This window comes from Argopecten irradians, chromosome 5, assembly GCF_041381155.1.
Source record: "Argopecten irradians isolate NY chromosome 5, Ai_NY, whole genome shotgun sequence".
Lineage (NCBI taxonomy): Eukaryota > Metazoa > Mollusca > Bivalvia > Pectinida > Pectinidae > Argopecten > Argopecten irradians.
The window spans coordinates 44,781,183-45,069,540 of NC_091138.1; the positions used below are offsets into that span (position 1 = coordinate 44,781,183).

Here is a 288,358-nt window from a genome sequence, read left to right on the forward strand (position 1 = left end):
GATTTATTTTTTTTAAAACGATGAGAAATTTGAAACCCCCAAAAACCAAAATTTCGACTCAATCGACGCTTTCATCACGCCATTTTGTATATTCAGAGAGCAATTTCCTGTTTGCGGGCCATGATGATATGGATTGTGTACAAGGATTATATGTAATGATTTATATAAGAAATTAGTATAAAAAGTATTATGATTGTGTGTTGGACGTAATCTCCTCAAAGTGACCTATTGCAATTGTCTTTTGGTCGCATCATCCAGTGTCTGTTGTTAAACAATTTACAATCTTCTTAATCACAATGAACCTCATACATGGACATGTTATTGAACCATAGCATGCTGGGATGAAGGGACAGGCAAAGTAATGTTCAAAAATATCTTGAGGCTATGTGCCGAACACTTGAGTTAACATTATCTTTTGAATTTAAAAGAGAAAAGGCCAGGATGCAGTTTATAACAAAATATCGGAATTAATTTAGGTGACTGTTTGACATTATATATCCTATAACCCTATTTGTTCATATCTAATACTTTCAAGATCCATTTGTAAAACAATTTCAAAAATTTTTTAAAACTTAATTTCTTTTGTGGAAAACACGGTTTTTAATTTTACAGCAAGTACAAAAAACAACAACAAAATAACGAAACAGGGAATATTTGTATTGTATAAATTTTTTTTGCAAATTTTCAGCAAAACCAAACATGTTTAAAATAATTAATACACATTGCGGTTGATTAATACAGTTTATTTGATTTTTCATTTCGGAATATTTTGAAAAAAATCGAAAAATGTCAATTTAATATCAAAGCATGAGAAAGATTTCATCAATTCATTTTAACAAGGAGAAAATCCGTTTTGAAAAAATTTTTAACCAAGTAAGATACAAAGTTAAGACATTAATTGAAATGCATTATTCCAATTGATTTTGTGTGTAACATTTCCTGGTCAAGCATGTAGAATTAATAATTTAGAAATATTTTACAATGATTGAAGAGTTCAAGTCCCAACTGCTATGAATATTATCAACATATTTGAATTACAGGTAACAACATTGCCGCATGTGTAACTATCTATACTTGTTTGTACCCCAAATATTTTTCAATCAAATTAATCGAACAGAAATATGAAAGCATTTTTTTAAAAATGGAAATGAAATCTCATCAACATATGAGATTTTTGATTATAAGAAATGAGTCCTGGGCTAATTTGCGAGTCAAGGAGTTCTGCATAAGAAATTGTATTGAGAGCGTTTTGTAATGTGATTGAAACTACCAGTTAATAAGTCACAATTGTACCATAAAAAAAGACGTTGTAAACTTTTCATGGTTTGAATTCCAAATGATGATTTACGCAACACCTTACAGAGGTAATTCACTAAGTAGTTTTGTAAGTTGACGTTAAATTACTTGTGACTAAGAACTCCCTGTAATAATTTTTATATGTTTTGTACTGAACACCATTGTAAATAGTATCTAGAAATATAATACATAGTAAAAATAACGCATGAATATCAGATCGAATTTGCAAACACTGGATTGACTAAATCTATGGAGTATGAACTTAGATTGAAGCACATTTGAATTGGTTAAATCACGAAGTACAATGAATAGTTACATCTGGCAATTGTACTAAAAGCCAAATCTTGCCCTAAAAGACCGAGGACTTTTTACATTGCACACATATTTTTAGAAATGCATTCCAGTCGTGTGTGTTTTGAAAGTGGGAAAAATGAGCATTTCGAATGAAAATTAATGTTCTGGATGAATTGTATATTTTCGTTGCTATTTGCTCAGTTTGTCAACTGTCAGAAGAAAGAATAGCTGTTCCATGTTTGAATTAGGACAATTTGGTGAAAATACACACAACAGTTTCTTAAAACAATGTTGAAAAGCCCTATAGATTACAATGTGGAGCTTAAGGGAGTAGGTACTTGGTCTAAGCCGGTCATTCGTAATACCAAATCGTCAACCAAGCTTGTTGTTGTGAAAAACATGTTTGTTTTAGTACTGCAATATTGTAGTGAAAAAATTCAAAAACTGTCCTTTGGGATAAAAAACACAGGTATTTCATGGGTGCAATTGATTGAATTAAATAATGGCAATTCAAAATCCGACAAAAAATCAGTTGACCTTAAACTTTATTTTCCCTATGGAAGTGACTTTTCATTGGGATGTTTCCATCTAATCTATATGTATACATTGGGCAGTTAATGGGAAAGGTGCTTTTAAAATCCCTTTTGTTTGGATTTGGATGGGTACATTTATTAGTGTAATTAGTCATGAATGGAATGATTCTAAGGAAATTGAATGTACCTCTACTGGTTAATGTCATGCTGCAAGGGAAAATCCTACATGATAAAAATATCAATGTGATTAGAACATATACAGTCGAATCCAATGACACAACACAGCTCAGAGAAGAATGTACAAAAGGCTATTGTAGGGCTTTTCAAACCTGACTTGTCTCAACCATGTATTGAAGCTACCATAAGGATTCAACCAGACATAGTGACAGCACTATTTGTATTTGAAAGACATTTTTGAACTTGTTGATATATCCCTAAAGGATGTCTTAACTTAGATCTTGTTCGAGTTGACTATGCTCATTTCTAATATCAAATTTAAATGCGCTTTTTATTCGGAATATTACAGATATAGAGTTACTTCCACGAAGGGTTGCGATTGGTTTGAACCAGTGATTTTATAACCCCAAAAAAGGACATTTTCAGGTACTGAATAGAAAAGAGTTTTTACAATTTTGTGGATGAATCATTTATACATGAAGACATTGTCCACCCTAAAATACCAGTGTACTTCAGACACTTGAAACACTATATCAATCATTTTTGTAACTCATTTACCTGTATGACCCAAAATCAAGAAGCGAGTCAGTCAGCAAATAGAAAACCAGAATTCATGAAAATACATCGATTTCACAAGTTTGGTTGCTAATAGATAATGTGGGTCGCCCCCAAAACAAAATGTTTAGTGATAGTCATCTTAAGTCTCGAAATTAGAGAAATCTCAAGAAGAGTCAAAACATTGCAATTGATTTGATAAATGCAATTTGGCAATGCTACTTCATATGATCCAATTAGAAATTTGCTTTAGCACATTACATTATTATAGTGCAATATACGGCATGTCACAGCTTATATTATTTACGTCAACAAGGAAAACATTAATGCATTATTTAAAAACCGTTAAAAAATGTTGATTATATTCAATTAAGGTTTTTACAATTTGAACTCCTCATGGGAACAGAAAATTTATGTCTTAAGTATTAGGCGGTCAGGATCATAACGACATTTGGTAAGGGGTCCAATTAATCTCTGGAAGAAACCTAAAACATGGCAAATGTTACTTGATTTCAGAACAATCATATTGAAGACGATCGAATCATTGAAAAGTCCTGAGCCTAATACCACATTGGCATTTTCAATTTGGTATGACAATGGCTAACATTTTTGGTTAGTAAATGGTTCACCAATAACCTTGACATATACAAACAAAGCTTACAACAGGGATTCATGTATGAGAGAAAAGTAATCTTAATTATCTGCATTCACTTTTATAATGCAATTGTCATGTCGTAAATGGGGGGATGTTCGTATTGTTCGCGTCTAATCGCAGCAACCTTTTACGAAATGTGTACGAAGGTTCATGGGACAAAATTTACTGGGGTATTGTTTAAAATTTTGACGAGTCCCTATGTTGAATAGTATGAAAAAATTACAGGCATTAGGGGTCAAAATCTCACACAGTTTTTCGACGATAGCACTAATTTCGAGGTTAATTGTCCTGTTCGGTGTCAGATTCAGGAAACGACATACTCCAGCAAATTTTGACAACGGACATTGCTGCTGTAATCAAATTGAAGTGTTACAAATCGTTCCATTACGGTTAACTTAATTTAATATCTCAGGGTTGCCTTGACAAGTGTGGCTGAGATTACCTATTCGTCACAAATGCGCATGCTATATGTTAATTCAAGATGAAATACCCTGTCAATAATTGTGGACATTTTTTGTGGTTTTTAGTGCCCTTATGGGTTTAATATAAAAGAAAATATCAACATGAAAATAATGGCAAATATTTGATGTTATATGATTTCCGAATAAACCAGTTTGAAAATTTCCTACAGAATTTCCAAAAATCCAAACTAAAAGCTTGTGAAATTTGGACAGAAGACTATAGCTTAATTGAATGTGAAATTTAAAGTGCAATTCTAGTATCAACAAATCAGGATACAAACTTTTCAGAATTTGAAGTACCTTAGTATCAGACATAGTGAATTGGTCATACACCAATTTCCATTAAAAATCATTTTATTATCACACTATTTCAGGTGAACGTAGTGCGTACTATGAATTATACGCATTAGTGAGTGACAGCATTCTATTGAATTTAACTCTAACTCAGCGCCTTCCAATATTTCAGTCCTTGATTTCATGCAAAATTGATTCACCCATATAATACGCCTCGTTGGATATAAAATGATTTCAGACAATGATAGAATTACAAGATGTTGAAAATATGCAAAGCTTATTATGGCGTTTGCGTTACATATTGATATTAGTGTTATGCAATGTATATTTGTTTTGTCTCAACTTTCGTTTTACTGTTGACATGCTGATGACAACTCCATGATCAAGCACAAGAAAACCGCAGAGATCTCACGTGAATTATACAAAAGTCCAAAGTAGTACCTGAGAAGATCATCAATCATTATCATTATCTCCTGGGTATGGAAAAAACAGTCTCCGATAATACAAAGTAATTCAGCAATATCAGGAACTGGAAAACAAACATATTGTGTTTAACACTTTCATAAACAGCTAAAACATCACAGTACAAGCATGAAACGCCAAACATGCCTTCAGGTTATTATGTTATAGATCTAGATTATTTAGAGGGCAAAATATTTCAAATTGTGTTGATCCTGTGATGATAAATGATAATTGTATTAATTAGTTTAACGTTGTTTCTCCGTCAAATATAAAGCACATTTCAAAATGTATTTAAAAACAGAATTACAATGAATGTAATCAGATTTTAATCATTAATTTGAATGGTATTCACATTATTACACTGTATTCACAGGTTAAGTTTAACATACCCTTTGGAAGCCCATCTTTCTTTCACCTTTGTCATTCTTCGGCTATTGATGATTGCTTGTATAATCAGGTGATATTCAGGATATCGACTTCATGTTTTTCCAAGGCAAGTCGATTTGTTCATGTCGACATGATGTTATAACTTGTGAAATGGACGACTTTGGTAAGTCGCCTTCATATCTTTATCGGTACATGTCGACGTAATAGTAAGTCACCCGTCGTGTATCTATTAAATGTCGTGTTTGTTACCATCGCCAAAATGTGGGTTTTAGTGATTAAGTCGTATAAAACATGTCGCTAAATCCTCAAGGAACACGTCATGTCGCGTTTTTAAAGTCGTTTAGACTATGATTTATCACGACAAAAGAAGGCCCAAATACGTTTCCATAAATAAAAGACCTGTTACTATGGTGGCTGATTACGGCCATCTCGTGTTGTTGTGTTGTCGCCTTGTCGAGTTGTCGCGGTCTCAAACTGCGACAACCCGAGATTTAACAGTTAAAATGTCGTGTTGTCGAGTTGTCGACTTGTCGCCTTCCTGTTTACACATGCGCAAACAATGGATAACACTCGCCATATTGGATTGCTAATGAAAATAATTGTGTGCATGTGTTTGTAGCTATATGAAGATATTTGATAGCAATTTCTTTACCGAGAGTTGTCAAAGTATTTTTCTCTGAACTATGAATTTCAATAATTTGTTTATTATATGATAATCGTGTAATAATGGTCTGGTCACGCGGTCTGATTAGTACGCAGTAATCGTCATCTGTTAATTTTAAGGTCACTTGAACCGCTAAGGCCTAATAGTTCGAAGGCCCGTTAATCCGAAAATTAGAAAATATTGCAATTTTATGGTGGCATATGTCTGACATCGATTTGCCGACTTACGACTTAATAATGTCGACATCGTTAAGGCATTAAGTCGACATCATATCGATAGATGTCGGCATAAACAGAAGAATATGTCGACTTACCACATGTACATGCCCACATAATGATTCCAAGATATTTATGTAGACAGTCGGTAACTCGGCGATTAATGTGTTTATGCTCGGGTGTGTATGGAAACGTATTTGGCCCTGCATTTGTTGTGATAAAACATAGTCTAAACGACTTTAAAAACACGACATGGCGAGCCACTTGGCACTTTCGCGATATAGATTGTGCGACATATCCCTTGTGATTGACGTCATGTCGACATTTACTTTGTCGACTTGTACAGATACAAATCGATAGGCGACTTAGGAAAGTCGTTTGTATCAAAGATTTTAGACCATGTTGACTTAATTATTTCGACTTGTCATTAAAATAAAATGACACCGACTTGTCAGTTATTGATGTCGACATCTAAACTAAAAGATGTCGACATCTGGTCTTGAAAGTGGAAATCAAAGGCCACCCTTTCATAAAGCACTGTGTATATGCAGCAAAAGCCATACAGCAGAGATCGACATTGATTGTTAATAAAGTTTTTATTTATTTGATTTAAAAAAAAAAAAAAAAATGTGATCCTGCACATCCCGGTCATGAAACTGTAGCCTGCGTGTACGTAGCTGTTAGCCCGAGCCAAGGAAGTGTACAACGAATTATTAATATATATAACCGTGTGTTGAAAATTAGTTTCAAAGCTGTGTGTGTGTTTTGTTGATTGCCATTCGTACCAAGTCCATGTAGTACATACTGTACTATACTATATTAAAAGAATGAATGAAAAAAAAAATTAAAAAAAAAAATTTATGTTGTATTTTCTTGTGAATCCCGAAAAATACCAGTTACGTAATTTAAAAGCCATAAAGGTCACAGTACAGGTACACAATACACATTGGGAAACCAGCTTTACTTGTTAGCTTGGCCTGTCCATATATATATAATATACATAAATATTTACATCCCTCGATACACTTATATAAAGGCACAACGAATTTTTGTTACGGTCTCAATTGTCAGATACAACCTTTGGGCTAAAAATCCTCCAGGGACGCGGTTTTAAACTCCCAACTCGCGATACATCTGCATCTATTTTTCGTAGTAAAAACATGCATTCTTTGTAGTCAAACGTAGTAAAAAAAAAAAAGTCACGTGCTTGTACCACATTCATGCCATTGGCCGGAATATACAATTGTATTATGGGTAACTAGTGATCACGTGATTTTGTGTTTACTTCCAAATATGGTGATAGTTTGCTTGCCATTTCTTCGGGGAAATTGATTTATTTGAAAATATTTAGACTCCAAAATGCTATCAATATTGCATGCATATCATTTTGACTTGCACATATGCACTGTTTTACTATAAATAATGAACTGAAATGAGTTGTAAAACTGCCATTTTCCCGTTTTGTAAATAAATGATACAATACGAATTGACCAATTCAATAGGTCTAACCGTTTAATCTAAAATCAGCGAAGATCGGCTACTCCCGGCTAAATTCGTAGAATTCTAAATTTATATTTATATGTATTATTACCTGCTTTAGGGTTCAGAACATATACATATAACACAGAAAAAATAAGATCTTCTTCAAAAGGCCTAATTATGTATAAATACCAGGTCAGAGAAATCACTCTATTTGGAAGTAAACAAACACTCATGTGATCACTAGTTACCCACTAATACAATTCCATATTTATTTCAGCCAATGGCATGAATGAAGTATAATCACGTGACTTGTTTTACTACGTTTTACTACAAAGAACGCGTGTTTTGTACCATTATGGGGGAAATCCTCCGCGGATCGTGGTTTCATTTCCACCATTTGAAATTGTTAGCAATACTATCATATCATAGTTTATTTTCCATATTATTTCCAAACAAATAGTATAAGCTTCCGCATAGTCCACTTAGCTTTTTGGGAATCTAATACATACATGTATGTACACATATGGCAGCTTCCCGCCTGGTAAATTGGGACCTAGGACCTAACTCATTATGCTTCGGTAGGTTCCGTACGAAAATGTATCATTTTGTTTGTCAGAATAACTCTTCATAGATTGAAAGGTCTCAAGGCCCTCTACCAATATTGTGAATTTCATGGTCCTGGGGTCTCGGAATTTTCCCCAGGGGATAGGGTCTGTACCATAGTTTATATAGGAAAACACATTTATGAGCATTATTTGCTCAATTTTCATAGGAAACAGATGCAATTGAATCAAATACTCTTCATATATTAAAAGGTTAAATGGGTATCATCACTGGCTGATTTCATGGGCCTGATAGGCCAAATATATGGTGCTTATATACAGTGTATGTATTTGTTTCATTCTTTATCCGAACTCGGGTGACCAATCAGAAAAAAAAACATGCATGGCTGACAGGTGGCTATGTGTTTTGTTATTCCTGCTATATAGACTTCATTTTTAGTTTTCCCATGTTATAAAACATTTCCAAGAGGAAAGAAAAAGGTAAAGAATAACAGAAATAGAGAAAAGATCCATCTTTTATTGGCATGATTTACATCAGTCAGTAGTGGGTACCAAGTTCATTAAACTTTTTAAATGTGCAACTGCAGGGGCGTAGGAAGAAAAGGGTCCTCCTGCACATTTTTCGTACTTCATTTTAGAAAATTTTGCCGCTTTGCGGCGCATTTCCTAAAAGTTCAAGCACGTAATGTTCAAACCTTTAATAATAAAAATTAAATACACATGAACTAGACTAAAAATGTCCATCAAGGGATTCTACTATTTCAAAAATGTTTCTTAAAATATTATATTGTTTATATGTCTAAGCAAGACAATTAAATCAATTCATTATTTTTTTTAGTTAAACAACAATGTGCTGATGGTGTGAAGTCGTATGTTCAGATCGAGCAGGGTTGCATAATGATATGACGACATTCACAATTATAATTTCTAAATGCAGGTAAATGTAAATCGAAAAATTACCACGTTAAGAACGCATTAAAATCCTCAAAATACACCGTAAAACTCATATTGGCCATTCCAAATCGTAATATTTTTCGCGGGGGAGACCCCCGGACCCCCAGAACACCAAAGTCTCGCGCATTCGGCGCTCGCAAAATCATCAAAATCGTAATTTTTTCCGGGGGAGATCCCCAGACCCCCAAAACACCAAAATCTCGCGCATTCGGCGTTCGCAAAATCATCAAAATCATCAAAATACATCGTAAAAATTATCTCAGCCATTCTAAATCGTAATATTTTTTTTCCAGGAGAGACCCCCGGACCTCCAAACACCAAAATATCGACCCTTCGACGCTCGCACGCCATTTTGCATATTCATTAATTTCCTGTTAGCGTCGCCATTGATATGGATGTGTACAAGGATTATATGTAATGCTTTATGAGAAAAAGTATATAAAGTATATATGGTTGTGTGTTGAATTGATCTCCCCCTGTGTGACCTATTGCAATTGTCTTTTGGCCGGCAACATCCAGTGTCTGTTGTAAACAATTTACAATCTTCTTAATAACCAAGAACCTCATACATGGACATGTTATTGGGCCATAGCATGCTGGGATGAAGGAATACAAAGTTTGTTCAAATCAATGATCTTGACCTATGTGCCAAGTCACAGGGCTGAGACATATTTATTTGTTTGTTTAAAAGCAAAACATTATTTATAACTGTGCATATCGGAATTCAGGTGACTGTTAGACATATATATCCTTATTGCCTTCTGCTCATTCTCAACTCTCATCCATTTGTAAACAATTCAAATTTTAACAAACTTCTTCTCCACAACACGGTTTTTCTCATTTTACAGCAAGTACAAAAACAACAACAATCAAATGACAATCATGAATATTTTGTATTGATATTATTTTTTTTTGCAAATTTTCAGCAAAACAAACATGTTTCAAATTAAATTAATACACATATTTGATTAATATATTTGATCTGCATTCATTATTGAATTTTAAAAAAATGAAAAAAATTCAAGTTTTAATCAAGGGAGATAAATCCGTTTTGAAGGATTTTCCACAAAGTGGAAAAGTTAAGATTAATCAGAGATTTACTATTTAAATCTCTGGATAAGTTCACTTCCCATGCATTATTCAACCAAAATTTAGCCTGGTACATTAACACAAATTTATTAGATGAAGTAATTGTCGAGTATATATACATGAACTTTGACATCTGCCATGGCACAACATGTAATCTTCAATTTATCAATGTTTCACAATAAAAGTCTACTCTAAGCCTTCTGTTTCAAATGGTGGAAATGAAACCACGATCAGCGGAGGATTTTCCCCATAATTGTACAAAACACGCGTTCTTTGTAGTAAAACGTAGTAAAACAAGTCACGTGATTATACCTCATTCATGCCATTGGCCGAAATAAATATGGAATTGTATTAGTGGGTAACTAGTGATCACATGAGTGTGTGTTTACTTCCAAATAGAGTGATTTCTCTGATCTGGTATTTATACATAATTAGGCATTTTGAAGAAGATATTATTTTCTCTGTGTTATATGTATATGTTCTGAACCCTAAAGCAGGTAATAATACATATAAATATAAATTTAGAATTCTACGAATTTAGCCGGGAGTAGCCGATCTTCGCTGATCCTAGATTAGACGGTTAGACCTATTGAATTGGTCAATTCGCATTATATCATTTATTTACAAAACGTGGAAATGACAGTTTTATAACTCATTTCAGTTCATTATTTTTAGTAAAATAATACATATGTGCAAGTCAAAATGATATGCATGCATTATTAATAACATTTTGGAGTCTAAATATTTTCAAATAAATCAATTTCTCCGAAGAAATGGCAAGCAAACTATCACCATATTTGGAAGTAAACACAAAATCACGTGATCACTAGTTACCCATAATACAATTGTATATTCCGGCCAATGGCATGAATGAGGTATAAGCACGTGACTTTTTTTACTACGTTTTTACTACAAAAAATAGATGCAGATACAATGTTTATCCCGAGTTTGGAGCTAAAACCGCGTCCCGCGGGAGGATTTTTAGCCCAAAGGTTGAAACTGGCCATTAAGACCGTAACAAAAATTCGTTGTGCCTTTATTTAAGTGTATCGAGGGATGTAAATATTTATGTATACATGTATATATGGACAGGGCAAGCTAACAAGTAAAGCTGGTTTCCAAATGGGTATTGTGTATCTGTACTGTGACCTTTTTGGCTTTTAAATTACGTAACTGGTATTTTTCGTGATTCGCAAAAAAATGAAATCTTGAAAAAATCATTGTAATATAGTATAGTACGGTATGTACCACATGGACTTGGTACGAATGCTAATCCACAAAGCACAAACACAGCTTTTAAACGAATTTTCAACCCACGGTTATATATAATAATAAATGATTATGGCCAAGAGGATGGGGATTCGTTGTACAAAGCAGAGTCCTTTTGCACTCTAACTTCCTCAGCTCGGACTAACAGTTCCAATGTGTACATACACGCAGGCTACAGCTGCATGGCCGGGATGTGCAGGATCACAATTTTTAATTTTGAAATCAAATAAATAAAAACTTTTCTGATTTAACAAAATCAACGTCGAACTCTGCTGTATGGCTTTTGCTGCATATACACAGTGCCCTATGAAAGGGTGGCCTTTGAATTCCACTTTCAAGACCAGATGTCGACATCTTTTAGTTTAGATGTCGACATCAATAACTGACAAGTCGGTGTCAGTCGACATATTCTTCTGTTTATGTCGACATCTTCCGATATGATGTCGACTTAATGCCTTAATTATGTCGACATCATTAAGTCGTAAGTCGGCAACTCGATGGCAGAAATATGCCATCATACTATGGTACAAGCACTGACTTCAGTTTTCTATATTCAAAGATAGTGGCTATTTCATATGATTTGCGCATGTGTAACAGGAAGGCGACAAGTCGACAACTCGACAACACGACAAGTCGACAACACGGCAACTCGACAACACGACAAGTCGACATTTTACCGCGACAACACGAGATTCTGTACGCGCTAATTAGCGTGTTTGAAATGTCGACTTGTCGTGTTGTCGACTTGTCGTCTTGTCGTGTTGTCGACTTGTCGCGGTTCGAAAACGCGACAAGTCGACATTTTAACTGTTAAATCTCGGGTTGTCGCAGTTTGAGACCGCGACAACTCGACAAGGCGACAACACGACAAGGCGACAACACAACAACACGAGATGGCCGTAATCAGCCACCATATGTTACAGCTACCATTAAATTTTACCTACGAACAAATTTAAATAAACCCAGGTGCATTTTGTAATGCTTTGGTCAATTTTAGATTTAAAGACTCTGTGAATATATATGTAACATGATGGATAGGGGGTCGACGCTATCTCGAAACTCCGTATAGCTCCTGCCCCAAGGTCAACCCAGGTCCAATGGGTGTACTGCTTTGCAACATTATACAGCCAGCTGACAAGGATACAACACCTACCTAACAAACCTGGCAACATAATTCCCTATAGTATTTACCTGAATACTATTATTCTTTTGAGAATATGATATTGTTTTACGAAATTGAATATTTATTTGATATAGTTTTGGATCAAAAAGGGAACCCTGGTGTACACCTTATGAAGGCAACATTAAATCGCCCATAACACTGGCCCCTGGGACCTTTTGAATTTTTCAAAGGTTTCTTACAAGTTCTCTGTCATAGTGTTATAAAAGGCACATGGGTTTTGTTAAAATTGGTTTTTGAGTAAAATCTAATAGTAACTGTAACATATCCTTTGGGATTGAATTAGGATTTATGACTGCTATTCAGAGAGTCATACCAGGTACTTTCAGGTACAAATCCACTTTGGACAGTTGTGCCATGTTCTAACCAGAGTTTGTTGGGGGGTTTTCCTCATGGTGCTCCGGTATTTCTACATGTCCTACATGACATAATGTGTCCTTAAACGGCGATAATTGGCTGTATTGATTGAAAAAAATAGCCAATCGAGTAATGTCGGCCACTTTATCTTTCGATCGATTCCCAAATAGATTGTACATGCCAACTCTAGATATATATATTTCCAATTAAAAGTTAAGTACGTAATGGTGTTTGTAAGAATCAGTTTTAAGGATCTTCCCCGGCGAGATTAGTCTCTTTTTATCATATACCGAATAGTTGATGTGAATCGCCTCTTTGCTACTGTTGTGAAATTAATAAGCATTTTTAAAAGTGTTAAAATGTACCCACATGGCCAAACTTCTATTACAGTTGTACATGTAGTTAAAGCATTTTGGTGATATTGATTTACCTGTAGATGTAAATGAATTTATTTTATCTAAAGTCAATCAATATATTACGTCATCTAAACGTTTATAATGATATCTTTAATCTCTCTATATTAATTTTGTATAAATCTATTTTCTCAAAATCCTTGTACATCTTAATTCATTTGTTATCTAATGTTATCTACAATTACTGATTATGTAGATTTATATAAATTTACATATTATACAATCTATGCCTTTAAAATTCTGTTTATATGTACATATTCTGTCTTCTGTCTTAGTCACTAGCTTACTGGAATGAAAGGTGAATGAATGAGTGTATGTGAGCAGTTAATTATATAAAATGAAATAATATCTTAATTAATTGATTAAATTATATACACCATCATGGAGAAGATTTATATAGGCATAGCCTGTTATCTTATCCATTTATATGTATTTGCATATAATAAAATTTGTTGAAATCAAATTATTTTGAATTTTTGACGAGAAATGCTAAAAATAAATATAGAGGCCTACATGTATTGTAAAAGGGACCTGAGGAAAAAATCAAGCATACCGATCCACAATTTTATGTAACCGGTTTTAAAAGGAAAACTATATTATTTTTGTTTTAATCCACAAGATATTAAAAAAAGTTCACCTTCATAACTTTTTGTCTGAAGTTTAAATCTGCCAAAAATGTTATTTTTTTTCTTCTTTTTTTTTTTTTTTTTTTTAATTTTTTTTTTTTTTGCTTTTTCTCTCTCAAATAGCTATAATTTTGGGTCACATTAGTCCAAAATCAAGCACACTACCATATGATCTTTATTTCATTTTCATTTTTGGTATTAGTGAACATCTACTAAAATGTATACATAGAAAAATGTTATTCATAAAAATACTCATATGAACAATATACATGTACATACATGCATGTCCTAACTATAGGATGTCTAATGTAAGATTTGTTAATTAAATATAGAAAGAGGAGAGTAGAGCACTGTCGATGGGACAATGTTTAGTAATGCGGAGTCGTGTAGATATTAAACCAGAAACTAACTTAAAAGTTATATGTGCTGTAAATGGGCAAAAAAAATGACATGTTATTTTTTTTCGTCAATCTATTGAAAACAATTAAAGTTCGATGTATTAAGTCGTGAAAATAATTTAAATTATTGACTCTATTGAATTACTTCAGGTGCCAAATAAACGTTATAGCATGACGTAGTTTAAACACAAAAATATGAACTAAAATTTTTTTTTAAGGCCTTATTCATGTTTAGATAGAAACATTTCTGCAGTGATCGCATTAAAATTACTAATAACACTGTAAAAAATGTGAAATAAAATTGCAGACCACAGTGTGGCTTCATGGTCTGATCGCATGTACTATTTTGGCAGTACAGAGGACTGCACATAATCGAATAACGGTTATTTGAATATTTCGGTTATTTGTATAAAATTAAGTCTGCGGTCGTGCCAAAAATCATTTTCAGTTTTATTTGTGCTTTTAAAATAGAAACCAATGCATTGAAAGAAAGTACTGTAATTCTGTAACTGCTGGTAAATTTTTCAAATTAATCACATAATAAAAGCTTTTCTTGATTCGTGAGCATCAAATAAAGCGACAGTCACTGGTGTGGTATGTGGGCCTATATCCGGCTGTATTACAAGAAAGATAACTCTTACAATCAGAGACCGGGTATTTTTGTAAGGGTCATTGACTTAGGATTAAACCGTTTACATTGCGAAACACGCACCTGTGTATGTATATATAAATATTGTTGTCAAACGAGCTGACTTAGCACACTTTTGGTTTCCGATAACACGGAATTGTATTAAAGCCAAGAAGAATACTGATATTACGAATAACACAGGTTTTTGACGCCACTTCTGCCAAGTGTTAGGCTTGTTACAGTACAGATGACAGATGCTGAGTCTGATGTCATGAAATCGAAGGTAAGAAACGGGAATTGAATGTCTGGTCCATGGTTTCATTAGCTGAAAAATTAATGACGATGCCTGTCTAATTCAAGTTAAAACCAGTTTGTTTATAGTTAAGTTTAATGCGTCATTATGTGACGATGAATTAATAAATTGCTAACTTGTTTACATCTTTCCAAAATTTTGACACAGCTCGCTAGATGGCGCTTAAGTCAATTTCTGGATTATTGACCAATCATATTCGAGGATCGGTGTTGGCGGCATATTTGATGGTACCTTTTGGTGGGAAGTCACTTTGCGCCAAGACCACTTCAGCAAGCGGACCAAATTTTTTTCTGGACGACACACTTCTGGAGAAAATGTTGGGATCAAATCAGCTCAAAACCATCAAAGGGAAAGGTATGAACAACATAAACACAAGAAATCGCATGGGAAAGTAAGATTATTTTAAAAAATATATTATTTTAGTTTACTTGGATGCGTGGCTGTTACGTAGGATTACAACCAGGGACCCTGAAAAATAGTAATCTGTAAATTAGTTTGCGTCGATTTCAATCGCAATTTTTCTTGTTTTAATATTTTCAGATCAGTCATTCCACGATGATATTCTTTCAGGCACTTCTGGGTATTTCCAATCATTCTTTCTTGCAAATATTAATTTGAAGCAAAGTAAAAAAATTGCGCCAACTTCGACCAAGCAGATGCAAAATTTGAACCAACTTCATGCATTGAAATCAAGAACAAAAACACCTTATTGTAGACATTTCATGCATAGATGAAGATGCAAATGTTTATTTTCTTGTCAAGAACTTATTTTACTGCACGAAAACATCTTTTCCAGGCATAAATTGATTGTTTACATGCAAGCCTTTTGTTCTAAAAACAGAAATGGCGATCTGCCTCGATTTTTGCAAACTTTGGGAATCACTGGTGTGCATAGATGGATGTAGGTTAAATTCTAAATGTGATAACAAGTATATAGAGAATTGACAATATAGATTTTCATTTGCAGTAATTACTAATTAGCATGAATTCAATTTCAACAATTGTGACAAAGAAGAGCCAAGCACAAATTAATAAATAAATGTTTGCAAACCTGTTCAAAATTCCTGTTGCAAGATCATATCAGAATTTTAGATTAACTTGCATACATTTTTCATTTAATTATATTGCTTTGCAGTTTTTGAGGAAACAGATTTAACAACTCTGCTTCCAAAAGGAAAGAAGACCTGCACTGTAAGTATAACTTTGTTTTCAGTAGAGTTGTGAAACACTGTATATAGTCCGACAATTTCATGGATAAAAGATTTGCGAGTTGGAGTAAAATATGGAGAGAGAAAAAAAAGCTAAAAATCAAAAGCATTATCATAATGGATAATTAAGTATGATTAACCCTAAGTTGTTTGTTGACGGTCAATCAAATTTTTGTGACAACAGGCCAGGAAACAACATAGTCATTGCAAAAATTACCTGCTATACTATGCAACTAATTTGGTACATAAACACATTTTATTCACTTCAAGACTTTATGGAAAGCCCATGATAGTATTGTAACATCAGCAATTTCTGCTTCAGATATCAGTGGAGGGCAATATTGGATGTGGGAAAACAACTTTACTAGAATACTTCAAAGAGTCTCCAAATGTCCAGGTTGGTATTATAATAAGAGTTGAATGAGTTCAAGAAATGATAGAATACTGCTGTTTTGATATCAATGTTAAGTTTCCCAAGAAATGATGAAGATGATATATAAATTTTTGTCATGGTTGATTTCTAAGGTAACCAGTGTTTTTCCTGCCTACATATTTGGGGCCGAAATAAGGCCCCATTCCCAATTGTATTTCTTGTTATTTTTTCCCAAATCTATATCTAAATTTCCCAAATCAGTGAGTTGACGCCTATTTTGTGTGACGAAACAAAAAAATTCCAGAAATCCCAAGTCTGAATGTCGTATTTTAGTATACATTCTTACACTTGATACTTAGAGAAGGATAATTGTTTATTTCTACCTTTTCCAAAATTTCCATAAACACTGTTAAAGTTTTTCATTTCATACTTTTATCACACACAAAAATCCCAATTTTCACCAGGTGGCAATTTCCCAAAATGTCCAGGAAAAACACTGGTAACCATGACAGTCTTTATACAATATTTCATTATCTATTTGATAAAATAAGTGACAATTATAAATAGCTGTTCGATCATATGTGACATGCTTCAATAAGTCAATTCTGGACCAATTGAATATAAAAAAAATGCTAGCTCAAATTCTTTTCTTTGTAAAATTTCAGGCCATACGTGAACCTGTGGAACAGTGGACCAATGTACAAGGGCACAATGCATTGGTTTGTATTATTCTAAATATATACACTCTTTAATGAAAACTTTTCTATTGATTCTGAAGTTATAAAGTTGAAAAGTTTGTTTTAAAAAAAAAAGTGCTAAGGCAGCAACAATTTGCCATCCATTCTGTACGATTCATTGTCAGAGATCCACAGTTGATTGCACTGCTATGCGTAGCATAGTGCAATCAATCATGGGTCTCCACTGATGCTAGTTTTCAGTGTAGTTATCGATAATTGCTTTTTTTTTAGTTCCATTATTCCGAACTTAAATGAAGATTTGAACTATTATCTTTATGTGAACTTTGAAGAAACCAATTTTAAAATCATGAAATCAGGGCTCGTTTAATGGCAAGTTCTACCCATATTAATAAATAAGTCTCATTGAGTTTCTACAAAGATGTTTTAAGATAATATTTTCTATCATACTGAACTGCAATAAATGAATTGTTGCACAATCTCTTAGAGCTCATTCTGACATTTATCTAAAGCTAAATGAAAAACTGATGTGTTGTCATCATTATTTGATTTCTACCTGTTTTATATTTTCAGGCACTTCTGTACCAAGATCCAAAACGATGGAGTTTCTCCTTCAACCTGTATGCCCAGTTGACCAGGATACAGATGCATGTGTGTCCACATGTAAGATCCTCCAATCTCACTACTAATGTATTTACATTCACAGTAAAAATTAGATTATGTTAAAGCTAGATATTAATTTAAGTGTTTCATCAATTTAATTATTTTAATAGTGTTTAATTTTTTCAAAAACACAGATTGACATTAAAACAAAAAACAAAAACATGCTTGGCAGGTCTTTTTTTCAGCAGGGTTTTGGGGCCGAAATTCAGCCCAATTCCCCATGGCAAAGCCTTATATTTTTTCCCAATTCAAGCCTTAAATTTCCCAAAATCAAAGTTTCTTGATAACTATCCAAAAATGTTGCATGATTGAAATTATTTGGAGAAGGATTCAATATTTGTGAATTGGCTTCGGAAAAGTAAATTAACTAAACTGGAAGTAAAAAATCTTATTCATTTTGATTTATTTCCTAAATCTTGGTTTTGTCGCACATTTTCCCAAATTCAAAGCCACGGGCCCCATTCCCAAAGCAGTAAGAAAAAGCTCATATTTTATAAGTATATCTAAAGGTTTGTTAAGTTTTTGTTTATTGTTTTAGGAAAAACCTGTGAAGATGCTCGAGAGGTCTTTGTTTAGCACAAGATACTGCTTTTGGTGGAAAATGACTACATCAAGTAAGTTTAACTATGTTGGCAAATGTTTGCCATCCCTGTAGCCTTAAAGCCTATTCTCTAGTTCGAAAAATATCGATCAAGATTTTAATTGGCGAGTCTCTTAAACATGCTGTTATTCCATTATTTTTTAAAGGAAATGATTTGTATAACGTTTAGAACTATATCTACACTTAACTGTCACTTCAGGGGAACTATTGTCATTTTTTAATTGGGAATGGGTAAAATATCTGCCCTAAGGTACTCTACAGGGGAATAGGCAATAGTACAATTTCAATTTGTTAATAGTCCTAAGAAGTAAATTTATACAGTCAAACCTGTCTATAACGACCACTGAAGGGGAGCCAGAAAAACCGGTCACTATAGACAGGTTATGGTTATGCCTTTATAGACATGGTTGGGTCTTTCGTGCCAACCAACGAGCCAGTAAATAAAACAGAATTGTATTAAATACAAACACGTTTACTGCTACTGGACTGGTTTATATATTTATTGCCTGGGTGCATTATTTTAAAGAAAATAATTGTGTCAATATATTTCCGTGATTTGTAAATCGTTTTATTTTAATGCAATCGGAAATTTTCGAGATCATAACAAAATCAACTCAAATTTTGATAACATATTAGAATTTTTTCAGCTATGAAACATATAATCATTACCTAATTACTGACTTCACATGGCCTGGAATTATCTGTGTGAACGATTATTTTCAGACAATGCATTCGTGTAATATTTTTTTACAACACATTCTCGCTGGCAAGTCGTTTGTAATGTTGCCGTGTAACCAGTTTTGACGGATTAATCTCGGGACGTGAAAGATCGATTTGGAGGCATTTTCTCACAATATACAGTCTCAAAACTATTAAAATCACAATGCAGGTACACATATTAACTTTCAGTAAACATTTCTACCAAGAAATGGGACCGTATTTTATTTATAAACGGGTCGAGAATATACCCGGGTCACAACGGGCGATAATCCGACTGACTCTAATCGTAAAGAAGAACATAAATTTACTGGCCTAATTTGAAATAGCTTAAGTACAGGCCATTTCTTAGTAATAAAAACAATGCTAAATATCCTAAAGTTAAAATGGGGTTCAAAACTGATGGTTAACATTGTTTTGAAATAAATCGGAACTGTTATAAATGGTGCAGGCACCGTTGTAATCAAGACTCCGGAGAAACGATGGCGGTGTTCAAATTCACGCTGTATGCCCAGTTGGACTTTTTCGTGTCCACCATGGCGTTCGCGACGCTTTACATTAATTTCATTAGTCTTTGTTGATGCTCGGATATAAGCTAGGTATTTTGAAAGCTACTTGTCATCCTTCCCAGTAAAAACCTCTATTCAGTTACAAAAAAAAACAAAAAATGTTAAACTATGCCTAGGTGATACATTGTTCTATGAAAGTACACATTTAAGAAGCTTTTTATAGACTAGAATATCTCTAGGTTTGTTAACGTTTTTGTTTGTTGCTTCAGGATGAAAACCTGTAAAGATGTCGCGAGGTCTTCGTGTATTTTTTTTTTCCCCACCCCCCCCCCCCCCCCCCCCCCCCCCCTTTTTTCACAGTCTTTTTTCTTTAGTACAAGATGACTGCTTTGTGGAAAATGAACTACATCAAGTATGTTACTCTACACACATCACTGTACTCGGTACACGTAGCCTTAAGTCGATTCTCTAGTTCGACCGGTCCATTGATCACAACTTTGATTGTGGAGTCTCATAAGTATGCGGTGATTCCTGTATTTCGTTAGCCACATGATTTTGTCTAATCATTAGGAACTATATATGCACTGTAATTGCCATTATAGTCTAGAGAAATAATGTTGAAATTTGTTGGAAATTGTTTTTGGCATGCAGTCTTGACTAGTTTTGAATCAATATTTGATGAAGCTATAGAAATTCTGCTCAATATTTCATTTTCTTGTTTCAAGCAAAACCATCAATGGACTAGAATATGCCATCTTAAACCAGTGGTTCGATTTCTTGACGCAAAGGAAAAACACAGAACTTGACTTGATTGGTAAGTTGAATCTATCATGAAACATAGAATAAATATCTTTCACTACCATCAGAAAATATTTGTATTTTGTTTAAGTCTTGACATCCGACGTAATCAACTACGATTTTAAATCTTGCATGCATCTACAGTATAGAATTTAATACTATTATTGTGAGGATATAGGGCAATTTGAGGGACTTTGAATTGAGTCTCACTCTCGTGAATAGCCAACTCGTCAAACAGGTGTTGTGGAGTAAGTGTACAGTGATTTTTCTTCTTATATTACTAGATAAACGACCCCATTGCCAATGCCAAACGCCCCTATTTTCTTCCCAATTACAATGAAAAATTTCCAAATCATATCGCTGAAAAACGAATAAAACCCTGAAATCTCTCCCCTCGTTATTTAATCTAAAAACAAACTACTCTGAAACTGGTGTGATGGTTATCACCTTTTGATAAAATGAAACAGTTGACTATTTTATGACCTATAATACCATTTTCAGTAATGAATAGATTTTTCCCAAAACTGCTCTTTTTGCATTTAAAAATTCCCAATTTGTTACAAAACTTTTCCCAAAAAATACCCTGAAAAATCACTGGTGTATATGCCACTGGTCCATGTAGCCTATATATAGCTACTGTTGGATTATAAATGCTCACATATTTTACAAACCTCCTTCTGTGTGATCATAAACTACGGCTGCTGGACGTTATCTGCACTTTTTATATTTAGTACTTTCACAACAATACATTAAGCTGTGTGATTGTTCAGTCATTCTATACAAAAGCCACAAGCTATATATGAAAACTTGTGTAAATTTGTGTTTTTAGTGTATTTAAGAGCTGATCCCAGAACATGCTATGAAAGAATCAAGAAGAGATCAAGAAAAGAAGAAGCTGGGGTACCATATGTACGTTGATTTCATTAATTTACTATCTGTTTGAAAACTTATTACATTTTGTATGTCTCGTGCATCTAAAAGTTACTTTTATCCAGTAAATTTCAAAATTTTGTCCATGGAGTACATGATTAAAATCACAACAGTTCTCGTCGTCTGAGAGTCAGATTTTTGAAATTAAAAAAAAGAAAAGTGATGTCAACCATGAAGAGTTCGATGTGACAATAATTCTGTAAAATTGCTGCTTTTCCAACACATTTTGTCTGAAACATTGTCATTATTTTTATAAAATAAGTTTTGATTTTCTAAACAGTTTATGGAGTTTTGTTTGATATTTAAATCATATTTATAGGAACTGATCCAGAACTTGCATGATCTACACGAAGAATGGCTGGTGCAGGAAAAGGTCTACAAATCTCCTTGTCCAGTGCTGGTAAGTGTTTAGGTCTTTGATGATAGTAAAATTAACTTGAGGCGTGTAATTTTGTAAATTGAACGTTTAAACATGCACATAAAATACTAAATTTTTAATATTATTTTATTCATTTTTATGTGCAAAATTAATCTTATACATACATGTACTTTTATGTCTTTATAAGAAAAACCTATAAGTTTTGGTGGTATGGACCTGTGTTTGTTCTTTTAAAATGACTTTATCAAAATTCTTAAATTTTGACCTGTCAACACAAGTTAATTGACTTTAAATACTTTTTTATTATTATTTCATTAAGTGTTTATATATTTAAACACAAGTCCTCTTTCTTTTTATCTATTTAGGTTCTTGATGCTAACGTGGAGTACACACACATGACAAAGTTATACGAGGAAAAACGACAGGAGATATTGTGTGGGTATATATGAAAACTTAAACAGTGCAAGAGGACAATAAACTTTATAGATTCGATGTGAATGTGTGAGGATTCAGGACCTTAATTACTTAGAATGTGGACCAGAAAAACTGATAAACTCTGTATAAGGAATGGAAAATCACATCTGAGAATGTTAGTGCTGGAACCGGTCGCCAGTTAATCTGCTAACGATTTGTTTTGAGTGCCTCAGCTGGTTAACATTTAGCCTATCCGATAACCGCCATACATCTTTGATACGACAGACATATCTCTCAAAGTATTGAAATTCTTGTACTAACATCCGTCTCTATTTCTAGTATAAGGTATACATGCTTTCAATAGCACAACATTGTACAAAGAATTTATTTTATTTTACATATACGTACACAGTAGTTAAATTTTAAATGTTACTACAATGTTGTTATCGAAAACTGGGGTATCTCAAAAATGCTGAAGTTTCATTGGGCTTCTATGCAACTGTTCCACTGAGCAAGTGCAACATGCAAATTGCATGAAGTACATGTGCATGAAGTACTTGACATTGATGTACAGCTGTACTAAAGCAGAGTGGTTACGTCGGTTATCTGGTTACGGTTTGATAATCTGATCCAGTTGGCATTCTTTCTAATCGTTCCAGCACTAGAGATTGAATTCTTTAATTCTGTCAATACCACATACAAGTCATCTTTTATATGATCTCAATTCTCATGTTCTATGTATGATATTAATGTTTTGAATTATGTTCACATCAAATACATGCAGCATTCCTGTATTAAGTTGATGTGTATTTTTCTATCATAATAGTCAGTTACATATATATAGTACAATTTACCTAGTTATGTTGTTAGAGACTTGCATCTGAAATGTGTTCATTATTGTTAAATTATAAATCTGAAATATTAATATTTACCTCAAATTTAAAGATAAGTGCCAGCTCACATTTAGAAGGTCTACCTTCAAAGAAAAAAGTGTTAATTTTTGCATAAATGACTCTTTACTCTGATACTTCAATGATGCTCCACCGCTGAGGAATGGTATTTTTTCTCTATCAAAAAACAGGAGCAGACGATTACGAACTTTTCCCCAGCTACAAAAGTTACTTTAGTTTACACCATTACCGCCATTGAAAAGTTTAAGCTTCTTTTACTTCAAGATAAGAATATTGAAAATAATTAATTGCATCCTGAAAAAAATCTGTGGTACTATGTTCTATATATGTATTGAAGTTCTGACTGCACATGCACCAAAAGGAAAACAATTTTATATTATTATTTTTTTGTGTTAATTAGACAAACATATATACGATTAACACCAATTATTTTGTTCAAATGATGAGTATCATTTTTGCTCTATCAGCGGTGGAGCATCTTGAATGTGAAGTGAAAGAATTCAGCTAGAATTTGTCTAAAAGTCCAAAAGTTAAACATCTCTACATTTTAGTTTATAAATTCATATTATATTGATATATTTAAAAGAGGCTATTTGAATCTAGTCAATTTGTGCTGTAGATTCAATCATTTCATTGTCATTGCTGGTATGTATATACTCCTTGTGCATGTCTGTTGATTCAGATTGTTCAATATTTATTAAAAACAAATTTGAATTCATACCATATTTGTACAAAAATATTTTGCACCTGGCCTTAAAATCTCGATATTATTTTAAGAATTTGACCGAATTCTAGTGTCACTATATTAGTAATAAACAGTATCTGTGGTTAATGACAGGTTTAGAAAAGTGATCTAGAACATATAAATTCTTGCGTTTTTATATTGAATCATCATCAATTATTCATTACAGAAACTTCAGACCATTTCATCATCTACACATCTCATTATCCCATCAAAAGCTGGTCAAAAAAAAGATTACCCATGCAGCTCGCATTTCTTATCATGGTGTTTGAATTAAGAAATTTAAGAATAACGTTATGTCAGAGCTGAAAAACATTTTCAGTTTGACAGTTCTTGTTACTATTGTTGGTACTTTACATTTTTTGGTATGGAAAACTGTTAAAGATAAATGTTCAGTACTAAAATTGAATAGTACAAATTATTGTTAGTAAATGATACTAAAGTAGATCTATATCTGTACTTGCTCAATATGTGTCAAATTTTAACAACTGCAAGTAGTATATATGTATGTATACATAAAACTCGATATTGTGAATTTTCATTTATTTAAAGTTCAAATTTTAATAGTCAAAGGTTTTTAAGCTATGCTCTAATTTCATACATTTTTTTTTACTGAAGAAAAAGATTTTATAGTTTTATTTTTCTGCATATTTTAAGTATCCAATATTTAAAAGAAATGAAAGCCATTTTATGATTCAGGAAACGCTGTTCATTTTACATTTCTCTCTCTACTATCTCTCCTTCTTTCCATACAATGCATGATACTCAGGTAAACATATGTGAAAGAGCTGAAGAAAGCGAGTGTTTCTAAAATATCTATAGTAACATGTAATTTTGTGTATGAATGGTACAAAAAAAAGTGCTGGACTTCCATTTTATGAATCTGATATCACATAGTGCTGCATTTTGAAATCCAACATTTTTTTTTTAAGCAAGCTGGTTTTATATGTAGTAAATTCAATTTATTATCTTGTACATATTCTAAACTTTGTGTGTAGATGGAGAATGCTAATATAGCTGTGTGACTGTGTAGTATGTAATATTTAGCTGTGTGAATGTGTATGTAATGTTAAAAATCGGAGCCTAGTGGCGTGGCGATTTGATTAGGATCGCCATAAAGTCTCATTGCCACTGGGATTCATATATATTTATAAATTGAATAAAAATATAATAAAACAATTATAAAATTTGTGGATTTTAAATTCTCAAGGAAAATACTAAGGCTATTCTATAAGAATATCTACCTCAACCAAGGGCTCCGAAATAGAATTCTTTATTCCTTTCTATGAAATGGCGGTAAAAATCTTAACCACCTTCGAAAATTCTGGAGTACTGGCCATTAGTGAGCAAGATATTTTTATAGCAATAACCTTTACTTAATTAGCTGTCATGACATTTGGACCAAGCTTTAAAGGCAAGATGGCGCCTGCAGCATTTAAGAGTTTGGATACTGTGTAGCATTATGGATTACCATGGCGACATCTTCAAAACCTGGAATTAATTTGAGGTTCTGTACTTGAATTTACTTTTTTTAATTTTGAGGATGCAATAATTAGAGTCAATGACCTGCAATAGTTATTCAGCGTTAATTGTACAAGATATATATATTTGTGATTGCAGTTTAAGCAAAATACATTTAAGTGAAAATGGAAGTTTTGAACAGCATGGTTGATCCTATTATCGAACTTTAATTTTTTATGCACTTTAAACTTTATTTTTCTTTGAATAATCAAGAATATTAGGATTTATTGGTGAACAGTCTCCATGTAGATGGTGCTACAGGTTAGTGTTGCTTTCAAGCACACCAGCAGTACAGACCAGTCCATTTCTCGTGTGAAGAAGTCCAGAGACCATTATGAACAGTACCACCTAAGATATGTAACCATTCTCTTTGCATGTTATTCAGTGTTAAAGGTTTAGTGTCACTTACAAGGGAAGATGTCCTTAAATAACCATACCAACTTTACATAGTATTCTCAATAGATCTGTATTCTCACTTTTTCTGTCGCCTGCAACGCAAAGGCAACACTTACGTATCACTATGTCGGAGTCCGGGAAACGATTTCCGTGTGATAACTGAAGTATTTATTTTCCGATTTCAACGAAATTTGGTATGTTGCTTTATATCAATGAGATCTTAAAAGGGTTTGATACTGGTCAACATATGTCAATATTTGCAAGAGGTACAGGACCTTAAAATAGTTGAACGCAAGGGTGACACTTACGTATACACTTGTCGGAGTCCGGGAAACGGTTTCCTTGCGATAACTGAAGTATTTATTTTCCGATTTCAACCAAATTTGGTATATTGCTTTATATCAATGACATCTTAGATGGGTTCGATACTTCTCAAAATCCATCAATATTTGCAAGAGTTATGGGACTTGATTACTTCACCTAAATTATTAACAATATTTTCAATTGTAAATAACTATTTTTTTTGTGATGCTGTGCAGGTGACACATCCACTTCCGTGGAATTCTTGTTAAAAATATAGAGGATCTGACAACATTTCATAATGATAGGTCACGTTCTGGTGATGTTTGATCTTTCACATTCACTAAAAAAATCAGTACCTCTCCAAAATTGTTTATCGCAAATTTCAGCGTTGAAACAGTTTGTAGAATGCAGCACAACGGTTATATAAATTGTCTTTTTCAGTTGATGTAGCCAGATTGAGAAAGAAATCATTTAAACTGTTAGGAGTAACATTTATTTTATATCACAGCTAGATACGTTTACAAAACAGTATACAGGACAGCTTATGCCCTTGATATTAGACATGATTTTACTGTTTATATGAATAATATCACAGATAAAATGAAATAACATTGTATTAAACAAAAAATTGTTCAAAGAATGTGTAATAGAATAGATTCTAAAAAAAACAATAACTGTGCACATGATTACCATACAAAAATATCTAGATATATGTATAGATGATAATGAGACATAAAACTTGCACACATTCTCCCTTGCAAAACTTTGCATCAAATGAAACTTCACAAACATATCAAAGTTCAAATATTAAGACCATATCAGGTATTTTAGTTCTGTTTGGCACACATACATTATGCCCAATTGCAGACAGGCGAATGTTTGTTTATCCTGGTTTTGCACCAAAGGTAAGGACGGACAGATAATAGCCCAGCCTTCTATTGGAGACGACCCCTGCTTCAGTCTTGACACGTCCCAAAAGTTGATAACCCAGCTAACTAGACGATCGCGCTCTTCTTCTGTCGTGACAAGTCAGGACTGATCTGTCCCAAAATGATCACCTAGCCATCCACCAGGGATGATCTCTACTTCAGTCGTGACAAGCCAGTAATGCTGATTCCAAGGCAGCATCAGCACCAGCTGACACCGAGTCCTGGTCTTTCTGTAAATAAAGAAACATTTGTAAGTACTGCTACACGGTTTTGTGTCAATATTAACTCATTCACCCCTGATATTTCATAATGGACCAGTCTAGCCTTTGATTTGGAAGAGTCTAAATGTATCTTCAGGGATGAATGAGTTAAAAGAAGCTCGAGAAGATAAAGTAACAATATAGAATACAGATGTAAGCAATCTAAATTTTAATTTCATTGATAACAAGCAGGCCTCAGATGATCGTATTCTGGTTCAAGGATCAGGGAATAATTTTGCTTGGCCAATCAGAAATTATGTAAATGTTTCATAATGTCATCTATGTGGTTGCCTAAAGTGGACATGTAAAATTATTTTAGACATATAAGACTGCATGCTTTCCCTTTAATATTGTTTCAGAGCATAAGAAATTTTAACTTTGACAAAGGAAGGAGTTCCAGGAGAAAATTCACAGCAAGGGAAGACTATTTATATGTACATGTCAACCAACTATCACATCATATGATCTTGGTGACAAAGCATGAAGTATTTCTCTTAGGTTTGGTTTTACATCTATCAAATCAAATATCAAAGATCATACTAATGGAGAATACATGATTTAGTAAACATACTTTTGAAATGTTAGTATGTAATTACTTTGTGCTATTACAATTATATGTAGAGAAATTTTTTTTTTTTTTCAATTTTAATCTTAATATTTCCCCAAATTACAAGAAATTAAAAAAAATGCATATTTCAAGAAAGATGCAATGTCATGTTTTCCCATTTGAAAAGGTACAGGCACCTGAAATTATTGAAACGGAAACCACTGGACGATCCATAGCTGAATAAAATGACTCTTTGTTTATAAACAGTATGTCATAGTGGAAGTAAAATTTGAATCTGTCCAGTGATTTCAATCATTTGAACCATGCACTTACGTTCTGTTCGAGAATGAGAAGTTCACACAACCGTTTGACCTCCTTGGGCCTGGATAGTAGTGTAGACTGTAGCTTCTGGTACTCCTGGTTCATCTCCCGATGTTTCTTCGTAGACACCAAGCTTTCCCTCATATTCTTATCATAAAAACTGTAAGTAAGATATAGTTATTAAACTAGAAATCAAATTTCAGATAATCATTGAAGGTCTAGTACAAAGGAACCTTTGAATTTGTTACATTTATATGACATAATTATTCGTTCTGTTCAGTGTCCATAAATTATTTTCAACATATCTCACAGTCTGGGCAACTTACCAGATATTCACAGCGAAAACATTGCAATGTTACAGTACAAGATTTCAGATCAGTAAATTGCAAAATGAAATCGTGAAAAAGCAACACATGAAAATGCAAAATTAGTACAATGTGCCCTCAAAATTAGCCTGTAAAATTAATTTTGTGATCAAGGGCTTAATTTTGCAGGTTTCCATGTGCTATTTTTTTCACAAAATTAAGTTGTTTACAGCTATTACCAAAAGCGATCATTTTTAACAGGATGGTAGATTAATCTAATAGAAAGCATTATCTGTAGATCTCATACTTGAATAAGAAAATAAACAACTACATGAATGAACCTGATTGATATAAAATTGTACATGTTACGATGTATGTAAAACCAGATACAGTACTTACCGGTCGTATTCTTTTTCAATTTCTCTGACTCTTTTAAAGGAATCTTTGATGAGTTCTTTGTAAGTTGGGGCATCAAGAGTACAAATAGTTAAGGAAAGTGATAAGCCACAATATTATTTTTCAGACAGCTTGATCTTATATTATTCATTAGAATTTGGTTTGTTTGTTTAGCGTCATATTAGGGTCATTGAAAGACGTGCCACGTTTATAGGTGGAGGAAAGTCAGAGTACCCTGAGAAAAACCACAAATTTATACAGAAGAGAAAACACCTGAAAAGGGTTTCAAGCTCTCAACCCAAAGGTGAAAACCTTGTGGTAATGTGTTGGGACATGTAAACCACTCGGCCACTACAACCAATCTTACATATAATGAACAATATTCCAATACAATGCATTATTTTAATGCTGCAAAGTAATTTGAATATCATTTTAAGTAATTATTGTTGCGGCTGTGGTGGCCGACTGGCAAAGTTGTCCTGACATAGTACCACAAACCCTCCAACGCTGGGATGCAAGTTTGAATCCCATGGGTGGCAGTACTACCAGGTACTGACCGCTGGTCGGTAGTTTTTAACCGGGTACTCTGGCTTTCCTCCATCAACAATACCTGGCACGTCCTTAAATTGGATGACCCTGGCTGTTGATAGGATGATAAACTAATAAAATATGAAATTAATCTTAAATTGATTAATTAGTATCTATCAATTATGTAATGCTAGGTATCTACAAGCATCTTATTGGATATAAGAACTTACAAGACACAACTTAAAGGCCCACTAGTTTTCCAAAACAAAAAATAAAAGTTGAATAAAAACATTAATAACATAAAGTATTTTATATCGATGGCCTAAGATAGGATTACAACACAAAATAAAAGCAAATTTTCCTGCGTAATCTATGTTTACATATAAGATTCATTTCGCTGTTTTGTCGTCTGGTGCAGTGATAATCCACTAACGAGTGGTATTTAGGACGACAGCGGGAAACATAATACGACCCGCGTTATGACAAGTAACATTTAATTTATCTTAATCTAATTGTTTTGGAATTGATAATAAGTGCTGTATTAAAATTAAGTTAATAACTTTTGCGACTCAACAAAATTATCAATCTCGTTTAACATTCCTATTTTAAAAATCAAAATCCGTTTCGGAAAGGTAGTGGGCCTTTAATGATAATAGGCACTGTTTATTGTTCTATTAAATTTTCATCAAACTTAGTGAATGACAAGACAACATCTATGTCTGTCCTGTTAAGAACAATTAAAGGATATGCAGGTAGATTCTCCAGCTCGGTACGACAGACCCGGACCACCATGCCACCCTCCTGTGATATCTTCTTCATCCGCAGGAAGTGGGCCATCAGAGGACTCTGTCCGTGAATGTTAAACACGGATTTACGAAAATCTGGTCCTCGACAGGCAGGGTGAGACTAGAAAATTAATTAATAATCAATGAATCAAATAATCATCTTCATAATTAAAGTTAATAAACAACAACTTCCTTTGTCAACAACAAATATTAGTTATCAACTTTAATTTTACTTACCTGGTACCATTATGATAAATATGAATAGTTTTAGGATTTGATCTAGTATAATGATACATTTATATATTTTAGTCAAACCAGTCTATAAAGGACACCAATGGCAAAGGGATAAATAGACAGGTTTCCTTAATACAGAGGTCAATCATATGGTATATTGCACCAAATGGGGTAGATGATCGAGTCTGTCCTTTATAGACAGGTATTCTTTATATAGTGTCTTTTACAGTAGGATTGACTTTATATGGCTCGTGTAAACATATCATTTTAGCAGATAAAATCCTGAAATATTATTAAGATGATATGTGCCATTATTTTATGTATAGTGTGGCCTTTATAGTAGGTTTGACTGGACATGTATTGTGAATATCATTCAAATCTTAAACCATTTTTAATAATATATGCTTTCATTTAAAATCTTAATTTTGAAATGAAACACTGTACCTCTTTGTAGAATTTGTCATGCGACGATTTCATTGCCGCTGCTTTTGCCATGACTACAGAGGCATTTGAGGTTTTTGTCTCTAATCTATCATTCTCGTCCTCCAGGGTTGTCTCCCTTATGGGTGTTAGAGCATCCATGAGTTTACGCGGGTCTGCCTGCTTTTTCCCTTTCCCACCCGTCCTTTGACTTTCGACATTTTGATGTTCGGCCACCGTATCGATGATAGTTCCATCGTGTGATGAACCTGGCGATTGACTCCTGAACCTCGGCGTCAGTCCTGTTACAGATCCCCTCTTCTTCACTCCACCATGTTTTCTGTTACGACCACCATAGCTTTGCATGGAGGATTTTGACACGGACTGGTTTAGTGAGGTCATGGAGGTATATTGACTACCATTACTAGAGAACAGCGAATCCAAGAAATCAAAGTTGATTGTGGCTGAGGCGGCTAGGATAAAAGAAAAAGCAACATTATGTATTATATATGCAGTTTAGATTAAATTCTTTTAGTTACCAAACCTAAATTGACATTAATATTTCATTGCTTCCAATCAACAAATATCAAACAGGCCAGATATTTGATAAGTGAATTCCTTTAAATTGACATTTGTATTATAAACAGTTATGCATGTCATTAAATACTATGACAACTACTGGTAGGTCTTGGTGCCAGAGAAGAACTTCATCAGACAAAAAACATCAATCTATGAATGCACAAAAAGTGATACACTGACAGTTCGATGTACAGACAATATGGTACCTATGTGCCATATAGGTTATACAAAATTAATGAAAGTGCAAAGCAGGAAAGGCATGACAAATAATTACGTAATTCTTATTTTTGTTAGTAGTTAGATTGCTTTTCTTCGTCCAAAACTTTGTCTATACTTACTTTTCTTCTTTTTCTGACTGTTTGCAAGTTCCTCCCTCATCTTTATATTTGGTGGTTCAAGTTGATCAAAGTTCCATGTCATCCAAATCCGAGGAGCTGGTTTAATGCCTTTTTAAAGTTAAATGGAAAAATTATCTTGATGGCAAGGAAGAAATATAATACATGTACAAAGTATTCTTGACGCTGTATAACAGACTTGTGTATTTTACGAATAAAATTTATCAAAGTTATAAATATTTTACAATTAACATTAATCTAGTTTATAATAAATTTCTTACAAATAACATTTATCAAATTGATTAACATTTTGCAAATAACATTTATCAAATTGATTACCGGGTAATAACTTGCAAATAACCAAATTGATTAATCTCTTGCAAATAACATTGATCAAAATAAATATCTTTCTTTACATATCAGTAAAATCTTTTGCTTTTAACATAATGACCAAAAGTGATAAATTATGTTACCTAAAGATTTGACAAGATTAAAAAACATCATCTACAAGATGTATTATAAAGACAAATATTCTAGCACGGAAGAGTGAAATCTCTTACCAGCTATCCACTGATAGACTAAGGCCACCAAATCTTCCTTGAACTGCTCCCCAAACTGTTTGTAGGAGTCTGGGAAGGAGTGACAGTACGCCGCGTATATAGCTTGTGATAACAGACTGGGATAGTCCTGTAAAAAAACATCACTTAAAACTTTATCAACCTAACACAGCAAAATTCATGTCAGCATTAATGGTCAGCTTATAACTTTAGAGACTTTTCAAAGTAATAATACCGTTTTCGACCCAATGAGCGCCCAGGTCAATTATTGAAACAAACAATGGAGTGTTTAATAGAACCCATTTTTGGACTAGCCTTCCATAACATTATTGTACAAAGTCAGCCATCAATCAATTTGTTATAGGAATCAATGACGAAAAATACTTAGTTTCCATATTCTCAGTCTACCGTTCATTCAAGGTAAGTGAAAATTGGACCAAAAAAAGGGGAAGGGCTTTTATACAGATTTGGGCACTTATTGGGTTGAATGCAGCATTTGTTTTACATTCACATTTTTAAAACTTAGAATCTGATGTTGTTTGTGTATTTATCTTTAACTATCAACTTATTTATAAATTATGTAAATGTGGGAGTATTTGGTAGACTGCTTACCTTGAAAAATACATCTCTGTGAACAGGGTTTCTAACAAACAGTAAAAACTTGACGAAGTTATGAGCTGTCCTATTGAAGAGCTTAACCTGGGAATTCTTACTCGACTGGTACTTCTCAAGGAACAAATACCAGAACATGTCCTGTTTATAAAAAAAAGAAAAAAGTAAGTTAATAAAATCAACCTAGATCAAAATATAGATCCATCGCCTCATTTCTAAGATCATAATATTATTCTACCAGCATCTCTGGCAAAAATTAAGTCAATCATCAAATTATACATTTATACCTTTCAGAATCTTGAAAATGATTGATATAAATTGTGTGCAAAACAGACTCCAATTTAAATCTGAAGTTTTTTTATCACAAGATTTTTGTCATCATGTGCATATAATGAACGTTCTGCAGATAAAATCTTCAGCTTGACAAATTCGGAATATTACTGTAAACCAACTTTCTTTCGTCCCTATTAAAATTTGTGATTTCCACTTCAAAACAAGTTCGCGAAGATAAATATTCGCAGATTTAACAATTGACTGGTAATTCCTATCAATATAGATGATGTAGATATTCAATTGCAGAAATAAACTATCAAGAATTAACTTGGATCACAAAATTTGCGAAAGTAAATTGCACACGGATGTAAGATGATTTACATTACTTTGAAGGAAGGATGAAGTCATTCACAAGATGAAAGTTTAAGTCATCAGAATGTAATTAATGACAAATTGTTGAATTTTATCAGTTCCTCCATGCATTGAAGCAAAATGAAGAAAAATAATATACTGCATATTTATTTTAAGCAGGTTGTTTTCTTACCAGAAAAACTGCTTTTGATAATTCTGAGTAATACCATGACTCGAAGTCTGGTGCATATGAAGGCTGAAACAAGTAAATTGATATTCATGAGTATTATTTTTATTATATAATTTATAAGTTCATGCAAATAATGATTTAATTCCAATGAGCCTTTATATTAGAATTTATAATCTATACTTCAGTTTGTGTACACCAGAATATGTAACTATTTATATATTTTACGTTAGACTAATTAATTTTATGACTTTGGTATGTGATATTGTACATACCGTATTCGCCGTAATTAGTGCCCCTCCCCTTTTCTATAGAAAAGTTGAAGTTGTATAAATGCCCCCATACCATGGATCTAACAATGTTTTACAATATGTGATGCCTCTAACCTCACCATTGCATCCCATATAACATGATCTTACAAGTCTTTACATGTGAATCACAACATAATAATGTGTCTCAAAGGATAAAAGGCATATTTATATATAGAGAGAGTATACAGAAAGATTTAAAACATGGCTAATTTTTTTCGTCCACAACTACATTTTGATTCAATAAAGGGCCACTACCTTTCCGAAACGGCTTTTTAATTTTTAAAATAGGAATGTAAAACGAGATCAATAATTTTGTAGAGTCTCAGAAGTTATTAACTATTCGTTTATTAGCACACTTATCATCACCTTCAGAACTGTTTAATTAGAATAAATAAAATGTTAATTTTCATAACGCGGGTCGTTTAATGTTTCCCGCCATCGTCCTAAATGCTGCGCGGTAGTTGACTATCACTGCGCCGACGGCAAAACAGAGAAATGAATCTTCACTGTTATCGTACATTAGACAGGAAATCTTGCATATGTTTGGTGTTGTAACCTCATCTTAAGCCATCGATATATATTTTCTTTTGTTATTAATGTTTTTTAAGAAACCTTTAAATTTTGCTCCGGAAAGGTAGTGGGCCTTTCTTCAAGCAGCTAGTCGCTAATTACGGTGAATACTATACTTTTATGTTTAACTTATAAAATGGGAAACAAGTTGCATGTGAATTGTGGTATACATGTGTATATTACATCATACCTTTACATTTAGTTGTACATGTGCATCAGCTGCTTTCTTCAACATGTCCTCCACAAGGATCTCATCAGGAAGAGCCGTCAGTTCTGTATGGTCGAACCCAGGGTACTGGTGCAACTGTAACCATGACAATTAAATGTAAATATAATAATGGCTTATTTTCTCATATCTCTGATTTTAGTTTGCTTGGTTTATTGTCTTCATAATGACCAGGGTTAATTAAGGATGAGCCAGATTTAGGTGAAGGCAAGCTGAAGTAACAGGAGAAAAACCACCAACCTGCTGTCAGTGCCTGGCAACTGCCCCACATCATGCATGGGACTCAAACTCACAACCCAGAGGTGAAAGGCTTGTGGTAAATATGTCGGGATACCTTAACCATACTGTTATGAAATGTAATTATTTATATTAACCATGGAATTGTGGCATCTAAATTTGAAATATAATGAATAACCAAATCAGTGCTTCTAGAAAAAGGAAGTAAAAGTTTTAATATGATCGAATTGTGTGAATGGGAAAAGGTATGCCATGCATGATGATATTAACACTATTGAGACTTGCCTAATACACAGATGTTGACCGTATTACATACCTCTACAAATTTTGGTTTTCCAGAGTCCTTCTTCACCTAAGTATAGAAAGAAAATTTCATTGGATAACATGAATCATTTTACCATAATATCAGCATTATGAGGATTAATTATGTTCATGCACTGATAATATCTATTGATCATTCCCAGGTTTCACCTCTAATTTGTGACAACATTCTCTAACACCTTCATGCACACACATTTGAAATATACATGTAATTTGTTTTATAAGACTTAGGTCTTAAGATTTTCAAGTAGATTTAGATGATCTTAATATTTTGAATTGCTTGCATTAAATCTATTTTTTGTTGTAGGAAACTTACCACCGTAGCTTTACTTGGCTGCATACTGACTTTAGATATGTGTTTCACCCTTTCACTTCTCCCGGGTAAGAAAGCTTGATAGGAAAATACAAAACATATTAAATTTTTACCATAATACTGGTTATTTGTTTATAAATTATCGATTGTGTCATGCATGGAAGATTTATTTATTTATGTAAATATAACTAATTTCTGACAATTGAAACTTTTATGATTATGATTATCTGACAAATCATTTCAATCTTAGATTAAATGTCTGTTATGTACCAATTTATTTTTCAACTTACTTTGCTTCATGGTAAAGTACCCAGCAAATTTGTTCACTTCTCTGGTTTCCTTTTCTGCAAACAAGAAAACATAATGATTCATTATTTCAGAAAGAAAAATATATTGCATATGTTAGTGATGGGCCGATGATCAAAAAAAAAAAAGAAAAAAAAATAGTTGAAAAATTTTTTTAATTCATCGTCAATTAAGAAATTGTAAAACCAATTACTAATTCTTTAAAGTGGTCCAAATTCATTAGATTTGTGTAATGAAACATTTGTTTATCACAATTCAACTGAATAATTAGCCCATTTTTATTACCCTACAGAAAATGTTCCCATACAGTGTAGTATCCATCACGACCCATTAGTCCGTTGCATTGGACATGCTTTCTTACCACACTATTACCTTGTGATTAAAGTGATATTCGTAGTTATTTCTCACCAGTTTATTAACATATTTATACAATGTATCACAATAATCTCTGAATAGTGTTTATAATTCTAATCTGAATTTGAAAACCGATTATAATTGATAATCTATCGATTTTGACATCGGATCCCGAATCCGATTAGTGATTATGATGAAACCGATTCCAATCACTAGCATATGTATAGATATGCAGTCAAACCTTGATGATTTAAAAGCACACATTTCAATAATTCTCTAATAAGAAATAATTTGCTTATCTTTTTCTAATAGCTTGGTATATATAGTGGTTAATTTGTCATTTATTTTTTTTTTTTTGTTATGGAAATAAAAGATCAATGAAACCACAAAGAGATTATGATCCTAAAACATTTTAAGGGGGTGAAATTTCAAAATTTGTGTATCCTATGGTGATAACCTTTGTAAAAACTTAAATATGCCACTTACCTCGCCTCTGGTACGTGTCTCGTCCCCGTGCGCTGTTGATATGCTCAACATCCACATCATCAACATCCGAGGCACGACTTTCAACAACAAGCTGTGTATATTTCTGTAATTTTCTATCGAGTTTACTTATCTTTTTGTTAACCTTTTCTATAGAACCTATGAAGAATGCTTTCACTAGTTAAAGAAATTGTTAATTGTAATATATAAATGTTGGTCACTATTAAGTGTCACTAACATATACCGTATAATCATCATTTACTGAGTAAACATTTTTTGATACAACAACATTAAACTCTATTTATGATTTTATGAAAACTAACATAACTATAATGATATTTCACAAAATTAATGTTAGTAGATGGATATGGAATATTGAATGATTGGCAATCACACCAAAGGTTTTGTTAGTTTTGGGTAGAGGAATAATTTTAGGGTAAGGTGGCCTATAAAGACTTCTCAATATTAAAAAATACAGTCTAAAAAATGTAAACAATTGGCAATGGCCTAAATTATCGACAAAACTTAGCAACCAGTTTTTGCGTTATACACGTTTCGAAAACGTTCCTTTGCATTGCTGTATAAGGATACGCGAACGTGCACGCTGTCTAGCTTCCAAGAATCGTTTCTGTTTTTCAACTTCATCCCTCTTCAAGTCGGAATTTTCGTCGAATATCTCCATAGGAGAATCTACTCGACTCCGCCTCGCCATTTTGTTTTCACATTTTTCGTTGTCAATATGCCGCTTGAAATTTTATTCATAGCTGTGCTGATAAATTCAATCACTGTAATGACGCAGATTCAAATGGTAACTATACGTGTCTAATAATGGAAATAAATTACGGATTCTAATAGTGAATTTTATCGTCAATTTCAAATAAAAGATTAGAGAAAAAAACATACAGTATGTGTAGTTTAAAAAAAATAAATATCAATATTTCAGTAAAGCTTACGAAATCTTGCATTCAACAAGTCGTAATCTTCACTCCAAGATTTTGTTCTTGCCTGTGAGGATGCGGAAGAAGGAAGAAGGGCCCGTAACCCATGTCAGTCTCGTTGTATAATACACCATCTTACATCATGTCGTTCTGTGGTTGGTTTAGCGGAGAACATTACAGAGACCACTTCGAGAAAGGTTGGTTATGTATACATGTACTTTGTTGTAGTTGTGAGATCTTTATGTTCCGACAGTATAAAAAGGACTGTCCGACTTAGTACTGTGAGTATGAACAGATGAACTGATGAAAACTGAATGTAACAAATTTTATAACGAGGTCACTATCTAGAACTTTAACACTGCTATAATATGTCCCGTAAGTTAGTTTTCAATATACATCTATAAAGTTAGCGTTTGAGTGTCTAATTATTACATGTAGTTATATTTGTCTAGTATAGGTGATTGTCAATGACTTTACACAGCAGGCTCCAAATTAGAAAATAATAACCCAAAAAGCAGGTGATCCATTACTCCAACAATGTTAATCCAATAATATTAGACTGATATTGAGAAACTACTGATAGACAAGACGTAATAATAAAAAGTGTCGCGTCGTGCCATACCTCTAACATTGTTGGATTTCAGCAATGGTAGAGGTATAGCAATTAGCACGACGAGACACTTTTGAAACATTACGTCGTGTCTACCAACAGTCAGCAAATTAAAGTAACGTCAGATAAAAAAACGACTGACCAGTCGACTCTCATGTTACGGGAGTAGTGACACGTCTCATAGGTATCAAACTTGTCTGACAATATTTATTGTCAGACGAGTTTAATACCTATGACAAGTCTCGCATGTGATTAGCTACTGTTGTAGCGGAAAAGATATTACTCAAATTGAAAACAGCCAGAAGGTGATATCTTTACCGCTACAACAGTAGCTAGCATGTGATTTACTCCCATAACATATAAAAACCTAATAATATAGGCAAGTTTAGCAAATTTAGTCGACTGCATGGTCAGCTGTTTTTATTATCGGACGTTACTTTGCTGACTGCCGATAGACACAATGTAATTTATGTTTCAAAAGTGTCTCGTCGTGCTATAACTCTAACATTGTTGGAGTAACATGTGATTCAGTGAACTAGGAAATATTAATAATACTGTCTGTTTATTTTGAACAAAAATGACTGTTGCTGTCTATGACTAATTAGATAGGTCTGTCACAGTACCAAATTGTCCACATGATTTCTGTCTCCTGCATATCCTATTTCTGAATTTTGAGGTGTATCTAATTTAATCAAAGTAGGTCACAGTGAGCTATATTTTTCTTATTCTGTAATGATGACCTACATTTTGACCTACTCTGTATTTGCATATTACAGCACTGTCTACCCTTTTAGTTATTACATCAAACCAGATACTTTTATGAATATGATATCATATTTTCTGAGAAAACAATTGAAGTTTTGCCTAAAAATAAGCATGTCACGATATTGATAACTTTTCTCAAGGAACATTATTCAGTATTATGCAAAGACACAATATTGACAGCTATAAGCTTTACATAATCTTTTTTAATTCTATTGAGTCTTTTATCTTAAACACACTGTTACCAAAAGTTTCTTAATATACACTGTAATTGAAAAAAATAAACAATGATGAAAAATGTTATGATCAAATTTGATATGCTAATCATCAATATCAGATGATCTTGAAATGAAGTTTTTGAAAACGACAATTCATGTTACAGGAGTGTATGCATGTAAAAAATGTGGAAATGAACTATTTCATAGTTCCCAGAAGTATGAACACTCATCACCATGGCCAGCATTCTCTCGCCTCATCAATCCAGACTCAGTAACGAGAACACCAGAATCAAGATCAGCAATTAAGGTGACTGTTAATGTAGATAGTTCCTTGACAAAATATTAATAAATAATGAGCTCTTCATGACCTGACTGTTTTGTATTGAGAATAACTGCATGTGACTCATCATCTCATCATCTTTGATACTACAGGGGTTACTTTCATTGGCATTATATCACCCCAGGACTATTTTATGATAGTAAAACTGAAGGAAGATCAGGAGAAAAATCAGACCAATCACAGGCCTGATTTTTTTTTTTATGAAGATTACAGGGAGAGTGACGCCCATTTTCAAAGCATCACAGTAAACCACAATGTACCGTTTGTTCCATTCTTTTACTTGATCATCTGTTGTTAAAACACAGAGACTTCAATTTTGCAATGACATAGTCCAGGGGTGGATACAATGATAGTGATAGTAACCCCTGCAATATTGTGGATGGTGATTGAATGGTATAAAAGTTGTGAATGTGACATCAATGCATCTAGCCCCAGGTAGGTGTACCTGTGTGCTTTCTGACATGCAATAATGGTGTAAGAAAGATCCCAATTTGTTTTGCGTACATCTTAAGTGTTATTATATGTACCCTATAAGCACAAACATCGCGAAAGTTTAAAAAAAAAAAATACCCTATAAGCACAAACATCGCGAAAGTTTAAAAAAAAAAAATGGCTGGACGTTCGGACCAGCAAGGACTGTCAGTAAGCTGGACTGAACAAGATTTTGTCAGACCGAACATTAATGTGAATTTTAAAAGTAAACATAACTTCCTGCAATTAGTATATATCCAGGCAGCTACTTTCGTGATTATTTTATGCAGTTAAATTCTACATTGCTGTGGGGTTGAAAAATAATGATTTTGTGAAATTATATGAGCAGGCTTGCCATTTCTACTGACTTCCAGTACTCAATTTGTCTGTCAGTCCAACCAATTTCGCAATGTCTGTTAGCACCTTGTCAATTTCACTTATATATCTCATATAAATATGAAAACCATATTTTCTAGAGTATTATACTGAGTGCCTGATTTTTCAGGTAATAAAAGAATGTTTTTTTTTGTTTCTATAATTCATGTCTAAGATTTGTCACCTTTGTGAAAGGCAAAACGCACTCCCCCATCCCCACGCACAAATTTTTACATCTGTTTTAGCAGCCTAGGTACTTATTGGGTAAAAATTGAAATACAATATGCCGGGTACATTTGTTAAGTAACATTTACTAAGTGTTTTATTTTTCCTTAGATCCACTGCGGACAGTGTGGCAATGGATTGGGCCATGAGTTCCTCGGTGACGGACCCAAGAAAGGCATGAATCGTTACTGAATATTCAGTGACTCATTGGAGTTTGTAGCCAATGAGAGTAAGTCATTAATTACTAACATAATTATGTAATTTTATTTTGGTTGTAACAAGTATTTTCATTGGCTTAAAAATTAATATTTACTTTATCAGTCCATAAAGGCAAAAAATGGCATCTTTGTATGTAGCTTAGCTTCTGATTGTCTTAGGTAATGGAAAAAAGATTCCCAAAAAGAATTTGAAATTTTCATGAGATCTCTTTTAGTAAACTGAATAATGTTTTAAGGATTAATATGAAAACAATTTTTATGTTATGGAGATATAACTGAAAAAATCTCACCATATACCGCTTCACAACTTTGATTTAGAATACACTCAGATTTTTAGTTAATCATTATGGATTGTCTCCCCTAGTTATATATGAGAATCAAGTAGTTCACCTTTATGAATTGTCTCCCCCTAGTTATGTATGGCATTCAAATAGTTCCCAATTATGAATTGTCTCCCCCTAGTTATATATGGCATTCAAATAGTTCCCAATTATGAATTGTCTCCCCCTAGTTATATGGCAATCAAATAGTTCCCAATTATGAATTGTCTCCCCCCTATGTTATAAATGCATCCCCAAATATTTAATGGCATCAAATAGTTCCCAATTATGAATTGTCTCCCTCTAGTTATATATGACAATCAAGTAGTTCACCTTTATGAATTGTCTCCCCCTAGTTATATATGGCATTCAAATAAGTCCCAATTATGAATTGTCTCCCCCTAGTTATAAATGGCATTCAAATAGTTCCCAATTATGAATTGTCTCCCCCTAGTTATATATGGCATTCAAATAGTTTCCCATTATGAATTGTCTCATTCTAATTTATATGAGATTCAAATAATTAAGCATTGTGAATAGTCTCCCCTTGGTTATATTTGACAGAAGGGCCATTTTCAAATATGCGGTTTGACTGGTTGGACCTAGTTGTTTGTTTATGCATTAAACATGGACCTGGTGATTTTATTTTGTTTTCAGACGAACTTTGAGAAAGCCCTCACAGGCCTGTATCATAAACTGCAGGTCCGTCAGGATTTATACTTGAAATAATGACTTTTATAATAAATGGTTGAACCGATTGTTATGATTAAACGAAAATGGCCTAGTTAACCATTGTGAATTGTCTCCCTTTAGTTATAGATGACATTCAAATAGGTAATCATTGTTAATTGTCTTCCCTTGGTTATTTATGTCATTCAAGTGTTCATCAAAATTTTGTAACATACTTTAGGATATTAAAAGACTTTTGAAACTGTAGATACATGTAACACTGTAAAATAATTGTTGTTTTTATTTACAGATCGTAAAAAGCCTTCTATAGAGAGCTGATCCAAACTCAAGTCCAGGTACTAAATGTTCAATCCAGCCAGAAACAAGCTCCAACGCAGCAAATTTTTAGGTTAATACATATATATATCTTCAACAAGATGAAAATCAAACCTGTTAAAGAACACTACAGCAACTGTTTTAAATAAAAAAAAATTCACACACAGAATAAAATAAAAATTAATTTGAGACAGAAAGTATCATTTACAAGGACTTAAAACATATTTCTGATCCATAGCCTTTAATATAAATTTATGATTATGTATAATTTCAGTGTACATATAACTTAAAGCAGATGGTTAGATATCCATGCTAATCCAATTTGAGATACCTAGTGTGGATAAGATTTTAACAAACCTGTATCCTCTGCTTTAATCATTAACTCATTCTCCCCTGAAATTGCATAATGGACTGGTCTAGTCTTTGATTCAGAAGAGCCTAAATAAGACTTCAAGGGTAAATGAGTTAAGGTAGCTTAATAATATTTCTAAAAGTATTAGTGTTTCCACTTGAGCTTTTTCTGGCTGTTTTGACATTGTGACCTGAAGAGGTCAGCTGTAACGACGCAGACGCCTGTGGGACTGACGCTGATCGGATGAAGCTGTCTGGAACAAGCCTACAAAGGAAAACCTGACAGTGGAGAGGTGTCTAGTCAGTGTCCACTAGTGGTCAGTGGCGATACGGCGGATCTAACGCATCATTCCTACATTTATATTCTGTAACTCCATATAACAGAGTTATCTGCCCTTGTGGGTAGGTATTGATTGTGAATACATGTGTTATAAGTGTAACGCCATACTTTACAGGGAAAATAAACGTGAATTTTGTTTACAAAATAATGATGTCACAATTGATACCTTACTACAAGGGAGATAACTCTGTAAAATGCAAATATACATCAACCAAGTCATAACCGGAGTTCAAGAAAAAGTCAACTTATTCATCATTTGTCACATTGGGGTCTTGACCCTACGCTTGAAAACATACCCAGTGTTTGAAACACATTGTATTTTGATATTATATTGTGTGCATTATTTTGGAGGAAAAAAAAACCCATCATTTTTAATACATGTTCCTAGAAATTATTGAAATACGTGTATATTCCTTGTTACAGTATAAATATACACAAAGCAAGCAAACCTGATAGGGTTTTGGGATTTAACAGTAAAAGTCTCATACTGCATGTGATACGTAAAAATTACATAAATTTTTTTCAGCATCTGTTAAATTATGTAAAAATATATACTGGTATGCTCTGATCATCAAGTATTCACATTATTGGTTAATACTGGTATATGATCACTTGCAGGTTAATATTTGGGAAATTGACCGGTTGGTTCCACTTTTAGAAACAAAAAATCAATATTCCTATTGTAACATTACACCTGGGTCAAAACATGTATGTGTAGGTATAGCATTTGTGAACTTAAATTACAGAAATGTGGAGTTCCTCAGGGTGGTGTTCTAAGGTCATAGTTCTTCTTGCATTAAATTAACTTTGGTATGAAATGAATTATTTGAAGTCTGAAATAATACATGTATTCCCTTTAAGCAGATAAAGAATGACTAATCTCGAAGGAAAATTAGTTATTTGAGGTCCAAAATAATACATGTAGTCACTTATCGTAGATAATAATAAATGAAATTAAAACGATGGAGTAGGATCAAGTGGGATGTCTTTTATTTATGTAGACACTTCCACCTTCTTTTGTATAGAAATATATTGAACCAGCACTTCATGTAGAAGTAAGTTAGTAACTGTGATAAAATGTTGTCTCACCCCAGACAAGGGCCATAACTCTTTTGACAGATAAAGTGTAGTATTTGTCAATGTCTTTAGTCTTCATGTACAGGGCTTTGACTTAAAGCTCTTTTTTGAACAGGTGCTTTACTGATTAAACATTTTAATTATGCAATTTTTCTTGTGTAATTTAGAGTATCATTTGAGATGATATTAATAGCATAGTATTGAAAATATAATTTTAAATGTTGATAAGTATAAATTAACATATATTTTTTCTTCCTGAAACACAAAATACATGTATACTGTATTAATCAAACAATTGTCCATAATTTTTGTTAAGGTCAAAGAAAACAAAAAATATAAATCAAACTTATATTCAAATGTTTAAAAGCGTTTTGTAAACAGATATTAAATTCTTGCCGTATTGTATTTCCATGATTGCATTGTGTAGCATTTTAGTTTTTGGTGTATGTAACTAGTGTATTGTGGTTGGTATATCTTTAGAACTTTACACTAACTATTTAAAGCTAAAAGTTAATAACAACATAACTGCGAAGCCGGTAATTTTTGTGGGGATTATATATTTTTGTGATTTTGCAGGGCATTAGTGTACATACTTGCGAAAATTTTTGATCTGCAAAATAATGTGTAAAAGATCAATCTTATGTATTCTTATAGCCATATAGCAAATATTTAATTGTCAATGACTAAAATAAGTTTTTTCAGTTAAATCGAAGTCAAAATCGCAAAACATTTGACCGGCAAAATAATTTTTCTGCTTAATTTGAATCAAAATCGTAAACATTTTACCCACAAATATAACCGTCTATATTCCAACCCAGAAATCTTCAGTCTCAGGTTTTAATTATTTATACAGACGACACATCCAGTGTGATCTTGTTGATTTCATTTTATCTTTGTTGAATGTGATTACGTTTTTATCAATTTATATGTCAGTCACACCTTATCTAGAAATATACCGGTATCTATATTTAGCTGTTACATATCGTGATGCAGGTAGCTTTTTGATGTTTTACTCAAGCGCTGAGAGCAAATTTGCAGGGATATGTATTTAGTCAAACCTTATTTGTTATCTGTAAATAGTTAAAACATTTTTTTTTTTTTTTTTTGGGGAGGGGGGGGGACATTTTTATTGAACTTAAATCTTGGTTTCATATGTTATTATTAGCCAGAGCTACAATAATAATTTTGAAAATATTTATCTTTGAGATAATTCGTAGAAGAGAGTTACAATTCCTCTGTACTCATTCTTCACAAACAAAATTATGTTTTTTCTAGCCTATACCAAATCAGCAAGATTAACTCATTGACCCCTGAAAAATCATAATGAACTTTTCTAGCCTTTGTATTAAAAGAGTTCAAATGCGTCTTTGGGGATGAATGAGTAAACTTGGCTTGCACTTGTATTTTGCGCTTTTTACAGTATTATAATTAATTTACATGTTAAGGTTCAAAGGTTTAACTTCTATCTACCAGGTTATCATTCACTTTGTTTGATAATAATGCAAATCTAAATGATGATGATCGTTCTTTTGTTTTAGTTATAATAATTATAATCATTTTGAAAAGGAGTTCATAAAATGTATAATTTCTTTTAGAAATTAATTTACATAATAGAAATCAAAAAGATTATTACTATGCAGGTATGATGTATTGTTACATTTTGATTAAGGATTCAGGAATAGTAGCTTTGTTATAAATGTATTAATATACACTGGCCTTTAGTATTACTTGTCAGTTACATATCATTTAACATCAGTATAAGTTTATATCACAGGGACTGGGAACAAATTCACTAACCCAGCAATGTCAGTACAGATATGACTTACAAGGGTAATTGATGGTTTTAAACTTATTGCCAAGACCCTGTGCTCTTTATTTGGCTGAGATTAATAGGTGAAATTAAAGTATTGAGTTCACAGTGAATAATGCCTTCAGTCTACTGCTGGCAAAATTGTTAAAACAGACATTTCAATTCTGTAATGAAAACTGAAGAAAACAAAATAGATAAGCATGTACGATATATGATTTTCATTGTCTTATTCTAAAGTCTTCAATTGAAATACGCAATAATTTCATACAACATTGTAGAATTATAATTACAGTATAAATTCTAGTTTGAAGTTATGGATAGCATTATAATTATGTATTGTTTCTGGTAAATATATACATATTATAATTATATAATAATTAGTTTAATGTTTGACTTTGATTTCCTCATTGTTGTACCATGTGTTTAGTGTTTTTCCTATTTATTTCACTTCATTTTAATATACATGTAGCTTCATTTATTTGTGTCTGATGGACGCCTAATATCATAAATGTTATGACATGGAAAGTTAAATCAAAATAAAGTTAGCATTATTGTCAAGTGTTGAGATTTTGTTGTATCATGTGAGATATTGTTCATTATCACACCGTCCTAGAGACTGCAGTTGCAGAGTGGTTAAGATATGTCCAAACATACGACCTTGAGTCCTCGACCTTTGGGTCTCAAGTTTGATAGTTGGCCTGCAGCGTGCTGGAATAAAGGTACAATCATGTTTGTGAAAATGAATGACAAAAACCTTCATTCAAGGTTACAGGTCAAATAGGCTTAAATCTTTTAAACAACTACTTGTGAATAAACAAGAGGCCATGCTACCTGATATTGGGTCTGTAGCATAATGGTATGAAGGGCTATAAAGTTTGTTCAAAATAATGATCTTGACCTTCATTCATGGTCACAGGGGGTCAAAATGGCTAAATTTTAAATGACCTCTTGTGAATAACTAAGATGCCTAGAGACCTGATATTGGGCCAGTAACAAGTTCAAATTCATCAAATAGATCAGAAATTTCTAAAGATTTTCTTGTATTGCCTTAAATGTTTTCCTCTACTGAATTCTTCCGACGGTATTGCATTGTGACAATAGTCAGATGGACCTCTTGTCTGGATTTCATGTCAAAAGGCTTTCAAGTTGGTTATCAGTGCATTTACATTGGTAAATATTACTATTTAACTGCAGTAAGTGCAGATGTCCGGTATATTCTGTAGGAGTGTTTAACCCCTGAAATTTCATTATGGATTGCTCTAGTCTTTGATTTAGAAGAGCTTAAATGTGTTTTCAGGGGTGAAAGACTTAGATATATATAGTAGTAGTACATAGAAAACCAATGCAAACATAACAAATAAATATATATTAACAAACGTATATTTAATTTGATTACCGTATAACAAAAACATTTTCATATTTATGCAAAATTTCAACTATAGAGATTTCATTGATGTTGTAATATTTGGTAACATTTTGCAAGCAATCATTTCATAATGCATTATGCGTTAGTATGCAAATCATAAAAGCAAATATAACAAGTCTTTGTTGTTAAAATGTAAGAATTCTAAATCAAACAAAGCATGATCTAAATATCTCATTGCTATATAAATAATTTTCCAAAATTTTACCGGCCAATTTCATTTTATGTTCAAACAAGTGTAATTTCCATTGCAAAGGAATGCCTTCAAGGTACTAAGATGTAAATTATTCCTTCAAAAACCTAAAATTATATGCTGATACACATACATATATTTTAGTGCAATTAAATTTTAGCATAAGATTGATTTTAATAGGTTGGCCCAGTGATCAATTCATGCACTAGTAATGATTGCTATATTGATAACATATAGAAAACACTAATAGGGCAATATTTTAGCACAAAATTTATGTTGAAATAAGCGCCAAAATGTCATATTTATATTTATAAAATATAATGCATGCTACCTTTGAAGATGATAAAGAATAGCCTTCAAGTTCCAATACCAAATACATCAGGTATTTGTAACATGTGACAAGAACCAACAAACGACCATGTATAAAGTCTCTGAAATCTAGTGGTAAGAGCACTTTCTTTGACCTTCCAGGCTATCTAGTAAGACAATGTACTACTCCATTGTCTTCTGCTTTCCATTGTTCTTTGTGCTATGTAAAGAACTCTTGACATCATTTTGGTTCGTCCCTCTTCAGCCATAATTCTGGATGGTCGGCCCACAGCTTATGATTTTCACACCATAGATATCTCTTGATACTTTTACATTCTAGGCACGTTACAATTGTATGCTTTTCACGTTTTCCTGCAACAGAAAACAAATCATATACCTACACATAATATAAAAAGTAAAATTATACAACTAGACAATCTTATCAAGTTCAAAGTTATTTTGGAATGAAACTAAGATGTTTATCAATATCTACCCTGTACATATACTTTTGTTGTGATTTTACACTATACTCCCAATTATCACTGGGTCAATACATGTATTTGCAGGTATAGCATTTGTGAACTTAAATTACAGAAATGTGGAGTTCCTCAGGGTGGTGTTCTAAGGTCATAGTTCTTCTTGCATTAAATTAACTTTGGTATGAAATGAATTATTTGAAGTCTGAAATAATACATGTATTCCCTTTTAGTTTTGTGACAAGTGATTTTATCTCCTTTAAAAGATTATTCATGTCTGTCACATGGCCTCATCGATACTTTTTGTTTGTGACAGTAACTCCGGGAGTATTGAAGATGGTAAAAAAATAGAGGAACTACTGTCACCTTTTTGTATTAATTACTTCTATATGTTAAATATTTCACCCCTGAAATTTCACAATGGACTGTTCTTGTCCTTGATTTAGAAGAATCTAAATGTGTCTTAAGGGGTGGATGAGTTAATGTAGCATCAGATATTTACCTGCTGTTCGGACTGTAGCAGACAAACCAGGAACCAGTAGAACACAACATCTCCTGCAGAAGTTTCTCTTCATATTGGGATGTCTAATAATCAAAGAGAGGTAATTCAAATGCATGCTAATGAAGAGATAAATAAAAATTTTAAGATACAAATATGCTATCCAATACATAGCTTCAGAGATAAAGTAATTTATATGAAAATAGTAGCCTAATTGACCTTTTTTTGCCCCTGGTAAAAAAGCCCCAGGGCGTCAGCCCTATCATTTATACAATTTTCAGTAAGTAGCCCATAAGGATGCTACCAGTCAAATTTTGTTGAAATCCAACAGTGTTTATGGAGAAGAAGTCTATTTTTGACGGATGGACGGACGACGGATGCCACGGTATGGCATAAGCTCACCTTAGTCCTTCGGACCAGGTGAGCTAAAAATAAAATTCTCTACACTATGAATTTGAAATGCGTGGGCACTTAAGCCAGTTTTAAAGGTTGAATAAAATCTAAATTGGTTGCACTAGAAATCAGTCATGATCCAATATAGCATAGATAATCATCATATTTGACCCAATAAGGGCCCCTATCCCTATAAGCACTCCTCCCTATTCTTGAGGCCTCAATATCATTAAGGTTGACTTTTGATACAGACTGAACCTATTTATGAAAACCATAAACAGTAACAGTGATTTTTTTTGGGTGCATTTGGGGCCGATGGGGCCGATATTTCGGCCCCTTCCCCTACAAAAATTGAGCTGTATTTTCCCAATTTCATGTAAATATTTTCCCACATAAAGAAACACCTATAAGATGCTAAATATATGCATTTTAAAAGAAGGGAAAATGTAGTATTTTTCCAAATTAAAAGGCACAGGCCCCTGAAATGATCATATATACAAAAATCACTGAGTAGGTAGGCTAGCTTTATTTGATTTCATTTTGTAAATTGATTTATGGTTTAATACTTATCAGTATAATAATTTTTTATAAGAATGACTTAAAGGTCATATCATGCACCCCATCATTTTTCATTTTAAATGGCCGGCCTGGGCATTATTGGGTCATATATGGTAGCTCTGATGTTTATACTTACAGCCTCAGCACCAATCTTTTAGTTATGGTCTTCATGATGTTTATATAGAATTTACAGAGGCTGAGGTCTGCTGGACTTCTAACCAGACATTGGTGAGCTGCCTGTGGGGAAAAACAGGAAATTAATTAAAACAGGAAATTAATTTAGTGTACATGTATAGATAAAAAAAATATCTCAATGTAACTCAGAGTGAAGTCCCTTGAATGAAAATTGAAGAGTTCAAATACATGTATGTATGCTATTTGAAGTAATTATTATAAAAAGAGTAAAAAAAATAATGATCCAAATACTGTACATATATGTAGGTAAATGTATATCTGACACATCAATCAAATTATAAATTAAAATGATAATTATAAATTTTGAAAGGGGAGATAACTTCAAAGTGCACCTCAGTCATGTTCTATTTACAATTACCGACTCTATGAAGACTGCATGATAACAAATCTAAATATATTTTATAGGTGAATGGAACTAGACAATTTTTTTCCAGAGGCATATCCTACATGTATATATTGTATTATAGATGATATATAGATCTACTTAAATTTGTTTTTTAATTTCTAATTGTATGCTGGGCTCACGCTTCCCATTCGCATTTTTGTTATTAACAAATCAATCTGGCTAATTGCTAAAACAAACTAATCCTATTTTGCAAAAAAATGTGAAAGTTTTTCTTCACTCGCCCGATATCCAATCACACTGACATGAGCTTCAAACACCAGCAAAATGTGTATAATGCACGACTTAATCTCAATCCACTACCCCCGTTTATGCTTTTGCTATATAGTAAGTTTACCGGGGTGTTACTTTCATAGCAAGTCTAAAACAGTTGATAAGTTAATGAGTTACTGTACCCGGTGTATATTTTAATGTTGAAGGAATGTAAAGAAACAGTTAAATATGCATGACAGAGGATGGTGAATGATCAGGAGCTTTTGTATGTGTGTACTTTTCAATTTATGCACAAAATACATAATTTGGTGCTTCCAAGTGATTTAATTTTTCATTATGAAATGCTGTGAATGCACAATTTGCTAAATGAAATTATCATTTGCTAAAGAGAAAAGAATATCTTTTGCAACTTTTGCTAAGCAAACTTGAAAGTTAGTGTGAACCCAGGTATGCTATAATTACGATGTTTTAATGGCTCAATTATTAATCACTTGAAATTGATCTTTTGTATCATTTGTCATACCTAATTAATATAATTATAATCATAAACAAACAAAACCATTTGCATTAAACAGTACCTAAACAACTCTACATGGTAGAAGGGAGACAACTCCTTGATAGGGATGCTTTAAAGTTACGTCATTTTTAGTTATTAATAAACGAGGTTGGTATTACACTTCAGATAATAAGTTAATCAGTGAAGATTGATCGTCAATAAATATGGCAGGAAAAACAGAGAACTTTGACTAAGACGTGCATGCATGTTGTTAACGGGATTCAATATTAACCTAGTACCAATCTCCGAACCTGGCGATCATGTGTACACGTAGACATATTCCAGAAATTTATCGAGTTAAGTTCTATGTAATACCTGGTACAGGAAATTAATCCGTTGATATGCTTCTTTGTTAACGACATAATTATTATCTTTTGACTTTCCCATTTGGAAGGAAGGGAAGTAACTCTAAACCTTGAAGCCTGTGTTAATCCGAGTCTCGCTAACGCTTTGCATAATTGGACGAAACTCTCAAGCGTGATCCAAACGTTGACTTTTTCAAAACATGTCCTTCGTGTGTACTTTGCTTGTATAATCTCCACTGCTCAAGAAGAGACGCTTCACTGCGATATGGACATCAAATGGACGTTGTCTACTTAAACAACTGCTGTATTAGAAGATAATGAAATTATTGGAAAACACATTGACAGATCAATAATGGAGAACGCCCCCAATGGGAGTTGACCAGTGGGACGATGGCCCACACTTGGTTACCAGTGACGGGGAGAACTTGTCGGATTTGTTTTAATCGTATGAATGTATTTTCATCAAGTATATCAGCTAGAGTAAGTAAATAGACTATAGCACATAGAGTAGCTTAATCACACTAGTCCTAGATGAATTATCATCAAATAGGCCATCATTGATACTCCAGGGGTTACTATAACTGACCAGCTCACGTTATATCCTAATGAGGAAAACGGTTATTAAAAGCTAGTATATTAATAATTCCCGAAATAAAAGGCCAAAATAAATTTCAAAGTAAAATCAAAAATCATTTTCTATGGTAGAATCCACTGACCACTATCTCATAGTAAAACAGGGGGGCAGGTAATTTAGTCCTTTGATATACATAAAAAGAACCATATTACGGTTCAATGTGGTTGACTATGTGGCTTTTAAGCTTGGTGTCACTCTCTCTGTAGTCTTCAAAGGAAATCTTTGGAGGCCTGTAATTTGATTGGTTCAGATTTTTTCTCATGAGTTTCCCCCACTTTTACTATGAGATGGTCCAGCCTCCAGGGGTGGTGATGATGTCAGTAACTCCTGTAACATTAGAAACCCCTGGAGTATCGAGGATGCAAATATGCCTAAATGTAAATCAGGTAGAAAAAGTAAATATAAATTAAACAATTAACTATAGCACTTAATTAGAATAAGTAAATATACCAAAACACTACATGTCGTTTATCAAGTAAATGTATAAAAACAATCCCATCAAGTATGTACATTGTATAGTTTAAAGTTAATAAAATCAAGACATACAGTACATGTAAATGCAATCCCTTGAAATATATATAGTACTGTACTACATAAAGTTTAATTTGAAAAGATAGAAAGTGAAGTAAGTATCAGTAAACATGGTTTGCACTGAGTGTTCCATAAATGAGGTCCTAAAATTATATGAATGTGGATATTTTTTTATTCCAGCAATATTCATCGAAACCAGCAACTGCAGAGGCAGAGAGTGATGAAAGTGATTGTGAATTTACAAATGGAAAGCCAATCAAATGGCCTCCACCAGAAAATTCGAAACCTACGCAACTGAATAGTAAGGAACATGATTTTCTAATAAAACAAGGCAAGGAAGGCTTCATCATTTTTAATAAACCTGCATCTTCCTTGATCCACGTACACAAGAAAAATGCAGAAAGACATCGAGAGTTCTTTTTTCCGAAGTCAAGTACTGGCATTAAATACACGTCACGAGCCATTGTCGCACAGCTTATCCAACAGGATCGCGTGTCTGTTGACACACTTCAGGAAGAGCGACAGCTGACCAGTCCAGGACTACAGCGTCAGTCAGTGGATGACTTCAATTGGAAGGAACAAAAACTTGACATATCTAAACTGCCTGACTACTACAAAAGGCTTTCAAAGATAAGATTGACTGGTAAGATATATCCCATAGCAAAAATTTAAATGTTAAATGTATGATACAGTATGCTACAACTTTTTTTAATTTCATTCCAAATTAACAATGAAGCAGATCACTTGTCTTTCTAAAATTTGTATGCAAAAAAGAACAATTAAGGACAAACATGAAGTGTTAAACCTAAAAATGCTTAAGACATCTGATAAACCACTATTGTCTTATTTATAATACACAAATTATTTATTTCAGAGCATCTTTGTTGTGTTCTTTTATTATAAGCATAACAGGTGTGTTGCACATACGTGTATTACAACTGATTTCTGATTACTTTCATTGCCAGGTCTAGTTGTGCTCACGGCAATGGCCGGTTATGGGATGGGCCCAGCAGCTTTCGATCCTCTGACTTTTACTATGGTGTCCCTAGGAACAGCTCTTACATCATGTTCAGCAAACTCTATCAATCAGGTAGATATGATAATGTAGAAGGTTTTAATTGTAAAGAGTGATACAATTACCTTATAGCTTCATATACTAAAGGGAATTTCTCTTTAGCTTAGTCGGTAGAGCAGAGGACCAGTAAGTCTGGGGTCACAGGTTTGAGTTCAGGTGGGAATACAATATTTTTGTTATAATAATATATATTTTAAAGCCCCTCCCCCCCATATCCAAGTTACACATTTCACTAGGAAGTTTTTTAAGTGGTGGTAGTAAATTGAAGGTTTTTTTACTGAAACTTTGGCTTTTCTTAGCTATGGCAATAGAAAATGATGAATGTTATATGCAATTTACCAATTCCAATTGTCTGAAAAAAATATCTAATCAAGTTCATAATGTCCAGTGTCTGAAGTTTTATCATTCAGAAAAAGTGAACGTCAGCATATACATTATGTACCCTGGTACTAGTTAAGGAATATACCAAAATTATCTGATAGATCATAAATAAAGTTCATAAATCATAATACATGTGTACAGCATATTCAAACTTAATTCAGTCTGTTTCCATTGAGGCATTTATATAAAAATATTGTAAATATCAAGGATTAGATAGCTTCATAGGCCAAAGATAAATTTTATTACTTTCAATATAAATAATGATGATATTTTAGTAAAATGAAATATACTAATAAACTATACACTGTATATAATTTTATTTACAGTTTCTAGAAGTTCCTTTTGATTCTCAAATGAACAGGACAAAGAATAGAGTTCTAGTACAAGGCCACTTAAGGTATGTATATCTAAAAGGTATCCTGGAAAATATCAAGTGAAATGGACTAATAGACAAAATACTGTAAGCTAGATTATTGGGACTAATTCATGTACCACGTGATACCCGATAACATTTGTGAGGGACTATTGTTTTATTGGTGATGGAAAGACGTCAGATGACGTTATCGCGGATTAATGTTATTTCAGCAGGAAGATTACAAAAAGTTAAGTTCCATTACCACTGAAGATACTTGTCCTGCACAAACGTTAAAGGGTATCACATGGTACGTGAATTAGTCCCATTACTGAAGATGTACTCATTCACCCCTAAAGACACATTTAGACTCATCTAAATCAAAGACTAGGCCAGTCCATTATAGAATTTCAGGGGTGATTGAGTTCATTCAGTAAAACATGTTTATAATAAACACTTTCAGCGTAAATCATTGTTATAACGTAGTAATTTTCATTCCCCATCAATGTTTGTATAAGATATGTGTTATATGTGTGACAAACTACAAATGTATGTTTCTTACAAAATTATTCCGTCGGTCCCTAGAGGTTCGTTTTAACTATGAGTCACCCTAATATGAATGACATCTAAATTGTTTTCATAGTCAGGTTATTTCTAATTTTAGACTTTCTAAAAGTGAAATGACTGATATATATCTGACTTGATAACCTACCTGATAACTTTATCATTACAGTCCCCTGCATGCAGTCACATTCGCGGGCGTATCTGGTGGTCTGGGCTTGGTGATCCTTGCCATGTTCACCAACCCTATAACCACCGCCCTGGGTGCCTTCAACCTCGGCCTCTACACCATGGTCTACACACCCATGAAGAGGACGAGCACCGCTAATACTTGGGTAGGATCGATAGTGGGGGCAATACCCCCAATGATGGGCTGGGCAGCATGTACACAGGAGGTCTAGAGCCAGGTAAGACACAATACATTTCTGAATCTTTCTCATGGCGACATGATATATATCTCAATAATAAAATGATGGTGTTCGACATCTGCCAATAGTTAAGTTTATTAATATCTTGATATCGATCCTGTTTACATGTACAAAAACTGAAAAAAATGTTAAAAAAAAAAAAAAAAGTCTTTTGCAACTTATAATCAGCCAAAAAAATATGATACAATAAACTGTGGTAAACCTAGTAAATTAAAAAGAGTAAAAGAGTTATCTGAGTATGCATGCTGTAAATAAGGCGAAATAAGTAAGAAGTTTTGAAAGGAAAAAAAGAAAAAATTTACTGTTGTCCTTTATATAATGATGTCAACGCTGTGCTTATGTAATAAATAACTTCTCATCAAATCATGATCAAATTTTCTTGCAGGTGCATGGCTACTAGGAGCTATCCTGTTTGCCTGGCAGTTCCCCCACTTTAACGCCCTGAGTTGGAATCTGAGGCCAGATTATTCCCGCGGAGGCTACAGAATGATGTCTGTGATAAACCCGGCTCTTTGTAAACGTGTTGCCCTACGGTACTCCGTGGCGATGATAGGACTTTGTACCCTGGCACCAATCATGGGCGTGACTTCCTGGACGTTCGCCGTAGACTCACTGCCGTTTAATCTTTACATGTCGTACCTCGCTCTTCGATTCTACCAAAAAGGTGACAGTAACTCCTCACGCAAACTCTTTCGTTTCACACTAATACACATCCCTGCAGTTCTGATATTAATGCTGCTCAGCAAGATCACCATGGATAAGGTCGTTTCGTCAGAAGTAGCCGCGGAAAGTGTCACCACTGACAAAGTTATATCTGCAGTAACAGCATCCTCTGTTTCAACAGCGACTGGTCACACAAACAAAACCAAGGGAAATAATTCCATACAAGAAAAGGCAGCTCAAAATGTGTAACAAACATCTTCTGTTTAGAATTCTATGCGAGGTTTGCTGTCCACCATTTGTGATACCAGGGTTGTAAAATAACAAAACGTTATCAAACTCAGGTGGGTTACAAATAATATTGAAGCATCAAAGTGTCATGTTAACTTATTCACCCCTGTGATTTCAATATAGACTGGTCCAGTCTTAGAAGTAGAAGAACTCAAATGTGTCTTGAGGTGAATGGATTAGATTTTGTCTATTGATGCTCAAAGAAAATGATGTGTGTACCGGTACAATGAATTTCTGAGCTGATATCAACACATGTTTTCTCAGGTTTCATCATAGCTGCCATCATATGTATTTGTGATTGTGATATGACTTTATGTAATTTAATAAGGAAAATATTTCTACTATAATAATAGATACAAATTATGCCTAATGTATGCTGCAAGGAACACATATCTCATTCCTAAGTGAGTGGTGAAATGCTTGTGATAATTTTCTATTCATTCGTGTGACCAGTGTGACAAGGCGCTTTTGTATACAAGGTTTCGTCTGGGTTATTAACTGTGAAATATATGTCCAGCAGGAGGAAACTGTATTTAAAGAATAGATTCATCCATACAGACAGGTGCTACAGAAAGGTTATTCCAAATATTCTCTGACACCAAAATAAGGTCATTTTGAGAGATTATCGTTTGGTTTAGGCCCACACTACATATAAATCTATCTGTCAGAATGTCTCATGCTGGTGTTAGGGTCAAAGGAAACCTGGATTACTTACAACAGGCTCCGTCAGCTTAGTCTAGTGTCAGGGCCAGACTAATGCTTAGTTAATTACTTCATACCTAATGTAAATACAGTGTAACTTGTATGAACCGGATGCCATCAAGGCTAGCATATTTCCAGACTACACAGGTTTTAATAACTGTAATTAAGGAGGAATAAACATGGTTCTGGATTAAACAAGTCGCCAGTTCTCAAAGGTTACACTGTATATTGCAGTCTGATTGGTTATCTGTTCATGATCACTCACCTCCTCGTCTCGTGGACAGATATTTTCTGAAATAGCCGCAATTTATAGATGGCATGATGTATGTAAAACGCTTTTGAACATAATTGATTGTCTGTTGAGATGCAGGTGCTGTACATGACTGTATGTATACAAGTCTGTTATTTGAATACAAAAAAAATCATTGCTTGCTTATTAGTTTAAGAGATGCATGCATAAAATAGTGTTGTAAAAATTAGCAGAAAAAATCTGCTTTCAATATCTGCTCTCAATCAATGGAACATCTGCTTTCAATCAATGGAAATTTAGAAATACCTCAAAATTTTAATTGTAATAAAATTATTGTTTTGTTGGATGAAATTCATTATGATTTTAATATGAAATGATGTGCTGTATTTGCCCCAATCAGGACCCATGACTCCATTAATATAAGTGGCCCTCCAATATGTTTTCCTCATTTCTGAGTGACTATCAAAGATTTTAACACAAATCTGTGCAGTATACTGTAAAAACTGGTAACTTCAAATATAATAAGTTTGAAGCATTCCAAGATTATCCTTAAGAAATGCTATCCTACTAAAACCAACACCTGGATCCTAGGTATTTATTGCTTCAAATGTGGCACACATCTATACATGTATATTGTTATTGAAGAAGCTGGATATGATGGCTGTTGATTCTTTTGTATAATCCTCTTTCAGTAATTAAAAATATTTTGTAATTTATGAATTCATCTTAACATTTGAAATACTTCATCATTGTCAGGAGCTCTTTAAGTTGATAATAATGATCAAATATTTTTAATTTTTCTTATGATTAATAACTTTGGTGTTTTAAATGTTGATGCAGTTTCAACTTCCAGGAGAAAAAAAAAGATGTTAAGCTTAAAGCTTATGATTGAGCTAGTGTATCTGGTATTGTGGTCAGAATACTATGAAATATTTGTTAAGAAAAATTAACACAAACTCAATAAAACTCTGTATTTTTGACAGGAATCGTGTCATTTCATATTTTTGTATTAATTGCTTTTGGATCAGTGTATTTCCAAAATTGGAATAATGATGTTATTGTACAAACTTCACCAAAAGAACATCAATAAAATAAAAACAACAATAGAATATATATTAATGTTTAATCAACAATACTATCACAAAAGAAAAAAAAAAATCAAGCATATGATTTGCAAAAGCAGCATGCTGTAAAATACATTATGTATATTATATTTATTATAAATATAGAAAATTCAGTGTAATTCACTGTTATATTATATACACAAGCAGAAGCAAATTGTCATAATGCCCCCATACATGTAAACTATAATTTCAGTTACTATTTGGCAGTGATTGGCAACAAGTGGAAGAGAACCAGAAAGCTTCTGTTTAGATCATTATTGTATCAATTATTGTTATCTCCCTTGTTTTAATAGTAAATCATTTAAGATTATCTCCCTTGTTTTATTAGTAATTTTTTTAGATTATCTCCCTTGTTTTAATAATAAATCATTTAAGATTATCTCCCTTGTTTTATAAGTAAATTATTTCAGATTATCTCTCTTGTTTTAATAGTAAATCATTTCAGATTATCTCCCTTGTTTTCATAGTAAATAATTCATATTTCTTAAACTGCTTCACTTAGTACGTATATTAGATACTGTAATATCGATTAACTATAACAGTGACAGGTACAGCTTCATAAATATCAATAAAAGAATAGTATTAATATCAAATAATTTTAAGTAGAATTCTGTGATAATTCACATGGTTAAAAAGGATAACCCTGTAATATCTGTTTTTATAATATAAACCCTGTAATATCTGTTCATAAGTAATACAATGTGCTATTCATTAATCAAGTATTTACCTGTTAAATATAACAAGCAGAACCCTGTGATATCTATTAGAAGTTAACAAGACTTTCAGCACCCTACTTGTAAAATACATTCAATTATCGCCTGTAAGTTAATGGCCATTAAATCTATCAGTGTTACCCTGAACTGTAAAGCTTGTACATAAGTCACAGGGACTTGGCATCAATTTCCAACCAACATGTATATATGTATGATAGTATAATAAACACATATTTATATAGACTTGGTTGGAAAAAGTCCCTGTGCAATAAGTCTATATTATTGTTATAAAAATATCAATATTAATATTTTCAATGCTTTATATTCAACTTGTACATATATATAATATAGATAAAATAAAATATCAATTTCTTCAAAATAAAACCATATATAATATCAATAATTCAAAAATAATCTACACAAGCACAACATAGAGTTTCACACACTGACTAGGAACAACAGAAGTTGGTGTCATTTCACAGCTTGTTCGATGTAAAACTGCATTAAATTACTGTCTTTGTCAGTTAGGATCAACCTGGCAAGGATGTATACTCAGTGAAAGCTTAATGATTTATCAAGTTATTCCCCTTTGTTTCACTTCTCATGAATACAGTTTCCAATCATTTGACTTGTAGCTCTTGAACTTTTGCAAGTTCTTCCATGTATAAGCTGGAAGATCTTTTGAAGAGCACAAATTGAGTTGGAATCTGACAGTACTGATGAAGTGAGATGAAGGGAAGTAACTCCGATATATCGGAAAGAGTGAAAGATGTTCCCAGTTTACTATTGAATTCCAATTCTAATTTGTCTGTCATTTTCTCCTTTTTTACACCTAGTCATAAGTATCTGTAAAAGGGGAGAGGAACACACAGGGGTCAGCAGGGGTCGTTGCCAGGTGGAATACGGCCGATTATCCTACAGCAGCCGATCTGTTGAGTCTACTACTGTGTACAGATAGGCAATGTTTACAGCTAGAATCATGGATTGATAACAAGAAACTGCCGCAGCCTTCAGGACGATGTCTCTTTCTTGGCTACAGGTTTGATGGTTACCTAAACAGAGATAGAATTTCCTGTAACATTTTTCATCAGGAGGACTTTAAAGGTTTTCACCTTACCTGAAAACGGTTTTGAATTTTTTAAATGTAATTAAAACAACTTTGATAATTAATTAATTTTGTAGATTCCTAAAGGTTAATCATAAGCTTATCATAAACAAGCAAATTCGTGGAATTTCTATCCCCCGCTTTCAGGACATATTGTAGGTAAACATTATTGAGGTTAGGTTTAACCTTGGTTAAACATGCCGTGGCAATCGAACTTGGCCAAGCCCTTAACACATTTGACCTTGTTACCAACTTTGAAGAAAAATCAGAACTAATTTTCTATAAATGCAGGTAATTTCTATAAAGCCATTTATTTTTTTTGGGTCAAAATGTTCACTATTTGAAAATCAAATTTTTAGAGAATTCAAAACTTGCAGCTTTTAGAGAATTCAAAACTTGCAGCTTTACCATATACATTGTATGTATTGTCTATTCATTTCTTAAAAGATAAAAATCTAAGTTAGCGATTGAGCTAATTATTGTATATTTAGCAAGTTTTACCTATAAACAGGGACGGCCTTCATGTTTGGGTCCGGTGGCTGAGCGACTTGTTTGGCGTGAATTTCACAGTACAGCTTATCCTCGATTACAAAATAACCTAGCAAAACAAAGCGACAAATCAGAAGTTTATGTAGAGACACAAACGAGACACCTCAACTTAATAAACAACCCCAACTCCATACTATATAATATACTGCAATTTACTGTTTGGAATTTATAACGGACGAATTAGTTTTACGAATATTTTTTTAAACCTTTAAAAGCATCATTTACTGACATATTTAATCATGCTTTGTGAAAAGTTTTGTGAGGTATTAAATTTTTGAATCTAGGTGAATCTGTGAATTAAGTAGAATTAATAAACTACCAAAATTTCCTCTTTTAATAAGGTATAACATTGCAGGACTTGACATACATGGGTCAAATAGTATCTGTTGCCTATTTCATGACGGGGACATAATTTTTATGACAGCCATGTAAATCAAACCTGTATAAAGGGACACCTGTCTGTAAAGGACAGCATCAACCCCATTTAGTACAATTTCTTACATAAATGACCTCTGTATAAAGGACAACTGTCTGTAAAGGACAGCATCAACCCCATTTAGTACAATTTCCTATATAATTGACCTCTCTATAAAGGACAGACTTATCAACATCATTTAGTACAATTTCTTATATAATTGACCTCTGTATAGAGGACTCATGTCTATAAAGGACATTTTTGCTATGTCCCTTTGGTGTCCTTTAAAGACAGGTTTGATTGTACAAGTGCATTGACAATTACAATTACAACTTGATGATAAACTCTGGCTCACCTTTCTGTTTTAAATTAATTCCACATTTGACACACTTAAAACACTGAGCGTGGTAAGGAACTCCTCGCACCTTCACAAACACACCCCTGTAAAATAAAGTCAATCACCATCAGCACAATCGGAGTGACTTATAGTAAAATTACAGCAGTTTGGATTTTTATCAATTCTGTATTACATTTGTTAATTTCAATGCAAAACATCATTCAATCAACCCATTACATCCTATCGTATCATGACAGGTCAAAATTGATCATTTCTTTAAACCGAACCCTCTATAAACCGACCAAATATTCATGTATTATGCCAATCTGATTAAAATACAGATCCTTATAAACACTCCGTTCAATATAGGATCTGACAATATCCCATATGGGGTCACGTTCGGATGACCTTTTACCACATGTACTTCAGATCAAATACATTTTCTACACATTTCTACGTCAATTGATAACGCTATTTCGTCCCAGTAAGCATATACATTTAGCATTGTTGTGCACTTTGGGCGAGATGACTAAGTACACGAAAATAATTCGGACAGCTTTTTCAAACTAGTTCGTCCCCAGTCAAGATTCTGACAGTGCCAATTTGATTGGCCATTTCCAAAGGTCATCCTGACGTGACCCCTAATGGGATGTTGTCAGATCCTCATATCAAACGTAGTGATAATAAGGATCTGTATTTTAATCAGATTGGTATTATGCATGATTTGTTTAGAGAATATGCACAATAAGTCCTTTTAGTCAAATATCTTACCAACTCCTGCTTCATCTCTACATTTCATATAGACCTCAGAACAATTTTAATTATATACAGTGTTCACTTGTTTGTATGAAGTATTTTTTTTTTCTTCCAGGGCCCAGTTTCATGAACATTTCTAAACTTTAAGAAATTCTTCAACTTAAAATTCTCTCCAGGAAAGCATTACAGGCCCCAGGATCATAAAACACTCTTCGATTGAAGTATTTGCCAAGCCAATCAAAAATCATGTAATTTTTTGTAACGTCAGCTCACTCATCTGTGATTGGCTAAGTCTAAACTTAAGACTGTTTCATAATCTTAGAGCCAGAAGTTAAAGATGCTCCACCGCTGACAAATGGTATTTTTTCACTATCAAAAACAGGAGCAGACGATTTAGTATTTTTCTTCTGTTACAAAAGTTACTTAGTTTACACCATTACCACCATTGAAAAATATGAGCTTCTAATTTTACTTAAAGTTGAAAATATGAAAAATAATTAATTGCATCCCCAAAAAATTCCGTGGCACTATATCCTATATGAAATGAAGTACTGAATGCACATGCACCAGAGGCAAACTAAATTATTTCATATTATTTTTTGTGTTAATTAGACATATATACACGATTTAACACCAATTATTGTTCAAATGATGAATATCATTTATGCTCTGTTGGCGGTGGAGCATCTTTAAGAAAAGCTCCTCACTAAGATTTAAGGAAAGTTCTTTGATTTTAACGGAATGTTGATAAAACTCTGCCTACATTTGTACAAAATCTGCTATACTCACATGACCATATTGCCACATTCTCCACAGTGCATGCTCTGTTGCTGTGGACTCTGAGGAACAAACGACGAAGCATCTGGAGCTCGAACTGACTTGAAACCACTAGGCTGGTTATCGTCTGAGCGATGTAAGAAAAGATATTAAAATCTACATGATATATATACAATAACCGATAGAAAACCGTGTTGCCAGGCAGCCAGAACATCATTGATTAGAGATTTCACTCCATATCATCAAGAAAAAAAATAAAATCAGATAATTTCTCTACATTATGTAAGGCATTATTGGCTCAGTATAGACTTTTGGAGTTTGGTTGAATCACCGTATTTGACCCAATAGGCGAACTGAAAACAAAAATATCAATAAGGGGATGCTTAATAGAACCAACTTTGGACTAGCCTTTTTATAAGTTTCATGCATCAAGTAAGCCATAAATCAGTTTGCAATAAGAAATCAAATAAAGAAATTTAAGGTTTTCATATTTTCAATCTGCATTTAATTCAAGGTCATTGAAATTGATGCTTCAATAAGGGGAAGGTGGGCTTATCGTGTCAAATACCGTATTGATCAGAGTAACAAGAGATATAAGACAACTAATCATTTGCCCCTGACAGTCTTTACTGACAAGAGAGCGCTGAAAATTTTGAAAAGGGGTTATCTCCCCTACCTCACTCCTACAAATGTATGAGAAGGGATATGATAACTTAGGTAAATTGATATACCGTATTCGACCCAATAAGCGCCCATGTCCCTATAAGCGCCCCTCCCCCCTTTTTCGAGGCCTCAATTTCAATTGGCCAGACATAAATAAGGACCAAAACTACATAAAACGGTATAAATTTGCAATAATTTTGACTTATTAGCACCTTTTCATTTTTATCCATTTTTTAAGTGCCCTGGGTGCTTATTGGGTCGAATACATTATTCATGTACAGAACCTAAAAGTGATAGCACATTTTAAATAAGTCCATTATAATGAATATTAGATACCAATGCATTCGTGTGCCTTGCTCAGAGAATGAAAAAAAAAATATCAAAATTATCAAAAAATAAATTGTTTCATACAGGTTAGTGAAACACTGTGTCACTCGTTTAAGGGTAAAAGTCCAAAACAACATTTCAAAACTCTTTTTAGCAGAACAATTAACAAAACTCAATTAGTGAAACGACATCCAAGAATAACACCATGTTAGTGTAAAATCAGCAAAGGTTACTTGAAATCTGGGACCTGATGAAATGTCAATTTTATCAAGAATGATCACTAGGTAACTAATTTGACAATTATTCCGTCTTCGCATATTACAGAGTTAGCTCTCTTGCGGGTAGATATTGATTGTTACGTCATCATTTTGTGAACGACTCATGTCATTTTCTCTGAAAAGTATGACATTAGGCAGGCAAACACATGATGTCACAATCAACACCTACCCACAAGAGAGCTAACTCTGTAATATGCAAAGACGGAATAATTTAGAAGAATGAACAATGGTCATTTTAATAAACAAACATTCAGGTTTGTTATTGAAGCCAGATCAAAACTTTTAAATATCAAAATCAAAGACATTTTGATTGACCAGAAAAAGTTATTAAAATTTAATCAAAATTGGCCTCAAATTACTTTGAAAATGCATTTATCATTCGCTCATACATTTTTAGTATCACTTTTCTTTATCTTGACAATGACCAGAGAAACAAACATATTGTAAATGTGGATATTTTCGCTATTTGCATATGTAAAAATTTCAATATATCCACAATGTTATTATGATTTCCAATATTTTATTATAGTAATAGATACGCCTGTTATTTTTTGGCAAAATAATTTTATAAATACAACATTCATTACAAGTGGATACTATTGTTGTGCTGAAATGTTCTTATATGTATTTCATATAATTAGCATTAATTGCCCCCTTTCGCTAATATCCACTTATGCAGAACGTAGGACCCAAGAGGCCTATTGGTTTAAGATTAAGTACTTGTTTAACCTTAAAGGATAAAGAAGTTCATTTTGACAACCATTTTCTCATGCTAATGGGTGAAAAGAAAACTTCTGAATCACTTGACCTTTTCAAGGTCAGTTAAGGTTATTCAAGGTCATTCTTCAGCACAATTTTAGTGACCCAAAAAGGGCATAAATTGTCAGTAGAAACGGTGTTAATGAACAAACATACTCTGACTGGTGTTAGTAGGGTGTTCAGATGGAAGGTGTTCAGGCGGGAGGTCAGGCGAGGTGACAGGTGAAAGGTCAGGCGGGAGGTCAGGGGTCACATCGTCATGCCCTTCCTTTATGCTATCCTCGTCACCTTGGGAGTCCAGTCTTTGGTATGTTCCTGTCATACGGGTGCCAACAGGTGCGTCATCTACATCAAGACTAAAACAGAATGGCGCAGCATAATGTTTAACTGTTCTTAATATCATTATTTTTAGTGTGAAAACATTAAAGATACATTCATTATTCAAAATTGCTTGGTTGTTCACACCTTGACATTTTTTAGTCTGTAACTACGGTTTTGACAAATGTTTTGATAAAGATTTCCTTGTATTTTTAGTACAGGCAAGGTGATCTTGAATGGAGGTCAAGGTCATTCATTTGAACGAACTTTGGAGAACTTCATCTCAGCATGATACAGGAAGACATGCGCAATATCAGGTCTCTAGTCCTCTTTGTTATTGACAAGGAGTCATCAAAAAAATTTGACCTATTTGACCCCTGTAACGTTGAAAGAAAATTGAGGTCATTCATTTGAACAAATTTAGTAGCCATTTTCATCCCAGCATGCTACAGGCTCTAAATCAGTCTCTAGGCCTCTTAGTTATTGACAAAGCACGTTGCTTATAAGCCATTCCGATCATTCGACCTAATAGGCAAATTATAAACAGTTTATACATTTCATTCAATGTTCATGTATATTTCCTTTGAGCCTGATTGCAAAGTTTTAATCTGTTAAATTCAAATATCTTACTTTGAATTGATTTTACCAACGGATATAACAGGCTACACCAAATGTTATGATATATAATTTCTATTTTTTTAAAAATACAGATATTCAATAATCTCTTTTAATACGTTTGCTCATAACGAACAGGGGAAAGTAACATACTTTTCCATCTCCTTCTGTATGCCAGCCGTCTGCATCTTGTAAGTGTTTGCCAGATTGTCAGCAGAGTACAGACCGATGGGGGTGTTGAACTGACAGTGGACAACATTGGGGACAGGTTTCTTTGGAGACTGTGGGGCCTGAGTGAAGGATTTAGGGGTTCTGTTGTAGCCACTGCCTATGTGTAGAGGATCCTTTAACACAAAATAGTAAAGCATCCTAAATCACAAAATAGTAGAGGATCCTTAAACACAAAATAGTAAAGGATCCTAAAACATAAAACAGTAGAGGATCCTAAAACACAAAATAGTAAAGGATCCTAAAACACAAAATAGTAGAGGATCCTAAAACACAAAATAGTAAAGGATCCTAAAACACAAAATAGTAAAGGATCCTAAAACATAAAACAGTAGATCTTAAAACACGAAATAGTAGAGCATCCTTAAACACAAAATAGTACTATTTATTATATTGTAGTGTCATCTAATCTAAATGATGATGATTTCTTTCCTTCAAACATTTAAGGGTGTATGCCAGGGTGATGCTAACTATCCTTCACTTTTCAACAGTTTAAAGGAAGGAAATAATTTTGTTCTCATAAAAAAAAAAAAAATCTAAAAAAATTAAAAAATTAAGTGATAAAACTTGCAGCATATCATGTAGGAATAATATGCAGTGCAATATTCTTGTGTCATTTAACCCATTACCAAATGTCAGAGGTCGATCAAATGAATGATCAAGGTTTTTTTTTCAAATTTACAAGGGAGTGAGACAGGGTGATGCAACTTTCCCTAACTATTCAAAGGTTAAAAGGAAAGAATAATTTTGTTCACAAAACAAGTGTCCAATATTAATCTATATATCACTTCAGTTTGATAAAAGAAAACTTTTATCAACTTACTGGCTGGTGTGAGCGTGCCAGGGATGTTTTTTGAACTGCCTGGACTTCATCTCCTGTCGACGTTTTGATGGTCCGGAGTTCCTGTGGCCGGAGCTGGGACATTGGTGTTACTTTTGGAGCCCATACTGATACAGCTCCTCTGTGTAAAGGAACACGAAAATAAAGTTTACTGTATAAATAAAAGAAAAGGGTCCAGTGGGCCTGTATCGCTCCCCTGGATTTTAGGAGTCGAGAATAGGTTACAGTTCAATTTAGACAAACAATAGTGTACACAGATCGTTTTTAGAGGTCTTAGGGGTCTAGATAAAAAATCGTTAAAATTTGTATTCTATATTGTAACAAATATCTAAAAAAAAAAAAACACTTTATGGACGCTCTGGTGGGTTCAAATTGAACTACCTTATTCTTAGACCTCTGGGTATATTATTATAGATATGGCAAAATACTAAATTCCAAAGATGAAAACCAATTCTTTTCATAAACAATTTCTCTTAAAAGTATTCCGTTCATCATGCCAAAAAGGCACAACAATTTCAGAATAAACATTTAGCCCTCTTCATTCAATACGTACCGTGATTTAGATTAATTTAGATTATTTTTATTTCCCCTGATGGGCCCCACCCCTCCCTGACCAAAAGGGGTCACTACTCTTAGATGTTTCTGAATAAATCTGAAATTCATCCAGAATGTAATTGACTTCCCCTATTGGGCCCCGCCCCTCCGTTTTGGCTGATTTTATTATATCCGTGGTGTCTTCTTGTGATATCAAATTGTATTACCGATTTTATAGTGCTATCTCACTGAAGCGTACTGCAGAAGACACCCAGCAACACACACAATGACGACGGCGAACCAATGTAATATTAAAATTATATAGACGTGTTTTTTATTGTTTTGAAACAACAGGTTCAGTAATGGGTCAAAAGTTATTTCTGAAAAAATAGAGCTAGTTGAGAATAGCTTGCCTCTGGACTTGCACCAAGACTTCAACCTGATCATTTCCAACGCCGACGCCAAGGTGATTCCATAAGCCCCTCTCTCTTGAGAGGCGAGCTAAAAACCTGAAAATTTGGTACGTTTTCCGACAGACTAAAGGTAGAGCAATGACCTTTAGACATTAGATTATACAATAATATGCATCTCATACGCCTGTAAATGAAATTAAGATTCGGATGCTGACCTTTGAACTGTCATATAAATATCGTTGGCTGATCGGATGATGTGAGACTTGGCGTCATCGTGTGTGAGAGTGTCAGTATTTACATCGTTGATGTAGATTACACCATCTCCAGCTCGCAGACCACTTCTCTCGGCCACACTCCCCGGCGTCACCTATCAAACCAAAGTAAACATTTATGGGGTTTAAGTTCCTTAGCGGATAAACAGTAATTAAGTTAATTGCATCTTTGGTTAAATTAATACCAACCCTTGATTGCCATAGCCTGGCGGAAGTGTGCCCGTCAGTCCGTCACCGCCCTGTCCCCGAGGCCGTTTCAAGGTAGACGGTCATAATATTATACATGCAGAACATAGAGGACTTAGCTAGATTATCAGTAAACGATTATACATATTATCAAAGTTGTTGATCATAAAGAAAGCATTTCTTATCAATCATGGCCATATATCAAGAGTGTCCAAAGTATATAAAAGTTGTAGTTTCTGCTTCTGCTTATCGCTCAGCATACAGGGAGTGGGACGACTGATTCGCCCGTTGTAGTATAATGTGACCGGGTGGGGTGTGTTGCTTGCTGTCTTCGGCGGCATTCTCCAGTGATATAGCATTATAAAAAGGGCAACAGTTCCACTATACAAGAAGACACAACATGAACATACCGCAGTCTCCCAAAACTCGCACCTTGCACAACATACACGCAACACACCACATACACGAGAGGCCGTCCTTACATGACCATAGCTGTTAATAGGACGTTAATGAATCAAACAATCAAAAAAGTGTCCCTCTGGTAATGAATGCTAGCAGTTATTATAGAATATTTACATTTTCACTGAAGGTTCCATTATGTAACCTTATACCAAGTGCAGTTGGCAGTCATATAGGCTATGAACTGCAACGCTTGTCATGAAATCATTATAATTGTGACGTCACAATTGTCGTGCCAGCTTTCATGGAAAACGGCTGTTCAAATGGCTGTTCCATCTTCGACGATAACGAATAAACAATTTATTATAGATGTAAAATCCCATGGCATTTCAACATTGTTACCAAATGTAAATATAAGCATTGACCTTTTTTTCTGTTGGCATTCATATTGGCTATAAATGCCAACTGAAAGACGTTCAATGCTTTATGTCCATGTTGGGATGAAACTTGGACGAAATAATTGCATCGCAGCTGCAGAGTCCGGATCACTGTTCTAATATTACACGTTTTCGTATTGTAATGTTTTGTTGTTTTTATCCCTTTCAGGTGGGGAGAAATGGATGGTTGCTATTCGTATGTAGACAAATACCTGACAGAATACTAGAATGATGATTATTTCGCACGGAACAACATATCTGGGCAAAGAACCAAATTGATTATGTCGTAGAAACTACGTATGTTCATGTGTGCAGTAACTTGTGTACCGGTACAATACACAAAGTTACGTATCTGGGATACTTAACTACATTTTAAACATAGACTTAACAAACTGAACAGAGATAAATAATCTGTCCATGCATGTCTTGTCCATTGTTTAAACACGAAGCAAGGAAGAAGCAAATTAACAATAGCTATCTTTGTTAGGGACTATTTAAAGTTGCAAATTATTATGGAACCAAAACATTTCGGGAAAAAACCCCTGGAAATACCGCTATTTCGTATATCGTACGAGAACCAGATTCCTGGTTAGATATTTTAAAACTGACATTTTTCTGGGGACCAAACAACATAACATAATCCTCTGAGGACAACAAACGCCACTTCGTATAGTTTGTAATGTTATACACACATTACAGATATATATTGTATAGGGTGTAACAGAGTCAAAACCGCGAAAACCACTCCGTTAAATAGAGAATCTGACAACATCCCATAAGGGGTCATGTTCGGATGACCTCTATATCACGAGTACTTCAGAATGCATTTCGACATCTTGCTACATCAATTTAAAACGCCATTTCGTCCCACTATACATATAATTAGTTTTGTTGTGTTCTGTGGGCGAGATGACTACGTACACGAAAATATTTCAAGATTCTGCAGGCAGCAATTTAATTGGCCAATTCCAAAGGTCACCTGGACATGACCCCTAATAGGATGTTGTCAGATCCTTTATCAAGCGTACGTAGTGATAATAAGGATCTATGTATATCGCGAAATGATATCCGCGAGAAATTCTCGAGCTTACGAGATTACGACGTCACGGAAAATAAGAAAAGGGGCATTACGAGAGCTTCGAGATCCCAAAACGACATATGTAAAGTACGATTTACCGTCGATTAGTCCCATCTTCCGGATCGACGAAGCATTTGGACGGAGAATTACAGTAGAACCCATACAGTTTTTCCAGAAACATATATTTGTATATATGTAAAAGTTTCTGGTTTCTGTTTGTATGTATATTTTCCAAAGTGATGAGAGTTCATCATTATAACGCTCGGAGATATTATGTAGGTGGTTTTACGATGCCGATGCGCGCGGTATTCGCGCTGACAACGTTAGCTGTAAAAGTCGTTTAGGATGTTTTTCAATTCCGTGCATCGTACATAGAACAACCGTATACTATAGTGTAAACCTCTCATATCTATATATACAGTAACGAGCACACACTTAGTTATCTCCAGGACGGAGAAAAGGCTCTAAAATGATCCGCGTTTATATCAAGAGAAGAGAAGAACTATCGTATAGTTCCACATTAATAAATCCATCTGGCTTGTAAAATGTTAAAAGCAGACCTTGGCAGCCAACGAACATGTTACTGCCAATGTATGTTAGCACTCTGTTATAATTATGTTCCACATTTATCAACGGGTTTTACAGAAATGTACAGTTCTACAGAAAACAATAAAGATAGAAACTGCTTCTGCAGTGTTCTATTTCAAGAGTTTCGTGTGTTATCATGTCACGTTTTTCCTTGCTTTATGCCTTAATTCCCCATCTCATTTTTTTCTACAAGCGAAGATATTTTTATAAACCTGTAATAATATTGATATCTTGAGAAATACAATCTGGTGAGAATAGCACCTACTTTAAAACCCTCACACTGATTGAGTTGAATAATAAAACACATTTATAACGAACTCGCCTATATCGAATTCGTGGTATATTGTAGTCATTTTGATTCCCTGTCAACGTTCCTATAAGATTTGTAATGTAATTGTTTATGACGAACTATGCTTATATCGAAGTGAGTTCGTTGGCCACATGCTTTACTGTATAACAGCATATCGAAAGGAAAGTCTTATCTAGTAGAGAAAAAACACAGACCGACACACGAGTATCTGACATTAGATAACTTCTACAACGTCCAGTACAATTATTACGATTTCATCGTTATAATGTAGTAACTTGTATTCCGCGTCATGATGCCTATACGATATGTATAAGTGTATATAACGAACTATGCTTATAAAGAAGTGAATTTGCTGGTCCTAAGCTATTGTTTCAACAGTGTATTAAGTACCACAGGAGCTTGACATTCTGCCAATAATATATATATATTGTATACATAGGGGAATTTATAATCATATTATTGACAGAACATCAAGCCGCAACTGTGACTATACGTATCTCTTGTCGACGACGGGATATTTTATATAATAATATTCTCGTGTAGTGATGTGATAAAGATTTGCTTCACATAATTGTCCCTTTTAATCTACTTACGTAACAAATTGTGGTCACATGCTGTGGAAATGTGTACATGTACTTTGATGCTATTTCTAAATGTCTGACGGAGTAATACGCATGATGAATCTGAATGTATGATATATATTTAATAAGACACTACAGAATGTACATAGCGTACATCTTTATCCATAGATCTGTATCAGCAAGCAGTATACCGCGCCGACATGACGCACTCCGATTTATGAGTTTTCTAATTACGGTAACTAGAAATGATGCGTATCAAATATGATATTGACACACGGCAATCTGCTTGTATCATCCATTCGGCTATTGTACTGACTAACTTGTCTGTTACTGGTAAAGAGTGACTAGGTACAAAGGAATGCAATTAAGACAAAGACTGACGTAACATACATGTAGCTCTCATTGTTAGGCTAATGTGAACATGTAAACAAACAAAAAGTCCACAATGTTTGTTGTAAAAGTCTTTCTGGTGTAAAAAGAACGGATAGGTGTGGTTTGTACATAGTTCAGTGTCATTCAACTGACGGAGTATGTTTCTTTTGGCTCATTGATTAGACTTTCACAGCAGAGATCCGGGTTAGATTCCTTGTCGGGCCACTCGACGGGAATGTGTATTTGTCCCAGTTCTGCTAGATTATAACTCTGCAGTTCTTTGTTAGCACATCAATAGATAGCTTAGACATCCATTATTAGAGCGGGAAATCGTAGGATATCATTGATAAGAGCAGTATTTTTGATATTTGTTATCACGTATCGCAACATTTTACCTTCCCGGAGATATTCCTGAAGAATAGGTCGATGCATTTCTTCGGTAATAATTCTGAATAGGTTGAGTCGTCTAAGAATAGCTATGCCTCGAATACATGGATGATATAAAAAAATAGTATTGGACCTATTACAGACCCTTGTGGAACTCCAGATATTTGGCTGGCTACCTAACCCTTGAACTAGCTAAAATAATATGTCGCTCGCAGTTATTGTATGGATATACAGAACCTAACTGGATATCGGGATGTGTAGTAGCTTGAATACTAGGATACATAATTGGGTAGCTGTTTAGACACCCTTAGTTTTGATATCTCCTAAAAAATCGTACGTATACGAAGAACTACTCTACCTTGATAGCAGTTATAACACAGATTGTACAAAAAATCATGGCAAATTTGTTATAATCAAAAGTGTATTAACGAAATTGGCCTAAATTCAAGGTATCACAATACAATTTATGTATGTACATATATGTCAAATCTATGCTTTTGCCGATTTCAAAACTACCGCTCTAACCACATATATCTAAACTACTGCTCTAACCACATATATCCAAACTACCGCTCTAACCACAGATATCTGAACTACCGCTCTAACCAGATATCTAAACTACCGCTCTAACCACAGATATCTAAACTACCGCTCTAACCAGGTATCCAAACTACCGCTCTAACCACAGATATCTAAACTACGGCTCTAACCAGATATCCAAACACCTGATACTCAACCACTTCTTTGATATCAAGATATCTAAACGTCTGCTACTACAGATTTGCTTAAGTTGTTCTTGCTTTATTATTATTTTGTTATACATGTAATGTTATCTTTGTAATCGCTATCGATCATTGTTTTTGGATGTAAAAATGCAAATAAATGAATTTGCATTGAATTGATATCCAATCACCTCTAGATAAGAAAAGATATCTCAAACATCACTCTAAAATATACCAACACTCAAAATTATGTCATCGGGGGCATCGGAGTTATTGTAGTCTTATTTCAATTTTAGTGAACTGCATGTATTTACAAAATATTTAAGTGTACATTGAACCGATCCCAGCGGTTGGCGGACCCCTTACTTGTCCGAATAAAACTTTGACGAGACGTAAATGTATAAACATGTTAGAGATTCCTGCCGAGAAGAACAGAGCTTTATACCACTCTGGCCTGGGTTCGGGTCAGAGCTGTGGGGAATGTTTTCTCCGATAACGGCTCTGGAGAGAAAGTTTCTATTTTGACCCCCACGATCCTCTCCGTTATCATACAGAAATATTACACATGAAAGTGAATACTACAACAACCTTGCCCCGACAGTCTCGCCTTACACCAGACCAAATATAGCGACTATAACTGCTCGACGGTAAAACTTTCAAAAATCAAAACATATAGGACATTGACTAGCTATAGCTAGGTAAGGTATTAACTAACGGCTGGAGTTTGTCAGCTGTTCAATGGCGACTGGTATGTATGAATAAAATTAAGCGAAAACTCACTTAAGCGTGAAAGCTCAAAAGAAAAAGTAGCTGTTATGAATACATCGGAATGTAGTGTGTATCGGATATACGAGCAGACGACGAAATTGTGTACGTACCGTTTGTAATGATAGTGGAGTACTGAAATCGCTCCCACCCTGTAGTCTAAACCCCCATGACACACTAGTGTCGGGTCGTACAAGGCGAATGGTCATCATCTCCGGTTGAGCCATCTTGGACACTGTCCTGTCTATCTTCTGGTCAGGCTCTCCGGACCATGCACCCCACTGATCAACGATCGTAATAAAAATAGGATATGCTATATGGATAGAGGGTGCCCCCGGGTTTTGCACACGATACCTGGGTTTGAGAAATGACGTCAGACGTACTTGAATTAGCGCTTCACTGATCCGACGGGCTTCCCCAACTTTCGATTGTATGGAGACCCTAACATCGCAGATACATAATTGTAGACCCAAAGAAATTTACGTTCACGATTAAGTTTCCGATATTACAACATTAGTCAGAAAGAACTATTTCGCTGTAAGAACTTAAAGGGACAATTCAGTCTAAGAGAACAATAAAATTTGTACATATATCGAAAAAAACCCAGTTCTGATGGAAATTAGATCAGTCGGTTTTACTGTGATTTGCCTGAAAAGCCCATGGTTGTGACATGTGTGTAGATGTTCAAACTCGCTCGCTGTCCGCCATTACACATTGTGGTCGAACTTCTTGTATGCCGAACCATGTCCCTTGCTCAATAGAGTAATGCAACTTTTGTCTAGAACTGCTCAAATCGCTCTGACAATAGTGTGTTTACCTTATTAGGTGAATTGTCTTGCCTAAAAATTATTTTATCACCTTCTCGGTGGTTATGTAGTTTATTTGTTTAATGTGCGTGACTTTGGCTCGGGTTTGGGTACAGCTGCCATATTCTACCTGCTTAATCGTATTGATCAACGATTATATATTTCAACGATATTAATTAAAACACGAAACAATGACGTGGAATTTGTCAATATTTGATGTTATATGTTTCATAAGAAACGTAGAACAATACATTTATACTATATTTTGCTTCTTCGTTATGTAAAAGAATTAGCCAGAGTGAATTGTCTCTTTAAAAATATTTGGAATGAACTGCCAGAACATGTAGTATCAGTAACTAATGTAATATAAATTCGTTTAAGAATAAGTTGGATAATCACTGGAAGAATCAGGAACTTTTTTTTTCAATTACGAAGCAACAATATCATAATACCACAATTTTGTATGATGTGTACAGATTATAAATGCATTCATGACTTATGTAATATGTATATATACGAGTCTGGTATAGAGGACTTTTGATTGTCTTGAGTCAGAATAAATCTTATCTTATCTTATTGTTTGGTAATTTTGTAGTGTCATTCACCAAGGATAGTTTTAAAAGTGCAGTGTCAATGGAAATGCCTTGGTGCGGCGTCCGTCTTCCGTCCGTCCGACGTCAACTTTTCTATTTAAACAACTTCTTCTCCAAAAGTTGGAGACCTAGATTCCTGAAATTTGGCATGTGGCATGCTGGGATATAGGGCTACCAAGGTAATCAAATGAATGACACGACCTTCATTCAAGGTACATGGGTCTAATAGGCTATTATCTTAAACAACTTCTTTTGAATAACTACGTTGCAAGAGCTAGGCCTACAGACCTGATATTGATTGGACGAAGGGCTACCAAGTTTGTTCAAATGAATGGCCTTGATCTTCATCCAAGGTCACTGGGGTTAAATAGGCTTCACTCTTTAAACAAGTTCTTTTGGATAACTAAGAGGCCTACATACCTGATATTGAGTCTGTGACATGCTGGGATGAAGGGCCTATTTGACCCCAGTGAACTTGAATGAAGGTCAAGGCCGTTTAGGCTTAAATAACATGTATGTGTAGTATGATAACATTACTTATTTCATTACCTGAGTCGAGATCTCCTGATTCGATCGCGATCAAAATCTCGAGCATTTGCAGATTGAAAGTAACCTGACTGCATGTCTTGGTAATAAGATATCGGAGAATATTTCATAGACATCTATTAAAATATCCGTATTAAAACAAAATGCGTGCGCCTGTGATCAATTCTAGTTCATGCTGATGTAGTGATTGTTTTTGAATAAACATTACGGGTAGTCTAACTTGATCTATATTTATTAAACTGAAATACACACACATGTAGATATTTATGTAAACAGATGTATACATTTCATAGAAACACACACTTCAAAAATACGTATACAAGAACTCTTTTATTTGATATATTACATTTTTTTAAATTAGATAAAAAAATACGTGTTTACAGGATCAGTTTCTTCAGAGGTTTCATTCACATTCAAGCTCTGTGAAAGTACTGAAAGAGAAAGATTACATGAAGAATTTTATTTCGAATCATGTAAGAAATGCAGAAACTTCATTTAGTTTTAATACTTATTTCCAAATTCACCGTTCACTGGATTTCTGACAATTTTGCTACAGACATATACAGAGATGTCGCCAGAACACTTGAGAATCTTCGTTACTCTCCGTAACGTTTATGGAAAATGCCGAAGGTTTCCGATTGATCACCAGAATATACAATCGTTTCTGCCTATAACGCATATGAAATTCACTTTTATTTGTTATTGAAAAGTTGAAACACACTGGAAGGCCTATTAATTTTGTGTTTGATATATAATTTAACTGATACATATATCTGTATATTGATTTTATGTTTAGAGTTTCATCTATTAATAAGAATATGCAATCTAAATTGCATAGTTTTTGTGACTTTAAAGGGCCACTACCTTTCCAGAAACGGCTTTAAATTTTTAAATTGGGAATGTACAACAAGACTGATAATTTTGTAGAGGCGCAAAAGTTATTAGTCTACCTTTATTACTTAACTCATTTTCACCTTCAGAACAAATCAATCAAGATAAACCAAATGTTAATATTCATAATGCGGGTCGTCTTATGCTTTCCACCGTCTTGCTCACTTGGAGTTGAATATCACTGCGCTAAATTTGCAGAACAGGGAAGATTAATCTTCACTGGTAGCAGAGACAACGAAGGACAACTTGCATTCATTTGATGCTGTAACCTCATTTAGACCATCAATACATATTTTCTGATGTTATTATTGTTTTTTAAGAAACTTTAATTTTTGTTTTGAAAAGGTAGTTGGCCTTTAAATGCTTACGTGTACTTGATCAAACTAACCTTCATCTGATGTCAGAAATGTCCAATCATCCCGACATCATTTTACACTACATCACTGCGCTGAAAAAGGGATATAAATTATATATTTGTTATTGATAAAACTAAATTTGGTAACAATGTATACGACTGCATATGCCCACACTATTGCCCGGACTGCTCCGGAGCTGTTCAGGACTGCCTAGCCTTTGTTTAGAAGATAATTTTGCTGGATGCATGAGTCACAGGGACCTGGCATAAACTTTTATTTCTATTTGTTTTTGCAATAAAATAGTTTAAACTCAAACTCAACCATGCATTTACATTTTTAAACTTAACATTAAATTGATTACATTGAAAATCATTTTCGATTTGACTCTACACCCCTGGTATGATATAGATGATGTGTTTTTTAATATTTACATGGATGACAGAAAATCAACTTATATGAATTATATACATCTTGGTTTCATTTATATTCTAAAATCTTTTATTTTCTAAATCATTGAAAAATGAATTAATGCACTATGCAAGGCAAATTGTTTTTTTTAAAAACTGGCATGCTTGTCTTAGAGTTAGGGGCTTATTTTAGTAAATGGTAATTAAGAACTGATGTATATTTTCCACCTCAATTAAGCAGTCACATGCGCCATATTTGGTTATTTTAGATAGTTCATTTTAAAACAGGCTGCCTAAGAACTGCATATGGTGGTGAAAAAAACATATGAAAAACTCTTCTTGATTCGTGAGTATGAAAATTACGGCATATATAACTTTAAAGGATAAGTATGCTCCACCGCTGACAAATGGTATATTTTCACTACCAAAAACAGGAGCAGACGATTTAGTATTTTTCTTTAGTTACAAAAGTTACTTACTTTACACTATTACCACTATTGAAAAGTTTGAGCTTCTAATTCAACGTAAAGTTAAAAATATGAACAATAATTAATTGCATCTCGAAAAAATTCCGACGCACTATATCCTTTATGGAATGAAGTACTGATTGTGCATGCACCAAGGGCAAAATAAAAAATATTTATATTATTTTTTGTGTTAATTAGACATAAATACACACGATTGAACACCAAAAATTGTTCAAATAATGAATATCATTAATGCTCTGTCGGCGGTGGAGCATCTTTAAAGGATAAGGTAGTATATTTGAACAACTTTTACCACACAGAAACAAGATATACATAGAGATTGGAAACTTCTTCTTTGTCTTCGTTGACAAGCAGCGGAACTTCCGGTTTAGGTAACTTCTTAAAGATATTCTTTTAAATATGATATTTTTGCATCAACACAAAAGTTAAATATTATATCACGGTTTGATATGACCAGTTTCCTCGATTGATGTTATTTAATATATTTGAAAGCATGACAACTTAAAAGTAAGCAATTTTACGTGGTTTTTCGAAAATCAGACATTCAAAACCGGAAGTGCATTTTGTTTTATTATTATATAAGTTTGCATATTATTTTTTCTTTCCAAAAACGCACTCAAACCATCCGAAAATAACTTTTAAAACATATCAAAGTTTCAAGTTCTGCTGTATCAAGTAGCTATTTAATAGTTTATCTAAAACCCCTAGGGACATACATAGGTACATCTGTCCATGATAAAAATGGTGGAGTTGCCAATCTCTCTAATATATGTTTCTGATCAAACGGTTTAAAAGAAAACTTTCAAATAATCTTACCATGTCAAGGTCAGTGAAGATCATTCATCATGCATGTAACAACTCTGACAGCACTTCATATCAGCACAACTTTGGTGAACCCAAAAAGGGCACAGTTTGTCAGTAAAAACGATGTTAATGAACAAACATACTCTGATTGGTATTAGTAAGGTGCTGAGTAGGAGGGTGTTCAGACGGGAGGTCAGGCGAGGTGACATGTGAAAGGTCAGGCGGGAGGTCAGGCGAGGTGACACGTGAAAGGTCAGGCGGAAGGTCAGGGGTCACATCGTCATCACCTTGGGAGTCCAGTCTTTGATAGGTTCCTGTCATACGGGTACCAACAGGTGCTTGGTCTACATCAAGACTGAAACAGAACGACTCAGCATAAAGTTTAACTGTTCTTTTAACATCTTTATTGTCAGTGTAAAATAATTAAAAGTTAATTAACGTTCAAAATTAATTGCTTTCAGCCTAATTAGCCTATAACTTTGACAAAATGTTCCTTGCATTCTTTAGTATAGGCAAAGTGACCTTGAATGGAGGTCAGAGTGATTCTTTTGAACAAACTTGGTAGCCCTTCATCCAGCATGTTACAGGCTCCATATTGACAACAAGCCATTTAAAGATTTTAACCTATTTTACCCCGGTTCATATTACATTATATTCACCAGCACAAAAGTCCATAATTGTATATTAATACGTTTGCTCATAACAAACAGGAGTACGTAACATACTTTTCCATCTCCTTCTGTATGCCAGCCGTCTGCATCTTGTAAGTGTTTGCCAGATTGTCAGCGGAGTACAGACCGATGGGGGAGTTGAACTGACAGTGGACAACATTGGGGACAGGTTTCTTTGGAGACTGTGGGGCCTGGTTAAAGGATCTGGGCGTCCTGTTGTAGCCGCTGCCTATGTGTAGAGGTTCCTGAATTATAAAATTGTAGAGGATATTAAAATATAAAATAGTAGAGGATCCTAAAAGAACAAAATAGCAGATGGTCATAAAACACAAATATTAGAGGATTCTAAAACACAAAATGAAAGAAGAAAGGAAAAAAAATAATAGAAGAGGATCTTAAAACTCAAAATAGTAGAGGATCCTTAAACACAAAATAGTAGATGATCATAAAACACAAATATTGCAGGATTTTAAAACACAAAATGAAAGAGGAAAAGAAAAAAATAATAGAAGTGGATCTTAAAACTCAAATAGTAGAGAATCCTTAAACAAAAAAATAGAGGATCCTTAAACAAAACAAAAAACAGAGGATCCTTAAACACAAAACAGTAGAGGATCCTAAAACATAAAATAGTAGAGCATCCTAAAACATAAAATAGTAGAGCATCCCAAAACATAAAACAGTAGAGGATCCTAAAACATAAAATAGTAGAGCATCCTAAAACATAAAATAGTAGAGCATCCCAAAACATAAAACAGTAGAGGATCCTAAACACAAAATAATAGAGCATCCCAAAACATAAAACAGTAGAGGATCCTAAAACATAAAATAGTAGAGCATCCTAAAACATAAAATAGTAGAGCATCCCAAAACATAAAACAGTAGAGGATCCTAAACACAAAATAATAATGCTTCTTATATTCTAGCGTTATCTAATCCTTGAAGGATAGTCTGCGATGGAACTAAATGATACTGATTTCTTTCCTTACAGAACATTTATGGGTGTTCGCCAGGGAGATGCTATACCTCCCTCACTTTTCAACAGGAAGGATATCATTTTGTTCACAAAAACAATGGTAAAAATTAAAGAATAAAGTGATATTCAGCACACCCCTATCACGTATGAATAATATGCAGTGCCATATAATATTCTCGTGTGGTTGAATCCATTATCCGAAATCAGAAGCCAATCAAATGATTTGGTATTTTTTCAAATATACAAGTGCGTGAGTCAGGGTGATGTTAACTTTCCCTCACCAAAAATGTGCAATATTAATCTACATATCACTTTAGTTCAATAAAATACACTTACCTGCTTGAACGGGCGCGCCAGAGATGTTTTTTGAACTATCTGGATTTCCTCCCCTGTTGATGTTTTGATGGTACGTGGTTCTTGCAGCTGAGTTGTTGGAGACCATACAATTAAAGCTGCTCTGTAAAAATGTAAATCAAAATCAAATTTACTGAATATACAAAAAGGTCCAGTGGGCATGTATCATTCTCACCTGGATGTTACGATAACTATGGCAAAACACTTAATTTTAGAAGAAAATTTTAATAACAATTTCCCTTAAAATCATGCCGTTCATCATGTCAATGAAGGCACAATCATGTAGGACCAAAAGTTTAGTCCCCTTCATTCAATAATAGTACCACAATTGAAAAAAAAAATATTTCCCTTAGTGGACCTCCCGGCCAAAAGGGGTCAACATATATTGCCCTTTCCTCTAAGATGTTTCTGAAATTTTGAATCTTTTGACTTATAGGTCAAGGGTTCAAATTTACCTGTATTTTCCCGTTTTGGGCCCTGTCCCTCCATTTTGGATCATGGATTTATAATATCTGTGCTGTCTCCCTATGATATCAGAAATTTTAAAGTGCGATCTCACTGGAACATACTACAGAAGATATACAACAACACACATCACCCTCGATATTCTAGGGGTTATTATCACTGTCGTTATATCCATTCCTGAACTATACCATTGTAAAGCTGAAGACAAGTGATGAGCTGGTAGCTTGGTCCTTATTTAATGTACTGTTTATGAAAAGAATTGAATAGCTGTGTGCGTTGCCCTCTTTGTATTTTTTCAAAGGGAATCTCTGCTGCTCTGTGGTTGGTCAGTTTAGTCTTACTCTGTAGTGCAGGGGTGGATATAACTTTATATAGTGAAAGTAACTCCTGGAGTATCGAGGATGCACTCATACACGTTTCACAACCTCATACCATCGGCTGACACAAAGGACTTTAAAAATATTTAAAACTTTCGGAAGCTGACCTTTGAACTGTCAAATAAAGATCGTTGGCCGATCGGATGATGAGAGACTTGGCTTCATCGTGTGTGAGAGTGTCGGAGTTCACATCGTTGATGTAGATGACACCGTCTTTACCTCGCAAACCACTTCTCTCGGCCACACCCCCTGGCGTCACCTGTCAAACCAAACATAGTAATTAAAGCTCGTATTATTTAACAAAAAACATTTACGTTATTTGGCGGATAAACATTCATGATTGAAGTTAATTGCCATTCTGGTAAATTAATACTAACCATTGATTATAATAGGATGACGGAATTGTACCCATCACCACAGGGACCTGGCACGAAAATTTTTAACCAACAGTATACATATATATATTACAGTATCAAGCGTATGAACTCGGTCGAGAAAAACGTACCTAACTGTGATTGTTTAAATAAATGGGCTATATACACCATTAACGCATATCTTACCTTAAAGAGAAATAATTCATCTTTCCAGTGAGTGCTGATAAACAAATTGGCCAAGTATTGACGAAGTTATGGCTTAAATGAATCGGAAATTTACGAAAAAATATGTTAAGTATTAAAGTAATATGCCAAGTATTTCTCGACCGTCGAGTTCATACCCTTGATACTATAATATATATACTGTTAGTTAAAAAAAATCGTGCCAGGTCCCTGTGCCCATCACCATCCAATGTCCGACAGATGCTGTGCACAGAACCAAAATGCGCTAGCGCGCATTATGAAGATTGTCTGCCAATCTCTGGCATCTATAAAGACCATAGATCCACTACCCGTTACCCCAATGCCCGACAGATCTGGGCACAGAACCAAAATGATTATGTTGAAGAAACTTGTGAAAAATGTGTGTAGAAAAGTGTCATATGTGCACTTACATATGTACTGTGGACAACGTTACGTATCTATATTACATAAATATGAAATTCTGAAGAGAACAGAGATAAACTATCTGGACCATTTGGCTTATCAATTTTGTTTTGTAAATTGCTCTATAGCTCAGTAGATCTTGTTATCACAGTAGTGGCACTATTATAACTTCAACATGTTTGCCATACATACATCTATAAACTGCTATAAAGTTTAAGCAATATGTGTCTACGAACCATTTCACGGATGCATCAAAACTATACTAGGATCAAAAACAGCTGTCTAATTACAAATCCTAATATTCAATCTACCGCTCAACTCGATATCCAATTGTGTACAGTACTACAGTAGATACCTATGCTATAACTACGAGCCAGATATTATTTTTTCTAGTTCAATGAAAGCTAGCCAAATATCTTGAGTTCCACACAGCTGTGTAATAGGTTCGACAATTGTTTGTCATCTACATAGACGACATCCAAGCTACCGCTCCAACCCACACATATATTTAAAAGATATCCAAAATAACGCTCTAAACAAGTAGCTATATCAACAAAAACTTTCGCTCTAACCACTTATACAAACTACCGCTCTAACCACAGATATCCAATCTACCGCTCTTACCACAGATATCTGAACCACCGCTCTAACCACAGATATCTAAATATCGTTCTAACCACAGTATCTAAACTAGGTATCTAACCACAGATATCAACAACCGCTCTAACCACAGATATCTCCTAACACAGTATCCAAACTACCGCTCTAACCACAGTATCTACTGCTCTAACCACAGATATCTAAAACTCAACCGCTCTAACCACAGGTATCTAAACTACTGCTTCTAACCACAGATATCTAAACTACCGCTCTAATCATAGATATCTAAAATACCGCTCTAACCACAGATATCTAAACTACGCTCTAACCACAGATATCTAAATACCGCTCTAACCACAGATATCTAAAATACCGCTCTAACCACACAGATATCTAAACTACCGCTCTAACCACAGATATCTAAACTACTGCTCTAACCACAGATATCTAAACTACTGCTCTAACCACAGATATCTAAACTACTGCTCTAACCACAGATATCTAAACTACCGCTCTAACCACAGATATCTAAACTACCGCTCTAACCACAGATATCTAAACTACCGCTCTAACCACAGATATCTAAACTACCGCTCTAACCACAGATATCTAAACTACCGCTCTAACCACAGATATCTAAACTACCGCTCTAACCACAGATATCTAAACTACCGCTCTAACCACAGATATCTAAACTACTGCTCTAACCACAGATATCTAAACTACCGCTCTAACCACAGATATCTCTAAACTACCGCTCTAACCACAGATATCTAAACTACCGCTCTAACCACAGATATCTAAACTACTGCTCTAACCACAGATATCTAAAATACCGCTCTAACCACAGATATCTAAAATACCGCTCTAACCACAGATATCTAAAATACCGCTCTAACCACAGATATCTAAAATACCGCTCTAACCAAATATCTAAACTACGCTCTAACACAGATATCTAAAACTACGCTCTAACCACAGATATCTAAACATACTGCTCTAACCACAGATATCTAAACTACCGCTCTAACCACAGATATCTAAACTACCGCTCTAACCACAGATATCTAAACTACCGCTCTAACCACAGATATCTAAACTACTGCTCTAACCACAGATATCTAAACTACCGCTCTAACCACATATATCTAAACTACCGCTCTAACCACAGATATCTAAAACTACCGCTCTAACCACAGATATCAAACACTCATGAAAATGGATGTTGTCACCACATATATTTGGTCTAACTGAACTACTGCTCTAACCTCATATATCTAAACTACTCTGCACCTAATACAAAAAAATCTATAACAACTGCTCTAATCACCAATATCTAAACTACTGCCTCTTGCTTGCTCTAACTACAAATATCTAAACTACCGCTCTAACCACAGATATCAAAACTACTGCTCTAACCACAGATATCAAAAGTACTGCTCTAACCACAGATATCCAAACTAACGATCTAGTCCTTTATATTATAATGCTCTAACAACGTTCAGCCTAATATGTTAGAATAGGCACTGAATATAACGACTTAACGACCATTTATAATAGAAAATGTACCGAATATAAAGATAAAAGCACAACACTGCATATGAGGATGCATCTACAGCATTTAAAGACAGGTATCTCATATCAAGTCAAAAAATCACTGCATATAAGGATATATATATACAACATAGAACTACATAGCTACCGCATATCAAGACAGACGAACGAATATTTAAGGATTAGAGTACACTCAGATTTTTGTGTTATATCTCCATAACATAAAAAATCTATTCAAATTAATCCTTATAATTCAATTTACTAAATGTAATTTCTTCATTATTCAAAATTCATTTTGGGACTCTTTTGTCTATGAAATCATTACGCCGTCATCTCAGCCAATCAGAAGCAACGTTACAAACGGCGACGCCATTTTTTCCTTTATGGGCTGAAAAGTAAATCTTTAAGCCAATGAAAATGCTCGTAACAAGCAAAATTGAAACATGCTCCGAATGTAATGGAAATTTAATGTAATATACAAGTACAAATGTATTAAACTCTCTTCCTATATATCTATGGTATAAATGTAGATGTCAGAGCTTTTTCAACAATCGTCTCATAATGCGCTAGCACGCATTATGTTATGTTATAGATACATCGGAATGTATGTGTGTATGAGATACGAGCAGACGACGAAATGGTGTACGTACCGACTGTAGAGAAAGTGGAATTTTGAAATCCCTCCCACCATGCAGTCTAAATCCCCAAGGCACACTCGAGTCCGGCCGTACGAGGCGAATGGTCATCATCTTCGGTTGTGGAATATTGGACATTGTCCTGTTGTGTCCTTGTCAGACTCACCCTAGACTACCATGCACCAAATAGCGAACGTGTTGTATGGATCGAGATTGTCCGCTAGTTAGCTGACAATACCTGAGTTTAGAGAAATGACGTCAGGCGTAGGAATTAGCCCTTCACTGCTCTGATGGGCTTCTCCAACTTTTTTCTGTTGTATGGAAGCCCTTGCAGGTACACCATAGTACGGTGGCTGGGAGAGGACATGAAGAAAAAGTGATTGCGTGCGGACGCAATTAGTATTGCGTGCGAACGCATCAGTATTGCGTGCGAGCGCAAAACTATTTGTAAAACTGAAAATTAACTGTCAATTACTCAGTGATATATCATAAACATATTAATACTGCGTTCGCATGCGCAATAGTATCAATTGCGTTCACACACATTAATTATTGCGTTCGCATGCAATCGATTACTTCTTATTTTGCATGTCCTTTCCCAGCCACCGTACCATAGGTGCTCTCTGGTTTTGCACACGATACCTGGATTTGAGAAATGACGTCAGACGTACTTGAATTAGCGCTTCACTGATCTGATGGGCTTCCCCAACTTTCGATTGTATGGAGACCCTAACATCGCAGATACACTGTGTAGACCTGACGAACTTTAGAATTATTCACCACTATCAAATTTCTGATATTGTTTGGCCTTTGTATAAATTAGTCAGCAAGTATAGTTTTTAAAGTGCATTGTCAAGGGAAATGGTTGTTTTATGATTGGCTAAATATTAAAATTTGCACTACAATGTATCTACATTTTAACCGACGTGTTGAGTGACTGGACACTATACGCACACGACGTCATTAAGAAAGAGAAAGGGCACCGTGCTTTTATGATGTCATATACAGGGTTATATAAATGATTGAAATATAAAATAAATGGATGCTGTGCCATCATGACGTCTTCAACAAAGTTATGGAACAATTTATATTGATGCCGTCATAAATGTCAGACCTGGGACCGGAGTTACGATATTAAAAAAATAATTGGACGCTGAATCCTGATGACGTCATTGAATTAGTGACATCATGAACATGACGTTTATTGAACACTTGATTACGTTGTAAAACTAAAGGCATAACGACACTAAATTATTTATGATTGATGGTAATACGTTTTACGACATAATGACGGGACGCTCTATCTTACGCCTTGCCTTGAGACGTCATTTACGCTAAAATGACAAACGGCTTGCCCGAGAGACGTAATTTACCACGACGATGGCCTTCCTTAACCAAGTTTTATACTAGTATAGTAAGCTTAGATAGGCTGTTACGTCTTATGATAATCTAAAGAAACTTTAATTACTTAAATTACGTTTAAACTTTTCACAGATGACAAAGTGGCTTTGAATTGGTAACAAGAGGCCCAGAGGGCCTATATCGTTCACCTGGTTTTTTGTTAGTAATTATCACAAGACTCTGACAATTAGAAAAATAAGCAAAATTGACTCCCAAAGTTTAATTTTGAATCACAACCATACAATGATGCTATTGATACCATACAAATATGCTATCCAATACATAGGTTCAGAGACAAAGTAATTTGTATGAGTAGTAGCCTAATTGACCTTTTTGACCTCGCATCTATTGCCGTCTAAGGCCCCGGGGTTCAGCACTATCATTTGTACAATTTCAAATCCCAACCCTGTAAGGATGCTACCATTGCATTATAAGTGCTCTTCCATTCTTAGTTGCAGAGAAGAAGTCGTTTATATGGAAATAGCTAAATTAACCCCTTTTGACCCCACCCTTAAGGCCCCCGGGGGGGGTCAGCCCCATCATTTGCACAAAATTTTGAATCCCCACACTATAAGGATGCTAACCATTGCATAATGGGTGCTAATACCATGCTTAAGTTTCAGAGAAGAAGTCGTTTATATGGAAATAGGAAATTGACCCCTTTTGACCCCGCCCCTCAGGCCCCCGGGGGGTCAGCCCCATCATTTGCACAATTTGGAATCCCCACCCTATAAGGATGCTACCATTGCATTATGGGTGCTATACCATGCTTAGTTGCAGAGAAGAAGTCATTTATATGGAAAAAGCCAAATTGACCCCTTTTGACCCCGCCCCTCAAGCCCCCCGGGGGGATCAGCCCTATCATTTGCACAATTTTGAATCCCCACACTATAAGGATGCTACCATTGCATTATGGGTGCTATACCACGCTTAGTTTCAGAGATGAAGTCGTTTATATGGAAATAGCCAAATTGGCCCCCTTTTGACCCCACCCCTCAGGCCCCCCGGGGGGGGGGGGGTCAGCCCTATCATTTGCACAATTTTGAATCCCACACTATAAGATGGATGCTACCATTGTATTATGGGTGCTATAAACCATGCTTAGTTTCAGAGAAGTAAGTCGTTTATATGGAAATAGCCAAATTGGCCCCTTTGACCCCGCCCCTCAGGCCCCCGGGGGGTCAGCCCCATCATTTGTACAATTTTGAATCCCCACCCTATAAGGATGCTACCATTGCATTATGGGTGCTATCCCATGCTTGGTTTCAGAGAAGAAGTCGTTTATATGGAAATAGCCAAATTGACCCCTTTTGGCCCCGCCCCTCAGGCCCCCGGGGGATCAGCCCCATCATGTGTACAATTTTCAGTTAGTAGCCCATAAGGATGCTACCAGTCAAATTTTGTTGAAATCCGACCAGCGGTTATGGAGAAGAAGTCGACGGACGACGGACGCCGGACGCTGTGGTATCCCATAAGCTCACCTCGGTCCTTCGGACCAGGTGAGCTAATAAATAAAAGACGTGTTCGGTCTTATATTGGTTTCAAGACTGATCTTTCTGCGGCAAAGACAATATTATGCTCGTCAGTACTCGGTTGACAATAGGAAATTTTACAATTGAATGTAAACAAAGTTTCCTCTTCATTCAGGTTTCTAGAGAGAGAAAACACAACAACAAAAAACCCACTAAACCGTATCATCAGCTTTACCCTTCGTTTTTGCATTCAATTTCGAAATAGGCCTAGCGTTACACACAATATGCAAAGACTTACCTATCCTCCGTATAAAAAAATAAAAGTTATGTTTTTGTACAAACACGCGTGTATCTCGAGTGTACTTTGTACATGTACAAAAACAAGTATATCTCGAGTGTAAATTGTCATGTATTTTGTACATATACAAACGCACGTATATCTCGAGTGTAATCTGCCATGTATTTTGTACATGTACAAACGCACGTATATCTCGAGTGTAAACTGGCATGTATTTTATACATGTACAAACATACTTATAAATCGAGTGTAAACTTCATTTATTTTATACATGTACAAACATACGAGTGTAATCTTTATAAATCGAGTGTAAACTTCATTTATTTTGTACATGTTCAAACCTACGTACATCTCGATTGTAAGCTGTCATGTATATCTCGAGTGTATTCTGTCATTCATTTAATACACGCACAAGCACACGTTTATCTCGAGTGTACACTGTCATGTATTTTGAACATGTACAAACCCACGTATATCTTGAGTATAAACTGCCATACCCACAATAAAATTAGGTATTTGTATCTCGAGTGAAAACCGATGGGTGATATGGGTCACCGTAGATGTGTGTATAATTATAGGTTCCTCGTTTGTATGCTATACGGAAATGCCTCACATTTCAGTGTATTGTTGAGCGGAAGTACAGTCGCGACGCCTGCAATGTCGAGTGTTGTACTAATTAGTGTAGATGGGAGGCGCGTGCGAAACACGTTTGCCTACTTTCCGCGCATGCTGTATCCCCCTCCCAGGGGAATCCGATTTAACACCCCTCCCCCTCCAACGACTCTCCGTACCTCCCTTCTCACAACTTTATGTATACCTCCCCATAATAAACTCTTACTGACCCCGATTCGCGAACCTCTTTGATTCACATAAGAATGAATTTTAATAACATCTTAACTTCCGATCTTGCCCCTCCTGTTTCAGATATTAACCTTGAAGTCTTTAATGTGTATTAATGACTTTCTCATCACGTTTGTAAAACCTAAATAATTTCTCACAGCTCATAAGACCAGATCCACCTATGGTCTTTACCTGTGTCTCGTTCAGACCCATATCTCTTAATTTACTCCCATTTTCTCCCTGATATCTCTGATTCTTTTATTTTTGTTTACATCTACCAAAATCGACAAAGACGCCTTCTGATCCCTTACAGCACGCGAGCAGCACGCCATCAGGATTTTACCCTCACTTTCTCCTCACGCGCGCCAAACATCCATTTTACCGACTTTACTGACTTTCTTATATCTATTGAGTGGGAGGGCTGCACGTGTGTCTGCTTTCAGGCGAGTGTTTATTGAGTACTGAGTGGGAGGGGGTCGGGGAGGGATGAAGAGTGGGAATGGGTGAATTTTCGATTGCACTAAGCATCATGATCATGTGTCTTATATACACAACCCTAATCCTTTAGGCTTATACAAGATTTATATAATTAAAGGTCGTGTTGACATTATCTACCATAACATTAACAGATCTGCCTTATCTGCATTGCAGCATTAGACCGGTGTGTTCTAGGATAAAAACAGATGTGGTGATAACCAATATACATGCACGAAATGCACGTGAGGTTATGTCAAGGTCAAAGTGTTCCTTGTTTGAGGTCATGTAAAGGTCATATTGCTGACAGAGGCAAATTAACTGGATTGGACCTGAAGGGCTATTCCGAATTATTTTCATTTTTTTCTGTCCATCTTATCAATGATTTTAAAATGTAACCATTAAAGATGCTCCATCGCTGACAAATGGTATTGTTTTCACCATCAAAAACAGGAGCAGACGATTTAGCATTTTTTCTTCAGTTACAAAAGTTACTTACTTTACACCATTACCACCATTGGAAAGTTTGAGCTTCTAATTTTACTTCAAGTTTAAAGTTTAAAAAAAAAATAATTGCATCCCGAAAAAATTCCGTGGCACTATATATTATATGTAATGAAGTACTGATTTCGCATGCACCAAATGCAAATTAAATAATTTTGTATTATTTTTTTTTGTGTTAATTAGACACATATATACACGATAAAACACCAATTATTGTTCAAATGATGAATATCATTTACGCTCTGTCGGTGGTGGAGCATCTTTACCACACACACATATATATATGTATACACTGTAGGTTAATTAATTGAACAAAATAATATTTGTTAAAAAATAAGAAACCAAAGGTTCAATGGATAATCTAGATTTTCGATATCAGAAATTAACATTGCCTTGCTATGGAATTTGGAAAATAACTGCGTGTATTTATAAAGTTATCTTTTTATCATCCTTTATTTTCGATCACCAATTATTTTCCAGAGAAGTATGCACGAGTTACCTCCCTTTGTTCCCGTATTACACGTATGGTATGCGATCACTTGCCGTACATGGCTATCTGTTTTATTTTTCAACCGATTTAAAAGAATTGAGAAAAACTACAAGTATTGCAAATTATTAAGAAATAAAAATAAATATAAGCATGTCCATGATTTAGTTAAAATGCGATTTAAAATGACATTTTTTAAAAGCTAAAAGATAAAAATTAAAATCACTCTATTCCGTGTTAAATCAACACGCAAAACTGTCGATATATTTTAAAATAAGCCATTGAGATGACTGTCTATATATATAGATATAATTATAAACTTTTGATATACATATATACTGTACATGTTATATAAAATGCATTGGAAAATGTATTAAACCAAAGTGTTATTATTTTACTTATTTTGAAATTTGTTAAGCGTGAAACGTGACAGTGCGTCGGGTGACAGAGTACTCGCCGAATTTTATAAATATTTATTCTAGAGAAACACCCAGATATCATCTTCTATTATAGTTAACGGCAATATCTGTACCGTATCAGGACATTCGGCCTATTCTATCAGCTATGGGGTTCCAATAATCTCTGTTCTATCGATATCGCAGGTAATAAAGCTCCAGGTATCTAATGGTATCTAATATACACACTTTCGTAAGGGATAAAGGCATGCCAGTATGGTCATTATCATGGAATACCAGAGATAGTGTACAGTCACCACTGGAGTCTCGGTCAATATAGGTTATCATGATCTGAAGCAGATAAATCGTCTTTGAGACAAACCATTTCTAGTCCTGGTTGCATGTCATACACTCCAATAGCACGAATGACCACTGGTCAGATGATTTATTATTGGACATTATTGTGTCCATGTCCTTATTCTAGACTGGACACATGGCCCAAAATTGTTGATAAGAGTTCTAATATTAAATTACCTCCCCTTAGTTTGTAACTTAGAATCAGATATGTCGCGGAGACAAAATGATAATTTATCCAAACTTTGGTGATGTTTTTGATATTCTAGAGGCTGTGGTCAGTCTAGCTTTCTGCCCTCATTCATATTCCAAATTCGTCCTCACCCACTAATTAAAATATTTAAGGAACAAAAGGGGAGACAAGAGACAGCCCTGCGAATTAACTATTTTCGTTCTTTCTTAACCAAAATTACATTAAGTCATAATTTACTCAAATGAACAGAATTGCATGTTTTTTTCTTTCGCTTACAAATGTTTTTAGAAACACTTTTCGAGAGTTTAGTCATTATATGCAATCGGGTTTGATTTGCTTCACACACTGAAGTCATTTAGGGACGGTTCATCGTGTAAATAACATGACTGAGTTAATAAAGAGTCTGCGAGAATGTGTGTGCCGATTTTGATGCTATCTCGCTGTTAAACTTTCTCTAATCTTTTATACGGATATTTCAGCAGAGCAGAAACTGAAATTGTTACTGATATTACGGTATGTCTATGTCAACTAGAAAGAAAACAAAACATTGAAACAGCAGCAAAAGTTATCATCAAGGCTACTGAGGCAATTTAATCACGTTCTTTCTAAAAAAAAGAAACGAAAACAAAATAAAACAAGCAAATTGTTCCATCTACTTCTGGCAACCTCTCCTGTATGCTCCCATGCTTGCCAACTACCGGGTAGTTTTCAGGTGAAGACTGGAGTTCGTCAGGGAGGACTGCTGTCACCATTCCTCTTCCTTCTGATCAATTATATTGATATTGAATCATGAAAAAACTTCTTCAGAAATAATCAACGGAATACAATCGACGCTCTCGACACAGCTGGGCGACATTAACTTTGCAGACTACACCACAATGTTCTGCGTGTTGGGATTTCGGGAGACTGTGGTATGCTGATTTATATTTTCTAGTGAAAGCGGAGCTCTTGCTTTGGTTGGTTGTTGATATACTTGTATTGTCCTTTATATAGTGCTATCTCACTGGAGCATGTTGCCAGAGACACAACAAAAACACCCATCGCGGTCACATTGTAATACGTCAAGCAAACCAGTCGTCCCATTCACTTTATGCTGAACACTAAGAAGGGACATAACGTACATGTGTCTCAGTCAGGTCAGAAAACCCAAAGCCTTCCTCACAGTAACGAACGCTCAACTCATGGCTAAAAGTTGTGTCAAGGGATACGTTACTCGTTAGGAAGAGTCGTTTAGGAAGAATAGAAAAGATAAATTCCAAATGTAGTCGCCTTTTACAACATGCTTTGTAGGTTGCACACACAATTCTAACGCCCCACCTTAAACTATTACCCATTTTATATTGCTTTAAATATCGCTGAAGCAGAATGTCAAGAACCGAACACCACAACCCATCCAGTCCCATTATACTGGCAATGATTAAACCACTCCTCCCACAACCTTCAAGACCAAAATTCTATTCAAGACCAAAATTCTATGTCATTTATGAGGAAAACGAGAAGAGATAAGACCCCAACCTTATTCTGTAATGAGGGTAGCTAACGCTATTCACTGAAATATGTATTATGCTGACACCATTTTTATGACCGAAAAGGCGACTACTTATGGAAAGATAACATTTATATATTCTTAAGTGATGGCTTCACCTTTTACGTTTTGTTGTGCGTTCTGCATTATTTGGAGCTTTTGGCAATCTTAAAGTCAAGATATTCGCATTCCGTTTCATAGATCAGAAACTATCATTTTTAAAGACTAATTAGTGACGTGACCACATGAACTTATAACTTTCTTCCTACAGTTAGAGCCCAAAATTAAACGGAGACATTTGTAGAGGAGAGTCAGTTCGGAAGAGGGGAAAAGGTAAAATTCCCAATTTAGTCGCCTTATACGATCATCTAATGGTTTGTACGTTTGTTGTCAGGCCCTGCAGGTAGGGCGTTAGAATTGAACCTGCTGCCCCTATATATATATATATATATATATATATATGAATGATCGTACAGAGTAAAAGGCGACTAAATTTAGGATCTTATCTTTTCTCTTCTTCCTACCTAAATTTGTTCTTCCTAATGCCTCCCTTGGCACCGCCTCACTTTTGGCCTTCTGCTGAGCGTTCGCCCCTGTGATGAAGGCTCTGGGTTCTGTCCCCTGGCCGAGACACACCTTAGTCTATAAAAGTGGTAGTTGCTGCTCCTGCATAGCGCTCAGCATACAGGAAGTGGGACGACTGGTTTGTCGTTGTCAGTATAATGTGACTAGGCAGGAAGTGTTGCTTGGTGTCTTCGGCAGCATGCTAGAAGACACAACACGAACATACCACAATCTCCCAAAACACGCACCGCCCACTTCATACACGTTTGCACTCTGCATACATGGGAGGTCGACTTTACATGACCCTGGCTGTTAATAGGACGTTAATTAATCAAACAAACTAACAAACAATTAAGTTTTACAGGAACTGCCTTTGGAGAGTATTGTGAACTTACTACATAACCGTTAAATTTCGGGAGTGGATTATTTCAAACACTTTAGAAATATACCGATGAACAATAGCATCATCGAAATTCAAGAATCATAAGAAACCTAAATTCCACCGACTTTGTTCCGTGTAGGAAACCGCGGAAAATGTTCACACGAATTTAATGCGCTGAACAGTGTAAATACGGTATGATTAATCATTTCAATTGTCATAATGATGTGAATCATTTTCCTTGGTGTGTATTAACACAGCAAAGAATATAGAAAATCACAAAATTTCAATGCCGCAGTACGTGACATGGCTACGTTATCATGTCTGCCTCAACAGGTATGTATAATAGCCATTGATAAAAACCTACACAGGTTGTGTATTGTATACTCAAATCGATATAACGAATTTAGTGCAATTCACTGTAAAGAGATACCCTTGATCGGTGAACGGGACACGTTATTTTTAGGTCTAGTTGTTGAGGGTCATGATTCGATAAATAACAACGTTCTCGATAAATAACACCGTTCGAATCCTAATGCTACGCCAATTTTTAGACATAATAAATAGTACGTTTTCACGATATTCAACTTAATGCTATAGGGAAGTAATTTTTAGCTCGCCTATTCGAAGAATAGGGGGAGCCAATGTTGTCACCCCGGCACCGGCGTCGGCGTCAGCGTTGGCGTCCCATTTCATGTTAAAGTTTTTGAGCAAGTTTCTGTTTCGTCAATTGTTTAAGCTTAAGTCATCATAAATTTTATGATTTATTTCCTAATGTGTATGGATGCTGAACGTGATAATACAACCAATTTGGGGCCCTTTAGGTTTTTTTGAGTCTGTTAATTTGTCATATTTCCATGTTAAAGTTTTTGAGCAAGTTTCTATTTTGTCTATTGTTTAAGCTTAAGTCATCATAAATGTTTATGATTTTATTTTCCTAATGTGTATGATGCTGAACGTGATAATACAACCAATTTGGGGCCCTTTAGGTTTTTTTTTGAGTCTGTTAATTTGTCATATTTCCATGTTTAAATAGTAAATACTTGAACATCAACTTCTTCTGAATAGGCGAGCTTTGCTGTTCTCCAACAGCTCTTGTTTAAATTATAATACACAATACAATTTATTGATGCAACATGACCTTTTCTAGCTGTTTCATGAAGGTGTTGATTTTTTTTTTTTTAAATTAAATTTCATTTTGAAAGTAGAAGTACAACTCTCGTTAGCTGCAGTATACTTAGTACCTCTCCGCTAGAGAGAGGTCATATCTTCAGTTCTATCGGTTAAGAGTTAGAAGACAGAGTTCTCAATTCCGAAGAAATATTTGTAGCATCTGGAACATCTAGGTTGCGATATTTTCTTGAAGGGGAGTGTTTGTAACCCTATGTGATGAACATTAGCCGTAATATGCCGCCAATGGGACATTGGGAACGGGTGAAGTGTGCTACTTGGTATACTTCTGTGATATAAAATTGCAGCACTTTCAAAATGGCAACAGTTTCACTATACAAGAAGACACAACACGAATATACCACAGTCTCCCAAAACATTTGCCACTTCATACACGCAACACACCACATACATAAGAGGCCGTCCTTACATGACCCTTGCTCTTAATAGGACGTAAATGAAATTAACCCAACCAAACCAGTAGATGTTTACTTGACGAACAATATCGTTCATTGAATGGCTGTCACCCTAGGTTGTAATCATCCTGAACACTTCACACACGAAAGCCACCACATACATCGGAGGTCGTCCTTAAATGACCCTGGCTGTTGATAGGACGTTAATATAATCAAGATAGGACATCGTGAAGGATAAGGCGGCAAATGTTTATTTCATAAGAGGTTAAATGAAACTCGTCTTAAAGGCTTCAATCTTTTTTAGAGTTTCTGCGAATTCTTAGACTCGTTAAATCTTTTTGTATGGAAATTCACGATCTTCCTTAAAACAAAAGTGAGGATATGCTTACTATTTCATGACAGTTCAAGACAAAGACAACTAATAGCCGCGAAGCATGACTAATATAATCTTACATGGTTTTGTCAAATGGACTGGAATATCTCAACCCGAGTGAAAGATTTTGACCGGACAACACGAAGCATGCCCAAAATGCTTGATTATTTTTCTCCAATACTTGCATGGAAAACGAACCTAAAGTAGTATTCAAACATCTCTATACCGCCGTTATCGCATGAACGTCGTTGCATGTCCAAATTGATGTTGTTGTCATGACTAATATAATCTTACATGCGGTTATGTCGCATCTACTGATGACGTTAGCCTCGTCTGGCGATTGTCAGGTGCTTGTGAACTGTCTTACAACCCTAAACCCCTTATTTAAGCTCAGTATTCTCCGTGTTCCTCTGTAGTTATGTATTTGGTATTTTGACTCTGTGTTTTATGGTAAAATATATAAAATGACTGGAAAATTTTGCTGTGTTGGACACGTCGGTCGGAAAGATTGAAAAAGAGTAATTTGTCATGTTGCATGGAGGCAGAAACAAATTGAAGTTGGAAATTCATGAAAAGGAAAAGGCTTAACTTAGATACCATCCGTACATAATCTAGAGTTGAATTGAGCAGATTTGTAGTTGTTATGTATACTCTTTTCTCGTGGAATAAAATCTTATCATGCAGGAGTGCCAATGAAATACTCGCTAGAGAGGTGAAATGAGAGAAAATATTAGATCAAAACAGCTGTGCCTTACCAGTAGAGCAGTTCATTGTGATTGATGACACAATTTCCATTCCACAAACTCGGAAGACGCTGATTGCATACTCTATTTTTTGACATTGCCACACATTTTCGAATGGCAAGATAAAACACCAGCAAAACTCATTTTTTTAATTCACCCAATGGACATATTACGAGAAGTGAAATAAAGAATTAAAAGATATAGAGACAACTTATGCAGAGGTAATGGCAATAAAGTGAAGGGATATTTATTTTATGATATTGCTTTGAGATGAGGTGACAACGTTGCAAGATCGAGCTAAATTGGAAGTGTTTCAAGTTCATATTACATAAAATCCCAATTATTATTTTGGTAGATGTTAGGCTTGGTCTTACAGTTGGTATGTTATTTTTTAAAATTCAATCATATCGACTTATCAGGAGAGGTCTACACAAATTAATCTAGCGCGACGTATCAGGTTATATCAAATAAGGTTGATAATTACAAACCTCGATGCATCTAAATTAAAACTATTTATAATTCAGTTTTGCATAACTTTCAATCTCTGACTTAATCTAAAGCTAGTGGTAGATCTTTTAAAATTTCAGTGTTTAGAAGCACCAATAATAAGAAACATTAAATTAAAAAAAAAACGAGCGGCAGGCATTTTTTTAAATCATTTTTTGAACAAAGAATTATTAAAACAAAGCCCATAGAAATAGAGTGGAAACCAAAGGCCACACATAACTAGATGGAAATGGTTGCTCGATGAAAACTATAATTATTAATAAAAAACAGAAAAAGGTGATCATAAACTAATTGAAGAAAACAAGAACTATACAATTTTGAGTGATTAACAGATATTAAGTGATGTAGACCGTGACCATGATAATCTCCGATGTATTCCGAATTGTGATCCCTTTATACCGCTGTATAATGTAGGCCTTCCGTTTTACCTCGTTCCTCAGTGATTATCGTCCCCATCTCAAAGCGTCGCAGCCGGAACAGCACTACCTCACACTAAAGTGATGCTGGGCACGCCGCTGGTTGTCATAGCGTGTCTCAAAAGTGGGGCATTGTGTTGGTAACTAGCGATGATTAATATCCTATAAATCTCCAATATTATCTTTTTATTCGCTTGATTATATATTTTTATTTGATGTCGCTGAGTTTTTCCCAATATTTATTTAATATTTTGATTCTGACAAGGCTTTTTACCTTGTGTTTCTGTATTGATCTGTACCCGTTACGTGACTGGCCCTGTGGGAGAAGAACAAACACTCCCTCATCAGCCAGCCCATTGATCCTAAGACGGATTTTAATTTTAATTGGGAAAATGGCGTAAAACGGAGCTATTACTGTGGTGGTTCTGGGTGGCGGTCGATACTGGATAGTGAGGTAGGCTACCTACCGACGGCAGTAATTTCCTGGAAACGTTTGTGTTTAATGTCATAGCAAAACGCAAAAGTTAATTCTGTCGTTTATCAGTCGATAATAAGCTAATATAAAATGTTTTATCATAACTATCCAGCGTGGCAGATAGACGAAGTTGGAATGTTTTTCGACAGATTCATATTTTTTATGAAATATAATAAATAAACAGTGAGACTTGTGGAGAAAACTGATTCTGACAATTCGAGGAATTAAAGTTTTTTAGAACAATCATCACTAAGGTGAACCTGATAGATGGAGCTGTTTGTTTATCGATGGATTTAAATTAGTGTAATATTCAAGGTAATAAAAGTGTGAGGAAGCTATCCAAACATGGATTGTTATTTCGGAGTTTGTACTTGGATTTCTTTCGGATGTACATCTGAAGACTCTGAGAATCGCAGAGTCTAGGAATAAGACGGATATTCACATAAATATGACTCTTCATCCAAAAATATTTTGGATTGTCAGCTTGATTCTATGTTTCTCAGGTAAGTCTACTATAGAACCTGTCCTATACGTATTTTTTATTTGTTTTGTGTTTCTATTGTATTTTTGTAGGTGGTCTATGTAGATAACTTATCGTTATAGACCTACGACAAATAAGAATGAACATAAACAACAAAGGTTATTCGCGTGGGTTTGCTCAGTTATTGGACCGTAGGGAAATGTACAATACTCGTTCATAGAAACAATAGGTCTATAATATTGTTTACAGAGTAACATACCACGCCTAGTTAATTATTCATGTCCGAAATGTAATCAAAGAAGTAATTATTGTAAAAACAAGCTATTCCTTTCACCTCCAGCCATTAACATTATCCATTTAAAGCTAATTTCGTTCTATTTTGATATGTTTGAAGACCAATACTATCTTATTTACAAAGAAGATTTAGGCTTGACATTCGGCATCAAAAAACTATCATACTTCTGTATGTAATATGATTAGTTTAGATTGTTTTATCGATAGCAGCGAATTATTTTCTGTATTTTAGCTTTCAACTTTTTATCATTTACATTTTATTTACATTCGGTATAATCACCGGACATTTTAAACACAAAAGACATGATTTGATTTAAGTATCTGCTCTTGAATTCTAAAACATATTTGATAATCGTTTTAACTTATGGACTTTATCTTTGGTAAGCGTCCTTGAATGACCTTGACAGTTTATATGGCATTAACCCTAAGCATTCCTTTGTCCATATTATCTCTTAATGTTAATATCTTGTAGGACGATAATATTTTGGAATCGATTTTAACTGCCATAAATTAAAAGAAAAAGAAGCATATATATAGTTAATTAGGCATACACAGGGATCCATATTAGCCAAGGGCCGGTGTTGACAGGTTATACGATATGATTAACCGATATATACTTATTCCACACATACATGTTTTGCGATCAAACTAATTAACTGTATATTACCTTTGAAAATTATCATCAAAATGGTATGTTGTCACTCGATCGAGCATTCTATTTTGGGATTTTTGTTTTTGTTTTTTTTTATTATTATTGCTATATTCGTATTTCCACTGGAAAACAATTATAGTTCATAGAATTATATTTTTTATCAAAATCTAAACTGATTCTAAATTAAGATGCGAAGTACAAATATTTGTTTAATGAACACATTCTTAATTTTTAAGAATTCCATAGAGCTGGTTATTTTCGCGATTTCACGGCACATCGCTATGGTCGCGAAAATTCGATCTACGAAATAATGAGAAATAGTTTAATTATAGATAATCTAAATGCCAGATCGCGAAAATATAGAACCGTTAAAATTATTTTTCTCGTTCTTAGATCAAATCGTGAAAGCTTTGACCCACGAAAATTACCGGCTTATGACATTTGGTATTTGTTATGAAATTGCAACGTTTCGTGTGCTACATAAACACCGTGAAAATTTAACGTTCTAGTATGAATAGAGGTCTCGTGTGTTTGGTCAATTTATGTCTTGTCATTCATGTTTCTGTCCCTGGTGTTATTACTTTCAGGCCCTTTGTCCTTTGGCTGGATGTGTCATTCTAATACTCTCTATCTAATAAGTTTAATTATACGGATTTAAGTGGCCTGTGGTCAATGTAAACACTATCGATCAGTCTAGTTAATATCCGGGTATCTATGTAACCCCGGGGTAACGATATCGACCGGGTCCCAGGCCGGTCTCTTATTTCCGGATCAGATAGCCGACCGTACTAGCAATGACAGGCACACCTGTACATATATCCATAAATCTTTCAAGTTATTTATTGAAAAATGATTAATCCAAAGAAATTTTCACGCTACGGAAAGGAATTATCTCTCGCGCAGAATTAAATAGATTGAATTGAGTACCTTGCTGCGCATATATTGGTCATAAATTGAAATTCATAATCCGTGCAGTCAATCGAGTACAAAGTTAATGTATTTAGCCCAATTTGTGTTGATCTATCTATGTAAGGAAACTTGTACAAATGGGTATTTCATTTTATTTTTAATTTATTTATTGACTATCATCAGGTAAAGGTCATTTAAAGGCCTTCTCAGTATTTGAAATATCAACCAGCTAGTATGCCATACCTGATGTTAGAGAGACTGTCCTGTCCCGGTTGAAGTCTCCCTGTAATCATAGAAGAGCTATACCACAAGGTCATAGTATGATGGTAATGGGAAAACTAACCGTCATATCCCGACAAAATGTAAAGTCACGAGAAGAAGCAAAACGTGTTCTACTAAAACAAGAGCGCTGCAGAAGCTACCCTATTCTCAGAAGTCCTTACCTCAGCAGACACTGATGTTAAGTCTTGAACAGGAGCAGACGCTGATGCTAATTCTAGAACAGGGAAAGAAACTTATGTTTAGTCTCGAACAAAAACAGGCAATGATGTTATGTGTTGAAAAGGAGCAGCAGTTGCCCTATAAAAACAAACTGAAAATATGCTGCGTCAATGTCATTATACAGTCTTAGCTCTATAAAACATTCTCAGAAAAGATGACGTTAAAACATTGTTGATTGTCTACGCACTATATACTGTAGCCTCATGACCACGGAGCCAGACGACCTTGAACGAGAAAGAAGGCAAAAGTATATTATCCTCAACTATGTAGTCATTTACAACGAGAGGACGATAATTAGTGATAGGTAATATCCCTATGATAAACGCACGACCTATCCAAACTCTGTACAGACGATACAATTTCTAGAACAGTGTATATGGAAGAATGGTGATATATTTAAAATCACCGTATGTGGCTGCCATAAAAGCGGCAGTTACTCCGACAGTGCACAGGTTATGTTTTATGATCTTTAATTCTCAGTCAGTAATTTCAGCTACTGTACTATGTGACATTAAATAATGATAATACATGTATATTGTTATTTATGAACGTCTCAAACTCTATTACAATGCATATAAAAGTACAACGCATCGGTTTAAATCAGATGCATACATTGTATATATGTATATAATGCCAGCGCGCATCATGAAGATTGTCTGCAAAGCTCTGGCATATATATAGACCATAGATATCATAGAAAGACAGTTTAATGCTTAAATAACCATAGTTTCAATAATAAGAGCCATTCCAGATATGAACAATCAAGAGATGGTTTATAAACTGTTTGAAATATATCACGAAAAGAAACTTATTTTATCCCATTATTAAATATTTATGTTTTATTATATAAAGATGTTTTAATACTTTAAAAATAATAGATTTATCAATAATCAATTTGGAATAAACCAGAAAAAGAAAATTATCAATTTTGTCACCTTGTCAAATATTCATAATATTTGCCTATAAACATTGAATATTTTAAAATATACATCAATAATCTACGTTTTATAACTATTAATATTACCATTGGGATGCTATACACAATTATATACAATAGACACAAAAATATTACAAAAAGGACACGTTTGTTATTATGGTAATGTGTGTTTACTGCCGGTCGGAAGAGACAGAATTGTTGGAAACTGAAATGAAATTGTTCTCAAAATTAAATAAACTTGATAAAGTTGCAGTGTTCTACAATATTGATGCAATTCATGTAAAGCAATCGATTTATATGAAAATTTCTATAGATTATTAAACATAATACTTTCCTTTTTCTTAAATATGTCAAAGTTTTGAGTCATGGAACAGAAAACCAATCGTTGTCTAAAATGTATTTGTCGGTTCTATTTCTAACCTTCTACATTTGCGCGCGTTTTCCCAATGCTCACCTGTTACTCAGTGTAGGAAAAAAATCGATACTATACATGGAGCACAGGTTTACCGATACATTACACAATTATCGAAACTTTTGTAACCTGGTGCAGACGATGAAATAACGCTCAGTCAACATTCACCGTTCGATAGAGTTTCTGAGATAATGCTTTATTCCCTCCAAGTCGATAATGCATTTTGTCTGATATCACGTCTCTGAATTTTCTAATCAATTTAATACACACACGGTTCATCAACGAAAACCATAAACCACAACATGAAAGGTTTGAAAGACTGTGAAATACGAACCAGAATAAAGTGCGACCTTTCAATAGAATTTGAATAACCTGTTTACTTTTGTTTGTGATTTTGCCTTTAGAGTGGAGCTTGCTCTTTAACATCAGCCGTGGCATACCAAAAACTTGTGACAATATTTTTTTTCTGCTTTTGAAAACTCAGCATCTGTAGAGGGATGTGTTTGTATGTTTCTGTTAGTTTGTTTGTTTGTTTGTTTGATTAATTAATGTCCTATTAACAGACAGGATCATGTAAGGATGCGGTATACTGCGGTATACTGTGAAGTGCGAATTTTAGGATACTGCATTATATTCGTTTTGTGTTTTCTTGTATAGTGAAACCCTTTTTATTGTGCTATATCACTGCAGCATGCAGTCGAATACACCAAAAATTACACCCAATCCGGTCATATTATGCTGACAACGGACGAACCAGTCGTCCTACTCTCTTACACTAAAGCATTCCACCATATCACATCCTACCCGTCACATTATACGGACAACAGGCAAACCAGTCGTTTCACTTCCTTGATGTACAGTAAGTACACAAATTAAGTATAGAAAAGGGGGGGGGGGAGTGTTTCTCTAGTGGTAGAACAAACAGATACTATAACTGATTGGTCATGCATTTCAATAGAATCAATAAAATATTCATCAAATGAAAATTATCTCCTTAATTACAATAAAACCAGTATTTGCTGATTGTGGAACCATTAAGTGTAAAATAATTAAAACGCTATCAAGATCCTATTAAATATGCATCAACTCATTGTATTTACATGTTTGGATATACCTGCATGTTTGAGCTGTATCGTCTATCTGTCCTTTAATGAATCAATGGCGAGCACGTATTGTCATCATCATTTTATCAAACCGTAATGCTTTATTTCATATTGAGTGCATTGCATAAAGTTTAACGGCATTATATCAAGTTTTGGTATGGGATCGTATCTCCAATACCATAACTATTTAAGTCTAAAATACTAATAAACTAGTTGTAAAGCTTACTCTCGCTGTAAATAGGACATTAATTAATCAAACAAACAAACAAACTGTATCATACTTGTTCTTAGTTGACGCTTGCATCTAATAAATAATGCATCGCATTTTCAAAATGACTTTTTGGGCCATAATTCTATTTTTTCTCGGTCACCATTTGTGCGTTGTTTGGTGTATTCTTAGGTTGAACGAAAGCCTTGTTTATGAAAAAAATATGCATGGTGGCGTGTTGAGTGGGGAGATACGTTTATGCAAGGACGTGACAGTCATTTTAGTTCTCTTTATCCCTAAATACCACCATGTACATTTGTAGATGAAACGTTTTAGCTTGCATTTGATAAATGATATTGCGAATTGTTTTCATGGGGAGAGTGACGGCACAGAGCCTAGCGTAATATGAGTGCGACGACACGTGTATCCAAGGAAACGACATCCATTTTGTTGTTCCCTCCCTAAATATGTAGCCGAAAACTTTTAAGTTACATTTTAACAAATAATGTTGTGTGTTTTCAGGAGAGATGACGTAAAAGCAGAGCCTGTCGTTCTTTATAGATACTCCACCGCCGACAGAGCATAAACGATAAACGATACTCACCATTTTAACAATAATTTGTGTTTAATCGTGTATACATATGTCTAATTCACAAAAAAATAATATATCTTATTTTGCTTTTGATACATGCGGAATTGGTACATGTACTTCATTCCATATAGGATATAGTGCCACGGGTTGTTATCGGGATGCAATTAATTATTTTTAATATTTTGTCTTGAAGTAAAATTAAAAGCACAAACTTTTCATTTTTGCTAGTGGTGTAAAGCAAATTACTTTTGTAACTGAAGACAAATACTAAATCGTCTGCTACTGTTTTGATTTAGACAAAATACCGTTTGATGTAAAATTACTTTTGTAACTGAAGACAGAAACTAATTCTAAGGAAATGGCAGTCATTTTAGTTCTTTTTTTTCTTATGAAATTGTAGACAAAACCAATCACCCTCACTTGCATTTATTGTCCGTTTTCACTTATATTGTGTGTTGTTTTTAAGAGGAGATGTGACGTCACAGAGTCTAGCGTGCTATGAGTTTGACGACACGTTTATCCAAGGATACGACAGCCAATTAAGTTATGTTTTTCTCCTAACAAACCTAAATGTAGACGAAATGTTTTAACTCACATCGATTGTCAGTTTTAATTAACTAAATTAAATATTGTATTTTTTTGCAGGAGGGGATGTGACGTCACAGGGCCTGGCGTGTTATGAGTGTGAAGATACGTTTATAGATGTGTGGGACCCATACACTGACTGTCAGGTCCGACTAGACAGAGTGGACAACAAGACATGTCTGGACAGCGAGGAGTACTGTCTGGTATGTTAAACAATTACTAATTCGTTGTTAATTTTTTTCCCTTTACTTTCGTATTTTGCTTATTGTTCTTGGATGCTTCAAAAAGATTTTATATTTTCATGGAATTACCATTATCGCGCACTATACACTAGTAATGTATCGATTATTGGGAAGTTGTCATGGGGTGACCCTAGCTATAAATGTATTGATATGATATTAAGCCATCCAACGCTAATGACTTCTAATAGAAAAATAAATAATAAAAAACCCATGTTTAGTCTATGTTTTATTAAAAAAAAACCTATTATGATCTAGAGGATCCCATTTTGATTAGGATTTCAAATCCAAATCAGTCCATATTAACTTAATAAAAATTCATTAAAACGAATAAAAAACCAACATTTACATAACAGAGAGATTATATCAAGTCATTAATGATATTTAACTTGATGATAGCAATTCTCTATATTCATTTTTTTTCTTATTACCTCTTATCCTGGTTATATTTTCCTCCTATACAAGATATGTCCTACCTTCACGTTTAACGACTAGAACTGTTTTGTGGAAACATTTGTCTGATTAAAGTGTAACTGGTGACGTCTACAAAACTAATTACGACACAGTCCTAGAAGTACAAAATATATCGGAACCTTAGTCTATTTCGTTGGCGAATCAGCAAACTGCTTTGCTCCATTAGCTAATCTAAATGAGTTTTTCTTGTATCAATATTCCCCGCCTTAATTGCTATTTTCCGTTTATATTCGCATTAAGGCTGCGTTCATGATCTTTATCCCACATCCGTTATTTAGCTACAAATGTGTTATTTTATATAACAAATGTGACATTTTGTACTGTAGTGTCTACCGTATATATATCACAAGGGAACTGAATAGTCATTGTATACAGATATATTGTTGTCTGTGTAGGTCGCTGCCGTTGACTTTGTAAGTTTCCTTTAAAGAGACAATTCAATGAGGGTGATTCTGATACATAACCATGAAACAAAATATGACATAAAAGCATTGTTCTACATTCCTTATGAAATGTTAAACAAAAACATATTGACCAATTTGACCCGAGTCAAAGTCGCGTACGTTAATCAAATGCAACACATAACCACTTAGGGATTGGTGAAATTATATTAAGACAATAACATGCACCTAATAATGTGAACACACTTTTGTAAGAGCGATTGGAGTAGTTCTAGACAAATACCCCCACCTCATTTCTACACTTACAAAGCGTTAGGCGAACAGCAAGCGAGTTTGAACATTTCACATACATATCACTACAGTAGGCTAGGCTTTTCTGGCATATCACAGTAAAACCAACTAATCTAATTTTCATTACTACTGATTTTGTTTCTGATATATATGCAAATTTTAATGTACTTTTAGACTGAATTGTCCCTTTAAGGTTTCTTTCTTTCTCGTCACAACAACCTTTTAAGTCGATAACTAGAATGTAGAACGTATAGTAAAGCTACTAATTAACGCTAGTCAAAATTTCCCCCGTTAAACACGCTTAAATATCTGGCTACATTGTATTCAGGCACAATCATGGGTCAAAATTGGTTTGATTATTTACGATTTCACGAACAATTTCTTAAGTTAAGAAATCTTATTAACGTAAAATAATCATTTAATCACTTATTTAAGTTAAGTTTGTCTCCATCATACGACTTACATATCCTCTTAAACATGCTCATATACATTTTGTATATATACTATTTTTTATATTGATTTGTTTTCCCACCAGGTGGAGCGGATTACTGTGAAGAAAATGACCATCAGTATCAAGCGTTCGTGTGCCAAAGAATGTTGGTATGGATGCAGAGCTAAAGGGATCGGGGTTACCCAAATCATGTGTACTTCCTGTTGTCAAGAGCCGAACTGCAATGTGGGTAATAATTCGCCGTCGACTTCCGCCGGATATAGTGACATTATGATTACATTACTCTTGATAACGTGTAACATACTTTGTCAAAATTTCCGGGAAAATATGACAATCAGGTGATGACACGTATGCTAATCTACTTACACGTATTTTAGACAGCATTATAAAACACACTTTTGAGAACGTCTGCGGGTTGATGCGTAACCTGATAAATGACATCTTCAAATTTTTCGTCAAAACAAAGTTCCATCACACAATGACGTGATGTCACAGTAGAGTTAAAACAAGTTTACGCATAAACTTTATGATTGAATTATTTGTATTTAGCGTTGAATTATGGGTTATTTTATGTGACGTAGCCTATTGCAGGGAAATAATATTAGCAATTTTATCATGTTGAAAAATTTGACATTTTTCTATCAATATGTTATGTTTTCCGTAATATGTCAAAATATTATCCAATTGCTACAATATAGACTTTATGGATTAAGTTTTATGTATGTTAAGATAAAAACCATGTTTGCAAAGTCACTTTGGAATTACTTGGAACACTGTAAAAGGTTAGATTGTTGAGTATTGCTTGGTTTTATTACGTGTATTCACGTACCACATAGTAAATATAGGTATCATTTTAAGCACTACTGAAAAAACAAATCATTTTCGGCTAATGTTGTTCTTTCTTGCAACATCTAAACCTTTACCTTGCAAGTTTTGTAATTCTCAATAGGGTTAAAACGTTTGGTGCTGAAAACCCATATTAAAGGTTCCTGCTGATTTGCCAGTATGAACGTTATTAAAGATATACTGTGCAGTAAACTAACTTTCTTTCGTGACCTCTATAATTTATAATTTGCGATTTCCATATCAAAACAATTTCGCAAAAATTAAAATTTGCGGATTTAAAATTTGTGAATGAAAATTCCCTTTAATATACCCGATGTAAATATCAATTGGAGGAGATTAACTTACTCCGAATTTACTCCGACCGTTAAAGTCGCGAAATTAAATCGCAAGCCAAAGAAATGCGGTTGATAGTAGGTTTAAAATCGTAATCACAAATTTTTTCAAGCCGAATTAATCAAACAAAATATCCAAAGATTTATCATCTATACCCTCATAAATATTGATTCTTCACTTATGGCATGAAGTTGTTGTACACGTGCATTTTGAAAGCTGTGCATCATCTGTACAAAGAGAACCATATTTGCATGGTCATGATGTTCGTAAATAAAATGTGTGATTCATGAGTTCAATATATAATAAGATCATCACATCTGATAATGATTGTTATGAATGTTGATTTGCTTGACAATACACTTTTCTAAACTAACTTTATTTTCGCGGATTTCACGATCGATCACAAACCGTGAAAATTAGTATTCGCAAAAATGCTCTGAGTACAAGTTAATTAGAACTTACTAACTACTCTATTCCGCGAAATTAAGTATCCGTGAAAAAGGTTGCTTTACAAATTCTCTATTACGTGAGAGCATGGAGGAGATGTACGATATGTAAGCAAGCAGTGAGTGTGGAAGTGTGTACTTTTATTCCTGTTATCAACATGTGCATGTTGGGTTACGTAACATGTGCAACACCACGTGTTCTAGTGCCCCGCTAAACTGCTATAATATTATTTACAGTTTAAGCACTTGTATTTAATCAACGCCAGTACCTATATATGTAGGATGTGAAACGAGCGTGTGGTGGCTAATTACGAACACAAAATGACATAGTTATGACTTCATAGGAAGGCCTGTTTGTAGAAGTCTTACTGTCAGACCAGTCGATGAATACGTAACTATTCTTCACTTGTTTACGATATCATGCATCATCATTTCCCCGTTATTCCGCGGTTAGTAGGGAAAAGATAACCCTGTCTTTTACCGGGGTTGGGAAAAGACAGCTTACACGCGCTTGACAATGACGTCATCGATACATGTGGAGACTATTGTCGAGAACGCCATTAATTGTCGATGCTCTTAAGTAATTGCTAATCTGGTGGGTTTTTTAATATGCGAGAAAAATAATCAAACATGTGTTTGTCAAGTAGACAGGGATATCTCAACCTTCGTGGAAGATTTTTGCTTTCAACCCTGGGCATGCCTCGGGTTAATCAGCCAAAATCTTCCACTCGGGTTGAGTTGTCCGTGTCCAATTGGCGAACCCATGTAAGATTCTATCATTCCTAAAAAACAGGTTCAGAGTTATTTAAAAAAAATCAATTTGAATCTCAAAAACACATTTTTATTAAATCACAGTAGAATACAAATGTGTATATCTAAGGTATACAATCAGTAATTGTTTCTATTCTGATATTTCGTGACTAGAAGGGAGTGTGCACTTTTTACACCATTAGTTGCATATTGCCTACTGAAGATAACCGTGTACACACCTAAACAGACTTATACTAATTCTGTAGCAATATACAAGTACTTATACATAATTTCAAATCTGTAGACAATCGGAAAGATCCTAATATAAATTAACAATGATTATAAAATTGATACATGTACTTAGCGAGTGCACATTTATGTGAAACGTTTCGATGTCTAGTACAATGTGTGCACTGTTACCTTCTTCAGACAAATGACCAGGCAGGACAGCACACAATGGTATAAAATGTGCACTGTGTCTGATAAAGGTGACAGGGTACACATCGTACTAGGCATCGACACGTCACATATGAAACATTCACTAGTTGTGTAACATCATCTAGAACATATATTGAAGGGTGTAATTTAACAGTAATGCAATGTTTGTCTGAGAGAATGCGTGCGTGATGAGTGATCGTTTGTTGATGTTTACCATAACCAAATCGTTAGTTTGCGTATCAAGACACGGGTATTTTGGACATTACACATAAATCAGGCCCCAGGACCATGAAAGATTTTGTAATGTCATCTGTGATTGGCAAGTCAAAACTTTAGTCTGTTTTGGAGTTAAGATTGTTTCATTATCTTTGGGCCAGATATCTTATATATTACATAATGTGTCATTTTCACACGGATCTTCATTAAATACATGTTTTGTTTACTGTCTTAATTCATGAATATATTACCGAAGATGGTTAATGAGTTATGTTTAATGTAAAGTAATATATATCACTGGAAATCTGTTTCTGGTATAATTGTATTAAATTTATTATATGGATTATATAAATAATCGAAACCATGTAAAGCGTTTCAATAATCAATCAATATACATTATGTAATATCAATAAATCTTTAAATCAATTGAAGAGTCACGCAAACTCGAACATGTCTCAGATATTTCATATGAAATAAACATAAAAAGCATAACAATTGTCTACGTGTTGTTGATTTGTCTTTAACAGTTTATGTATATGATAAATTTATCGATATTTGGTGTTACTATATATCACTACGGTGGTGTTTTTGAACGAGAGAATCATATACTGCAGTCAGTATGCACTCTGGCTTACCAGATTTTGTAGATTTAGTCTATCCATGAAGCTGCAGGGTATTGAGTAGTTATTGAGTAAGTGGGTATCACGACTTAATGTTTTGATTATTATTATCAACTTTGACATCATATATGAAACAATTGATATAAAGATGCTCCACCGCCGACGAATATCAATTTTGACATAATACATTAAATAATTTATAAAACAACGCTCCAACGCTGATGAATGGTATTTTTTCTCTATCAAAAACAAAAGCAGATAATTTATTTTTCTTCAGTGACAAAAGTTATTTTTACTTTACCCCATTACCACCATTGAAAAGTGTGAGCTTCTGATTTTAATTCAAGGTAGAAATATTAAATTATTAATTGCGTCCAGAAAAAAATCCTTGGCACTATACACTATATGGAATTGAGCACTAACTGTGCATGCACCAAAAAGCAAAATGAATTGCTGTATATTTATGTTTGTTTAGTAAGACATGTAAACACGACAAAAAATCAGTTATTGTTCAAATGAAAGGTGTCATTTATGCTCTGTTGGCGGTGGAGCATCTTAGGAAGAAAGGTAACAAATACATTGCACCAATTAATTTAAAGATGATTACCACAAGAACCTAAAGAAGGCAGTGGATCATTTATTAATCGTGTCTTACTTCAGAAAAATATTTATATGTTGTAAATTACTTTTGTTTGATATCGAAGTGCAAATCTCATATTATATCACTGAAAATGTTAATAATGGGATGCGGGAGGGTGCAAAATGCTGCCATGGACTATTCTATCGTGCGATGTTCGAGAACAAATTAAAACTTTTTCATCCTACAATGACAGTTGATTTTAAGGTTTTTAATTGTACAAAAAACGCTTATGTATAAAGAAAGAGTGGTCTTAAGACAAATTACCTCTACTTGGAGAAACTATCCAATTAAGGGCGCGTACGAGTTTTCAAGAGGCTGCGGACATGCAAAAGAAATAAGCCACTTCAAAATTTTAGTTACCGTGAAAACGCCCCAATACCGATATACCAAATGTAGAATTCACAGCTGTGGTTTCCAACTTCTTTTTTCAAAATAGAAAAAAATATTAAAGAAATAGTTCAATATTTTTCCCGGTCGAATTCTTGTGCACGTAGAAGGTGGAGTACTCTCATAATTTGATTTTAGGTGTCAAAATTTACAAATTATCAATCTGGGCTGTTTCCGGTATTGATAAGTCTTCATAACCCTACATGTTAGTAGAGATATTTATTATTGAAAACGTAGCATGTCAAATGAGAACTGTAATTAATAGACAACGTAATTGTCCTATCTACAGAAGCATCTGATCAACAACATTTACCAAAACATGTGTGAAGTTCAACGCCCGTAAGATATCATTATCAAATTATATGACGTCTCTACCTAATTGGCGCTAGTTTTGATAAAGAAGCAATTAGAATATCATATTCTAAGTGTTGTCATGGCTCTAGAAAACGCTTATATGAACTATCGATATGTAATTACGTAGTTTTATAAATCCAGTTTTCTTACAAGTGGATTGTATGCAGAAAAGTTTCCTCACAAAATCTAAATTCAATTTGAATTAAGTTGGCACTATCATATTTCAATTAATTGAAACTAGAAAACGCCATTAAAGATGAAGGTTTATCGGCATCACCTTGGCGCAAACCTCAAATCTCTAGATTTTGAAACACAATGTCGTAATTAAAAAGTTATTGTATACATATATTCATCATAAGAAGGTCATCATTTCTTAATTAGTTTAGATTTTATAATTATTATCCATATTCTGAATCTAGTTAGTTATACCTGTACTTGCAGCAATATTTCGGGAATCATAAAAGGCGAATATTTACGACTCCGTCTCGGAGTTCAGCTTATGTTATGCAGCACATGGCGGCTTCTTACTAAAACCTGATATTTGTAAACAATGTATTTTGGGATGAGGAAGTCGGCGGTGTTGCAGTATAACATCACAGCTGTATATAGGTAATAAAAAAGAATAAACAGCAGTAGCACAGCTAAAAAATAAAATGGAACGGACTATAATTTGATTTCCATTGTTCTTCGATACTAACATCTATAAAGTGGTGAAATGAAGAACTTGATCCGTGACAGTAATTGTTCATTTGATTTGTGTTCCAGTTTACTGTATAATTAAGCTTCAAAGGGTTCCTTACATAAACAACTCCCTTTCAACTCTCCTATGTTTGAGTTCGGGGAATTCGCCTCTATTATTGTGACTGGTCAGTTTTCGGTCAAGGGAGATAATTAACCTGTCTACGGTATTGTCTGAGTTGTACGTGTCATAATTAGAATAAATAGAAGAACCATCATGTAAAGTCAAACAACTTTAAAGGGTATTGGATTTAATTATTATGACACCTCGAAGCATACTCACATGCCAAAGTAATTAAATAAAACATTTAGAGATAGCTCTGATTTACGTCCTGTCCGAAAACAAAACCATGTCACGAGAGTTTATGGGATGACCAAATGATTTAATAAGTTGAAATATGAAATTAACGCTCACAAATAGCACTAAAATCATCAAAGTGTTTTGTCTTACAGGCTCTGGTGATATATATTTGCGAGTATAACGTCATAGTTTCGGAAAAACGACGTAAATTGCATTCACAAAAAATGACGTACTTGTACATGTACAATCGATACCTAGCCGCATGGGAGCTAATTCTGTACATTGTAATAATAAATTTGAAAAAAAACATATCTTATTTGCAATTTTACTGTACAAAAAGGATTGGGCATAAGTAAAAAAAAATTATATTAAGCCCGTTCAAGTTATTTTAACGTATACAAGCAAAATGGATGACCTATAGTTATATGCAGATAAACTTTATTAGAGAGAGAGAGAGAGAGCGAGCTCCCTGGGGAGAGAGAGGGAGAGAGAGAGAGATAAGGGAAGAGAGATTATCAGTATTTTGATATAAAATATACAAACATATAATATAATGATAATGATTATAATACTAGAGTAATGGGTCTATTCCAGCTCAGGTGACATTCACATCTGTTACACTAATCCTCATGTCATGCCATACAAACTGATCAAATGTCTAGTTGTAATATGAAAAGACGGAATGTAGTATAGTGAGATCAATAATGAAACTTTATAGTGATCCACAAGGAAACATAATACAATGTTTGTGATGTAGTTTACATACACGGTATGAAGTAGCGGGACATTTAAATTTCGTATTATCTATATATTTCATCACACAATATTGAGTCTGTTGACTGTAAACAACATTCACTGGTAGGTATAAAGGCTAATATAATGTTGGTCGTGTCCACCACCACTTTAAATGTCTGTAATTTAAGACGCATTTCACTCACCTGCCGAGGCAGGTTGTACCATGCACCTTTTAACCTATAGTTTTACTTACATCCATCTGTTTTATAAGTTTATTTCAATATATTAGTGACATAACATAATGAAAAGTCTATTCCACAGAGGGTTGGGAATTGATGGGAACTCTCTAAGAGATAGTGGGTCCTTATCAATATTTACTAACTGTAACTAATTCTCAGACCCATGTGTGTTTGATAAGTGACGCTGCCAGGTGGTCAAGATGTCAAAAAATCTACCATTGGGATATTTTTTTCTGAAAGACTTCTTAGATTTTCTGGTTTTAAAATTGTTATTAATTGAAATTATTTCTTTGTTTCAAAAACGTAGTAGTCATTTACATATGCTACGCCGCTAACGAATGGTGTTTTTCTCCATCAGAAACAGGTCCTAGAGCAGAAGCATTGATATATTTCTTCAGTAACAAAAGTTACTTACTTTACATCATAAGTAACACTGAGAAGTTTGTAATCAGATAAAAATATTAAGAATAATTAACTGCGTTCCGAAAAAAAGTACATGACACTGTGCCCTGTGTGGAAAGAAGTACTGATTGCACATTCATGAAAAACAAAATAAATTATTTCATATCATTTTGTGTCAAATAGACATACATTTACATGAGTAAACACCGATTATTGTTAAAATGGTGAGTATCGTTTATGATCTGTCTGCGGTGGAGCATCTTTAACATATATTTTACATTGGAAATCCCGCAGTTTTTGGTTGGTATTGGAACTTCAAATTACGTACGTCATATGTACATATGTTGTGGCGAAAGATTTGTTCTTGATTATCTTTAAATTTTTGTTTCGAACACGTATACATATTGGGCCTTTAAATTCATAAATTACCACAAGGAAATAGTGCAAGTGCGTGCCAATAAATGTATAAATGTAAATAACGCCATTTGTGGAATTTAAAAGGAACCTTAAGTGATTTTGTCTTAGATTTACATTTTCGTTGAGGCAATAGGCTACAATCAACTGACGATATCGGTTCGTGAAATTTCAAATATTGTTTCAATGTCGATCTATCAATTGCCGCCGCTATCCCTCACAGTAGCAATGAAGTGAGGCGATAAGGATCAACGAATCTCTTACATAATCATACTGGCACACTTTAAACTAAATAAACCTTCACTCAAAAAAATCTGGAAAGTTTTAAATGTAGATAAGCATAACGAACAAGAAATCTTAATACCATAGAACACGGAATTAGACGCAATCAGGCGTGACGTGTGTAGATATAGCGACCCGAGCGAGTAGCGGCATGTCAACGATGAGTAGAAATCCGGGTATCACGTGGTGCAGGAAGATATTATGAACTATAAATCAAGTTAAACTTCTCATAACCTCACCAATCACCGACGGAGACTGTTCAATTTTCGTGCACTTGGACCCAATTCGTGGCAGGGGTAAACCACACCCTGTATAACTTCCGGATGTAAAGACGTTCGTTATCGGGATAGCTCCAGAATTTTGGATATCAAATAGTACCGACAGCATCAACCATGTAGGACGTTTTACGAAGATATACATCTTTTTTTATTTTTTTCCCTGTTGTTTCGGCGTGCTTTGGATTATAAGTCATTATTTACTGAGAGTTAGTTTACACTTTGAAGGCAATAAGGTAAATTGTGATAAAGTAGTTAGTTTAACACTTATAAAATTCAAAGTAAACATTTCGTCTGGTGGTATCTTTCGAAAATGGTGGAATTTAACGTGACGAAATCCATCATACAGGCGATTTTTGTGAGGGCTATTCTCGCGGTACACAGTCTTTTAACGGTGTGGCGGACAGCTGACGTGAAAAATGAAGACTTATATTGGCTGTTAGGGCTGACGAATATCCTCCTCCTCGTCGAACTCATCTACAGAATCGTCAAATGTAAAGGACAAGAAGGGAAATGGTAGGTATTTGAAGATACATGTACATAGAGCATAGGAACTCGTTCATAGGTTTTTGCTGACGGCAGATCAGGGACCTCTGGTTTATTTAGATTTTTTTGGTCTCCACTGCACCCTGTGTGTCTACATTAATTGGAAATTAATTGACTTTGATAGATAACAAAAATTTCCAGTTCAGTGTATTATAACATCCTCATAGCTGGTTTATTTTTGCGAGTCAACATCTTAGCGATTTGGACCTAAAATTAGAAAGTAAGAGTTTAGCGAATCAACTATATAACTGATATTATTCAACCGAGGTTTCAAGGACCAATGCGATGGCCTGCTAAATCGTGAAAATTAACGTCTATCAAATATTTACGTTGTAGGCGCAATATTGGGGAGAGGACCTAAAACCGCATATAGGACTCCTGCAGATATCTATGTATACAGTTAAATGTTTCTGGTACATTCCTGTATTTCATTTCGCTAGCTTGGATGTAATTCGAATTTGCTATGTCATAACATACAATCTTGAGAACAATAGTATACAGTATATACGCTCCAAGTGAAATCACGCGAGACACAGCTTGTCAAACTCTTGCACAAATCAACAATAATATCCGACATTTTATCGTGGAGCTTTCAAAACATTTGACAAAGCCGCAAACAAACGTTGATAGTATACACTCAAGCATCACACAGACTTCCTTTCTTTAGACACCCTAACATCTGTACTCGGAAGTATAAATGTCGGGCAAAATACACGTACAACTGTAGCATCTTGGGAACATGCTTAGCTCAAATCATATCTGGGTCTACATGTACACATTGGTTACTTTCACGAATGTTTATTAGGTATATTTTACCTAGTATTTCTGTAGACAAAGGTATGACGGTCTATGTCACAATATCAAGAAAATTTAACACGATCTAGACGCGCGGGGACAATAGGAAATACCGAAATAGACTGGCTTACTATCAAATGTCATCCTTATATTTCACAACATCACGATAGATCTAGAGCTGAACAAAAAAAGCAGAGATGAACAAAGTACGTTACGTTGTACAGCCTGACTCAAACTTATCACTATCATATACATTTTTAAAGTAGTAGACTGTAACACCTTGGGGCCGCGGTGGCCGAGTGGTTAAGGTGTACCGACATATTACCACATGCCCTCCACCTCTGGGTCGCGAGTTCGAATCCCATGTGGGGCAGTTGCCAGGTACTGACCGCTGATCGGTGGTTTTTCTCCGGGTACTCCGGCTTTCCTCCGCCAACAAACCTGGCACGTCCTTAAGTGACCCTGGCTGTTAATAGGACGTTAAAGTAATCAAATAATAAAAAAGACTGTAACAATTGTTTGCAGGTCTCATATTATACAATAATCTAAACCTAGACGAATATAATACACAAATAAATTCACTAGAAACAGGCCCAGTAGGGTTTTTTCTCTCAATCGCAACTTAAATCAAATATCCTTTAAAGGAGTTTATATACAAAGTATTGATCAAAATACAAGCTGTTGTTTTTACAAAATTATACGGACAAAACTTTATATTCCGCGATATATATATTCATAGTAATCAAACTGTGCATATTTTAGGGAAAGTTCGTTTCTGATGATATCCTACTAAAAATCGTTTTTGAGAAAGCATCTCAATATCATTAAAACGTAAATTATTTTTATGTTTTATTTTGCTCAGCTATTAGTTAATCACGTACGTGTTCTCATTCCGTCGTTGTTGTTTAAATCAATAAAACATGGTGTCCAAATCGTGATTTGCCTCAACCGGAATCATGATGCATGTAACCTCGATTTCCGATCAGGGTATCAGGTTACAAATATTAATTTTTGACTTTATATAGGGTACACTAAATAAGCTAGGAATTTAGCTTGTACATCTATATTAACATAACTATATACGATATCGGGTTGCTGTAAATGAGAACAAATATATGTTCAGACGTGTTTTAGTCATTTTTTCCTGCCGTCAAACTGGAAGAATCAACTTAGAAAAAGCAAGGGACATGACTCTAATCTTGATAAAGGTAAATTTCGATGCCACATAATTGTCTCAATTTCTCTTATGAAAGATGGCATGCGTATGACGAATATTCGTAAGTCGGGCCTAAAATCACAAAATGTCACGAAATACGAGTTACCTATCTTATAATAAAAAACACAAACGGAGCGACCCACGCTGTTTTCATTTTTAACAATGAGCGATTATAGTTTCCATTGCCACACAAGCTACATATGTAAATATATTTGCTATGTCTGAGAGTGGAACAAAATCTGAAATCTGCAAGAAAAAATACCTAGAAGTTTGTTGAAAATTTCATTAAATGCTTAACGGGATATTCCCTAACACGCTCATTTAAATATTGAGTCCGAGCAAAAATACTATGAAGTTAGTGAATATAACACATTTTATTGGATTGATGAAATATCTTGAAATTGTCATTTTCTTTTTTTTATCTGTTTTCATTGATTCTAGTGTTTGAAAAGACGATAAATGTAGATGTAAAGTCGCTGCCAAAAGGAAACGAAAATTTTCTGTAAATTAAATTCTCTAATGGACAGGTAAAAGGAACTGAATGGAAATTATTAAAAAAAGTGAATATTGTGTAAACATTCGTGGCTATTTCATTTCACATTTTTCATTCATATGATTCTACTGTTTGTTTATTCGCGATCTTTAAAGGGCCACTACCTTTCCGAAACGGCTTTTATTTTTAGCTCACCTGGCCCAAAGGGCCGGTGAGCTTATGTCATGGCGCGGCGTCCGTCGTCCGTCGTCCGTCGTCCGTCCGTCCGTCCGTCCGTCCGTCCGTCCGTCCGTCGTCCGTCTGTCCGTCAACATTTCCTTTAAATCGCTACTAGTCATAGAGTTCTGCATGGATTTTAACCAAATTTGGCCAGAAACATCCTTGGGGGGAGGGGAACAGAACTTGTATAAATTTTTGCTCTGACCCCCCGGGGACAGGAGGGGCGGGGCCCAATAGGGGAAATTGAGGTAAATCCTATAAATCGCTACTTGTCCTAGAGTTCTGCATGGATTGAAAACAAATTTGGCCAGAAACATCCTTGGGGGAAGGGGAATAGAACTTGTATAAATATTGGCTCTGACCCCCCGGGGGCAGGAGGGGCGGGGCCCAATAGGTGAAATTGAGGTAAATCCTATAAATCGCTACCTGTCCTAGTGTTCTGCATGGATTGTAACCAAATTTGGCCAGAAACATCCTTGGGGGAAGGGGAACAGAACTTGTATAAATTTTGGCTCTGACCCCCCGGGGACAGGAGGGGCGGGGCCCAATAAGGGAAATTTAGGTAAATCCTATAAATCGCTACTTGTCCTAGAGTTCTGCATGGATTGTAACCAAATTTGGCCAGAAACATCCTTGGGGGAAGGGGATCAGAACTTGTTTAAATTTTTGCTCTGACCCCCCGAGGACAGGAGGGGCGGGGCCCAATAGGGGAAATTAAGGTAAATCCTATAAATCGCTACTTGTCCTAGAGTTCTGCATGGATTGTAACCAAATTTGGCCAGAAACATCCTTGGGGGAAGGAGAACAGAACTTGTATAAATTTTGGCTCTGACCCCCCGGGGACAGGAGGGGCGGGGCCCAATAGGGGAAATTTAGGTAAATCCTATAAATTGCTACTTGTTCTAGAGTTCTGCATGGATTGTAACCAAATTTGGCCAGAAACATCCTAGGGGGAAGGGGAACAGAACTTGTATAAATTTTTGCTCTGACCCCCTGGGGACAGGAGGGGCGGGGCCCAATAGGGGAAATAGAGGTAAATCCTATAAATCGCTACTTGTCCTAGAGTTCTGCATGGATTGTAACCAAATTTGGCCAGAAACATTCTTAGGGGAAAGGGAACAGAACTTATATAAATTTTGGCTCTGACCCCCGGGGGCAGGAGGGGCGGGCCCAATAGGGGAAATAGAGGTAAATCCTATAAATCGCTACTTGTCCTAGAGTTCTGCATGGATTGAAACCAAATTTGGCCAGAAACATCCTTGGGGGAAGGAGAATAGAACTTGTATAAATTTTGGCTCTGACCCCCTGGGGGCAGGAGGGGCGGGGCCCAAAAGGGAAATTTAGGTAAATCCTATAAATCGCTACTAGTCTTAGAATTCTGCTTGGAGTTTAACCAAATTTGGCCTAGAAACATCCTTGGGGTTAACAGAATTCCTATAATTTTTGGCTCTGACCCCCTTGAGCAGAAAGAGTGGGGCCCAATAGGGGAATTAGAGGTAAATATTCAAATTCCTTCAGAAAAGAAACAATGAACCTTACTAGGCATTACAAACCAGGTGAGCGATACAGGCCCTCTGGGCCTCTTGTTTAAAATAGGAATGTAAAACGAGATCAATAATTTTGTAGAGTCGCAGAAGTTATTAACTATACGTTTACTAGCACACTTATCATCAATTCAGAACTGTTTAATAAGAATAAATAAAATGTTAATTTTCATAACGCGGGTTGTTTTATGTTTCCCGCTGTCGTCCTAAATGCCGCGCGGTAGTTGACTATCACTGCGCCAGACGGCAAAACAGCGAAATGAATCTCCACTGTTATTGCATATTAGACAGGAAATCTTGCATATGTTTGGTGTTGTAACCTTATCTTAAGACATTGATATATATTTTCTTTTGTTATTAACGTTTTTAATGAACCATTAAATTTTGCTCCGTAAAGGTAGTGGGCCTTTAATAATATTAATCTTTATCTCATCCAAAATTCAATCGCATGTGAAAGTGAACTGGTTTAGATTTACAGCAGTGCAATATGTATATATATATAGTACCTGTTTAAAGTTTGACAACACTATACACACCCCCACACACAATGTATACAATATATATAGCTCCCATTTCTTAGTAAGTTTATTTATTCACAGCTGAGGGATTTTCGCTTGATCAACGAAGCGTGTCAAAGTATATCGTCCCGTGTTTCCATTCAATTAACATTTTTGTGATATCTTGTCGCAGTCATCGCCATTTAACATTTGTGACTTTTCAGATTTTTAAGGCTCTCTATCGACACTCAATCGCCCAAGTACGTAAAAGCTATATTTAGTCACACTCATAAATCATACACTTTTTGTAGAGCTCGGAGTTTAACACACACTAGGCTGAAAAAGTGTTGTAACATTTTAAGCGGATAAGAAATTGTTTTATATATGTCTTCACTCAGGTCAGAAGTACAATATGTATCATTGTTTAAAACATTAAAAGGTGTACGTCAAAGTGACACTATAAGTCCACATCACTTTTAAAATGTCAAAGGTTAATTTTTAAGATTATTTCTACCGGTATGTTGCATATTCTATACATTTATAAACTTTTAAACGTATTGTAATTTTGATTTATATATTTTGTAACTGTAAAGACGAGTTAACTTCTGGCACATTAAAAGACAATTTGTATCAATAAAATTTGACGCATTATCAGGCGACAATGTGCCTCGGGTAAAGTGTAGATGTGCACCATGCCACGCACCTGGTATTTTCTCCAACATGCATGGATAAAAGGTATGATATAAAACCTAATAAGCACTAAAACCACAGGGATTTGATAATTATAGTTACAATAATTTAATTCAATGAGGCTAATTCTGTTACATGACCACGAAGCATAAATGTATTGTTCTATATATCTTATGAAACATATAACAAGAAATATTGACAAATTTCACGACTTTGTTAAGTATTTTGATTGATACCGTTGAGATTCAAAATCGTTCATCAATACGATTAAGCAGGTATAACATGTATGTTGTACCTTTGTTTGTTTGTTTGTTTGATTTATTAACGTCCTATTAACAACTATGGTCATGTAAGGACGGCCTCCCATGTATGCGGTATTTTGTGTGTATGTTGTGCGAGGTGCGTGTTTTGGGAGACTGCGGTATGTTAGTGTTGTGTCTTCTTGTATAGTGGAACTGTTGCCCTTTTTATAGTGCTATATCACTGAAGCATTTAGACAAGAACATGACCTAATAACGTAAACACACTACTATAAGAGCGATTTGAGTAATTCTAGACAAAAATATCTTCACTACTCTGGCAAGGATCAGGGTTCGGTATACAAGACGTCCGACCACAATGTGTAATGGCGGACAGCAAGCGAGTTTGAACATTTCACATACATTTCACTACAGTGGGCTTTTCTGACATAAAACTGGTTTTTTACCGATATATATGCAAATTTTAATGTACTCCTAGACTGAATTGTCCATTTAAAATTGAATATATTTAGATCCACACAAGTGTTCAGAAACCATTTGTACGTTTTAGTGGTTTAGATAAAAAAAAATAGGTAAACATCATACGCTGAAGATGGTTTATGGACACTGGCGGGTCCAAACATATTCTAACAGTCACTAATTTTCAGTTCCCTGTAAATTAAAATGATTTTTAACTTATATTCTCGATTCATCGTATAACAAGCTACATTTATACTGGCCGCCGGGATTGAGAAAAAGGGAAGCAACTCTAAATATTAACTGACGATATACAAATGTACTCGATCGATCACCTCGGAGAATTTCTAGCAACCTTCGGAAATGTAATATATTTCCGAATAGTGCCGGAAATTACCTCCGATACGTTGCGATTGATGATGAACTTACAATATATACACCTACATTTTGTACGACAATTTTTGAAAATGTTCGGCTATATTTCCGGAGATTGCCGGGAATTTCTCCGAGGTTTTCTGATTTACACTTACTGTACTTAATTAATCTTGTTAACAGGTTCAGTCCGTGTTTGTTTATCTTCCTGCTGTCCACGGTACCAGGTATATGGTTCTTGGAACTCGACCGTCTGGAGCGATATGACAGCGTTATCAACTCTGGCAATGTATCTGAAAAACAGGAGGAACTTTCGGCGATATCCGGGGTAAGATGTTACTATATCATCTTTTATTCTTCTGGAAATAAAAAAAAATATCGCTAAATGTACTGTACTTTACATCTAGGGTAACTAGAGCGCTCACTGTCACTTATAGTAGGTCTAGTAACGCACAAATCATTCACGAGAGACATTCTTATCTCACCCACACCCTAAAATTCCAAAATGGACTATTCCAGTATTTGATTTAGAAGAATCCAAATGCTTTTTCAGGGGTGAATGGGATTTAATGATATTATATATTGACAAGGCGTTAATTTTAAACAAGATTTTCTTGTCCTTTATCTGAGCTTCCGCCTTTCCTCCATCTTCGGACGCACTGTCGTTCTTCATGCCCTCCTCCTACACGTATCGGTGATGCAAACTCGATTTGCACCAATCTGTATGAGTCTTCCCAGACCCTCGACGATTCGTCGAGCAGCTACAAATCAAAAGACTCGGGATTTTATCATAGAGGACAGAGGTAATACTAGTATAGGGCTATGGCAAATTAAATCCATAAGTATTGTACGTCTAAGAACCTTATTTCCATTGTTCCAGGTAAGCGTGCCGATCCGGTTAGAAGCAGACACGTGGATATCAGTACTCGAACAAGGACTACTTTTCCTCTTCATCGTTGGACGCTGGTGGCTCCCTAGGGGCAAGGTGACACGTGACCAGCTGTCACAGCTGCTCTTTGTGTATCTCGGCATAGCTTCTGACATTATGGAGCTCTTCGTGATTTTCGAGGAACCACAAATCCGCGAAGATAGGATCCTCACTTACGCTTCATTAGCTGTCTGGTCTGTCAGTTTGCTTCAGTTTACTTTAACACTAACGGCGACAAAGAATGCTCGCAAAGGTCGTGGCATAGCCATCGCCCCGGAGGAAGAACCAAGCAAAAGCTACAAAGACAATAGGAGTTTATGCTCCCGCATTTTCCAGTCGGAAATCTGGAGTTTGATGGTGTCAATTTCCATCATGGACCTTCCGTTTGTCACCATTCGACTGTACTCTCTTGTGCGTTACAGAATCCTAAGTTATGGTATCCTTTTCTTCACATTTAAAAATCTGTTGATGATATGTCTTCTGATTTACCGGATGATAATCGTCTGCTACAACATGTCACATAATGATGATGACGTCACAGACACGCGCTCCAGGACCTCTGTGCCTGACAAAGTGGCAGTGATTACAGAAGTCGAGTCGGTCTCCAAGGAAACATTACGTCCTAAAACGACAGAAAGCCAAAACAATTTTAACAACAACCACCGAGAGTCTGTTAAGTTTTAAATGTTGATCTCGGTGCGTTCGAATAAACGGAAATGACGTCAGCATCAAAACTGAAAGTGTAGCTTTAATTTGAATATTATTCTGTTTGTCACCTGACTGGACAATGGGCATGGAATGTATTTGTTTTAAAATGGCGACAAAGTGATTTTAAAAATATAATTGATTTTATCCTCACAAAGTGATTTTAAAGTGGATTTTAACATAACACAGTAAAGGTTTGTGGATAGCATGGTGACCTACGAATATGCTTTGAACAACTCTTAATTATATTTATCTTGCACGTGCAACTTATCATGTATCATTTTGTACGTAAAACCTACTACAGTATCTTATAGGTATTAGATGTATATGTCTTAAATGATATTTGTACGTTCATTTGTACCATATGTAAGTTGTTACTCTACATCGGAAATTGATAGAAGAGTTCACAGTTTATATATAGGCCTATGTGTCGCGTAAAGGCCCACTATTTTCCCGAAACGGCTTCAGAATTTTAAAATAGTAATGTAAACAGAGATTGAAAATTATTGTGTCACAAAATTATTAGCTTACCGTTCTTACACTTTAATTGAAATGAATCAAATTAAATAATTTCATTACGCGGGTCGTAATTTGTTTCCCCACCGTCGTCGTAATTAGCGCGCGTTGTTGGCTATCACTGCGCCAGACGGCAAAACAGCGAAATGAATCTCATCTTAGATAATCGATTTGCATTTTCTTACGTTTTTATTGTTTTAAAGAGATATTTAGTTGTTTCGAAAAGACAGTAGGCAAGCTGAACCCAATGACTAAAAAGCTCGGGATAACTGATTCTGTCTGTATAAAACCTGCACTCTCGATCAACACTATATTACGTGGCAATAACTGGTGTACATATATAACGCTACATTATGCCATCTTCATCGTCGATAGAGATTTTGAGAAAACAGCTGGATAGCATTTTTCTGAAATGCAAGAGCATATAATATCTACATACATGTAGTTCCGATAAAACCTTTTACAACACATTAAGTTCAGTGCATTAAATGAGATATGCAATTCACATGTAGTGAAATCAGAATGCGATTTTAATTATATTACAAGGTTGGCTATTCGGTAGTACATCCGATGAAGGCCGGAAATTTGTGTTCGCCGAACGATATTTGCCAATGAAAACGAAAATAGGTCAAAATGCATTATTTGGAATCAATTTATTCTAACTCGCCCGAATTCACATTTATTCTGTTTTCTTTTGATAATGGTATCCTACCAAAGTGTCAAAGATTTTCAATCTCTGTGGCAGCCATAATATCGAAAGCGTAGGAAGACACTACAATGACACTTCCGGCTTATTACGGTTCCGTAAGTTTATCATATTGCGCATAATGTAGTACCCGTGATCTCTTATTTTATCAATACAAGTTCGATGCGTTCTCAAAGTTTATTGTCTATTTCTAGTCGTCCGATGTATTAAACAGGAATCGTACAAATGTATATATCTTTATCGAAATATCCAGTAAATATATTTTAAAACATCATAAACTAACTTACAAAAACATTGTCATTATTTTAAAACATAAATTAATCAAATTGTTGCATTATCATTATTGTGATTTACAGATGTATTGAACCAAATTTTACATAATTGTGATAAATATTTTTTAAAATCGTTTTCAATATTTCATGACAGGGATCTGAAAATTAGTTACAGTTGATATATATACATGTTTGTATGGACACATATGCGTGTTCGTAGGTCATTTTTAGACGTTTTTACTCACCATACTGCATAACAGAAAGTTTTAAAGCTCTGTAACTGTAACTAATTCTCGAATCCCTGTATCTTTTACTACATCATATATCATTTAACGTTACATGTATATAACCTTCCTAATAAATTCATTTTAATATAATCATTTTTTCTTTGTTTTCATAACACTTTTAAAATCTAGCATTCTCATTGGTAGATTCTTTTCCGTCATACCACCATGAAAAAAAAACATCCGAAAATTACGTGAAATCCCGACTTTATCATGACGTCACAATAGAACATTGAGGTTGCGTATTAAACTCAACGGAATCATTAGTGTAAACGCATTTTTTGGATTAAATAGTCTGGAAAATGACCTTAGTAACTCGCGGAACATATTGACTCTCGTGGTGTCCTTAGTAACTCGCGGGACAAACTGACTCTCGTGGTGTCCTTAGTAACTCGCGGGACATATTGACTCTCGTGGTGTCCTTAGTAACTCCCGGGACATACTGACTCTTGTGGTGTCCGTAGTAACTCGCGGGACAAAGTGACTCTCGTGGTGTCCTTAGTAACTCGCGGGACATACTGACTCTCGTTGTGTCCTGATGAACTCATGGGACATACTGACTCTCGTGGTGTCCTTAGTAACTCGCGGGACATATTGACTCTCGTGGTGTCCTTAGTAACTTCCGGGACATACTGACTCTCGTGGTGTCCGTAGTAATTCGTTGGACATAATGACTCTCGTGGTGTCCTTAGTAACTCGCGGGACATACTGACTCTCGTTGTGTCCTGATGAACTCGTGGGACATACTGACTCTCGTGGTGTCCTTAGTAACTCGCGAGACATACTGACTCTTTTGGTGTCCTTAGTAACTCGCCGGGCATAGTGACTCTCGTGGAGTCCTTAGTAACTAGCCGGTCATAGTGACTCTCGTGGTGTCCTTAGTAACTCGCGGGACATATTGACTCTCGTGGTGTCCTTAGTAACTCCCGGGACATACTGACTCTCGTGGTGTCCGTAGTAACTCGCGGGACAAACTGACTCTCGTGGTGTCCTTAGTCACTCGCGGGACATATTGACTCTCGTGGTGTCCTTAGTAACTTCCGGGACATACTGACTCTCGTGGTGTCCGTAGTAACTCGTTGGACATAATGACTCTCGTGGTGTCCTTAGTAACTTGCGGGACCGTGGGACGTAATGACTCTCGTGGTGGCCTTAGTAACTCGCGGGACATACTGACTCTCGTTGTGTCCTGATGAACTCGTGGGACATACTGACTCTCGTGGTGTCCTTAGTAACTCGCGAGACATACTGACTCTAGTGATGTCCTTAGTAACTCGCCGGGCGTAGTGACTCTCGTGGTGTCCTTAGTAATTCGCAAAACATATTGACTCTCGTTGTGTCCTTAGTAACTCGCGGGACAAACTGACTCTTTTGGTGTCCTTAGTAAGTCGCGGGACATACTGACTCTTGTGGTGTCCTTAGAAACTCGCGAAACATATTAACTCTCGTTGTGTCCTTAGTAACTCGCGAAACATATTGACTCTCGTGGTGTCCTTAGTAACTCGCGGGACATATTGACTCTCGTTGTGTCCTGATGAACTCGTGGGACATACTGACTCTCGTGGTGTCCTTAGTAACTCGCGAGACATACTGACTCTTTTGGTGTCCTTAGTAACTCGCCGGGCATAGTGACTCTCGTGGAGTCCTTAGTAACTAGCCGGTCATAGTGACTCTCGTGGTGTCCTTAGTAACTCGCGGGACATATTGACTCTCGTGGTGTCCTTAGTAACTCCCGGGACATACTGACTCTCGTGGTGTCCGTAGTAACTCGCGGGACGAACTGACTCTCGTGGTGTCCTTTGTCACTCGCGGGACATATTGACTCTCGTGGTGTCCTTAGTAACTTCCGGGACATACTGACTCTCGTGGTGTCCGTAGTAACTCGTTGGACATAATGACTCTCGTGGTGTCCTTAGTAACTTGCGGGACCGTGGGACGTAATGACTCTCGTGGTGGCCTTAGTAACTCGCGGGACATACTGACTCTCGTTGTGTCCTGATGAACTCGTGGGACATACTGACTCTCGTGGTGTCCTTAGTAACTTGCGGGACCGTGGGACGTAATGACTCTCGTGGTGGCCTTAGTAACTCGCGGGACATACTGACTCTCGTTGTGTCCTGATGAACTCGTGGGACATAATGACTCTCGTGGTGTCCTTAGTAACTCGCGGGACATACTGACTCTCGTGGTGTCCGTAGTAACTCGTTGGACATAATGACTCTCGTGGTGTCCTTAGTAACTTGCGGGACCGTGGGACGTAATGACTCTCGTGGTGGCCTTAGTAACTCGCGGGACATACTGACTCTCGTTGTGTCCTGATGAACTCGTGGGACATACTGACTCTCGTGGTGTCCTTAGTAACTTGCGGGACCGTGGGACGTAATGACTCTCGTGGTGGCCTTAGTAACTCGCGGGACATACTGACTCTCGTTGTGTCCTGATGAACTCGCGAGACATACTGACTCTCGTGGTGTCCTTAGTAACTAGCCGGTCATAGTGACTATCGTGATGTCCTTAGTAACTCGCCGGGCGTAGTGACTCTCGTGGTGTCCTTAGTAATTCGCAAAACATACTGACTCTCGTTGTGTCCTGATGAGCTCGTGGGACATACTGACTCGCGTGGTGTTGTTAGTAACTCGCGGGACATACTGACTCTCGTTGTGTCCTTAGTAACTCGCGGGACAAACTGACTCTTTTGGTGTCCTTAGTAAGTCGCGGGACATACTGACTCTTGTGGTGTCCTTAGAAACTCGCGAAACATATTAACTCTCGTGGTGTCCTTAGTAACTCGCGAAACATATTGACTCTCGTGGTGTCCTTAGTAACTCGCGGGACATATTGACTCTCGTGGTGTCCTTAGTAACTCGCGGGACATACAGACTCTTAGTGATGTCCTTTGTATCTCGCCGGGCATACTGACTCTCGTTGTGTCCTGATGAGCTCGTGGGACATACTGACTCGCGTGGTGTTGTTAGTAACTCGCGGGACATACTGACTCTCGTTGTGTCCTTAGTAACTCGTGGGAAATAATGACTCGTGACGCCTTAGTTACTCACGGGACATACCGACTATTGTGATGTCCTTAGTAACTCGCGGAATATACTGACGTAACTCGCGGGGCAAACTGACTCGTTGTGTCCTGATGAAACACGCGGGACATGAATATATATGTTGCCTGACTCTAGCAGTGATCCGCGACTATTTATAAATCAACCTTTTCCAGAGACAGACATAATGCGAGCTGGCTCATCAGTGCCCAATGAGGCATAATTTAGGACCAATGGACGGGAACGTAATCACAGTACAATATACTATAGGTATGTAAGCCTTTTGTCTAGGCTTCATAACTGTGATAATATACATTAAATGCATGTGATGTTACACATATCATAACTGTTGTTCTGTCGATGTTACAAGTCGTGTGTACAGTAGCAGATACATTTATGGTAACTTGCCACTTCAGACCACACTGAGGGTGATTAATTTGGCACTATCAGCGGACTTGTTCTGTCCGATGTAACATGCATTTCATTTTATTGTCATGGTATCTTGTCTTTGTTCTAACAATAGATAATAACAAAAAAAAAAAAACGTGTCTGAATATCTCGACATATTTCTGACGAACTCTACCGACGCATATTATACGCTTGTCACGCGCCCATGTGTCAACCAGTACCTATATACAACGTACCTAATTAATTATGCATTTCAAATGACCATGATAATTATGGCGTTCGTGTATTCTAAATAACATATCTAATCGAATCGCACTTGGTTCACAGAGGTCGCCACATGTTTATGTACCGCGCTGCTACATTTCCTAGAAACTATTCACGCATTGGCTAATCATGAGCAATATGTAAATTAGCAAATTTGGTGGTGTCCCGCATCAGTGAGTTTCTGTGACGTCATTACGCCAGAGGGGATTCCACATCAGTCCCCTTTGACGGATGACCCTGTAATTTCGTCGCACGTGCGCAGTTCCGACCCGTTCCGTTAAATTCCGCCACGAACTTCCATTTGTACACTCAACACAGCCATGTAACAATATGTGAATACGGACTTACGGAACATTCCTGACTTATAAAAAATAATATATGTTGTACGCCAGGGTGATGTTTGTGAGCAGCAATTATTTTTGTCACACAACACAAAATTATAGACCGGGAATCACGACGCCAGCATCACAATGGTATGTATACCTCAGCTCTACTAATTTTGTTTTACATAAATTTTATTCATTATTCTCAAGTTTAATTCGCTGGTGATGGTTTTTTTCTTCATCATTTATAAAACTAATTGCTTCTTTACTAAGTGTTATAATCGGGAATATTTCTTCGCGGATGGATACACCCGGTGACCTTTTTACACGTGCTTATTTCATGGAAATATACTTCACGGCGTTTGACAACCAACATTTTGAACATGGATTATTAAACAACGAGAGATGAAGTTAATTCATGAAATATAGAATTAATGCACAATACCATTATCTTTTCATTGATATCAGCATGATCAAAACACTAAATCGCAAGTACCAGAATACCCGAGATATTGCTCCGCCGGTATTTGCATATACCCGCATCACTTCCAAGATTCTTCCGCGGGTGCTTAAATACGTGTTGCATTTGAAATCTAGGTCTTAAATACCGTGAAATACAATCCATCGTGTTTTATGGTGATTTAAGACATTGTTTTACGGTCCCGCTGATAAAATGATTTTGTGATAAACTATTGTGTGATGGATTAAACAAGTTGACGCAGGAATAGTGGAATATACATAATCACTGTATGGATTAACATTACCTAAACAACGAGCTGACAAAAATGAGTTGTGATATAGTGTTTTTTCAGTAGAACAAAAGTATTTTTCAGTGTTGTTACATTCATGTATAACCATAGGAAAATAAACAAACTAGACACCATTTTTAAAGCGGCTCTTCGGGGGGAAATTTGTTTAAATGCGTTCTATGACCTCTAAGGATTGTATTACAAAAATACAAATCTAAATCGCCTTGTTCAGTTTTGACCAATGAATTAAAGAATTAAACAAAACGTGTATAGGGATTCTATTTAGAAAACAACGTTGAGATAGGAATATTCTATTAGAAAATATTTTTAACACTTAAAAAAATATCAGCAAATTTTTTCCCGAATAGTCTTTTTGAAAAAAAAAAATAAACAAAATATGATTCTTTCAAAAATTACTGCATTTGAGTTCCAAAATGCATGGATCGAAAATGATTTAATACAGTTTATCAAAAATGAGCTTAAAAAGAGGTAACTTTCTTATTTATCATGTACTTAAAGTTGTACATTACTTAAATAGACATGCACGATAAAAAATGTTAAAAAAAGAGCATAATAATACATGTAATACAATATAACTTGTTTGGATGATAGTTTTCACAAAACCTGCATACGTGTCCTTACACTTGTACGATATCATATCGAAAGTTCTTGACAGAAAGAATCATTGAAACCTACATGTACCGTTAAAGGCCCACTACCTTTCCGAAACGGCTTTTAATTTTTAAAAAGGGAATGTAAAACGAAATCGATAATTTTGTAGTCTTAAAATTATTAACTTACCGTTAATACTACATTTATCATCACCTTCTGAACGATTTGATTAAAATAAATAAAATGTTTATTTTCATAACGCGGGTCGTATTATGTTTCCCGCCGTCGTCCTAAATACCGCGCGGTAGTTGACTATCACTGCGCCAGACGGCAAAACAGCGAATTGACTCTCCACTGTTTTCATATATTACGCAGCAAATCTTGCATATGTTTGGTGTTGTAATCTTATTTTAGGTCATCGGTATGCATTTTCTGATGTTATTAATGTTTTGAAGAAACCTTTATATTTTGCTTCGGAAAGGTAATGGGCCTTTAATGCGTACTTTAATACGAAGCCCAGCAGCGTATCAAATGTGAATGTATATAACAGCTTTTTTAACAATTCTTTTCACACATAGACATAAAATCAGCCTGTAGGCGGTTATTTTACTTCGGAAACTCAGACTTTAATATCTTATTTTCACCAGCAGCTGAATTCCGCGTAAATTGCGGAAGATAAAAAATGACGAAAAAAAACTAATCTTTGCGAAGTAGATAAAACATGATTGGTAAATTAGATTCTTTTTTCTATATCGCAAGATCATATTTGCGTGAAAAAGTTCTACAGCACACAATCCAAAATCATCTCGTCGCAAAAATCAGATGTTTTACACTTATAGTTTTTCAAACGGTAGCTCTACTGTGCACTTTAAAACACAACTAGACATTTACATACCATATAGTAAGTACTATGTACAGTATGATTTTTTTTACAGATTTTTGATCTAGAACTCTAAAAGGTTTAATAACAGCGGCGTAGCTAGGTTTGGATAGGCCTGCATGCCTGGGGGTGCAGGGGGCGACAGCCCCCTGCTCAGGGTCCAGGGGCGAAGCCCCGGTAGGGGGTATGGGGGGCGAAGCCCCCCAGAAGCTGACGGGACATTGTTACAATGTAGTAACCATTTTACTCCAATGGTTAAATGGAGGTCACGATATCTAGTTGATAACCATGCAGAACTATATACAAAATTAGAACAGTGGTGATTTTTTATATACATATAATCGTACTATACTAGACTCCCCTGACAAGTGCTCGAACAAAAAACACGGGTTTTTGCCTGTAAAAATCAAAATAGTAAGCAATGGGAGAATTTTGTGTTATTTCAACTGATGAAAAACTTATGGCAAATATTTTAAACAAAATTGAAATTAAGTTTACATGTTGGTTTGTTTATGACAGCCAGGCAAAGACCACTGTCAAAATGGCGTAAATTGCGTAAGAAGGGACCAGTCCACGATCACCTCAATAAAAAAATTAAACATAGTATTTATAACCTATTTTTCTACCTATCCTGTTCTAATTCTAACAATTACAACAAAAAATATTTTCTAAATCAACAATCTGTTCATATTCGACAAATATAAAAGTCAACTATTTCGTGAGTAGACACTGAAAATCATGGATTAACACGCGTTTAAACGGGGCGGGAAGTGAACTAAAATTGAAAAATTCACTTTGGCCAAGAACATGTTGCAATTGCTATTTTAGTTGATTTATTATCATTTTAATATAGTTATATACTTTTAGAATATTTCCAACTTTTCATGCGATGTTGTTTATTTTGGTATTCGTAAGTGTTTCCCGATTCAAAAGCCACATTTGCTTGAGGGATTTTTGTAAAGAAGTCTAATATTGTCTTCGACAAGATTCAAACAATCAAATTTAACAACTAAATGCACGTGGTAACCGGAAATATATAGACTGTTTTCCAGAATGGCCAATCTTGAAGTCTTTCTAATGTGCACAAAGTTATGTTAGGCATATAGTTGGACATATCATATGTATTTATACGTAATTTATATTCTGCAGCGTTACGTGTATTCAAATGTTGTGTTTTTTTCTGACTGTATAAAAATGTAAGTAAGAATATTTTTGCATGCTTGAGCATGCAAGCATGCACGGGCGCTACGCCACTGAATAATGGTACAGTATAAGGGCGCTCTGATTAGTCCAGGATTATATAAACTGTAACCAATTCTCAGATCCTCGTGGCACACGTACTCCATAATTGTAAACTCTCCATCAAAGTCGTAAATTTTCATGCAAAACATTCTGTAAAAATCACCATCAGAAAGTGCATTGTAAATAATGTTCTCATAAAACAAATAATTATGATATACATTTTAAGTACAAGCTCACGAAGAAATATCCAGGATTCTATAAATCACGTGATTCCATCGTCACCAATAATTACAAAAAAATCTTCATAATAAGTGCATATCTTGTATTTTGTGACAGATATCAAATGTTAAAATTAATTGTTAAATTATATCTTAATTAATAATCATTATCTTTTCTTGTATTCCGTTTTTTTGCTCCTCGATAAATAGGCTATTAAGAACGTACGAACATACTTTTAATTAGAAAGTGTTGTTGATTTGTCACGTTGACCCTGTATTACTCCGCCGATCGTCACGAGACAGCACGTGATGCGGTGATGTGTCTGAAGCAGTGACAGGTAACCGGTATCTCCCATTAGGAGAAATAGTCAGTGACCGGTATAAAAAATGCAACACCAATAACCTCACACACAATATAGGTAAACAGGGCAAATCTGTATAGATAAACAAAATATCACACAAATTAACAAACCTCCGTACACAATATAAGTAAACATGGCAAATATAAAGAAAATAAACAAGATATCACACACAATACATGAAAACGGGCCAAACAGATTTTCAAAATGTTCGTATAATTATTCAATACGCTTAATAATAACAATAAGAACAACGATGGCCTTAGGATACCACCCTGTTGAACTCGACATATGGTCCGGAATTTGAGTCCACAAACGTAATAATGACCCGGTTGAAACGTTACAAATTTAATATTTTGTGTAAAATAAATAATATTTCATATCTGATAATAATACTCAATGTTTCTATATATGGATACACCAGGTTTGTATGCTAAATATAGACTACACTTGACCTTGTATTAGCCAAAAATAACAGTGAAAAAACCAAGAGATAATCTCTGATTTTTTTCACTGATATTTTTTAAAACATTTTTTTTGAGATATGTGGGGATCATACCTGAAACATATTGAGATGATTTGGCAATGTAATTATATCATTTTACATTACTCTAAATGTCAAATCCAAAATGCCATTTTAAACGGTTAAAGGTATACGCCAAGGTAATACCATTAGCTCGCACAGTTTTGAGTTGTTATACAAATGTAAATTTTATTTATCTTTTACATCGATTGCGAATAAAGTTTTATAACCTATACAAATAACTTTCGATGGCCCGGATGTAATATAAGTGCGCGGGCGGTCTAAAGCTTTAAGTGGGAGGAAACCGGAGTGCCCGGAGAAAATCCATGTGGTCGGGCAGGTGACCCATGACCTTTTCACGGCCTCCGGCTGGATAGGTGAAAAGCGGGTGGATAAGCCACTACATACACCACCCGACCACCCCATATCAGTTGTTATGGAAAAATTCCTTATTTGAAAATTGAGAAAATATTGAAATTCTAAACACAAAATGAAGTTTAGAAGATTAATACACATGTGTGTTTTTAAAATGAATTTACAAAATTGTAGCATTTTTGATGAAATTATTGATTCTTTTAGAATATTTGCGAATTAAATTTTCGGTAAACCTGAATGCGTCCATGTAGTACAAAATAAGTAATTATTATATTTTATATTTCATTATTTAGAGAAAATACACATTCTCCATTTAGTTTCATGCTGGCTTCATAAAAGCGTTTCGAACCTTTATTAACCTCACAACTTCCAACTACGCATTTTCATGTCGCTGTTGGAATATTCTCCAAAAATCCCTAATTTGTGGAGCTATTGTGATACTCTTAAGTGTTTACACGTTGTAAAACTGCAGAAAACTTTTGGCATAACGATGTGAAAGGCTCTATTAGAGAACCTGCCACCCTGAATTCCGATAGGTGTATATTCCTTAATTCTGGAATAAAACTCAATTGGGCTTAAAATGTTGACACTCAAGACGGAACGTACAGTCTACCTTTATATAGAATAATGTACATTTCACACTTGTTTTAACTTTAAACACAGACTAAAAGCAAGTTTTTAGATCGTAGGCGATAACTTCTAATTAGTACATGTGTACAAACTTGGTAAATGAGACTTGCAATACATCTTCTGTAATGACTTTCCATACAACTACCCTTGATGATAACCATATGTTTCTATTGTAGCACAAGAAAATATAACGTCTGAAAGAAGGTAAAATGTGTCAATTTTTTCTCTATAAAAGAAAAAAAATGAAAATAGGTCAAATACTGTTCTTTTTGTTAGCTATGTTTTTAAATATCAAGAAGAAAGAATGATTTAGAGTGACGACATTGTTGTTCATAAAAATTGTCAATGAAATTGATATCATAAGGTTTTGTCTTCTTCAATTAAAATTTTCTAGGTCGCCCAACAAAGAGCGATTTCTTTTGTCTAGTTTATTAATTCAGCATATGTTTTAAAAATACGGAACATCCCTATATATACATGTGTAAAACAATGTCGACACAATACATAGAATCTTTCGCATTTTATTTCTGATGCCGTTTTTCCAAATCGTTCACAATATAATGGAAGTCAAGTGTTTTATACCGCTGTCTATAACTTTGAAGAAATCACAATGTTTAACAGAATGCAAAATGATACAGATTTTACTAGATTTATGCTCATTCATAACGTAATTACTCCACATATTTTATGGTCAATTGGTCTGAAATTTCCTGAACATCTTAGAATGATAACTAATATGGTTCAGTTATGTGTTAATCTAAGAAAAACAGATATTTATGAGTTGTGTCATTTTTGTGGTATTTCTTATAACGACCGTATAACACATAAAGCTCTACATTGCTCCAAAACTGAAAGTCTTAGAGTCGATCTATATTATATTATTTGTACGGAGTTTGATCCAGAATTAAGCATTTTCCTCCACTCTTTATCAGATTATAACTTATGCAGATACTTCTAGGAGAAATCCTATATTTCCAGATGAATTCTACTGATAGAATGAAGTGAACTGAGTGTTCTATATATTTTATAAATAAGATGTTGCTCCAATACGAACGATAGTGCAAAAATTTAGTAAATGCAATAAAATCATATACATCAGATGTATTTACATGGAACTAATCTTTTCCGAATTATCATATTAGATGTATTCTACTTCCTTGATTTTGTGTTTGCATACCTTTTTGTATTATTTGTATAATTTATGTCACTATATTAACAAACCTTTTTTTAATTATTAATTACTATTTTTGATAATATCATCTAATTAACTGAGGATGGATTTATCTTATTCTAATTAAATGTGATGTAATTTGTACCTGTATTTTGCTACTTGATTAAATGTATTATATTGTATTATTATCTAATCTTCATTATGGAGGCAAATAAAGAAACAATAATCGTGATGGTCATGTTGAGAAGTACTGTACTTGCTATTATTCGCTTATTTTTTTTCCGGGACTCTGACTTTCTTCCACCACCAAAACCAACAACGTTCTTATATGCTCTTTCCAGATACATTACTGTTGGTTACGTAGTAATCAAAACTAAGTAAACAAACAGTTCCGTAATTTAGAAACCGATCGGGGGCGAAAACAATCTTAAGTGGCTCTTGAAGATGTGATAACCTGTGTATATATAACGAAATTAATATTGACTCGACTTTAATTGATTTATCTAACACGAAAACTTAAATTTGATCACATATATGGATTTTATTGTGCGAAACTGATTACCCTCAGATGTTATCTAAGATGAAATAGGGTTTATTTACACTCGACTGACTCCGGCCTGACATAACATGAAATTGGGAAACTTTACGTTGTGGTGAAATTACATACAGACTGAATATATAACTTTACAAACCTATAGATTTAAAGTCCCTATTGGCAGACGGTCTTAGTTATAATACAAACATTTCCGTCTTGAAGTCACGAATGTTTAAATGATTTCCGCACGCTGAGGATAATTAAATGGCTACAACTTCTAGTTGTTTGTGTACTCCTGACCTTTAAAACTGTTTGTCAATAGGTAAATGGTAAATAAAACTAGGCCCTGAGGTGTCATTTGAAAGTCGAAACATTAAAACCGTCTACACTTATGTCTATAACACCCATAAATATTGAACAAATTCCCCCCATTCATGGGTGCGTTGCTTTTTCAAAACGTAACCATTTTGTGTACACATACAAATAAACTGCAATATCATTGGCGGAGTCAATTTATCTAAAATAGAAAAAAACATTAAGTTACAAAGAGGATCCGTGTTGAAATAGGATTTGTAATTCAAAGGAATTGAATGCTAGATTATACGCAGAATTGGGATCACATATGTACCTAGTACAAAACGACCTTATTGTAGATACAGAAAATTGAATGCTTTTCATTTAAATGTTTCGCGACGCCGATCACTATATTGCCATCTAGATGAAAACTGCTATTAAATATTTATTTTGTATCTATCTAAGCATATTTAACATCTATTACAAGTACATTTGCCCCTGTACGGGTGTCTGTTCCGGTAGTAGAACAGTTTACGTAATTTAGACCGAAATCGGGTATATATTGGGTTTATATATCGCGACAAATCATGGGTGTTCAGAGTTCACACATTCTAAACTCGTCGGGTTTTCCGGCGATCCCATGAGGAGTTCCGGACGAGTTCATTGAAACATCCTGTTTCAAAATCGTTTTCATATCGCTGATAAATTTCACAGGGTTGATTGGACAACTACTGAATGTTCTTTTCATTAGAATTTCGTATCCTTTCCATTATAGTGTAATCAGATATGCTACAAATTCCGGTTTAAAGTTTTCTCTGTAATCGAACGATAAAAGGTATTTTTAGGGTTTAAAACAAGATCTTATTATAAACGATCGCGTATTTTGTAATCTTCATTTAATTTGATATTAGAGGAGGTTTTCATTTTGATTTAATGAATCTGGTTATCAATTTGACAGAATCGAGTATTTCAAGCCAATGGCTTTGCATAAATGATTTATATTACCACACAAATTAGATTTTACTTTTTATAGTAAGTATGTCAACAACGTAAGCTATATATTATCTGATGCAAGGTTGTTTATGACGTTATTTCATTTTAAAGATAATCATTAATGTCGTTATATCTTAATAGGAAAAAGACAGCATACGCACTAACAAGTATGTAAATTTCTACAAGCAATTAATTAAGTATGTCACCGAAATGTTACGGTTAATTTAAAAGAAGATTAAACTTGTGATTCATGTGCTTTAATTATCTACGTTAATTGCTGTGCATATTTTTTTATTTACTTCCAACATTTATAGAAGTCAATCAGTTTAGTATATCTAGAAAAGTAGCGTTTTTCTTCTTTGTAAGGGTTAATAGCATCGGCTAATGACATGGCCTTGGCGACACCCTCAATCGGATCCCCTAGGAGAAATTTCCGGTAATCTTCGGAAATATTTCCGAAGATTGCCGGTAATTACTCCTAGATGTAGCGATTGCATATACGTACCTTATATCTTGAACAGTCCGTCCGGGATAATTGTTAGAATTAATAGCAACTTTATTTACCTTTAGATTGGGGTCATTATTGCAACATCTTGGAGAAATTTCCGATAATCTTCGGAAATTAGCGGTATACTTCCGAAGATAGCCGGAAGTTCCTCCGAAATGTTTCGGTAGCTACATGTAGCCTAACGATGGGGATACACGGCACAATAGATCATTAACAGAATAAAAATACAAGATGGAATGAAAAAAGAAAGAGAAAACATTAGTGAATAAATAAATGAATGAATACATGAATAAAATAGCAAATTAAACAGAAATCTCAAAATAAATTGTTATTAGAGTTATCCCCATTTATTCATAACCCCAATATGCGGTCACACTAGTCCGGCAGTTAATTCAACCTACATGTACATTATAGATAATACTGACTGGAACAGAAATAAAAATGAAGGTTTCTTAAAAACATTAATTACATCAGTAAATATATACCGATGGCCTAAGATGAGATTACAACAAATATATGCAAGATTTCCTCCGTATTACTCATTTCGCCGTCTATGCGCGGTGTTGGTTTTGTTATTTTAACGTCCTATCAACAGCCGACGAAGAGAAAAAATAAGGCGACCCGCGTTATGAAAATTAATATTCTATTTATTTTAATCACAATGTTCAGAAGGTGATGATACGTGTAGTATTAACGGTGAGTGAATAACATTTACGACATCACGTGTACTTTGCATTCATGAGGAGATGAAGTAGTTATAAGGCAAACGAAGCAATATATACACACAACACAACAAAGCTATTGAGAATAGTAAATAACGATAAAGAAAGGAAGCGACTTGGTTTTTGTTTCATTCTAAAGTAATAGTTATGGGGGCTCAATGATACAGCAGTTTGGATGTTGTTTTACAAGGAATGTTGGAATTACCGGAGTCAAAAACGTCCATATATCGCCCCGTATGACGCAAATCTTGATCTAATCGAATTAAAAAAATGTCAAAGGTTGCTATTGTAAATAGTCAAACCTCTGAGGTATTCGACTCCGCGTTGAATTAAAGGAAACGAAACTTTAAATCTATGAAAATGTGTGCATTTTACACGTATTTCACAAAATGTCTTAAACATAATTTTGATACACAATATTACTTCTTTCGGTTGGTGGTTCGATTCTTCAGTCCAAGAGAAAGTAAAGGACGCGTACGCCTACCCAACCGCATGGTTTTTCTCCGAGTACTCCGTTTTCTTTTAGAAGTATCTATGTATTCATGTCATCACATTTGATTGATTCAATTTTCTATAAATTGTATAGCATTAGTTGTAAAATAGCTGCAGTTTGATTCCATTCATTCATTAACCAGTGTGTTTCATCTCTTTTCAGATTTGGTATTATCTATGTTTGTACAGTTTTCTACTCATATCCACATATTTCCCAAGAACATGTAAGTACGTGTTTCTCCATTTTATGTATACTGTATTTACACATAAACTATCATAACAAATCTATATAACCAGGATACACGTAAATCGTTTCATACCTAATGTCAAATTCCCGGGAATCGAAAGATCAGGTAATTTATTATTTTAACATAAAATTGGATACATGGCGTCGCCTTGTCTGATGCCACTTGATAAATTTTAAGTCGCTTATTGTCAGTCAATAATAAGAAATGATTAGTTTAACTTTTCCTCAAGAAGATGCCTTTTGAAGTATACATAAATGTTTTAAATATGGTAATATGCATTTTAAAAGCATTTTGTTCTTTAATATTTATAGAATTGAGGAAATACAAAAGATAGAGGTTAAATAAGTAATAATAAACGGTAAATTCTGAGTAAACAAGGGATACGTCTTATAAACTTATGTCTGTAGGTATACTTCATTGCCGTATGTATAATTACGAAATAAGTATTTATACACAACCGTACCTTAACATTTAATATAGAACACTGCTATCACTGACCATAAAACACCATAAAAAACCATATTATGGCATGCAGTAATAATGTCACAGAAAGTTTCATTGTAGCATTACGGAAGCGTATCAGGTTAAATTGGTAAATTGAATGTATTTTGTAAATAACGAAATGTTCGATGCCAAGCAAATGTGGGTTTTTTTTTCGCGAAACTTAGTATCTTAGAACTAATATATTAGAAACTTGAAATATTATATATCAAATATATCAAAAATTTTCATATATTTTCCGTGCCACCTAAGGACACAACTAATGAACAAAAGTACATTTTACATATGCTTTGATAAAGAAAATGCTTGTGGCGACTATTGTCGTACGAGTTACCTCCCTTGTTACGTTACAGACGGTCAGAACTGCGAGGGGACGGACTTTCAATGTAACAGCGGACTGTGTCTGCTCGATAGTTGGGTGTGTGACGGAGCCGAAGACTGTCCGGACGGCGAAGACGAGTCTCCGGAACAATGTAGTAGGTATCCAATTAAAAAACGGACATGGTTAGTGAACCCACTTCAACCCCACTCTTAATTTAAAGAGAGGAAAGAAAAGCAGTATTCACCTACATGTATATCACTTGAATTATCATTGTTTCGAGATGATAATTTGTCTTGGGAGGTAAAGTATGATTTTGTTTATAAAGTAAATTTTTTATTAGATCAATTGGAGGATTTCAAAATGTTTCCATAAAATATAGACTTATAATATGTTTTGTGAAATTTTAAAAATGTTGATATTCGGTGTCTCAGCATCAGACATCGATCAATTACTTATGATTGCGTTTTGATAATAAATACCCAAATCAAAATCATCAGTATATAACAGAATATCTAGTATGAATGCCTTTGTAGTGTAAATGGGGGCGGGATATTTCACAATTATAATTCCAAACGAAAATAAATAAGGAAGGACAAAAATGTTTTTATTTAGGACGAAAATATTTTTTTCTTTACGCGCTCACGTGAAACTCCGTAGTGTTCATAAAGAAAAGAAATCACACTACATCAAATCATATTTTTACTCTACGTACTAAAACCATTTCTCGTCAAAACTAAATCTTTTATGCCAGCATGTATTATATTTTAATTGGGCACGCAAAGAAAATAGGTATTTTTCATCCTACACAAAAGATTTTTCAGAAAATGTTTTACGTGAGCATTTACAGAAAAAAATCTCGCTACATAATAACAAAAATCATTTCTGCGCCCCCGTCGTGCCGCCCCTGTATGTATTCATATTGAACATGGTAGTATTCACTGTAAAGGGAGATAACTTTGATAAATAGTAAACGAATAGACTATTATTTGAATATATAAATCTATATTGAATATAGATATTTAAAAAGAAAAATTTAAAAAAGAAAGAGAAAAAAAAAAAGAAAAAAAAAGAAAAAAAGAAAAAGCGATTAAATTTATGATATATTCATATGGTTTGACAATCAGTAGATTTTACTCTATCGCGGTTACGAAAGGTGTGAAGTGTTATCAAAGCTTTCCAGATTGGCCTTCCTGTAGGCTTGCTCTCAATGTTCTACACTTGCACCTACATTGCACATTTACTTTCTCTTGTTACTCCTGCTGTTGAACATGTAATGTTATATCAAGGTTTCTTACATTTACCTTATTTAGGCAAGTCTTCCAATAGCACACGACACACTTTGTCAATCGTAGTTGTTTCATTTTGAATTCCCTTTTATAACTGTACAGTATTAAGCATGAATGCAGCGAAGCAGAGGTGTGTGGCTTCATGAAATGTATGTTAGTGCGAGTGAGGATGTATGATATTGAGTAATGAGTGAGGAAGAGTTGAAGCCAGACAGTTGGTTTGAGGGGTGAGAGGTTAGGGTCAGGGGTGAAAGGTGAGAGGTGAAGGGTGAGGGTGAGGGGTGAAGGGTGAGAGGTGAGGGGTGAGAGGTGAAGGGTGAGGGTTGAAGGGTGAGGGGTGAGGGGTAAGAGAAATTAAGACAGAAGGAAGCCAAGAGAGACTTGCCAAACCGTAAATGTGAGGACATTTCCACATTTCGGTGTGCCACAATTACGGTGTCTTTGATATATTATATATTATGGAAATGTCCAGAGTCGTTTAGAAATGTTTCCTAAAATGATCCAAGATCTCCCTTAAATTATTTGACCGTAAACCGATGTTGTCACTATACCGATCACGACTCACGACGATTTTTTTCTTTGATTCGTATCGGTAGAAAATAATTCATATTGACTGACATCTTGAAGAGATGCGTCCCATTACAGGTAAACTATAATTACCTTTGAAAATCATGTCCCCCACTACGTGAGTGAGATGATGGACGAACCGGTGGAATAGCGAAAAATGTTTTGAAACACTCCTCTAATATTTGATGACCATTATCTTCATTAGCTATGTCATAAATTAACAACAAATGTGTTCGATATGGTAAGATATATTTGAGTATTTTGTTTCATCGTAGAAACGAAGCCCGTAACAGAACAGCCGCTGAACACTTGTAATGGCGTCCACTTCCGGTGCGGGACTGGCGAGTGTATTCCGAAAGAGTGGCAATGTGATAGCGACAGAGATTGTCGGGACGGCTCGGATGAACATTGTGGTAAGGCTACACATATCAAATCTCTTCTTAACATAGAACGTGAAATGTCTGCAAGCATTATCGTCTCTGTTTGAATCCATGATATCTAATAACATTAGATATGCTCTGATTTTTCATTAGTCTCATTGGCTGCTTCATAGCCAGACGGAATTCGATTTATCGACTCGGTGTTTGTGTATCTTGAAACACGGATTCAATATTTTTACAAGTATATGGATTTCATTGCATAAACGTTGAGTTCTTCAGGGTGGCGTCCTTTGCCCAACGCTTTTCTTGCAATTACATGTAACATGTACATCTGAAAATCTTTTAACATTTGTCAAATGTAACTACATATGCAATAAAAATATTAAAGACCTTTGATATCTGATGTGCTTTTAAAACCAAATGCGTGAGATGTCTTAAGTAGATGCATGCATGCACTTGTAGCAAGCATTCTTGTATTTATATGAATTATCTTTATCATTCAATCGGTTTATTCTTTGAAATTCTTTTCGTAATAGAGTCCTTTCTGAAAAAATCCTTATATTGTTGTTTATTGGCTGCTTAGGCCGTTGTATCAGTTAAATAAAATCGACGTTACAAACGTAATGAGATGATACCATATTTTTAGCCAATGAAAATGCTTGTTGTAATTTTTCTCCATAATGCCACAATTTTCCAATGATTTTACGTTTGTTGTGCTTTCGTTCATCAGAGCACAGGAAGTTCCGGCGGATATGTTACTATACGAACTGGTCACAGTATCGTCAGGGCCGGGCCCAATTCGTACCTGCTGATATTGACCCCAGCCTCTGCACACATATTATTTACGCCTTCGCCAACCTAGAGGGCACCAGGATCACCCCGTCCGAGCCAAATGATCTAGAGATGTGAGTAGAGTTGTCTTCTGCCCATTCTACGTAGAAGTAGATATGATTATATTGTCGTCTGCCCATCCTAATCAGAAATTAAGATAATCGATTGTCGCTCAAAGGTGCTACACCGCTGACAAATGTTATTTGTTCTCTTTCAAAAAAGGAGCAGACGAATTAGTATTTTTCTTCAGTTACAAAAGTTACTTACTTTGCACCGTTACCACCATTCAAAAGTGAACCATTTTACTTCAAGATAAGTATTAAAAATAATCAAATGCGTCCCGAAAAATAAATCCCTGGCACTATGTCCTATTTGGAATGAAGTAACGATTGCGCATGCGCCAAAAGCAAAATAAATAATTTAATATTACTTTTTGTGTTAATTAGACATGTATATACACAATTAAACACTAAGTATTGTTCAAATGATGAGTATCGTTTATGCTCTGTTGGTGGTGGAGCATTTTTAAGGTACATGCATCATGCGTCGCATATTTCCTGAATTGTATACATTAAACCAACTTTTGTTCATGTGTTCCTGTATAGAAACTTCTCTGTGGTGGTTTGATATCGCGTTTTCATGTCTAAGAAAAATTTCGAGGCAAAATATTCTGCGATTTTGATAAATGGTTCTACTGTACCTATGCGAAGACATTGTTTCAAAAACGTTAATTTTTGCGGTCTTTTTAACGCAAATTCGCGAAAAAATAATTTTCCGCGAAAAATTATCAGTTTACAGTATACCATGTAAACTATAGGATTTGAACAGATCAAATGTGTGGAACCCAATACATATATTTGTCTCACCAATACAGAAGATTCAACAGAAACGGGTTATTCCTTGAATCTTAAAGGTACCAACAATTCATCGGCCTAAAAAGTCGAAATCCTGGAATTAAAACCTTGTTGGCAGTCGGAGGTTGGAACGCAGAGAGCAAGGGTTTCTCCAACATGGTCACAACTCCCATGAGTCGGCGAGTGTTCGCCCTGTCAGCGATCTCCTTTCTCCGAAAACATGGCTTTGATGGTCTGGACATCGATTGGGAGTACCCAACACTCCGCGGAGGCCAGCCGGAAGACAAACGAAGATTTTCTTTGCTTCTGCAGGTATGTTTTATTTTGTTTATTCGATGTCATATCAGTAGCTATAGATGATGATAACTATTGATAAAGTTAACTTGGTATCCTGTTATAGTCCAGAATTGCCTTTAACAACAATTTCATGTTCTTTTATCAATGAGCAACCTAGGTCATTTTCAGCTCAATCGTCTGGAAAGGTTCTAATATACTATCTATCATTTTATCTAGATGAGGTTAAGTGGATTATCTCCAATGAATCCTAATGTATCTTAATTTCCGTCTTCTAATAGCTAAGTACAGTCTTAATTCACGGATTTAGATTAATTGAATATGATCATTATGGACCACGATGTGGTCTGATGGTCGTTATGTAGAGGCGGTCGCGTATACTGATCTTACTTGCGTCATAAACATAAAATGTATTTTAAAATGTTTTAATTGATCCATCTTATTTTAGCCCATCGTCTGAAAAAGTACCGATATGTACCTCCCACGTTTTTTTTTCACTGAATCTTGACGTGCATTAAGAGTGAACTTAGCTTTAGGTCGACGGAAACAAGTGCAACTGAACGAATTTAATGCAAGAGAAGCCTTTCATTTACTTCTTTATCTCATTGAATCATAACAAAAATGTGTTGGTAAATGAATTTTGTTGCAATGTGTATTACAGGAACTAAAAGATTCCTTCAAGAGAGAGTCCGAATCGACCGGTAAGCCTTGTCTGCTACTGTCCGCCGCCGTGTCCGCCAGCCCCAACGTCATCGACACTAGCTATAACGTTACAGCTCTAGCTGAGTACGTATAGTGTAACCTTCATAAGCGACCGCCTCTGTATATAAGACCATATCATCTTGGTCCATAATGGTCACTTTCAATTAGTTTGGACATTTATATTAAGACTTCTTGGCTTTAAAGGTCATTTTTTTCATTTCCATTTGAGTGGTCCTCATTAACAGTAGGATATGTAATGATAATCATAGCCATTAATTTCCATTCGGTACACATCTTTCCTAGAACCTCCGAAAGAGTGTGGTTGTCAAATCTCTCAAAAATTATAAAGAACAACTCTGCTAAACCATCCAGATTTGGTGATGTCAGACATTTCAAACTGTTTTCACATCTACCAGGTATGTCTACAAAAGTTGCCCTTTTATTATACTTTCATATCTACTATTTTCAGGCACCTCAGTTTCATCAACATTATGACGTATGACTTTCACGGAGCCTGGGAGCGGACGACCGGACACAATAGTCCATTGTATCCACGTCGTGAGGAAAATGAGTACCAACGGAAAATGAACACGGTCAGTGTTGAGTGTCTTCGTCTGCTTTCTCCAGCAGGGTATCACAATAAAAGGACAAAAACACGAAGATACCACAGCCTCCCAAAATAACACACACAGCACTTCTTTGCACACACAGTAAATCGTTCGTAAATGACCCTGGATGTTGATGGGACGTTTATATAATAAACCGAAACAAACTAAATCTACTGCATTTCTCAGTGAAAAACGACTATAGCAGTTCCAAGTTATTCTAACAACTCATGTATCATAGTCGATAAAGTTTACACCACACAAAAACAAGCACAATATCATATGTTTTTATGAAGCATTGAAGCGACTTGTTTTGCATTCCAAAATGATATGTTTATTCCGTTTGGTGTAGGATTGGGCAGCTAAGTACTGGAACACATCCGGAGCCCCCCGAGAAAAACTCAACATCGGCATCTCTACGTATGGCAGGTCCTACATATTGGCCGACCCGAAATCCCAGTACCAGTTGTCAGCAGCCGTATCTAAACCCGGTCCCAAGGGCATGTACACCCGGGAGGTGGGATTCCAGTCGTATTACGAGGTAATCAATAGGGAATGGCGCAGTTTACTTGTTTTTGTTACTGCTTTCACTTTACCATTTGCTGCAGTTCTTGCTTGCTTTCAGATTTTGTGATCTAATAGTTTCTAATACACAAATGTAAATATGTTAGTTCGTTTGATGCACCATTAGTGTACTAGCACTTATGTGTAGTAATATTTAAGCATGCCGAGTAATATTGAGTTTGTGATTAAACCTTCATCATGTTTATGAACTCGAGTTGTGTTTGTCTGCTGTGTGCATTCTAAGCCTACAGCAAGTTTTATATCTACTCGGCAGCTGACAGGTACCTTCATTATAATGATGAATACATCATCCTTGCCGTACCTTCAAACCTATCTCGATGAAATATGTAGCAGACGATAGATAAGAAATATTACGTACCCTATCAAACAATTTTGCCTGATTTTCAATAGATTTGCCTCCAACAAGAGCTTGGGATTGGACGGGTATTCCGGGACCACGAGCAGGAGGTGCCCTACTTTGTTGTCGGCAAGGTTTGGATTGGATATGATGACGCAGAAAGCGTTGCAAATAAGGTATGTTCGTATTTATTTTCGCATGGCGTAGAATGCGACAAAAGTCTGAGTATTTTGCGTTTGAAAATCGAACAATATTAAATTTTCATAACCAAATTTCTTTTGAATTTGAAAGGCTCGCTATATAGCACGAGAAGGATTTGGAGGAGCAATGGTCTGGTCGCTGTCTCTGGATGACTTCAACAACATTTGCAAGAACACTATCAAACGCTACCCATTGACTTCTGCTGTTTCTGAAGCACTTCTCGACGCCCAGGAAGGCCACACCACCACTCCATTGCCGATAATTCCGTCACCTATCCCAGACCCAGGGTTTTTCCTAACAACCACTACCACCACCACTACCACCACGGCTCCAACTGTTCCACGTCCCGTGGTAACATACCGACCCGTCACTCGGGCACCTGCAACAAAGGCTCCCGTTACAGTTGACCCAGAACTTGTATTCGGAAATAGAGGTATGCTTTTGTCGGGTAACGCGGAAGAAGCCTTGAAAGTTTGACTAGTTAAGATTAATATTATCATGTTTCCTATCATCTTGCACTGGTCAAAGAAACTTAAGCATGTCGTTATCCATCCCGAAGATTGTATTAATGTAATGATAAACCAAATCTGAACTCATTATTTTCCACACTCTCCACTATTTGTTTTGGGAAACAGCATATTTTATTGGCATTCCGAATTTCTGGTTTGTAATAGAAATGAGCTTTATCAAGCCAAAACTGTTTTTCGGATATTCCGTTTTCTACTACGACCTTATGCTTGATAACAGTTATCCATTACAATATGTATGTGCTTTGGGACAGCGAGGGACATTCCGTGAGGGACATTTTTTTTTTGCAAATATAATTTAGATCATTGAAAGACAATTCATTCGTTCAAGCCCCATTGTTTATTAATGGAAGTAAATTGTTTGTGTTTGTTCCTTTAAAATTGTACGGAATATTCTTCATCCACAAAAGTTTCTCTAGGTTGTGCTGTTGTTGTACAGATGGTTTTGTAGTAAGACTGACCACAGTTGTTATAGTCGTTGTTATTCTTACACTTTATCAATTCTGTATTCGCATATTAAATAGTTATCTGTCCTTGCCGGTAGGTAGATTGTGACGTTATGTGTTTGCGAGCATAACATCGTACTTTTAAGAAAAAAATGTGAAATTCTCACACACAATAATTAAGTTCTAATGGATACCTACGTGCAATGGAGATACCCTGTTATATGTGAAGGTGAAATAGTCATTATAGTTGGCTATTGCTGATATTTTGAGTTCGATCGTCACTTAGGTAATCTTAGACAAGTTCTTGTCAACCTTGACAGTATGTACAGCTGTTTCATAACCAGTGTCACTTTCGGTGTTTTAGGATTTGTGTGTTGGTTCCGTCAGTACGGTTTCTATAAGGATCCAGAGAGTTGTCATCATTTCTACGTATGTTATGCTGGACGGACGTTCCGCTTCAAGTGTCCAAGTGGTCTAGAATACAGCAGTAAACATTCCACGTGCGTCTGGCCGGATGAAAACACATGCGTTTTAGAGAAGAAGTGAACATTGCAGGTAATATGAATACGTAATTGACAGAGACACCAACAAAACTTATTTTTAGAAAAAATGTGGGGATTTTGACTTTCAGTTAAGTAAATGAAGTTGAATAATGATCAAACTTGGAATTTCAGTTTTTCAAATTTTAGAAGAGTCAATTTCAAAAGCGTCTGTTCAGAAAAAATGACCCCTCGATTGTCTATGGTATCTTGTTTGGACGATATAAGTCTTATAAAAAAATAAGAAAAAATATCTGACAATTTCTTATATTTTTACTATATTGTGTTGCAGGATGCTACCCAGTGAATAGAACGAAAAATATATTGTGCCAACAATTGATCAGTGACGTCATCATTTTGTGTGAATAACAAACATTTCGACGACTAGACTTCGTACTGTGAAAGGCATTATGACGTATATGATATGCAAAACATGACATATGTGCGTAAAGTCAAACGTGACAGTAGTGGTTCTATTTTTTCATTACTGAACATGTATAACCGTTTATTATTGCGAGCCAAACTATTCGCGATCTGAACACAAAGCTAATTTTAACGAATCAAAATTTATCATTTATTTTCGTTATTTGGCTTTAGTGTATATATAATTTAGTCGATTCTTAATATTTCACGAATCACAAAAGGGGATATCACCCAAAATCGCGAAGATATTGACCTCGCGCGAGTAACCGGCTATATGGTATATTACCGATAACATTGTATATGCTACATTGTATAGACATTCCGTAGATTTATGTTAATTACAGATATCTTAATAGTTTTGTAGGTAGGATGGACATTGACGAAATAAAATTACAAATGTAAACCGTAGCATCGTCATATCTCATCAAATTTCAAGCATGCAGAAATGACATAGCATGCAAAACTGCATTATCCTTTATAATCAAACTCAGATAAACCATTTCAAACAATTTGTATGGATGCTCTTGAAAAGGTACACGACTAATAGAACCACGTGATCAGTAAGGAGAAGCGTTGTGTTATCGACAACAAGATCCCGGACAGATTCATGGAAATCATGAATTTGTCATTTGTGGTCATACCAGGACGGTCTAGTCTACGTGCGATCTTATTGTTCACCGAGACTGCCGAATGTTTGTGTTGTATTTAGTATTGTATTGTAATTGACATCTTGTCAATTTGTAGTGTTGTCTCACTGAAGCAGACTAAAAACCCATCACACTATGCTGATAGCGAACAAACCAGATCGCTCCACTCCGAACATTAAGCAGAAGTATACGTACTCCAGCGTTTAGTAGGCTTTGATATCCAGGGAAAGAACACGAAACGTTACGAAGAATTCATTAAGAAATAGAACAGATCCAATCTCAGATTTAGTTGCCTGTAAAGGATTATCAATGTAATGGAGACAGCAGGTACTTTGCATAAATACTCGTATTTTCGTCATTGTTTAAAGAATGACATATATCGGACAACAATCTAATTAAAACACAGATGATTATAATCTGTCCGTTTAATAGAGGATCTGATAACATCCCATAATAGTTCACGTTCTGGTGACCATTATAGCACATGTAATTACGATCAAATACATTTTCAAAACCTAACTACATCGATTGAAAACGATATTTCGTCCCATTATACATATACATTTAGATATGTTCGCTCTTTGAGCGAAATGACTATAAACACGGAAATGAATTTGATAGCTCTTTCAAACTATTTCGTCCCCTGAAATTCTCTTCCAAGATTGAATCAATTTCATTGACAAATTCGAAAGGTTACTAGAACGTGACCCCTGACAGGTTATTGACTATCATCATATTGTCAAATTTAATTATTACACTGCAAATGATAAATTCGTAAATATAATAATAATTAAACTGCAATATAAGAGTGAAATAAGTATCAAAACAGTCTCACAAAAACGCAAGAATCAGTGATTTCTTTGTTATTGTAATTTCATAATACATGTAGGTGTATATTTGAATGATATACCATACATGCCTCATATTTTCGCTGTTAAATCTAGCAACATATACTAAATTAACTAGTATTGGAGTTCCTTGTATATTTATTTTGTAAATTTCAAATGAAGGAAAACATTAACACTAATGAGGTAAAATCCGATTATTTAGGACAACTTTCATAAATACTTTTACTGTTCTGTACATTTTGCGTTTGCATTTAGTTTCTTATATTTTATTTAAGCATTGAAGTCACTATTTTTTAATTTTATCGGGGTATGAAAGAAACTTTGTTTGCAAACTGTGAATCCGCGTAGCGGATTCTCACAAAAGTTTGCAAATAAAGTTTATTTCACAACCCGATGAAATTAAAAATAATGACTTCAATGCTTATAATTAATTTTCTAGGCTACTTTATAAAATGAAATAGGTTTATACGCACGATTCCATTGATTTTTTCCAAGGGATTATTTTTTTCCAAATCAATACGCAACGTCAATGTTTCTATTGTGACGTCACGATAACGTCGGGTTGCCGCGACATTCTCGGATTTTTTTCATCGTGGAATGAAAAAAATGATAGGCCAATCAGAAAGCAGGAAACAAAGAAAAATTAATCATATTAATTTGTTAAGTTTTTATGTGTCACTGCGAAAGTGTTGATACTAATTAGGTTAAAACATGATGTAAAGACTAATTTCCATAAATACATGTTAATTTTTCATCGATATGATGCATTAGAGCTATCCCATAATCCTACACTTCTTCCTTCCGTAGACCTATATTAATCATAATTCTTTGTGATAAACTACCACCGACGTCACCGTCTTTTGTCTGTTGTGACCTTTCACCCAGGAGAGAATCGTCTGAATGGTCCACTTCCCGTTTACACGACGGTTTCCAATCATCTGTCGGTTTCAGCGACCACAAAAGTCTCTGAAAATATTTTAATACATACATTACTTATCTTAATCTTTTTATCTGTTAAATGTGATACATATATCAGAACTGTCATCGACGTCGGCATCGATCTCAGAAAAGTAAATGAACTAAAAAGCTAGACACATGTAGCGTGGAAAAATATGCACTCTTTAAATGCAAAGAAGGCGGATTTCATTTTTCTGTAGAGCATCAGTTGTTTTTGGAAACAAAAAAGAAAAGGACACTCAGTCATTCACAATTTAAGAATACAAATTACGTAAAACAGTAATTATTAATTTATCAATGTTACGGTCTTCACAAATACAGTTTCTCCATCTATTATTTTGATGTAACTCAGTAGATTTCATAGCTTCATTACAAATGATCATGATTACAATCAGTAAATAAATAAGTAAAAAAAATAAATAATAAACATGACAGTTAACTTATTTTTGCAGGGACTTAATTTTCGCGCTCTACTGCCAATAGATTCTATTTACAAAAAAAAAAATATTCTACCAATTTGTGTTTGAGAGTGCTATTTACTTTTGCGATTCCCTTTCGCCCGCAAATACGCGAAAATTAATAGTACACAATAATAAATTTACAGCATTCGACTATTTTGCAAGCCAACTATTTCGGACGTGAGTATTACAACATGGCACTTCTCACCTGATACAGAGTGTCTCCAGGAGCGTTCCAGAGCACGGATATTCCCACAACGACCACAGGGATAACTGAGGAACAGGCGAATACCCAACCCACCGTGGCCGCGTACCACGGATACGTATAATCCCCGTAGGTCGGCGGTACATATGTCACTAATGACGTCACCATCAACCCCTATAGATTAAAGTGTATAATGATAGAAGTGCGATACATATATGGCAAACAGACTAGAATTTTAAATAATGATAAAAAAAATCAACAAATTCTTTAGCGCTAAAGTGAAAAAAAAATGTTTTAAATTACAATGAGCGTGAAGGAATTCACATATTGCTGTTTATATTTGCATGAGACTGCCTTCATGAAACTAGCCCGGGACTTAAATTAAGTTTAATGTAAAATCAAAACTCGAATTATTTTTTCCTACAAAACTTGAAATTATAAACACTTAAAGATGCTCCCCCGCCGACAGAGCAAAAATGATACTCGTCATTTGAAAAATAAATGGTGTTTAATTGGGTATATATATGTATAATTAACACGAAAATACATGTAAGATAATTCATTTTGCTTCTGATGCATGCTCAATTAGTACTTCATTCCATTTAAAACATCATGCCACGGATTTTTTTTCGGGATACAATCACTTATTTTTAATACATTTATCTTGAATTAAAATTAGAAGATCAAACTTTTCATTGGTACTAATGGTGTAAGGTAAGTAACATTTGTAACTAAAGAAAAATAAATTCGTCTCCTGTTTTTGATAGAGAATTATTCCTTTTGTTAGCGGTGGAGCATTTTTAAACAACCACAAAACATAGGGTTTCACAGAAGAGCGAATTGTTGAACAGGAATTACTCACGAGAGCGAGAATGGGGGAAATAAAACACCAGCAGAACCGTATGTAGAGGGGCACAGTTCTCCCGAGCATCATTTCAATGTCACGACAGAACCGCTCTGCACCTGTACGAGATGAAGAAAACAATCAGTTAAGTCGTTCAAACAGCAGTCTGTTCAGTGATCACGTCATAAGTATGATGTAGTGAACGTGACAATTATATAGAACAAATGCACGCGACACTACATCTGGATCACGTGTCTTGTCCAAGTGTATATAGCAGCTAGGTTACCGCACTATTCTGTATTTGCATATTACAGTTTTATCTGCTATTGCGGGTAGGAATTGATTGTGACCTCATGAGTTTGCGAGTCTAACGTCACACTTTTCGGAGAAAAGCGACCTGAATTGTGCCCACAAAATAATGACGTCATAATCGATACCTATCCGCAAGGGAGATAACTCTGTAATATGTAAAAACAGAATAGTTCATGTTTAGTACATATCATAAATCCTAGAGAATATATTTCTATGTAAAAGATATACTTACGTGAAATTCTACTTAAACTTACCGTCTTGTTCGACTCGTCATGCCCTACTCGATATAAATGCCAATATTTCATATAGAATATTAAACCAGCAGAGCTGATATTTGATTATCTATTATCTACATGCTGTATCAAAACCAACCCTGTAGTTTTTTTTAAAAGTTAATAGATAATTTAAAGATTAAATTTAATAGACTTTTGATGTTATGGAAATATAACATTTGAGTGTTCCCTAAATAAACCGCGAAGCGGTTCAGAATGAGAATACACTTAGATTTTTGTGTGTTACATCTCTATAACATAAAAAAGGCCTTTACTTCAATCCTTAAAATTCAATCTACTGTTGATAATCTCTTGAAAATCAAGAATTCATTGAGGAATTGATGTTTCAGCATTAAGTCGTTGTTTCAGCAGAGCAGAAGCGTGTACTTCATTTGAAACAGATATCTCGAAAAAGAAACCGTGAACGAAGATTTATATATAGAAAATATTATGAAGAGAATTTTTTCATTTCGTAAATTCAATTCTAGCGGTTTCTAAATTTTACGATCTGGCTATTATTAAGTCATACATAGATATTTTTTTCAATATTTCACGGATTCAATTTTCGCGACCAGGGCAATCCAATCGCGAAAATATATTTCCCGTGAAAATAATTGCCTATACGGTATATTTATTCTAGTCCGAAATAAAGGGAATAAAGATTGAAATGGGAAAATGAAATCCTCATAAAAAAATGATGAATATAGCATGAAAAGTTAGATGAGAACATTTAAATATGTAAAAATGACTGAAAGAAAATATATAATTAAGATAAAAATAAAAATGTCTTTTCAAAAGATTATAAGATTGCTTCATTAATACTCAAAATTTAAATTGTTTCAGAAAACTGGTAATGATTCGATGCATGAATGAAAGTTAGGTAGTAAAAGAATTATTGTTGAAGCCAAATGTTGAACCAGCACTCGATATTTAACATTTGGAAACTATTTTATGCTTAAAGGCCCACTACCTTTCCAAAACGTCTTTTAATTTTTAAAATGGGAATGTAAAACGAGATCGATAATTTTGTAGAGTCGCAAAAGTTATTAACTCATCTTTAATACTACACTCATCATTATCTTCAGAAAATTTTGATAAATAAAATGTTAATTTTCATAACGCGGGTCGTCTTATGTTTCCCGCCGTCGTCCTAAATACCGCGCAGTAGTTGAGTATTACTGCGCCAGACGACAAAACAGCGAAATGACTCTCCACTGTTATCATATATTACGGAGAAAATCTTCCATATGTTTGGTATTGTTACCTCATCTTAGGCCATGGATAGGCATTTTCTTTTGTTATTAATGTTTTTAAGAAACCTTTAAATTTGCTTCAGAAAGGTAGTGGGCCTTTAAACGTGTATATATATCTAATTAACACAAAAATACATATACAATATGATGCTAATAGTGTATTTTTTTCGTAAATTTGCGAACCTTTCTCTCCGCGAACTAAATTACTATCAAAGAGGAGATAGCGAAATTTTACCCCGCAACATTAAACAAATAACGCAGTATATGGTGCTCATAGTTTAGAATCGTTAGTTGGTACACTCGAGAAACTTAATTTTACTGGGTATACATCAACATGTCCGACCATAGAATCGCGCGTTGCGAAATGACGATGCGATAGCTTTTGCGGATCGAGTGTGTTTACGCCACAGACTAATGCCGCCACCTAACCATTCACTCAGCTTGTATCCATCACAAGTGCAAGTTTCCTATATGCCGTATTTCTCAACAGAAAAGTCAGAAAAACGGCATAGGTTTTCAATGTCGCCCCGAACAGTCAAATAAATATACATGTATGCATTTAGGGATATTTACAAATGTAGCTCCCCAGTATCACTCTTTCTCCGTATATTTGTGACTAGGTATGTACTCCGTGGTAATACTGTGAACACTTCTGGTGTTGCCGGGTCACAATGAATATACGGAGCGAGAGTGATATCTAGGCAATAAATTAATAATTCAGCTAAACTAATATTAAAATTTTCATGTAAGTTGATATAAATATCAATAAATGAATGCCTTTAACATTATTTAGGGTTTAATACAACAAGAATATTGATCTACTATGACCTGGTAGAGAGGGCACTTATGCCTCAAGGTATTGAAGAGGGGTGACATTGTGACCGAGCCGAAGCTGAGGGCACTTTTCCACCACGAGACAATACTATAAGACAACAGTGCTGTCTCAACAAGAACATAATAGGTTTAGTACATCACACTCATATCTTAAAACGTTTGGCAGATTTCCTTTGACACCGCGCGACCCTATCATAATTTCAAAACCATGTGTTGTTTCACTACAACCGCACTATATCTATTGTCGTGTTTCTGATTTTCTTTAAACGGAAGTCATTTCCATGAAGGCTAAAAGCAGACAATGTAGAATTCTAAAGCAGATAATATAGAATGGAATAGAATGGACATTATTTGCAGAAAAGAAGCAACCTTTGTTTCCTTCCTCGTAAACTCCACCAGTCCGCTATTGTAATATCTTGTAATAGTGACGTCATAATGTATTCATTTTCAAACTTGTGTCATGGCAATACCGTAAAATGCCCGTAACATTATTGCGGCATAGTACCCATGTGCGTAGCCAATCAGAAACCAGTATATATGTACGTGATGTACTAAATGCATGCCATCCACCACTCTACGTATTTGTTTTCTATAGTAAATGTTAACAATGTGTTGATGTGTAGTACGAGACATGTATGACTTGTGTGAATAATTCAATTAATTGTTAAATGCTATTTTAAAGATCCAATCGAGTGCCAATATGTTCCTGCTTTAACATGTAAATATTTTACGATTACGCGGTTAAATGGAAATGCATGAATGTATTCATTTTTATAGGGCGTATACTTAGGTTTGCCTGTTGACCGCACCAAGTTGAATTTTACGGATACATTAAAATGAAAATGAAACGCTAAATTCTAACTAAAAACAATCGGATCCAAGAGTGTGTCACGTCTTATTTTCAAAAATAATGACAAGATTGGATTTTTTTTTAATATTCTCTGACTCATACAAAAAATGTATCTACAAAATGTTTCAAATTGGAGACATAATTGTAGACTGGATTATCTACCGTTGTGCCATATTTATCCGCAAGAGTGTACCCTATAATCATAGGCCAGAGTCATTATCTTAAATAAAACGATATGGTAAGTTAATATTCAAGCAAGGAACTTGAAGTATCGGTGAATTTTAGCTTGCTTCCATGAAACGTAAACTTTTTTATGAAACTCAAAAATTTATGGATTTTACATGTCTTTTGATTTTTTTTCATCTCGTTTGTTACCTTTATATACTGTAAATGTACTAATTTTAGCGATAGTTTTATTTTAACGCTTTTCGTGGTGTCTTAGAAGCGCTAGTTCATTTACAGCGCTATTCTCTAAAAAGGGTACTCCAGTATTGAAACACAGAATTGTGGTAAATTATATACGCTTTAGTAAATTATTGACAGTATTTTCCATTTGTGCTTAAATTTGGTTGCGTTAAAATACGTACGCTTACAGTATTGTAAACTTATTTATTTATTGATCGTTTGGCAACTTGCAGGATTATTTGGCAATAAAATCATAATTTTTACAAAATGGTAAGAATAGAACCTGTTATTGTAGTTTTAGTGCGAAACTCACCGCGGAATAAAATATAGGACGGCAGAAAATCCAGTCTTAATAATACAAACTGTTGTGCATTAACTCCATTAAAAATATAATTATGCTTTACAACTCTTTTAATTGGCGCTAGTCTGTCCGGACATATTACACCGTCCACCTGTTCGATTAAGCGAGCAGCGCAATTTTACGCATTAAATACGAAGTGGAGTGGAACGCGTGCGCATGACCTCGCAGACCAGCGCCATGTGTTCATTACCATACACCCAACTGACTGTGACACACGTCATAAGTGTAAACAAAATCGGCGAAAATGCGGCACAGTACCAGTCGATTAATTGGAACAGGTATACTCCTCCCTGATTGGTTGAGAAAAAAGGAGTCAGGCATATATATCTGTCATCAATTTCGTTTCCAGAAAAAATATGGAGTTATAATGAAAATGGATATGATACGAGAGAGATAAAAATATTATAAACAAATCCATTAATTTTATCAAAAACGAAGTTTATTCCAAAATAAAACTTTCCAAGGAAAACAAATAAGATTATAATGCTATTATGAATTAGATTATTAGATTTAGATAATAAGAACTATTTTGAAAAACAAACAGCACATATTATTTAGCAGTTTTGGCATAACTTCAATACTTACCCTAGTACAAAATATAAGACTAGCCAGGAAACCAAGCACAGCTAGAGCGGCCCGGAATAGGACTCTTCTTCTGCCCAGTCGAGGAAAGGATGACTCCAGGTATTCACATACGGTTTCCGTAAACGCAAACTGAAATATTCAGAAAATGATTAAACAATATCATCACAAATAATTATACAAGATCTTATATCGTTGTGAAATTTAATGAAATGAAAAAGGGTCACATTCTTCCCTCAGTGGTTTTGTTGCATAACGCGACAATAGATATATTGTTTATACATCTTGGAAGAAAAAAGGTAACGATATATTCTATCAATCTACAAATATTGCATGTGAATATATCCTGCAGCCAACATTTGCATTGTTGGTATACTCCTAACACATATATTTCATTTAGTATTTTTAAGACACTGACCATGTATTCTCTGTATAGCTAAGCATGAAATCACAACACTGAGGAATATTACTTGATATGTTTTTAAGTTTTATAACTTACCTGGCTATCAAGACCTACGGTGAGAAGGGCGAGGAAGAATAACACTGCCCATAAATTGGAATAAGGCATTTGTGCCAGGGCTTGTGGGTAGGCGATAAAACCAAGACCGGGACCTGAAGCAAAAAAAAAAAAAAAAAAAAAAAATCGTTTAAAGATGCTCCACCGCTGACAAATAGTATATTTTCTCTATATAAAACAGGAGCAGTCGATTAAGTATTTTACTCACCATTACTAACATTGAAAAGTTTAAGCTTGTAATTTTATTTCAAGATAAAATATCAAAAATAATTAATTGCATCCCGAAAAAAAATCCATGACACTATGTCCTCTGAAGTGAAGTTCTGATTACGCATGCACCAAAAGCAAAATGGTTCTTTTAATATTATTTTTTGTGTTAATTAGACATATATAAACGATTAAACACCAATTCTTGTTCAAATGATGAGTACCGTTTATGCTTTGTCAGAGTTGGTGCATCTTTTAACAAACTAAAACAGCTACATCTGCATACGATGTGATGTCAGTGTGATGTGTCTGTATGTTTTGGGAGACTGTAGTATATCCTTACATCTCTTTGGCACAGTAGAAACTCTTTGCCAATTTTATATATTACTATCAAAATGAAGCATGGTGCAAAATAAACTTGAAAGCACACAAACAAATATACCAAACAACACATACATATTATACGGACAGCGTATACGTATACACCAAGGATATGACTGCCCTTCTGATGAAATTTAAGAAGGCATAGAAAGACACACTTTTAAATACTGTACTTTCTCTTGACTAGGGAACATAACTCGAACTACACTAATGTGTCCCTAATATTCTAATTTTCTTAAATATTCGCGAAATTAATTATTCTTTCCGAAATAAAAGTTTACAAAGTTGATTCAAGAAAATAAACCCCCGTTAAAAATTAATCTCAAAAATGTACAACTGAAAAATTTAGAAATAAATCATACGATACAGTAACATCACCAAGTCACCCAAAATAAATACTATGTCAAAATCTTTTACTGATACGCACAAATAACAAATATGTCGGGGTAAAAAGAACTGTTGGTCTAAGATGGCTTTTTAATGCTTATATGGATAGATAAGATAAAAACACATACTTCACAGATCAAACATTACCTGATTTCACTATATCTTCGACAGGCATGTTGGCGGTGTGGGCCATGAATCCAAGCGCAGAAAAAACTACTAAGCCTGCGAACACACTTGTCCCCTCTCCTGCTAATGTCAGCAAGAATGCGTCCCTTATATGAAAATGTATATACGTCATAAATTAGGAGTATTATAAAAACATAAAATAAATAAAGACATAGGTAAATATTTAACTACCGGACTTTTCCGTTTAATCTAAAGTATCAAAAGCTAAGAGTGATGGTACTGGAAGCATGTAGAGTTACCGGAGGAAAACCTCATGACGTAAGAGTCCAAAAGTTTTCTAACTTACGGCCTCAATATGAAGGCAAAATGTAAAGATACCCTAAGTTATCACTTGACTGAGCCTGGACACAAATTACTTTTATTATCATTAATTTGATACATACATTATGTGGTTAATTACATGTATATAAAGTAAAACCACCTCTGTATAAAGACCATCTATGTAGTAAGGCCCGAATGTTCGCTCTCAACAAAATTTACAATTCTGTGAATAAGGACTACTTGTGTATTGACTATTCCTTTGTTATAAAGCACATCTATTTTCTAGACCAGCATTTTCCCAGGGCCCGGAATAGTCGATTTTAACACATTTTTATTTAACAAGTGTATACAGATCACTGGGTTATTGGCTATAAAATCCCCCTTCGTGGTATATTGTGTGATATTTATAGACAGATTTGATTGTATCATCCAACTGTACATACCTGTAACAGTTATTGTTGAATTTATTGAAGCTTGATAGGGTAATGTGGATCCCCCATCCAATTCCCATAGAATAGAACACCTGTATAGCGGCCTGTATCCATACCTACAAAAGTAAATACCGGTACCGTTAACAACTGTATTTTTCGTCTGATATATTTTCGCGATTTTCAGATTGATTTTTCCAAATTTTGATTTACTTTCGCAAATTTTGGATTTTTTTCCGCATTTTTTCGCGAATTTCGCGATAAAGGTAAATTCGCAAATGTTTGTTCCTTAAATATTTTGCACAATTTTCAAAAGTATTTCTCTTGAAGATTTAATTCCCGAAACCTAATCTCTGTGAAAATGAAACGGAAATCGCGCAAATCAATTGCTGCAAAAAATTGTTTTTTTGATATTCTAATCGACATTTTTATCACGTATGAACTTGTTTAACTGGTTTATCCCCTCAAAGTGTAAGAGCCCATACAGTGTTTAACTGGCATACATACAAATGAACGTATTTACCTGTGAATTTAGGAGTGACGGAAAATCTGGCTTGAGGAAGAATATAATACCATCAACCGATCCCGGAAGGGTAAGACTGCGGACGAGGATGATAGTGAGAAGGATGTATGGAAGCGTGGCTGTCACATATACTACCTGGTATGGAAATAGAGTCACGAGAAGGAGGTTTACCAGACCAAGTACAGAAAAATAAAAGAATATCGTAATTTCCTGTGTATTACATGCACCGGTGTATAAACCGCGGGAAGTAAAATTGGTCATGTTTGATATTTTTGTAATATAAATTCAAGATTGCCCGAGGACATAATGTCGATTTACCCATTGAGAATACAGGTAAGTATATATACGGCCCACTGTACGCTTTTACGTAGGTATGTTAAAATTAGCCCAAGAGACTTTAAAATCAATTTATAAATTCACATTAGTTTATTAAAGATATATTTGAATGAACGATTTAAAAGGAAAACTTGAAGAGTGCTTCGACTATCAATTTTCATTTTTCATGCTTTCTTAAATACATTTTGTGGCAGATAGCCCGTCTGTTTATATGAAAATTCGCAATACGCAGGAAATTACGATAGTGACATGGATTTCAGTTACACAACCGCAATATTAAAAGTATTTTTTGAAAAGGATTTGTATAGGCTTTGCCTATTGTCCGATCCATTTGTTAATACTTTATTATTTTATGATTGATATTCAATTGATGCTTATCATACTTGTATTATTAATAAAGATAATTAAATTAAAAGTATAATTGACCTATGTTATAACAACCTGAAATTTGACCTTCGGTGAACGACGTTAGAGTCTAGCCTCTTGCCAAATCAGTTTTCGGAGTATCATAATAAATCTTGTTGCTGCTGCTGCTGATATACAGTATGTATAGAATGTAGAAGAGATAATATGCACATTGCTAGTATATTATGGTTAAACCAGGTGGCCGACTTTGCGTTTTTGGCGAGATGAAACCATACAACTATGCCATAATACTGTTATATTCAAGATGTAAGTTTCTGAGATATAGCTTCTTACTTTTCATAAAACAGAGTTGGAAATAAATATTTTGGTAGTTTTCACCTACCTTTCCTGAAGATCTGATCCCCTTTATCACACAAAGGTAGACTATTATCCAGGTTACCAGAAGACATAGGGCTAGGTGTCCCTTTAGGGAGCCAAAATCATTAAATCCGGCAGTAATGTCCAATACTTTGTACCTGATATAAAAGATGTCAGCATTGTAAATCAAAATAGAGTATACAGATACATGTAGTTCATATAAGGGAAGCAAATCTGTTATTTTTGGGACCACTATTGGTTGAAGTATTTCATTTAGTTTAATGTCGTATTAACAGCCAAGGTCAACAAAGGGCGAGCCAGGATTGTTGGTGGAGGAAAGCGGGGATACCTGGATAAAAAACCCATCGACTAGCGATCTGTACTTAACCAGTGCCCCACATGGAATTCGAACTCGCATCTCAGAGAAGGAGAACTTGTGGTAATATGTTGAAACACCTTAACCACTCGACAATCGCGACCACTATAAAATACGTTTTAAATATGTTACAGATATGCGCATTTAATCAGTACGCCTTCTATAAGTTTTATACATAGGTGTTTTTAGTATCACGGTGGTCTTTAAAGGAGAGTTTCGTCAACCAGCTTGTTTTCGTGTTTTTATACCTCACAGAGATTTCGTTTCGCGATTTAGACTTCTGCAATTCCCCTTTACCTGTATTTTTCGTTTTAGTTTTGCAATTTCTTATTGTATGCATTGAAATAATTGTTTCTTTTACTGGGCTAATTGACCAATTGCCACACAATATATAGCCACACCTCATGCTCACAAACGCAAATTCAAGTGTACATTTCCAATGTCGGAGCAAATGTCGTAGCATACACAATACAAACTGTAAAGTCACATGCGGTGTGATTGACAGCATCGAATCCGTCAATACCATAAACGTATGGTTTGCAAAAGAAATCATTACAATGAAATATATTAAGAGCAAGCATTTGACCTTTTATCTCGATTTGTTTAAGGGGAACCTAATATTACACGTTGGTTCAACAGCGATCGAGATTTCAGCTACTGCAGTGTATATTGTACAGATGAAATATAAAAACAGAATTTAAAAAAAATTATGGTAGGATATTAATCATTCTTATTCTAAGACAGACATGCTTTGTTTAACCGAGCATCATTTCTTACATACAAACATTCCACGACAATTAAAAATGTGCGTACTGTTGATGTCGTTTTTCATCCATTATATAATGTGGTATAGTGTAAAAGGTGGAATGTTTGACTTCAGTTATCAAATTGAAAGTTTGCTGTTTGTTTAAATCTTCGTTAATTTTACAAAGCCATGAATTATACAAAAACGTTTTAACACAATCATTATTAAAAGGTTAGCAATATCATAAATGAAAATAATACATGTGCATGGAATTAGTTGCCCACAGGAACAGTTCGATAATCGAAAGAAAAATCATATTCTGGCACGTGCACCATGCTTTGCATCATTGATTGTTACGGATGACTCGATTCCTATTTGCTACGAAAACAATCTAATCAAAATTAGACTTGTGTTACCGCTCAACCATGACGCTCAACGATACACTCCAATACAATATCTAACAACTCCCCGATCGGGGTCACTTCAGCATGACCCCTATGATTAGCCAATCAGCGTGTCGCCTATGAAAATTCTTCAGTGTTGTTGATGACATCGGAAGCACAAACGGTTACTAGCTATATGTATATAGCATGTAACGAGACGTTCCAATTCTAGGCCAGGGGTCATGGTGAGGTGACCCCGAATGTGGAGTTGTTAGACCTGGTATCGAAGCGTAACATACAGTATTTCAATGGAGCGGAATTACAAGTCAAGCCTATTTTAATTTGATTGCTATGAAAAGGGACATATTTGATATGTCGTTGTCATTTGACCATAAATATTCGTTTCAATCTAACTATTTTTCTGGCAAGTACATATTATTACACGGAAATATGCATCTTGGCAATGTAAATAAAATATATGTGATGTTATATGCATGAAGTAAAATATGAACTTACTGCCAGAATTCCTCTTCTGAGCTGTGCCCTTTCAAGAAAGTTATACCGGTTTTGTTAGAACTAGACACATTTGTAACGCTGTAATTGGAAGTAACGTTGTACACAGTTCCATTTATTCCCGTGGAATTAACTGATGATGAACCCGAAGAGCCCATGTCGAGGAAACTGAAGCAGTCCGGAGTATTCCACTGGTTTCCACACGTGCTCCAGGGAAGTGGGGAAGTGAAGGACTGGTAAAGGTAATAGATTACCCACGTGGTTAACATCACGTAATACCACACACACAGAATCATCAGAAACAGCAAACCTAGTCCCAATCCTGCAAAAATATTTAAAATAATGAATAAATAAATAATCAAAAACAAATTAATAAAATTGTGACAATAAAATATCTCTTGTATTACACAATATCAGCTTACTGGTCATCCTTAAGCACATGAAAATAAACCTAACTGTGGAAAATCCATCTTAAAGGTGCAATGGAAGAGATATTTGTAAAATTTGAATTGTGAGTCAACAGTAATGCTTAGTCTTGACCAATGTGATATGTTTTATCCTTCTGTTCTCTTCCTTTCCTTTCTCTCTTCTTTTCATGGGCTAGATGTCATAATTTCGGTAGTTAATTACAGTATCAGATGATGGAATGTGTATTAATTTTGTCGGTGAAATGCCAGGGGCTCGGGAATAAAATGAAAAGAAAAGATGTTTTTGCCTATCTAAGAAGTAAAAATTGTAGTATATACTGTCTGCAAGACACTCATTTTACGGAAGAATATCAAAATACTATTAGAAGTGAATTGGACTGGGACTGTGACTTTAGTTCATTCAGATCCAACTCCAGGGGAGTTGCTATTTTATTGAGTAATAATGTTGAGGTGAAGTTATTAAAGACAGGGAAGATTTATCGGGTAATTAAATCTTCTCCCTTGCCTTTGGGTTATTAACATTTTTATAACTACTATCATAATCTAGATCTGGGTTTATGACTAGATTAAAGTCACTACAAATAATGTACTTATCATTACCAAAATCTTTAAAAGTATTTGTTATAGAGTCATAAAAAGTAGGTGAGTCAGGTTTTGGCCCATATAACGTAATTAAAGTAATTTTATGGCCATCTAGAATTGTATCAAGGGAGATGATTGTAGTAATTATTTAGAATTATTCACTGGTTGATAATTATAGGGATTTACACCCAGAGTCTAGACGCTTTACTTGGAGAAAGAAAACCCCTTTAAAACAAGCTAGATTGGACTTTTACATTTTATCTGAAAATTTGTTACCGAGTGTGGCCAATGCAACTACAGAAGCAGGATATAGATCTGATAATTCTTTTCCCATGATTAATTTAAAGGTTAATGAATTTTAACGAGGCAAGAGGCTCTGGAAATTCAATTCCTCACTATTATATGATGAAGAATACCTCAAAATTGTTAAGAATATTATTGTTGATACCAAAAGTCAGTACTGTTTACCCGTCTATGATAGGAACAACATTAGTAGTGTTCCTGATACAGATATTCAATTTGTTATTAATGACCAACTTTTCCTTGAAACTCTGCTTATGGAAATAAGGGGTATAGGTATCTCTTACTCATCCTTTAAAAAGAAACAACTAAATTTGAATGAGAATAATCTTAAGAAATCGATTCAAAACCTAGAAGAAAAAGAGCGTGTAAATGTGAAAGTATTAGAGTATAAAAAGCAGTTAGAAACATTACAAAATTAAAGGAAGTGTCATTCGATCTAGAGCAAGATGGAAAGAAGAACGTGAGAAACCAACAAAAATATTTTTTTTAAGTCTAAAGAATATGAATTTTGTTTCAAAGATAATACCTCAAATTGAAAAAGATAACAATGCTATCTTCACAGATCATGGTTCTATTCTGAAAGAGGTTCATTCTTACTATGACAAACTTTACGACGATAATAATGACATAGATGATTTTGATCTAACAGAGTACTTAGATATATATGATGTCAACAAATTAAATGACTCGGAGTCTTTAGATTTAGAGGGGATAATTGCTTTAGAAGAGGCAGCTAAAACACTAAAAAAAGTCCTGGCACAGATGGTTACACAGCCGAATTTTAAAAATGTTTTTGGTAGCAGTTAGGAATATTAATCGTCAGATCAGTTACTTATGGTTATATAAATGATAACTTGTCTATAACTCAAAGACAAGGGGTATTCACCTGTATTCCCAAGGGAGATAAGCCTAGACAATTTTTAAAGAATTGGAGACCTATCACTCTCTTAAACATAGTCTATAACACAGGGACCTGGCACGAATTTTTTTAACCAATAGTATACATATATATATATTATAGTATCAAGGGTATGAAGTATGAACTCGGCGGTCGAGAAAAACGGACCTATTTTTTTAAACCCTGATTATTTTAATAAATAGGTTATATACAACATTGACGGATATCTTACCTTAAAGAGAAATAATTTATCTTTCCATTGAGTGCTTGATGAACAAAATTTTCCAAGTATTGACGAAGTTATGGCTTGATGAATTGGGAAATTTACGAAAAATATGCTAGGTAGACATTTCCCTGGCCGGTCGAAATGTCGTCTCGGCTCTAATGGGTACCTCAAAAACCAAGCCAAAATCACAAAATCTACGCTTGTGGTGGTAAACAGTACCCAGAACTGTGTTCATCCACAATCTCCTTAGGAGGTGTCATCTCATCAGTCATAGCCATTTCATCATCACTTTCACCAATCAAATTATTTCATCATCATCATCATGGCCACCATCATTAATGCTTTAATTACTCATCATTATTCTCATCGTCTTTATTATCATCTCATCATCATTATCTCATCATCTTTATTATCATCTCATCATCATTATCATTCATCACCGTCATCCTTATTCACTATCATCATAATAAAGCTGTTGGTATAACTAAAGGCATCATACAGCATTCATACCACTTACACCACACATGCACATTCTCGCACATACATGTAATCACACATCCATATATTCCTATATCCTGGGTTTTTTTTCACATACAAGAATATTCAGAAGTCCTCACTTACATACTCATCTTTACACACATACATACACATTAGAAGAAACAAGAAAAGGAAAAAGAGAAATAGAGTAGTAAACAATAGATTGAGAGAGAAAGGAAGAGAACAGAGATAAAAGAGAAAGACTGAGCTAGTGAAGAAAAAAAAAACAAAAAAAACAAAAAAACTTTTGATATTTTTCCATTAATGTAATAATTATGCTCGGTGATTATGAATTTTGCTTGTAATGGATAAGATATACGTGTTAAGAATTTTAAGAGTACATAAAATAAAATTAAATGATCAATCATAATCAAGCTTATGAATATGCCTGCCCTTGTATAAAATAGACATTCTATTATGTAATGATATGTAATGATAAGTTTATATTCATACAAAAATATATAGGAAATCCATGATCTTATAATTTCATGAGTTTTTTTCATTTCCTCCATTCATTTTTACATTTCTGTTGTGCATTTTCACCATTGCTGTTAGCAATGTGCATTTGAGAAGTATAATGCTCATGGATTAAAGTAATAAGTGCATGTGGATTTAAAGCTTTATGTAGACATCTTGTTTTATATATATATAGTTTTATTATGATAAAAATTTTTCATTGTCTAGTCTATTTGTTGGAGAAGGTCTATCATTAAGACACATACCAAAAAGAAAACTTGGCTTATTATATTGAAATGGGATATACAAAGCATCTAAAAGTGTCTCTATAGTTGTAAAAATCTCTGAGTTTCCATGCATTCCCATAAGATGTGAACAATATTCTCACTTTCAAGATTACAAAGATTGCATATTGGATTATTAACTAATCCTACTTTATATAAAAACGAGTTTGTTGTCAAAATATGTTGAACTACCCTGTACTGGAACCATTGTAGCTTTGTGTTGTTAGTAACCTTGAAAGGATTGTTATATATTTTGTCCCAATTTAATTCAATTTCATCAAATATATATTCCCATTTTCTTCTACCAGGTGAAATAAGGTCACCATTCATTACCATAATATTATAAAAATGTTTTTTTTCCTTTTTGGGCTATTTATAAAACACAGTACATTATTAGAGATAATTGGATAAAATACTACATGATTTTCAACATTTAGCCTACTTAAAAATGTTTTAACAGATGAAATAAGACATGAAATTTAAGAAAATTTGTATTGATATTATATCTTTCTGCAAATTCCTGAAGTATAGAAGGAGCATGTAACATAATCTTTTATCAAATCATTGATTATTGTCGCTTCTTTTTCATACCAAGACTTGTACCAGATTGGCCTTGTCAATGCATCTGTTAGATTGTCTACATTTTCCTTACTTTAATTTATATCATTGAAATTTTCCCACGCTTTGAAAACATCTTTCCAGAATTTATTATTACATTTCTTTCGACATTTCTCAATGTATACATTACCACTTGTTAACAGCATTTTAAAATCTGTGTGCGAGTTAAAATAATTTGCCACTTGCATGGGTTTTTTATCAATAAGCGCCTTATCCAACAAAGTTTCAAAGAATCAACAAACAATTTCATATTTTCATTTTCAATCCCCCTTTGCTATAGACTTGTGTTATGATATTCCTCTGTATTTTGTCTACTTTGCTGTTCCATAGAAAGTTAAAAAGAATTAAGCTGCTGAAAAAAAGTTTCGCTCGGATTTGGTAAAGAGGTAAATAAATGGTTTTATCCTGCAACTGTCCCACATACTGACCGATAACTACTGCCGGATAAACTTGTGCTTTATCCGTCAATACGATATGCTTTATCCGTCAATACGATCACGTGAATTTGTTCCATATTTGACGGAACTTTTTCTAACTTGACCCAGAACTTGAACCTTCCGGCGAATGAAACGTCATTCAGTCCCGCTAAAACGTGACGTCACATTCATCGAAATGACGTCATTTTTACGATATCGAAAATCTCGTATGGCGGTGTCGTCTTTTTCTTGGCTCATGACAATGGTATGTATTGTTAAGTAATTCTTTAATGGGTATTGGTTGTTATTTGCGTATTTTCATTTCCTTTCAGTGATATATCACCCTGAATAGAATTACGGTTACTGTTTGTGAATGCGCTTATTTATTTCCCACGGCAGTAAAAAGGAGTACACTCATTCGGTTAAGTGAATGAATCTTTACCTCCGCATCAAAGAAGCGTCTCGCTTCGAGCGAAACAAAGTAAGGAACTGTCAATTTGCTTTCGTTTTGAAAGCCATAATGGTTGCAGGATAAACAGAATACACGGTTAGTATCTTACAATACAAGTTTTATTTTGGTGCTCGACACAGAAAGCCGAGATGACTCGGCAAAGCCTCGTCGTCTCGGCTTTCCTAAGTCTCGCACCAAAATAAACCTTGTATTGTAAGATACTAACCGTGTATTCTCTATGAATTGAGGTAAAGATAAAGACTTAATTAGGGTTATTCTTCCAATAGGTGTAAGTATTCTTCTATTCCATGTCTTTATTTATGCCTTTAATTTTATCAGTTTCTTATCAAAATTTAATTTGGGAATCTCATGTAGATTTACACTGAACTCAATTCCTAACAAGTTAAATTTAGTTTTTCCCCACTGTAAATTTAGTTCCGGTAGAGAGGCCTCATTACTGTAAGTTTTGCTCCCAATCCAAATGACCTGTGTGTTTTATCAACATAAAGTTTTAAACCAGAGACCTTGCAAAAGTTTTTAATTCATTAATAGATTCTTGAAGCGATAATTCTGAACCATTTAGTATAAGCGTAGTGTCATCAGCAAACTGAGAAATAAGGATAGGCAAATTACCTACTTCAATACCTTTAATATTCTTATTGTTTCTTAATCTGATACCTAGTACTTCGACACATAAGATGACAATGTAGGGGGCGATTGGGTCCCCTTGACGGCAGCCCCTTTTAATTTTGAAGACACGATGACAAGTTACCCCCTGATTTACAGTTGCCGTATTAAATAACTTAAACCACTTTTGAATATATGGACCAAAATTAAATTTTTAAGGACTTCATCTACAAATTTCCAAGACACATAATCAAAGGCTTTTTCAAAATCTAACATAAGTAACTTACCTGGAATATTTTTTTTCATCTGCAAACCTCATTATATCATACACTTATCTTGTATTTTCACCGATATAACGATCCGAAAGAAATCCTATTTGATCCTCACAAATTAACTTATCTAACACGTTTTTAATTCTATTCGCAATGCATCCTGAAACTATGTTATAGACAACAGGGACCTGGCACGAAAATTTTTAACCAATAGTTTACATATATATATTATAGTATCAAGGGTATGAACTTTTTACTTTTGAGTGTGTTGATGAGGATTTATTTATTATGATTGATGAGGATAAACTTTAAAGCATGAATGAAAATCATGGTGAGAATGATAATGATAAGAAATAATTGTGCATTATCAGAGGAAACAAGATAATCTATATAATTTCAAAAAAATCAATTTAACTGTTTTTGTCTGTATATGTTGCTACTGTTGGAAAAAATAAAACAATTACAAAAAAAAAAAAAAAAAAATTGTATATTCCCCCATGTGTAAAAAAATTGTTTAAAAAAAAGAAAACATTTATATACTATACAGTATTTAACAAAAGATTGGAGATAATTGTGATTGATAGTTTTTCGTGTTTTTTTTGGCGTAACTGAATGAAAGAATATTTCCAAGTTGATATATGGTTGTGGTTCAAATATTTGCGTTCCAAGTCAAACTAGGTGTAGTCTCTTCTAGAAATTTGCGTTCTATGTCTTACTGGGTGTGGTCTCTACAAGATATTTGCGTTCTCTGTCTTACTGGGTGTGGTCTCTACAAGATATTTGCGTTCTATGTCTTACTGGGTGTGGTCTCTACAAGATATTTGCGTTCTTTGTCATACTGGGTGTGGTCTCTTCAAGATATTTGCGTTCTATGTCTACTGGTGTGGTCTCTACAAGATATTTGCGTTATATGCATACTGGGTGTGGTCTCTTCAAGATATTTGCGTCTATTTACTGGGGGTCTCTACAAGATATTTGCGTTCTTGTCATACTGGGTGTGGTCTCTACAAGATATTTGCGTTCTATGTCTTACTAGGTGTGGTCTCTACAAGATATTTGCGTTCTACGACTTACTGGGTGTGGTCTCTACAAGATATTTGCGTTTTATGTCATACCGGGTGTGGTCTCTACAAGATATTTGCGTTCTATGTCTTACTGGGTGTGAACTCTACAAGATATTTGCGTTCTATGTCTTACTGGGTGTGGTCTCTACAAGATATTTGCGTTCTATGTCTTACTAGGTGTGGTCTCTACAAGATATTTGCGTTCTATGTCATACTGGGTGTGGTCTCTTCAAGATATTTGCGTTCTATGTCTTACTAGGTGTGGTCTCTACAAGATATTTGCGTTATATGGCATACTGGGTGTGGTCTCTTCAAGATATTTGCGTTCTATGTCATACTGGGTGTGGTCTCTACAAGATATTTGCGTTTTATGTCATACCGGGTGTGGTCTCTACAAGATATTTGCGTTCTATGTCTTACTGGGTGTGGTCTCTACAAGATATTTGCGTTCCACGTCATACTTTGTGCCGTCTTACCTTGTATAAGGGGACAGAAGATCCATACGTCCCGCATGCTCCTGCCGGAGTACTGACCAAGCGCCGCCTCCATGAAGTAGACTGGTATAGCAAGCAGGAATATTGTAATGAGATACGGCAAGAGGAATGCTCCTGGAATGAATAGAACACGGTTTGCATGACAGTTATTAAGTATACATTTCAGTAAAATATTTTTGACGTTGACTTTTTGTTTCGCACCGTAGAACAACAGTGATTATCAATAAGCTGATCAACTCAATATATTTGGTCTGAACTTTACATAACGAGGTTCGCTTTAATATCACTATCAGGTGCTATTTTTATTTAACTCCATAATTTGTGTTTTAGCTTATAGCACTAGCGTGTTGTAACTTCATACGCTTTTTCATTGGCTGTAAGAAGATCCATTGTGATGTCATCATTTGGTGACGTCACGTTATGATTTTAAGAGGCCGTGAGTAAATTGCCATCTCCTTAGGTTTGTTTCATTAATATTGAATGAAAACATATTTGAGATGCTAAATATATATAATATATATTTTATTTTAATGACCATTATTTTATTCTGTTTTAAAACTTACTGTTTTAAATGTCCCTAAATTTCAAAACAGCTACAAATTTCCCCACCATTTTTTAGTCAAAATCACAAATATTTTTACGGGTGAAACTACGGGATCACGTGAAGTGTCACTGAGAGAAGAAATCTTAGTAAAATGAAATGGAAAACTGACATCAACGACAGAAGATTGATTGTCTCTAAAAAAACTATTTGTTTTCTTTTATTTCTGTTGCAGTCTTGTGCGTCTTCAAATAGTTATGCTTGTTTGACAGCTAGATACATTCGGTAAAAACAATTAAGCTTACGGTATATATTAGTTAAAGGGCCTCTACCTTTCCGGAGCGAAATTTATCGGTTTTTAAAAAAAACATTAATAACATAAGACAATACATATAATACACCAAACATATGCAAGATTTCCTGCGTAATATATGACTGTGGCGATTCAATTCGCTGTTTTGCCGTCAGTAATATTCAACTACCGCGCGGTATTTAGGACGACGGCGGAAAATGTAAGACGACCCGCGTTATGAAAATTTACATTTGAATTATTTAAGTTTAATTTTCCAGGATATGATGATGAGTGTAGTATAAATGGCAAGTTAATAACTTTTGCGACTTTACGGAATTATCGATTTTATTTTACATTCCCATTTTGAAAATTAAAATCCGTTTCGGAAAGGTATTGGGCCTTTAAGGGATCAACTTTATAGCCCAGACCGTGTGATAGAGATGTTTATTATTTTACTGTTAGTCATCAGTGAAAGGGTCACGGCGAATGAAAGGTTATGGCGTTTGGCATTTTACATCTAGCCCAACCTCTAGTTGTTCAATCTGAAATGGACCAGGCACCTCTATCCAAAGTTCATTAAATATTTTTATATATGCAGATGTGAATGTCAAGTTAGATGCAGTTTGATTTATGGATAAAACTAATATATACGCACGATTGCATGTGTATTGAATTTTCGTGAAAACAAACTTTATAGAAAATTCTGTACAATATTCAAGGGTATAAAAAGTTATATTTACGAAGAGAATGAACATATCAAATATGTAAAGTTTGTTTGTTTGTTTGTTTGATTTATTAACGTCCTATTAACAGCTATGGTCATGTAAGGACGGCCTCCCATGTATGCGGTGTGTTGCGTGTATGTTGTGCGAGGTGCGTGTTTTGGGAGACTGCGGTATGTTCGTATTGTGTCTTCTTGTATAGTGGAACTGTTGCCCTTTTTATAATATGTAAAGTCTAAAAAATCTTGACTGTATGAATACAACGACACTTTTATATGAGAGTATAGGAATTTTCTGAGTTATACAATTAAGATTAACTTTGATCATCAGACAAGATCCTCGTTTAACACATTATGCTATTTAATTGGATTTTTATATTGCTCGCTTTGCATTAAGAGGGTGGTGGGTTTGGGGTAGGTGGATGTGTTGTGTGCGATACTCAATGGTAAAATTATCAATGCGGTAAAATGTCGATTCATGGGCAATGAGCCGCATCAAACACACAGCTACCACAATCTCGCCCACTAGCACAGGTATAAATCCAGTACACATGTTCTAGCGAACGACACCTGAAGGAGTGTCGCGGATGAAATGAAGAGAAGAAAAAGGGGGATAACTCTTGGTGTTACTCTTAAGCGGGACCGATTTTATTAGGTTAGTAAAAAAATAGACCAGATTTAAAAGTTATTGAAAAAGTTTAGTCTATTTGACCACTGTGACCTTAAATAAAGGTCATGGTCATTTATTTGAACAACCTTAGTAGTCCTTCAGTCCAGCAATATGTTTATACTGGCAAATAACTTGAAACAATACACCTGTTTTAATTATTTTTGAACAGAAAGTATGAGATTTTCTCTATTTTTCTGGATTCAAAAATATGTTGGAAAACACAACGTGATTATAACTTTTACTCATGAATTAATGACGTCACCAAAGACACCTACCGGCAAGGGAAATAACTTTGTAAAATGCAAAGATGGTGAATAGTTGTACACGTAATGCAAGTGTTGCAATGTAACAATAAGCACGTATTTATCTTTGAGTAAGTACGATATCATCAAACAAATGGGTATGAAACAAGTGTAATCTCCATTGTAAATGTACATTGATCATGTTAATCACGTGCTATGCTAGCCTTAAGGCTTATCTCTCGTCATCAACATACATTAATTGTATTTACAACATTTCCTTGACCTTATTTTTTTCTCTTATGGAACGAATCATAATTATTATTGACAAAAGATCAGATTAGGATACCAATCAGCCTGAATGACTGTGTATCTATTTGATCTACTTGAACAATTTTACTTTTCATGTCAAAATAACTCCTTCAGAAGTATTGAGCTAAGCGTGTTTAAATGTAAAGTAATACATTTCGGTATCTCTGTGCTGGGATTCCAAGATAAAATTATATAAACTTAAAATCACGAACCCATAAGGTATGAACCTAACACTAACAATGTTATCTTGTGGTAACATTGATCCTAAATGGAGACGACACCTTTCATATGTAATTTAAAGAATCTCCGCCGCTAACAGAGCTTAAACGATATTTATCATATGAACAAAATTGTGTTTAATTAAAGTTATATGTGACGTATTTTTCGTTATCACGAATCAAGATGAGCTTTTGATATGTTATTTATTACCAAAAGTTATCAACATTTTGAGAATTACAGTATTTTCAATGTTTACGTTTTAATTTTACTAATACATATAAGAGCTGAAAATGATTTTTGGCAGTACTGCCAAAAATCATTATATTAACATATAAAGTGAAATGAAATGAGTCCATACGGTCGGACCATGAAGCCAAATCGTGGTCTACAATTTCATTTAACATTTTTATAGCGTTATTAGTCATTGTTAAGTGATTTCTGCAGGTAACTTTTCATATAAACACACATAAGGTATAAAACAACAGTTTTAAAAGTGCATAATTTCTGTGTTGCAAATAACGTTTATCACACATCTGAAGTCATTTGAATGATTTTCACAGCTTTATTCATCAAACATTATGGTTTTCAATAGATTAGTGAAGAAAAAATAACATGTCAAAATCTTCGCCCAGTTACGGCACATATAACTTTAAGGAATGATTTTTATTTTTTGTTGTTTACTGGTGTAAACTGCATTTCTTGTACAGATATTTTGAATGACGCGCGTCAAAACCATTCCTTATATTTACATCTCGACCGACCATTTAATTAAAGTTTAGTGTTCGGGTGAAATAAACCTTCGTTTTTCAGCGTTATACGATTAATGGAACAGCTGAGTAATTGATGGAATCGCGAAACAGCTGGCTCCAATTTGGCGGGAAAATATTTCAAGTTCACGGAGTAAATAAAATATAGTTCCACAATAACTTTATCGTTTTAATCCATTTATTCCATATGCTTTCATTTTGTATTTTTTGATATTAACATGATGCTTTCCATTGCATTCAAACTGATATCGAACCTTTGTCATGGCATATATTTTGGCCTAACCGGATGGGCATTGGCGGAAGTCAGTGTTTCGGTTTGTGTTCTTGCGCAGCAGCCCCTCTGCGTTTACGCAAGTGTGAACGATTGCCCGGTTAGTAAGGTTATATAGGAAAGTGAAAACGGAAATGTAAATATTCGTGTATATATTTGTCTTTATAACACTAAACATAATATAAGTTAATTCATTTTGCTTTTGGTGCATGCGCATTCAGTACTTCATTCCATAAAGGATATACATTTGTAGTGTGACGGATTTGTTTTGAGACGAAATTTATTATTTTTAATATTTTTATCTCGAAGAAAAATCAAATGCACACATTTTTAATGATGGTAATGGTTTCAAGAAAGTAACTTTTGTGAATGAAAAATAAAACTTATTCGTCTGCTCCTGTGTTTAAAAGCGGTGGAGCAAATGAAAAAAAATGTTCTAGATTATCTAAGTCATTTGATTGGATATCAATGCGTTAAATAGAGAACTCGGTCATATCACAGTATTTTATCATTTAACCCTAGCATTTAAACGTGGCGGATTGTCACAAAAATTTGCAATTATTTTTTATAACCCAATAGTGACATTAACGCCAAAATTAATGTTTCAGACGAATTGATAAAATAACATGAATGTACGGTTTCATTGAGGTTCAAAAGGATGTTTTTTCCAAATCTTTTTAGTTGTTGTCTTTATTATGATGTCACGATAACTAATTTTCTCTTATAATTGCAATATCGAAAATGTGTCAAAACATGATAATTCTATTTCTGTTAGATTTTTTTATACACGAATATTAAGAAATTACCAATTTGACGGCCATTTTGAAATGGTGCGTTTCTTACACTTTGTAGCAAGGTGAAATTTCACCTTTTGTTTACTTAAATATTTTAACTCTTTTCGTACCGTTGTCGTATCCACACGACGGAAAACACATGACGTCTCATCCCTGTTTTCGTATACAGACGACAAGATACTTGGCATTATCTGATCCATGATAAGTTCTGTCCAGCTGGCATCATATGAGTGACACGATAACATTTTATGCAAAAACAACATCCGCAGTTTATAACTAACATTTTGATAGGAGAAAAGTAAACATTTTCTGTCATGCGACCCACATTGCTTGAATTCACCGCGATGTGTTCCAATTGTTATCACTAATGTGAACAATATGGCGACGATCACATTCATTCTACTGTCAGATAAACACAAACCTTAGAAAACAACGATATTTATTTTATCTAACAAAGTTGTGAATGCCACGAACATTGCTTCTCGTTTTTCTGCATTATTTTAGCATAATTCCAACCCCATTAGAACACACGAGAACATATAATAAACATCACGCCATATTGCTCAAATGTCCGGGGAATTTTGTAACGGGACAGACGTCAAGCAAACTGAACTTTTATTTTATGATGGTTTTAGAAACAGCAACTTTTTTGCTTTTGAAATTCAAATATTTAGAAAATTCATCAAATCTTTTACTTTGAAACTGTCAAAAATCGTAAAAAATGAGGTATTTTTCCTTTACAAAATTTAGGGGTTATGCGTTACATATAGCTGTTCTAAGCAAAAATAATGGGTTAACTGTGTGATACATTATTATTTTCTTAAGGGAAACATTGGCTTCGTAAATTTTGCGAATATTTATAAGTATAAGACAATTGATTTGCAAAAAATTGCTTTAGTTTGTCGTGTGTATGTTCAAATTATTGAAATTCTTATCAAATGACATTTTGCGTCTAAAAGCTTTCTTTGATTCACAATAGCTCAAAATAAAGCACACCACCATTTTATTTTTATTCCATTTTGAGCTTTCGTATGAATTCATATTTCTAAAATTCTATATCAGAAAAAAGTTAGTCATCAGGAAAAATGAATTTTCACCAGATCAGACCCTCAAAGGTTTGTTATATTGCAATGTAAAATATAAATACAATCTTGATGTCAGATAAAGATAATCGCGGCACGACATTCATTTAGGGATTTCCACACTAGGCTGATTTATTCACTCATAATGTAGACCATGCTTATCATTAGAGTAATGGGAGTCAATGAGGCAAAATTTAAATGTAACATAGTAAATGTGCATTAGATATAAGAGGAATGATAAAATAGTATTGCTTCCACTATTTGCCACGGTAAAATGTATCAAGATGGTTGACATGGTAGAAATAAACACACACAAATCATTACAAAAGTAAAATTGATGCGTCATTTTTGACCGAACGGTATTAGTTTATGAAATTTTCTCAGAGATTGTTATAAGGTTTAAGAACATGTTCTCTGTCAAAATCCAGTAAATGTTAATGTATTACTGCTGAGCGATTGTTTGTAAGAATCTACTACAAACCTGTTTTTTCATAACATACGAAGCCCTATGGTATCCTACGTAATCACTTACCTCCACCATTCTTCATGCACACGTACGGAAATCTCCAGACGTTTCCGAATCCTACAACAAGTCCCAGAACAGACAGGAAGAAGTCCACCTTATTTCCCCACTGTTCTGGTTTGGAAACCTCATTTTTGACTTCGTCGGACCCAATACTGCCGCTACTGGAGGTCCTTGCTTGCAGTTCCATCCTATACCATCCAGCTATACATGAATCAACTCCACAAAACTTTCCTCTAGTTTTGAAAGGCAAGGTTTAAAAGATGAACTGGTTCGTATTGACAGGAAGATGTGGCCTATGAGAAGGACGTGTGTAGTTCGTGTCAAAAGGTCAGAATGTATTTAGTAAAAGTGTTATAATCATATAATCAGTGAACCGTAGCGAGATCAAATAAGTCGATGTTAACGATAGTGAACTCATCAGACTGTGACGAGTGAGGAAATGTTTGGTACATGTATTTAAGACACCAGATTTTGACTTGATGATTTTAGTGAGATAGCCGAAGAGTCAGCTGAGGCATACGTGCACCCATTACATCGTAATGAACTTTAATGTTTTTCTGACCCCCTGATTACAACAGTTTACATTGTATTAATTGGAATGAACTGCTGACATCACGTTTTCACGTGAGGACCACTTGATATCTTGTAATAAACAACCCCCTCCCCCACATAAAAAACAAGTAGGGAAAAATGAAATTCTGTTTTGATGTAGCAATATGAGATTCTGTTAACAGAGGAAATAAAGATGTTGATGAATTATGTTATGCATACCAAATATAGTTTATTATTAATATTAAAGTTATATTTGTCGTAACTGCGCAAAAAATTGACATGCTAAATTTTCTTCATTAAGCTATTGAAAACCATAAGGTTTGGTGTATTTAACTATTACAATCATTTAAATGGCTGCAGATGCCTTATAAATGGTAGTTACTACACTGAAAGTATATTTATATTTAAATTGTTGTTTTTATGATATTATGACAAAGTATGTTTAGATGGAAACCTATCTGCAGGAATCACTTTACAATTACTAATAATACTTTTCAAAATGTGTAATGGAACTGTAGACCACAATTTAGCTTCATGGTCTGACCGTATTTACTCATTTTACTTCACTATAGATGTAAATATAATGGGTTTTGGCAATCCTGTCAAAAATCATTTTGAGCTTTTATTTTTATACCTATACAATAAAAACCAAAGCATTGAAATTACTGTAATTCCCATAATGTTAGTAACCTTTGATGAGGAATAACATATTAAAAGCTCATCGTTTTTCGAGAGTAGGAAAAATACGGCATATATAACTAAGGTAAGGCAATAAGCAACCTGAACAAAAATGTGTTTAAGTGATTTGGGTTGAGTGAAGGTACACTTAAGTCCATTACAATCAGGAAAAATAAATTGCAGCGTCACTAAGTGATATTTAGTAGCAAGTGGTAGGATGAATCCGGAATCGTTTTTTCTTTCATCTGTAACGTTCGTTCGGACCTTAAATTTATACTACTATGACCCTTACCCGGGAAACCTGTTTGCAGCGAGTGAGTAGGATTGTGTGTTAAAATCAGTGGCGTGGAAAGAGAGGAAGAGGTATAGCACATTTTCTGCAACTTGCTACACCAATGGCAGTTATTCAGGGATCTCGATGAACTCTAACGACAGTTTATATGATACAAATCTTTAACCCATTCATTTTCCACGTAATATGGTTATAACTGAGAGGAGATAGAAGATCTGAAAATTCAAGCCGTTCGTCGAGTTTTTCCCCCGCCCACTTTCAAAGACTCCTGTGTTCACTGATTGTATGGTGACCAAAATGCAATCAACATGTTTCCCGCTGAGTGACGTCGAGCTACAAGAGCAGAAACTATTTACCGTTGCAAGATTTGCTACATGATATGTGTATTCTGTGCACAGACGTGCAGTGCTAAAATATGCTTCGTGTATTTAAAAAATAAGTACACGATTATAGGTAGCTGTAAGCGAGGAGTTAATGTTTCGTTCGGTTTGTAGGCGCGGCACTTATATGACTGAAGTCATTGCACTCCTGTGGATTTGTTGCTCCACTTTTCCGGTTATATATAGTATCATTACTTATGTTTAATGCATTTTTATGCAGCATGCCTGGCATTGCTGTTACAATGTATTTCATCTTTTTAAGAGTAAAAATATTTTATTCTCCCAGTTGGAAAGGGATATATGTATATAACATATTAATGTCATTGCCCAACATATATATATAATATGCACATCTTTGTTTTGATAGGAGCTGCCAGGTTACGGCGCCCTGGGGTCAACTCCATGAACAATGTTGTCCTCGCAAAGGAGGGTTCTCACTTTGTATGTCATGTTAATCGTTGTGTATAGATGCTCCACCGCAGACAATCGCATTTTGTCTCAATCAAAAATATGAGCAGACGAATAAGTAATTTTCTTCAGTTATAAAAGTTATTTACTTTAACACCATTACCAACAATAAAAAGTTTGAGCTTCTCATTTTACTTCAAGGTAAAAATATTCAAAATAATTGATTTCGTCCAGAAACAAATCTATAGCACTATGTCCTATAGACTGATTGCGCATGCACCAAAATGAAATATTTGATATTTTTTGTGTGCTAATTAGACACACACATATATATACACACACAATTAAACAACAATTATTGTTCAAATGGTGGGAATCGTTAATGCTCTGTTGGTGATGGAGCATCTTTAATGAAATGGCATTAACTGGAAATTTACATTCTCTGTTGAAATTTGAATACTAGTAATATACATATATATATAAACACTAGGATTCAGCCTTATCTTTTACTCAGAGTGATTCAGATGTACAACACAAATTCAGGTTATGATAAACCAATAGGGCCTTGTTTACTTGTAAATAACCATGCACAACATGGGCTTTGTACAGACTACAGCGGTGTTTGTGTGTAGAAGTGTGTGTAGTGGTGTGAGAGGGGTTACTTGCAGCTTTTATTGGTGCAGTTCAGACGGGTAAATGAGGCAACAGCGTGAAATTCGTGTTCAATCTATACATGCATTCATTCTATAACACGAAGCTTAAAGATGCTTTACTGGCTTGGCGATGTGAGAGGATGTGAAGGGATATTATGAAAAGAATCGAACACCTTCTTGTCATCAACTTTTCTTTTATTCTCCCGGAAACCGGAAGTTAACAACTAAACATAGAAAACAAGATACGGAGACGGAATACAATAATACACAAAACAACAAATTCCGGATATTATATTGATAGTACAATGATATATATACCATGTATATAACAATGCTCCACCGCTGACAAATGGTATTTATTCACTACCAAAAACAGGAGCAGACAATTTAATATTTTTCTTCAGATACAAAAGTTACTTACTTTACACCATTATCACCATTGAAAAGTTTGAGTTTCTAATTTTACTCCAAGTTAAAGATATGAAAATTAATTAACTGCATCCCGAAAAAATTCCGTGGCACTATATCCTACATGGAATGAAGTACTGATTGTGCATGCACCAAGGGCAAAATTAATTATTTTATACTATTTTTTGTGTTAATTAGACATATATTGTTCAAATGATGAGTATCATTAATGCTCTATCGGCGGTTTACGACAGAACATTTACATTGCTGGGACTAATTACATCATCAAAAAGTGCATGTTTCCCTGTGTAATTCTATATAATGTAATATCATGTAACAATAGAGAAAGGGGCCGCGGTGGCCGAGTAGTTAAGCAGTTGCCATGTACTGACCGCTGGTCGGTGGTTTTTCCCCGGCTATTCCGGCGTTCCTCCACCAACAAACCAGGCACGTCCTTAAATGACCATGACTATTAATAGGACGTTGAACTTATAACAATAAAACAAACAATAGAGTAACTCTAGCTAAAGTTTCTAAATAGAAAGCATATCATCGTAGGACTAAAAAATGACACATTTACACATTAATAGGAAAAAACTAATGCATATAACACGCCAATGTAATTTAATTAACAGTTCTGCTAAAGACTATATATACACTGCAAACTGTACATTTACAGCACAGCTAGTGCACAAGCCCATTTCAGACGTATCTGGAGGATACACTGTTCGTTCTGCATTCATGATTCTTTAGTCACCAGCAGGTGAATGCGTCAACAAATTCAACAGATGGGTATATGTTGATACGGGACGCTTCTGATATGCAATTAATGTAAGCATAAAATGATAAATATTTCACAGTCCGTTAAACATGACCTATTTTTTTCTGTCATATATTTTACCAGATGTTTTAAATAGTGTAGAAAAAGTGTACTATCCCATTACACCTTTTATGAAAATACCCCAATTTGTTCACGTTTTGTTGTTAGAATGGCAATATTAATACATCAAAGTGGATTTGTCATGAGGTTCCCTTCTTATCAGATTTATGATACGAATTTAGAATTTTTCATTTTTGAGAGCTTTTGGCGAGCAAACAATGAACAAAACGAAACGAGTATCATAAATCTAATATAAAGGGAAACGAATGAAAGATTCTATTTATCATATGACTAATATTTGCTTTTGTTTCTTCCCTTTACGAGTTTTCTACCAGATGATCAATCAATCGCTCAGTTGCGATTTGGACCGTATCACTAGAAAACAACTGTCGGTCAAGTACCAATGCGCCGTAATAACTAGTACGAGATATAGCCTGTTTGTTTCAAACATTCATCCGGGTTTGTTATGTACTTCATAATCAAACCGGTACATGTAAATGTTTTATAATTGAAACGACGAATTGAATACAAGGGAAAATGCTTTACTCTATCAATTTTGTAGCACATAAGCGACTACAAAAGTGACATTTTATAAAGTGACACACATTCCCCAACAGTCATTTATGGTTGTCGCCCGACTGCCGAACGCCATTTTCACCGTTTTGAACTTTAACTGTTTAATTTAGAAGATTGGAAAGATACTTGTATCGATAATCAAGTTCAAATTGAATTATTTTACACACCTTATGAATCAACAGAGGAGTGTGGTCTATTAATTCAATTCAGCATTTAATAGTAGATTACATTTTTTTTTAAAACAAGGTCGTAGCAATAGTATTATTCATCGGAATCAACCAATCACAACGCAGATAGGATATATTAAACGTGTGTAATAAATAAAATTCATGAAATAGCTATATTGAATGGGAAAAATTGAAAGTCATATGATACCACATTAACATTAATTCATAGTTCTTTGTAAAACTAAAAATTGTTATACTTCATAGTTGCAAATATACGCCAATCCAAATTCGCAAAATTCAATACTTCGCGATTTAAAAAAACACATTTTTTTATCATATTAAACTCTGTCACGTAAATGACGATTTTAAAGGCTACATGTATAAAGAATATTCACAAAAATAATTCTCTGTGAACAAGTTTCAAAATCGAAAAAAATTACACCCGCCAAATGTTGTTTCTTTCAAGATGAAACTTGCAATGAACATAACAGGATCTACGCAAGTAACTCGGTCCAGAGACTTGATCAGAATTAATATTTAATAGATATGAATCACGTATACTCTGCAGCATTTCAAATGCAAATTTGAATGTGTTTACAAAGCGGAACGATTGTGTGCTTTTATGGGCTAAACTTCAAATTATGTATGTGTATATATTATTTCAAAGTGGGTTAAATATGGTGCAGGTTCAACGAACTTTGATATTTTTTTTATTTCATTTTCAAAGTGCGATAAACCTGCACCATATTTAATTCACTTTGGAATAATTTTTCCAAGTGCTTCATTTTTTAAAAGTGGGTTTTAACATAGCTTCTCATTGGAGTACTAACATAGTTTCTATATCAAGTCTCTTATGACCTCTGTGATGGTCGGTAAAATAATTACCTAGACATCCATTGTCCTGAAGCCATCACCTATTGTCCGATGATGAGCGATAAGTGGTTTTGTGGTCGGAGCACTAGTATATCTAGATCTATACACAAAATGTCAGGTCGACATCCACTGTAGTATCGAGGAAGGTTCGACATGGGATTGTCTAGTTCACTAAAATAACACTGGTATAGATGGAAACAAAACACAACTTTAACAGATTTCCGTTGTTTCATGGGGGTACTATAAACGAACTTTGTTTCGCAAATATTTGATTTCGCGTTGTCATGCGTTAGATTCTTTTAAGAAATGATTTTTATTTTTTGTTGATTACTGGTGTGTTAACTGCATTTTTGTACAGATATTTTAAGTGACGCACTTTAGCGCGTCATGTTGAAATATCTGTACAAAAAATGTAGTTTACAAACCAGTAAACAACAAAAAATAAAAGTCATTCCTTATATTTACATTTGGATTATTTATATTAAGTGTTCAAATAAAACAAAACTCTGTTACCGGAATAGCTGGCTTCAATTTGGCGGGACATGTTCAAATTCAGAGATTACACAAAAAAAAGTTCCATATTAACTTCGTCTTTTTTCCATCCCATTTAAATAATATTTGTTAAATATTTTATTTTCTATATATAATTTAATATTTACAGTACATTCATACATGCATTATATTGAAGATGCGTCAATACAGATACAATAGGCCTAATCGGATGCGCATTAACACTAATAGAGGAAGTCAGTGTTCCGGTGTGTGTTTTCTTGCGTAGCAACCACTGCGTTTACGCAAGTGTAAACGATTTCGCAGTTGGTAAGATTATATAGCAAAGAGAAAACGGAAATGTAAATATATGATGATATTTATTTTTTCTTTGTTTTCATAGTAAATCCGACCTTCTGATTGGCAAATACTTTTTCTTCATACTACTATGAAGAAAAAATCCGACAATGGCGCGAAAACCTGACGTTATCATGACGTAACGATAGAGACGTAGACTTTGCGTATTGATTTAGAAAAAAATAATTCATCAGAAAGTAAATGGAATCGTACGTTTAAATCTATTTTATATTATCATGTAGCCTGAAAATTAACAATAAACATTGATGTAACTATTTTTTTTAACTTTATCGGGTTTTGAAATCTTTTTTTTCAAACTTTTGTGAGAATCCGAAACGGGGATTCACAACAGTTTGCAATCAAAATTTCTTTCACAACTCAATGAAGTTAAAATATAGTTACATCAACGCTTAGATATTTTTGGTTTTGTTGTCATACTAAATCTTGCTTTTTGACTGGCCGGCTCCTTGTTTTCATGCCAATATGAAAAACAAATCCGAAAATGGCGTGAAAGCCTGACATTATCATTAAGTCACAATAGATTTATTGCGTAAATATACATTGCGTATTGATTTGAAAAAAAAAATCTTACACAACCCGATGAAATTAAAAAAGAGTGACATCAATGCTTAAATGATGTTCATTTTATTTGATCAATTTTCGCCTAGACCTATTTTCGCGATGCATAATCGCTCGCGAAATCATCCTTGATACTCTAGGGGTTGCTATCGCTGTCGCTATGCTCCCCTCTGGAATATGAAAAAGCAACACTGAAGGCTCTGTGTGTGACAACGGATAGAAATATTTTTTCTCCTGAATTGCATTTAGTTTTGCTATGACATATTCTTAGGATGGATTAAACGGCAGTGATAGTTACCCCTGAGGTAACGGCATAACGCGAAATATGCATACTTTGACGCTTGGTTTACAATATTTCAAAATATGCAATCTACTCTGAACTCAAATATGCCATCATTTTAGATGAATCGTGATTTGACATTTGAAGGAAATAAACGAGTGCAAATAAAACATGAACCAATATGAAAATGTAACAATCAGTCTGTATTGCAACACGCTATTTATATATAACATATCTTTCAGTAGATGTTTTGTTTCTATTTTGGAAATCAACTGACGAATATTGACGACGAATTGCAGAGTATTAGTCGGTGTCGATTGTTTAACCCGACACCTCATTATACCGACGTTTGGATTAAGATTACTGTATAGTTGTGAAATTTCGCGGGTTTAAAATCTCGCGACTTATTGTTATGAAATTATTTGAGAGGAAATTTTTTTCTGAACCTTTTTTCACCCTTTGAAAGTATCATTTACTGACACAGGTTATAATGTAAAACCATGCTTTATGAAAAGTTTTGCGAAGTATCAAATTTCGCGAATTTGGTGATTCCGCGACGTTTGCGAAAACAAAACCCCTGCGAATATTTGCACCACTACAGTATATATAGACAATTGCATTTGGGATATTCATTATCATACTAGTTATATCCAGGATTATATCGGAGCATTTTTCTGTTTGTAACCAAGGTTTATCAGTAGTTTTTCTTTAAATGAGCCCTTTAATTCCCAGTCCTGCAGGGCGTAAGATTTCTCCTTAGATACGGGTCCCCAGTCTAGTGAAGGGCGCACGGAATTCTGTAATTTCTGTTGTAACGAAAAGCAAAATAAATCAAATTGATTGAATACAATTTCACGTTGCAATGTCGCATTCTATGTTTGCGAATTAAAGATCTAGAGTTATCTGCTCTTGTTGGTAGGTACCGAATAGCCGGGAGCGTTCTAACATACATTTCAGGTAAAATGACGTAATGTTATTAAAAAGCCATTGATCTTACAATTAATAAATATCACCACGAGGAGATAAATGTGTTACTTTGAAATGCTGAACATTTTACTTGTATCTAATAAAGTAATGAGTGTTGCACTTAACATTATCATTAACTCTTGAATGCATGCCTTCAGTTCTTTCCTCTTAATATAAAGACCATATTCAAGTAATTTTTCGTTTTAGAAACATTTTCTCGAATGTAGATACAGCAATATAACCCCAATTGCTAGTGGTAATAGGGTGCAGTACTTATATGTTTATTTAAACATGCATAGTTAAAGGTGACTGCATGTTAAAACGCATTTAACTGACGACACTTCTTACAATTCATGTGTATTGGAATAACATGACGGCTGTCAACGGTTTTGAAAACATGGTGTGATACATCTAAATAGTTTTAAAGTATTTAGTGCATATTGAATTGTTGCTCTAACTTGATATGTTTTAGGATAACGGTGTACCGAAGCCAGCTATGTTTGGAATGTGTCGATCTCCGTGCTTTACATGTAGGGGTCGGTCTTAGCACTGGTTGCCAAGCAGAACAAAATTTCAACTTACTACTTTAATTACAACTTTGCCATAACCAGGGAGTCTCTCAGAAACACTTTTGAAGCCTACAACTTTTTTTTATTAATCTAATGGTGTTTTTTTTTTATTTTTAATTTTGCATTGTCAGCTTAACTAAGATAGCCAAATGTCTTTCTGTCACCATAAATGTGTCACTTTATTTCCAAAAAGACAATACAATCATGTACCTACCTCATACAAAGTTTCCCCAGGAGATTGTAACAAAGTTTTTAATCCTAAAACGACAACTGGTACGACAGGCATAACTGCAAACATCCAACCAACGATAGAGGCTACATTTGGGTACACGTAGTCCCCGTATGTAGGAGGTACATAGGACACGAAACTCGTGATCAGCAACGCCTGCCAATAATAAAACAAACATATTTTATCGGTAATTTCATTTTAGCATTTTTTGCTCGAGAAAAGAAGTTATTAAGCGAAAAACGAAACAAAAACACGCTAAAATGAGATAACCACTAAAATTAGTTTCATCTTGGCGCTTTTTGCATTAAACGATTCCAACAAAGATATGGTTGCGTTAATTGTGATTTCTGTAAAACGCTTATATAATCATTATCGCTTTTGTATTTAAGTTTGATAGCGACAAAGTACGTTTATTGTAATATCACAATAATTTTTCATAAAAAAAACAATTGAAATTTTCTTCAAGATACGGATCATATAAGAATATTTATATTATGTCATAGTTAGTTACATGCATTTACATTCTAAGATCATTAATGTTTTTTTTAATCATAATTTTTAATCTACAGTCATTATATATAGTATTTAAGTCTACTTTAAAATTTAAAGATCTGTTCCTTCATTTGCATTTAATTCTCTATTTCTGTAACCATATTTTATTTGTTTTATTTTCGCCTGGGAAATGGGTATTTAGATTAATGCGAAATTTGTAACGTAAATTTCAGTATACATAATTTGCTAGTAGTTACCATTTAGTGAATTTTAGTGATTTGAAATATAAAATAAATTAAAAATACGACATATTTTAACTAATCAATTATGTTTTCACACAAAGCTAATTGCATTTATAATCGAAGAAATATACAAAAATGACATGTTTGTGAAGAACTAATATTTCTTGCAAATACAAAGGAGCACATCTTCAAGATTTTGGGCATGTTGAACGTATGAAGCAAATAGTCATTTCATCTTTTAAGTAAAGTATCGAGAACTATGCAAGAAGGGAAACACTGTCATTGTAAAACCAAAAGCAATGCCACAAACCAAAGTAAGTAGAGGCGAGATAAAACACCAGCATATCCTCATCAACATCGGGACAGGACGACCGATCATCATCTCTATGTCACGGGAAAATCTCTCGGCACCTGGATTAAGCAGAACAATCTCAATAATTATTGTTATATCCCTATAAAATAGTTTCTATATAAACTAAATTGACAAAAATGCCAATAAATGAACTGTTCCGTCGAGCGGTCCAAAGAACTGTTAAAATCGACTGTTACAATGTGCTGTTGGACCGAACAGACGTCACACATACAATTCGTGACGTCAATGCATTTTTTTGAGTCAATGGGTATAACAAAACTGTTATCGACTGGATTTTCGGGCAACAGATGATTCGTTGCACCCTCAAAAAAATTGTTGTCCTCGGCCTTCGGCCTCGGGCAACAGTTTGTCTTCAGGTCCAACAAATCATCTGTTGCCCTCAATCCCAGTCTGTATAATGTTATACATACTGCAAACCACTTAATATTCGCGAAATGCAAAATTTCGCGAGATGGCGCGAACATGAATTCAAATGTGGCTCGAATAATTGTAAACTTAAAGATATATATGAATGCACGATTTGTAGTTAGTGTCCTTGATCGCAAATTTATATGTTCGCCAATATGATAAAAAAAATGCCGCAAAATATTGGTAACGCGACAAATTAAGTGATTCACAGTATATCACGATTACAAAGTAAGCTGAGACGCTCATACATGTTTTCTTCAGGCTGATAAGTATGGTACATTTATATGTGTTTGCAACACTAGCGTATAACATATAGATTGTCTGATAGGGATGACAGTGTGCACTAGTCGTCAAAACGTTACATAAGACACATTATATGGCCGTGTAACTGTTATGCCCAGACATAATGGGACGCCTGACATACAATGACGTAAACTAATCAGACAAGCTGATCAGTATTATTGTCACAATAATGCTTTCTGTTGTAGAGCAAGTACTTGGATAAGTACACTTGTCAAAATCGGCCCTTGTATAATCCAGATCTCTGTGTAACCCGGTAGTATTATATATTATTTCCTTTATTATTTAATAGTAGTCAAATTAGAACCTGTATAATCCGGAAAACTGACTATATCGGCCAAATATGCTGATCTGTGACACATCCGGTAATTATATAGGTATTTAAAAGCAAGGAAACGTTGCAAAATTTACCATATAATATACTTATTTCTAAAAGAATAAAAACAAAAATCATTATTGAATATAAATGTTAGTTTAGATATTGTTTTATAAATATTAATAAATGTGCAGTGTCTATTTATACTTTTCATTACGGCATATTTCAAGAAAAACCACAATCAACGCGTTTTAGTCATTGTTAAATAAGGCATGGAAAGGCAAACCTCTAAAGTTTAGCCATGATTACTTACATAACTGTCCGTGACTAGTACTGGATAAAAGTAAGTATGGGGATGATTATCAATGTATCCTTACCAAAAAAAAAGAAACATTAATATACATAAATAGACATGATAAAAAATCAAACATTAAAGGCCCACTAACTTTCCGGAGCAAAACATAACGATTTCTTAAAAAAAACATTTGTAACGCCAGAAAGTATGTATCGATGACCTACGATGATGTTACAACACCAAACATATTCAAGATTTCCTCCGTAAGATATGATAACAGTGGAGAGTCATTTCGCTGTTTTGACCTCTGGCGCAGTGATAGTCAATTCAACTACCGCGCGGTATTTAGGACGACGGCGGGAAACATAAGACGACCCGCTTTAAGAAAATTAACACTTTATTTATTTGAATTAAATTGTTCAGAAGGTGATGATAGGTGTAGTATCAACGGTAAGTTAATTACTTTTGCAACTCTATTAAATTTTCTATCTCGTTTTACATTACCATTTAAAAAAAATTAAAGCCGTTTCGGAAAGGTAGTGGGGCTTTAAACAGTTTTGGCAGATTAGATTTCGATTTAAGTATGTGCATATTTACAACTCAGTGATGCATGTACAAGGAATACAGGAGCTCAAAGACACAAGCTAAATAGGAGACAAAGGTCAAAAGGTGACAACATATATCTAGACCGAGGATTAGGTTAAGTATCAGTTAAAATGACTCACCATAAACCCAACCGATGGACACACACTCCATTAGCGTAAACAATATTGGCGAGAATGCAGCACAGTACCAGTCGATTAATTGGAACAGGTATACTCCTCCCTGTTATGTGAATACCTTTCATAACCAACTGTTCTGAAGTTATCACATGATTTTTAAATTGTGGAGCAGTAATAGTTAGACATATTTGTAATGTATTTGTTCGCATTGGTTTAATGTTTAAAATGATATATCAGTAAGTAATAAACAGCTTTATGTATGAAAGATGAGCAACTGATAAGTGTTATAACTGATAATTGATAAAAATGACAAAGTAATAAGAAATCATAGAGTAAATTATTATAGTAAGTAATTAATTGTTAAAGGTTTCTACCCGTGTACAGAAGATCAGCCCTAGTAGGACCCCACATATCGCTAGGCTTCCACGGAAAATCGTCCGCCTTTTCCGCAGTAAGGGAAATGACTCTTCAAAAATAATACACACCGTTTCTGTGAACGCAAACTGCAATAAAATAGCAAGATAATGCACAGCTTATAAGAACTATTAAGCATTCACTTTGGATATATTGTATACCCAGCTTCTTTCAAGGCTACTAAAATCGCAAAAATTTAAGGAAATAAACTTACGCGTTTTACCGTGATCGTGAAATTTGCGAGCGAAAAAAAATAGGCTTGCTGTATTTTGGGATATGGAAACAAAATTCAGAGTTTACTGCAAATACATTTATGAGGAAATGTAGTTTTTATATGTTTATTCATCATAATCTTAACATTATCAAAGCTTTCCTAACAAAATTGCTCTGAATGCTGAGACATTAGTATTATCGGAATTCTAAAACGTCCTCCCGGCTGGATATGTCCGTGTTGATATTTCCACGCAAAATCGCTTTCAAAGAGTTTGCCTTATTTATTTATAGAGATGTGTTAAATTTACAAGGGGCTTTTCCTAAAATTCGATGGTCAAGTTCGGACAGCATGCATCAAATGCATGCAGAACTTAACCGTCATTTTGATATGAAAGGACTTTTGGAAGGCCAATTAATGAATTTCGACTGTTTTCCCCCCACTATTAACTTTAAGAATGTACTCCTCTGAGAAAATTTTCTTGTATTTAACCATTTTTCTCATATAGATTTTTGGAAATAGGAGTTCACACCATAAAAGAAAATGGAAGAAAAAATATATGTCCGTATGCTCGTTTTTGAGCTATTGTCACTAAAAAATACCTAGTTGACAAAATATTGGATTTTACGGACATTTAACCGTTTTGACCATATACACAAGAGTTTAAAGCCATAATTTCCTAATGAGGTGTTTGATATGTATGGATGGTTGTATAATTTACTTCCCAGTGGTCTTCTTTAAAAATATACCAGTTTCGATTAACAAGACTCATATTTTTTCCCAGAATAACAACATATGCTACCCATACCCCTTAATTTTGAGCTACAAAATGCATATTTTTCAGCCATTTTTGCCAAATTTAACCCTTTACAGAAAAAGTTCTGGTATTAAACTTTTGCTAATATTTTGCATATCAATATGGAAAATATTAGCAAAAGTTCTTTCTGAATCAGGCAAAAAAAAAACAAAACAAATAGGGGGTCCGTGCGCTTACTTTTGTTGTCCCATTTAAATATATGTTATTTTTCAATATTTTAGAGTAAAAAATAAAAGTGTTCAAATAACCATTAAATGTAATAATACAATGACAAAAGTGTTTCATTTCACACATCAATGCTCAATATTTCAATTACCACGAACCTTGTAAAGATTTGCAGCATAAAATAGCTAGATACAGCTAAAAATGCTGGCGCAGTGATAATTTAAGTAAAAACAATTTCGGTAAAAATAGCTAAAACTGTAGCTCTACTCAAAGCGAAAAAAAGCATGATTTTAAATGACCGCCAAATGGGGCATTTCTTAAAATTCCCGTATAAAACAATCTACTAAAAACAGAAATGTAATTTTTTGACAAAATTTGCAACTGGCATCTTGCTACAGACATTGATAGATTGTATTTGAAAATCTCATAACTTCTTTGATCTTTGTCGAAACGAGACTTCAACGGGACTGAAACTTCAGAAGCATATATATCCTTAAGAAAGAAATTATTACCGATTTTACAGCAAGATAAAATCATTAAGAAATGTCGTTTCATTGTTACTCAGACATACCTGACTGTCTAGTCCGACTGTAAACATGGCGAGGAAGAAGAGAACCGCCCAAAAATTCGGGAAGGGCATCTGTGATAAAGCCTCGGGGTAGGCGATAAATCCCAGACCGGGACCTGTAAGGGGATACACAAGGACAGGAAACAGATTGTAAGGCACCTTAGTGATTGGTATAAAGATACTGTATAATATTGGCTATTTGGTCATAATTTTTTCTCGTTTTAGTGGATATGACATTTTCGTGATTTCATTGCTATGATCGTGAAAATTTGTTCCGCGAAAAATTGATGAATTATTGAGTCAAATTGACCCTGAACGCTAGAACGCGAAAATTTAAAAATTATATTTTTTTTTTCTTGGTTTTGTCAAAATCTTGAAAATTTTGATCCGCGTTAATAACCGGATATAAAGCTTAGTGATATCATTACACAAAATCCAGTTTTCTTCTTAATAATGCATGATACGTTTATCAAATTGGGTTGTAAAGCTGTTTCTGTCCTATTGATACTTGTATGTGTAATTATGTAAATAATATTCTAATGTCATCAAAGACATTAAAGTTAAATCAATGTTGGTTCTCATCAATGCTGCTACGCAATGTAGTTTGTTTCTTAGTGTGGAACAAAGGACTATTCTATCGACCAATTCTGTCACAATTATAAGAAAAACAGATATAAGTTGGTTGAATATATTTCGTTTTTTGGTTTTGTTTTTTGTTTTTTGGGGGGTTTTATGGTGTTTTTTTTTTACTTTGGACCGCTTGTAAACAACGTACCTTGAAATCTTCGCTATATGTATTTAATCAGTACATACCTGACTTTGTCACATCTACTATAGATACATTAGCCTTGTGAGCCATGAATCCTAGAGCCGAAAAGATGACAAATCCGGCGAACATGCTTGTGCCCTCCCCAGCAAGTGTCAGCATAAAGGCGTCTCTAAAAACAAATATTGAAAGAGTTGTCTCCCTTTCCATGCGTGAATACCGGAACCAGTATTCCCATGGAGAAATAATCTCAAATCAAAAGTAATAGAACGTCACATATTAAAATAGATATATTGACATGATCGTAAATATGCGAACTGATATACGTATGACCATGCATGAAATTTAATTATCATTCTTTTTCTCACATAAAAAGGTCATTATACGTTCATAGCTTTATCTTGCATGTTGAGGCATTGATATAACTTCAATAGTATAGGTATATGATCGAAAGTTTGTATAAATGTCCTCAAGTTTCATTCCCATCACACGTGTTTCACAACTGTCCAACGACAATGTCTAACAAACACATGTACTGAATCAGTGGGCGCACCGTGCTAAGTGACGTCAACGATATATGTTAAAACTAGTTTAGTCACTTGAAGTTTTGACAATATGAACCTGTTTATCGGCACCGTTAAATTTCAAAGCTGTTTTCATCATAGTAAAGCATTGCTGACATGTAATTAAGTGTTTTTCTAAGTATTTCTTGTTTCAAAGTGCTAAGTATTATTTTATCACAGTAATATATGTTTAACGAGACATGGATTTATCTTATGTATCTCATTCCCAATTGTTTGCCCATTCTGGAAAGACTACACAGAGAAGACAAATAAGTGCGTTTACTTCGCTAAAACGCTATCGATACCTCTTAAAAATGTTGTTATCTACCGTATAAATTTGAGGAGGCAGCTGCCAATGTGTTTGAATTATATCATATGCTAGCAAACTCACATCGTTATCAAGCGCACATACAGTTCTATATTGTGAGATTTTGATTTAATTTTTGAGACCTTTAATTTGAGCTTTTATAACAATAGGCTCATGTTTTTAAATAAGGCCAAAAAATAACATGTCTGTTTAGGGTTACCCGACCGACCTTAATTTTTTCCACTTTTCTACGAACACCAATTAAAGGTCGGGATTTCAATCTCAGACACCGGTTTCCGGCCATTATTTCAGAATGAAAGACACTAAAAAAATCCTCCCGACCTAACGACCTATTTTTTGTCAATGAAACCCTAAACAAACATATATTTTTGTTTGGCCTAATTTATCATATCAATTTACGTACGAAACGCTTTACCACGTGTAGTATGTTTTACCTGTAACAGTTGTTGTTAAATTTGTTGAAGCTAGATAGAGTAATGAGGACTCCCCAGCCCATGGCCACAGAGTAGAATACCTGGATAGCAGCTTCTAACCACACCTATGAATAACATATTTATCAATGTTTATCAAATAATTCACTTACATTTTATTTGCTCCTTCACTGAAATGTATTATTTCAATATGCATATACTTTCCAATAACATACTTTCCAATAACATACTTAATTCAATGATAACCAGGTTCTTTAAATAGAAATGGCCGCGATATAGGGGTCATATGCAAAACACTTGAAATGTTGCTTTGTTTTAATACGGATCTTTTAACTTGAATGTTCAGCTTCAACACCATCTTAAACAAAAAGGAGAAATAGAACATGCATATTCCTAGTACATACTCTTGTACTTGTAAATTACCTGGATTTCATTCCTTGATGAAAACCACGCTAACGACATAATCTGCTAATTCATAAAATTCCATAGTGTATGTTCTTCGTCATATTTACAATTCTCAATTCTTTCTCATCTTTGGCATAACTGACAATAAGTTTATACAAACATTTCACAAAATTATCAAAAAGCAAAGATAAAGGAAAGAATAGTATAAATCTTACACATTATATTGTTTTTGGTTTATTTACACAAACAATATATTTGCCCAACCTTTGCTATCTTCTATTGTAAACAATTTTCATTCGCATACGATTTATTTTGGTGGATTTCCCTATTCAATTGAATTCGGGAACATTAATTCTCGCGAATTATTTATTTCCAAATTTTTATTAAATCTAAATCCTATTAAAGTTTTATTCCACAAAAAATAATATCCGCAAACTTGTTTTGGATCAGAAATCGCGAAATAAAATTGATTTAGAGTATATGGTCCTACCTGGATATTCATCAGAGAGGGAAAGTCCGGCTTCACGTAGAATATCACTCCGTCGATAGCACCAGGGAGCGTGAGAGTACGAACAAGAAGGATAGTAAGAAGGATATAGGGAAGTGTAGCCGTCACATACACTACCTGTGACAAACAAAGAACACATGTTAAGGAACTGAGGAGATGTCGTCCCAGAGGGCAAATTACCCTCACCCCTAAACCTTCCCCCCACGTTTTGCAGTAAACGAGCATTACTCTGAACAGGTAAATGTATCTTCATTCAATATTTTTACCCACATCATCGATGTACAAGGATTATTGCCGGCAAGTTTCATTGAAACCTTTCCTGTAGTTTAGGAGGAGTAGCCGTTCAATCGTTTTGTAACAAAAGGTACAAATGAATCGACATCAAGAAATAAAGATGTCCGGATTCAAATAATGGGTGACAAAATGGCCGACTCTGCGGTATTTAAAATATATTTGACGTTGGTATAGTTACGTGAATAAAAAGTATCCTTAATCTGTGTTCGATTCAAATCCGATTTTATAAAAATAAACTTTCGCTTTATATTTATGCTTTTTATGATTTTAGATTATTTTTTACCTTCCCAGTAGACTTGATACCCTTGATTACACACAGGTACACAACCATCCAGGCTATAACTAGACACAGGGCTAAGTGGCCTTTGATGGAACCTATATCGGTAAACCCAGTGGATACATCCAGCACTTTGTATCTGTCGAAAATGAAGCATTTGAATCAATGGGATACTGTAAAAGTAAATTTATTCGAGGTATAGATATTTTCGTTATTTTGTTTTCTTTAAATCTCTGCGAACATATTCTCTAGCGAATATATCAAAAAGATAAAATTTGTTATTGGCAATAAGACTTTTAGTATTGAAATATGGCGCGAAAATCACTCCGCGATCAATTTAAAGGCTGACCAAGTGAAAATATTTTCACGCGAAGATTATACTTATTTACAGTATATGTATAGAATGGTGGTAGATGTTACAAAAATAAACGCAGAACACCACTATATTAGACAGGCCCTATTATTGCTGACAACTGAATACAAAATAATAAGACCGCAACAAAACAAAAATGATGAAAGCATATCTATGAATAATTTAACTCAATACATATTACTTTCCCGACTAATTAAAAATTTCAATTTTCGTGATCTGGCTTTCAAGGTGAAATCATGTTTTTCATGTAATATCAATTTTTCACAAATTGCAAAAATATCACCCCCAATAACCGATTATACGTTATTCATAATGTTACATTTTTGCAACGATACATTTAAACTGTGAAATGTCCCAAAGACTCACTGCCAGAATTCCTCCTCCGAGCTGTGTCCCTGTTTAATCATAGCGGCTGTCGTGTTGGCGATATCACTCATAAATGTCGTGTTAATAACATTGGAAACGTTAGTTGCGAAGGTTATGTTTCCAAGGGAACTGTTCCCGTTGGCAGTTTCTGTAAAGCTGAAACAATCCGGCGTGTTCCATTCGTTTCCGCACGTGCTCCAGGGAAGGGGAGAGTAGAAAGAATTGTACAGGTAATATAGGACCCATGTCGTCAGCATGACATAATACCACACACACGCAACCATCATGACTAAGAGGCCAATGCCCTCTCCTGTGTAATATAATAGAGTTTGTTACTAATTTCCACTTTGTTGTTTCAGAGTTACGTCCCTTCGTTTCACTGCGTCAGTAGCAGAGTTACTTCCCTTACTATCACTCTGTCAGTAGCAGAGTTACGTCCCTTCGTTTCACTCCGTCAGTACGTCAGTATTACTGCATTTAACTTTTAGACATGTGTCTTAGATATCTTGGAATATATAACCCGATTGACCCATAGGGTCACCAAATAACCAGGTTTCATGTCTACCGACAAAATTAAACGAAGGGACGTAACTCTAGTTAATCAGAGTACAAAGTTCAGGAAAGTAATATTTTGTTATAACTCGAAAAAATATCAGGACACTGAGCAGATAAGTAAGACAACTTTCGATACCTTTTATAAACACAATGCTATTCGTTGATGTTGAATTAATAACACGTCATTTTCATGGTTAAAGAGTATAAACAATAATAGTTCAATCATCTAGTAGCTTGTAACGAGCATTTTCATTGGCTTACAAATATGATGTCAACTCAAAGCGTAATGTGATGTCGCGTTTATGGCTGATACGACGGCTTAGCAATATCTTAGAGAAAACAGTCGCTTATGAAAGGTTAGCTGGATTTACTTAATTATAAGAGTTAATTGATGATTTAAGAATTTATTGTCCTGATATGAAAATTACACATAAATCAGAGTGTGCTCTTAATTTAACCCGCTTTTTGGTTCCTTTAAAGTATCGGTACACTGAGTATTTTTGTTAAATTGTGACATGAAAATAGATTAAAGTTATTTTGTAAATAACGGAATCATTATAGAACTATTGCGCGTATTGAAGAGTAAAGTAATGTGATGGTAGAATGTTGTAAGTAAGCAGTTTGATATCCAAGCAAAGACTAAACATGTAACGATACCTCTGATCAAGGGGCAATAACTCCACACCGTCTGCATTGTTTTTCCTGAGAACTGACCAAGCGAGGCTTCTAGGAAGTACATCGGGACGGCCAGTAGAAAGATTGTGATCAAATATGGGATAAGAAACGCACCTGACAGATAAAATAAAAAATGTAAATATTGTGATTGATAACATAATAATGTTATTACATTAGCGTTTTCAAAATTATATTACTGAAAATATCAACAATCAAAATAAAATGGCAAATGTCGACATGTCATTTAGCCGGTTATTTCGCAGGGATATTATTTTTGAGCTTTCGCGGCGGGACAATGCTATAAATTTTAAAATGTACAACTTTATACCGTTTTGGCCAAATCGCCAAATGGTGAAACCGCTAATGATTAATTACTTACTATTTACTTAATGTCGCGAAAATCTTTACGCGCGAAAATAAACGGTTATACGGTATATATTAAATCATTAACAGTAGTTCGTACATCATCCACAGTCTTCGCGTTTATCTAGATTTTGAATACTTCTGTAATAGTACATAACCTTTTTTTAACACATAAGCATTCAGTGAGTGAAACGTAAGAATTTAAACATGCTTTGGTAATATTAACCTTCCTTTATCTAGAAGGTATCTTAAAATTTATTCATATTCACATTTGATTCCTAGTGTTTGATTTGCTATACATAAAGTAAGATACATTTAGCCTAAATTATAAAAGTGAAACACTTGAAGGTCATATGGCAAGTAGGCAATGTTGAGTCCCAATTGTCTCGTTATAAATCATAATGCGCTAACACGCGTTATTCAAATTGTCTCCAATCCTGGGAGATTATGAGACCATAAATCCCCTAAATAGGTAATTTAATGCTTAAATGCACGTATTTGCTCATCAGCACTTTAGAATTATAAATTGTTGTGCGTGCATAAACAGGGATAACCTATTATTTTTCATGCCCTGACCATAAAATGTCACGATGGCGTTCGCGCTGTATTGCTGATTCATTTAACTTGTGGTTAGGTAACCTAAATCTTAGTCTTCTGATGACGTAAACAAATCTTGTTTATCCTATTGTAAAGCTACACATTTAAAAATGAGATCATATAATACGATAAACAAACACTTATACCACATCATAAATCAGCATCTGAAGAATGTTTTAAAAACAATAGTGCCTTCTTTGCAGTGTTATAATGGAAATTTTGTAAATGTGCTTAATAATAATGGTCTGTCTTAAAATGTTGACAATCTATTTTGTAGACATCCGTAGGTTTAATTTGTTGTCCCATGCTCACACTAACAAGAGGATAACTATCTTACCAAGTTGTTTATGAATGACTTAATATTGCTTAAATTCGTTTAGCTTAAAGTCTTAATATCCGTATCTGCCTGATTTTTTTTTCTTGGTTTAGAAGGTTTTGAATAAAAATCATGTTGTAAATCATGCAGTTACAGGACTGAATCGAAGTCATTATGGACAGTAACGATTCGGTAAATTTTGATAAAAATTTAAAAAAAAGCATCAAAAGAAACATTGAACATGGCTAAGTGGGTCCTACTTTTCAAACAAACCGATGTTAGTCGACAGTGTAACGTCGTTGCTGAGAAAACCATATGGCTATCGTAACTACTTAACGTCTTTCCAAATTCTTCCGGCAACGATCTCACTTTTATGGTGACCTGTTTGGCATGTTTTCAAGCATCGACTTTCAACAGCTGCTGTACCACAGTTATTGAGAAATCATTACCAATATTCTTTGATATTACTTTATTTAAGCTACATATACAAATACTAACAATATTGGGGTCGAATCTAATTTGAATTTTTGCTGCAAGTTTCGTTTCGTATAATTTGTCTTTAACGTAGCTTTAAGCGAATGTGCCGTAACTGGGCGATAATTTTGACATGCTATTTTTTCATCATTAATTTATTAAAAACCATAAGGTTTGATGAATAAAGCTGTAAAAATCATTCAAATGGCTTCAGATGACTTATAAACGTTAGTTATAACACAGAAATTTTGTACTGTAAAATTGTTGTTTTTATGCCTTAAATATGTTTAAATGAAAACATATAAGAAGTCACTTTACAATGACTGAAAACATTGTAAAAATGTGTAATGAAATTGTAGACCACAATTTGGCTTCATGGTCTGACCGTAGGTACTCATTTCACTTCACTATTGATGTACATAAATGATTTTTGGCAGTACTGCCAAAAATCATTTTTAGCTCTTATTTGTACATGTAAAATTAAAAGCTATGCATTGAAAGCACTGAAATTTTCAAATAGTTGGTAATTTTTGGTGCCGAATAACATATTAAAAGCTCATCTTGATTCGTGAGTATGAAAAATACGGCACATATAACTTTAAGAGAATAAACAGTTGCCGAAACTATTCACTAGCGATGACAATAGGTTAGTGTATAAGTTAGTGCAGAACTTTGTAAAACTTTGCACCGTTTTGACGATTTTTTATCTTATGAACTCCATATTGTAATGTCAACGCATTTAATGCAATACAAGAAGTGCATAAGTACTTCGTTTAGACTTTACATTTAATATTCTGCGTTGACAAAATTCGTGAGGAAAATCAGTTTAGATCTGATATGCTTTATTAAAATCATTTTAAACATGTGATTATGCATACAGTATGTGTTAAATTAATAGTTTTACTTCCTTTTTAGTCTTAAAAATATCAACTCAATTCAACAATTCAACTCAATATTTTTACATCAGATTTTCTCTTCACCTTACATCAAAACGATAGCAATTCAGTAGTTGCAGAACTAATACAAACTGCATGGCCCAGATTCGGGAACTAAACTTAAGGGAATTCCTTAAATATCTCCTGTGTTTCCGACAAATAAAAAAGTCAAAATATAATAATATTCAAAGCTTCAGAACGGCTACATTTTTGGTATCAGATGACGTTGAAACAACGTGTAAACCTATTTAGAGTGCCTGCTGATCTGGTATGTGCTGTAAGAGAGGATTCATTGTCTCAGGCAGCATGATTCAGTGGGGCAGTCTAACTACTACAATGGGACGAAATACTGTCAAACTATGACAAACAATGCGGGTCAATGACATTTTAATTACCATGATTTTCAGCATTTTGAATTTTTATGAAAATTGTTTTGATAGCAATATCAAATTGATAAACAAAATGTATAAATTATGTACATAAAATGAGCGTCTGAATTTCTCAAGGGCCGAACACCTCTTCTACGAACACATTGTTTAATAATCTATATGATGAAACGAGGGATATATGTCTGTTCGAGGAATAAAGGGTATTCGACGAATAGCTGTTCGAGATATCCGGGAATTTGTTGCATGAAATATATAGAGACACGGTTGGGACCATGCGATCAGTTCGAAGAATGAATATCAGGAATATTATATACAAGTGATAGACCAATCATCTGGTAGCATGTAGCCATGCCTCGTGCTCACAAACGCACGTGTACCTATTCCGTGTCGTAGGGAAATATTGTAGCACACATTATTCAAAATGCGCAGTGAGTGACGTGCGTTACTCGAATGGTTTGATTGACAGCTGGGGATCCATCTATTGTTTGTATTCATTATATGTTTTCTATATAGACTTTGTAACCTTGATTCAGAGATAAACTATAGAAAAAATAGATTTTAATTTCAACAAATTTTATGTTAAAAAATATTTGAAAAAGGATTGAACAACAAACATAGCCTATATGAGCTCTCTCCCTAAGTAACAACTAGTTCATAGCAAAATACATAAGATATACAGTGTTGTGTACATCATATATCAGTATAAACATATTATTTCAATATCAGATATAAAATTTGAATGTAGAAGTTTGCACACTGTAGTTACATATATTTTTTTCAATGATGCTTAATTGCAAAAATGAGTATGTATATAGAAGATAATTGCCAGGTCTCAAAAAGGTTATTGGTACTGAATCCAGTATTCAATGAAAGGTTTCCCTCCACCCATAGAATACAGACCACAAATGTCCATGTCGGCTTTCTAGGGATTGGTCATCCTCCCGTGAGTTTTGGGGCCAGTCATGGATACTGAATTCTGTATTTAAAGTACTATTGTTTAGGGGAGTAAGCCAGTTTTGCTGTATTTATGAATTCATCCTGAATTTTTTTTTAAATACATATAGGTTAAGCTACATTAAACTGTTATATAATTATAGTGTTAGAAAAATATAGGACATAATTATAAGATGATGATTGAATTAAAGTTGTATTGCTGCTAATTTCACTGTAACGATATGTAACTTAAACATTTGATATTTAAACATTGACATATAACTTGATGATTCAGCTCCCCAAAAGCATATGTCGGCCTATAAGTGAGCCGAAATCTAGGAATCATATATTCCTGGTTTTGAATAAAGCGCCTTCAATTACCGCCATGTTCAGTGACTTCGGGTTTTGTAGAATTCCTAATCGTATCACGTGACTGACGTTCGACACGACCTGCACGTGGTGAGCCAGGTAACTAGCGTAAGCACACATGTGTTTGTTTACGTTTTCCTTTTGGCCTATATGAGCAAATCATGCTAGTATATGTCCACAGATTGAGTATTTGAAACATCCAATTTACACATTACCGTAAAATGTTGTGTGTATCAAATATTGTAATGTGCGAGCATTATTTTCTTTGTAGATAGAGTCTGATGAGGTCGACCACATATTTTGTTTTATGAAAAATTGTTGATATTTTCTCTTGGTTTCACAACTCTCGTTTTACTTCGAGATTGTCGCGACGATGTTCGGAAGAGTTCGGATTGATTCGGCATCTTTCGAGCCTATTTTTCACGTGTACACGTTAAAAAGATTTTTTTACTTTTATAATTAAAGATACTTCCAGTGCTGCAACTTTATAAAAAGTGGTAAAATTAGAAAGTTTAAACCTCAGACAGACGGAGAAAAATATGTATAATACTTAAACAGTTTTCACTATGACAAAAAGAGCGAAAATTATAAGATGATGATTGAATTAATCTATCTCCACAAAATTCATACTTATGTTTATAACTAATAAATATCTAATAACATAGATAGCTGTGATACAGAAAAAATAAAATTATTACATACCGCCACCATTCTTCATACAAACATACGGGAACCTCCAGACATTTCCGAACCCGACGATATATCCAAGGACTGATAATAAGAAATCCACTTTGGTACCCCATTCCTCCTTTTTTGGAGCTTTCACTTCGGTATCTGGAATTTCAGTGATATCATTGTCAGGGAGGAAACTAATACGAGAGGATGGTTCGACACCATTATCTTTTTCCTTTTCCATTTGTGTTGATGATAAACTGTATTTGCTCTTGTAGTATTATGGTTTTACCAAACTGAAATTTCATAAAAAATGATAAAGGAGCTGTATTTAGAAAGTTACTATAGCGCAGCTTAAGTGAAACTCAAAGCTCAAAGCTCCCCCTAGCTCAAATGAATTGCTTCATTACCAGGTGGACCATTATGGATGAGTGTCTAAAATAGTAAACAGTAAATGTATAAATTGTTTCGACGTAAATGTGTTACCACTAGTTTTCCACATATGTGTTGTTAGTTTAAAACCTAGCAGGGGCAGTTGTCAGGCACTGACCGTAGGTTGGTTATTTTTCTACATTTTTCTATTTAGAGTCTAGTGTTAAAAGACTCTAGCTGCTATTTGTACGTTAAACAAAATAATCACAAACCAGTTTTAAAACTAAACTAGTGGTTTTGTTAACTGTATTCACTATAGTCATTCATTGAACGATTATGACGACACTACCCACTAACAAAAAAAAAAACCAAAAAACTAACAAAAAAAAAACCAAAAAAAACCCCACGAAAATAAATAATAAAAAGAATCATAACAATAAAGACAAAAAACTGCAATTAAAAATCTTACATCATAAGGTGTCAACCGGTATGATAAATATCTTTTTACTTACCAGTCAATTACATTCCTCGTGAATAGATGGATGATACCTATCTGTGAATAAACGCGTGTATGTATTGATATACCTGTGTAAACGTGATCATTCTTTAATATATAAAAGGTGGGTGCTAATATATTAAGAAGTGTAGATATGACTGGGTATAATTGTGAGCGTCAAGGATATCATGCTACAAGTAATTATGCTGGATAGACACACCTCACAACTTTTTTCAATACATGCACAGGCACGTTAATTCCATGTGAACCTGTGCAATAAAATGAATTTTCATGTTAAATTTTCCCTGAAATTTCACGTTAAATTCACGTTATAAATTCACGTGAATTTCATGTGAAATCTTTTGGCGTGAATGTCATGTGAAATCTTTTCGCGTGAATTTCATATGGATTTCACGTGATTCAAGTAAATTTCTTGTGATTCAGTGAAGTTCACGTGATTCAAGTGAATTTCACGTGAAAGGGCCTTATCGTGAAATTCATGTGAATTTCGTGTGAAAAAATCACGTCAAATTCGTGTGAAGAAATATTGCCTGTGTATGAGAATACTGCTAACATATTATAAGGGAACAATTCTTAGTGTAAGCATATTAGTTTTACAAATGAAGAGAAAGTGTTAACATGTTTGCCTATAACTCGATTAAATAGGATACTTATAACTAGATTACACACAAATTAATTGCTCGAGTAAATTCAAATGCCTGATGAATTCGAGATATTGCTTTTACAATATTACTGGCAGTAAGATAAATAAAGCATTCTGGTCATTTTTTTTAACGAAAAGCAAACTTTATTAGACATAATATCTTTACAAGAAAGTAGGTTGACTTAGTCTTCACGACAGATTTTTATAATCGGTTAAAGTTATATATGCCGCAATTGCATATTCACGAATCGAGACGGGCTTTGAACATGCTATTCACTATTTACAGCTATCAGTATAATGTGATAATTTGTTAATGCCATCCACTATATCATATACTTTTACAAAGAAATATTCTGAATATTTCATTGAAGAACGAATATACGAAACCGGCCTACTATACCCTTCGGCCGAGTACGAAGTTTTGCCTATGTGTCCTAGTGGAGCACTGCCTCAGAAAATCTCACGGACACAATTTTTCTATACTTTTTCGTAGGTTTCCAATTATTTTATGCGTATACATGCATTTATATATTACATTTGTCAAAAACAAACTTAGCGACCATTCTTGTATCTATCGTACCGCTTACAAGACGTCAAGTTCACAATTTGTAAACCTGCCTTATACTTTTCCTTTGAAATGATCTAAAATTTAAATGTGCAAAAATAAAGTATCCTTGTGAATTATATATTTCATACAGTTCAGTTTTATTTTCTAGTACGTAAATGATATAAATCAAGTTCAATAAAATGCATACTGACGTTTTATAATGATTTGCATAATCATTACTTTGCTCCATTAGAAGTAATATGCACTAATTGTAGCTCTAAAGACGACACACTTATCTGTCTTATAGTCTTTTGAGCTACAATATTACAGCTAGTATTCAATAATTATGATTTGTTTTTTTTTGTTATTAATTTTCGATATGTATTTTTTTGTTAGTGGATAGTGTCGTCATAATCGTTTAATAAATGACCATAACCCACACAGTTAACAAAAAGGACCAGTTAAAGCTGGGTTGTGATTATTTTGCACAAAAAACCTAATAGAGCCATTTAACACTAGACACTATGTACATGTAGATATTTTCAATGAAAACCAGTCCAAAATCACACATGATTTTTCATGATTTTTGTGTAAAATGGGAGAACCCCTATTTGGATGACGTTATCACGTAGAAGTATGGTTTATTTACGAATATCTGTTATATAACCAGTTAACGTTTTCTATGTGACGTTTGAAGTCATATCCCATATAAACAACTGTTCTATTCTTCTATTCCATATGACAACGTCATAATTATCGTAAAACACTGTAAATTACAATATATCTTACTATCTGTATGAACTCATATTTACCAAAATTTGTTACTGTGGTCACGTGATTTATCGGAGTCGAACGCGTTTATTTTGCAAGCGGTCAGATGACTTCAGATTTATGAACTCGTCTGTTACAATGTCTGTGTTGAACTGAAGATAATATATGCGGAAATCAGCGATGAAGAGTATTTATTTAAAGTCAGTTGATAGGTATATCGTTCAATGTAAATATTATTCTCATAGTTGTTAAATAAGAATAAAAACATTTACAGTGCAGAGAGCAATCACGCGGCTTACGAGAGACTATGGCACGAGTGACTATATAACAGTCACTTTTTTTTCTCCTCGACCATATAAATTGATAACACAGAAATCTGAGTGTACTCTAAACAACATGATGAGAGTGCACTCAGATTTTTGTGTTATATCTCCATAACATAAAAAAATATATTCAAATTAATCCTTAAAATTCAATTTACTAAAGATAATCTCTTCAATATTCAAAATTCATTTTGGGACTCTTTTGTCTATGAAATCATTACGCCGTCATCTCAGCCAAACAAAGCAACGTAACAAACAGCGACACCATGTTTTCGTTTATGGGCTGATAAAGTAAATTTTTAAGCCAATGGACACGTTCGTAACAAGCAAAATTGAATTATATGTATACAATTTCAGGATTATGCCTAGTGGTAGAAAATGTTGAAATATTGAGAACCATTGAATAAGCAGGGCGTACGCGACATTGATATATATAGCGTATGAGACACAACATTTTTAGTCTAATCATAGTTCATGGTTTTTCTCGAACTTGACTCGGAAAACCAGAAACTTGCTTTTACCCTCAACTCCATACTTTAACTGTATATTATAAATAACTAATAATTGCGTCCCGTAATAAAGCATGAATGTTGACACGACTTCCCCCTAGCGTTAGATATAAACTTATAATTTTTTAAACATAATTTTTTTATATATAAAAATTTGAATTTTATCGCATTTTGTTGGTGTGTATCCTTGAAGAATGATGACACTTATTCTCTTAACAGGTTATTCAAAGATAAATAAATTACATAATAGGAAAGTAGCAATATATCATTGCATATAAAGATAAACAGTTTCGTGACATCTTTTAATTGTTTTGAAACACTTTCACTTAGCCAATTACAGATGCCGTTACAGAAATTTACCTCATTTTTGATTGGATTAGCAAAAACAAAGGCCTTAAATTGTTTCATAACCTTGGCGACTATATAAATTTACGTCCTCAATGTTCTTTGTTTTCCCAAAGAAATCAAAACTACTTTAAATTACTTCCCCTTGGCATTCATGTTTCATTTCAAAAGAAGTAAATGTAACAAAACTCTGAAAATACACAGACAGAAATACGATTTTTTTTAAAAAAATAAGATGAGTTTTAATACAACTGAATTAAAACATCATATCCCCTCTAATATTGATTTCGACCACATGATATTGTCGAGCTATCGATATTGACAATGTCACATAATATCATTACCAATCAATCACAAACACACAACTATCCTTTGAAAATATATAGATGAAAGCTATTTTTGTTTGAAATTATATCATCAATCAAATATGCATCATATACCTTGAAACACTAAATTGCTTTGCATTACAAATTGCTGTTGCATCACTGTACAGTTCTGCCTAAAACATTAAACATTTATCAATCTGTTTCGAGATTGCTTTTGTTATTTTTTTTGTCTACATATGCCTATATATCTGCTTTTATGGCAATATTTATAAATCATCCCAGAAATAGATTGCAGGCAAATGAAAACGTCATCTTTGATGTAGAATCAATACCATTGTCAAAATATTAAGTTTTATGCTTTCATGGCTAGGAGAGTTACAATGCTAATATCATACAATGGCCAAATTGGTTTCAATGTTTGTCTACAAATGGAAACACTTACTATTTTGTATGAAAATATTTTCTGTATCGTTACATTGTGTGAATTAATTTCAGTTGAAAAAGCAGGTACAAATGTGAGTCAGTGTGAATTGATTTCAGTCGAGAAAACAAGTAAAAATGTGAGTCAGTGAAAATTGATTTCAGTCGTGAAAACATGTACAAATGTGAGTCAGTGTGAATCAAATTCAATCGAGAAAACAGGTACAAATGTGAGTCAGTGTGAATTTATTTCAGTCGAGAAAACAGGTACAAATGTGAGTCAGTGTGAATTTATTTCAGTCGAGAAAACAAGTACAAATGTGAGTCAGTGTACTGTATGTGAATCAAATTCAGTCGAGAAAACAGGTACAAATGTAAGTCACCTAAACCATAAGAAAACATACGCCCGTGGTAATACAGAAGGGAGATGATGTTTAGAGTAGAGGTTATGACCTAAATTTTGAAACACCATGGGATGGTATACAACACAAACAAAAATACCAAATACCCAAAACTCCCCAAATAAGAGACATATGTATTCTGATACATAATATACTGTAAATTCGGCTATTATTGCGGGGGTGATATTTTCGACATTTCGTGGAATCGTTTCCGTTACGTGGCATCCTTTTCATTAGGTGAAGTCCTTTCTACATCAATCCTTATTTCAAATGTTTGGTGACATTTGGCAACTAACTTGCGAAGGAATGAATTTTGTTTGTTTGTAAATTTAACTTAAAGATGCTCCATCGCTGACAAGTGGTATTCATTCATTATCAAAAAATGTAGCAGACGATTTTGTATTTTTCTTCAGTTATAAAAGTTACTTTCTATACACCATTCCCACTATTGAAAAGTATGAGCTTCTTATTTTACTTTAAGTTAAAATTACAAAAAAAATAATTAATTGCATCCCGAAAAAAATCAGTGGCCCTATATCCTATATGGAATGAAGTACTGATTGGGCATGCACCAAAAGCAAAATGAATTATCTTATATTATTTTTTTGTGTTTATTAGACATACAATGTATATACACACGATTAAACACCAATTATTGTTCAAGTGATGGATATAATTTATGCTCTGTCGGCGGTGGAGCATCTTTAAATAAATTTTGCATTCAAAAACCTCCTGCCATATTGTAATAAATTCTTTCTATTTGACGTGAATAGACTTGCATGATTGCCAAAGTTTTATATGTGAATCGTAAGAATCAAATTGCCATTTCCTCCTTCTTCCTTTTTTATATCTTTATATCTCCTTTTCTTCATATACATGTATTCTATAATTAGAACTGTTTCAACAGGAATTTCAAATTTCTTCATCATTTCTTTACTCCAACCTTTTCTAAATCTACTCCCTCCCTCATCTCCTTGTGTGATTAAGTTAGTGGATGTGTGTTGTAAGGTTGTGTATCTTACAGTTTTGTAATACAAATAATCTAGACTTCTAACTTGGAATTTAAACTTTATGAATAGGGGTATTTTCGCGAAATTGTTGGTCCACGAAAATTACCAGCTATAAGGTATACACTATAATACTTCAACATGAGGCCAAAAAAAGATAATATGTTTAGCGTAACCCGACCGACCCTAATTTTTTACCCCCGAACGTAATTTTATCCACTTTTGAATGTAATACGTCTATAACCATAGATTGAAAAAACACGATTTATCTCCCCTTGTACCGACAACTTGACACAGCCGAAAGTCATTTCACTCTTTCAAGGAATAGTACCTCAGGGCAAACAGACCAAATTGTCTGTTTGCACTGAGGTACTATTCCTCAACAATAACAACTCAACAAGTGTTGAGTTTTAAAATTAAATTAAATTTTAACTTTATTGTATGTAAGATGACGTTGAATATACCATTACGATGTTTTCGTGTACTTTTATTGTAAAGTTCTATTGATGTTTTGAAATTGTTTTTCAGCGGCAGGTGGTTGCTGTTAGGATAAACAAATATCGGAGTGCTATATACACAATCAACATCTAGCTTGTAGCAGTCCCACTTTTTGAAAGCAAACCATGAATAAAACATTCAATACCAAATGCATTTAACCATTTCAGGTGGCAAAATTAAATTCATAGGAAATTTCACGATGTTATACCGCAAAACGGGGTAATATTATTGAAACAACTATATTGTTATTCTATCTAGGCTAATTATAAGCGATTTCATAGTTATAAAAAAGAAATGCGCAACAGACAATATGTAATTATCGATCGAAAAAGGTTGCTTGGCAAATTTAGACCGGTAACATCATGTGGTATACTTGTCATTTAGATAACCTCTTTCTATCAAGTGAATGTTGAAGTCCGTAGTCATCTCTGAACCATTCACAAAAACAACGTCTTTCTGTTTGTAGTATTTCCCTGGAACTATGATTTTTTTCTAGCGTATGCATTACATAGGTAACTTTTTTCAAGATGTTCTTCTGCATTTGGATTGAGAAATTGCTTAGCAAAGAACAGATAATCTCAACGTGAAGGCCAGGATTTTCAGAAATTTAAAATTTTAAAAATGATATCGATCTGAGAGATAAACAACAACCAAATTTATATTCCAGATTGAACATTTTTATTAGAAACCATTTAAGTTAGAAGAAAGGTGTAGAACAAAATAAATAATGATAAATAATGACAGATATAATTTTCCGCGGAAATTAGATTTTAATATGAATAAAGGTATCTGTATTAGATCTTGAGATGTTAATTAAGTCTATGCAATCTGGACATTTTAAACGTAAGCAGCATGTAAAAGCTACAAAAACCATTTGATATACAAGTACAGTCACACGCCATACGACAAATGCGTTCATTTGGTAATTTTCAAAAGTTTATTACTTCCTCGATCTGTTTGTACTGAAAACTGCCGTATAGCTGGATATTTTCGCAAGGAGGATATTTTTACGATTTTGCGGGACGTTGTTATGATCCATAAATTTTGATCCGCGAAATGTTGAGAAAAAAAATGAAATTAAAACCCACATATATTTATTTTTAACCTAGATTTTAGCTCGAATCGCGAAAATTTTGACATGTGAAAGTAACAGGATTATCTGTATTTAGATAATTTATACAACATAGTTGTATTTAAGGAATGATGAATTACTTCTTTGATTAAGATAGTCTATGCACAGCTGTCTTGAAAATATTTTTCACAATATGTTTCGAAAATAATCACATAATGACAATTCTTGAAGAGTGTTTTAAATTTAATACTGCATATATCTTTAATGGCAAAATGACGGATGGCAATGTGAAGGGAAATATTTGATGGCCGACATTGATGTAAAATTAAAGAAAAATCAATCATTGTATTTTACATTAGAGAAAAGGGAAGTGTATTTTGTTTTAATTGTGACTATGGCCATTTTATTGATCAAATAACAAATAATTTTCTCGTTTCATGTCGAAATTTTATCCGCGTAATTTACCGGCTATACGGTAGAAGTCTTGCAAAATCACATTTTGTAGTTCCTGATGTCTGTTCTATTGAAGAGGATTTGAGAAATAAAGAATATATGAAAATCAAATAAGAACGTGTAGGATTGTCCTGCGGATAAAAAGTGCAACACTTAGTTAACAGAAATGCTTGCTTTGTCTATCGAATTTCAAACAACACGCTAATGAAGTCAACGAGAAATGCGCAAATGCAGTAATCCTCAAGGCAACTCCCAGATGGACGAGCACATTGACTAAGGTAAATTCATCATGCAATCGCCAAACAAAAGTTAAAAGTGAGATGATGTTTATAAAAAAAATAAAAACAGATATAAGTATTCGAGATAGTGAAAGTTCATCTGCGTCGAGGACGAATTTACAAATTGACTCCAAACAAAATATTTCAGAGAAAGGTATTGTTGAATGAGGGATCCATTCCAGGCCTCTTACTTATAAGTGTCACCTTTCAGCCAAACATGGCAGAGCAGACTTATTTTGTATTACTCCGCTGCTTCCAGGTTCAAGGAATAATTTGCAGTTATTTGTATTTGTTCCGTTAAAGACAAGTTTAAAGCATGCTTTAGACAAATGAGTCAGAATTAGTGTAGCCAATTTCGGGACTAGGATAGACATATCCTTTTTGGGATCTACATTAAGCTAGTTTCATACCAGCGGACAAACAGAAGCAAAGGATTTTTCAGTTCCAATGTGGTTCAGGACACACTGGGATTAACTTCAAACGAAAGCGTCGGGACTCTGATTTACTCCCCTTTGAAACAAGTATACATCAAACAAAAGTGTCGGAATTAGTGTAGCTCCTTTCGGGGCTAGGACACAGTGACGAATGGGTCCTTCGGGAGGGACTATATTTATGACTAGTGTATTTCATATTGAAACTTGGCCTGACATAGTGAGATGAAGACCTTGACCGGAACCGGAAACACGTAATTACATCTTTAAATCCGTCTCTAAACTTCCGGCTAAAGAAGCAGTATATGACTGGATTCATCACACTGTTAAAGGAACCTAACCACTGAGCAAACGGGATCACAATCTCACTCATTATTTGCGTTTCATGTTCTTTTAACTCAAACAGAATTAGCCGTAGATTGACCACATACAGTGGCAGCCAGGACACGGCAAAAATTATGACAACAACAGCTATCATCTTGACAACCTTAACTCTGGAACGATGAATGATGTAAGAACTCGAGTTCTTCGCGCCAGGAGGTTCTCTGTTCCACACTCGTAGCGCAATCATCAAATAAAAGACGCATATCAGGACAAGAGGGATGGCATAACAGCAGAGAAATAGGGCACCTATCACATAAGCCTTCTTGGCCACTGGACTTGGCCATCGTTGGATGCAGATTGGCACCACCTGGAGTGGGGTCCGGAATTCCGACATGTCGTAGAACACCGCCCATGGCACCATGATGGCTAAGGACACCACCCATATACACACGATAATGTACTTGCAGGTTTTTGATTCAAGTTTGAATTCTAATGTTCTGCATATCGCCAGATACCTGGAAATGGAAACAGGAAAGTGATACAAATAATTAAAACAAACAATTCATCTTCTCCTTCAAATAGTTCGATTATATCACCCTTATGACGAACATATTTTGCCGTCCATGTTTTAACAGACAATCAAATATCACTTCTATGTATTGCAATTGTAATCTTACTTAAGAAATAGTTGTTTATTTTGTTGAGGTTATGAAGGTATAATGATAATGGAGCACGTGTAAATAATGTAACCCAGCGAAGCCAGGTTACATAAAATTTACACGGGCTCCATTATCATTATACCCTCATAACCTCAACAAAATAAACATCTATTCCTTATATTTACAGTTTTTCAAGTAAATGGATATTATTTTTATGTTATTATAATCCACGCGCGTGCTGCGCTAATATTATACACTGATAATGATAATACTAGAATTCATGGTCATTGAGTCTATGTCAGTGCAAACTGTAAATATATTAAAATATTCTGAAATGAACTTTTAAGGTCACAAGGCAAAACTATCAATACGAATCAATTGAAAACAAAGGTGTCTGTTTGTTTTTAATTTTAAAACGCTCGTGAATTCAAAATGATTAAGGCTACTTCGTTGTGTTCAAAGTGACATTTATCATTTATGAAAACAACATCATTACGTAATATGATTGAGTTTGTAAGTTGTGATATCGAGACTCTGATGTAAGTTTAATGTGAAAATATGAAAAATGTACGTAACTCATTTTGATTATTTTTCTTGAAACATATCCTTATTTGACGACACACGTGATAGTGCGAACCGTTCCTGTCTCAAGTCTGGTAATGAGACATAACGGAAAATTGGTACTAGAACTCAACAGGGGCCATTACGATCACGTGCTAAACTTCCTGTATATGGCGGGACTGTAGAAATAGCCAATTAGTACCTAGATATGGCTGAATTGGGTCCTCCGAGAATCGTCGGAGACAATTTGCCTGTTATGGACTTAAAATGGATTTTTACGGGTTATATATTATTGCTCAATTAACCAGTCCGATTGATATCAAATACAACAAATGTATGATGCAATTCGATAATGCCTATTGCATCAGTTGTGTTTATTTCATTTTAATCTACAGTTTATCGATTGATCCTTATTAGTTTTGTCTATATCCACGGGTGTATGACAGTTTGTGAGATGTTGATATCTATCAAGTGACTTCAAAGAAAGAGTAAATATTATTATTTTCAGTTTGGCACCTTTTGATCGCAAAGCCGGACCATTTAGGGAGTGGTTTCAGTCTCTGATCGTAGTTGATGGCGGCTTGATGTATAATGTGCCAAATTGTGGAATAGAAGTGATGACTCGTGGAGACCAACTTATATTTTTTTTAAAGATGATCCACCGCTGACAAAAACAACAGGACCAGACGAATTAGTGTTTTTCTTCAGTTACCAACGTTACTTGTTTTACACCATTACCACCATTGAAAAGTTTTAACTTCTAATTTTAGTTCAAGTTAAAATTACAAAAAATTAATTAATTGCGCTCTGAAAAAAATCCGTGGCAATATATCCTATATGCAATGAAGTACTGATTGCGCATGCACCGAAGGCAAAATAAATTATTTTATATTATTTTTTTGTGTTTATAAAACATATATATACACGTTCAAACATCAATTGTTGTTCAAGTGATGAATATAATTGATGCTCTGTCGGCGGTGGAGCATCTTTAAATGCTATAGAGAGATATTGTAACTCTTAGTCTTGTTACCGTATTCAACTTCATATACGCCCATGGCGCTTTAAATATAAAAAAAATAATGAACCGAATTCGGACTGGCCTTTCATAAGAAATATTCCACAAAGTAAACCATAAATCAATTTGCAAAAGACGTCTACACAGTTTTCCAAATGTTCAATTTGCCTTTAAATCGAGGCCTCAAAAAGAGGGACTGGTGCTGACAGGGATAGGGTGCTTATTTGGTCGAATAATGTATTGTAACTATAACATATACACTTTATAGAGGAGTAAGTGTGACATGGAGGGTATGTACGGTATTGAATTCGGTAATAATGTCACGCAAATTGTTAGCCGGGTCAGTAGAGTGATATTTACTTTAATAAACAGAGAAACGATACAGATTAATGATCCACGTGGATAAATAATTTTGAACTTATAAACTTTTTCGTTCGCATGCTACCTATAATTTCACTAGAATTGTTTGCAGGTTACGCATACTAATATAAGTCTCAGCAACAACAAACCCAGCACGATTTTACAATTGAATTTTCCTGGGTAAATATAGTGAAACATATTCTGGTTGCATGGACTATTCCGATTCTATCCTGGTATTATTGGTGTTAGTTACATCAACACGAGGAAATATATTTGCCAAATAGGAACTATTAAAGCGGCATGATGAAATCTGTTTTAATCTATTGTGTCAACAAATAGCTGGAAATTAGATTAGGGAGCTAAAATTATCTGCAAACTTCATTGCAGCTTCGTTTTGCATGTCTACTTTGATGCTTTAATTAAATGTACTTTTAAAAACCGAAACTATTCGTTTTCTACCTACGAAATTCCACGTGTTGATTATTTGAATACAGATACTTCTGTCCCGATCAATAAGTTTCTTACTCAGAAAACCACAAGTAGACAATTATACGTTTTATGGTACGTTGGTATCCGCATATAATTGTAACGGAAGGTTTGCAGTTAGACATGCGTCTTTTAAATGCATTACAAAATAGTAAATAATACACAGAATTTATTTTACGACACCTCCAGAACAATTTCCGGCTTTTGATTACGGAATATAAATGCTGTACGTGAGACAAATACGACATCGTATGCTTTATGGTGTAATTCATCCGGCGACTAGAATATCAGCTAAGCTCGAGACCAGTAATTTTCTACAGATAAGTAACATGTTCCACCGATGTTTCAAATTGTGATTGACGCTTACACCATCTAGTGGACATACATAAACGCGTTCCTCATGCTTTGAATGTCACTTACACAGACACATTATCCAGAATCACTATTTATGGGCGGTATTTTTGAAATATATCGATGTTGTTTTATAATCAACTCTTGAGAAGATAATAACTTATTATGATTACCCAGCAGAAATATTTTTTAGTTTAATACTTATATTTACATTTACAACTAACGTTAGAGTGTCGGCATTAACAATGTTTAAGCTAGACCAAGAAAACCGTTTATCAGCCACGATTTAATCCACAAGATGGAATAGCCATTTTGGCGGTGATCAGTTGACCTTACCATGTCAACATTAGTGACGTCACAATGGCACGTTTTGGGTGTCACTTATACCGTTATATACTTGATTTTCCCTTGGTTACTTTATATAGTAAAAGAAGTGACAAGCAAATGTAAAAAATTATACCATATACTTTCAACATCACATTTGCTAATTAAAACGGCTACTTACTGTAGAACCTTTATTTTTTGATTGGGTTTAATTTTCGTGATTTTGGTTTTTTGGCCAAAATCAACGAATTTACGTCCAAACAAAAATTGATCTTTTCAATGAGTGTATACAAATATCTGGTAAATTAATATTTTCTTGGTATGAATGGTACCCAATCGTGTAAAATCTATTTCAGTAAGATAGTGAACAAGTTCAAAAATCCAGTTAAAAAAATTATGTTCAAACAAATAGTTTTCGCAATTTCATTTTTTAGATGTGTGTTCTATTGAATGGTATTTAATACTTGATCAGTTGGTATTTATGAAAAGCATTGGTGAGTTATCTTTAGTCACAATAACACCTTAAAATCGGAGGGCAATCCAATATGTTACAAACAAAAAGGGAAACCATTATATTTTATTCCTTGGTCAAGTTTAATAACATTGATAAACTCTAAGCTTTGGAATGTTTGTTTCGGATTACAATGCTGAGCTAATATTAAAATTAGCATAATTTATTGGTTTGGTAACGTCCTAAGATCATGTAAGGACGGCCTAGTTTTGTAACCTGTGGTATGATGATCAATGATAACCTCCGATGAGTATTAGATGTTTAATTTTGGATTACAATGATTGGCTGATATGAAAATTGACAGGTATTATTGGTTGGCTGTTCGGACTTTTAAACATCCTTTTGGCAGCAATGGTCATTAAAGGACGGGTACGATTTTGTAACCTCTGGTCTGTTGTTAACTTACCTATCCACAGCTATGGCCACCAGGGTATTGACCGAAGCACTGACCGACACTCCCTGGAGATAGGGTGTAACACGACATGTGAACTCTCCAAACTGCCAACCTACATCAAGAACAAAATATTATTTGAATTTAATATCATTGATTTGGTGTAATATTGAATGCTATACAACCTGAAGCAAGAAGCCTGTATTCCTGTTGGTTACATTGACATCACCCTATTTTCATGCATGCTACATATTGTGTTAATAGGTAACGTTGAGGTATTGGTTTTGGCCCCTTACATCATCAGCAAAAAGATGGCGAACAAAAAATGCTTCCTGCAGGTGACAGTGAAAGTTACGATGGTAACACTATAAAACAATACGAATTGTGATAGTTGATTAAAGTTTTTTATATATCCATCCATCTTCAATGCCTCATGCATTATCATTTTTTTCGTTGTGAGGTCAAATGCGGTATTTGTTTTAAAGGGTTATCCCATCACAGCATAATGACAATGACGTCAACAGTGTGTATTGTATGGCTTATAAGTCACACGAAAACCTCGATACTCCGGGGTTACTATTTATATGTCATAGTAAAGCTTAATATTCCCTGTTTGATAGCAAATGAAAAGGTAATTAGTCCTTTGATGTACATCAAAATAATTGAACAACGGTACACAATGTGACTTTGACGTTGGGCGTCGATCTAACTGTAATTTGCAAAGGAAATATCTGAAGGCCCGTGCTTGTTCAGGTTTTTTTCTGAACCGCCTTCAGCTTTAGTATAATATAGTGTAGGGCTGAATATAAAAAAACAGTAATCCCTGGAATATCGAGGATTGTCAGACAAATGCAAAAAATGAGGGTTGTCAGAAATGCATCAGCGATGCAAACAAAGAGACTGATAGGCAATTATGGGATAGAGCTATTTTGCTTTAACCAGAATAACAGTTGCAGAAATACGAAATAAATTTTACAAATTCAAAAAACTTGTCATTCATTGACAACATCATTATTACCATGGCATGTAATTGAAAAAAGTCAACAATGCAAAATGACTAAGATAACAAGTGAGCGCCTAAAGTGGGTAGACTAGCAATTTTTAAATTATTGAAAGGGGTTATCTTCAGATATGAGGCGATATGATATTGATGACCATACGGAAAACAAAAGTAGTAATACAATTATAAACGTTATGACGTATTTGTCTGCTTTAAACCTGATTACGTAACAGAAATTTTAACGAATCTAATTATGAAATTAACTATATAATGCAACTCAATTATGTGGTAAAACAGGTTATTGAAATTGCATTTACAATATCCGCTCTATATTTATGAGCAGATAAATTGATCAATGCGTAATAAGGTTGGTGTTGTTTTTATCGTTAGAAGGATGGTGCTTGATGAGAGCATCTTGCCTGAGTTGTTTTTCTATGGTGATGTGGAATGAAGGATCTGTCTGAATCGGCTTCGGGCAGAAAGCACGACTCATTTGTCATATGCCAGGCATTGTCAGAGCTTCTTTCTATGACCTTAACTGTAACGTGATTAACATGTAGAATAACTTCTTCCAGCGAACAACCACGTCAGAAATTCTGTTGCCAAGGAATAAGTTGCTTAACTTTTTTTATTTTACGGACTATTTTCTCAAAACATCAACAATGCTTTCTAATTTCAACTGATTACATTGATTTTTTATAGATAATTATCTGCGATATGTATCGTCCTTCTACGTAAATTAGCTTCCATTAAATTATCTAAAAACAAGGCAGCTGACGTTTAACGGTTGAATCAGGTCCAGAGAATTACGAACGAGGCAAAACCGTGTGGGCGGGAGGCCTCTTATGAATTGAAGACGCAGATAGTTTGGTGATGGCAATTGTATTATTTTTCGTTTCTCTATACTATTCTACTAACTAGAATATAAAGATTTGTTTTACCATTTTGTTGATGCTGATCCATAATGTTTCATTTGTTTGTACTTTCATTTGTAAGTACATTTTGCATTTTATTTCTAATGATGGGTTGCTCTAAACGATTTCTACTGGGATAGGTTATTGTTGGTTTTATGTCTATATCAAATAATTCAAAGATATATACGTCATATAAAATACAAAGAACACATATATAGCCGACATCTAATGTATCTCTTTGAAGTAAGAGAGCATTCCGGAATCATGTGTCTAATACTAAAAATTTGATGATCGCCAACAAAGTGGAGAACGGATATAGTCACTGGAAGTGGTCTCAAAGATATGGTTTTAAAGGTACACTTGATTGATGAACATGGACAATTGAATACTACAATATACATTAACCAAAAATGGGTAATAAACTTATGGATATTCTGGAAATAATACATTTGTTTTGACGTAACAAATAACAGATATAAAAAATAATCTGAATTGAACGTCGTCATACATTGTTTTGTCTATATAGATTATGTACATCTCGTGACAGAATACTGGACTTTGATTGGCTACACACATTAATACTATTGCTAAGGACCAAGAACGGAACACATTTTCTTCGCAGGAAAATCTAGTTGGGGCCTGATCGTGTAAACGACAATTAACAGTTGTTGGAATATTAAACTACTATAGCCATATTTTGAGAAGTTGAATGTATAAATGTAGTTTTACATTTACAGAATGTAAATGTAGTTTTATATTTACATTTACTTCTATTATATAAACTAACCAAGACAAAGTGGAATTATATGAGGGTATAACAGACACCTGCTGTTCTACCTTGTGGATTAAATCGTCGGTGATAAATGGTTTTCCTGTCTAACTTAATTAATGTTTATGCAGAGACCCTAAAATGAGTTTATAATGCAAATATAAGCATTAAACTATCTTCATGTGATATATATGGTATATTTAGATGCAAGAGCTTTGCAGACAATCATCTCATAATGCGCTCTCATAATGCTCTAGTGCGCATAATGAAGATTGTCTACTTCCGCAAAACACACAACACAAAGCAGCAATGAAATAAGATTTTTTTTGCGGTGGCAACCATGTTGCTCTTGAAAGTAGTTTCAAAACGGACGCGCTCCGTGGTTATGTATGTTAGTTATGTATACATCCGATAAGTTCCGAGTTGGAACAGTTATCGCGACTAAAAAACAACACCTAAGGCTGTAGTCTCATTCCGAGTTTTTCCATTGTTCATTTTTTTAGTAATTGATACATTGAGTTACAATGATCTTTATTATCTTCGGTTATTTGTTTGCAAAGATATTACACAAGCAATGCTTGAAATTGATACAAAATATAGATATTTTATATTTTAAAAGACACTATATTAAACTCAAAAATAAATTATTTAAAATAATGTGCATTTTGTCTCATAATGCACCCATTATCAATATCCATATTTAATTAAGTAATTAAGTATTTCTTGAAGAAAAACCAGATTGACCAAGATACACCATATGAATGTTGTGTCTATTTGAATCCAGATTTGTTAAAAAAAAATAATTTCCTTGACTTTATTTTATATTTTCTGGTATCATATCGTCCCGTTGTCATTTGATTTTCAACAGTTGTTTAATGTGAAAATTAAAGTAAATTACACAGGTTGTGGTATTTGAGAAAAGAATATAACCATATTTCAGTATTCTCTTTTGTGTCCTAGACAACACAATTTTGATTGTCCAGTAAACGTTTACCAACATGACACCGAGCATAATAGTGACATATATTGAAAATGCTACTCGAACCTTAGAATTAAGATACATCAGCTAATCCCAAACCACATTTACCACAGGAAATTTAATTATCTTGTTATATTAAGGATGACACTTGATATCCATCTACAAACATATATCCAATTTGAAAATTGCCCTTGGCATACAACGTTTTGGAGCATTGGGAATTACCTCTGTAATCCGCTATTCTCCATCTAAACACACACTCGATCAAAACCTGCAGCAACGTTAATTAATCTCGATATCATATGTCACTGAGATAACTAGTTGTCTTTACGGGAACACTTCAGCATTGTATCAATTGGCTAGTGGCGAGAATATTAGTGTTCCGTATGTCAAACAACTGAAGGAGCTATAGATGGTTTAATTGATGTCCGCTTTATGTGTCATAACGGAAGCGGCGTATCCATCAAAATCATAAACAATTCCATATACCATGTTTCTGTATGACAGATCGGAATAGAGTATGACTGGCTGAGTATTGGTTATTCCATGAATATACATTAACGTATGTCAGATGCTTTAAGCCAGGTAGATGTATCGGCGGAATGCACGTCATCAATGCAAAATACATATATGGAAAATAAATTCTGAAATCTTTCCACATGCATGTTTGTGCAAACGCAATTTCATAGCACGGCATTAAAAAGTCTGTAGAATAGTCGATTACAAATCATAGAATTTGTTACTATCAGTCCAAAATCAATGATGTATGGTGGCTTGTTAAGATTGGGTACCCTTGGGTAATGCTTACGTAAAACCATCATTTGAGCAAACAGTTCCACTTGCTGCTATTTGTTCTATCTCGAAAAAGGAAATCAACATACAATTGTATATTGGTCGAGATTTTGTTTTGATGATTTGGTAGTAACGCTCTATCAGAAGTTAAAATCATTTAAGGACGGCGCGCCTTTTATGTTGCATATTTGAATGTCTGTATGTTTTGGGAGGCTGTAGTATTTTCGTGTTGTATCTCTTTGTATCTCTTTGTAATAGTTTTCCTTTCCCTTTTCATAATGTTATCTCAATGAAGCATTCCACCTAAGACACCAAGCACAACCGGCCACATTATTTTGATTACGGGTAAAACAGTCGTCTCCCTTCTGATCAGCAGAAACAGAAACTATACCTATGACTTGTAACGATTACGGTGTAACCAAGCTAAGGAACAGAACCCAGAGCACTCCTCACGGGACGATCCTTAAACTCTAAATCAAATGTGAGGCGGTTGCAAGAGAAAGGGTAGGAAGGCGAAAGTTAGTATGGAAATGTTTTATGAATTCTGATACTATATGTCTAGCGACGTACCAAACAAAGAAGCAACAAGAAAAAGGGAAAAGTTCCAGATGAAAAATATAGGTTCCAGATGAAGAATATCAGAGAGAAAAGAACCTGGCAGTACACACAGTCGGAAATTTTTTCATAGAAATTAGCACCAACTGGGATGATCAGGTTTTAGAACAGATTTCTTTTCTTCTTACTTTAACATCTCTACTTGAAAATTTACACGAGCATATCACATAGTTTGATATCGTGATCAATCGTCCACCAAAAGGCATCAATACAGGGCTGGTCTGAAGTACAACGTCAAAATGATCAGTGACATACGATGTAGGTAATTGTGACAGACTGAAAGGACAGTAACCTTATTTTGGTATATATAAATTACAGTATGCCGGAAGACAGTACCTAGCCACATATGAGAATTGAAAGATTGCTTGTTAGCAGGCTTGATTTGACACAATAATTTGGGTATAGTTTCTCCTTTCAGAACGCAGCTTTCAATCTGAAAGATTGACGATGGTTGCTCATTTGACGAAATGAAACTTTAGTTTATGGAAATAGATATCTGGGACCAGTAGCACGCTAGTTCGTGTGCACTAGTCAGTATAATGATGACAATGTCTCGCGTGCAGAGTGAGAACGATATGTTTATAATGCTCAAGAGTTATTTGGGCAGGACTGGTTCAAACTTCATCATTAATTTCATACAAAAACAAGCCAATCATCCGGAAGATACGGAGGCGGAGGAATATTTGCTGGGTACCACATAAAGGTTTCCGTGTTGAAAATAACTATATAGGCATTTCACGCTTGCATAACCAATTAGTAGACCAAAATTCCTCCCCAATGACTGTTTTTGTGGACGCTGTCCAATCGCGTGCTCCATCAGGAAACGGTCATAAGTGGACAATAATGATGGACATCGGTGGTCAGACTGACAATTAGCGTAAACAAGCAAGAAAACAAAGATGGGGGCACTGGCACATAGAGCAGCGACACCCTGCAGCGGTTTCAGAGGTCATTATATAGATCATCACAAACGTCATAAAGGACAATATTTTGTAAGAATTAATATGATAAATGATAAACGTATGATATAGGTTTCTGAATCCATATCATTTTGTATACACATTATTAAATTTATGTTTTTACTGATATGTCAAACTGTATCTATGATTTAGCCATTGGGTGGCATTGTTGTCAGTTTTATGGCAAAGTTTAATTTGAAGATAATCTGATATCCAGCTCAAATTTCTAGATTTCCTATTACAACATTGTGTTATTATGTTCCTCCTAGTCAATGTATCATTTCAATTACTCAATTTAAAAAAAGATTTCAAATTGATGCTTCAAACATTCACATCAGAACAAATAACAAACAAACACAAAATAATTCCATTGCGAATATTTCCTAATGATCAATAGTAATGGATTCCTGTGCAAATTCTGTCTGAATTATTTACGATTTTTTCACACCATTTCAATTATGCATGGCTTGTATTCGTGACAATCCATTAATCTTAGAATAAAAAATGCACCATCCCGGAACTGATATTCCTCTGACTGCCATATTGTGCATCAATATTTAAATTCAATTCTTCTTGGATTTAATTTCAAATGAATGTTAATTTCAGTAACCCAGTGTCTGGTTGATACTATGTCAATGATGATATGGTATACATTATGTGGTAACCAAATACCAAATATATTCGCCTTTGTTTGATAAAATGATAGTTTAAGGCTTTCGTTGTTACACCAATTATTTTCATTTTCAATTTTCTTCCAATACGTTATTCAATAAGCTAACATCGAAAACAATTAGATATACTAAAACAACACACAAATAAATTTCTAATGGGTAATCGAAAACAGGACAAATTATTTTAATAATTGAAGTTGTTTTTTAAATTGGCATTTTCTGCTGTTGCCTTATTTTGTAGGCAGATTATATTCGATGAGACACAACCTTTTTCGTTTTATATTACCTGTTTTAATGTTGATTCGTTTCGTTTGAAATTCCTGTACCGATCTTCAATATTGGGTTTGGGAAGTTTATGTGTATATATATACATGTATTCATTAAGACAGCGAACGTTATTTGATACTTTATGATATAAACGATCATCATCATCATCATCATCATCATCATCATCATCATCATCCTTATCATCTTCACCATCATCGTCATCGTCATCGTCATCATCATCATCATCATCATCATCATCAGTATTAATTATCACTATCATGTTAGCCATACGCACGACGACACGGTAGAATAAAACAAGAACTTTATCTAGAGTCACAAGATGGATGTCGCGTGTCAACCTAGTCTTGAAAGGAATCCCATGGGATTCGTTTACGTCCCACCTTTGCGGACTTTGTCTATATATTTTAGGTCGTTAATTCTTTTGATTGATAGTCTTTTGTGCGTAATCAGTAATGAGTAATGATTCGTCCTGGTCCAGTTTATGTCTTGCAGTCATTGTTTTTGGACAAATGATATAGGTTTTTTATTAGTTTAACGTCCTATTAACAGCCATGGTCATGCCAGGACTTGCTAGGTTTGTTGGTTGAAGAAAGTCGGAGTACCCGGAGAAAAAACATCGACCAGCTGTCAGTACCTGCCAACTGACCCATTTGGGATTCGCAGTCACGACCCAGATGTGGAGGGCTTAAGATTATATAACGAGACATCTTAACCACTCGGTCATCGCGTCCCAGTAAATAGATAAATGGAGTAGTAACTAAAATTAATACATAAATAGTAAGTAAATAAATTGATTACAAATTACAAACGTTTAAGCGAATTCAATCAACATGACATGAAGCATTAACATAACAAAGAATAAAAAATTCCATCATATCGAGAAAAAAATGAAATAAGCAAAAACGATTGAGAAAAAGGTTACGCTTTCTTCACCAGCCAGCTACTGACATTTCAAAATGTTATTCAGATTTCAATATGATTAATATCTATATGCTTCGTAAAATTCGGATATGTCATGGGTTAATGTTGTTGCACAAATTTGCACATTTTATGTGTTAGTTTCCTGCGTTTTTTATTGGTTGGCAATGCATTATTGATGGAAATGATTCACTGATGACTTTGCAATATGTATCTTTTTTCTCTGTAGGAGCACATTTCTGGGGTCATATATCCTTCCAGGAAAATAGGTTTGTTCGTTGCATTGACAAGTCCCAGAAGGTCTTTGTACATGCACTAGCATATAATGCCAAATTGAATTGTAAACACATCAATCTCTCTTACAGAATGTTGATGAACAATGCCTTAGGAGATTACGCCAATGGTCCGCTGCATATTCACTTAAAGGCGTATATAACATTAAAGAGCAACTACTTTCGGAAACGGCTTTTGATGTTTTGAAATAGGAATGTGAATCGAGATTTTGTAGAGTCGCAAACATTACTAGTTTAAACTTAATATGATATTTCTCACCACCTTCTGAACAATTTAACCAAAAACAAGTATAATGCATATTTTCATAACGCAGGTCATATTATTTTTACCACCGTCGTTATAATTATAGGCCATCGATATATACAATTGTATTTTCTTAATACTACTTAGGCCATCGATATATACAATTGTATTTTCTTAATGATATGTTATCATATTTACTTTAAAGAAATTCAAAGATTTTTTTTCGGAAAGGTACTGGGACTTTAAGATATTGAACAATTATTCTTTTAAATTAATCATTTTACTCATCGGTTAGTCTGTTGAATACGACCGATTTTATTTTATTGTTGTAACAAAAAGGTTTTCTGTTATAAAGAATACTTTTGATTCCATGTGATAAGGTGTAAGCAAGAACAGTGAATAATGCAATTGAAAGAAACCAAGAAAGACGTTTTCGAAATTTCAATGTATACATAACATCATATACTTTAAAGACAAGTGACGTGAGGTTTGCTCATACAGCAATGACGTCACATCTTTTCCCTCAAGCTGATTACTCTATAATATGACACTTATTCTACTCAAAATAACTCAGAAGTATCCATTTGATATCACGGCTATATAATTTGAATGACCGCTGGCCGGTGGGTTTTTTTCCGGGTACTCCGGTTTTCTTCCACCATCAGATCTGGCAATCTGTTAATAAGACGTTTAAATAATACAATCAAAACCCATTTATCTGTCAGGGTATTTTTGACTAAATCAATATACCGAGGAAAGGCTGAGTGTGACGTCACGATACATAAATGTATTTTTATAAAATCCATGAAGCATGTACAGGATATATAATTCTACAATAGTCAGCTTTTAGAATATTACAAAACTATCTTTACAGTAGAGAACACTTCTGTGACTGAATTTTCCAATGTGAATCAAGTTCATATTCAAATTGTTTCACTGTCCTAGAGTACACACTATTTGATGGGCGACTATTCCAAGTATCCACGACTCAATGTGTAAACGAATGCGTTCTAACACACAACCTTGAATATTCTTTATGGATACCGTCGTCCTAGTCTTTTTTTCATAAACGTACAAAAAAAACCACATCCAATCATGTAGCATATTATGGCTGCAAACAACATTGCTTGTTTTTTGCTTCTGACAATGATTGATTTATCTCCTCATTTTCTTTTTTATACATTCATCCCTTGTTTTAAGCCCGAAAGCATTAAACATATTTGCAATGCAATTGTCGTTATATTTATTGGACGTTTAGAAAATCAAAGATTTAAACTACCGACTACATCACTATACAACATTATCCGCAGTAGCCGGTTCTAATCCCGTGATGAGCAAGGAAGAGATTTAAAAACATGATTATAAGTTAAAACTTCAAACAGCTAAACCATTAAGCAACCTTTAACTATCCAACAATTCTAAAACATAAAAACAAAAAAAATATAACAAAATCACATATTATCACCCTTTTCGTCTTTAGCATACCTAAGGTCAACTAACTAGGGCATGTCCAAGACCTAGTTAAAATACCGCAGTACATTATGGCTTCGTGCTTATGCCAATCCACCATTATTTTGTAAGACCATAGATTTCTCCTTGTTAGCCCTAACACTCTTTGCTTACATAGAGTATAATACGCCTGTAAGGCCAGGAACGCGGTCAATATCATAGCTAAACAATACGTTATAATATGGCATCTGAACACCCTCATGCGTTTGCGCATGTTGTTCGAGAGCGAAAAAGTGTTAGCAAGGGAAATATGTAATCACCAACAATACGTTTGTGTTATATTCCACAGCCCCTGTTGTTGGGTCAAGACACTTCGGCCTAAACAGTGTATGCCTATTGATACATCGTGATAACTAATTACAAGTTACTTACGTTTTCTCAATCGAAGTCTAAAATAACAAAGAGTATCGCTCTAATGACAGAACCATACTCCTTAATAGATGTTGATTGACTTCAAGGAACCATTATGAGGAACAAAAGGAAGAAAAGAACAGATATATGAAAAGACTTTCCTGATGTATCCTTGTCTGCATTCATACAAAAAGTCATACAATACAAAAATAATCATTTAATGCGAATTATATCTGATAATATCATTAATCTGTTTTTGGTGGCTGCGGTGGGATGAAATTACAAACAATTTTGACATTTGAATTAAGGTTAAATTAAATAACAAATGTTGAATTTTATACAGTGAAGGCACCATAACCCACCTAAGTTAGACTAAAATACGCTTGATCATAACGACAAATATATTTGTAAATTACTTTTTAATGAGGTTTGTTTCACGAATGAGAGCGTGCTTTGGAAATAAATGACTTACACTTTGTTTTAGTTTGATTGCTTATACCGAGGTGCTAATGAGATTTGAAACCGATTACAACTGCCATTTAGACACATTAGAACTTAAACGTCATATTTCGTGAATTTATGATTAAGACTTAATTAGTTGCTGTAATATTAATAATAATAAAATTTTTAAATGTTTCCCGTTAAATGGCGTCAGCTTTTAGAACGACCAAACCGTGGTAAACATTCAGCTTGTAAAGAATTCTCGTTTTTTATAGTATCGCTTGGATTTGATAATGTTGATTATGTGAATATGCTAATAATTAATTTTATAGCTGCTAATATGCGCATATGGTTCTTTTTCGTAAATTACCCAAAAATTCGTGAAACTCAATACCTAACCGCGAATTCATGCTGATATACCTGGTATATCACACCGTGTAATGTTATATAACGTTTTCAAAGGATCCAATAAGTGATTGGCGAATATAAGTCTTCCAAACAGGGTATTGTGAGAGGAGCCACGATTGCCGACTGGTTAAAACCATATTACCAAAAGCCCTCCACCTCTCGGTCGCGAGTTCGATTCCAATGTGGGACAGTTTTCATGTACTGATCGCTGGCCGATGCGTTTTCTCCGGGTACTTCGCCATCAAACCTAACACGTCTTTAAATCACACTGTTAAAACTAAAACCAACCAAAAAGATTATACAACTTAGATTAAGATTACCCAAATGAAGAGAGAGAGAGAGAGCAATAAGAAATTTTGATCTTAAATTCGTTTTGAAACGAAAAGCTTTTAGGCTTAAGGCCTTTGTTAGCACATATTTGAAAACAAACACCACATGCGTTTAAAGTATGTTACGAATCAACATACTGCCAAATTACAGTAATGTTTTCAACCATGTATCCATAATGTCGTATATAACTTCGTTTTGCCCCATTAACAAATGTGTTATATTTTATAGGTAGATATATCAACTAAATTAAGATTAAGTTACACTCAGAGATAATGAGAAAGTAGCAATGGCACCGAAATCATTAAACCACCACGTCGCATATTTCATGGCCGACCTAGATTCTAAATGGTGAAAAGTAGTGTAATTACATAATGTCTGATGCTGTTTAATATAGTTTCCAAATTAATCGGATAGACGTACAATAATTAGGGCATAAATAAGAGATACATTGTAATTCCCCGGAACTAGTGTCTCCAGCTGTCAAACTAACATGATATGTGTGTCTTTTGAAAGTGATTAAACAGCTAGAGTCGATTATGGAGCTGTCAGGTTAAGAGATTGACAAAAGCCAAAGAACCAAGTGAAAAGTCACCATCTTAAGACTACGCATCTTTGAGGTTTCAGTCTCGTTAAAATCTCGTTTCAACCTAGATCAAAGAATATCAAAGAGATTTTCAAATAACATACATTTTATTTGAAGTAATAATGTCAACAAATTCGTCTTCTTTTCTTTGAAGATTTTTATACAGGGAATTTAGGAAATGACCCATCTGGCGGCCATTTTGAACATGTGTCTTTCGTCGATTGGATAAGAGACACATTTCAATCATTTTGCACTCCAATTGTTCTTCCTTAAATCGCCACATTATATTCAGGTTTATCGAGTTCATTTTTGCTTAAGTAAGTTCATAGTTGTTTTTTTTTAATTTTAAACATTGTTTTTTTTATCATTTCTAAAGACTACGAAATACATCCCTTTCCGGCTAACATGCTACTTTTTTGTGTTGTTTTACAAAAATCAACTGAAGTAATTCCAAGATAAGCCATTCTGTTTTGATATTAATAAAATCTTTGTTTCTTTTCAAGATTATTTAAGTTATACAACGCATTCTGTGTTTATAGTGCAATATCACTGAATCATACTTCCATTAAAATTGGAATGTGGAAAGGTCTAACATGATTCAAATATATACTGCCTTCAAAACAGTTTTCATAACTTACCGAGCAATAGTTTTGAAAATTGTGTCTGACATTATTATCATTATTAGAAAAAAGAAGAAGAAAAGAAAGAATGAAAGAAAGAACAAGAACAAGTAGAAACTGTTTTGGGGTAAAACCGAAAAGTCCCCAACTTCGTTTCATGGACTTGAATGCATTATATCACTACATTTATCTTGCCTTCCTTCAAAGGTTATGACTACACAAGAAATGAAATAGTGAGAATAAATGGACATTGATACATGTTATACTTTTTCAAGCCGTTTGACGAAGAATAAATTTACATGCAGTGCAATTCATATTGCTTTAGCGTTAATATTGAAACGTTTCAATTATTTGAATAATTGTTTTGTGTCTTGAATGCAATTGTACACTGGCACCTTCATCCGGCTCTTATATTATACCAGACGATTATTTCATACAAATATTTTGTACAAAAGCGTGTTATTCTCTTATACCTCGACGTTATATTGCTATTATACAACTGTGATATAAATCCTACCATTTCCAAATGATTTCGACAAAAAAAAAAAATAACCGCGAATGCAAATCAATTCTCCAAACATGAAAATCGCGGTTTTTTCAACGCAAATAACAATGTTTGCATTTTTTAAAAATAAAGTTAAAAGTAGGCTAGTTTCTTAAAATAGAAAATAAAAAATACCGAGAAAGTTATAAGTTTGTTAATGCTGTGATGTCACGAGTCTGTATTGCATGATGGACAAGCAATACAGCCTCAGGTGAAATGAGTGTATTGCCCTAGATCAGCCAATATTACACCCGTAGGTATGAGAGAAAGTTATATACACAGTTTTGATGTCAGTCAGTTATTAGGTTAAGATATTTCTCTCAAGCCTTATTTCAAGCCGAGAATATCAACTAGTATTCAGCTATTTGTCTTTTTGATGACAGGATATTGTAGTTTTGACAAACGTAATAGTGTGATAGTTTCGTGTTTATCATGGATCAGAAATACTTCCATAAATACAATAAAAGCAACCCTAGACTTTTGCTAACTAAATAAGACACCTGCATTGATAAGCAATTGACATGCACTCGCATGCACAGCTCTCATCACAGACTTCATGAAGATTTATGTACACTCCATGCACAGCATCAAGTTTTTTTGTTTTTGTTGGATTTGATAAAAACCAAAATAAGCTGCTAGATTATTAATAGTTTGTTTGTTATTGTCTACAGTGAATTACAATGCAAAACACAGCAAAACTCATTACAATGAGTCCGTTCTTTTATTATATCTGGACTTATAATCCTTGACCATATATATCGGAGATGGCCTTGTTGATTTGCTTATACTTGCCCGAATATATTCCTGAAACTGATTAACAATTTGACATAGATAATACAATACGGGATGGGACAAGGGGACGTTTTAGGCCAACTATAATTCTAACTTATATTGATCCGATAGTTGTATTCTGACAACAATTACATTCTAATCGTTGATTTATATTACTCGACTTTGGCCGGATTAGATTTTTTGTGAATACTTGAGCCGAAGGTCAGACGGACATTCGTGTGGATTGATACTTCATACCCACAGGAGGGCCATAAATATACAACATTCAAGGCTTGCTATCTGCGTCAGACAGGCGGTTATTATTCCTCTAGGACTCCCAATCACATTAAGGCTTAAATGGTAGCTTTGTGGATTAGATACCATTTCAGTAAATGTTAAATATATATATTGTATTTTTGACGTTATATGCCTTTCAAGATTAAAAAGGAAAATAAAGAATAAACAAAACATTTGAAATAGTCTGGTAGTTTTGTATAAGCATAAAAATTATACTTTGACACTGCCGTCGTTCAAGGCAATGTAATGGTTGATGTATATGTGTCAAGGGCACAGCGATTTTTATTGGAATAACGGTGCCATCAGAACAAAAAAAACAAAAGAATTTTGATAAAATGTAGAGAAAATTGATTTCATTACCTTGATATCAGGTGCAATACTTTGAAGTGAATTTTTGAAAGTTGACTTTCAAACACATTAATACTGTAAGTAAAAATTTCTGTACAATGTTAATTCATTTTAAAATCGAGAACGGCTGCTCAGATTTTCTTTAACACTTGGACCACGGTTAGGAGCTGGTTGTATTAATTCTTTAAGTGTAATGTAGGGATTTCATTTCAACTTTATCTTCTCTCTTCATTCAGATAACGTCTTTCCTTTACAAATCCTTACTGTCCCATTTTGGTTTAAAACGCTTGAAAAATAGGAATTGTATTGAGCTTTTCGATCGGTTTGACCGCCAGAACTTGGCAGGATGGAAGGTGATGCTGCCTTGTCAGTGCAATTTTATTTAAGCGCAACCTGGTTACATATATAGTTCATAGGACAAAGGGAAATAGAACACTAATATATCAGTAATGGTCTAAAGCACGCAGCCCTGAAATACATTACTTTTGCCAGGCTCACTATCCACGGAATAATATAATCCTTCCGTTTCCCTTGGCACATAAGTAAAATACCAAGAACTAACAATTTTATCTAATCATCTAGCCATAATGACTTTTTGTTCATTTTTATCTTTTATTTTCATCAGTCTACATGGATGTGAAGTTGGTTCAACATATGATTTTCGATATTCAATATTCATCAGGTTCATTATGATGTGTTTTTACTGGCCAACGAGCGAACATTTTGAATGTTATTTCCCTTACTTCGTTTTTTTTTTTTTTTTTTTTTTTTTTAATTTAACTTGTTTATCAACCCCTTTAAATTTCCACGTAGCATTCACGCACCCGTTGAAATGAACTTTTGTATAATCACAACGATCGAATATACAACTTCACTGCCAACAAACACACATTAAATTTAGAACCAAACAACTTTACATATAGAATCCTAATTTTATTACTTACCAAATTCCAACAAATTTCTAAATTTCCATGGGGATTAATTTAAACATTTCAAATTTAGTATGTTCAAGCTAATTTTAAGAGTGAAGCCTGTTACGTGTTGTCGTATTTTCTTGTCGTCGCTGTTAAAAGAGACATTTTAATCAACATAAAATGTTTAAATTTGTCGAAGAGGAGATGGTTATTCATCAATAAATTGCTTTTAGTGGAAAACATTTATGTTTTGGCTTCGGTCTGATTCCATACCACAACATTTCGTTGGTGAAGTACTACCACCATCATCGACAACAGATTATCAAATCCTGGCGTGGGTTAAGTTGAGCATGATATAAACATCGTTTTTTTTTCTCTTTTATACATATCCATGATCATATATAAGTATGCATTTCATCTATTCTATATAATCCAAAAACTCTCATACTCCAAAGACGTTCCTTTAATCACCGTTTCGGGAAACCCTCGTCAACAAATTATCAAGCAATCTATGTGCATTTGCTAATATGCTTGAACTTTTGCAGGTGTAATATTCATTTATCTTATTAAACAAATAAATATCTATCATAAAGAACAAAATGCAATTTCAAAGGAAGATGCCGCTGCATTAATTACGTACATTATTTTTCCTATTCATGGAAATGTTGGGCAAATGAAACTGTTTTGTCATCATAGAAACCATTCTAACCAAAAGACCACATAAAGATCAAATGAATCGCTTTATACGCCTTCGTATAAACTGATCGCTTTATACGCCTTCGTATAAACTGTTTCCATTGTTAGATGTTTCTCTGTGATTACGGTCATAACTTACACCCGGTCCTCGGCACTTCCTTGTCCTCCGACTATCTGACTAGTAATTACCCTTTTATAGAAATCTTTTGGTCATCGTCGTCAAGACATAATCCAGACAAAGGAGCACTTGACACGGATGAAACGAGGAGATTATGTCAAATAGAAATCCTGGTAATTATGTCTATTCGAAGGGGATGGTTATCTTTACAAATATCGAAGGGTTACCGATTCGGACATTTTAATTCTGGTATTAAGCTTTATGAGAATACAATTTGTGGATATGATGCCAAGATGTCTGTATTTTCATTATCATTAAGAAGGATCTCTGCTTACGCGAAATCGTTTAATAAATGTAGATTATTTGGAATAAATGGAAAGGATCACGAAAATAATTCGTGCATATTATACATAATTAGGGTATTTCATGTCACTTGGTCCTTGCCAGATTATTGCAATGATATAATTCTATGAGATAAATCACTATTGACCGTGTAGCAAATATAGAAATAGAAGTGTAGAAATATAACATATACGATCTTAAACATGTGTGTCATATGATCACATATTCCGCCTGATACCAAGTTAATCTACTTTTGTAATGTTGTATATCACTAGTGTAATATAACCTAGAACGCATTTTCATTAGCTGAGAATTCATTGTGACGTCATGATTTCGTTAAACAATGGATTAACATTAAAATTCAATGACGATGTGATAACAATGCGGTCTCCGCTAGATATTTGAAGCACATTTTGTCGTTGGGATTATATTGGTTCATTAACGTCCTATCAACAGTAAGAGCCATTTAAGGACGGCCTTCCATGTATGCAATGTACAATATGAATGTCTATATAATGGGAGGTTGCGGTATAATCTTGTTGTGTTCCGTTGCTTTGAACTTTTTATAGTCCTATATTACACAAGCATGCACATCATACTGATCACGGATAAACCAGTCGTTCCTCACCCTTTATGCTGACCAAAAATGAGCCGGTGTCTAAGGATACGTTAGGGACAAAAAGTCAGTTAAAAAGACGAGAATAATAAAAAAAACTCACATTTGCATTTATCAACAGTCATTAAAGATTATATATTCGACATGAACCGAAATAAAGAAATTCTTGCAAGCTTTGAAAGCCAAACATTTACAGCCACGAAACAATATTTTAAAAAAATATGAAGAGAGCACATATTTCTCCCGTTACTATATCAAACTAAAGTTTGAAGAATCTCCACGTCAATATTTGCTTCTTTTATGTTTCATTTAAAATATTATCCATTTCTCTTCGTGAAATGGTTTTAGAATTGCTATTTCTATTACTAGAAACGGCCCATTTGTTGTCCGCTTCCTTGATACTATAAGGTAGCGTGAATTTATATTTATTGTAAACAGATGAACTATTGATTCTCTTAAAATAAAAAATAAAATAAAAATGATAAATCTCGAATTGATCAGGCTTTTACGAGCATCGATGGCAGCGGGCATAGTAGGTATTGGCATAACAAAAAAGAAATTCTGTTTCTTGTTTTTAAAAATACATGACCACCCGCAGATTGGTGGCTGGTACATTACATGGCTACCGGAATAACATAAATATAGCAAGCACTCAAGATAACGACATGTTCAATATGTCCAAACATTATCAGCAAGATCGTTTGTAGGCCGTGTAACTGATACCATATTCTTTATGGGTTTTCTAAAAATAAAAACACCCACTGCCCAACCTATTAATTCGCCATTTAAGTCGTTCATAATTGATTAGTTATAATGATTGGCATCGATAACATTTACCATCATAAACAAAATGACAGTTTGCTACAATTTTATAACGGATTGTAATACATATATATAAAAAATGAAAAATAAACAATGAGAAAAAAACAAGTTATTACTACAAACAAAAATTGTTTGTTTGTTTTTTATCCTTAATTGGGGGAAGCTGCTCAAACAGGTATCGATGTTATGAGTAATTAGCCCAGTAGCAGACATTTATTTCCGGCGAACAAAATTCTTTTTTATCATTGTAAAGTCAGGACAGAATCAATGAAGTGGATCAGTAAAAATGACGTGATGTCAGGATTTCGAGGACGGCGGGACAAAATGGCGGCCTTTGCTGGATTTTCGCAATATATTTCGACGTGGGTTTCTATGAAATTTAGGTTTTTGTAGTTATGTGATCAAAGGATCTTAAATTTGTGCTCATTTCATATCTGAACTCGTCTCGAAGTTTTAATATTTGCTTGCCAAGACTGGCAAAAAGCTTCCGCTTTATTTCCTTCTAAAATGTATATACTGAGAAAAAAGGTGCTGTTATCGATCAATGATAAAAATATTCGTAAGTGTTTGCTCCTGAAGCTCATTGTATGTTCTGGTTCTGTTATATCATACACATTTCGCCTTCACAATATGGAGCTAGCAATTGCATACTGCTTACAAGTAGATTTTTGTTATGTTTGCAATGCGAAAGCGACCGGTGTAGAAGTAAATTAAAAAATGCAATGTAAAATCATTATTTTCAGCTACCGAACAGTTCATGTATACAAAAGTATAATTCTGTTTAAAGTTAGATTCTTAATTTAAGATCTAAATTAGCTGATCTGGAGAAAAGGGAAAAGCGAGGTAACTGAAGTCTTTCTTTGAATGTCAATCTCTTGTTCAAATCCGTTTGAAGGAGAGTCATTTACCAGGTTTCGAGTGCAAATTGGCAGGGTTTTTTTATCGGGAAACGTCTTAAAATTGTATTGCACTTGATTGACACTAACTGTCCAAAACGTAATACTATTCAATAAACCTTATTTTCAATTTCCAGAATGATCTATTATTAAAGGTATTTCAATTAAAATTGAATGGAGCACGGAACCTGAAAAGGAAAGAGTTAATTAAGAATAAAAATCCTTTGACCTTTAAACAAAGCTTGGTGTCCGTGACTACAGCAATATTGCAGAGCTAATCCCCACGTGCTGCCATCTTACCGATTCATAGACAGAGATCACGGACACTAATTGGTTTCGAAACAGGCCAACGCCGTAATTTTGGAAGATCATATATTAAGTGTCATTCAAGATTGAACACAAAATAGTACGGTGACTCACAAGTTCCCGTGAAAGGTGTTCAAGCGAATATTACTTTTACTAATTATACGCGTTTTCTTGTTTACGGAAAGTGTCGAAAGTTCCCGATTGAGCATGCCTTTGGTAGTCAAGCGTTATGACCTACTTTTTGGGGGGCACTTGGATGAAGTCAAAATCAGAACACCTCATACAGAACATTTTGCGCATCAATGATTAAGTCGGTCGCTAAGCACGATTAGACGTAACTACTGTAACCATTATGGGAAACAAAAGACTTATTTTAACAATTGAACCAATCAAACATTTTGGCCAAACTCGCTATTGAAGTAAACCATTTATGTCAGTTTAAAAGCTAAAAATACGGACACGTGCCCGGGTTAATCGAATTGTTCATCAAGCGTGCACGTGGTAATGTGTAATTGGAATCGCATTTTTTTATGTACCCTTTTAAAATATTTACGGCCGAACATTTGTAAACGCGAACGTGTTATAGAAGCTATGCATTTGCTAATGGGAATTGAAAAATTGTTAAGTGTTTCTCATTATAAAGGAAAATGCTTCAGCAAATTAATACAATAACGCTAGGATTAAACTCGAAACATCATGATCAACTTTTAAATGATTTTACGAGTTTTGCAAATGCCAATTACTGTCACGCAAATCTGGATTTACATATTGAGGATCAAACAAATAGCACAAGATGACTAAAATTTGATTTTGGAACCACAATATTATTTCAATAATTGTGCAAAAGCATTATGCTCAGTAAACAATAACCACATGCATTTAGTTTGTACAATTACGAGGTAGCTTTCATAACACGTTACCCGGTTCCGTCTATTATTGAGACAACTATCGTCTGATAGCAGGGTTACATCTGGTAGAACTAGACAGAAATAATATTCAGTTTTATTTTACAGATTAGTAGATTTAATTGAAACATCGTAGATATTGCTGTATTTTTTCTATAAAAAATTCGATCATCTAAAGAAAAGATAAATCTCGAAGAGTTGGTTTTTCAAACCTTCCCATACCATTTACTCTTGGTAATTCCTCACTGTCTGTTTTATATCCGTACAAACATCATTATACATGTATCTTTGATCGTTAGCATCACAAACAGGCCCTGGAAGGTTGAAGCAGCGGTGTGATTGCGAATGGAATCTTTGATAAAGACTATTGCAGACAAATATACTTCTATAACATGTTCCCGAACACAGTGGGAAACTACTGGTTTTGTCCCGGATATTCCTCTTAGCCACACCTTAGATATTTATTAATGGCATGCGACGACACTCGGTATGTAGGGAATTTAATGGGATACCAATTGCAATGCCACGATTGTGTTTTAGGATTATCAAAATGGTCACCCATTACAATTGAAACTTGTTTTGGGTATGCCATACTTACTTAATGATGTATACCGAGAAAGCTGATTCTATTCATTGATTAGTTATAGGCTCTTTTCGAAATGACTTTCCAGACGGTGAGAAACTCTTTTACTAAGTGTAGTCAAACCGACCAGTTCCTCTCCGCTTTCCGCCTTCACTCACAATTAACATTTACACATTCACTTTGATATTTGTCTCTTTCACGACAAGAAAACTTTCAGACAGTGTTGACTGAACACTTAGTCCAGTTGTCGGATGACGTAATTAGTGTCTGTCATTCACGCTAATTTACCTTTTCATGGTCTACTGATCTATGTCCTCCCTGAAATTATCTAAAATTTGTTTGTTTGTTTGATTTATTAACGTCCTATTAACAGCTATGGTCATTTAAGGACGGCCTCCCATGTATGCGGTGTGTTGCGTGTATGTTGTGCGAGGTGCGTGTTTTGGGAGACTGCGGTATGTTAGTTTTGTGTCTTCTTGTATAGTGGAACTGTTGCCCTTTTTATAGTGCTATATCACTGAAGCATGCCGCCGAAGACACCAAGCAACACACCCCACCCGGTCACATTATACTGACAACGGGCGAACCAGTCGTCCCACTCCCTGTATGCTGAACGCTAAGCAGGAGCAGAAACAACCACTTTTATAGACTTTGGTGTGTCTCGGCCAGGGGACAGAACCCAGAGCCTTCCTCACAGGGGCGAACGCTCAACTCAAGGCCAAAAGTGAGGCGGTACCAAGGGAGGCATTAGGAAAGATAAAGTCAGTTAGGAAGAAGAGAAAAGATAAGAGCCCTAAATTTAGTCGCCTTTTACGATCATGCAATAGGGGCAGCAGATACAATTCTTTTCTAAGATCATCCTGACCTTGTGATAAAGGTTTTTTTTTCTGTTAAGTTATGAAAGTTGCCAGTTCATCAATACAATTGTTCGTTACAACATGCATATTAAAAAGGAAAAATTAAGTAAATGATCCACCCAATACAATACATTATCAATCAAATCGTAAATGCACTGCGTAATTATGAACTTCACTTTTATAGAAACACCAGAACGATACGTGGACGGCTAGTTTTAATCAATTGTATCAATGGTAACTAGATGCCCAGGGGATATGATGGGAGTAGAGCGGCGTAGAATGTTCACAAGTCTCCTGGAGTCGCTATAGTTGGCAACCTTTGGTAAAGTCTCGAATAATTACCTTATGTATAGACCTTTTGGATGAGATATCCCTATTCGTCTCATACCAACATAAATGAGTCTTGTACTAAATAGAAAATAGAGTTTTCCATTTTCTTTTACTCTATCAAAGTTTAAGTTTTGGTGAGTGTCTTACGCTTCGCGTAATATAAATGAAGTGGGGCGACTGGTTTTCCTGTCGTCAGTATAATACAACAGGTGAAGTGTGTTGCTTTCATCTTCGGCGGTATACTTCAGTGTTTCATGATTACAAGAAGACACAAGACGATTTCACCGCAGCTTCCTAAAATACACTATCACAAGGAGACAAAAGACGATTATACAGCAGCCTCCCAAAACACACGATCACAAGAAGACTCAACACAAATATACCACAGCCTCTCAAAACACACTACCACAAGACACAACACGAATATAACACAGTCTCCCAAAACACACTACCACAAGACACAACACGAATATAACACAGTCTCCCAAAACACACTATTACAAGGAAACACAACACGAATATACCGCAGCCTCCCAAAACATATAGAAATCAACATACTGACTGTTAAAATGATATCAAGCCTAATAAACCAAGTATAACTCTATATGTTTCCATTTTTATTAGGTTTTAAACTTATATTGTTCCTGTTATTATACCCATATCCGTATAACATATTCACAAGCCGAATAGACATATCTGATATTACATGTACCTGCATATTCTTCTGTGAATGTTTCCTCGTATTTCGGTTGTGATTGTGTTATATATACTGTTGTATCTCATGATTTTTTTTTTATTAATTACCAACCTACAATGTGTTTACAACACATAATCCGGAATGATATATTATGAATGAATGTATACTAGTTATATTGATTTAAACATCTAGGTTTAATTTAGAATCGTCTGATCTTACTTTCTGTATCATATTTTACCTTTCCGAAACAAAACTAAAAGTTCTTTAAAACCAATAATAACGTAAAGGAATATATATCGATGGCCTAAGAAGATGATGAAAGATAGTGGGCGTTCAGTTTAAGGATATCAATAGATAGTAAATAATAGATAGTATATCATTGATGCCTCGTGAGAGAAGGACATGACGTCTTGGGGGAAGAGAATTTGTCATGCCCTTTATGTCATCAATTGTAATCTTCTACGAATATTTCAGGCTCTATGCAAATTGGACTTAACTAGATGTTAATCTGGTATCAAAGTTACGTCAACTACAAGAACAAAGGGTTTGTCAGAGAGCCGCCATATCTGTTTTATCACAGGTGTTCGTTTCTAGAAAACATCGGACAGTAGTACGTTACCTCTAGAGACTATCTCAATGGTTGACAGAAAGAGGGAGACAGACCGATTTGGGGGTGACCTGATATAAATCGACTGCAAGTTATCCAGCTATAAGACCTTTTTGTTGTTATACAACTTGTATTAATACATCCTTTCAACCCGGGGATAGAAAACCATGCAGTACTTACAGCAATCAAAAGTGCATGATAGAAATAGCCATACAAATTTTGTGCATGTTTGTGTAGCTTTGCGCGACAGTTACCTACGACCTAGAAGGACAAAGAATGAAAAGCAACTTGAAATCAATAGTCAATGACACTATCACTTGCCAATGAGACGTCAGATAAATGGCACACGCGATAAGGAGTATGGATCACTTCCGTGTGTATATAAACTTCTAAAAATTTAAATTCCTGGAATACAAAGCCATAGAAACGTTTACATCTACAACTTGATTTTTTTTCATGTACATTAAAAAGACATATTTGTGTGTATCGCAACTTCTAAATTGTGAAAAAATCTGAAATACAAAGCCAAAGAGCTTAAGATACTTCAAGTACATTAAAAAGACGTATTTAAAAAAAATCTCCGATTTCCCTTCCATCTGTTAAATGTATTCTAACATTATGTTAGTTTCAGTATAAGTACTAGACTAAAACAGGAGAATACATTTGTTAAAGGCATTAATGAGCGGTTATATCGGCCCATTACCACAGCTAAGTGTCTGACTGTCTACCAGAAATGGAAAATATCAAGCGATGACTCGACACACGAAAGTCGTGTCAGAAAACAACACGATGCCAGATAGGACGGTCAGACAGGGTGCATAGAGGATATTCTTTGTTTCTTCATGAATACCAGGTATAATTCATCGAATACGATGGAAACTTTTCTATTGTTCACGAGTTCGAAGCACGGGTTTCCACTCAAGGAGTTGAAATATCAACGATTTCCATCACGAATCAAAGAATATTCTATTTATTTCATTTTTTTCTCGCTCCCATGACAAGTTTCCTATATCAAAAAAGAAACCCAAAGCACATGGGTGGGTTTTTTTTCCCAAATTATTTTTGAAATTAAAAGTATGATTTTGTGCATGTTTCTGGTTGCAACGATTCATTATGCAAAATCTTACCGAGATATGTTAGAAACAATTATGTATATTGACGAAACTCGTTTCTAAACGTGGGTGAGGTGTATAAAATCAGATATGTTAGTTGCGGTGATTGGCAATCCGCATTAATCACTTCTTCTAAATTTTATCTATTGACTACATTAGCCTGATATCATGCATATTAACATATGCCCAGGTATATGTATCGATAATTTCCAATTTCCGGCAGTGATTAACTTGGATTGCCAATTAACACCATTGGCGTATTCTTATTACACCCCTACGCATTTAGAAACGTTTTTATCAAAAGACATAAATGATTGTTTCACAAATATCTCCATTGTTGATAAAAGAATCTTGTACACCAAGCCTTGTAGTAATCGATTACTGTGAATATCTGCATGGTTTTTGCTACTCGTGAATGGTATTCTTTTACTGGACAGACTGACTCCCCCCCCCCCCCCCTTTGCGGATATAGCGGATGAAAACAAAGCAAGATAAATATTTTTATTGAAAAGGTTTAATCATCCAATCCAATGAAGTAACGTGTATGCTATATACTATAAAAATACGTTTCAAAAAAGGAAACAATGTATGATCACATAACTGGCCCATCTAGCCAAGCCATAATGCCATGTCATATGGCCATATCATTAGTATCGTAAGAACATTGTGTAATAACACTATTATGACTTATATGATTGTTTCAGTAGACGGAAACATCACATTCCAGTCGGATTTCTACTGTTTTATATATAGACGAAATGTTAAGTTTTGCTTACATTTATATAAGTTATGTGATTAACAGAATTTTACATTGGTGACTATATGATATGAAATTTATCAAACTCGTTAAATAAGTTGACTATTGAACACGTTTCACAAAACCACTCATGTAAGATCTTCTTTTTCCAACATGTAATTGTAAAATAAGTATTCATAAACTTATGCATTGTAGAAAAAGTAGAAGTCAATACACATGTAGATTGTGTATTAATATATACAAATACGAGTACATCTTACCTATTATTGATTCTGATTTAATAAACATTTAAAATATTTGTACACATTATACTGACTGGTGTTTCAACAATTTTCAATACATTTTACCAATGAAACGTGTTTCAACTCATTCCACATTTATATAAATGAAAAATAAATGCTGTCATATCGTTAAGCTAAGTGATAAGCCGCATTTAATTTTTTTGTATTATTTTGAATGGGGTTCTAATTATTTTGAAAACCCCAGTCTATTCAGTTATCTTTTTTTTATACTTTGCTGGTATGCATCTTTGGCACCTGGAGGTTTTAACGTGTTGACTGACAGGTAATAATGTAATATTTCTAAAACAAACTTTTCCTCCTGAGGAACTGCATTTTTCTGCATTGTATCATTGTCTAGGCCTATACCAAGGGGAGTCTGCGGCCTATGGCTAGTAGTTCTGATAACGAGCTGGTATAGTGTGCGGCTGTTGATTATGACACTCAACGGGAACGGACAAGAAAACCTTAAACAGTAAAAAATGTTTGATTTACTACAAGTAATGACAGATTTTTATACAAGTGGTTACTTTCTTATTTCAACTTCAGTAACATAAACCAGTATTATTTTGTCCACACTTTCGTATGGTTGTTTTTTATTCCCTGGATGTAAAATGGAAATGATGATGAAAATGATAACCGGTATAGTTTCTTACTATGATAAATTGATTGGAAGTGTGTGAACAATTCTCCCGCGAATCTCATGTAGTGTCCTACTGTAATGTACAATTACATCTATTATCCGGTGTTCGGGTGATGTAATGGTTAAATCACTCGCTTTTTACCTACGCGGCAGGGGTTCGATCCCCGAAACGGACGTGAAAAAGTCAGAGGTCACATACCCGATCACGTGGGTATCCTCCGGGCACTCCAGTTTCTTCCCACACTACGACCTCTCGCGCGCTTCCAGCCCATCAAAAGTAATTTGCAACAGTGTAAAGGACTAGGTATGGTAAGGGTCTTTTGTGGCCCCCAAATCCGCTATTTTTCAAAGTCCTTTATTTCAAGATGTGAATCTTGCATTTCAAATCTTAACTACATACCTGACATATTTGATAGTGCTATTAGGTAATATAACATTTCTAGTTGCCATGGCAACCATTTTTTATTATACATAAATTATGCAAAATGTGAAAATTTCATCAAAATTGGCCTTTTTAGGCAGTTTTTCTTCTAGTTAACATAGAGCGCATTCTAGAACAAACTTTATATTTCTCAAAATGATGTATTCTACGTGTTTGCTACTTCCCTTAAAATATAAAGTTTGTTCTAGGTTGCGCTCTATTGTTTTTAAAAGAAAAACTGTCAACAAATATGCCAAAATTGACCAAATTTTCAAATTTGCATAATTTTATGCAATGTTACCATGGTTATATAGCAAAAACATACTTTTTGTCAACAAAAATATCATTAAGTTTTTATCAGGGGCGTATTCAATATTTCAAACGCAGCGACTTAATTTCTAGATACTTAATTTGAAATTTGGTAGATTTAGGGGCCAAAAAGAGCCATTACCATATCTAGTCCTTTGAAAAGTGTCGTGCAGATATTCAATATTATGCGACATCGATTGTGAATGAGGAATTATTTCGATGGGTACCCCATGTGCACGATGCATATTTATCAGGCGAGCACTTCTGAGCATAATGCGTGAACAACACGCGCTAAATATATCAACCATTACATTATTACACTATTTTATCAATACCCTTTATTGTAGATAGAGTATAACTTATCTAAACCGGATATTAATGGACCAGTCTATTTGTTCGATTTATACAACTATACAACATTACCACAGTTAGATGCGATACCGTAGCTCTGAACGACAGATGGAAAAATTCTTACAAATGTTCGCGATTGTCGTTAGAGGTACGATTCCGTTCCATTGGCCAAAGTGTTGCAAAACATGACGTTTTATGCTATATTTGGATCAATTAGTGACGTTTTCATCGTAACATTTTGGGTGTCATTTATATAATATCATATATTCAGTTTTGCGTTGTTAGTTTATAAAGTAGAGGTGACAAGTGGATGTGAATATTGTTTTTTGTGGTCCATATTTGTGCCAAATAGCTAAATTGTTCCGATTTCCCCATTAGACCATCACTATCAATAGACATTTGCCACTTGGCCTCATGGACCATGAATGTCGACACAAGTTATAGGACTTCCAAGTGTAAAAATGTCGATATAATGCACATACGTCTGTTGTAAAATATATTTCAAAAGACATGTATTGAATTATATGTGGGGTTTCAATTACCCAGAAATGCCAAACCGCCAAAACAATTTCCTGCTTTAAGATAAATAAAGGTTTGTTAAGTTAACAGACATTTAGCGTCAGGTTAAATCAGCCACCACTAAGATCTACCTAGCGATGACAAGACAACGCCATTTACCAATACTAATCCATACACTCCAACACAGTCTATTATATGGTACATTTGTATGAGCGAGTTTGATATAAAGCATTATAGATTATAACTTCGAACGGGATAATCATTATCTCATCCACAGTATTTCAAAATGCCTATTCAATATTTCTTAAATGATATATTTTCCTTAAACATATTGTTAATAGGTTTAAAATCAGCATTTTGTTATATCAAATGATGTGAATATTCTTTGTTATGTGGAGAGACCTAATATAGACACTGTCTGTTGTTTTCTTGTCTTTAAAAATAAAAATGAAAAGAAAACCCAAAAGAAAACCCAAAAAAACCACACAGACAAAAAACAAACAAACAAACAAACACCAAAATAATGAAGTTCTTAACTTAACAACCCGACACCCTCTGTATATGTTATACTATAACTCGCATCACTCCTTACATGTTTGCATGCCTGTATTTCACTCAGTACCATTTTCCAGACATGGCATGCTCCGTACTAGTCAGGGTAAATGCGATATGTGTGACCTAAGTACCACCAATGTTCTTCAGCATTCGTGAGGTGTCTGATAGCAACAGATTTGTCTCGCGTTCTAGTTGAGCCCTGAGTAGAATATAAGATGAAGAATACTACCTCTGCTATTCTGGTATTTCTAAAACAACATTAGAATGACTTAGACGTTTATGGAAAGCAAAGGCATACATGTTGTACACCAAACCACAGGTTGTATACGATCTACCTGATGTAGTATAGTCCTTAAGTAGAGACAATATTCAGTTAAAGCCAAAAACATTTTAAATATTTATTTTTCTAATTAACCGTGCTGTGAATGAATATCATTTAGTACAGTTAGTTGGCATATTGTGTGTGTTTGAATAAAACTAATAAATATTTCACATGTATTGTGTTTTTATTATGGAAGCTAGTCACTTGGTACATATTGTTCGTTGAAAGACTACGATCATTGACATATTGTGCATACGAAGCACAAGGTTACCTTGATTTTAGAAATGAAGCATCCTGATCAAAACTACGGAAAATTAACTATAATTTTCGTACGTGTACTATCGATAATATATAAATCGTTGTACATAGAGATATGTTGCAGTATCTTAAAAACATACAGCGGGTTATATACAAAGGGATATTGGCATCTAATTGGCTTGCATGTTTGAATATCTGAAATAAATAAGCCAAAGCCTACCCTTTTTTTCTTTTGTGACAAGAGCAACCAGTCTCAAAACAGTCTTTATTTAAACCGTTTTCTAAAATCCTTCAATGGGTTTCCTTTCTGCCACAGATTAGTTTCTGCCAGATCGTGAACGACAGGCCGGAATAACGGGACACCCTGCAAGGTTCCATGATTTATCATATTGTACAAAATACCATACTCTGTTTTCCCTTCAGGAAAAGAATAATTAAAATTTAATAGAGCAAAAAATTGAAAACACAACTGTTGAGTTTTTATGCTTTAACTAGCTCCTAAAAAATCTTTGATTGATTTTTTTGCTTCCAGATGAATCTCGATTCTGGTAAAATTAAATTATGTGAAGGTTGCCAAGAAGAAATATTTGCACGTACAAAGTTGATATGTGGCCATATCAAATTTAATAAACCGGTAGTAGTGGATCTTTTCTTTGGGTTTCGTTTTAATCCTATCAGTAAGTGGAGAGGGTCTCCTGTGATTATATTTAATCTTTTCGGGTTTTTTCTATGATTGAATGCAAAATGATAAGGTTGCATTATTGCTAAAGCCAAATTCACATTTTATACCAATCATATTGCAGAGTATATATTACAAATATATATATATATTCGGCTACCCTTTATACATCGCATCAACAGTTAAATACCAGTAAATTATTTAAGTGATAATTTGGGTAGTGCTTATTTTTGACGCTATGTATGGTAAGTTGTGGCAAATCAGGGAAGAGTCCGTAATGATGGTGTTAAATGATATCGGTAATCCAGGTCCCGCAAAGGGAAGTTGCCAGATATTATCTGAAGGTCGATAGGAATTCTTTGCAGAAAGAGTCCCGTGCCCTCCTCGCAAAGTTGTGCATCTTATCAAGGTTAAAATGTATAAACTTGGTTTAATAATTACATATCTAAGTACAACTGCTTTCCGTTATCAATTTTTAGTCTCATTGTGATAACGGTTTTTGTATGTTTATGTGTTTTTTCACTGACGCAGACTACCAAAGATAACGAACAAAAAATCTCATTTAGGACAGGAGACGTGTTCTAACGTAATATTTTGAAAACAATGACCACCATAGGGTTTTAAGATATAGCTACAGTTTATAAGCATAAAATATCGTTTTGGTATTTATGGTCTATGTAAGTACTTCACTAAGGGTGCTAAGATTGTCTGTAAGACTTTTGTATTTATACATGTATATGGACAATAAATTGCATAAAAATATGGTGTAATGCTTATTGAATTATCAAGGGTGACGATAGAAGTAGTTCTAGAGATATGACTTACCTGTGTACAAATTGCTTAGTAAAGTGATAGGTATACAGAAGATGGACACCAACACATCGGCTATCGCCAGATTAACGATGAAGTAATTTGTGGCATTGTGCATGGACCGATTCCTCACTACCACCGTAATTACCATAAGATTCCCACAAAGGGCGAATAAGAAGACTGCCGAGTACACACAGGAGTATATCACAATCATATAGACAGGTTGTTTCAGAAGATTGTAATACGTCACACTTGAATTGTTCGGTAAGGTAGAGATATCCTCCATTGTGGAAGTCGGAAATTCGGTAACGGTTGCCATGGTTACTTTATCCGGGGTTAAGTTTAACGCAATAATCTGACAAAATTTATCGTATTTTTTTTGGTAATATGTAAATAATTGGTGGATTTCATTCAAATTATAATTGATCAGTCACACAAGAATTTTCTGATAACGCTGTCGTCTGTTCGCTTGAAACTGAAGAATTCATCACTGTGGTCATACACGTTACAATTTCCAATGATACGGAAATCTTTGTATAGAAACATGAAAGTAAATTTAGTAAATTTCCATCAATAGAAACCACTTATTTCATGCTGTATGTTATGTAAAACCGCCATCAAAATGTCAACAAAAATAAAGTTAGTAGTTCATCATACAATGAACGTACGAATCATATATATTGAAACATCCTGGTTGCTTAGCACGTCTCTGGTCAGTCCATAATTATCGGACACGAGATCAAGCCAGGGGGCATGTCGTGTTAGCAATTCAACCGTCATTATTATCCTCGGTGAGAAGGTCCATGGATCCGGTACCGCTCTCTCCGCTCCATTCATCGGAGTAATTCCCGGAGACTCTTTCAATTACTGGGAGTATATGACTGGGGCCTTTCCGCTACAGTCACCTCTGTAAATATAACAATAAAATCAAAATAAGCATGTCTTCGATTTAAACGTGTTTAGCTGTAGAACAAATAATCCATATATGCATTTACTATTTAAAACTGATTTGTGGATTTAAAATATCAATTTTCTAAAACAAAATTATACAAACCTATCGATGTATCCGCTAATTATATTTATTAATATGTAATTGTATTAAATCGGCGCCAATGTTAAGTTCACAAAAATATAAAAGCAAAGTATATACTTTTTTAAAAGCTGTCAAATCTTATTTAGGCTAGTACATTATTCTTCAATTCAACTTTATCCGGTGTGTGTCTCTCATGCTACTTATGCGTTCCAGGTTCTCGTTTTGGATAAGATAGGCATTCGAAAAGTATTTCTTTTGAATAATTGATATAACGTCATGTCAAACTTAATACAAACCATTATTAACATTTTACATACATGTGTATGTAGGTGGAATATCAGATTAGAATACAACACACGCGCCTGAAAATATTGAAACCTAATATTATAAAGTGATTTATTTGTGTAATTGTAATGGTGTGTTTCATGGAAAATAAGGAACACATATTTTAAAAGTTATATTTAGAAAATAATAACCTTGTTTTGACAGTTATGTACAACTGTATACAATTCATATTAGGAGAACAAAATCACACTAGCTGCCAGTCACATGTCAAACTTTTACATACCTGATTATTCTCCCGTCTGGAAGTTTCCATATAATGAACGTAGAACTCTACTGTATGAAGCGTCCGGGTAATGTGTCAGATGACGTGTCGAACTGTCAATTTCAGATGGCACATGCTTTCACACAACATTCTAATGCATATTTAGTGATTCCTGCGATAGGTCCGATTTACATGCCTGTTCGGAGGAACGCGTGTATTATTAATGATGTTGAACACTTGATCTTCGATATCTACACAAAGGCATCATACAGTGTGTGATATAATATATGAGGTGTAAACTAAACAATCGTGCTCAACACGCGCTAATGCACGTCCGCTTCGCACTGTGAATCAATTCCTTTGGCAGCGAAGCTGTATCATCAAAGTGGTGGTTTGAGATGTACCCAAACGTCAATGATAGCGAGTGAATTCTAACAAAGCTTATTATCTCAGATAAAAATGTACGATATATGACTATTCCAGCAGCGAATGTGTTCTAAAGTATCAAATTTAATTAAATAAATCCTTAGAGTCGGGGTTGAACGAAACAAATCCTAAGAGTGATCGTCTAAAAAAGTGCGTTGCCAAAGTCGCGATTTTGTCCCCTGCAAAACATTTAATCCTGGTGAAAATAATCTGTAAAATCCCCCTGTAATGTATTTGCGATTCCCGTGGGCTCAAGTAGATCTCAGAACCCTGCATCTAAACGTCTCACACGTTACAACCATGGTCATTTATATTGTGGAAATCGACATGATTACTGCCGTATAGGAAGCTTAAGGTTCGTGTTGAAGTCGCAATGTGAAGGGTTACTTTTTCTAACGTATAATTAAACAAATGACACATGGAAACACTACGGGCCAGGTCAATAAATGGTTAGACGTATATTACATCCTCCTCGGATCCCTCCGATACAACCGATAGGGAAACACACTATTCGTTGGTTGGTGGCATTTTTCGGTCGCCGACAAATCGTTTTGTACCGCATACTACAAGTCGTCTGCTTAGCAAAGCGGAAGATTTATTATCGATAGTTCAGGACTGTTTTGATATCAATCGTAATTGGTATTTGGGTTCAGTAGATTATCATTTAATACACCAAGTTTTTTTTGTGATATCTGTCACAAAATGTTGTGTTCGTTTATATTTTGTTGACGAAAATGTGCTGCTAAACACACAATGCCGGTATTCAGTATTCGGACATCCTAGATACATTTAGCTAGTAGTCGGCTACTTTCTAAAATATCTACACCATTCAGTCTGAAAATTGTTTACAAATCTGATTTAAGTTTCCACAAATATCATGCATCGGCATATTGCTTGCATAAATCATGTGTTAATTTGAATCAAATAAATCTATTTCATCTAAAAGGGAGAGTTCTACATTGTTTATTCACTTAAATGTTTATTCACTTAATTGATAAACGCAGGGAAATAATTGTTCTACATAGCGATTCTTTGAATTATTTTATACACATAAGGTATAAGCTTTAAAATTATAAAGTTAAAAAATTCGTTAAATTAAAAACATAACGAAAAACCATTACAAGTGTTAACATCAGGGACAAATACTGTAAGCCATGGTGTTTTACGATCGACCCAAAACTCCATGTGCAAAATAAAACTATGCACCAAAATACTCCTCCAAGTAATTGATGACAAATAGCTAAAACAGCATTTTATCGGGTGGACAGACGGACGGACCACGGTCACCGGAAAAAAAATGCAATTTGAATAGCCAACCAACATCTGAATCGTATATCCCGGGGGCAATACGCTGGAAATCATCGTAGCGAACTGCGTATATCAAATAATTTGGTTACATTCAGATGTAACAGTAAATGGAATAATTCTCGCAGAGATCTATTTCCTAAACCTTCTTCATAACAATTTTTTCCCGATTTGACCCAACAAGGATCTACTGAATATAATGATTGTACAATCGCGGCAATCACTTTTGGCGGCTCTATTAAACAACCAATGTTCGGTTTTATTGCATGCGGTCATAGTTGATTCAAAGTAACCATCAACCGGCTTGGAATTGATTTCAAACTTGGTCAAAAGATAAAAGAATTACATTTAGACTCCATAATTTGTGACACTTAATTACCGATTTTTTTATTTTAATATTGTAAAAGACATTCTGATTACAAGCACAGAACAAAAACAAAAATAACATTTATTGTTTAAACCGTAAAAGATTTGTGACTTTCATTGCCGCCGACTTCTGAAACCTTATCGGTTTGTTGTTCTGCGGGTAATTGCAGAACGATTACAGTTTGGCGTCCCGTATCAATGCGCCCTCAATCGGACCAGTACTGTCACTGATACTGTCTCTCCTCTAACAAAAGTGACATGCTAACTAATTTGTCTTCTCTGTGTGGTTTACAACTATCGACATCTCTAAACATTATGTTGAGAAATATGGCTTACGTAATAATAGTTGTCAAACAACCAGTGAATGTTCCAAGTGTGACGTTTTATTGACAAGTGCGATGATAAGTGCAATTCTTACACCGTCATTTTCGTCAGGCAAACGATCAGCTGTACAGTGGTAGCATTTCAGGGGGAAAATGACTAATCGCATCAAAATTGAAGATTATGTAGTGTGCTACGTCGCTAAACTTCAAAGGAATAAGTCAACCACAGTGTACCGCTATTCGAGGCTTTTGATGAACAACAAATAACAAAATTATCGGTCTTATCTGTTGTCACAATGCCTTTAGTGTTGCTATGATATAGTCCATGGATAGATATGACGACAGCGATAGTAACCCCTGGAGGATGCAAGTTGTGCAAATGTTATCATTATTAGATAAACACTTCCAAAATAGGCATTGTTTTATAATCTGTAGCCATAAAAGATAACGAAATTACGTGCCAATTACTCTAATACACCAATCATTGATATTTGTGTTGAAGTTTAGAACCAAATGGTATTCAAGATATTTGTATCAATAGAAAACCCTGTAGACTGAGTTTTGAGACTCTAACTCGCAAAGCTATGTCGCCGCAAAATTAAGCTAGTCTACAGTATACATACACTACATGCATTAACCCTGCAGGTAGGGCGCGTTAGAATTGTACCTGCTGCTTCAATTTCACGATCGTAAAAGGCGACTAAATTTAGGATCTTATCTTTTCTTTCTTTCTAACTGACTTTATCCTTACTAATGTGTCCCTTGACACGACTTCACTTTTGGCCTTCGATTGAGATCTCGCTCCTGTGAGGAAGGCTTTGGGTTCTATTCCCTGGCCGAGACTTACCAAAGTCCATAAAGGCGGTAGTTTCTGTTCCTGCTTTCCGCTCAGCATAAAGGGAGTGGGACGACTGCTTCGCCCGTTATCAGTATAATGTGATCGGGTTGGATATGTTGCTTGGTGTCTTCGGCGGCATGTTTCGTTGATATAGCACTATAAAAAGCGCAACAGTTCCACTCTACAAGAAGATACAACACAACCATACCGTAGTCTCCCAAAACACGCATATCGCACTTAACACATTGTTAACATCGCATACATGAGAGGACGTCCTTACATGACCCTGGCTGTTCATAGGACGTTAGTTAATCAAACAAACAAACAAACAAACAAACAATGCGTATACAAGTGAATTTCACACAAGGAATAATTACTATGCCCACATATTATTGACCAGTTTATTTTTTCGTGAGATGCAGATTCTTTCGTTATTTCCCATAAAACGAAAGCACGCGAATAATTCAATTTCAATTCCAATTTTTAATGTCTTAACAAATTTTACTTCAGTAACAAAAGAAAATGAATTGACCAACAGGCATAGCCTATTTCAGATCTTTCCCTGTAGAAAATGTAATTACTAAATATAATATGCAAAAGCAATCATCTCATTCAAAACATTATGACAATCTTCTGAGTTGCTTACATGAATTGTTTACGTCTTTGAATGCCAATAGTATTATCCAAATGTGGAAATGATAGCACTTTCTATTCAATTGAAATGCAGTCATTGAAAGAGTACATTTTATATGTACATGTAATCGATAATGAATTGTTAGAATGTTAGAATTATGATCTAATTATTGGATGTTTTGTGCACATGGGAAATGAAGTGTATGTGTATATGACAATTAATTTACGAAATGTACCTTTGGAGTTAGCTCTGTCAAAGTCAATAAGCTCTCCAATGAAGCAATTTTTCTTATCTTTCACGCTGATGTTTTCTTTGCTAGAGTAATCCTATGGAAGATAATGGCATCACTGCGTCCACACGTAAGTCGGGAGGTTCCTAAGCTGGTGTAATTGCACTTCAAATATGATAACATTTCTAAATGAGTTCAGACAAAGTTTATAGGCCTGTCTAGACAGACAAAAACCCGTCCGGTTTTAGTAAATTTGATATCATAGAACTATATGGCAGTGGATTCTAGCTGTTATCATAATAGCATGGTCATCAAAATTTGCCGTCGAAAATGTCTGGTCTCTGTAGGTAAAAGCCTGACAGCATTGGCTAGTAGTTCATGTTAATTATTTGGCATTGCTTATAGCTGCCCTATTGAAAAAAATGTAACTGTCTGTTTCTATTTCCATAGTCACTAATTTCTACGCATAAAATATTCTGAAATAGAAAACTGATAAAAATTGTGAGTTTTATTTATAAAAACGTTGAAATAATGTGGTTATGCAGGACGTAAAGCATCCTGCCTCTTCACTATAGTAAACGAATATGCAATTCTGAACAAATGCACCCAGTCGTGAAAGGGGTTATGTACCGGTATCGGCTAATTACAGTTTAACAACATTTCTCAACTCGAACTAAACACATTCCTGGCCCAAGGGTCATGAATCTATTCTGAGTCTAAAATCTTAAAAGTTACGTCACTTTTTATTGGCTAAACAAAAACGTAAGTCTCAGACTTTTTCATGATCCTGGGACCTACCAAACGTAATTTTAAAGAATTCTGAAGTTTCCTATTCTTAATCACATGCTCATTTTGAAAATAAATGTTACTGTAATAGCAAATGACAAATACCAATGACTTAGTTAAATATCGATAATGCTTTGATGCAAAATTCTTCTGAAAAAAACCCACCATGTAAGTCATCTAGACACTAATGCCATATTGAAAGTTATATTTCTTCTGTGGCGACGAATTACTTTTAAATGTCATTTTTATGAAGCTTATAAATGTTTTATTCAATAAACACGATGTATTTATTTTCCTTGTTGGGAGAGGTTTTTATTTGTAAAATGCATCTCAAACACATCCCTCATGCCAACCTACGCTAGATACAGACAGTTTTTATCGCACATTATCTAATGGAATTTGCGTACAGAAATGAGCTCGTATGGTTTATGGAGCAATAAAATACAACACACAGGGGAAATGAAATGCGACATGGAAACCTATCATGTATAAAAGAAGGGGTGAAATCGTGTTTACATTTTAGAAATAAAGATAGGTTAATTGTTATCACGTTCATTGCTATGCACGTGCAGAAACAAGCCACTGCATACTTATCGGTTCAATATGGGAATCCAATTTTAGTCTGTCATCGATCTTGAAAGTTGTAGCGCTCTGATAAGGCGGTATTTGAAGAAAAAAAACCACGACGCCATCTTGTTTAAGCGAATTATCAATGGCTTGAAAATTGGTTAAATAACATAATCTCAAGGCTATATATATTAATAATAGGTTGCTACGTTTGATATTGAGAACATCATCAAGGATGTAAACGGTAAAAGGAAACACATTGAAATACATTAAAATACAAATGCTGTCCCTTCATTATCAATGTATCTGTCATATAACTTTTTAGGTCAAAGAACTTAATGGGTTAACCAAAGCTCAAAGCATATCTTTTCACTACTACCGTAATCGTGGCTATTTTCGTGTCTGAGTACTTAAATATCCTGATATGCCAGAGTTAGCTATTTGCAGTGTGTTGTTTCGTGATATATTGAACTTCGGACGTTTGATAATATACAGAAGCGCTCGAGAAAATAACGTTTTCCAGGGAGACATTTCTAGACGTATCCCGACACATAGGGACATAATTATTTTATCATACCGACGATTTTCTCTAAACATCTGGTTAAAGAACTCATGAAGATAATTTCCAACAACGTTGCTATTTCGTCGGACTGCAAAACAATAAGCAACAACGTTGCCATTGTTGGTTGACGTTGCAATTGGCGTCCACTTCCGGTCACGTGCCGAGCTTCCTAGGGGTTATTTTTTGGGGGTTATATCCCTCGCCTCTCAATTCCTCTCAACTTATTAAATGTCATGTGATCAAGTTTTATTCAACCAGAACGTTCTTAATGAAAGTGGAAATACTTGTAATGGTATTGTTTATATATATCCACAAAAGATAACGCGCGATGAAATTTTACCCGTTAAAAAAAACTTCTCATTATCAGCGAAATTTCACCCTATTGTACATTTCCGTGTATAAAATATGCAAATATGGTATGCACTTATATCTTCTTTTCAGTTTGAACTGTAAATATTCATGTTTCAAATAAGCTAACAATAGCAAAATACGTAAATATTTTAAGAAATAATTGAAATGCCATGATATTTTAAAATCGTTTTTAAAAATCAATTTCATCTCCTTTTGCTTTCATTTACAATTGAGTCTATAGTAATGCGTTTTTCCATGTCTTTACTGATCACCGAAAAGAAAAGACAAAACCTTTTAGATTTATAGACAGGTGTATTTAATAGACATGTAACCGTTATATAGAAATGCCCTTTCTATAATCTCTTACTTGTATATAATTACATTCTATCATTCTATTGAAGCATTATACGCGACGCGCGAAGATAGCATTACGGGACGACTGCAGATAGTTGCACCATATTATCTCTGTTCAGGATGAATGGCAGGAAGCTGCTATCACAAATGCCGCACCGTTGGCGCTTCCGGGTAGATAATTAACCAATTAACAGTCAGACAGCTCAGCTAATGACATCCAACTCCTCTACTGATCCAGCTGTCACTATATTGACATTTCACTGCTGTAATATCAATGTATATGAACAACATCGCACAGATTTCTATAATGAGGCAGTGCTTTTACATTAGCCTATTCATTAGAAGAATACAACTGTATTATCTAAGCTCCTGCATCACAGCGTCTCGGGCATTCGTACGTGTTGAAACCATGGTTTGAATGTAAATCAAATTAATATTCCTAGAATTGGCCGACGGGTCTGGCAGGTTTAATTCATGCATTTATCTTCGCCAAATGACAGATATGCCAGAGGAAATAGAAAGATCAATGGGGGAAAGTCTGCGGAAGAGAAAATTGTGAAATAAGCATCCCAAACCGTTTTATCACATTTTAAGGACGATTCCTTTGGGAAATCGATCGCAAATTAGTGTTTGTTATTTCAATAAAATTATAACCAGACTTATATAATAAAAAAAGGTAAGTAAATTTAAGCAAATATATCATTTCTTTATAAAACATTTTTCTATCTATAATTTTACTGAAGTAATGAATTTATTCAACTTGTTTTTATAGATCTTTCTACGGAATATTCACTTTTTATTTTTTTATATTACAGAGACACCTGCCCTTGTGAGTAGGCGTTCATTGTGACGTCATGCTGTTGTTACGCTCACAAAACAATGACGTCACAATGAATATCATTTCGAATGAGAGGTAACTCTGTGATTAAAAGACGAAATAGCGCATCGAGTATTGAATGCTTAATGTTCAATCGTTTTGAATCCACTTTGATCAAATTCATTCCCTATGAAAGTTAAATAACTCAACAATGTAAGATAAGTTTTGATTGCACGAGTAGTACATTTTAACCAAACAATTTGAATTTGATTTTATACTGCTGAAATCGTATAGTGGGGTATGTTTACTGGGCCGGATGCACTGGCTATGTGGTCTGACCTTCGTTCACTCACGTGTAAATCATGGTCGTATATACACTTTAAAAAGTTAAATGATGATAAATAAATTTTCGTTTCATATATTTCTTTATTATCTAATGCCCCAAAGACGTGACCTTTAACTTATTTTGCTGTTGTATATTATATTTATTTTGTGTCAGAGAATAACAGATTGCCATTTGCCAAATGCCAAGTGTGATTTTATAGAAATTTCAAACACGCTTTATTTGGAATAACAAATAGAGGTTCAAAATAAATATTTTGATTTTGAACATGTGTCAATGACAACTTGGACGCATAAAAACAAATGTTACCTGCTTTGAGGCTATGCAAACTGTAATGCACTTTAGAAGTACATACTAATGTATTTATGACATTAATAACTATATAAATCACCCATTTACAGAAATGGAAATGTCTAGAAAAATGTAGTTTATAACACGTATCCTGTCTTCGTTGTTTACATAAGAGTACCGGGATCCATTCTTTTTAAGTGATACTTATCGATTTTGTCTCACTGACGGTCTGCCCCAAGCATTTCAAGAGCATGGTTATCCCATGTTCTACGATCAAATTAGTAAGACAAACACGCCGAAGAATAAACACCATGAAATGGTGTCCATGATCACAGTAAACCATAATTAGGAGCCAATATAGGAGGTATAGATAACAAGATGTACATCGTATGACTTCTTACTCCAAAGCCAAAGACGATCGAAAGCAAGTCGTGTGGGAAAAAAATAAAAGTAAACAACAGGTAAACAACCTTATTTATTATCAAACAGATAAATGGGTAAATATGTAGAGAAAGTTCATGGCGTATTTATCTAATAATGTAAAATATACTGCCAGCGATTAGGAACAACATTTTGGACAATATAAGTAAGACTTAAATCTTTTCTGTATTTGCTTAATAAAGATCTGTCCACCTTTTGGAACACTATGTGTTTGCGAACGTGACATCACATTTTAAAGAAAAAAAACCGTGATAATTTCACAATCAATGCCTACCTACCCACAAGGGTAGATCACTGTTATATGTTATAAGACTGAAAGAATAAAACGGGTAGATAATGTCTTGTAAAGGGTATCTTAACATTCAAATCCCAGTCAGGCACAAATCACAAAAAGTACACATTGGAAATAATTATAATGTAAAAGTGAATCCAAATCGCAGCAAGTTCAGTAATTTTATGACTACATGTATAAGCTTTTATTATTTCGCCCTACAAACTCGTATCAGTAAGGCTTTGACAGTACGACCTACAGCAAACCAATTTGCTTTCGCATGCGATTCACTTTCGCGAATTCTTTTAATTGGGGAAAGTTGTTCTCCGCGTATTTTCCTTCGATACTATTGAAAGATATTTCGATTCAGGTTTTGATTCCCCGAAAAATGAATCCCGTGAAGTTGATTTGATACTAATACCGTAAAATTTCGTAACCACGAAAAAAAGTTTGTTGACAGAATACCGCTTTTGCAAAAGGTATTTTAGAATAAAACAAATTAAGACAGTTTTGTCAGTCGTGCCCCCAGGATCATGAAACCGACTTAGCCAATCAAAAATGACGTGAACTTTTGTAACGTCATCTGTGATTGGCTAATCTTTTTTGGCAGCACTTTGCAATACATCTTGAGATGAATATTGCAATTGAAAAATAAAATTATAAACGACAGAAATATATAGTTTCTTAGTGTTGAATAAGTGCTTCAGGGCAAGGTTTTATTTAGGAAATAATTTAGAGGATAATTTAAATAGAACTTATTTACGATTACCTCGCCACAAGTGTACCTAAATACGAGTTTACTCATTAGAGGATTCGTGATTCGTTCATTCAAATCTCGACCGAATTCAGAATCGTTCTGTGTATATTTTCGCATCAATGTCATGGCGTGCTATCACAGCCGACAGGTTGATAGCAATCACATTCCTGCAATTCCCCCAGGGTAAGCCATCACATTTCCGGGTTTTCCCTTGTTACATTTTGACGGCGGTTTGTTATTGTTTTCCGGAACTCATTTAAATATTTGTATACGAAACAATTAGTGTGGCAATATCCCAAAAGAACGCTTCGTCTTTAAGCATTCATGGACACGAATGTAACATTTTTAGCATTTTTCATTATTACTTAAACATATTGTACTAGACTTAGAAATTCAATACAAACGTTTTGATGTACTCTACGTTTTTCATCTGTTAAGTTCTAATAATTTGTTTTGACTCTCTTTGAAATGTATATATGTCTATATGTGTATATATGTAATTAAAGAAACATCTGTATATTTGCTACAACTGGGCGAAAATTTTGACATGTTATCTTTTTTCTTTTGTTAGCGTTAAGGTTTGATGAATTAAGCTAATGGGTTATAATGCGTTTTTTATACATTACTCATAACGCATTTTAAAAATTCTTGTGTTTAGTTTTATGTATATCTAGATGAAAACATATATGCAGCAGTCATTTTATAATAACTAATTAACTGTAAAAATGTGAAATTGTAGACCACAACTTGGCTTCATTGTCTGATCTTATATGCTCATTTCACTGCACATAGACGCACATATAATGATTGCGAGCTGTTATTTGTATATGTAAAATTATGCATTGTAAGTCTTATAATTCTCAAAATATTGGCACTTTTTTATGGTAATTAACATATTAGAAACGTTTCTTGATTGATTCCGATTCGTTAGTACAAAAAGGTTGGCACATATAACTTAAAATCCAGTGAGTTAAGTCTTGAAAGAAGGCGTTGTTATCGTTAGATCATTTGAAAGTGTGTTCTGTTTTCTGTAGGGTTTGAATATCAGCATATCGAAAAATGCACATCGGAGGTAAAACTGAAGTCTTGATTACTACTACAACTGACACTATAACATGAAGTAGAAATCTCCTTTGAAGACTACAAAGAACGACGCCCAACTTCAAGGTCAAACAACTAACCACAATGTAACATTATTCGATTCTTTTGATGAACATCAATGGACCAAATTAACGTCTCATCCGTTGTCGCAGACATAGCCTTTTGGTTTAATATGAAATGGTCCTAAAGGGTGGATATTACGACCGAAATAGTAACCATTAGAATATCGAGGATACTATATATGGAACTGTGGAAAAGCATTTAAAGACGAATTCGAGGAAAGCACGTCTTGGGTGAGTGAGTGAACGCTTTATGGTCTACTTGTGGGATACATATGATGTGGAGGATGGCCAAAATATTTAGATGTAACATGTAATTGGAAATCGGTCTTGTTATGAATAGTTGGAAACATCAAATTAAATCAAAGCTCTTGTTATAAGCAGTTAGATATTTGTTGAATGTGTTGGTAATTTTGGTCATTTTGAGTGAGAAATTCAATAAAAGGCACATATAAAAAGAGAGCAGATTTGATAGTTGTTTTTTTATTAGTCGATATATAGGCGAATAAGATGTCCTTTAAGATAGCATTAATAGATAAGAGTAAAAATTTATTCAATCTGGACAGACGTTAACGTTAACATTGTCATCTTTGGGAAATACTTTTGGCTCTGCCAGTCCCATCATATAACATCTAGCATGGACAGAAGTAGACGTTAAAATTGTCGTATATGGGAAGTCCTTTGGCTCTGCCTGTCCTATCACCATAACATCTAGCATGGACAGAAGTAAACGTTAAAATTGTCGTCTATGGGAAGTCCTTTGGCTCTGCCAGTCCTATCACCATAACATCTAGCATGGACAGTAGTAAACGTTAACATTGTAGTCCTTTTGGCTCTACGGCCCCTGTCCCTTACAAACCGCATTAACTAAGAAATTGGTATGATAATAGAGTTATTCACTTTCTTCGTTCAGGGAACTAAAACAATAGCCTCTGAATTGTTATTGCCAACTCACTTTCCTTAACTGTATCGGACTGGACAGATTTACATGATCTGATTTCGAGTTTGTTATTGCCTTTCTGTTGGGGTAATGCCCTTAACATACGGAAATAGTTTCACCAAGAGAGAAGACGTCATAATCGGAAGGCTTATTGAGTTGAGAGAGAGACAATGCTATTGATACTCAAGAGAATTAAATACAGCCTTTGACGGAATGCATTTCTAAAGGTTCGCTGTAGATTTCGGTGCAAGGACCGTGTGGAGGCGCCATCTACACACAGAATTGTTACGTCATAGCGACCCTTCCGGCAGTACATGGCATTGAAGAATAGTTTCTTTAATGGACATTTTATTTATAGCGTCTAGGACATATCCCCCATGTACATACATGATAATTGGTTTCCCTGATTGAAAGTATCCCACGACAGACAATTTCTTAATCAGGTACACGGCCAATGTGCTTTCCTTTTTTAAATTTGTCTTGAATAGTTATGTAGAAAACATATTGACATCCATCTGTTTCTGAAATATGATTAATATAAATTCAATATTGCAAAAACTTGTTTTTAGAAGCGATGGGGTTGAGTTTGGTTTATCAAGTGATTTACGAATATAAAGTTTATAATTATTTCCCTTGTTTCCAAATCTTTACATTTCTGATTGGCCGATTGCTTTTATTACATATGAAAACAAAGCACAGAGAATGGTGCGAAAAACCGGACGTTATCGTAACGTCACACTAGAGACTTCGACATTGCGTATTGATTTGGAAAAAATAAGTCAATGTTATCGTACGTTAAAACTATTTTATTCTATCAAACAGAATGCAAAACTGTTTTTAGGCATTAACTTTCGTAGGATTATCCTTTATCAAAATACGAAATAAAATTAGTTTCAAAATAGTGCTATATTAAAAAAATAACATTTCAAATTGGGCAAATGAAGGGGAAAAAACAGTACTATAAAAACGAACAATCGCGGCGGCCTTTCGATTACTAGATATGTTTTGTTTGCATATCATGAATTAGAAAAAGTGATGTAAAGATAAAATACTCCAGACCCATATTCTTCCATGACACCATGATAACATCCGGATTGTGTCCGTATCTCCGATGTGGAGTTAGATGTTACTTCGGAACAAGTTGGCAGATATACAGATGGTCGACTATCCTATGTTTAGTTTTGAGCCCAATAATCGAATCGATAACTTATGTGAAAGGTATATGGATTGTAAAACAAATCGACAAACTGAATGAGACGCTAATAAATATAAACACATTTTGAAATATCATCTACAACTTTTTACAGTTTTTATTTAAAACAGCGCAACGACAAATTCATTACCACACTGCAAACACAATTAGCGCAAAAATAATTTTGCGCAAATATTTACCTCGAAAAGTGATAAAACATTATTACCAATACAACATGCACGTTTGCAGTACCAGTTTGATATATTCCTTTATTTCGGAGTTTTCCGTTCTGTGTCTGACTATACTGGATCACAACATTGTTATTCCGACATTCGAATGACTAATGCACCACAAAACTCGTAAATACGTTGTATACTATGATTACCATATTGAACAAGTCTGATATGGCAAAATTATGATCTCGTGAACACATCCCCAGTGTAAATTTGATGTACCATTACTCACAACTGTGTGTGTAATTATACATTGCATATAATACAGACGGGAACATCATTTGCAACATCGGTTGTACAAAAGATCTATTCTATTTGTTATTTTTCGGCTTCATAGCCTTTATAGAGGAAATATTCCGCAGCTTCGTATAAAGGCTATGTTGGCGGAAATTTAAATATATATTTTTTGTACTATCGTATTATAAAATGGTTTTTAGAATAATTTTGACAAGTTATATATGTGAAGATGGTATTTTTGAAGACAGAATAATCTTACACAATATGAGAGGAAAAGTGATCGAGTCGATCTGGACTGGACATCAGCCTCTAGAATATTGAAAAACATATCACTTAAATTTGGCTTGATCATTTTTGTCTCTACTACATGTTGCTTCTAGCCCAAGTTTCAAACTAGTGGAAGGTAATCTTACTAGTAAAGACCTTTGCAGAGAAAGTCTTATAAACAACTTAGGGTCTGCTAGCCAGTCTAGACTCGATATCTATTAGTTATTTTTCAGTTTTGCTATTAATTACAGTTTTGACAAAACAATTATTGGTATATCTAACTGTATGCATATCCGATCGCGGTTTGATGTCTCCAATTTACAGCCAAATAATTAGAAAGAAACCGAGTGGGATGTTTATGATAAGGAACGTTATTTCTGATAAATTGCATCGTAGTTTTTAGAAATTGAAATCGACACGCTTGTCATATATCTTCGCTGTAAACATCCCCTGTTTAATTCCATTGAGGAGGAAATGATGTACTATTCCGAATTAGTTTCTATCATTTGTTATTTGTATACGTTTTCTCGCAATGTATGCAAATGATAAATAACGCCATGTATCAGACAACCAAATATTGTGTTTTCACTACTGGAGACGGATTTATTGTAAGTGATTAACACTTGTGTCTGAATCCTATTTAAACTATGTAGTACAATTGTAATGGTTGATGTATTTGATGTTAATGTTTATAAATGGATAAAATCAGATTTATATTAATGTAATTTTGTATGTTAAATGATTTTAGCGCGTTTGACAGTTGAAGGTTAATCTGCCGAAACACCAAATGAAGATTTCCACTACATATTTGTATGTCAATTTTCATTATTTTAGGTTGAACTTAGTCAATATTAAAGATGCTTTAAGCTCAGGGATTCAATCAAAGATAGAAATCATGTACAAAAAGAGAGAGAGAGAGAGCGCTTAAATATTAGCCCCTTACGCTGCCCGTCGGAGTTCATACTGTAAAATAATCCAATTAGCGTGGTCATTATACCGCAGCCTCCCAGATCCCAGTCATGAACTATGAACAATTACAGTAACTCGAATATGTGATTACGTGTTGTGGGAAAATGATCATTAACGAATTGTATTGCCTTCATGATATGTTTGCTTGCTCATACCCCCTTCACACTGGACGAAGACCGCACTACGACCTAGAAAATCATTTAGATCGTGGCAAACCGTTACACTGTCGTGAGGAGGTCTTTAGGGGCGTATTACCAACGCAGCTAGGTCGTCATTGCGCGCGAAAGAGCGTGGTTGTGCTACGACTATTTTGAACATGTTCAAAATTTACGTAGCAAGGTCGTGGTGTTTAAGAGTCGTAGTGAAATTGTATCATGCACGTAGACGGAGCGTAGTGACAGCGGGTGCAGCGTAGTATTAACATAGGACTCGCGAGGCTTGGTCGTCAAAACTATGATGCAATAATCCCTACGCTGGTCTGGCGTTCGAACTACGATCGCTTGACGCTTGCACTGCGACGGCTGCATTTTGACTACGGTATCAATAAGTCTAAGCTACGCGCCTCCTACGGAAATTCCCGCTCTTGGTACGATCAAGAGGACCATAATACGTTCTCACGACGAGGCCCCCACGACCGTTTTACGTTGTCACCATATCTATATATATACAGATTTCAAAGCCATCCTTAATTCACCGTCTGAACATCATTACAGTTACTTTAACACAGTAATTATGAGAGGGACAAAAAGAGGTGGTCGAGGCAGATGTTTTACGAAAACGGCTAGAGTACCTTCTGCAACTTCGCTAGCAAAGGGTATTAGTCCAATCGAACTAATAACCTTGGCTGGCGAAGTTATACCTCCTGCAGCCAGTGACCAACGCACATCCTGATTTGAAATATACCTTGCAATAGCGCAAGGTGCATCAAAGCTTGTTTTTCCATTTTAAGGTGTTTCCTTCTCAGTAAAGAATAGAACTGAGAGAGGAGGTCAGAGACATCGTATATATAGTAATCGTCGGTCGAGCCTGACAAAGTCGTGGAAATAACGTAGCGCAAACATGATACTCGTGGAAGCAGCGGGATACTAGCGTAACAGCATCCGGGCCTAGTCGTATAATATCGTACTGGCATCATGGTTTGTCGTTGTATAATCGTGCTAAGAACGTACTGTTGACGTAAAGAATGTGGCACAAAGCTATTTTTGCGGATGGTAGGAGCGTATCAGTCTCGTTATAACAGTCACACTGAAGACGATTTTCAAAAAGTTTCAAGATCTCGGTACGATCTTAATGGTCCTGGAGGTCGTGGAGAGCGCTTAGCAGAGTCTTCAACCAGTGTGAAGGGGTCTTGTCATCAACTGTTTCCATCATCAAGTTCACAGACGCTGCCGCACTTTTCGCATTCTTTTGACCGATCGTCGCTGTGGATTCCATTCTGTGTTGAGACAGACCGGATATTTTACCAATGTTAATGACATAGCTTCCTGCTAATCGCTCCAAATTGCTCATCCGTTAGCAGAATAACAAGATGGACGTGTCTAACTGTGTGTGCGTGTGATCATCTTATTTGGTCGGTACAGTAACTTTGTACTCATAATAGCCGATGGCTATCAGAAGTATTTAAAAATAAGCCTGAAGCCAATTGTCAGAGAACTCCGTTTGGACAGAATGCTTAATAGAATAGTGGATACGGGACCTGCCGAATGGACATTTGCGTTGCAGAAATAGTTTTAAACATTTATTTATGTTTGGCGATATAAGTATGATGATATTGACTCATATTTGAAATTCTAATTCATCATATGTGTTGTAACGTTTGATCATTTTGATGTAAAATTCATTTCAATATAGCAGCTACCATGTAAAGAGTTGGAGTATGATAACTATTTTTATAATATTTTATCTTTGCGATAACGCACGTCAAAAGCAACGCTTCTCTTTAAATCTTCAAAACCCAATTAACTCTGGTCTATGACAAACTTTAACATTGTGGTATATTGCGATTCATTGTTTTTGCGGTTCCTATGAAATGTTAACTTTGCGCAAATGCATTAAATTAATTTTTCTGTTCGTGTTTGTAGTAAAATGTGACCATTTTTATTATGTATTGATTTAAACATACATTAAAGTAATATTTTATATACAAGGTGATTTGTTATTCTGTCTTTAGCCGTTTGTTTTAATTAGATCTAGACAGCTCCATATCATCACCTGTTATTATACCTCAAGTGAGAAACCTGCATTCTGATTGGTCGAGAGATATTGGTATTTTACACTATCACACGGCAGATAACATTAGAACAATAGGAAACAATAGACACGTCCGTAGCAACCCCCTAGCAACGGGTGATAGTGTATTTTTTCTAAATTAGTGTAAAATCTATCTGGAGCTATTTAGTAATAGTTTTGCCAAATTAGTCTGTTTATCAATTTAAAAAATCATATTAAGGACGGAGCTTTCCGTTCACGCTTTTTCGCTTACCGTCAAAACGTGTCACCTAATACTACCTGCATTAGAGGGTGACAGTGCCTAGTGTCATCCCGAGGATATCACTGTCACCCTAGAGTGGTTTTTGTCCCTATGTGAACAAATACTATCTGCATTAGAGGGTGACAGTGCTTAGTCACTCTCTAATGCAGGTAGTATTTATTTTATTATACCAAAAGTCTAGAAACAAAACTAGTTTTCAAGTATTTGCAATCTATTGAAACATTTTAACTCGCAAAAGTCGAACAGTCACTGTCGGCAGTAATATAGCATATCAGCTTCTACTCAGTACCGCTAACTATCATTGCATTATTAAAAGAATACCCACAATAAACATTTAGTGAAAATTCTTGTTGTCTTGTCTCATGCGTTTGTTAAAATCTTACGTTTTTGTAAGTCTCAATGAATTTTGGTTTCGTCCCATCGTCTGTTTACAACATTAGCAACGTCAAGAGACGCTTGAAATCGCATGTATTCGATCCGTTCACCTAATCACCGACGGTTCATAAAAACCAACATGTAGCGCTTGGACGGTAAGCGAAAAGGCGTAAACGGGAAGCTCCGTCATTTATTTGAAAAAAAATATATATCGATAAACAGACTATTTTGGCAAAACTATTACTAAATAGCTCCAGATCAATTTTGAAAAAACAAAGATGGCGTCGAAAAAAGAAACGAGTGCGCATCTTTTTTGGGCGGTTAATATTTTGCACTGTCAAAAATACACTATCACCCGTTGCTAGGGGGTTGCTACGAACGTGTCCATTGTTTCCTGTTGTTCTTATATGATACCTGCCGTGTGATAGTGTAAAATACCAAATATCTTTCGACCAATCAGAATGCAGGATTTTCACTTGAGGTATAATACATGTAGTTATATATTACCGCACTGATACACAATATACACATTTTTTTATCATATCAACATCTTCAAAAATCCTATATTTTCTCTTCTTTCCAAAAGGCGTTGTCCTTCCTAACGACTCCCTTCACACTTCTTCACATTTTGCCTTCAGTTGAGCGCTTGCCCTTTTGAGAAAGGCTGTGCGTTCTGTTCCCTGGCCGAGACACATCATAGTCTATAAAATTGAAATTGAAACTGTTTAAGTACTGTAAGGTCTATTGAAAGTGAATTAGGTAGAAACACATTTTGAAAGATGGTATTTCTCAAAACAAAATATATTTATCCCGACGAATGAGAGCGATCAGTTAGCTTTACTGTTCTGAAGTAACGATCAATACATACTATAAGGAGAGAATGTCGTAAGTTATAACGCTCTCACATAAGATGAAAACTACAACAAACCTCTCTCTGCAAGACAAATGATGGTATACAAACAATGAGGTCTATATCAATTAATAAAGTGGCATTTACCTGCCATACCAACGACGTCTACAGCTTGAAAGTACTTGACAGTACTAGGAATCCATGTGATCAAGTACATAGTGCCAATCAGATCATATCACCTATAGAGGCCACTCGAAATGTCTGGCCGCAATATTCACCGAAAATATACGATGTAAACATCATTCTTTTAACCTTGCCTAGAAAAAACCAGACTTCCATGCTTAATCGATTACACAATGACCTACATATACGTCTCGAGCGGTCAAGTCATGTCAGTGATGACCAAACTACGGATATATTTAATGGCCAATTACGGTTTGACCTCGTCTGTGAGTGATAAAACACACTAGTTGGAAATAAAGTAGAGCAATAGGGCAGATTTCAAGAGGGAACCCACATACATATTAAAATCACAGGGATTTGAAAATTAGTTACAGTTTATATAGTTATGGACCAAGCAGGGTGTCCAAAGACCATTAATAGGACGTTTTAGAGATAATATAAATCTCGTTCTCGTCATAGTACTGTATACGTGAATATTTTTAGAACGTACATGTGATATAATAAAATCACTTTTAATTCATTTGAAAAAATATCAACACCTAAGTTCACATTGATCGACCTAGCCGCGATTTCTCGAAAACTTAAAGGTAGGTTTCGCCCAACCAAATAAGTTTTTTTTGTGAAATGGGATAAACGGAAGAAAAGATGGAAAAACATATTAAAATACCTCAATTTAATTTCTTTATGCGTTTGAGATTGAACAAATGTGTCTTGAATACAAAATTGAAGGAAATCCTTGATTTTATTACGGTGTCCGTCAGACAAAATAGTATGCAAATGAAGCTGCGATGGATTGTGTTGTCGAAGTTTCGCGCATGCGCATTGTCACGCACTAAAAGTAAACAAAATGGCTGAACGAAAGTGTGTGAGATAAAGAAAAATATATCTGAATCGGCAACAAAGTGGAGGAAATTATAATGGATTCGGTAGCGTCCTAGGATATCTATAGGGAATTAAATTCAGAGATGGCATGTACAATAGAAGAAACAGAAGCCACATCTCAAGTGGAACTTGCCCGAATCTGTTGGGACTCGTGTAACGGCATTGCACGTGGTGAGTTAAATTTCAACACATATGCCAGCGCACAAACAGCCGCAGACTAACTACATGTATATTTGGTGTACAAAGCTAGCGAGCGCATGTAAGTAACATGAAGTGTTTTAGATTATATGATATGTATAAACAGTCCATCGCACTTCGATTTGTTGTTGTTGTTTTTTTAACTAAACATGCCGTGTCAAGACTGTCACTTCTATCTGACATTTTGTTGCACGCTTCCGTTTGTTGATGCGGCCTCGTTTTGGAAAAAAATACGTCATGTTCTATGTAAAGCTTGACTTCACTCTATTTTTAGAGGAGTATTTTCCTGGTCAAGCTAGGCAACTGACCATCCATATTGTTCGCTGTATGCATTGAAAATGATCTGAAGATTATATCTATGTACAGGATAAATTTCAATTTCGTAGTCTGTATATTTCATTGGGCGAAACCTACCTTTAAGTCAAAAACTGACTTAGGTCATAAATGTTCATATAAGTTACAAAAGGAAAAAAAACTAAAGTCTGCACTTTTGTTTCGAGAAATCGGGTTTGTCGCGATAGCCCATTATTTTTAAACTATTTTTTTATCAATTAAAAAAAATGTTACGTTTAGTGTCATACAACGGCTAAGGTAAGCGTGTATGACTGTCTGAATGTTTTTGGAGGCTATAATATGTATTCTCTTCTTCCTACCTGACTTTCTTCCTGTCGTATCCGTTGACTCCACATCTACGGAAATGAATACATTCGGTCAAACCATGTGGCCAAGTTGGGGTCTACAATTTCATTTCACTTTTGTACAGTGTTCAAAGTAATTTTTAAGTGATACATTAAAAACAAGAAATTTTATACATAAATTATGTGGTCTAACTAACGTTTACAAGACATCATTCAATGTTTGTCTACCTATTTGAATGATTTGTTTAGCTTAATTCAACAAACCGGATGGTTTTCAATAGATTACTGAAAAAATATAAAATGTTAAAATTCCCGTGCATTTAACATTTAACTTTCAAATTAAAGAACTTAGGTTAGGTCTTTCTTTCACTAATTCCTAAAAGGGTAAGTAATTTGCCGAAAACTTGAGTTCAAATCCCTGTTCTTCTTAAAGAGGAATGGAAATCAACGGCAAGAGCGGAGTTCGAACCTGGGTCGTCAATGTATAATCCAGATTCTCTATCAAACCACCTGGCTGTGGGACCCGATTCAGAACCCCTTAGTCAAATATTCAACTCACGTTAGCAAGGCTTTGTCACGACACCAAAGAAGAAACCGGGTGAGAAACAGGAACTTCATGCCGAAGGAATTACCAATTGAGTTACCTGGTCGCCAATTTTCTTCGTTTGCCCATGACAATTGTGCGTGCATAGTTGGTAAAATTGGTTATTTTAATCATAGATTTCCGGAATCTCTGTTCAATATAGTTATCGCCCCTTCGTTTTCACAACAGACAATGGCTATACGACGTAAATAATTGCAGTGACGTCACAATGCCAATGACGCCATAAGATAGCAACTAGTTGCTGTCACGTGGTCTAAGGAAGCCTTCTTTGACAACGCCAGACTAAGTTTTCGTCTTAGAAATTATTTTCCAAATTCTTAACGTACACCTCTTTAATCATGTATAGACTATCTATCCCCCAGCCCAAGCCCCTGGAGACCGCACTACAAAGGTAGGTTTGGGGAATACTTCTGTATTGGGAACATTTATGTAGGTTTGTGGAAGACTTCTATAAGTTTAGGGAATACTCCTGTAGGTTTTGGGTATTGGGAATATTTCTATAGGTTTGTGGAAACTTCTGTAAGTGTAGGAATTCATGAGGAATACTTCGTCTGGTAGGTTTGTTGAATTCTTCTTTAATAGGGATACTTTTGCAGGTTTTGGGAATACTTCTGTAGGTTTGAGGAATATCTGTAGGTTTATGTGCAGGTTTTGGGAATATTTAAAATACTTCTGTAGGTTTGGGAAAACTTATGTATACTTGTGGAATACTTCTGTAAGTTTATGGAATACTTCTGTAGCTTTGTGGAATACTTTTGTATAGGTTTGAGAAATATTTCTTTAGATTATGGAATATATTTCTGTATAGGTTTGGGTAATATACTTGTACATGTATGTTTGTGGAATAATTCTGTAGGTTTACGGAATACTTTTGTAGGTGTCTCGATAAAGAAGCGGAATACCTTGTGAATATTGGACATTCTATTTTGTCTGCATTAGTATTACTTCTTTATCCTATTTATCTACATATCTTAGCGATATAAAATTCTAAAAATAATTGCCGATTTTATTTTTTTGTCTGTTTACTTATTTGCAGTGTTGAACAGATTTACAGATACGCAGATATGATGATGAATCACGTGATCTCCCCAGTGACATTATTGGACATACCTTATCCCATCTATGTTTTACGGAACATAGCCAACTCCGAAAAGACATCATTCGATGGTAAATATGTAACATTTTTGTGTTTTCTTTGTTGTATTTGTACAAAAACGTCAGCACGACGATTCGACGCTAGCAGCTATTAATTAACACTGTTGACCATAGGACAACTCCTTCTCTCCTCCCCTGTCCATCTTCCTAGACATTTCTCCATTCTGACAATCCATTGTTCTAGGCCTCCAGACCATTGTTGCCTTAATGCAGGACGTCGCTTACATAGCATGTAACGCCGTGACGTCAGCCGGAAATACAGGCACCGTGTACAGGACTTCCGGTTGTATGTAAGTATGGAACATAACAAAAACTATAACAAAATAAGACTAAAATTGTTAGTCAAAATTATCAAGTTAAATTCTGGAACAAGTGATTGACTCGGCATTTATTTTCATCTTATTAGCTCGCCTATTCGAAGAATAGGGGGAGCTAATGTTGTCACCCCGGTGTCGGCGTCGGCGTCAGCGTCAGCGTTGGCGTCCCATTTCACGTTAAAGTTTTTGAGCAAGTTTCTGTTTCGTCAATTGTTTAAGCTTAAGTCATCATAAATGTTTATGATTTTATTTTCCTAATGTGTATGGATGCTGAACGTGATAATAAAACCAATTTGGGGCCCTTTAGGGGGTTTTTGAGTCTGTTAATTTGTCATATTTCCATGTTAAAGTTTTTGAGCAAGTTTCTATTTTGTCAATTGTTTAAGCATAAGTCATCATAAATGTTTATGATTTTATTTTCCTAATGTGTATGGATGCTGAACGTGATAATACAACCAATTTGGGGCCCTTTAGGGGGTTTTTGAGTCTGTTAATTTGTCATATTTCCATGTTTAAATAGTAAATACTTGAACATCAACTTTTTCTGAATAGGCGAGCTTTGCTGTTCTCCAACAGCTCTTGTTGTAATTTTGCAGGTTTAATTCTTCCGAAACTAAAGACCTACATTTAATGATCGCAGAACTTAACAGACGTGCCAATTCTCACAAAGACATTCTTCCAAGACTCCAGGATCTGCAAGAGGTATTTACTTGTTATCTTAAGTCAGAGGTCAAATAAATAGTAATAGCTGTTAGATAGTCATGACCCCTGTAGTATACCTTAATCACCCAAATATAAAGTATGGTATAATGGTGATGTAGCAATGATTGGTCAGGGTAAAAGTCTTCCAACCAATCAAAGGGATTGGATGACAATGATGACACTTTTTGATACACAATTACTTTTGAATTCTTTGGTTTCTCAGGATTCCATGGATAGCTACAATCATCTCACAAAACGGAAACTTTTGCTTGCGTCACAAGAAAAGAAATTAGCATTGATGGAAAAAGATCACACATCCTACGAAGTCGCTTCAAAGAAATGGCTAAATTACAAAATGAAAGTAGAAAGCGCCAGTTTCGCCCACAACAAGAATACAACCCACTTTCAGGAACTGTTGTATAGAGAACGGAGACTTCGTCTAGATATGGAAGAGGTATAGTTTTATTGTAATTCAGTACAAAACTTATTGATCTTAACCATCCAAAATATTCCGTATTCTGTATTTCTGAAAATCATGATGCGGTTTTTTTCGAAATGTCAAGCAAAATTTTACAGTAAAAGTTTACAACTTAAAATTGCGAACTTAAATCGATGTCTTTCTACAATAAATCATGATCGCTTCGGGAAAAAAAAGGTTTACAAAAATCCGAAGATTATTGTTTAAGTGTATATCGACAACAAAAGAGACGGTGATATACTTATATTTTCTCATATTTGAAGAAGAAATGATTCAAAATGTATTTTTAAACGCTATGATCGTCAGTTTGACCATTATTCCGTTACAGCTCCAGCAGGAACTACGCCAACTTCTGAGGGAGAAAATTGAAATCAGACTCCGAAAAAGTCTTGATAATATGGCGACGACTATTGAACTGGTTGACTTGGAATGTAGTAATATTAGGTTAGTTCTATAAATAGACACAACGCCACAAATACAGCTTCAATTGTAGGCTGTAGTGATATTAGGTTAGTTCTATAAATAGACACTTGTCACAAAAACAGCTTCAACTGTAGGCTGTAGTGATATTAGGTTAGTTCTATAAATAGACACTTGTCACAAAAACAGCTTCAACTGTAGGCTGTAGTGATATTAGGTTAGTTCTATAAATAGACACTTGTCACAAAAACAGCTTCATCTATAGGCTGTAGTGATATTAGGTTAGTTCTATAAATAGACACAACGCCACAAAAACATCTTCGTCTGTAGGCTGTAGTAATATTAGGTTAGTTCTATAAATAGACACAACGCCACAAAATCAAGAAAATATGAACATTTATGTTACATAGGCGTTGATTTGCGTAAAATCTGTGTGAAATATATATTTCAGAGAAGAATTAAAACATATTTCAACAGCACTTTGTTTTCAGGTTCATGTAATTTACCCGACATACTCATTATAATGCCTCTTTATTCCTTCAGATTCCAGATTGTGAAATCTCGTATCAGCACCATCGATGTTCGAGATATCGCCGAGAGCTTAATTCCAAAATGCAGTATGGAATATGAATACCCAAACATACAAGTAAGTGAATTATAAACTAACAAACAATCAACAGAACGAGCAATACGATTTATTTACTGTTGAAGGTCCTTAATTTTCATATTAGATATATCATTTCTTCAAAAATGACAAAAGCAATATCTAATGTGCATATTAATTCTCAGAAATACGTGGGTCAAAGAACGGCACCCTGAAGAAGACAGTGTTCGTGCAATAAAATTCACAGAGGAATATTAAATCGGTGTTTCTAAAAATAGAAACACCGAGTCCATATGCCATATATTGAACGGCGCGTAATCATAAATCAGCCAATGAAAAAGGTGAAAATCAGAGCATGTCTAATATATTTCTATATCGGCCCAGTAAACACTAGCTGATTACATTAATTATATGTTTTTAACAGGAAATCATCAAGGCCACCGGCTTCTCAGAACCCTTACCAACAAGTCACATGGTTTACCTGTCACGGCACCAAAAGGATAAAACGGGCGACAAAGAACTCTTGATGGCAACCCCGGAATGCAATGATATAAGTACGTAAAGTTGTGAATGGTTATGCCATAATTAACAGAAAGTAATGTTTCCCTGAAATTGTTGTTACAAGAATTGGTAAATTTCAGGATGGAATATATTATTGTTATATAAGAATGTTTCATATTATTTTTAAAATAATCTGGAAAATCGTCATTTATCTAATCGAAAGTCCTAGTGAACATGGAGTAGTAAATATACATATGTATTTTTTTTATGAATTTTGGACCTTTTACATAAGGTGTTATATAACCGAATAGAATAAATAATAAGCGAGGACGTAGCCCGCAGTCATTATTTCAAATTCTACAAGGGTGATATAAACACTATAAGAACCAACAAAAAAGGTCCATAATTTGTATATTAGATATGTCGTTTCTTTAACAAATGTCAAATAAATCTCAAATGTGCATATTAATTACAAGAAAAGTATTGGTCAAAGAACGCTACCCTGAAGAATGGGGCATTAGTGCAATATGAAGTACGCAAAGGAATATTAACTTGGTACTTCTAAAACTGGGAACACCAAGTAAATATGTCATATATTGAACGTCACGTGATCTTGTATTAGCCAATGGAAATAGTGGAAAATCAGAGCATATCTACAAATGTAATACACGTGTCTAACTGTCTGGTCCTTGATACAGAGGCAAATGGAGATCTGGACAGGAATACAAACAACGGATGTTACCTCAAGGTGGTGGGGACCAAACCCGCACAGGGACCAGAGTTTCTGAAGTTAAAGCGAGGTAAGTGTTGACATGTACTGATACATTTTTTATATACATGTATAAACAAAGATAAATTGATTAATGAATACATAAATTCCATTTTTTCGAAAAGTTTTGTACAATTTTTGCCTGTATAATGTTTCTTTACAGATCACACTTTCAAACAGAAGTTGACGGTCATGAACGGTGAGGTAGCGTTTGGTTGGGCGAGGAAAGGACGGTTTGGACAAAAGAAATGGGGATTTTACGACTCCCAGCTGGTCACTAGGGTGGTGTGACGTCATACTGGTCACAAGGGTGATGTGACGTCAGATTTGAAATCATGAAGGCATAATTTTGGAGTAGTCTGCTGCAGCAGATACAAGTTCATTCCGGAAAGAAGGACTTTTGATGTCAAAATTTTTCTAGATAATTCAATTATTCGTATATCGAAGTATAGTTTCAAATCGCCTTAATTAATTACCGTATCATTACATTTTCAACTTTAATAAATCATTAATAATATCTATATTGTGACGTGTTATTAATGTCAAAGAGTTTTTTTAGTTTTTAGTTTAAAAGTATTTTATTGCAAACAAATTTACAAAGGGATCGGGCACAAGTAATAACAACTAATTAAAGCCCCCTCCAAAAGAGTGATGAGTACACTCAGAAGAACGGTTATTTGATTAATTGATTGGTATTGATTTTATACCAATGGTACCGACTGTATACCAATGGTACCGACTGTATACCAATGGTACCGACTGTATACCAATGGTACCGACTGTATACCAATGGTACCGACTGTATACCAATGGTACCGACAGTATACCAATGGTACCGACTGTATACCAATGGTACCGACTGTATACCAATGGTACCGACTGTATACCAATGGTACCGACTGTATACCAATGGTACCGACTGTATACCAATGGTACCGACTGTATACCAATGGTACCGACTGTATACCAATGGTACCGACTGTATACCAATGATACCGACTGTATACCAATGGTACCGACTGTATACCAATGGTACCGACTGTATACCAATGGTACCGACTGTATACCAATGGTACCGACTGTATACCAATGGTACCGACTGTATACCAATGGTACCGACTGTATACCAATGGTACCGACTGTATACCAATGGTACCGACTGTATACCAATGGTACCGACTGTATACCAATGGTACCGACTGTATACCAATGGTACCGACTGTATACCAATGGTACCGACTGTATACCAATGGTACCGACTGTATACCAATGGTTACCGACTGTATACCAATGGTACCGACTGTATACCAATGGTACCGACTGTATACCAATGGTACCGACTGTATACCAATGGTACCGACTGTATACCAATGGTACCGACTGTATACCAATGGTACCGACTGTATACCAATGGTACCGACTGTATACCAATGGTACCGACTGTATACCAATGGTACCGACTGTATACCAATGGTACCGACTGTATACCAATGGTACCGACTGTATACCAATGGTCCGACTGTATACCAATGGTACCGACTGTATACCGTACCGACTGTATACCAATGGTACCGACTGTATACCAATGGTACCGACTGTATACCAATGGTACCGACTGTATACCAATGGTACCGACTGTGTACCAATGGTACCGACTGTATACCAATGGTACCGACTGTATACCAATGGTACCGACTGTATACCAATGGTACCGACTGTTACCAATGGTACCGACTGATACCAATGGTACCGACTGTATACCAATGGTACCGACTGTACCAAACGACCAATGGTACCGACTGTATACCAATGGTACCGACTGTATACCAATGGTACCGACTGATACCAATGTACCGACTGTATACCAATGGTACCGACTGTATACCAATGGTACCGACTGTATACCAATGGTACCGACTGTATACCAATGGTACCGACTGTATACCAATGGTACCGACTGTATACCAATGGTACCGACTGTATACCAATGGTACCGACTGTATACCAATGGTACCGACTGTATACCAATGGTACCGACTGTATACCAATGGTACCGACTGTATACCAATGGTACCGACTGTATACCAATGGTACCGACTGTATACCAATGGTACCGACTGTATACCAATGGTACCGACTGTATACCAATGTACCGACTGTATACCAATGGTACCGACTGTATACCAATGGTACCGACTGTATACCAATGGTACCGACTGTGTACCAATGGTACCGACTGTATACCAATGTACCGACTGTATACCAATGTTACCGACTGTATACCAATGGTACCGACTGTATACCAATGTTACCGACTGTATACCAATGTTAATACCGACTGTATACCAATGGTACCGACTGTATACCAATGTTACCGACTGTATACCAATGGTACCGACTGTATACCAATGGTACCGACTGTATACAATGGTACCGACTGTATACCAATGGTACCGACTGTATACCAATGTACCGACGTATACCCAATGTACGACTGTATACCAATGTACCGACTGTATACCCAATGGTACCGACTGTATACCAATGGTAACCGACTGCATATCAATGGTACCGACTGTATACCAATGGTACCGACTGTGTACCAATGGTACCGACTGTATACCAATATACCGACAGTATACCAATGGTACCGACTGATATCAATGGTACCGACTGTATACCAATGGTACCGACTGTTACCAATGGTACCGACTGATATCAATGGTACCGACTGTATATCAATGGTACCGACTGTGTATACCAATGTAACTATACAATGGTACCGACTGTATACCAATGGTACCGACTGTATACCAATGGTACCGACTGATATCAATGGTACCGACTGTATACCAATACCGACTGTATACCAATGGTACTGTATACCAATGGTACCGACTGTATACAATGTACCGATGTACCAATGGTACCGATGATACAATGGTACCGACTGTATACCAATGGTACCGACTGTATACCAATGGTACCGACTGTGTACCAATGGTACCGACTGCATACCAATGGTACCGACTGTATACCAATGGTACCTACTGTATATCAATGGTACCGACTGTATAACAATGGTACCGACTGTATACACAATGGTGTCGACTGTATATCAATGGTACCGACTGTATACACAATGGTGTCGACTGTATATCAATGGTACCGACTGTGTACCAATGGTATCGACTGTATACCAATGGTACCGACTGTATACCAATGGTACCTACTGTATATCAATGGTACCGACTGTATAACAATGGTACCGACTGTATATACCAATGGTACCTACTGTATAACAATGGTACCGAACTGTATACCAATGGTACCGACTGTATAACAATGGTACCGACTGTATAACAATGGTACCGACTGTATACCAATGGTACCGACTGTGTATCAATGGTACCGACTGTATACACAATTGCGTCGACTGTATATCAATGGTACCGACTGTATACACAATGGTGTCGACTGTATACCAATGGTACCTACTGTATACCAATGGTACCGACTGTATACCAATGGTTCCGACTGTGTACCAATGGTACCGACTGCATACCAATGGTACCGACTGCATATCAATGGTACCGACTGTATACCAATGGTACCGACTGCATATCAATGGTACCGACTGTATACACAATGGTATCGACTGTATACCCAATGGTACCTACTGTATACCAATGGTACCTATTGTATACCAATGGTACCTACTGTATACCAATGGTACCTACTGTATACCAATGGTACCGACTGTATACACAATGGTATCGACTGTATAATCAATGGTATCGACTGTATACCAATGGTACCGGCTACATATCAATGGTACCGACTGTATACACAATGGTACCGACTGTATACCCAATGGTACCGACTGTATACCAATGGTACCGACTGCATATCAATGGTACCGACTGTATACACAATGGTATCGACTGTATAATCAATGGTATCGACTGTATACCAATGATACCTACTGAATACCAATGGTACCGACTGTGTACCAATGGTACCGGCTGTATACCAATATTACTGACTGTATACCAATGGTACCTACTGTATACCCAATGGTACCGACTGTATGCCAATGTTACATAACTATATACCAATGTCACCGACCGTTAACGAATGTTACAAGACTGTATACCGATGGTACCGATTGTATACCAATGTTACATAACTGCATACCAATGGTACCGATAGTGTACCAATGGTACCGACTGTATACCAATGACACCGACTGTTTACGAATGTTACATGACTGTATACCAATGTTACATGACTGTATACCAATGTTACAGACTGTATACCGTTGTTACATGACTGTATACCAATGTTACAGACTGTTTACGAATGTTACATGACTGTTTACCAATGTTACAGACTGTTTTACCAATGTTGCATGACTGTATACCAATTTTACATGACTGTATACCAATGTTTTAAAATGACTGTATACCAATGTTACAGACTGTATACCGTTGTTACATGTTTTAATGAACTGTATACCAATGTTTTAAGACTGTATACAATGTCAATGTTTAAATGACTGTTTACCAATGTTACAGACTGTATACCGTTACATGACTGTATACCATGTTTACATGACTGTATACCAATGTTAATTGACTTAAAATGACTGACTGTATACCAATGTTGTTACATGACGACCAATGTTTTAAAATGTTACATGTTCGATGTTACTGTATACCGTTGTTACATGACTGTATACCAATGTTTTAAAATGACTGTATACCAATGTTACAGACTGTTTACGAATGTTACAGACTGTTTACCAATTTTACATGACTGTATACCAATGTTACAGACTGTTTACGAATGTTACAGACTGTTTACCAATGTTACATGACTGTATACCAATTTTACATGACTGTATACCAATGGTACCATAATACTGACTGATGTCAGTTGTACTTTTGCCTTTAAACACAGCGTTGTCATGCAGGCGTGAAGTGTGTGTGTTTTTGGAGGCTTCGGTTGAGGCTTCTTGTAAATTAGAACTCATGTCCCTTTTATTGTGCTACATGTATATCACTAAGCATGCCGCCGAAGACACACACCCCATCCGGTCACATTATACTGACAACGGGCGAACCAGTCGTCCCACTCTCTTAATGCTGAGCGCTTAGCAGAACCAGACACCACCATTTGTATAGACTATGGTGTGTCTAAGCCAGCGGACATGACCAAGAGCCTACCTCACAAGGGCGAGCACTCATGCAACAAAAGGCCGAAAGTGATGCGGGGTCAATGGGGAAATTAGGAACAAGGAAGTTAGTCAGAAAATGACTTAGCTATTGCTAAGATAATATGCCAATCAATCAATCAACTTGTATGTGTTATATTGAAAATAACAGTGAAGTACGTCCATATATGTAACAAATTTCCAGATTTCTATATGATTGAATAATAACCCGCATTTGAACCACTGTCTAGAACGAGTGTAAGTATTGGGGATACAAAATGAACTCCATTTAGTCAGCCATAGGTGAGGCTACTGTCGGGAATACAGCACCAGAAATGATATTGCATGAGAACGTGTATTAGCGATACAAAATAAACTCCAAAAAGTGTACTTTTATCGAGTACGCATAGTCTAACATAGATGGAGCTAGCACGACCTTTGATTTCTCCGAAATAAATCCTTGACATCCAGACACACGCAATCGTTAGACATTATTTGAAAAAAAACCTGTATTCTCCGAGTCGGCTGGTCCTTTTGCTAGATGGAAAATGTGTCCATATTGGTGATGGATTACCTCACCATACAATATTTTCATAACCCGAAATGACATTTGTCCCGATTTGCTTTTTGGTTCAATAAAAGATCAGAAAACCTCATATATTTTCAAACGGTTGCGATGTTATGTATCAGAAAGATATTTCCCCCAATAATTTGATTGCCTTAACACACGAAAGGATAATAAGAATATCTCCCGTTGTGTGTCAAAAGGTGTTCGGCAGCTCGAATAGGCGTTAGAAAGCATTTGTCTACGCATGTGACCTATTTCAAAAACTGATCGTGCAAGTAGATTATCCTATTGTCATACTGCAAAACATGTCGGCATATCCTTCCATTTACTTATTAAGACGAACCGATCGCATGTGAAGCTTTCGAATTGCATGTCTGCCAAAAAATCGGGAGAGCATTTGGCTAATCCTTCAAATTGATAAATATACGAATTCGCACATTTGTCAATTTCTAATATTATTACAGGAATTATACAGGATATATATTGTTTGTTATTCTTGCCATTTTATTCAAGGTATATTTATTTTATATATTACATATGTAATTACATATATTTAAGTTCACAGAAATTAACTGAAATTGAATATAGTGAAATTCAATTTTCCGCGAATAATTAAGCATTATTCTCAAATATCTTTTGCAGTTATGAAGTCATAACCAAAAAAACGGAAGGACGTTTTCAGCGGCGAAGCTTCTATGAAAAAGAATGTCCATATTGAGAATAATGCTTATAATATAATTCGGATAACTCACTCAGGTACTAATTAGGCATAAATTTCCGTGATTTTACTTACCTTACAATAAAACAAATTTTAAAATTCCTCGCGAAACCGTTTTGTATATATGGCGTCATAATACATGACGTATTATACTTTCGGTCTATGGAAAAATAACCTCAAAGATCTAACCAATAAAAATGAGTGTAACATATGACATAAGATAATCAACATCTAGACAGTACTACATATACATTTCATACAGCATATTCTAACAACAGTTCGATGATTTATAGGCCTAAGTAATCTAATGTATCGGTAGTCATTATATTTGAGATCCGGGACGTGTAATGAATACTGATTATTGATAATAAGAAATGTGGTTATTATAAACTTGTTTCTGTCACGGAAATAGCAATCTCATTTGGGTATGATTTCTGGGAACATCGTTTTCAGACTATAGGAAATATACAATGATCATATGTCACCGAATACTGGTAATAGCAAAAAAAGAGTACCGGCGGTATGCATAGGATCAAGTATAGAATTTCACAATTTGTTCCTACCTACATCAAGGACGTAGATAAATCCCTGCCTACAGTAACAGAACTATCTCTATGAATACTCAAGCCTCACTTATACGTACATATTATCGGTAGAGGATTTTGCTAATGTTCAGAGATCCCAGGTTCGAACCCCGATCAGGTCGCTATATTTTCTCCTTTCTTTTTGGTCGGCACATACAGTTTCATATTATTGATGCTGATCACAACTTACGGCATCCTCGATACTGCAGGGGCTACTAACACTGAAGTTATACCCACAGTGATAGTAACGCCTTGTGTATCTGGGTTTAACTGAATTTATGGATTACTGGATTAGTTATCGCGGCCCAATTTCTGGAAATGATCTTCAGTTAAAACAAACTTTGGTCAAAAGAAAGGACGGTCTTACGTCAAATAGATATTCTCATATATATAGATAAGTGAAGACAAAACACGTATAAATAAATGCCCATCCCAGATACATTTTTATTTCAATCAATTTGCAATGTACAAGTACACGTGTTTGCTGATGGCCGAACATTAATAATATTTAACTTGTATTTATATTCTTATCAGATAAGAGTTCATATGGTCATAACGGCTCCATAGCTCAGTTGGTTAGAGCGCCAGTCTAGTAAACTGGAGGTCGAGGGTTCGACTCCCTCTGGAGCCTTTTCTTTTATAGGTCCTCTATTCAAAGATGGATAACACTTGATTTTGATAACGAAACTTAATTTTTTTTTTTTTTTTTTTTAACTTTAAATTTTCAATGTTTTTTTCTCCTTTTGAGAAATAGGTCACTTCTCTATGTACGATATGGTAAAACAATCAAAATAATCTTGAAAATCACTATATCTAGGTTTTTAATGTAGCTATGTTGTCACTTTAATATTGCAAATACCAAAAGCATCATTTGTTAATGTTATCGATGGCGTCAGATTACTTTACTATCAAATCTTGTAGATGTCTTACTTTTACATTCAAAAAAATCGTCGGGGATACAATGCAAAACATGGCTTCTGTATTTTTTTTTATTTTTTTTTATTTTATTTTATAGACAGAATAACTATATTCTATATTTCAATCCAAAACCAGGAACTCAATATTTTTTGACGAAGTATTTATCTATAAAATCATCACTCCGTCATTTAAGCCAATCGGAAGCGAGGTTACAAACCGCAACGTCATTTTTGCATTATGACATGATAACATAATGTCTAAGCCAATGTAAATATTTGTTACTGTCAATAATGAATTATTGTAGTATATTGTTTTACCATTGCAAGTATGTGTACCGGTAATGTAACTATGGTGTCCTGTATTTGTATCTTACAGAGTTATCTGCCCTTTTGATAGGTATTGATTGTGACGTCATATGTTTGCGAGCGTAACGTCATATTGTTCAGAGAAAACGACGTGAATTTCGCTCATGAAATATTGAAATATTGACGCCATGAAGGACGGAACGCCAATCGCGACATCTTGGAGTAATTTTGGTCAATCTTCGGAAATATTATATTCCCGAAGATTGCCGGAAATTTCTCCGGGGGGATCCGATTGAAATAAATGCAAAGACAGAATTAACCGAATGGTTGTTAGTAATCCAGGCAGGGGTAAATACCAAGGTGTTGTCATTAGACACCCTCTTTTAGTCCTTACACGAATGCAGATTATTCAAATACAACCTCAAGTATCTAGTTTTGATATTATCTATATTCATTCTAAACAAAGTATGGACTCTCGGCTCAAACCGAACTTTTGTATATCAATCAATACGCATATCTTTGTTGTTTCTTCGTCTCATTGATCTTTTATCTGTTTGTCGTCACACGTGTTAAGCTAAAGCTCCGACATTTACGATATGTGAATATTCTTATCAGTTAAGATTTCAATCGATTACAACGGCTCCATAGCTCAGTTGGTTAGAGCGCCAGTCTAGTAAACTGGAGGTCGAGGGTTCGACTCCCTCTGGAGCCTTTCTTTTATTGGTCTGCTATTCAAGAACGGATAACACTTGATTTTGATAACGAAAATTGAAGAAAAAAAAAACCTTCAAACTTTTCAATGTTTTTCTTCTTTCGATAACTAGGTCACTTCTCAATGTGCGATATGGTAAAACTATCAGTAAATGTTTATTACTAGCAAGGAAGAATTATTATGGTATTTTGTTTTACCATTGCAAGGATGTGTACCTGTAATGTAACTATGGTGTCCTGTATTTGTATCTTACAGAGTTATCTACCCTTTTGATAGGTATAGATTGTGACGTCATGTATTTCCGAGCGTAACGTCATACTGTTCAGAGAAAACGACGTGAATTTCGTTCATCAAATATTGACGCCATAAAGGAGGGAACGCCATTCGTGACATCTCGGAGTAATTTCCGTCAATCTTCGGAAATTTTATATGTCCGAAGATTACATGAAATTTCAGCGGGGGGATCCGATTAAAATAAAGGCAAAGACGGAATGAACCGAATAGTTGTAAGTAATCCAGGGGTAAATACCAAGGTGTTGTCATTAGACACTCTCTTTTAGTCCTACACGAATGCAGACTTCATTACAACCTCAAGTACAAAGTATGGACTACAACCTCAAGTACAAAGTATGGACTCTCGTTTCAAACCACACTTTTATATAACAATCAATACGAATATCTTTGTTGAATCTTCATCTCATTGATCTTTTATCTGTTTGTCGTCACACGCGTTAAGCTAAAGCTCCGACATAAACGATATGTGTGTATTCTTATCAGTTAAGATTTAACTCGCTTACAACGGCTCCATAGCTCAGTTGGTTAGAGCGCCAGTCTAGTAAACTGGAGGTCGAGGGTTCGACTCCCTCTGGAGCCTTCATTTTACAAGGTGTTTATTATTTTCATGTTTAGGAATAATCATGCAATAGGTACTATAGTGCCCGTTTGGTTCCTTTTTGGTCCTTTATTATATGTACTTTGTACAAATTAACACAGCAACTCCTTCCCTCTGCATTACAAGTCCCTGTGTTCATACCGAAGTATAGAACTAATGCTTGTTTATGCTGTATACTCGATCGACCACCGCGTGCCTGTGCTGTATACTCTATCGACACCGCGTGCCTGTGCTGTATACCCCTTCGGCTACCAAGGGCCTGTGCGTTTTACAAAAAAGCCACAAAAACGCTTGCATAGTGTTTCATTAGTAATAGAGTCGAGCCAGCCAACATCTTATGACATAAATATGATTAACTCAATGAAATTATATAGGCAATATTAGATAAAATAATAAAAACCAATCCACTGTCTGTGATCAAACCACTCGTGTCGCTTTCTTTTTAGACGAAATATTACATTTCCGCTTGGTTCAGACACACTGCGTAAAACCTTTTGATAAATTGAATATTATAACGTGATTTGCCTAAAATATCTTTATAACTTTGAAATGGCCCTGACTTGATTGGGTCTGGTAAGTGCGTTATCATCGCTTGTTGATATGATTTCCTGGTTTGTCAAATGGCTGGGTGCCGTTGTTTATAAGGAAAACATTTGACCATGTCTGGGTGAAGAAAGAAAACAATCATTTCGCGATGGCATTTACTATCCACGTGCTGAGAACAGCATATCATATTACATTTAGAGGCCGCCGTGGCCAATGGAATAGTTAAGACTTCCTGATATGTCACCACAAGCCACCTCTTGGTCGTGAAATCGAAAACCCTGACTGTAGGGTAGTTTCCAGGTTTTGACTGCTTGTCGGTGATTTTTATACGGGTATCCCGGCTTTCCTCCACCAACAAACCTGCAACGTCCTCAAATGAACATGTCTGTTAATTGGACATTAATATTAATAAAAACCAATACCAAACATTGTATTTATTATTTCAAGAGTTATCTACCCTTGCGGGCAATTAATACATGTTATTTAATGTCTCAGTGAGTCACATGTTTCAGTGAGAACGACGTACAAAATCAATCGTGAAATCTTTTTTCGGAAATATATCACGTGTTATATTACCGAAGATTACCGGAAATTTCTCCGAAGGTATCCGATTGGTACAAAATATAATGTTCGCTCTCACATTATAACGATGTCACGTGTTTATATGATGCCTAGCTTACTTGTAATATCCAAAGACGAATAAGTTCGTCGAGTTTCTACAATCGCAGCAATTGTTCATTCGTAAATTTTGCCGTTTGTCCTGATATCCCGAAATTTTTAATTTCAAAGCAAAGGTATATGATCTTGGTTCACTTAATACGTGATATAGATTTAACAGCACATATCATTTTCACAAAAAACATCCATCAAAAATAAAATTTTCAGAAAAAAAAAACATCCATCAAAAATAAAAAATAAAAATTAAAGACACAAAAAAATCACTCATCCTATATATATATGTATTATACGTAACGTATTTCATTCTTAAATCAGGTAACAGAACGGCATTACCACAACAAGAATAACACCGAAAGTGCCATCCTCGGTACCGACAGTGATAGTAACCCATCCATGGAGATCGAGGGTGCGACATTGGTCGCGATCGACTGTTAATTTCATGGGTAAGACATCTCTAATCTAATATTTCTCGTAGTTGAAAACTCCAATTAAATGTTTCTAGAATGTTCATTTTTTGTCAACATCCATTTGTTTTATAGTTTGATTGGGCCAGTGCTGAAATTGCACGGGCGTAGAGAAAAATACTAATTTTCGTTAACCGACATGGAGAATTTTGTTGACAGTAATGAACAAGGCAACACTGTCTTGTCACATCCGCTCACTAAATTTCTACTTCAGTTTGACTTGATGATTCCAAACTATTTGCAGCGAAATAATTGATACAAATTACGTTATTCGAATTTCGAGAGGTAAAATCAACAACCAGATGAATGGAATTCCTTGCCATCACGGGTATACATCACAGGCACCTGCATAATGAAAAAAAGATAATCTGACAGCGTAATGATATATTACCTGATAATTACAAAATAAATGCACCAATACCTCTTGTTATCTTTCTTTAAATTGAAAATGCATGTGCCTGTGCTATACATTTGTTGCTGAAAAGAGGTGGTTGATATTTTTTCTTGCATATTTAATTCGGGATGATTTCCGGCAAACTTCGGAAATATTTCCGAAGATTGCCGGACATTTCTCTGAGATGTTGCG

The 288,358-nt window shown here is 34.7% G+C and overlaps 12 protein-coding genes, 3 non-coding genes and 1 pseudogene across 22 annotated transcripts; 10 read left to right on the forward strand and 6 right to left on the reverse strand.

The window, feature by feature from the left end:
* Positions 1-15,037: 15,037 nt before the first annotated feature.
* Positions 15,038-22,972, forward strand: LOC138323988 (thymidine kinase 2, mitochondrial-like; annotated as a pseudogene).
* Positions 22,973-26,895: 3,923 nt separating this feature from the next.
* Positions 26,896-37,930, reverse strand: LOC138323989 (protein FAM227A-like). Its single transcript, XM_069268957.1, has 15 exons — positions 37,757-37,930; positions 37,169-37,336; positions 36,313-36,366; positions 36,026-36,099; positions 35,705-35,740; positions 35,116-35,229; positions 34,051-34,113; positions 33,234-33,374; positions 32,625-32,751; positions 32,068-32,175; positions 31,175-31,623; positions 30,460-30,617; positions 29,187-29,264; positions 28,495-28,642; positions 26,896-27,584 (listed from the first exon to the last, which is right to left on the reverse strand). Exons 1-15 carry the CDS (start codon positions 37,875-37,877, stop codon positions 27,513-27,515), a joined length of 1,911 nt encoding a protein of 636 aa, XP_069125058.1. The 5' UTR covers positions 37,878-37,930; the 3' UTR covers positions 26,896-27,512.
* A 213-nt stretch (positions 37,931-38,143) lies between these two features.
* Positions 38,144-46,784, forward strand: LOC138323994 (methionine-R-sulfoxide reductase B1-A-like). Its single transcript, XM_069268967.1, has 4 exons — positions 38,144-38,300; positions 39,858-40,000; positions 41,216-41,333; positions 42,622-46,784. The coding sequence occupies exons 1-4, from the start codon at positions 38,210-38,212 to the stop codon at positions 42,648-42,650; spliced, it is 381 nt and encodes a 126-aa protein (XP_069125068.1). The 5' UTR covers positions 38,144-38,209; the 3' UTR covers positions 42,651-46,784.
* An 807-nt stretch (positions 46,785-47,591) lies between these two features.
* On the reverse strand, positions 47,592-51,904 carry LOC138323993 (ribonuclease P protein subunit p21-like). Its single transcript, XM_069268966.1, has 4 exons — positions 51,759-51,904; positions 50,213-50,313; positions 49,129-49,211; positions 47,592-48,522 (listed from the first exon to the last, which is right to left on the reverse strand). Exons 1-4 carry the CDS (start codon positions 51,828-51,830, stop codon positions 48,392-48,394), a joined length of 387 nt encoding a protein of 128 aa, XP_069125067.1. The 5' UTR covers positions 51,831-51,904; the 3' UTR covers positions 47,592-48,391.
* A 19-nt stretch (positions 51,905-51,923) lies between these two features.
* Positions 51,924-58,599, forward strand: LOC138323990 (protoheme IX farnesyltransferase, mitochondrial-like). Its single transcript, XM_069268958.1, is given in 7 exon segments — positions 51,924-52,228; positions 53,094-53,556; positions 53,879-54,003; positions 54,696-54,766; positions 55,455-55,668; positions 55,671-55,689; positions 56,096-58,599. Coding segments are annotated over 7 exon segments (1,509 nt in total). The 5' UTR covers positions 51,924-52,138; the 3' UTR covers positions 56,623-58,599.
* Positions 58,600-58,722: 123 nt separating this feature from the next.
* Positions 58,723-86,278, reverse strand: LOC138323991 (PDZ and LIM domain protein 1-like). 7 transcript variants are annotated; one of them, XM_069268965.1, is made up of 9 exons: positions 85,981-86,278; positions 82,304-82,455; positions 81,337-81,457; positions 80,079-80,269; positions 79,641-79,708; positions 63,402-63,516; positions 61,875-61,960; positions 61,057-61,153; positions 58,723-60,502 (listed from the first exon to the last, which is right to left on the reverse strand). In XM_069268965.1, the coding sequence occupies exons 1-9, from the start codon at positions 86,101-86,103 to the stop codon at positions 60,499-60,501; spliced, it is 957 nt and encodes a 318-aa protein (XP_069125066.1). In that variant the 5' UTR covers positions 86,104-86,278; the 3' UTR covers positions 58,723-60,498. The 7 variants fall into 7 exon arrangements, with proteins under 7 accessions (XP_069125066.1, XP_069125064.1, XP_069125060.1 ...); XM_069268963.1 differs by lacking the exons at positions 79,641-79,708; positions 80,079-80,269; positions 81,337-81,457; positions 82,304-82,455 and adding exons at positions 65,705-65,772; positions 66,503-66,693; positions 67,401-67,539; positions 68,581-68,732 and having other exon boundaries at positions 85,981-86,275; XM_069268959.1 differs by lacking the exons at positions 79,641-79,708; positions 80,079-80,269; positions 81,337-81,457; positions 82,304-82,455 and adding exons at positions 65,573-65,772; positions 66,503-66,693; positions 67,401-67,539; positions 68,581-68,732 and having other exon boundaries at positions 85,981-86,273.
* A 12,288-nt stretch (positions 86,279-98,566) lies between these two features.
* On the forward strand, positions 98,567-110,992 carry LOC138323995 (uncharacterized). Its single transcript, XM_069268968.1, has 3 exons — positions 98,567-99,454; positions 105,686-105,828; positions 107,566-110,992. The coding sequence occupies exons 1-3, from the start codon at positions 99,400-99,402 to the stop codon at positions 107,821-107,823; spliced, it is 456 nt and encodes a 151-aa protein (XP_069125069.1). The 5' UTR covers positions 98,567-99,399; the 3' UTR covers positions 107,824-110,992.
* Positions 110,993-115,743: 4,751 nt separating this feature from the next.
* Positions 115,744-126,489, forward strand: LOC138323996 (transmembrane protein 26-like). Its single transcript, XM_069268969.1, has 3 exons — positions 115,744-116,413; positions 123,169-123,313; positions 123,866-126,489. The coding sequence occupies exons 1-3, from the start codon at positions 116,211-116,213 to the stop codon at positions 124,595-124,597; spliced, it is 1,080 nt and encodes a 359-aa protein (XP_069125070.1). The 5' UTR covers positions 115,744-116,210; the 3' UTR covers positions 124,598-126,489.
* A 14,030-nt stretch (positions 126,490-140,519) lies between these two features.
* LOC138324451 (chitinase-3-like protein 1) lies at positions 140,520-150,797 on the forward strand. Its single transcript, XM_069269517.1, has 13 exons — positions 140,520-140,558; positions 140,905-140,965; positions 141,844-141,966; positions 143,941-144,078; positions 144,776-144,950; positions 145,790-146,042; positions 146,686-146,810; positions 147,196-147,319; positions 147,684-147,872; positions 148,307-148,429; positions 148,545-148,887; positions 149,792-149,982; positions 150,259-150,797. Exons 1-12 carry the CDS (start codon positions 140,520-140,522, stop codon positions 149,971-149,973), a joined length of 1,875 nt encoding a protein of 624 aa, XP_069125618.1. The 3' UTR covers positions 149,974-149,982; positions 150,259-150,797.
* Positions 150,798-151,878: 1,081 nt separating this feature from the next.
* Positions 151,879-179,561, reverse strand: LOC138323998 (sodium- and chloride-dependent GABA transporter 2-like). Its single transcript, XM_069268970.1, has 13 exons — positions 179,280-179,561; positions 172,822-172,953; positions 165,187-165,505; positions 163,188-163,324; positions 162,108-162,238; positions 161,600-161,703; positions 160,857-160,981; positions 159,717-159,829; positions 159,221-159,349; positions 158,826-158,925; positions 154,367-154,467; positions 153,508-153,678; positions 151,879-152,850 (listed from the first exon to the last, which is right to left on the reverse strand). Exons 1-13 carry the CDS (start codon positions 179,458-179,460, stop codon positions 152,671-152,673), a joined length of 1,923 nt encoding a protein of 640 aa, XP_069125071.1. The 5' UTR covers positions 179,461-179,561; the 3' UTR covers positions 151,879-152,670.
* A 7,054-nt stretch (positions 179,562-186,615) lies between these two features.
* On the reverse strand, positions 186,616-205,511 carry LOC138323999 (sodium- and chloride-dependent glycine transporter 2-like). 2 transcript variants are annotated; one of them, XM_069268971.1, is made up of 14 exons: positions 205,406-205,511; positions 204,552-204,817; positions 199,456-199,587; positions 198,244-198,553; positions 197,511-197,643; positions 196,916-197,050; positions 196,024-196,127; positions 194,746-194,870; positions 193,936-194,048; positions 192,132-192,260; positions 191,761-191,860; positions 189,654-189,754; positions 188,595-188,765; positions 186,616-187,651 (listed from the first exon to the last, which is right to left on the reverse strand). In XM_069268971.1, the coding sequence occupies exons 2-14, from the start codon at positions 204,763-204,765 to the stop codon at positions 187,502-187,504; spliced, it is 1,917 nt and encodes a 638-aa protein (XP_069125072.1). In that variant the 5' UTR covers positions 204,766-204,817; positions 205,406-205,511; the 3' UTR covers positions 186,616-187,501. The 2 variants fall into 2 exon arrangements, with proteins under 2 accessions (XP_069125072.1, XP_069125073.1); XM_069268972.1 differs by having other exon boundaries at positions 204,552-204,683; positions 205,406-205,503.
* A 6,368-nt stretch (positions 205,512-211,879) lies between these two features.
* Positions 211,880-249,079, reverse strand: LOC138324000 (neuropeptide SIFamide receptor-like). The gene is made up of 3 exons (XM_069268974.1): positions 248,782-249,079; positions 218,435-218,534; positions 211,880-214,273 (listed from the first exon to the last, which is right to left on the reverse strand). Exons 1-3 carry the CDS (start codon positions 249,050-249,052, stop codon positions 213,532-213,534), a joined length of 1,113 nt encoding a protein of 370 aa, XP_069125075.1. The 5' UTR covers positions 249,053-249,079; the 3' UTR covers positions 211,880-213,531.
* A 22,381-nt stretch (positions 249,080-271,460) lies between these two features.
* LOC138324602 (uncharacterized) lies at positions 271,461-276,656 on the forward strand. The gene is made up of 10 exons (XM_069269653.1): positions 271,461-271,617; positions 272,263-272,393; positions 272,566-272,671; positions 273,295-273,400; positions 273,624-273,854; positions 274,207-274,322; positions 274,842-274,944; positions 275,327-275,456; positions 276,102-276,203; positions 276,336-276,656. The coding sequence occupies exons 1-10, from the start codon at positions 271,565-271,567 to the stop codon at positions 276,461-276,463; spliced, it is 1,206 nt and encodes a 401-aa protein (XP_069125754.1). The 5' UTR covers positions 271,461-271,564; the 3' UTR covers positions 276,464-276,656.
* Positions 276,657-283,814: 7,158 nt separating this feature from the next.
* Trnat-agu (transfer RNA threonine (anticodon AGU)) lies at positions 283,815-283,888 on the forward strand. Its single transcript has one exon. It is a non-coding gene; the product is annotated as a tRNA-Thr (tRNA).
* Positions 283,889-285,118: 1,230 nt separating this feature from the next.
* Trnat-agu (transfer RNA threonine (anticodon AGU)) lies at positions 285,119-285,192 on the forward strand. The gene has a single exon. It is a non-coding gene; the product is annotated as a tRNA-Thr (tRNA).
* An 800-nt stretch (positions 285,193-285,992) lies between these two features.
* On the forward strand, positions 285,993-286,066 carry Trnat-agu (transfer RNA threonine (anticodon AGU)). Its single transcript has one exon. It is a non-coding gene; the product is annotated as a tRNA-Thr (tRNA).
* Positions 286,067-288,358: the final 2,292 nt, after the last annotated feature.

Bases quoted from the DNA above. Each gene is read 5' to 3' on its own strand.
- LOC138323996 (XM_069268969.1), top strand. From the start codon at position 116,211: ATGGTGGAATTTAACGTGACGAAATCCATCATACAGGCGATTTTTGTG. The intron at 116,414-123,168 runs GTAGGTATTTGA...TCTTGTTAACAG, and splicing joins AAAGGACAAGAAGGGAAATG to GTTCAGTCCGTGTTTGTTTA. The intron at 123,314-123,865 runs GTAAGATGTTAC...CCATTGTTCCAG, and splicing joins AACTTTCGGCGATATCCGGG to GTAAGCGTGCCGATCCGGTT.
- LOC138323993 (XM_069268966.1), bottom strand. From the start codon at position 51,830: ATGGGAAAGTCAAAAGATAATAATTATGTCGTTAACAAAGAAGCATAT. The intron at 49,212-50,212 runs GTAAGTATAAAC...TTTGATTATTAG, and splicing joins AAAAGATTGGTGCTGAGGCT to ACATCCCAATATGAAGAGAA. The intron at 48,523-49,128 runs GTAAATATCTGA...TTTCTGTTGCAG, and splicing joins TGCTACAGTCCGAACAGCAG to GAAAACGTGAAAAGCATACA.
- LOC138323998 (XM_069268970.1), bottom strand. From the start codon at position 179,460: ATGGAACTGCAAGCAAGGACCTCCAGTAGCGGCAGTATTGGGTCCGAC. The intron at 158,926-159,220 runs GTAAGTATTGAA...TCAACCAATCAG, and splicing joins GTCTTATATTTTGTACTAGG to GGAGGAGTATACCTGTTCCA. The intron at 152,851-153,507 runs GTGAGAAGTGCC...AAATATTTTCAG, and splicing joins CTGGAGACACTCTGTATCAG to AGACTTTTGTGGTCGCTGAA.
- LOC138323991 (XM_069268959.1), bottom strand. From the start codon at position 86,103: ATGTCCAATATTCCACAACCGAAGATGATGACCATTCGCCTCGTACGG. The intron at 61,961-63,401 runs GTGAGTATAGCA...TTTATTTTACAG, and splicing joins GAATGTGGCAATATGGTCAT to GGGTGTGTTTGTGAAGGTGC. The intron at 61,154-61,874 runs GTGAGCCAGAGT...TTGTTTTGCTAG, and splicing joins AATTAATTTAAAACAGAAAG to GTTATTTTGTAATCGAGGAT.
- LOC138324451 (XM_069269517.1), top strand. From the start codon at position 140,520: ATGTCAAAGGTTGCTATTGTAAATAGTCAAACCTCTGAG. The intron at 147,873-148,306 runs GTAATCAATAGG...GATTTTCAATAG, and splicing joins GATTCCAGTCGTATTACGAG to ATTTGCCTCCAACAAGAGCT. The intron at 148,430-148,544 runs GTATGTTCGTAT...TGAATTTGAAAG, and splicing joins CAGAAAGCGTTGCAAATAAG to GCTCGCTATATAGCACGAGA.
- LOC138323995 (XM_069268968.1), top strand. From the start codon at position 99,400: ATGACTCTTCATCCAAAAATATTTTGGATTGTCAGCTTGATTCTATGT. The intron at 99,455-105,685 runs GTAAGTCTACTA...ATTTTTTTGCAG, and splicing joins CTTGATTCTATGTTTCTCAG to GAGGGGATGTGACGTCACAG. The intron at 105,829-107,565 runs GTATGTTAAACA...TTTTCCCACCAG, and splicing joins ACAGCGAGGAGTACTGTCTG to GTGGAGCGGATTACTGTGAA.
- LOC138323989 (XM_069268957.1), bottom strand. From the start codon at position 37,877: ATGGCGAGGCGGAGTCGAGTAGATTCTCCTATGGAGATATTCGACGAA. The intron at 37,337-37,756 runs GTATCCTTATAC...AACTAGTGAAAG, and splicing joins TAGACAGCGTGCACGTTCGC to CATTCTTCATAGGTTCTATA. The intron at 33,375-34,050 runs GTAAGAAAACAA...TTTTATAAACAG, and splicing joins TATCAAAAGCAGTTTTTCTG to GACATGTTCTGGTATTTGTT.
- LOC138324602 (XM_069269653.1), top strand. From the start codon at position 271,565: ATGTATAGACTATCTATCCCCCAGCCCAAGCCCCTGGAGACCGCACTA. The intron at 272,672-273,294 runs GTAAGTATGGAA...GTAATTTTGCAG, and splicing joins TACAGGACTTCCGGTTGTAT to GTTTAATTCTTCCGAAACTA. The intron at 274,323-274,841 runs GTTAGTTCTATA...TTATTCCTTCAG, and splicing joins TTGGAATGTAGTAATATTAG to ATTCCAGATTGTGAAATCTC.
- LOC138324000 (XM_069268974.1), bottom strand. From the start codon at position 249,052: ATGGAGGATATCTCTACCTTACCGAACAATTCAAGTGTGACGTATTAC. The intron at 218,535-248,781 runs GTAAGTCATATC...TTCTTGATGTAG, and splicing joins ACTAAGCAATTTGTACACAG to GTTGGCAGTTTGGAGAGTTC. The intron at 214,274-218,434 runs GTAAGTTAACAA...TTCCATTTCCAG, and splicing joins GTGGCCATAGCTGTGGATAG to GTATCTGGCGATATGCAGAA.
- LOC138323999 (XM_069268971.1), bottom strand. From the start codon at position 204,765: ATGGAAAAGGAAAAAGATAATGGTGTCGAACCATCCTCTCGTATTAGT. The intron at 197,644-198,243 runs GTGAGTCTTTGG...CATTTTCGACAG, and splicing joins TCGGAGGAGGAATTCTGGCA to ATACAAAGTGCTGGATGTAT. The intron at 196,128-196,915 runs GTAGGACCATAT...TGTTATTCATAG, and splicing joins CCTCTCTGATGAATATCCAG to GTGTGGTTAGAAGCTGCTAT.